We start from the raw sequence: 246338 nt of genomic DNA, 5'->3' as shown, positions 1-246338 counted from the left end.
GTGGCTGCACACAGACCTGCATTAATAAATCACCAGTAAGAATGAGAGGGACAGACACAGGCTTCTCACACAGTATGTACTACAAACCATTTTAAATCAGACTTTGGTGGGGAATGAAATGAATCAAACCACAGATCACACATTTGTTTATCCAAACATCAGCTCATATTTTGCATGTCCACCACTACACGGTCAATTAATATTTACATCCATGGTTGGTAAAAAATAAGCACGACACGGGAAAGAGACACCTGCAGCTCACTGCTAATGTGTTGTTGTGTCAGACTAATGGGTTTTCTCTGGACAATCAGACAGCATGATGGATCAGTGGGAACCAGAGAGGTAGTGCTGGAGCTCTGCAGGGTCAGCACAAGGACAGGAGTTCACTCACATGCTCTCCATCATGCACATACGCACACTGATGGCTGTATCTCCAGCACAAATACATGACCTGAACTTTCTGAGGTTGTGCTTTAAAAGCAGACTTGCAGAAAGAGTCCAGCTGTAAGGTCCAGCTAAGACGAGGAATAAAAATCACTATCCCCCTCTTTTTTTTATTTCCTTCCCTTCACCCAATGAGGTTAAATCTGTCACTGAATCGTCAGTATTATGTGTAATTTCCATATAAATTAGCTTCATTAAAATGGGAGTACTTTCTTATTTAACGAAGCTCATTTGAAATTCTGTATTTAATAAGACATGTAATCCCAGACTTGCAGACTAATTGCCAACAATTAGCAGGACAGGAGCATGTATGTGTGTGTGTGCACGTGTGTGTGGAGGGGTAATCTCTTGCAAGCATTGTGTTCCTTCAGTGTTATTTTCATTGATTGTCTGAAATGAGCAAAATTGGGCAGCAGCTGCTCTACCAGTCCGGTTTTGCGTGGTGGAGATCTAAGAAACTCATGACCTCATTGTTACTTGTGGGTGAGGTGAGTAAACGAGCACATGCAGACCGATGAAGGACAGAATGTAGATGGGGTGGAAACATCTGGAGGGATCTGAGAGGTAGGAATGTAAAGCAAATGGGAGCAGAGACCGAACTGTAAAGGAAAAAGAGATCAGTGCTATGATTTTCAGTACAGTGGCCGTTAGAGGGACCGCAATTTGAGAATTGTCCTAGATTTTCCAGATAAGCCAAGGAAAAGTGAAACAAACAGTTTAATTCTAAAAAGCTTGAAAGTCAGTCACCTTCATTCTTCAGCACAGCCAGAACTGTCTTAGCCAAGCTTGCTTGTAATTTATTTAAGTAGTCTTCAGGAACAGTTCTCCAGGCTCCTTGAAGGACATTAAATGTTGGCTACCTTTTGTTCCATATTTGTCAACACGATCTCACACTGCATCAGTAATGTTGAGGTCTGAGCTCTGGGAAGGCCAATCCATGATTGATAATGTTCCTTTGTGTTTTTCTATCCAGGTGTGCTTTTGCTGCCATTGACAGTATGTTTGGGATCTATTGTCCTAACTATTGTCACTAATTTTCAGTCCAGTTCTTGTGCATTTTGGCGTCAGCCTCCTTATTTCCCTTCCTTAAAAATGGCTTCTTGACAGCTGCCCTTCCACTGAGCCCATTTCTGATGGGGCACAGATGGATCAACCAAAAGGCCTGAAGCATCTCTCTGGTCCTGTGTGAGGTCTTTGCTGTGTTTTTCCCCTACTTATCATGGAAATTACTTTCAGATACTTTTCATCTGCTGTAGATAGTTTTTTCTGTGCCTGCTACCTTTTCTTTTATCCTGAGTTTATTCAGTTTTTCCAATATTTTATGGACACACTGCACATCATGCTGAAATATGTCCAGCTTTCAGCCAATACCTCTTTGGGAATCATCTGACTGCAGCAAGAATGCTATTTTATTCCTCTCAAACTGTGTTGTCTTTATTGTTTTTTGTAGGTCTAACTAAAGAAATGGATGGGGTGTAACAAAAAAAAAAAATAGCCCATCCATACATCCATTTTCTACTGCTTATCCAGATTTAGAGAAGCACTTTCTTCACCCTGGCCACTTCTTCCAGCTCTTCCAGGGGGACGCTGAGTCATTTACAATTCACCCAAGACATATGATCTCTCCAGCAAGTCTTTGGTCTGTCCTGGGGCCTCCTCTAGGTAGGACATCCCCGAAATACCTCACCTGGGAGGAGTCCAGGAGACATCCTTGTCATATGCCCGAAACACCTCAACTGGCTCTGTTCAAAAAAGCAGCCTATGTCCAAAGGAAAACTTTGAAACACCTTCAGAAAGTCCAGAAAACTATTCCTCAAGCCTGCAAAGTTAGAAGGCAAAAGATAAAGAAATGAATGGTGGCTCAAGACTTTTGCACAGTACTGTTTATTTTCATGCAAAGACTCTTGGTCCACCATGAGCAGCTATTAAGTGTATGTTTGTGTATTTTATGTGTGACAGTGTCTGTTGTTGCTTTAATCAGGCGAGTCTATTTCGTAGAAATAATGATTTAGTGAAAGCCTTCTTAATGTGAAATTGAAATGCAGAAAGCCAAACAAAACCACAAAAAACATTAAAGAGCTATAAGTCTAAACATTACTGCTTGTGTAGAGAAGTTCATTAATGGCAAAAATGATTGAACGGGAATGGAACAAATTACTTGTAAATGGAAATCAATTATCAAGTGACGATGTGAAGAAGCACAGTGACATAAGAAAGAAGAAAGCACCAGTGCAAAAAGTTTCAGTGGGCAGTGGATTGGTAGTATTTTTTTCTTTCTATTTTTTAATAAATTAAGTTTTATTGTTATTTTTTTTTGTTTGTTTGTTTTTTGTAAATCTAAGGATCTTTTTCTGTGAGAAAGTAGCTTCTGCTTGCAGTGACCTAACATTCAAAAAATATATTGTAGAAGTTGCATGACTACAAGTTAAAAACAAGTGATAACCACAGAGATATTTCTCCTGCATCACGAGAGTTTCGGCCCCTGAGGAGCAGTGATCTTACAAGACCTTCCAGCAATTCATAATAGTAAAATGAAAATAGGAGAAAATATAATAAAAGGACAGAGCAAAAAATAGAAAAGCATGATGCAAAAACAACAACAACAAACATACAGCACCTGGAACACAAAGATATAAAAATGCAAAGATACATAAATCAACAATCTTCTTGTGTTGTGTGGAAGAGCAGGAAGCTGCAATAATGTCCCCCAGGGATAGATCCAGGAGATCAGGGTCATCAGAGAAAACCAAACATGACATATCAGCACAAACACCTCATATCAACTGTCAAGCACGGTGGTGGATGGGTAATAATTTGGGTTTGTTTTGCAGACACTGGATTGGATACTTGGCTTGGCTGAAATTGGGTCATGCAACAGGACAATGATCCCAAACAGCAGCAGCAAATCTCCATCCAAATGGCTGAGAAAGAAAGAAAGAAAAGTGCTGCAATGATCCAAAGTCCAGATCTCAAAGTGAATGAAGTGCCGCAGCAGAATCAACAAACAACTGCCAACCTCAATGAACTGAAACAACGTCATAACGAAAAATGGGCCAAAATTCCTCCACAATGATGTGACAGACTAATGAGGTCATACAGAAAATGATTGCTTCAAGTTCTTGCTGTTAAAGGTGGTTCTACAAGCTACTGAATCATGGGGTGTTAGTTTTTTAGACACTGCTTTTCTATTTTGGTTTTTCTTAAATAAATAATGAGACAGTGTAACACACACACTTTTCTCTGTATATATTATTGTAGGGTCTACCTTACAATATAAAGAGCTTTGAGGCGACAATTGAAAATTGAATTGAAGTAAAAAGAGTTTGAAATTATACATTATTACTTCTTTATAGAAAGGGGGGTACTCTACTTTTTTTCTTTTTTACAGATATGTATCTATGATCAGTTGCAAGCAGCCTCAGAAATAATTTGATCTGATGATATAAAAATACCAAATAGTCTAACTGGTAGTCTTGGTATTCTGTTGCACACTCGAACCATTCTAAAACTGACTACTAGGTAAGATCCTGGACATAACGTGGCCCAGACACATTCACATTTAGAACCAGAAGGTTGCATTTATATCAGATTCTCTCAATGGGTTTACTCACCAGAATAAAGCAATGTCTAACTCAACTTTGGTGAAGCTGGACACAAATTTTTGCACAGCTACCTAACCACGCTTAAGCCTTCTCGACAGAGCTGGCCTGGTGGAAATAGTGAAAAGTCCAGCGAAAAGCAAGGTACTGTAGCTTATCAGCATTAAAGAATAAAGTTCTCCACAAAAGGGCAACATTGTGCAAACACCTTTGCCACATGAGTCAGGCTTTTAGATAAACACTATGAACTTATTTTCTCATTCGAAACTGAACAAACAAGCTAGGTAGCTTTGACTGCACTTCAAAACCTTTTCAGTAATGCTGAGAGAGCTATTAGAATTGACTGACTGAGCAGGTCACCAACTAAAACAGGCCTTCAGCACTGTGAATTTTCTGAAAATTTATCCACATGAATGTTGCATGCATTTGTTAATGACCTAACAGATGTGCGCCAACAGTAAGTCCAAATATATCCAAAAATCTTTTTCTTCTCCTCAAGTTCCCCAAAGTTCAGACCCTGCCAACACTGCAGGGGAAAATTTGGAGAGTGCATGGTGAGTGCACTAAGGATTTTTGTGCATTAGACTTATTGCACACTTCCAAATCTACCCCTGTATTCTCTCAAACCTGCCATTTTGATTTCTTGTAGGCTTACCTAATAATTTTGTAGCTAATAAACTACCCTAAACATGGCCAGTCTGTACTATTGTGCACAACAAAAGGCAGTGTGACCAGTACCAGAGGCAATATGAGTATGATTTATAAATGCACTCTACAGATTGTGTGCGCATGAAGCTTGGAATCAACAAACTGCACATCTGGAACATGAATCCCTATAAATCTGCATGCGTGTGCATGCCCAGGAGGCAAATGGGACAGCTGACAGCACTAGCAGGGGCACGTATTCCTTCATTTCCTGACCCCTCTCAGTAATGCCCAATTTAGGTACAACTGTGGTAAAAAACAAAACAAAAACTGGGATTTTGTTTTTCGAAACAGCAACTTCACTGTCCCTCGAGGCTTTCAAGCTACTGATCCAACAATTCCCTCCTTTTTTGCTCTATCTGTTCAGTTGTGTTGTATTGATTTTGCATTGTATGACGCTGAGCTATATTTCACAAACAGAAGTGGACACAGAGGGTAATGGCTACAGGGGATTTGGCCATATGGTGGTATGACAAACTAATTATTTAGCACAGCTCCACCTTTAGCTTCTCTGCTGCATTTGCTGACAGAGCTTCTCATCTCCTCTTTTTCCATGTCCTAGATCTAAACCCCCAATGTGTTGAATACATTTCAATACATTACATATACTGCTGTCATTTGAGTGGCAACATAGAGGTAAGGTAAGTCCAACTGAAGCTTTCTGGCATGTCTGCAAACTCCTGCAGGCTCCAGCTGTGAACCATCTTCCTGTGAGATGACGGTGCTCATCACTGGACCACGTTGCCGAGCTAGTTTCTTGAATAATCTTTTAATACATAAATACAATGCCTAGAAATCTTTGAGATCAAGTCGATGGCTTCAAATACCCTTTTTTGTCTTAACAGCTTGAAACTAAGTCTGTTGATAGACATGAGAAGTCAATTAATCGACCAGCTGCTTTAGTGCCACATACAAATGTAACAGTATTTTCTGCATATGGATTGTCTCTTTTCCCTCTCTCTGGTGTGTGTGTGTGTGTGTGTGTGTGTGTGTGTGTGTGTGTGTGTGTGTGTGTGTGTGTGTGTGTGTGTGTGTGTGTGTGTGTGTGTGTGTGTGTGTGTGTGTGCGTGTGCTGGGAGCTGTTCCACTACCCTCCTGAAGCCTCGTCCCTACCTGTTTGGAATTTTAAACAGCTTCCCTGTTGCTCTCACCTTCCCACAACTCTCTCTGCAGTCCTTTAAATTCTCTCAGAAAAAATGTCTCCATAATAATCTGCATGCCAGTAAATAAAGCATTATCATCTTCAGCCCATGTTTTAACCATCTAATGGAGTGCTACTGTGCACTAAGTATGCTTTATTATCTTCGAAGATTCAAGGAGGTCAAGTTGCATAGTAAAGAGTCAGTTCAACATTATGGTGCTGCTGCTGCTGCTGTGTGTGTGTGTGTGTGTGTGTGTGTGTGTGTGTGTGTGTGTGTGTGTGTGTGTGTGTGTGTGTGTGTGTGTGTGTGTGTGTGTGTGTGTGTGTGTGTGTGTGTGTTTCCTATTTCATTTTCTACTCATTTCCACATTATTTTAGCCTCAGGCAACCTTATGAAAATTTCCAAATGATAGTAAGTACCATAATAATGTGGCTTTAAATATTATGGAACTACAACCTGAAGCCAGCCGCCATAGAAAAAACAATTCTCCACTCAGGAGCAGACTTAATGAATTAAAGTGTTTCACTTCAAAACACAGAAATGTCCATTTGCAAGCGTAGCCAATATTCTCAGAGGTATTCAGAAGTTCACTAAATATATTTAAGTGAAATTATTTGTATGCAAAAGTCTGAAATAATGTCCAACAGTTGTTCTGTCAAAGCCCATTAAGTGTGACATTTTCAAAGAGATGCTTATTCACAATACATTTGACAAGCGGAGGAGGATGGATGGATGGTTGGATGGTTTATATCAGTGGATTTCTCTGCTTTAGCCCTTTTCTTAATATTTCTGCTGCCCATTATCTAGACTACACAGGTCTTTTTTTTATATTTCCTACCTTCAGGAAGCCAAAATTGGCCCATTTCTGAATTAAATCTTGCTATTTGTAGTTTGAGAGACAGTAACAAGAACATTGTTACTGTCCCCATGAAAGTAATTCTTTTAACCAACTAAAAAAGTTTCCAAAGTATCAATCCTTAAAAAATTTCCCAAAGTATCAATCAGCTTAAAATTAACAAGCTACAATTATTTTAGCATTGTTGAAATTATTAATGTGACAGCTAATTAGCACACTTTCAAAATAAAGCTGAGGTTTTGTAGGAATGACACGACCAAATAAAAATTGAAAACACCAGCAGCTTCTGAAAAGCTTCACAATGGATTTTAATACAAGAGAGCAGCTCTGTGGCAACACATTTTTTGTGTTTTGCCACAAGCTCACAGTGACAACGTTGATTTTCAAATAACTGCAGCTATGATAGCCAGGTATCTTCCTTTCATCCTGCCATCTGATGGTTTGATCTGTTTGTTAGTGACATCAATCAAGATATGTTTGATATTCTGTCTGACAATACCACACCTTTTAGTTTAATGTGACATGTGGTAATTAACACAATACAACAATTTCAAAATAAAGCTGAGGTTTTGTAGGAATGACACTGACCAAATAAAAATTGAAAACACCAGCAGCACCAGGTGAAGCTTTGAGCAAGCACCAATGTGATTACAGCTCATACTGGAGTGGATGTAAACATGTGTGCCATATCTAATGAAGAGCCATTAACTCTAGAGATATTAAACAAATTAGGTCAATATATGTGAAATCTTGATTTCTCAGTCAAAAAAGTGTTTATAAAGACTGTGTTTTGGAAGATTCATAGTGAAAAAGGCTTCAGAGTAAAGTTGTAGTACACATTTGGCTGGGGTGGGGACTTCTGTTGAGTTATTTCTCCTTCTGCAAGATGAAGTTTCAGACGTGTCTGAATTGTATCCAGTTTAACAGTGGGCAATAATTTTATCAAACATTATGCACAACTGTGCAATGACCTTGTGATCTCATTTCCTTTAAATTTTTTGCTTTGAAGATGAGGAGCATGTCTGCCATCACTCCCAGTCAGTTGCCATCCTTAAAGTGACTTTGGTGCATCAAAATGGCAACAAAGCAGCAATAAGACAGAGTCAGTGTGATACGGGTTTTTGATTGAATGATGTCAAGATGACAATTAAAATTGCAATCTGTTTGTGATAATGCAGGAATTAACTGTGATAAATCACTAAAAATCACCAATCTGTTACCATCTGTTGCTAATCTGGTGCCATCTACCCACACAGAAATTCACATTAGCATTCAGAATCCAGCCAAAACCTCATAGATTTGAAATAGAAATTCCAACAAGCAGTGATGTAGCTGCTGTCGGGTGGCGATTTCATTGCACCTTGCTTTTATACGGGAATAAAACCAGATAACAACCAATTGAGTCGAGTTCCTGACTGCAGAGAGTTGCGTTGCACTCAGCAATGCAGACTGACTCTGATTAATTACAACATGTTTGGCAATCTGTCTGCATTTATAAATTACTCAGCAATCTTTGCCAATCTGTCTGAGAGTGACTGCAGTCATTCCAAGTTGGGCAGTGCTTGCTTAGAAACAGGTTGCCTTTTGCAGTTGAAAGTGGTGGCTGCAACTATTTCCAATTGATTGACAGTGAAAAAAATCCATGCGATCACTGGTCAATCTCTAGTATGACTGAAGAAAACAATTAAAATCTATTACTATTAAAACATTATTATTACTGAGTATTATTGCACGTGGTATGGAAGGTAATGATGATGACAGTGCTAATTTTTTTCATCTTTATCCTCTGTTGTCGGTTTTTAAATAGCTTATGTATTTTTTTTTTCTATTCAACCTCTTAAGTGCTTTAATTTTTACGCTAGCTGTTTTTGGTTCTGTACACTCTGCCACTGCACCAAGTCTAACTTTTTCTGAATAAAAAAAAGAGGCTTAAGTTTCTCTGTGTGTGTGCTTGTTTGTGTGTCTCTCTAGGATTGAACAGATGTGAAGCACACACATTTATTTGACAGTTTTTATGTGATGGGCAGCTGATTTGTGGCTTTTCCGAATAAATGATGCCATGATAATAACACATCTCACCATTTTCTTATTTTCCTCCATGTATGCCCACCCTTCTTTACTCATCCCAGTCAAACCATTGTAGTTCCACCTTATTTTCACTCCCTCGTGGATTCTTTGCGCTTCAACACTTCCTCTCCTCCTCCAACCGCCACACCGTCTTTTTCTACTTTGTGTGTGTGTTTTACACCTTTAGGTTTTCTAGCTATCCTTCCCTCCAGGCAATATGGACCATTCATCATTATCTGTGAACTTGTCTCTCCGTCTCCTTAAACTTCCTTAAACTAAACTCCACTATCTCATCATTTTGGCTCACTTCTCTCTCACCTTCCTCTCTTCTACCCCTTTCATTCACACTGTCACTGACACAACAGGATCTTTACTCAGGGTGTGTGTGTGTGTGTGTGTGTGTGTTTGTATCTGTCCATCTATCTGTGGTCTTGTCTGCCTAGTATTACCATGGTGACGGATTTTGGTGCTATCTGTGCCTGAATTGTCTATCTTGGCAGCAGTCGGGGTGCTGTGTTGACGTGTCCCAGTTCATAGGCCACCCGGCTCAGATGTCACTGCTCCGCATTGACCCTGCCAGCTCGCATATGGAGCCTGCATATGGGGCCTCATCTATAAGAGATAGGTGCCCTGAAGGAGCTGCAGTCCCTCCAGCGACGCAAACCCAGTTCACGGAGGCCAGCTCCTCCAAAAAGGCCGTAGGATATAAAGTGACATTTCAGCATTTGTTTACAAGATACTGCAACAATCTGTAACACATACAGAGTGCTGTGAAAAAGTATTTGCCTGCTTCCTGATTTCTTTTTCTCTTTTTTTGGCACATTTTTCACACATTTAGGATCAACAAACAAATTTTAATATTACTCAAAGATACCCTGAGGACATACAAAATGCCGTTTTTAAATAATGATTTTGTTTATTAAGGGCAAAAGGCATTCAAATATACCTGGTCTTATGTGAAAAAATAATAGCCCACCTTTGTTAAATCATGAATTAGGCCTGATTACTGCCAGACTTGTTGAATCATGAAATCACTTACACGGAGCCTGTCTGATGAAGTGAAGCAGGCTAAAGGATCCCAAGAAGCAACAGATCGAGCCAAAATCTAAAGAAACTCACAAACAGAGCCACTTCTGAGGCTTCGGGTCTCCAGTGCCATAATACACAAACTGAGAAAACTTGGAACAGTGGTGAACCTTTCTAGGAGAGGCCAGCCTACAAAAGTTACTTCAAGGTTACTTACTTCGACGACTCATCCAGGATGTCAGAACTGCATCTAAAGAACTGCAGGATTACCTCGGTTAAGTTCAGAGTTCATGATTCAACGATAAGAAAGAGACTGGCAAAAAACATCTTGATGATCCCCATGACATTTAGGAAAATATTTTGTGGACTGGTTTGCGTTCTGTTACATCTGATGTAAAACTAACACAGCATTTCAGAAAAAGAACATAATTTTTTTCCCTCTTAATAAATGAAATCATCATTTAAAACTGCCTTTTGTATTCACTTGGGTTATCTTGGTCTAAAATTGAAATTTGGGTTGATGACCTGAAACATTCAAGTGTGACAAATAAGCAACAAACAAAGAAATCAGAAACGGGATAAATACTTTTTCCTAACATAATGCATTATTTACAGCAAGCAGAGCAGAGTTAATACTTTTATTACCATTAACCCTGTGAGCTAATATTAGAATATATCATTAAAAAAATTAAATTCATCTATCCACAGAGAAATTTGGGTGAACAGGATCTGCAATATGTTACATGAACCGATGACATACACATTACCACGTGAGATACTGTGATTACTCATACTCTCACATTACATATTACTCAGACCTGTACATGTTATTATACAATAGATACTATTATTTTGGAAATAATTGGGCTCAGGGGTTGTTTTGCTGGTTAGTTCTGGAAAATTAGAGCAGAAAAATAATTGAGATAATCTTGATTGACAGAAACTCAATGGTTTATGACGAGGAATTTAGTTGCCGTGCTCAACCCGTGTGTATGGTTGTTTTGTCCACAAATTATTCATTTTTTATAAATGTTTTCTTGGAAAAACTTTTTAGAACTTCCTCAGATCTCTCTGGGAAATGGTAAAAGACAAAATCTTTAGTATATTATAACAATCAATCCACCGCTTCCCATGGCTGCTTATCCAGCGTAGAGTTTGGAGCCTATCCCAGCTGACCTTGGGCAAAAAGGTATAGGCTGATCACGTCACAGTCCACCACAGGGCAAACACACAGAGACAGATAACCACACACTCCACCACAGGGCAAACACTCAGAGGTAGACAGGTAACCACACACTGGTGGTTCGATCCCTTGCTCCTCCAGTCTGCATGTCAAGTATCAACTAACCCCAACTTTACGAATCAATGTACCAAATAACCTAGTATGGATAAAGTTTTTGGATTGTTGGGAATGATGTTGTATACCACTCATGCACAGGCAGAGCCATTTACCATTTACGAATCAAGCTCCATGTTTTTGGATTGTGGGAGACACTTCAGCTCAGCAGGAGGTTCAAAACAGGAGCCTTGTTGTTGCAAAGCAGCGGTGCTAACAGCTCCACCCTATATAAAAAAAACACTTTCATAAAAACTTTAAATGTCTTAATAATTTATTTCGATATAATTCACTACCGCACTGACAAAATCCATTAAACAGCCCTGACACTGATGCCCTGTTATCCTCATTGGATGTAATTTTTTGGCATTGAAACATGGATTTTTTTTGTCTTTTCCTTCCACTTACATCTTCGTTCTTCTTCTTCTTCTTTTTTTTTTAACTCCCTCTTCTCTGTAAGTCCTGTGATACAACATCAGAAAAGCGTGCCTTTTCTGGCTTCAGCCGTGGACACACGTGTTTTAATTTTTTTTCAGTCAGTCGGTCATTCTCAGGTCAAGTCCCAGAAAACTTACTTCCTCAGCATGCTGTTAATATCTGCATGTGAAGTTAAAGTGAATGTATATCACAAACGCAGGTGTCAGAACAAAACGAGCTGGTGCTCACGTGTCACAACTCACAGCAACTTCGCACTTGTACTTATTTTGTGAAAAAAGTAAAACTGGGAGGTAACTTTTATAAATTTGAATGTTTTATAGATGTGCGAGCTATAACTAACATCTTAGTGACACAGGTATTTGGGAGTTTAAATAAATATCTTTTCTTTTAAATACTTCAGAATCACGACAACATTATACACCGTGCAGGAAATCTACAAACTGCGCACTGAGTCACTCCCTAGGTTATCTTGAACTTGAATATATCTTTGGCACGTTTCTGCTGAGCTATTTATTCTTTTTTTTCATCTATCTACTCACATTTTCACCAATACTAATAAACACATCAATCTCACTAATATCTATTAAGCCCTAAAGTGAGCACACTTTGACAGTTTTACTTCCTTTCTCTGGAAATTATTGTCTGCTAGTTGTTACCAGCTGGTCCACAAAGAAAAGCATAAACCTGGTTCAGATTTTAAAATTGGACACATGTCTCTATGACCAAAACCTTATTAAAAAGCATGTGTAATAAATGTTAAGCTACCACGTTTGATCCCAAAATGAGAAAAATAAAAATATCATAACTTATGAGAGGTTATCATGATCTGATAAAGACAAAGCTTTGTGGTTCATAAATCTGACAAATTCTTTAACAGCTGTTGATAAATCACTGACCCCCCCCAAAAAAAGAGTCATAAGACAGAGCTGAGAGACTGTGATTGGAGAATGAACAATTTTATCTTAATTATGAGATATATGGGATATATTTGCCTGCTCCAAATCTCAAGTTTGCTTAGTTTCATATTAAAGTCACAAGCCATAATACTGTTAGGACACCTGGCATAAAAAAGTTGTATAAAGTTGTATATATAGCCAAAGTAACGTTTGTACATTCATTTTTTTATGTTTCTGCAAGAAGCTCTTTAAACGGAATTATATTCTAATGCTAAAATATAATCCATTTTCAAATATACTGCTTTTTTATTATTATTATTATTGATAAAGCTGCAGTTATTTACTTGTCACCCTGAACAAACAACACCAAAAAAGTTTTAATGGTTGAACGGCAGACTGGAGAGCTGCCCAGGGTGTGCCCCGCCTCCCGGCCTACCGTAGCTGGGATAGGCTCAGTATTTATACAACATTGTAGGTGGCTTTAGTTTGCATGATAGCATAAACGTCAAGCAGATTACTGAAACTTGCTCCTATTTTAAGTATACTATACCGCAATCCCTCAGATGACACCTGACATCAACTACCAACAACAAGTGCAGACTTGATGTTCATTGACATCAGTTAGGGAGGATCCAGATGAAATCAGCCGTGCATTAGAATAGAGTAGGGCATGCAAGTGCAAAAACAATGGCGACAAGTCCATAAAAGTCCATAAAATAATAACAAAATGTATAAAGTTTTCACTAGTTATTGACAATATGTTTCTATGGAATTATTTATTTAGCAATATCGCTTTCTTTGTTTCTTCAAATCAATGAACACAACGTTAAAAAAAAGAGTTCAGAGCAAAAGCAACAAACTAAATTTGAGTATCATATTCAAAACAGAAAAGAACAATTATAGGAAGTGGTGTGGTTAAATATGCCAAACAAATGTTAAACTGTTCCAAACTCTTCCAATGAGGACCACACAGAGGCGGCTTTTATTTATCCAAGTGAACTTTTTTTATGCACAAGGCAAGGACAAGACCTCTGCGTCCTTATTTGCTCTCAAGTTCGCTCTTTTCTGTCACCCCTTCAATCCAAACGCCCTCTTTTGGCTAAAAAAAAAAGTCTGGATATTTGCAGCCTGTAGCTCCTCCCATCAACACAAACAAGTCAGCTGTTTGCTTTTCGTGCAGTGAGGTTAACTGATAACACACACTGTGGCATCTTCCCTCTCGTCGCTTACATCCGTCTGTACGCTGCTAGACAGACGGTGCCTGCTCCTCCACCTCCACCTCTACCTTCCACTCCTCCTCCTTCCCCCGTGTGGTGGTGGAGTCTGCCTGTAGTCCGTATCCGGGTTGGACGAGCCATCCGGAAGCGCGGGGCTCCTCTGGAAAGAACTCGTTTACCCACAAGTCCCAGCGACGCCTCAACTTACAGAACTGGCTTCTTGGGCTTCGGGAGTGTTTCCCATTTAAACAAACAGAGCCGAAGATGGCGGAGAGTTAATGGTGTAAAGAAGAAATTATCGATTCGGGAGAGAGATACGTCCACGAGGTAAGAACGTGCAGCACGCGCGCTCCTATTCAGTCAGTTTGACCAGACTTTGCGTTTGGTTTGCATTTCGATAGAGGACGGAAATGTCTTGACTTGGGTTTCCAGCGGCAGTGCGCACACAATATTGGCATCGGCGCGGTGCGGAGGGCACAGAATACATATTTTTATTTTATTTTATTTTTTAAGTAAATGACAGAAAACATTTGCCCCCGGTTTGTAACCGTGATGCGGTGCGTGCTTCGGTGCCATGCTTATTTGCAGCACGGCTGAACGTTTGGCACATTTCATAAACTTAACTTGATCGCACAAGCTCGCCAGTTTACGCACGAGCCGCTGGATCGCAGAAGTGCCTCCAGTAGATTTGCTGCAGAACATGAAGAAGTTTTGGGACAGCACATGCTTTGGACTCGCACGCTCGCGCTTGAACGCAAAAACACGGGGTGATTTTTTTGTTTTAAACCGGTTTCTCTCGCTTGCTGCTCGCTGTCCGCGACAGTCGGTGGGAAACAGCTGAGCCCGGTGCTGTCGCAACGTGAGGGAATTTGGACCGGGATGTTTGATGAGCCGGAGCGTGCAAACACACTCGGCTGCTTACTGTATGTGAAAGCGGCTCCCGCTGTATTTCTGCTGGTCGCTTTACAACAAACGTGCGCTGCAGGAAGGAGGCAGACGACGGTGACCGTCTGTCAGTCAACCAGCCGCTCAGCCAGCCTGCAAGACCGATTAAATTCAAATAAATAAAGTGCAGCCGGTCTACGGCGTGTGTCTCCAGTGTGCACGTCGGCAGTGCACGAAGGGGTCATGCATTGCCTTAAAATGTGTGAGGTGAAAGGGTGAATGGTCGTCGTGATGGTGTCTTTTTCCTGTTAGGTCCTTCATAACCCCTCCTGCCATCTGCTTCATCCTCAGTAATGTGTCTAACTGTATATCTGCAGGGGGCAGCAACGTGGCCCTGTGCGTACCCGCTGCTCTGCAATTATGAAGGTGGACGGTTTGATCCCTGAAACAGCCAGCCGGTGGTGCATGTGTGTGTGTGCGTACGCCGGAAAGCACTGTGTCCTTGAGCATGACACCAGAGCCCCAGCTCACACTGGATAATAGCAGTCTTACACTTCAGTGTGTGTAAACAGAGGTTGAATCGGAGTGATGCTGCAGGTGAGGGATGTGAGGCTGAGTTGATTATATTGAAGTCGCTGTCTAAATTTAGACGTGTGTCCAAATGTGGCTGCAGCTAACAAAGATAGTTTTCATTAGTCTCTTTTATAAGATATAAAATATTTAAAGGTTAAAGACAGTCACAGCTCAACACTCACAGATGTCCTTCTTAAAAGATGTCACTTTGCAGCGAGTCACAGATGAGATGCTGCAACCAGAGAATGCCCCGTGCTTATTTAGTGATGCATGACATTACAATGTCTAACTGGTTATTGTTGATGGCGCCTTTTTTTTCCTGAAAGGTTTACATGAAAATAAAAATGGGTTCAAGTTTCAGCTACTATAACAATCTGAACTATTTTAATTGGCTGAAATATTCAGTTATACAACAAACTAATAGTCAACTAAATGTTAGCCAATGGAAGAGTTCGTTGACCAGATGTTGGTTCGTTTGTTGGTCGATTGATGGGAAAAAAAACTGAGTTGCAAACAGACATTTTGGTTAGATAGTAATTACACACGTCAGGCAGGAAATCCAAAGTGTGGGATCATTTCGAGAGGAAGGGCACGACTCCGAGAGAATGGCATGCAAACTCTGCAGGACACATTTGCCTATCATTCTTTGACTTCAAACATTGCTTTTCATTTGCAACTTGTAAGTAGCTCAGTGGTAGACACTTTGCACCATGACTCACTTTAATGTTAGGCTGAGGGTGTCCTTGCTAGTTCATTGAGGGTTTTTTGGTGCATGCACAAAACTGAAACTTGAGAAAGGCAGACAAATCCAGAAGTAACAGTTGCTATTCCAGAAAGGTCTGGTAGAGACAAGAGTTGATCAAGAAAAAATATGATGGACATCATATTTGATCCATTAGGATTGCCAGTTCTAAAATTTGAGCAGCTGCTGGTTTCTTGTTTGGTAATGGCAGTAAACTTGGGTTTGGGGCAGTTAAAGTTGTAACCTGGGGCTTTGGCAAACAGAGGTGGACTTTAATTTTGCAGAAAAAAAAATAATTTAGTAAATAACAGATGACAGGACAATTAAAATAAACACTTTCAGGCCAATTACCCTCTTCTGTTTATCTTACTGATGTTTCATATTCAGTCCTGTTAAGCCACTTACTGAAAGCTCTATTCTCCTAATTTCATTGATGTATAGTTAGTCAAATGCTCTCTGAACTGTCTGGCTGCTGCTCGTGACAGGGTTTTAATCAGGAATTTATTATTAACACTAATTGTTTCAGCTCTGTGCCCCAAATGCGTCTGTTGCCCAAGTGAGGGGGGGTTGGGTGTCGCAGCAAGGAGCCGTTGTCTCGTTGCACGGCACCCATCTCCTGACAGATTTACAGTCAACTCTGTGGCCCAAGTCTCTGCACACGTGCTGTCGCACACACGCCTGCAACCTGCTCACAAGGAACCGAAGGCAATGGGGACAGGGAGGTGCTGTGAGCGAGCCGCCAGGACTCATGAGGGGTTTCGCCAAGCGCATGGCGGGATGAATGCATTGACGAGGAGGAGGAGGGTGACAGTGATGCATTATGTTTGCTGAATGGGGAAAAAGGGGACAGAGGTTAGCAGGGGATGCTGGTGACTGGGTCAGGCACTGGGGGCAGGGCTCGTGAGGCTGAAGCAGAGAAGCAGGACCTCACATACTAGCCTGGGAGCTTGGGAATCTGTGTGTGTGTGTGTGTGTGTGTGTGTGGAGGAGGAAGGAGGGGGTGTGTACCGAAAGGGGAGGGGCTCAGGTGGAGCCTCTTGCTGGAATTCCACCTGGTATTTCTCATCTTTTGTCTGCGTCCTGGTCTTTGGTCAATCTCGTTTTTACCCACCTCGACTTTGCTCGCTCGTTTCAGTTTTTTTGTGTGTGTGTGTGTGTGTGTGTGTGTGTGTGTGTGTGTGTGTGTGTGTGTGTGTGTGTGTGTGTGTGTGTGTGTGTGTGTGTGTGTGTGTGTGTGTGTGTGTGTGTGTTTTCCACCTCTATTGTGGACTCAGGAAGTTTTCTGCCTCAGATTGTTCACATTCTTTGCCATTTTCTTTCTTCTCTCTGTGGCATGTCTCTCGCTGTCCCCTTGCCTCCCCCAGCTCCAGAGTAGCGAGCTAACTGTTGTCCTGTTGTTGCTGGGGCCCCTCTCTGACATGTCAGTATGTGTTAAACAGGAATTAATCTTCACCAGCTCTCATTGATTTCACTCTGTAGAGGAGCGGGTGCTCATATTTAAATCTCACTCATTTTTGTCCACCTGTCTTTTACTTAAACATCCCCACTCCAGTGATGAATACTGGGGCACATGATTTGATATTTGACCTCACTGACAATACAGTATTTTAAGTTTCAATAAGTGCACAAAAACCTACTTTACATTCAGGTATAGAAATATCTTTTTCCTCAAAAACCCTTTAGTAGAATTTAAAAAAAGACTTGTTTTCGAGTTGGACTACTGAGCTAAATAATGCTTGCGTTGTGTGATGAAGAAATATTTATAATCATACTCTTATTACACGCATAAGCCTGCTGGGCTACTTGCACGTTTATGTGCGCTCTAGGGCTCAACAGTTAATCAAATTTAATTTTCAATTCCAACTCTGGCTTTTACCAATGAGTAAACCGGGACAGTTAAGCTTAAATGACTACTCTGCTGCATGTTTGTCCTTCACTAAAAGCCCAAATCTACTCCCCATCATGATGCTGCATCTTTAGTTCAGTGCATTTACGTAATGTGACTTGAATTATATTCATTTTGATATAGTTTAAGAGTGATTCTTCATTAAAGAGATCGTTACATTTTCAATAAATACACAATGATTCCAAGATTTCTTAATAATTCATAATTTGGAAAATATTTTGAATTCAGTAGAAGCCCAGATGGATGATGGCTGCATGATGTGCACATAGTGTATCTTTAAATACACATGATGCTACCTGCAAGCCCTCAGACCAAGACCTCAACCTGAGACCTGGAGACCATTTGGTGACTCTCCCTAGAAACTGAAGATTTTTAGAGAAATTTGCCCTCCTTGATTGGTTGGCGTGTAGTTCCTGGCTGATGCTGTGTGACATCAGTTGCAAAGAGAGAGCTGCACTGAAAACCTTCTTGTGATTGCTCTCGTTGTTTGTAGATTGCTACAGTCACCAAAGTTTTCATCTTGTCTGCAAAAAGTACTTTTGGTTTCTCCCGTCATTACAAGGGGTCACTCCTTCCGGAATCGCACCAGGAATCTTTTGCTTGTTATCCCAGCTGCTAACTAACCGCGGAGCAGGACTTTAACTTATAAAAGTATGATGTAAACAAGAAATGGAAAATGTTTACTTTCAAAGTAAAAGCTGTGCCTACACCACTGTACACGTTTTAGAAGAAGCAACTTTTGTCATGTGTAGGCCGTGTGCAGGCAGGAGTGGTGGTAAGGAGGACCCAAAGTGCAGACTCACGGAGATGGAAGGTAAACTCAAACTTAGATTTATTATAAAAGAAAACCAAAAACTAAACTGAAAACTACAAAACCAAACAGGCTGACAGGCAGAACACACAGCATAATAAGACGGTAGATCGCGACACTGACACAGAGAAACACAAGGCTTAAATACACAGAGGGAGCAATCGGGGAATGAGAGACAGGAGGGAAACACAGCTGGGGCAAATCAGGGTTAACGAGACAAGGGAAGCAAAACCAGATACATTAACATGAGACACTGACTTTCAAAGTAAAACAGGAAACATAACACAGACGTGGACTTGACAAGGGGACACAGCAGACAGGGGAGACAGAGCAACTAAGAAACACAGACAGAAACCAGAACATTAACAAAGAAACCAAAAGACTAGAAACAATAAATAATGGCAGAATCAAAGTACAATAGTAAAGAAAACTCAAAACTAGGTCAACGACCCAGGTCTCCTAACAACTTTACAGAGAACCGAACGTTCTCTGTTCCTTTCACAGGAGTTGGCTGCCGGGGTTTCTTCCTGTTAAAAGGGAGTTTTTCCTTCCCACTGTTGCCAAGTTCTTACTTATAGGGGATCATCTGATTGTTGGGGGTTTTCTCTATTATTTTAGGGTCTTTGCTTTGCAATATAAAGCACCTTAAGGCAACTCTCGTGTTGCGCCACTTAGCGAGTAACTGGTATTTGGAGACATGTCAGCTTCCATACAAACTATAGACAACCACGATAATCTGCTAGCAACCAAAGCAATTGCATGTGTAGCACTATATACCTCTTTGTGAACCAGTTTCATGTAGTAAGAAAAATCAGCTTCACACAACCACTCACCAGCTGTCAGAGAGTACAGGTTTTTCCCTAGCTGGAAGCTATCAGGGCTTCACTGACTGGTCTCTTGGCCCGTGTGACAGGGGCTTAATGTAATTATTGAGGTGCTTCAATGTTGTATCTAGGAACCTCTGTTGGGGCCATTAGTCAGAAAAAGTAAAAAAAAAACTTCACATTACTCATTACTTTTTTTTAATAAAGTAATGTATGATGTTACTTAATTACTTCCTGGGGAAAGTAATTTTTGAAACTATTCGTAATTACTTTTGCATGCCCTGAAATGCGTTGTCACATAATTACCAGTTAACAGTATAAACCATAGGCTACAGTCCCATACACTTACACAAGCTCATCACAGCCAACGGCAGGCAGCCAGAGCCTGTTGAAGATCAGGTTCTGGCTGCTGGGCTGGGATCTGCGTACACTCAGCTGTAAACTCACTCTGGGTTCTGTCATGGAGATCCTTCTGTGTAGACCCAGTGTTGTATTAGCAGTAGTGGATAGTTGTTTCTGTCCTGGATGCAGTTTGCACTTTACTTTTGTCAGGCTCTTGTACTTTTTTGCAATAAAAATAAAAGTAATGTCCATATCTCCACCATTTTCCTCCTCCCTGCACACAAATTGAAATCTGCTGTTTGTTGCACAAGAAAAAAGAAGCAGGAAAATGAACATTTGTTTTTTTGTTTTGTTTTGTTTTTTCACCCATTGTGCAGATAATTGAAGAACCTTTTGTAGCACAAATAATTACATAATTGTAACTGTAATCTGATTACTCACTATAAGACAGCAATGCGTTACATTACTGCATTACAGAAAGATGATAAAAATCACATGTGGCACTGCCGATAACACACAGATTCATTCATTTGTTCCACTTTTGTGTTTTCAGTACAAAACTTCTTGGCCAACAGTGAGATCAGGGGTTTAGTGGACAGCCAGTTCTAACAAGATTTTCAATCCAAACATTTAGATATAAACTTACATCTGGCAGGTGGTGCTACAGACACATTTTGATCTACACTACCTAACACTGTCCCGTGTTAGGTAGTGTAGATCAAAATGTGTTTAGAAAAGTGTTTTAGTAAAAGAAGTAAATAGCTATCTTAATATGTGAAAAGGTAAAATGTGGCTTGTAGTGTAATGCACTAAAAAAGTGCTGCATAATTGCAGTTACTGATCTCAAACAAGCCTCTAGTTCTAGTCAGTATGGATCTCCTGAGTCAGAAACCAGCAAGCCAAGTTATCATGAGTCACATATTGCAGCTATTCATCTGATAACAAATTGGAGGTAGACAAGGGATTTGTACGTTTGTTTTTATTTTTGGCACCAAATATGTTATATTTTATCTTCAAGCTAACAGTTTTAAACCAGAAATTCTACCCGCAGTCAATGTGCAGGAAGCTGTTGTGCTTCCATGATTAAAGATGATACAAGAAGAAATGATGGCGACACAGAATTTCTCTGATTTCTCGGTGTCGAGCTGCAGTATCACTGATCATTATTTTCAAAAGATGCATAACGCCGTCTTGAGTACTTGGACACTTATAACATTTTTCTAACTTTACCTCTGTACAACCACCTCTGTGGATTTTAAATCAAATCCAAACCAAATGCAAGTGAAGTGCAAGTTTTGGTCTTTTGTCTGCAGGACGATGAAACAGCTTGTTTGCTAGTTACTTTGGAGACTGACACACTTTTAAGTGCAAGTCACACTTTTTTTGTGAGTGTGTGTGCAAATAACTAATTTACTACTAAGCATAAGAGGGCTTTATGTAGCCTAGAACATTAGAGAACACTGAAAGAAACACAATGTCTCTTACTTTTTCTTTTTTTTTCTCTCACATGGCGCCCAGCTGGATGCTGCAGCTCGCTGAACAGTCTAGAAAAAGGTGTGCTTCCTTCTCGGAGGAGAGCTCTTGCATAAGAAAACTGACCCAAGTTGTGACACTAAATGCAAATTTTAAAAAAGACTGTAATAAACCTGAAACCAAAAATCAAATTCTTACCCAAAAAGCAACGTTCTGTGTGACTGATTTCCACCTTAAAGACAAAGTACATATAAAACCATCTCATCCCAACGTCCGGGTAAACAAAAACAGTCTTAAAAGATCCAAGCAGTAATAGTTAAAGTAACATTAATGAAGTGACAAACAGTTGTTAGATATATAGAACTCATCTGCTCCTACTCCTAGAAAACAAAAGCTTTCATCAATTTTAAATGTGAACGTATTCATGTGTTTACATATAAACATGTATGCTCGGCTCAAGACTAATAATTTACAGAATTTCCTGAAGTTTTCCATGGAGATTCATTTGTATTACACCCGTCATTCTAACGACTTCCATCTCCCAATCAATACACACTGACATATAGAAGGGCCATCCCTTTGGGAGCACTGTTACCACTGCTTAAATTTTTTTGAAAAGTTCTTGAATTAACAGATTCTGAAGTATTTTATGGGTCATATTTTATTTGTCAGCTCCTTTGTAATTGTTATTTGTTGTTGTTTTGGTCTGGTTTTTGCTGCTGCCTAGACCTTTTTGTCTTCTAACCACCCCTGTGCAATGTTTTATTTTTTACAGTGGTTGGTGGAAAACAATCTGCAAATGAATGAAACTATCCTAAAGAATACTGACTTAAAATGTTTAGTTTTAATGAGCGGATTTAACTACAAGAGCTTTCGGTATTTTTGAAATATGTTATTCTTATGGGTAACGTGAGCAAAAGTAATGAGTGGGAGCGGCACAGGGAGCGGCAGAGGGTGTTCAGTTCAAGGTTGGCCCTCTAAATCCAAGGCCATGAGGATCTGTCATGGTTACATCAATTGTTTTATAACTTTGACCTTAACATTTATATAAACACCTGTTTATATAGTTCCTTTTGTCGTGCGTCAAAGGCGAGCACTGTCAAACCTAACGCTGGAAAACAGAAAAACAGACCTCATTTATTGAACTTTTGCTTTTGGCTTTTTAATATTATTGACTAGTAAGAGTTAAGCAGTGACCAGTTACATAATTTCTTTATTGGGGAAAATTAATATGTTAATGTCCATCCATTCAGCCCCCCAGGGTCATGAGGGGCCTGGTGCCTTTCGCAGCTACCATAGGGCGAGAGGCGGGGTACACCCTGGACCGGTCGCCAGCCGGATGCAGGGCCAACACAGAGAAACAGACAACCATTCATACTCACATTCACACCTATGAGCAATTTAGAATGACCAATTAATTTAACCCCACTTACTGCATGTCTTTTAACACTGATCTGGAATGAGTTGTGTAATTGAGGCAGTAGAAAAATTAATTTTGTGTAAAAGCGGGTAGCTGAAAAACAGTTTATGTGATAATAGAATCACTAAATATCAAACATAGTTGGAGCGATGATAGATAGCGAGACACACAGAGGGAGAGGGATGATCTGATGGACTGTCAGAGTGTATCCTTGGTTTCTGTTTCCTTTCTTCCCCCAGAATGCCTCAGTGCAGCTCATGTCCTCTGCCGCTTTATTTTTCTGAGAGCTATTTCTTCTGTGAGAAGAATGTCAAGTGCCTATCTCGGTGCGCTTCTCCGTGTTCTGTCTTTTGTTTTCTTACTTGTGGTTCACTCTTGATTTCTGTCTTCTCTTCTCGCCCCGGTTCACCTCAGCCTTTGTCTTCCTGAGTGTGTTTTTGTCTCCTGGCTGAGACCTTTTTTTTTTTTTTTTAACTTTTTCTGATGTCTGGGTCATTGCACTTTAACTAAATAAGTTTATGTGTTAAAATCTGAAAGAAAACAAACTGTATTTTTACTATAATAGCTCTTTATTGTGTGTGTGTGTGTGTGTGTGTGTGGTGGTGTTGGGCTTGGGGGAGTGGATACATAGGGGAGAGTGAAGAGTAGACGAGGGGGGAGGAGACACCAAGAGTCGTTTTATTAACGTGGCTACTCCCGCTAAAATTCAGGGAGTGCTGTTGCATCCAGCTGTTACTGGTTGTGCGAGGCTTCGTTGCCATGGCAACACAGCCCTGTGCGCCTGCTCAAGGTCGTTCATCCAGCTCTGAACTGAGCAGCATGCTGCACATAGGATGTACAGAGGGAGAGAGGAGGAGAGAGGGAGGGAAAGACAGACAGAAAGAGAGAGAACAGAAGAACTACTTCAAAGTGACCAATCAAAAGCACTTCAGTGACGCTGTGGTCGGTGAACAAACTCGGCCCTGCCTCCACCTCGTCTCTGACACACACACACGCACGCACACACACAGTTACTTTCCTCAATAAAGAAACAAACAAAAAAGAAGCCCCTGGCCTTGGGGCTTGTAGGTTCTTTTGCCAGCTGATAAAATATTTAGCTGGTCAGTGCAAGAGAGAGACAGAGAGGGGGGTACGGTGGCTGGAGAAGAAGAGAGCAGCAGAGCTTGGCTTTGTGTTTTCCTTTCTCTAATGGTGCATTGCTGTGAGGCTACCTGGGGCTTCTCCCACCTCCTCTCCTCTCTCACTTTCTCTCCTCTCCCCTCAGAGGGCTGCAGCAGCATCCCTTGGGGGGGCTCTGCTGCATGTTTGCAGGCGCTGACTAGACTCGGCGCAGCACACAGTGTGCACTAAACAATCCCGCGCACCGAGGAATCACGCCGCTTCATCGCACGACACATTGTAGGAAATTGAGTCTAACGGTAATCTTTGTTGGATGATATTAATAGCGAGGCACCGTGTGATGAATGCCCGCTGAATCGCAGCTCTACAGCTTGCGATGTCGTCGCCGGCGTGCTCGTACATAACGACAGTGCTGATGTTTAGCGGTTATAATGTTTAGTGTGTTCGTCATAATGGTTTCATTTTCCTAATAAGCACTAAACTAAACACCGACTGTACCTGAGGCTGAGGATGTAATTGAGGTTTCGGCTTGTTTTTGTCGTAAAGTTTAAAAAAAAAAAAAGGACAAATTGCTTGCAGAGAAAATGTGAAAGCATCACCAATTTGATTAAAATTCATCCTGAGGGGTCCAGTTGTTGTTCATGTCTTTGTATCGCTGTCAGAAGACAAATGTGGGTGAGCAAGGACATGTCCTCAATAGACTTGGGCCATGCACCGTTATGATATAAAGATTTGTGTTAGAATGATATTACCAGTATTTGGTTGTGTTGACACACACTTGTGCCATACTGCGGACACAAGTGACAGTGAATTTATTAGGACAGCACAAAAAATGACAGTGAAACGACAGTAACCTAAAGAGGAAAAGAGCTGAGGGGGTACATGACACACGGGAGGCCACATACGCCCTCATCTAGCAGCTGCAGTGACCACAAGAAGAGACACCTAATGCGGTCGATCACTTATTTTTGTGTGTGCTTTGCTGTATTGATTCAGAGATCATATGAATAAATTGGCAAATAAATCAAAAGTAATCACTTTATAATAAAACGCCACCCCTGAAGTTTAGTAATGGCACGGATCGTCAGGTTTAAAGTGTCAGCATAGTCTGTTTCTATATTATCTCAGGTGTTGAGGTCACAGAATGCATTACAATCTAAAGTGTGCCAAACTTTTAGATTTTCTTCTCCTGCCTCTTTTTTTTCTGGGTGCACGCAGAGTTTAACTGGATTTTTTACAAAGTCAAACATTTTCGGGGAAGCGCAGGGAAGAATCGCTTTTTGTGGTCGGTGACGTTATAGTGTAGCATAGTGTGTGGATGGTTGTTTAAAAGTTAGAAAAACACAATCAGTGACCTTTCTGTGAGCGCCAATCAAAAGGAGAGTCAGACTTTCAGGTCAGGAGGAGGTTAGGTTCACCTTTCTCTTTGCTGTTAGTTAACAGATGCTTGTTAAAGGGGTCCTCGGGGGGGGGTGTCTCTAACAAGGGGAGTTCTGTTTTTTACTTATTTTCCATTGTAAAATCCAGACCTAGTTTATGTGTTTTTAGAGTTTTACACACACACACACACACACACACACACACACACATTTATGGGGTAGAGGATGAGGTAAATGTTACCAGCTGCAGCGTAGCAAGCAAGTGGCTTCAACTCTGCCTGAACCCGGCTGTTACGTGACCACCTCGTCAACTTAATTCACTCCTGCACTGCCTTTCCCTTAAATGAGCCCCCCCCCCCCCCGTATCACTCTATCACACTCACATATATGTATACACGCACATAAACACACATCACTAGCTCCTTTTCCCCGTGTCACCAGCAGCATCACTCAACTCAGGGTAGTGGTGGAGCACTCCCAAAGCCCGTAACCCCCCACCTCATCACGGCAGTGTTGAGCAGCACGCTGGCCGGGTGTGCTACATTTTATTGGCTGCCCCTCCGGTTACCCTCTGAGGTCACAATGTTGTTGTTATGATGTCACAAAGGCTTTTTTGTGCAAACCTCCGGTCAGCTTACTTTACACGCAGGCTGCAGTCAAACACAGTTGACGCTGCTCTTTAACCAGTTGATCGGTTGCGGGGAAAAAAAAACTGCACTTAATTTGGAAATTAACTTGTTCACTGCTAGAGTTATCATCCATCCATCTTTATTTATAAAGCACAGCTGACACAAAGTGCTGTACATTGGAACTAAATAATAAAAATGAATACGATATCAGCTTAAATATAGCTGTAAACAAAAATAAAAATCAGATATCGGATCTTCTGCAATCATTTTCATCCGTGGGAAGTGACGCTGAAGTTTACCTTGTCAGCTAAAATTTCAAGAACTGAGAGACTGTGTAGAGACAGCAAAAGAACGTGGTTACTGGCTCACCGTCAGCCCTGTCAACACAGATTGTTTAGCCTTTAGTGGGACATAGATGGTTGCTAAACTCTAAAGACAGTTTGGTGGTTTTAGAAAGAACATTCCTACTGAAAACCATAAGTTTAGATTTGAAACTGCTGATTCTGACTAAACAGCTTCACCTTGACTTCTAGTTTAGTCTCCGCTCTTTTGTGACTTCCTTCCCCATTCTACGTGTTGTGTAGAAGATTGTGAATGTTCAGCACTGCCGGTGCAACCTCATGCTTTACTCAGACTGTTGTTTTTCACATCCTGCTCTGGACAGTGTAACGCTATGCACGTGTTTCGGCCAAGCTGGGAAGCAGAAAGAAGTCCCTCCGTGTGCTCGAGCTCAGTTCAGGCAGGGGGAGTGTCTTTAGTTAAATCAGCTTTTGCTTTTTAAACCTTATCCACCCCTCTCATTTTCTTTCTCTCACTTCCAATGAGTCTGTTAGTCCTGCGAGATCCGAGTCGTAGTAAACAGGTGGTGACATTCACAGGCTCTCTGTGGAGGGAAAGGGGCCAGAATTTAAATATTGATTTGATGCAAAGTGAGACAAAGTTTCCTATTCCTATCATGCTCCACTTTTAGAGGCTTTTTATAGCTGTTGATTGTGTATTTTTAGCTGTTGTCGAGCACATCACACTTTACCCAAAAAGAAGGCTTTGATTTTGTTTAAGCACACTGTGTAAACATGCTGCTGTTTGTGACAGATCGGCGCTATATAGGATCCCTAGGATGAAATATCATCTCCTCTTAGACTCGGCTACCTGCTCAGGTAACCATCAGGTATTCAGGCTCGGCCTGTCTACAGATTGAAGGGGCTGTTAATGGTTATTGAGCTGGTAAGACTCCTCCAGTTTTCTGAGAAAAAAAAATTAAGCGAAATGGAATTGGAAAACTCGATATGTGGATTTTCTTCTAATTAAAATGTTTTGTGTTGGAACTTTAATAAGCACCAGATCACCAGACAGTTAGGTGGCTCCCAGTTAGCCGTTTTGAGCACCACAGTGTTCTAAGGACCAACCATGACCCAACAACAGGATGTTGGTAAATGCATTGGAGCACGTAACTTGCAACTCACAGGAACTTCTGGTATTGGTGCCAAAAGCCACAGGGCACCTTCACAGGTCTTCTAGAGTCTAATGCCCTTTTTCGTACATCCACTGCAGCCTTGAATTTGAAGTCATTAACCACCAAATAACGCACATTTCTAAGAACTGCAGTGACATCATTTAACAGTCTGTGTGATGTGAGAATAGAGCAGGTGGTTTACTGCCAATGGAAGTGTGTGTCATCTTCTGCACATTGTATCTGGGCAGCTTACCTAAACCACACAGTACTTCCTGTAGTCTGAACCCACCTAAAGCAGACTATTTCCAGCTGTGAGCTAAAGGCGATTTACTTAACATGAAGGTTTACATTAAAACAGTGGTTAGTTCATTTGTGTATTTTCCCACCTTCCGCATTTTGCCATGGAAATTATTGGCAACGACTGTTAATTTTAGACACAAACAAATGTTAACCCATCATAACTGTATAATTTAGTTTGTAATGTGCTTTGAATTTTTGTTGTGGTGGCACTCTTTATTTTTATTTGAATCACCATGAGGACGTTCCTGTTTACCGGAAGGAGAGTAGCTTAGCTATATTTATGTGGTACTACAGTAAACACACACACATACGCACAGTGGAAACACACGACACCCTCTTATGTGTTAACTGAAAACCGTTGTCTCTCACACGTCTATGACAGGTCTCCAATAAAGGCCTTGTGGAGAGTACGTGTTAGCCGAGTACGATCTCTCTCCCTATCTTACAAAGGCTAAAAATAACACCATATCTACGCTAGACTTCGAAAGAGAAAAAGAGGGAGGGAGGATGCAGAGAGAGCGGCGGAAGGAGGAGAAGGTGGGGATGGCAGGACGATGGTGAGAAAACAACAATCAAGGCATGAGAAAAAGGGGAGAGGAGATGAATGGAGGTAGAGCAAGGGTGCGGGAAGGAAAAGAAAACAAGCCATTAATAATTTACCTGCGGGACACTTTGAGTTCGACCTTTATTTCTGGTCAGTGGTGCACAGTAACAAAATGCTGGGCTGAGTGTTTTGTAGTGTGAGGAAGGGAAACTCTTCTTGTGATCTGACTGCTGATGTACAGACTGGAGGTTTGCGCCTGTGGGCAGTGGTCAAGCGTACTCAGGTAGTGGGATTTCAGACTGAAAAATAGCTCGGCTATTTTTAAAAAAATGTATCAGTGAGAAGATGAAAAATTATCCGGGAAGACCAGTTAAAGTAAAAGATTCATGATTTCAGGAAGTGCCAAGCACTGCAAAGCACTTTAAGGATTTTACAGTGCTGGGTACATGTGACAAAAACGAATCTACCCCCAATCACATTACAAAGTAATTCACCCTTTAATTTAGTTCGGCTTTCTAAGAATGTTTCTAAGAAATGACAGGAGTACACGGTGTAATGTTTTTGTTCCCACGTTGCTCTGTAGGTAGAGATGTGTTGCTGTTGCCAGTTCTATTTTGGATTGTGAGGTTGAACTGTGCAAAACACTTTCTTCATTCATGATTTCTTTTTAGTTAGTTACTTTGGCCTCTGTCTGACACTGCAGACTCCTTCAAGGGAAAAAAATTATAAATGCATAAATGCATTCTACCTTTTGCTGACATATTATTTGCTTGTGGATGTCCACATGGACCAATGCAGAGACTGCAAGTGAGTAGTTGTTCTTACTTCCTAGTCCACTCAGACTGAGTTGGATTGTTTTCCACAGATCTGCACGCACGTAATCTTCCTTAATGTAGTCGACTTTCTCCTCTGCAAATATTGTATTTGCCGTTTATTTTATGCAAAATAAATGAACAATAAACAACTTTTTCCTCAGTGAGTCACTTATCCTACAGATGAACTCCAAAGCCGCTGTCTTGGACGCCAGCTGGCGATGGTAGTCCTTGTTCTGCTCTGCAGCGCCGCTGAGCTCGGCATAGCGGATAATGAAGCAGTTCTCCACCTGCTGCAGGTTCTAGTTAGAGTGGCCCTCCAGCTCACAGTTGTTCTCCAGAGCAGACGAAGGACTGCAGTCGTCAGCTGTCGCCCAATACAGCGGAGTTGGAGTGTGTCAGACTCTGCGATGAGATGGGAAAGCCTGGAGGTAGATGGTGAACGGCGGCTGAACTTTAAAAACAAGAGCAAAGGAATTAACAAAGCGACCACAGATGGTGCTCTTGTCTTGGACGGATGGAAAAAGTAAAAATCTAAAATGAAAACACACGTTTTCAAATATACTTCGATGTCCAATGACAAAGGACTGTTGCCTACTTATTGTTGTGGAGTGCGTGCCACGGCGATATCTCAGCAGAGCAGTTAACAACAATGACCACCTTAAACTTTTCAAATTGTAGGCAGACAGATCCTTTACAGATGCTCACATTCAGGATGAAACTTATGAACTTTATATGCTTGTGTGTCTGGTGGTATCTCCTTCCCTTATCCAGTTCATCCACATTTCGCGGGTGTGTTGCTGGGGGCCCGAGGATGTGCAGCGTTGAGTTCGAAGTAGCTCGTTTGAGTTGGCTAAAATTTTAGGCTTATGCTTGAGAATACTCTCGATGTGAGGTGTTCAGGATCATCAGGAACTTAGAGCTACCCACCAGCCCGAGTAAAATGTAGCCTGCCGGAAAAACTGCAGGGAAGTGTGAGCACATTTATTAATCATATACAACTCAGTTTTAGGTGGTTATGTCACAACAAGTGGCTAATACTTGGAAAGTTTCTGTTTATTTACTAATCATCTTCGTTCAGATTATCTCCTCATTTTAGACTCACTTCAGGTGTTTTTCTTCTTTTCTTTTTATTTATTTGCAGCAACAAGTGCATATGAGTACACACCCTTTGGTGAGTGTATCCTTACAGGTATCCTCTTTTGAAACCAGTGAAGTTGTGTAGGAGTGTGTCTGCTGAGTTTCACAACCCGGTTCTCCTAAAATGATGCAAAGTTGATGTGAAAATGGCTTAAGATGGGCGTTTGACATTTTAGTCACTCAGTGGGGCCTGAGTCTTATTAAACTATTATTTACCAAATTTGTTGCTTCGGCTTTCTGCACTTTCAGTTCAGTTTAGCATTTCAAAACATTACCAAGCAAAAATTTGCTTAGCAAATGGCTATCCTGAAGAAACAGAACTCTCAGTGTATCTGTTAGACTGAATATTGTTTCCTGTGTCCAAAAGTACTTTAGCTCCAAATAAAAATAATAATAATAATCCTTTCTGAGTCTACGGTGGAGAGCTTCTTCCATTACCTTGAGATCAGTTTTCACAGAACAGTTTGGCTGGACGACATTTGTTCCCAAGCCAGGAAACTAGTTGACAGGCTATTTATTACCACTGATTTTTTTTGTGTCCCTTGCCATGCGGCCTGTTTCATGTCTTCTGATGCTTTACGTGTCCTTTTGACACCATTTTACTCATGAACACGTACATATATTCAGCTCTGTCTAGTCTGGACTAATTTGTTGCTGTTCTGCATTTAACCTTTGTCCTGACACACTTAGCTGCACAAAAGAACAGAAAAATAGCCGGAGGAGTTAAGGGGTCGGCCAACTTGTTGCTGTGTGATTGTGGTGCTATGACAAATACTGTGTGTGTGTGTGTGTGTGTGTGCGTTATGAGAGCTTGTGTAGTTTGTATTTACCAACAAAACAAACTGTGAGGTCTTGGGTAAGGGACACAGTGACGCTAAATTTTCCACAAGGCCTCACATTTTCGTTTTACTTCTCCTGCACAAAAAATAGACAGAAAGAAGGCGGGGAGGACGGGGGGAGAGTGGGAAAGACTTTTGGTTTTAGTGCCACAGGGGGGTTAGGGATTTGAAGCAGAAGAAGAATAGGCAATGCAGTTGACATTGTTAAATTTCAAGTGTTTTTCAAACAGTCCATTTACTGTGTAACCCTAAACCCTTGGGTAACACTGAGGCCTCTCACCCTCAGGCAAGGTGCTACAGACCTTACTACTGCAGTTAGACCAGTATAAGTGTTTGTGTTTGTACTCCTTCTGGAATACTTAACATTTTTTTTGTGTGTGTGTGTCTTTTTGCAAGAGTTTTGCATAGACTAAAAGTATGTGTTTAATGTAATAGTGGCATCTAAAACTGGAAACGAATACCTTTTCATGTTTGAAATACATTACACACACATTAACAGTTCTTGTCAGCCCTCCTCAGCATGACACAAAACAGCCCACAGCACCTCCGTGTGACCTAAGAACTTATTAGAAACGGTCAAACAGAAAAGAACGAAAGAGCTTGCTGGAAGTCGATATGAGATGTAATGTAATCTGTCTACTCGAGACTCTAGAAGTGGTTTATAAAGTTGAGGTTCCTCTGCACATCCTTCAAACGTCGTAGCTTTCTGTTGACAAAAAGCTCCCACAAATTCATGTTGTTAAAAAAACTCAGCATGCCTCAAATTATTTTAATTTAGTTATATATACATATATGTTTGTTTGTTTGTTTGTTATGTATACAAGTGACCTAAATAGCGATGTAGTTAAAAATTTGTGTGATTCAGTGCATTTCTCATGTAGCATTTAAATCATTTATGAGGGGAAAAAAGGCCAAACATTTTCCCGTTTCTATTCTTTGTTGTGCAATTGGAATTTGAATATACACTCACTGGTCACTATATTAGGTACAGCTTGTTAGTACTTGTCAGACCCCCTTTTGCATTCAGAACAGCCTTAATTCTTTGTGTCACAGACTCAACAAGGTGCTGGAAACACCTTGTTGAGTATCTGCACAGTAGCTGCGGATTTGCTGGATGCACATTCGTGATGTGAATCTTTTGTCCCACCACATCCCAAAGGTGCTCTATTGCATTGGGGTCACGTGACTGTAGAGGGCCTTTAAGTACAAAGAACTTACTGTCATGTTTAAGAAACCAGGGTGAGATGATCTGAGATCAGAATCAGAAGATGGGTGCACTGTAGTTATAAAGAGATGGACATGGTAAAAACAACACTCATTTGGTATTAAGGAGCCCAAAGCACCACCAGCAGCAGCCTGAACCTTTGATGCAAGACAGGATGGATCCATGACCCTACCACCTGAATGTTGCAGCTATACTCACGACTCCTCAAACCAGACAATGTTTTTGCAATCTTCTATTGTTTTAGTGAGCCCATGTAAATTGTAACCGACACGAAGGGCACCTGGTGTGGTCCTCTGCTGGTGTTTTCAAAGATGCTCTTCTGCCTACCATGGTTGTAAAGAGTGGTTATTTGAGTTACTGTTGCATTCCTATCAGCTCAGTGCACTCTGGTTATTCGCCTCTAACCTCAACAAGGCACTTGCACCCAGAGAAATCTTACACATTGGACAAACCTAGAAATGGTCTATAAAACCCAGAAATGATTATGTGGAAAAATCTCAGTAGATCAGCAGTTTCAAGGCCATCTGGCACCAATGACTATAACACTTTATATCACCTTACTTTGCTATTCTGATACTCAGTTTAAGCTTTAGCAGGTCATCCATTGAGTTGCTGCCATGTGATTGACTGATTAGATATTTGCATTAACAGGCAATTGAAGATGTGTACCTCATCATTTTTCCTTTACTGCAAGAAACATTAAGCTTGAGGAGGCATGAATAACCAAATAATTTCCTTAACAAAAAATGTCTTATCTGTTATTTAATTATTAAACCACTCATTTTCAGCCCATTTTGCAACTTCGTGTCAAAACAACTCTGATATTTTCTTAACTTCCTAATTGCTCCATTACAGCTTTCCTTGAGTGTTAAAACCCCTTCCATCTAATAACCCACAGCCTTATCAAGGTCAAAGGAAAGTTGTTTGGAAAATTCTCTGTCACATCTGCTGCAAAGCTCATAGAAAAAATTTTCCACTACTTCTAGACCAAAGTGTTTCTAAAGCTTCAGAATTTAACAATAAACAGAAAAAGCCTGTGTTATTTACTGATAGAGTGGAGCTTTAGACCAAACCAGCAGTGTACTGTTAGTTGTTGCTCTCAGATCCAAACCTGTGGATTCCCATAGGAGACGCGATGTTATTAATTGTTTATAAACATCTGTTTATAATTTTAAAAGGCTTCGGTGTGAGTAAATAGCTCGTTTGTTAAGCAGTTATGGAATCACCATGATGCTCATGAGATTGATGAGAAAATTAAAAGCAGTATACAGCGCAATAGTAAGCTCAACTCCAAAACTTTACAAGACATATAGGGTGCGTAGTCTCCGGGAATAAAGAAAAGAAAGAGAACACACGGCAATATTTAATTATATTTGTTAAAGCGCCCTTTAATAAATATATGAGCATTTTTCTTTTCCAAGATTAAAAGCAGTGCCATCAAAATTAAGGAAAGTCATCAGTACGAAAGTGTGGCTCATTTATGCAACTTCAACAGTGAGCTCTAATATGAGTTGGAAATGCAGACATGATAACAGGCTGATTTATGTTTGCTTTCAGTCTCTTATTGAAATTCCTTGTCTGTACAAAAAAATGCAGAATAACTCCAGACCTGTCCTTTACATCAAGTAACAGACTTTTTTTTTTTTTTTTACATTTATTTATTCATTTTTACCGGGTGGAGAACAGGACGGAAAGGCAGCGTCAAAGTCAGCTACAGGTGGAAGGTGACTGTACATCTCATCACGTCTGCTACTTCATCTGCACACGTTTGCGGGGCTTTACAGCCCACTGCTTTCCCGAGGACCTGCGTCTGCGCGTGTGCGTGTGCCTTATTATCACAGTCGGGTGGATGGAGGACTAGGGTGGAGGCAATTGTGCCGCCGAGGTGGGGAGAATACAGCAACGGGGAGCTTCTTCACTGACGGTGGCTGTTAATTAATCAAATATGCACATATACACACATGCACACAGACGAGCAAGCAATACAAAAACACACAAGCACGCCAGGCCTCTTCTAACGAGAGGCTCGAAGCCATTCTGCTTACCATTGCCAGTCAAGCTGATTCTCTGCTTGCTCTATTTGCAGAGCTGCCCCTCCCCTCTCTGATGCTATGATCTAACTGCAGCCTCCTCCCCCTTCACAGATACACACTTACACTTTCTCCATGCTCACATGCCTGTGCATACACGCGCGCGCAAGCCTACTACTCAGTCACACCGAGCGAGGCGTGTCTCCTCTGTTGAGTATTTAAGTGACATTAACGAGGAATGTGGTGTGCATTGTTCATTTTGAGGGGGAGAAGCTGTTGATATTGTGGTTTCGCGACTCTCAAGCAGCCTATGTGGCATCTCATTTGGAAAGCATAGGAAAAGTACTGAAATGAAATGCAAAAAAAAAAAAAAGAAAGGAAAAAAAATCCCCTTTTTTCTCTCCTCCCCTCTCTTCTCTTCTATCCCCTTAGATAAACAACAACAGCACTAGGGGTTTTTTGTTTTTTTGCTCCTCTGTGATCAAGGAGTTTCAAAGAAACATGGAGGGGGAGGTGTGCTCGGAAAAGGTGGGAACAAATAATAAAAGGAGAGAGAAAAAACCAGAAGTATAAAGTGGAAAAACCGTAGGAGTAGAGGCGAGCTGCAGATCTTTACAGTCAAATTCTCAGAATGGGTCAAAGTTCCCCCAGCAGCCGGAGACGCGTTCTGATTGGCTGCGGAAAGGTGAAATTAAAACCACGGTAAACTTTTGACCTCGCAGGAACCGAGGAGAGGAACGCCCATTGCTGTAACAAGAGCGAGCTTCCCCCTCCTCCTCCTCCTCTTCTTCCTCAGCACTGCTCTCCCAACAACGCTCCCATCCCTCTTCCTCCCCCTCGTGCTCTCTCTCTCTCTCTCTCTCTCTCTCTCACACACTTTCTATTTGCCTCACCCCCTTCCTCCTGCTTTCTTTCCCAGCGAGTCTGTCATTCGCTCTTTCTTTCCCTTCTTTCTGTGCAAAAGCCATCTCTCCTTTTCTGACCCCCCCATCTTTCCCTTTATCTCAGGCTCCCCTTCACTGTCTGCCCCCCCCCTCTATGAATTTGTGCCTTGCTGCATATAGCCTGATGAGAGGTGGGGAGGGAGAGAGGCAGGGAGGCACAGAGCAGGAAAGAGCTGGGGGAAGGGTATGGAGAGGGAGGAGACAGCCAGAGAGAGAGAGAGAGGGGGGATGGGAACAGGAGACAGAGGTAGAGAAGCAGAAGCAGCAGAAGAAGACACGGGGAGAGGAAGGGCAGCAGAAATGCAGCCTTGTTGGGTGTAAGCTGCACAAACTGCTCCCTGTTAGAGAAGAAGAAAATCTCAAGAAGAGTGAATGTATAAATAGACACGTAACTGTGGCTCTGAGTAAGATCTGCTGAGCAGCAGGGCGGGGAGAGCCCATTTTTATTGCTAATGGTTTCTCTCATTACACATCAAACGGCTGGGGGTGCGTGCATCTGCGTGTGTGTTTGTGTGCAGCGGGCCGATTTTTAAATGATTTTATGAGCCAACTAAAAGAGCAGCCCACTCGCTCGCTGCTTTGATGCCGCGTGCACGCACGCACACACACCGGCTTGCAGCTGCATATTCGGTCATTAGCAGTTTCGTAACCGCACTGTGCGGCGGAGTACTACTGTCTAATTGTTGCTTCTGTTCACATGTAGACAGTGTGGTGAGGGAGTTCTTCCAGCGTGTGTCTTGTGCTGCACACGTGCATGTGTAAACACAGCCTAAATGCCCGTCACAGCAGAGATGGCGCTGTCAGTTTTCCGATTTTAATGCGATTGAAGTAATCCTTTTTGGTTTAGATTAAGCTCTTCGATGAGTCGAGTGGGCATAACTGTAGTGAAGAAAGACGTGGAGGAGACGAGAGCCTGAGCCGGTCATCTGGGAAGAGATGAAGGAGGAGAAAAAAGGATGAGATGATTTTCTCTTCTTTTTTTTTTCTTTTCTTTTTTTTTGTTAAGAAAAAAAATTTCTCTGCAAGTGAAAAACAGCAACCTAAGAAAAGGAGGCTGTGGATGTTATTGAGTTAACCAGACAGAGCCGGAGACTGGGAGGGAGGGAGAACAGTGGGAGCTGAGAGAGCGACTCGCTAGACGAGTGGATGAGGGCTGCGCTGTGGTGCTCTGCCTGCTCCTGCTGCACAGTGGGCACCATATGTTCTTATAATATACAGAGCACACACTGAGTCTGTGCTGCTCCCTAAATCTCTTCTCTTCTTTTCTCTTGTCTTCTCTTCTCTTCCATCAGCTCTCGTTTGCCTTACCAGCCAATTACCTTACCCAAGAGATAGGCCATTAGAGAAAAAACACAAACAAAAAAAGGGGGTGCACGCTCGCTATGCATCCCATTAGGTAAGGAGCACCTAGCTCGCACCGTCTTCAAGATCAGAGCCACCTCTAACAAACATTTGCCTCTACACGGACACACAAACACGCTTAGATAAGGGCCCCACCCCCCTCTAATGGGAAGGAAGATTGATACAGACAGAAAAGAAAGATTTCTCAAGATGTCGTTCTGCCCGTGCTTAGCTCCTTCCTCTTTAAATATTTAAAGCAACCGTGGTTTTATGGAGTTGTTGGTTTTCTTTGACAGAAGTGCAACTTTTTACAGAGCAGCAGCAGCAGCGCCAAATAAGTGTATCCCTGAATGTGCAGCTGATATGCACTGACAGTGATGTGCATGGAAGTGAATGCAGGCTGATTTGTGATTGGGGAGTTTTGTTTTGTTTTGCTTAGGAAGGAGTGCTTTCTCCTTTATTGCTGTTGTCTGGATTCAAGGTGTGTCAGCTGCTCTGTGATTGATTGTGTGCTTGTTTGTTTGTTTGTTTGTGGGTGGTAATGCATGTTGCCATGCAGTTTCCCTGCCTCTCCACCATGTGCTTTTGTCTGTGGGAGTGATGGATTGAAGGCAGGCAGCTAATGTGATTTAGATGCTCAACCAGGAGTGTGTGCAGTGCTGCGCGTGCGTGCGCGCCCTGTCCACGTGTGTGCAGCCGAATCTGCAGTGTACATGTGTGAGTGTGTTTGTCTGTCTGCCTCCCTCTTCTCCTCTCTTTCACTCTTCTTCCTCCACCCCTCCCACCCGCTATCATTTTTTCCTTATGCTGTGCAGTTTTTGGACTCGGAGCAAATAAATAGAGGGAGCAGGGTGTTTATGTGGTGAATCTGCTCCCTCGCTGTCACCAAGGAGAGCGAGAGCGCGAGAAGGGGAGGCAAGGAGGACGGTAGAGGTGGAGGAGAAGATGGTGTTCTCTCACTAAGGCTGCACTGATGATTTATTGTGAGCCAATTATGTCCCACTGACACTAACAAAGTCGCGCAGCTTATTCACTTACACACACACTTAAACTTATCATCACATGCATGCATCAGCAGATGAAGTGTTCTCACTGTTGGCAGCTTAAGCAGCGGAAGAGTTTGAGTTTTCTCTGCATGCAATTATCTTGTGAGAAATAAAAAAAAAAGCAAAACACCTTTCCAGTGACATACCATTCTTTCACACAAACCCCACCCTCCTGTTTTTATTCTTTTTCCACTTGACCAAGTTTATCTTTTTGTATCGAGCTCTCAGCCTCGGACCACTTGCACACGCAAACCTGCATTTGATACATGAGACTCGGATCTGCTGGTTCCATGCAACTTTTGATTCATCAATTGAGTAAAAGTGGCAACGCAGTAACGCTCCTTTACATGTTGCTGTCTGTGCTTTAGTGAAAAGCTTAGGTGAAAACTTTCCTCAATTCAGTTTTATTTCTACAGCAGCAAATTACAATAACAGTTGCCTCAAGGTGCTTTATATTGTAAGGTAAAGACCCTACAATAATGCAGAGAGGACCCCAACACTCGGATAACCCCCTGTGAGCACGCACTTGACGACAGTGGGAAGGAAAAACTCCCTTCTAACAGGAAGAAAGCTCTGTGAGAACCAGGCTCAGGCAGGGGCAGCCATCTGAAAATCTTGTGATTGCAAAAACTCAAGAAGGAAGTCACCTTGGACTTCCACAGTCATACCACAAGTACTCTTGGTACTGTGGTAAGGTACTCTGAAACTCTTGTGAATGTGGTAACTTGAGAATGAGATGACCCAGTTTGAAATTTTTGAAATTCATACCATTGGGGCATCTACTAAAAATCTTGGACAAGTTTGAATCTCAGTGACCATGAACCCAAGGTCAAGGTCAGAGGTCACGTTCTCTGAAAATCTTGTGAATGCTATAACTCAAGAACTCAAGGAAGTCACCTAGGATGCTCATGCCTGAGGGAGGCTGAGGGGTAGCACAGGCAACCGGCAGTATTTTGCATTTTATTGTAGTAGCCTGCTGATGTTAACTATGCAAATATTATTATACTGTTAAATAAAATAGTTAAATAATATGTTAAATAAATATGACAGTATGGCATTGGGTGGCAAGGTGTGACATTTGTGTCTAAAATTTAAAAAAAAATGTCTCAAAAGTAAAGCACATTTGTTGAGTAAATGTGCTTTCCACTGCCTCAGAAGCTCGTATCCCATCCTAGACTCAAAGAATTATACATCAGATTTATTTTACGTGGTCGTCATCTTAAACGTTTTTTACAGTGAAGATTCAACATGATGGTATTATGTGATTTGTCATGTAGTTGGTCACCTCATAAAAGGTTCATGTAAATCTTCCTGACATCTGCTGCGGAAGACATTCAGTAAACTGCTGCTCTGCAGTAATCTGTAAGAGAAAATTTTGTTCAGCCTCTCATATCAAAGCAGAGGATCATGAAGACTCAGGTTAATCTGAGTTCAGATGCAGGATTGCAGAGCCAGCTCACACCAGCCTCAAACAAAGGTTTATCTTAGGACACTGCATTGAAAGAGTGATATCGGTGCAGGACTGTGCATCAGAGCTGTTCACAGCATTGTGTATTTGACAGCCTGTACTTTTACCTGACATCCTTTGCACCTGCGTCAGTATACACGTTGTACATTTACTTTTAAATGATCACAACAGGAAGACGATATGCTTATTATTTCTCCGGCTCAGTTTTACGGCATAAACTATTTGGATAATTTAAATGATAAAATTTGAATGGCGATCTCAACTAAACGCTTTTTTATGGATTCATTTGTCTGCGGCCTCAGCCATCCAGGAAGTATGCATTTGAAGTAGATGCAGAGATGGTTATCTCCTCAACAGCAACAGTGTCAGTAGCCCCACAGAGCAGTGCAGTGTATGTTCAGGATATATTTCTCTCTCTTTATTTCTCTCTCGCCTTTTTCTTATTTATCAAGCACAACGACTTTTAAAGAAAAGAGAAGTGAGAACAGAGTGCACAAAAATGAACCTACTAGTGTTTATTGCTGGTGGTAATACACACATAATATACTGCTCAAAAAAAATTAAAATAACTCTTTTTAATCAGAGTATAGCATCAAGTCAATTAAACGTCTGGGATATTGATCTGCTCTGCTAAGTAGCAAAGGGGGTTGTTAATCAGTTTCAGCTGCTTTAGTGTTAATGAAATGAACAACAAGTGCACTAGTGGGGCAACAATGAGAAAAACCCTATAAAAGGAATGGTCGCCACTGGCGACATTTTTTCCACTTCTCATCATTTCCTCTTTTTCACTAGTTTGGCGTTTGGCTAGGATCAGTGTCACTGCTTTTAGCATTAGGCAATACCTGGACCCTAGTTCAAATCCTCCAATATATAGCCAAAAGGTTTGCTATGTCCCCCAGTACAGTCCCATGACCAATGGCGATTCCAGTAGACAGGGAGGTACTCTTGAGAGAGCTGGACAGGGCTGTAGAAGGTCCTTAATCCATTGGCAGGATTGGTATCTGCTCCTTTGTGCAAGGTGGAACAGGATGAGCAGTGCAAGATTCCTACAAAATGATCTCACTTCACTGGCCGGCAGTGTGGAGCCCAAATGGCATTTGCCATGTGCTTTCACAGATGAGAGCATGTTCACCCTGAGCACATGTGACAAAGGTTAAAGGTATGAAGAAGTCAAGGAGATCGTTATGCTGCCTGTGACATTGTTCAGCATGAATGATTTGGTGGTGGGTCCTGGAGGCATATCCACGGAGGGACGCACAGACCTCTACAGGCTAGGCCATGAGGTAGGCAGGGCAGTCTTTGAAATCCTTGGAGTAGTGGGTGCTAGGTTCTTCCTGGTGCACAATAATGCCCGGCCTCATGTGGCAAGAGTTTGCAGGCAGTTCCTGGAGGTTGAAGAAATTGATACCACTGACAGGCTCGCCTGACCTACATCCAAAAGAACACCTCTGGGACATCATGTTTTGGTCCATCCACCAGGCTGCACCTCAATCTGGCCAGGAGCTCAGTGATGCCCTGGTTCAGATCTGAGATCCCCCAGGACAACATCCATCATCTCAATGGAAACCCAATGCCCAATGTTGTCAGGCATGCATACAAGCATGTGGAGGGCATACAAACTATTGATTTACACATTACCCTGTCCATATCAGTATAGATGTCCAGCATGATTTTATTTCCATTGAGGTATGATGCGTTTTCAAACTTACTTATTTATTTTTTTGAGCAGTGTGTTAAGGTCTTTTTCTTTATAGAAGCAGAGAAGGCATTTTATTTGCTACACCTATCTAAGATCATTTCAGTCTGAGCCAGCCTTTTGTTTTAGAGTTACATGTTTCAGTTTTTATTGAAACCTACATTCCTGCCTTACAATAAATGACTTTTAGGTAATGTGCAAACTGCAGGTTTTTAATTCCAGTTGGATTCTGCTGTGAGAAGTTGGCAGCAGGTGAACAATTAAGGGTGTGTTTAGATATGGAGAGGAGTGACTTATTGACTGACCTGTCACACTAATTAGATCATACACTAACAGCGATATTGAAAGCCCTTATTTTTTTCCCCTCAATTTTAATTCATTTTACAATCACCAAAAGGAAAGCAGGTGAGTGTTTTCTCTGCAGTTTCCCTGCATTTTTCTTTCTGTACCCCATGAGGCTTGTAACTAGGTAATTTATGCTCTGTGATGACAACAGTGTTTTAAGTATTTACCAAAGCTCCAGTCATTCGTCGTTCTTTGATATGACAGCCATGCCTCTTGGTTCATTGTTAATTAACTCACAGTAACAGACCTCTATGTTATGATAATGCATAGTCCCTGCATAATTAATGGCTCCCAGTGAGGCGTTTTATTTAACCCTGTACTGTGTTTGACTGTGTAGGCACGTGTCAGACTTAGTGCTCCAAACATGTTTTGACCCTGAGGTGTCTTTACGACACGCTCATTCACAGAGTTCGTCCCCGTGTGGCTGTTTTCTTCACTGTCCTTATCTTATCAGGACTCTTTGTGGCTCTGCGCCATTACCGATGAGGAAGAATGCATCCGCACTTTAATGTAGTTATTTAGCCAATCTCATACTGTCCTCTGTCTATACGTGTTCAGAACGTGGCAAGGTTTAGGTGTTGACAACAATCCCTGTTGACATAAACGCACAATTACAGTTCAGCAAAGTTGTTTTTTTTAATGACACATATCGTCAATGATTTATGGTGATACTTTGCAGCTCGTGTTCTTGGAAGTAACTTGGGCTCTCGTCTGTCACTCGCTAATTTACTGTGCACACAAACACGGCGTCAACTCGAACACTGTGAGGTTTTAAACTCGGAGCCAATGACTACACTTTCATTAAAGGTTCGTGTAGTTTTAACAAAGAAAAACAAGCAACGTGCTCTCGGGTGAAAAATTACGGGAGAAGTCTGGAGTAATGAATGGAGAAACATAAAAAAGGTTTCATTTACAACAGGAGACCTGAAAAGTATCAACACAATTCTGAATGCTTGTTCTTCGCTTAATTTTCGCTCATGAGTGTGTGTCACTTAAACCCCTGCAAAGTTGCCCGGCACCAGAAGCTACTGAACAAATGAAACTAAATGCTGTGATGCAAAGCAGGGTGGTGTTTTCTCGTGCCACTTTTTTATCATTCCTGTTTCAGTTACAGTACTGAGACCATGATCACCGTGGTGAAGCTTGAAAAAGTGAAGCTTGTTCTCCGTGGACTGTGACGTTTGCAGACGACACTGTGATCTGTAGTGAAAGAGGAGAGGTGGAGATGTGCTCTGGAGAGAAAAAGAATGAAAGTCAGTAACAGTGAAAGTGTAGGGCTTTCGTTGTTCACTGTGAGACTTGCTGTGATGTATGGTTTGGAGGTGGTGGTACCAACAAAAAGACAGGTGGCAAGCTGGAGGTGAAGATGCTGAGATTCTCATGGACAAGCTTAGGAATGAGTGTATCAGAGGGACAGCTCAGGTTGACCTCTGAGGAAGTTCGTTGGTGTAGTGAAGGAGGACATGCGGCGGGTTGGTGTCACAGAGGAGGTTGCTAGGGATAGGTTGAGATGGAGGCAGATGACCCGTTGTGGCGACCCCTAAATTGAAGAAGAGGAAACGACAAACTTTATGAGGTCATAAAACTACACTTAACCCTATTCACGTTTCTTAGTTCACTGTTTTTAATCATTGGCTGAAAATGATTAATTTATGTGGAGAGATGAGACTGTAAACACAAATAGAGTAGACTGTGCATGTGTGAAGTGATCGCCTTAGTTTTTGAACTTGAGTACTATCTAAAAGAATTTTAATTACAAGAGTGTAATTTTTAAAATCATTTTAAAGTGGCAAAAATCGGATACGCTAACTTTTCTTTTATTCTTTTTATAGTTGCTTCGCTTTAACAGTTCATTTAGCAGCTTAACTGCAGATTCATGTTTAATGTTGGAACTAACGAAATCTTGCACACTTCCTACTGTACTGTAGCACGATACAGTGTGCTGTGTGGTTTTCCTCTACCTTCTTGGAAAGGATGACTCATGCAAACGCCTGTTTCTTTTTTTGAATATGTAAATGCATGTTTGATGGCAGCCTACAGCAGACACACCCTGGATGGCTGGATGAGTTTTATTTTTTAGACCTGCTTGGCCTATTTCTACCCCGAGCCAGACGCTTTCCCTCTGCTTTTCTTCATCCTCCACCCCCTCTTATCCCCTCTCTGAAGTGTGAAGTTTGAAGTAGCAGGCTGTGCGCTATGATAGCAGTAATTGGTCTAAAGATGGAAAGTTCTCTCTCACTTTGGAAGCAAATTGCTTCTTAGTTTAGTGGCAATTAGTGTTTTTTAAGCAAGGCCTGTTGAGAACAATATAACATCAAAGCTCCATTTAAAAGCAACAAAAAGAGGGTGTAGATGATGGAGACAGTGGTGAAACTATTGCTGTTGGGGGTGAATAGCAGCTCTGAGTCTTGTACGGGTTCATTTAAGACAGAGTGGGGTAGCTGAGAGTGGCTCCCCTCTTTGTACCCCATTGTCTGTGGAGGCGAGCTTTGGACTCAGAGTTTTTATATTAGCCTCTATGGTCTGATTTGTTTAAGGGGAGGCAAGGTGCCAAGATGTGGCTTGGCTCGTATTTTGCTCCAGTGTGAGCGCTGGGTTTGTTGGAGGGGGACTGGGTGAAGCAAAACTAAAGCAGAGTCACCCAGAGTACACACACTCACTTTCACACAATGTACTTTTATGCTGTCTTCACTGTGCTGTTGTGTATGCTGGCTAGTGCACACAATTTCCCTTATTCACGGCCATTACAGAAGATAGACACACGGAGAGAAAAAGCCTGTTATAAAATGTGAGGAGAAGGGACGAGAGAGGGGGAAAGGAATAAAGCTCACACAGAAACGACTCCTGGATCAGTCTGAAGTTTCTGTGCCTTCATCAGACGCCTGAAGATATTTCTTAAAGACAAAGATCCGTGTGGACGTGATTTTTTTTTTTTTTTTTTTTTTTTTTTTTTAACATTTTTAAAGCGTGTTAAAAAACTGATTTTCAGCTGTCAGAATACTCCAGGAAAAACTTTAAAGGGACTTAATATTTCTTATTTTCCATCATGTGTGGATGATGTCAGCATACATGTAAATGTCAATGTTAGATTTGTTTCTATAGCACATTTAAAAGCAACAAGCTACAAAACTACCAAGATAAAACCATAGATAAATAAAGTAAATACAACAAAATAAACCATAAAAATGAACAAATGTAACTAAAAAAGATACTGCAACATAAAAAAACTGATGGACTCAAACTGAACTCAAGGTAAAAAAGACAAAAAAGTGAGCTTTAAAACTGGTTTTAAAAGCCTGTTTGTACATATGTACAAAGAATCTGAGGCTTCAGACTCCTCTAAATGCGCCGCTTCAGTTTTTTTCTACCCGTGGGTCTTTATGATGCCACCCATCTGCTGTCCAAACCTTCTGTTTGTAAGGGGCAGTCTGAGGGGGGCTGAAGTAAGGCCTATTATGAGATAAATCTAGACTGTAGTAGAGTCCAAGAATAAACTATACGGAGCTGGAAATGAGCATAATAGGTCCCATTTAATTAAGATTGCATAGCTGGTTTCACTTTGGATTTAATTTTTTGTTTGGCAGAAACAAAACCAAAAAACTTAACTATATGAGTGCTGTAGATGTGTTTCTCAGCTGAAGCCATTTCTGCTCACAAATGTTATGAGCCAAATTATTAACCCGATGCAAGTTTGACTTTATGACAGCAAGTGGGCTGACTATGATTCAAATGAGTCATTTCACTTCTATAACTGTCCATCTCAGTTGGACAGCTAGAGTTTGTACACATGCCAGCTATGTGGGGGCAAAAGTCATTGCGCTGCTAGTACCAGGCCTGGATAAAAGGTGAGGGATGCATCAGGAAGGGCATTTAGTGTATCAGTTACATCCCGGGTTGGTGATGACTGCTGCTGGTGCTGTTGACTAGCCTTGTGTCGGTGTTAGTTTACCTTTCATTTAATCCAGTGTTTGTTGTATTTATTTGTTTATTCATTATTTGTTTCTATTTATTCACTGAAACCTGGATTTTGTGCCATTTCTTGACATCGGAGCAAGGAAAGGACTGGAAAAGGTTCAGTGCCATTTATACAACGCAGGGCTTTTTTTTCCGGCTTAAAAATGTACTTGTTCTTTTTGTAAAAGGGTCCAGTCGGTCCCATATCTAGCAAAGGTACATCGGGTCTTTGTCTCAGTGTTTCTTTTATCTTAATGCATTTGCGGCTTCATGCACTTTGTACCTGGATTCATATTTTTCCACTGGAGTTTGTAGTACCTCATTCGCCAATTTTAGGCCACTGATTCCCAAAAGTGCTTTTACTGCAGTGAACTTGTTTTGAAATATTATTTGTACTTATTTGTCTGTAGGCCTTGAGTCTACTTAAGAAAGATCACCCGCTTACTGATTAGTCTCATATAAATCCACACTGTAATGGACTTTGTTAGCAAGAGGGATTATTTCACTTTCTTGCATGACAGCATGGCCCTCGTTCCTGGTTTTCTTCCTGGTTCAGCTGATGATACCAGATGAAGGCACGTGTCCAGTTTTACCATCTTTATCTTATCCTGAATGCTCATTGGTTGCACGCAGTTTTACAGTTGTCATTAAGACGCCAGATGAGGAAGTATCTGTTTCTTTATATTCTCTTCATCCTCAACTAGATTAAAGTGCCATACAGCACAAGTTGGAGGTGTAGCATGTTGTGGTTCAGCTTGCGGACCACTGCGATTCAAGACGAAGATGTTAGCGTAGATCACCATGAACGCCTGTTTGAGCTGAGAAACTGAAAACTTGAGAAGGTAAATTCTTATTTGACTATTTTTGGATTTGTTCTGATTTGCATACATTTGAGTGAAAGTGTTACTTTTGTTTCACTTCTTAATACCAGCACTTTTAGCAGCTGTTAAAGAGGTCTGTAAGTCACCTGGTTTTAAGGTCAAGGCCAAACGAGGTGATTTTCAGGAACAAAGAGGAGGCCCAGTAAACAATGATTCAGTGGATTCTGGAGTATCATGCAACGAGTAAAGAGGAAGAAACCTCAAAAGTCACAACAGCCTGACAGCTGAGCTAAATCAGCTTCTCTGATTGCGGCTTCGAAATGCAGAAATGCCGCCGAGACGAAATCTCTGCCGTAAATACCCGCTCGTTCTGTGAAACTCACGATGCGCTGCGCACGTCGTGTTCATGAAGTTAACGGCTCTTGTGCGAGCATCCCCTTTAAACTGTGAACTGCGGCTGCATCTTTATTGCATCTTTAAGCGCAGTCGCTTTAACGAGAAGAAGATGCCGCTGTATACGATATTTATTGTGTCGCTCGGGTTGCATTGATGAAAGGCAAAGCAAGCAAACATTCAGACAGTACAAGGCTGAAGCTTGTTTAGCTTTGTGGTGATGAGTAATTGAAGAGCGCGAGGAGATAAACAGACACGTGTTCAGAGGAGAGCAGACTGTAAAAAGGCCTAAGCTCAACATTTCTTCATTGACTCTGAATCTTAAGCTCATTCACACTGCTTTTAAATTCAAGGCTTTACGCCAGTATGAGCAGCGCCACATGCAGTTAACTACCATTTTATTCATTCTGGTTTTCACGGCTGTTTCAAAGTGAGCACAAAGAACAGTAATGATCACACTGAAGACTCTCTTGTCCCTGCTCGTGCACAGCACAAAGAACGAGTCTTCCCCCCCTAAACTTTTTGCACAAAAAAATCGAGTCAGTTAGTCTTTGTCGCAGGCGAGCTATAAATTCTCCCTGCTTAAGCAGTCATTCTCCGGCTCTATTTTTCTCCCCTTTCAATTAATAGGAAACACATCGGTTGAAGGAGGGTCTTTGTTGGTGTGTGAGAGTCCATACATCACCTAAACTAGAGCGCTCACCCCTCCTCCTCCTCCTGTCTCCTGCCCGCTAACACACACATGCACACACCGACAGCCTCCATCTGCTCCCAATCATGGGTGCAGCCAGCGGTCAGGTCGCTGATGGTGAATGGCATATAGGCATATAACACACACGTAAACATACACAGTGTAACAAACTGCTTTAAAAATACATTTTTTGTGTGAGTATAACCGAGTAGTGTAAAAGCTGATTCGTCTGAGGTGCTTTTTTTTCTTCTAATTTTTGATTATGTCGTGACTCATCTGCACAAAATTATATTGAATTAAGTCCAGCTATCTTACATAAAGAAGGTGTGCAAAGAGTCAGTGTTCAAGTGAAAATCTTAAATTTAGAAGTATTCTGATGGTTGTGGTTTTGAATAATTGCTCAAGGTGTGGCTAGCATGGAGCCACCATCTGTCCATCAATAATCCTGAGGGGGTTGCACTATTGAATACAACATCTTTATGGTCTCGCAAATGTGTCCCTGCACGTTTCCAGTCAGATGGGGGCTGGAGAGGTATTTTCACCCACCCCAGACACAATCCTGTACAGTTCTCCTAGATTCTGACTGTGCACCGGTAGAAACGGATGATGTAAGCATCTGTCTAATGTTGATTGGTTGACAAGTGGGCTGGAATAGAGAAGGAGAGGTGACAAAAACACTCATAAATAAAGATCAGTAAATACAGTATATAAAGTTCAAGCACCGACTGCAGAGGATGCTTTTCATTGTTTGTAACACTCTGTATGGCTTCGCTCTTCTGCGTGGCTGGCTGACAGACCAATCACAGCACAAGAAAGAGCGGTCCACAGACTGGTTGCACCACATATTTTCTACACTGCCTCCATCTGACAACAGAGCTCTCTGCATGCAGATGGGCTGTACCCGGACAGCTAACCCGCTACCTGTGCTGGACCATAAATCCCGCTTTAGAGACACAGTCCATCAGACATAAGAAAAAGAACACTGAAGTGCAAACAAAATGCCTTTAGCGATCTAACACACACACACTGACGATCTGATGAATGCATTGGGACCAACTCAGGGTTCCGTATCTTACAGGGATCGAACCGCCAACCTTCGTAGATGTTGATGGTTGACCTGTAGATGACCATAGATGAAGGTCACTGATCGTAACTTTCTCAGTTATCCATATTTAACTGAGAAAGTTAAAAATGGCTAACAGGCTTTCTCCCACAGAAACATCAAAACATTCATGTTAGATTATTTAGTGATTTAAAAATTGGCTGTAGGTGTGAATTTAAGGGTGAATGGTTTCCTGCCTCTCTGTTTGCCATGCGACCTGTGTCAGCTAGGATAGGCTAGCTGGATAAGTGGTTCAGAAAGTGATGGATGGATTCTTTCACTTAACATTGAGTAACATGAAGAAATATTTCATATGGTTTTAAAATATTTGCTTAAGGTTTTTCAAATCTTCTTGCTGTTGCCTAACATGCTATTTTTGAATCTACATTTGTCTCCTGAAAGCCTCAGTTTTTCAGCATAACAGCTCATGAAAACCTTTTTTTTCTCGATTCCAAAGTCTGTTGTTAGTGCATCCCACCGATCTCTGCTTTAAGGCATTCATCGGCTTTTGATGGCAATAAAAAACTTTCCATTATAGAAGGACAACTAGAAAAAATAATTCAGGAGCTCATTTTGCTGCTGTTCAGTGCCGGTGTTTCTATAGATAATAAATCTAAAGTAATTATATTTTAAAATGAAATGTTGATGAAATTTACAGTAGAAATACTTAACAATATATTAAGACTGAAACACTTGCAATAAACAATACATTACATTTTTTGCATTTGTTTTATAAGAAGAAGAACGGTAGCCTGGTAGATGTGAGATTAACAATAGAATCCCACAGACGCACTCAAGCTGAACTCAGAGACTCCGACATGACGCTCTCATCATTCATTTAATAAAAATGAAAGTAAACCTACTTTCTGTCTCTCACACACACAGACGCACACACACACTGAGGTACAGCGACAGAAGAACATGAGCCACCCTTGTGGTGTGCTTCACCGATGACAGGGTGTCATGGAAACGCCCAGCGTTCCCCATGGTTACGCACTGTTTACCCCTACGGGATACTCTTCTTGGATTGTTCAGACGCTGAACACTTGAGCTACTACAACAACTCATGGCCAAAGAACACACACAGACACACACACACAGCGTTTCTTATCAGGATCTAAATGGACACAAATTAGCCTATTATGTGCTTTTGGAATTAGCGCAGTGATTTTAGCCTAATAGTTTGTTTTTGTGCTCTTACTCCAAGTCCATACGCCACAGTGGATATTTGCCAATAAAGGCTTCATGTTTATATCCAGTTGTGTTTCTGAAGTATTCATTTAGAGGGAAAGATGTGAAGGCACTTCACTTTTTCTTCTTTTCTTTTAAACTTGCTGTCTTCACTTTCAGGTTTCAGCTCTTTGGCTTCCTGTAAAACTTGTGTCTCAACATCCCTTTTGTGTGTGTGCATGCGTGTGTGTGTGTGTGTGTGTGTGTGTGTGTGTGTGTGTGTATTTGGTCAGGTTGTGGGAGAGGTCTGCGTGTTAATGCAAATGCACAGGAGCCATGATGTGTTTGCTCTGTACGTGTGCAGCCGTAATGAAGACAAAAGCACATAGCGAGGCTGGGCTCCCTCGCAGTTTCTTCTCCTCATTAAGACGTTAATGGTGCTTCCTGTGCATGTGTCTTCAGGCTGCTGATTAATAATGCTGCTTGTTATTCATTAATATTGCCCTAATGAACATGCACTGTTGAGCATGATTGTTAAACTTTTTTGCGCGTGTGTGTGTGTGTGTTTGTTTTTTCTTTTCTCTCCAGACTCCATTGATCAGCCCACATAGGACCGCGCCCCCAAAGCGAGGGGAGGGGGGGACCTGATCGTCCATCATCTTGGCGCCGTCGAAAGGTGGGCTAACATCCCGTACGGTTGGCATGGTAACGGCCTGCTGGGTTCAGGTTGAACGGTTTGTCAGAGACAGTTTCTTGTTGTTGCCACACTCTTGCAACATCCTCCTGACCTGAACGCTGAAATGCAGAGAAAAGTGTGTGTGTGTTTTTGAGGCAAATATTTTATGGAGGTGGGTTTTTTTTTTTTTGTGTGTGTGTGTGTGTGTGTGTGTGTTTGAATTTTGGAAGGTGGAATAGTTTACGAAAAAAGACCGGTAGTGGCGGTAGCAACAAGGGAAACAAAGAGGGCTGCGAACGATTTTCAGGCAGATGAGAAAATGAAGAGTGGGAAGACAGCAGGGAGACAGGAGGAGAAATCAAATTATTCTTTGTGCTCTACCTGCCACAGAGGCTGAAAGAGAGCATTAATCTTTTACCCCTGTCTGCAGGTGATGACAACACACACACTCGCAAACACATAAGTGTACCCACACTTAACCAAACCACACTCTCTCTTTCGTTCACGTGAATTCTCACACACATGTTTTTTTGCAAACTCGCTGCTGTTGCACTTATAGCAGCAGTGATTGTGTGAGGAGTGAGGTTGGTAAGAAAAGGGAGGAAGGAGAGTCCAGGCCATAGGAGGGGAGACACTGTGTCTGAACCAGAAGAAAATAGGAGGGATAAGGATGAGGTGAGGCAAAGATACTTCCAGGAATCTTCCACAGTGAGTTAAAGTGAAGGCTTTGTTGATTTCTCTGCATAAATGTCAGGTGATGGGCAGTTGAGGCACTTCAGGGTTTTGGATGAGCAGAAAACTCATCGAATCAATAGAAAAATAAAAATAAAAAACTTGATCTTTAATTACAAAGGTATTATCTAAACCTGATTACACATTCAGCAGTGTACTTTTAGACTGGGTCTCCATTTTGGTTCATTTTCATGTGCATTTTTTTTAATTAAACAGGTTCAACTTTATTACATGGTTGAAGCAAGTGGGTACAATTGTTTGTAACACACACGCTAGAACTTAAAGGATTAATTGAATGAACTGCTCATTTCTAAAGCAGAGGTGCTGGACTTTTTTGATTTATCTTTATCAATCCTTTGATATCCTACTTTGATATCATCATAGTATCTCTGAATCTGCTTGCACCTGATCAGACACACAGATGTGTAAATTTTGGGTACCTCCGCTCAATAGATGATTGACAGCTGTCTTTCCACTTGTGGATAACCTTTCTGTGACTTACCCTCTTAATTCCTATGGAACCAGGAAAGCAGGTTTTATACTTTACACATCCGGGAGTCCGCTTGGCTCTCTGTGATGTAAATTTTTCCGTCGCCGAGTCAGCGTGAGGGTCCACGCAAAAGTCTGCATACCGCTCTGTTTCTTGTGATCACAAGGACTTGTTCGTAGAGAAATTACATTATAATGCACCAACTATGCATGCACCTGAGAGCGGACTTCAAGCGAACTTTAAGGAAGTATAACGGGAATGACTACTTGGCTGTCCATGTCCACAACCAAATATAATCCAGGTTTAAATGTGTATGTAGTTTTTCACACAATGCTTCAGTAGTTCGTCTTAGTTTCTGTTAAATAACTTACACAGTGTCATTTAAGGACCTGTTAAGGACCAGGTCATTTTTATTATTAGGATAGAAGACAGTCTTTGCAACTTGTGTGAGTAGTTGAAGCAGCTTGTCGTGCTGCTGGTGTGAGTTTACATGGCCAGACATGGGCCGTGTGCCTCTGTTTTGTCAACAGAGATTATGAAAGCCTGGCAGGCGGGGGAGGCGACAGCAGGGCTATTTGCATCACCCAGGCTGAGCATGCCTGCCCCTCTAACTCTGTCACCTTCTCTCTCCCTTTTCTCTGTCCCTTCCTGTCTGCTCCTCCCTTTTGTCGCCAGCAACAAGCACTCTGGCTAGACCACCCTGTCGCCACGGTCTTATCGCCTCCAATCAGGAAAAAATGGAAAGAGAGATGTTCAAACAAACTCAAGGAAAGCTTGATAGCAGGCAGCGCCACGGATCTGTTATCTCATTTGAGAGATGACAAATGAATTAGTTTCTAGATAAACTGAAAGATTAACCATGAGGCTTTTTGTGCACAGCAAACAATAAAAGTTTCTAATGGAGCCTGCACGTTGACTGAATCCACTCAGGGGAAACCCAAGATATTTATTATGATGTTTAGATGGGAATAATCCCGCCTGTCTACAGATGATGTACAACACAGATTGGTGATAGATTGAGGTTGTATTTGCTGTTGCTAATCTTTTCCCATTCGCTTGCCGCCAACCCCCACTAACTCTTTCCGACTCATTCTTGTTTGTTGCACCTTTTTTTCCCCCCACTGCTGTGACTCATTGTGTTGTGGGAGGTCTGTCGACTCTCCACTTTGTTTGCTTTTTTCCCAAACCTAATTCAGTTTTTCTCTGCTGTTCATCCATTTTAATCTGGCGTCAGCGAGTGTTACTCATCAGTAATATTGAAGTGATGCTCATCTTATTGGAAATAATTTTATTGTTTCCACCAAAGTGGAAGAACACACACACTCGCACAGTCCAAAAATGTGACTGAGCGGGAGCAGTGTTTGGTTAGTGTAGTTATTGAGGGATGGATGGATGAGATACCGTTTAGTCTTACTGATCACTTTAAGCTCTTGAACACTACACCACATTCACACATATACATACAACACTTCATTCTGTGCATCTACAGTTGTGGTCAGAAGTTTGCATACAGTCATTATCATGGGCGTGACTTTCATGGTGATTTTAGGCTTTTAATTTTTTCTTTGAACTGTTCTTTTTCCAGGGTGGAATCATAGTACAGCATGCATCTTTAATTAATTTTAAAAAAACAAGAATTGTGTGTACAAGTTTGAATTTATTTTGGATTTTCTCTAATGAGCACAGGGTCAAAAGTACACATGCAGATACAAATACTCAAATATGTGCATACACCTCCAGTGATAGTTGGTTAAATGTCTCTGAGCGAGTTGGTCACCATCAACAAGCTTCTGCCATGATTGTGACTGAATATTTGACCACTCTTCTTGGCAGAATTGGTAGAGTTCCTTTAAATTGGTTGTTCCTTGCACAGATCCAGCTTTTAAGAGTAGTCCACAAATTCTGCAGGTCTGAGTTCAGGACTTCGGGAAGGCTATTCTAAAAGTTTAATGTTAGCCTGCTTTATCTCCAAAACCAGTTTTTAAGTGTGTTTGGGATCATTGTCCCCTTTGAACACTCAATTATATCCCACTTTCAACTGTAGCTTTTGATTTGACGAAAGGTTGAAGAATTTTGAGGCAGTACACCAGTGATGCTACCACCACCATGCAAAGCCTCACCTTTAGTCCACCAAACTTCTTGTGATTGTGACAAAAAACTCAATCTTTGTCTCATGTGAAGACTTTTCTCCAGAAAGCATTTGGCTTGCCCATGTAGGTGTCGATTTTGGAGCAGGGAGTTTTTTCTTGGTCGGCACCCTCTCAGTCCATGGCAACGTAAAACTCCCTTCAGGCTGGGTGGTTCTTGGGTTCTTCCTGAACATCTTAATCCGTTCCCTTTCATCTGAGGATGACAAAATTGGGTCTTCTTCCAGACCTTGAAAAAGCCTGTGTAAACTTCTGACCACAACTGTATCTTGGTATCTTACGTGGAGGGCAATTAGAGGCTCAGTATTTCCACATGCAGATCAGGATAGTCAGGGATGGAAGCACGACAGTCCAATTATTAGACAACCTGAGCCCTGAGCCACAGCTGCCATTGGGTCTTAAAAATTAAGGTGAATCATCTGTGGAAACCATGATTGTGCTCAATAATTGTCTAGAATCTGTGCTTTTGAGACGTGTGTCTTCAAAGTAAATGTGATGTGGTCTGTGGACGAGTTACATTACTTTTGCAGTCTTATTTGTTTACCTCAGAGCTTTTTGTCATTGGATTAATGAAAATGTTTAGACAAAAGCTTAAAGCTTTTTGTCATTGGATTAATAGAATAATGTTTAGACAAAATCTCTGTAGCTCAAAAAACATGTTTGGTTTTGAATGATAACTTTTCCCCAACCAAACCTGTCATTTTGCTTCATATAGCAAAATAATTGTCACACAATATGTCATTTGAACATTAAATATTATAAATTAATAAAGTTTAAATAAATAAGTTTTTTTTTCACATATTCACTGTAGATGTATCTGATATCCCTGTGATGGTGTTCTTTCTGCATAATAAAATAATAATGTTAGCCCAGGATCAATATTGCTACTGACCAATCGAATGGTAATAAATGTCTTTGTTTATACAAAACTCTCTTCTGGAACAAATTGGAATGGTAATATTTGCTGTTTGCCAAATTTAGGTTGCTTGTGTTGGTTTCCTTGTGATAGTTTGTAATACTGTTTGCTAACTTCTTGGCTAATGCTAACTGAATGCAGAGACAACAGGATTGGTCAGTTGCAATGTGGACCAACATTGTCATGATTGCCTAGGAGCAACACAAAGCACGGGGAAATCACATTGTGCTTCACCGTAGTCCTGAACTTGCCTATACATTACCTGATAGAGGCTGCTTGTGAGAAAGCACCGTCACATCAGACAGCTTCCTTCCAGGCGCCACCCCTCCTCTTAACCAAGTGTGAGGACACATGAAATAGATTAATGCCCTGTCCTTATGCTCTGACTTGATTCTCCCTCTGGGCACCATGAATATCTTGTGTCAGTTCATTAGTAAATCCTCTGCTGTCTGCTTTTATAGCCAGGAGACAAAAGCAGTATGTGGTTTTTGTTTGTCTTCTGATCCAGTCTCTGCCTACCATCCTAACTAAGATTATGACATTGACATCATATGTGCAAGAGATAAAAATAGTAGCAACAACAAAGAACCCCAAAAGGTGGCTCTAAAGGATGTATGAAGCCCACAAACTGCAGAAGTGAATTTGCTTGTTCCACCTAGTATTTGGTCCATCACCAAAATAGAACGACTCCATTTCTCTGTGGAGTTTCTTGTCCATCATCTCATCCATCTTTTTTTCTCTTTTCTGCATGGGTTGCGTTTAAAAAAAAAAAAAAAAAAAAAAAAAATCTAGTAAACTCTCATTAATGTCAATTTGTGTTCAGCACTCATGAGAATGAGTAGGAACGTGTTCATCGTGGGATTTTGACAGTTGCCTAGCAATGCTGCTTTGATTGTAGCTTACCCATCAGTCAGTGCGGTGTCTGTATTTTCTCCATAATGAATAATGTACTTCTTTCTTCCTGCCAAGACTAAAGAATCTGTTCTTTAGGTCTATTCCAAAGTTAAGGGGGATATTTTGAAAGCAACGTTGTGTGTGAATTAGATCTCTCACTAGTCAACAGGACTGTATGCTTTCTGTTTTATGAGGTGAGCCATTTCCTCTGGTTTTGCCATAAAGCCATAAACCTTGTGGTTCCTGGTGAGTCGTGCTCCCACTGGGCTCCGGGATCCAGGGTCATTGGCAGGCTACTGTCCTTTAGCAGACCTCAGAAGTTTAGCTTCACCCCAAGTGACGCCACAGCAGTGCTGACCTGAATGATCCTCCTGCCTCATTCGCCCATTGACCCAAATAATATGTGGGTCAGCTGTCAGCATAAAGGTGATGGCCTCTTGGAATCACTCAGTTCAAGATCAGGGTTGAGTATCAGGTCAAACTTAATATCAAAGTTCAGAGCTGCTTGCCTGCATGAGTCCTCAAACCTTCACCTGTCATCAAACGAGGAGACTTTCCCATGACCAGTCAGATGGGAGCTAAATTTTTTTTCATTGCTGTTGTTTGTCAGTGAAAAGCCAGTGCTGTTTCATAACCTCTCTGCAGGAATAGAGAGAACATACAAATTTGTTATGAAGTCTAATGTAGGTGCAAACTTTGATTTCTGCTCCTATTTTACTTCCCAGTGTCCTTTAACCTCATAATTAGAAATCATTCTAATGAGCTTCTCCAAACAGAGGTACATAAGAATACATTTGTGTTACTGTTTCTCTAACCCTGTGACTCCAAGTGTAGCATATTTGAGTTTTTGAGGCCTCTAGATCACCGGTGCAAATTACACAAAAATCCTGGACAAATTAAAACTCATATGTACAAACTGATACTTAATTTCTTTTTTAGACACACCAAAAAGCTCAATAAACACTCCACTTTTGCTTATGATTCAGGCTTTAGGGGCTAAACAGCGGATGTATGGTTAGAAAAGAAATGTACAGTATGCTGTCCAGTCACATCAGAGAGCAACGGCTACCACACATAAACAGCAGCTTTAAAGGCAGTCAATTTATAGAGCGAGATTCAGAAGTGAAAATAAGAAATGGAGAAAACGGGGCTTGAGGCAGAAGAAAGATGTTGACTGCTTTTTTTCTGCACAGTTGGACAGTGGCTGGACGAAGTGGGTGTAAAGTGTCAGATCTTCTGTTACATAAATTCTCATTGATGATACCGGAAATTGGTGGGGGCTTTCTGAAGCTGTTCGATCATCCTACAAAAAGGAGTATGCCAGTCTCTTAACACCTCTAACATGAGCGCATTGTAGCATTGTAGGACAAAAGTCACACCTGGATTAGGAACGAAGATCCCAGCATGATTTTGTGTTGGGTAGTCGGTACGCTGAGCTTTGCATGCCCCTGTCTACATGTTGTACCTGTGCACTGTCACCTGGAGGCAGCGTCAAAAAGACAGTGTTAGCACCTACTGCCGAGGAGTCGGAACTTATAACATTGGAGTAAAACCAACTGTTGACACCTGCTGTTAATTGTGATTTTGTCTCTACTTTTTTCCTAGCTTCTTTATCCTAGTTGTAACCTCTGTTGTGGTTTCCTTTCCTTTTCAAACCAACTTTTTAACCAATTTCTTTTGGTTTCTTTTGGCTTTCTTTTAGTTTTTTTTTGGGGGGGGGGTTGATTGCATTTAAATGCATTTCTGTGACTCTGAATCTGGCTTTAAATAATTGCGGGCATGCATGAAGCAGTTGATTTGTAAAATGCGGTTATATGACCAGTGCTGTTTTCTGCCACAACTCCCTTGACTGACTCAATCGTGTCTTCTTAAGATAAGATTATAAGATTCTGGTATGGATGATTTGACTATTGTTTAACATTCAAGTTGCATTTTTCCATGAAAATCATGATTATTGGCTTTGTATCGCATAACTATCTATATAACTATTATTTGCATTTCCTTGAATATGTGTTGGCTCCTTGTTAGTTTTTTGAACATTTGTAAGTTTTACTAACAAATGTGCTTTGCGACTGTGTGTTTTGGGTTTTTTCTGCCAAAATTTCTCTTTCATTTTCCAAAACAGTATCACCTTAATTTCCATAGTTTTTGTTCCAGTTTCTCTAATACTCTAATTCAAACTGCACATTAACCCAGGTGCAGGGAAGCTAGTTTGCAGTATGCTTTTTGCTCTGCACACTCCCTTTCACATCTCCAGTATCTCTCAGTCTCCTTCAAATTGCCGTCTTCATGCCCATCTCTCCATTCCCTCTTGCTGCCCTCAATAACACCATCACCCTCTTCCATTTCCTTCTTTACGTGGCTCATTCCCACTGCCCCCTGCTGCTGTATTGTACCCACCGCAGCCCCGCTGCCTCTCTGCCACCAGGCCCCACACTGCCTGTGGCGTGTAATTGACTTTCTCCCCGCACTGGAAAAGCGGGCGGCCCGCGCCAGGCTGGAGGTGACCCATTTCCCTGGGGCATTCAGCAGCCTCCTAATCAACTATTCTCTGGGGCTGCCTCATTCACTCTGCAATTAGAGCAACTCCCCCTTTGAGAACTCCATCAATAGGCTGGCAGTCAGGCAGGCGGACGGGCGGGTTTGGTTGGTGTAGGAGCAAAGAAGGAGTTTCACCCAAACACTTTGTCTTGGCACTTTGAGTTCTGAAATCTCCTTACTTTGTACTTCCCCCTCTCTCTGCTTTTAGCTTCTCCTGCTCCTCATCTCCCTCGTGGTAGGTTTCATCAGACAACAGCAAGCGGGGGTTTTGTCTAACGAAGAGCAGCAGACGGGGAGGCAGGTAGACGGGCACGCAGGGAGGCAGATCGTAGGATAGGCAAGAAGAGGTAGGCAAGCAGACAAAGGCACTAAGGCAGACAGTCAGTCAGTTAGAAGGGAGGGACTCGAGGGAGAGATTAAAAGAGAAATTTGAAAGAGGGAAGGATTGAGCAAGAGTATCTGTGAGATTTCAGAGCATCTCATGCTTTTAGTAGAGTATTCCCAGTTGTTGTCTTGCAAGAGAATACACTTGTGTTTCACCTGGTCTTGCAGACATGCGTGAAAGCAGTCCTCATATTGATTCTGTCTCAGTAGGAAGGTGTGTTCTCGTTCTCGCAAGCCAAGTTCACACGACTGAAGACTAGGTCCTTCTCTGTCCTGAAACCGAAAAATAAAAAGGCAACACAATCAGATGCTTTTGCTCCGATCCCACCAGAGATCATGGCGCATGATGATTAAATAACAGGCCGGCGTCTCTCCCCTGCCGCTGGCCTGATTTTCTATGCAGGAGAGGCAGTGCTCTGGTCAGAGGATAACCATGTAATCAATGGAATGAAAAAGCTGCTCTGGCTGTGAAGGTTAAGAGGGGTACAGGCGGTTTTCAGCCCACTCTGTGTGCCACACATGCATTCAAAACACACTCCAGACTGTCTGAATGTTACTAAATCCTCCTCCTTTCACCTGTTCCCCTTCCCTCCTGTCTTTCTTTGACATGCCTTTATCTCTCTTTCTCTCAGCTCGCTCCCTCCTACTGCCGCCACCTCTTTTTGCTCTGATTTCCCCCCCCCCCCCCATCCTTGGTATTTTTTTTTTTCCTCTGCAATTCCTCTGTCTCCCACTATATTTGTGCTCTCTCTCCCCTTCATTTACTTTCCTCTCTTCCCTCCCTCTATCCTCCTTTCCCCTCCCTCCCTCCTACCTTTCCCCAGTGTCAGCTGCTGTCACTGTGGCAAAGAAAATGACCAATCAGAGCTCACTTCACTGCACCGGCTTCTCCCTCCCTTCCTCATTTCTTCCTTTCCTTCCCTCTATTCCCTTCTCTTCCTCCTCCTCCTCCTCCTCCTTTTGGCCCATCTGCCTCTCATCCCCACAACCTTTATCAGCTCACTTCCTGGAGACGAAATGTGATGCATTATGGGAGACAGACGGCTGTCTAACGGGGTTAGTTGTGTTGCGTGGCTTATCATCAGAGACACTGCTAATCCTGTGTCTTTGTGTGTATGTGTGTGCATGCCTGCGTGGATACTCCATGCGAGCTGATGAACTCATACATGCACACACACACACACACACACACACACACACACACACACACACACACACACACACACACACACACACACACACACACAGCCTCACATGCTTACGCTCATATTCTCCAAATAAGAAGAGGAGGAGGAGGAGGCGGCCGACGAGACATGTTTATGTTTGTCAGTCTCTGCAAGGAGAATACGATTTGCATGATATAAGCATATTTTACCCTGCTTGTGTACTGTTTTGCACTTTATTCATTTACAACCTGCCTTTATTATTTTTGCTGAGTTCAAAAGGATGCTTGCCATGCCTTCCTGCCTTCACAATTACCTTTATAATGAGAGCTAAAAGGCTAAGAGGGGACTGTGTAATCACTTCACTCAATGCATTAAAGTTTTATTTACACCTCTGTGTGTGTGTGTGTGTGTGTGTGTGTGTGTGTGTGTGTTTTGTTTTTTTTATGCTCCTTTTCTATCAGGTGCTGATATGTGTTGACGATGAGCGGGCTGGGGGAAAACTCCATGGAGCCTCTAAGCTCGGAAAACCGGAAACGCAAGCTCTCCACTTGTGACACGCCTGGTCTGGGGTGAGTGTGTGGGATCAGCAAACAAGAGGGGAAAAGCAGGAAAGTGGGCTACTGGGTCAGTGTCTTCTTGAGCTCTGGCTGTACAGCTATTATGTCGATGTCTGCCATGATGAGTAACAGTGAAAACGTGCAAAGAAATGTAGTAGTTTTGATTGGAAAAGTTATTTTATTTCCTCTTTGTACTTTACACTCGGAAAATTAGAAGGTAGAGCCATTTTCACCTGGTTGGAACGCGAGAAATAAAATGTGCCTGCGTACTGACTTTGTTTTAGTCATAAGTGTTTTTATTCCAGTTAGATCTTCATCAGGACAAACACATTGAATTGACCATTGTCACTTAAATGTGTGTAGACTCAACTTTGTGTTATTGATGCTTATTTCCACTGGCCTTTCACCCTACGTTTGATGATCTTTTTCCACATTTTCTGTCTCTGTCTCCACTGCAGCTGAAAAATAAAGGCAAATATGATCCAAAAATACTAGAAGTGGTATTGATCTACTCTTCTAAGTCTTGCCAGGAAAGGTGACCGTACTGCAAGCTTTTTTTAAAAAAAGAAAGTAATGTCCAGTTAGCCGTATCAGCAAATGACTAACTCGTAAGATAGCCATTGTTCTCAACCTTCAATACAACCACTGCTGACATTTCAACTAGACATTTTTTGCGGCACAAAGAAGACATCGGTCTCACAAATAAACTGCTTGCCATCTACCTCGCAGCCACTCTGCATTGTTTTCTGACATAGAAACAGCACTTTGATCACACTTTGAGAAAAGTGCATCGCTGTAGTTTAGCTTTAATCTTTGTTTATTGCCCCCCTGCAGGTGTGAGAGGAAGCGGCGGGAGCAGGAGAGCAAATACATAGAGGAACTGGCGGAGCTGATCTCCGCCAACCTAAGCGACATCGACAGCTTCAACGTCAAACCAGACAAATGTGCCATCCTCAAAGAGACGGTGCGCCAGATCCGCCAGATCAAAGAGCAGGGTGAGTGGGCACGGTGATCTGAAGGCTACTGAGGGGCAGTAAACGGACAGGTGCCCTGAAAGTCAGGTAGACTGTGAGGAAGTGTCTGTAGGAAGCACTGGGAAAGGTGTTATGGTGCTGAAAGTCAGGTAGACTGTGAGGAAGTGTCTGTAGGAAGCACTGGGAAAGGTGTTATGGTGCTATAGAGGCAGTATGGACAGCTGCAGGGTTAGCATGTACGCACGCACATGCACACGCATGCCTGCTCTGAGCCCAGGTGCAAGGACAGATCAGTCATTCATCTCCCACAAATTTCACAGCCCTGACTGTTTATGTTTGGGAGGAAACACTGGCAATGCTTTGTGAACCTGTCATTCCCGAGTGTGTGTGTGTGTGTCTCTGTGTGTGTGTAATATTGCCATGCACAGCTGTGTGCTGGCCTTGCCAGGGGCTGTTTAATTGGACGTTTGCAGGTAATCACATGCCCATCCGTTCTGCTGAACTGCCAAATTATTAGTTCAGTTACATCTGCTCTTGTCATAGTTGTCATAGCGGCGGTCATTTCTGCAGCAAACCATCTAGAAAGCTGCAGGCTGAAGCGTTTGCCTTGCAGAGGCACCATCAGTGCACAGACTGACAGATTTTAACTCCTGGAATCGGACGTGTGTCAGGATCAATTTTTCCTTCCAAGGTGAACTTCAGGGAGATCAGGGGAAGAGCCGGTGGTGAAATTTTGTTCCTTCTTGTTTCTGCTCGGCTCAGTCAGTGTCTGCCACCTCGACAGGAAGGGGAAGAGGCTACAGCTGGCCCTGACTGGCTGCTGACAGGTTGCCATAGTTACAGGAAGTGAAGACAGAAATGACACGGGTGTTTAGACTCGTCTCTCGCTTTCTACCTGTTCCTCTTCTCCTCTTCTCACTTTCAGTTAGTCTTACTGCCAGTCTTCATTTTGCTCTTTTCTCCATCAATCATTCCCGTTTCTCATCTCACTTGGATGTAAGATTCTCTGCTTTTCCTTCACTTCTGCTCTCCTGCTTTTTTTTTCTTCCCTCCTCATGTCTCATCTGTATTGCAGCACAATGAGTTGCAGCATCTTCAGGTTTGCTCCCAGCATCTTAAGATATTGAACGAACTGATAGAGCGCAGCCTCTCTCTGTCTCATTCTCTCTCCTCTTCCTTTCCCTCATTTCTTTTCGTCCTTCTCTTCCTAACTTCGCAGCGCCCGGCTGCAGGCAGCACTGGCTTTTTTTCTTTTTTCTTTGTGTGGGTATCAGTGCCCCTTGGGAGCTAATCAGATAGAATGATTCCTGTAGCCAAGCAGCCCCCGCCTCTTTCTCAGACCGAGCTCTGCATTAATACAACAAGCCAACACAATCTATTTTTCCCCATCCACATCCCTCTGTCTCATCCCCGGACCTCCCGATCTCCGTCTTTCTCTCCTTCTGTGTTTCCCCCTCTCAGCCTCAGCACCTCCATTAATTCAGGTGTCTTAGCTCCTACCCCTGCACCATTACAGCTTCCAGATCCTCTCTAGCTCTCTCCCGCTCGCTCTCTCTCTCAGCCCCAGCCTACCAGCCAGTCCCTCACAGTCTGACACTGAATATAAAGCATGAGGACGGCAGCTACCTGCTCCACATGCACCCAGCCCTCCTCTCCTCCTGACGGGCTCCTCAGAGAAACCTGCCTCCATCCGTCTCCCTCCTCACCTGTATTTTTAAATTTAAAAAAAAAAAAGAAAAAAAAAGTGAAACTTGAGAAACGCTGCCCCCTGCTGATGCAGATTTGGTAGTGAAGGACTGGCTGTTTCTTCTTCTCAGGTAACATAGCTCTCACCTTCTTTCTCCTTTGCTCTTTTTTTTCTTCTTTGAAAATAGCTGGGCTTGAACTGACTGTTTGTGATGTCATCGATTTATTTATTTATTTTTGTGATTCATTTCCTCTCCTCCAGGTAAAGCTTCATCCAATGATGACGACGTTCAAAAGTCAGACGTGTCCTCAACTGGTCAGGGGGTCATCGACAAGGACCACCTGGGTCCACTTCTGCTGCAGGTGAGCCCAGCTCTCCTCCCCTGTCAATCACGTGCTTTTTATCAATGCATACGATTGGCCAGCTGGCTGTTGGTAACTTCCGGTCGCTCTGCTCCAGGCTCTGGATGGCTTCCTGTTCGTGGTAAACCGGGAGGGCAGCATCGTGTTCGTGTCGGACAACGTGACGCAGTACCTGCAGTACAAACAGGAGGAGCTCATCAACACCAGCGTGTACAACATCCTTCACGAGGACGACAGGGAGGAGTTTCACAAGAACCTGCCCAAGACCAACAGTGAGGAACACGCACACTCACACACACAAACCTACACGTGTCAATACACACACACACACACACACACACACACACGGCGAAGCTACACATCTGCTCAGAAGCAAACCCTGCTTGACATCTTCCACAGGGCCGAGGTATAAAACTAACTTTGAGAGGTTACAACAACTCTCTGCACACGTCAACGTAAACTCTCAAAGTTATTTATTCATGCTCCTCCGGTCTTTACTCCATCTCCTGTTGTAATGAGGAGCTCCTGGGAAGCGTGTTCATGTGCATAGGAGCTATTCAGAAACACACACACGCATACACACACACACACACACACACACACCTGACAAAACATACATGTGCACAGGAGCACCCACCCACTCGGTGCTAAGCAGGCAGAGCGTAGCGCGGCTGTCAGTCACACTCAGTGGTCCAGACAGTGTAAAACAGGCCCGAGCTCTATTCAGATCCCATGGCAGCCATCTGGAAACTACGTACTGCTGAATAATGCACTTCCTCACTTTCCTCTACTTAATTCACTGTGTTTGCATGTACGCATGTGTGTCTTATTGTCAGTTGTGGAGCAAGCACTCAAAACTTATACTCAACTGAAAGTAGTACCACCACACCCTAAAAATACTCCATTTGAAGTATGGGAAATCTTTCTACTTTGAGTATTTGTGTACAATCAGAGTAATATAAGTACCCTCTGTTAGGGCTAAGTGTCCTTTTATTGTTGTGTAGTTGGATGAGGTGAGGCTAATTCTTTAATACCGGAGTGAAACTGATGATTGTTCCTGTTATGAATTCATCTCCTGGTTATTTTGGTGTTGTTATCTAAAAAAATTCTAAAAATGATATGAAGTGATCCTCATGATAAGTGGCACTTTCAGACTCGGTGGCTCAAAATGATTAAAAAATAAACTCAAATAAAGCGTCACATCATCACGTTTGAGAGCGTGTCTCCAAGAAATAGCTAAACAGGAAAGGGTTAAGCACAGTACTCGAGTAAATGTTGCTTTCTCCGACTGCTTATTTTGTATTTTCACACGTCTGTGTCAGTAATCCACTCGTCAGGGTGCCGTGTGTGTGAGCATGTGCGTGGAGAACTATTTATAAAGCTGATTAATTATGGATATGTGTGCTCGACTGAACCTGCTACTCGATTAACTAAGCAGCAGTAACCTCCGAGCAGCGGTGGTGGTGGCGGCGGCGGCTCCAACATGTCACTGACACGTTCTCCCACTTATTCAGCCTCTTCCCCTGCACGCTCCTTTATTCACTTGCTCTCTTTATCTTTTAACACTCATCTTTATCTACTTTTCCTCTCAGCGTCCCTGGTGCCTCCCTCAACTCGCTCTTTCTCAGCCTCATTCATACTTAATATGGCTGCCTACTAAGATGAATATTGTGGTTGTCTGTTTCTCAACCGGCTTCCCTTTCTGCTCTCCCACCCCTCATTGTGTCTCGCTCTGCTGCTCTGCCCCTTCATTATCTTTAGAAGCCGTGAATGAAATGCGCTCTCGCTGCACATTCCTGCGGGATGACCGCTGACCGTGCCAGCTACAGTTAAATACACACACACACACCCCACACAAGCACCCAAGAAACACACATACACCAACAAAAACAGACACACACGCTCGTCCACAGAACATGAAGTGAGCTTTCATTGTTAGCCGGTGTGCTTTTGACCCCTCTGTCTTCCCTCGCTGTTGGCTAATTGCGTCTGAGGGGAGGCGTCAGCCCCGGCGACTGTGCTGGTGTTTCTTTCTTTCTGTTTTTTTTTTTTTTTTTTTTTTTTTTTCAGAGAGAAACCCAAGGCCTTGTTAAATCACCTCTCACTGTCACACACCCCCTCCCCACCACTACCATGCTTACCTCCCCGACGTGTCTCGCTCTCCCGGGTCCTCTCTTGTATCCTCCGCACACCTACCAGACAGAAACCTCCGGCCAGCTCAAGGCCCCGATAAGGCTTCACTCAGACCTTGGCGAACAGTCGGATCTCTCTCTGAAGTTTCCTTTCCCTGTGCCTCTTTCTTTCTTCATCTCCCTGTGAAGGTGACCCCTTCTAAATGTGTGTGTGCATGCCGTGATGAGAAGTCAGGGTGTAAATGAGGATAGATGGCTGAGTGTCCCTGGCCTCTGCCCACTGCAGAGCAGACTGGGAGGGAGAGATATTGGAAATCGACACCTTGGCTAGATTAATCCCATGGTCCATTTAGCCAGGGATCCGAACAGCAGCGGGAGCTTCTGCTTCTCAATTAAAGAAGGACAATACATGTTGCGGTGCCAGTTTGTATTTATTTTTTTTGCTTCCTTTGTCGTCCTTTGTGTGTCTGTGTGGATCTGTGGCAGGATAGGGTGTGAGCTGTTTGTGATATTTGATGACAGGCAATCCATTCATAGCTGTGTGTGGTTTTCAGTCCCACGAGCGTCAGGCTCATTCCATTTTACTCCCAAGAGTAAACGCCTTTTTGTTTGTGTTCCTTTTTTTAGTAAATGGGGTGTCGTGGGGAAGCGAGGCAGCCCGACAGAAGAGTCACACCTTTACTTGCCGGATGTTGGTCAAATTTGGTCATGCCCACGGCCCCATGGAGGAGGGGCCTGGAGGGCCACGCTACGAGACCATGCAATGTTTTGCTCTTACCCAACCCAAGGCCATGATCGAGGAGGGCGAAGGTAGGAGGAGCCAGTATATTCACAATAGTGTTTCTACACAGAAATGCGTTTTTCTTAGTTTTTGTCCGTGCACAGAATGATCTCAACATCTACTGTTGTAGAAACCTCACAAATTTAGAGGCTCACATGCACATTTACAGTCTATTCATATATTTTTCAATCAGACACATGTTTAATGTGGTGAACACACATCTTATCCCTTATTTTGTGTGTGTTTTTTTAAGGGGATCTTTAAAAGAAATATAAGGAAATGAATAATACAGAACATAAATAAAACAATAAAAGCTGAAAATTAATGTTAAATACCAATACTTTGTTGGTCAATAATGTCTTGAGTGCATAATTACAGCTCATCTGAGTTTTCCTGGTTTTCTCCACATCTTTTAATTATTAGAAGTGCTTTCTGTTTAAAACTGTTTTAAATCTGTTCCTAAGTATTTACTTTTAACTGAATAATAAGCCTCAAACGCACAGAGTGAATATGAAGTATCGTCAAGTCTGATCTCCTTTCGCCTGCAGACCTTCAGTCATGTATGATCTGCGTGGCCCGTCGAGTGACAGCCATGGAGAGGACGGAGAGTTTTAACACCAGGCATGAACTCTCAGGTGAGGAGCTGCGTACTCACTAAACAAACACAGAAGCTCAAACAGGCCGCGATGGTCTTTCTTTACCCACGAACAGGTTTGACTCTTTCTTCTTGCGTCTTCTTGCTTCCTCCCTCCGCGTGCCCTCCTTCTGTGCTGCTTGGCAGGTAAACTGATTCAGATCGACCAGAACTCTCTGCGAGCGTCGATGCGTCCAGGCTGGGAGGATTTGTTGAGGCGTTGCATTCAGATGTTCCTTCAGCACAGCGATGGGCAGCCCTGGTCACACAAACGCCATTATCATGAGGGTGGGTAACGCACGTATAAGGACTTAGTGAATTCATCTCAGTGAAATCCACATTAAAAATATCAGCTGGCAAAGGCTTTATTTAATTAACTGTATATTTATTTTTCTTGGTTGTAGCTTTGTTTTTAGTTTCTTTATCTTTTTAGAAAGAAGACTCTTACTTATTTAAACACAAACACCTCCTGCATTACCATCTCAGTATTGATCTCATGAACAGACTGTTTCATCATATAGGAAGTGATTGATGACCCGTGTTGTCACTTAGGGCGTCTTACTCTATCTGTCTGTGCAGCCTTTCTGCAGGGTCACGCAGAGACGCCCTTGTACCGCTTCTCCCTCTCTGACGGCACTCCAGTCACAGCCCAGACCAAGAGTAAGCTGTACCGTCACCCTATGAGCAACGAGCCGCAAGGCTTCATCTCCACGCACCTACTACAGAGGTCAGAAAACTGAAAATACACACACTGCATTCATACTCGGCAAAGTGCGTTTCATTTATTGTACTGACAAAAAGGAGCACTTCAAGCATGTCTATGCAAGGCAGCCGAGGTATTCATGCCACATAAATAGCTCAAGTGGGAGCTGAAGTAGCTTTTATATACACCGACGTCCTGTGAACAGTGAAAAGAATCCACAGAGGAGCGAGTATTTTATATGCATTTATCTCAAGTCTACAGTCTGAGAGGTTATTGTGGGAGACAGTGCACTTTCAAGGTATGTGCATTTTTTTTTTTTTTTCAAAGCTTATGCTAGTTTTTATTCTACTTCCACACAGGGAGCCGAATGGTTACCGCTCAGCACCGGGTGGGAGCATGATGCCAAACACGATGCGACAGCAGGGCATGGGAGGCCCCAACCCGAATGCCCAAATGAACACCGGTGGCGGAATGGGTATGGGGGGCATGGGGGGCATGAACAGGGGCTTCGGCATGAATGAGCAGGGCCACATGGGTCACATGGGTCCGATGAGCGGCGGCTCGATGTATGGAGGAAATGGCGGAGGAGGAAGTGGAGGAGGAGGCATGGGTAACCGCATGATGCAGATGAATCAGATGGGGCACATGAATCAGATGGGTCCTATGAATCACCCAGGCCAAGGCATGCCGCAGCACCAACAGCAGCCCCCGTTTCAGAGCAGTGGCGGCTTTGGCCTCAGTGGCATGAACAGTCCCTCGGGGAGCCCGAGAATGGGCGTTCCTCAGCAGGGTCTCCTGATGTCACCTCGGAACCGGGGAAGCCCAAAAATGGGCTCCAACCAGTTCTCACCTGGAGGTAAGTCTGTCAGCGTCAAGTGTTCAGCATATTTTTTTTAATTTACTGAATTCATTGTTGAATCCAGTTAATGTGTGACTCCTGTTTCTGTTCCAGGGTTGCACTCTCCTATGAGTGGCATTGGCAGTAATGGTGGAAGTGGGGGCAGCACCACCACCTTCTCCAGCAGCTCCCTAAATGCCCTACAAGCCATCAGTGAAGGAGTAGGGAGCTCACTCCCCTCTACCCTAACCTCTCCTTCTCCGGCCCACAAACCAGACAGCTCTCCCAGCATCCACTCCTCCTCCTCTTCTTCTCAGCCCAGTCAGGCAGCCAAACCAGGCCAGGATGGCTCCAAAAGCCCAGCCGGGGGCTTAGCACCTGGACCCAGCGACCATCACCACCCCATGCACCATCACCACCATCATCAGCATCCTCAGGCTGAGAGTTCTGGAGACCGACCAGATAGCCAGGCAGCAACAGCAACTAAAGAGTCTGGAGACGGAAGCAATGAAGCGGGAGCGGCTAACTCCGAACCTCCTCGCAGGGTGCCTGACAGTAAGGGCCATAAGAAGCTCCTGCAGTTGCTGACGTCTCCTACAGAGGAGCTGGGAATAGGTGGCAGTGGGCCAACGGGGCCCCCTGTACCACCCCCTCCGACCAGCAGTAACACTCCTGCGGGCTCAGACAGTAAGGATACGACGGGAGGCATGACTAGCCCCTCATCCACTGGGGTTACCTCATCCTCTTCGGCCAGTGGAAATTCAGGCCAAGCGACAGGACCAGGGGGCGTGTCGGCATCAATGTCGTCAGCCCACTATACTGGCTCGCTGCAAGAGAAGCACAAGATCCTCCACAAGCTGCTGCAGAACGGCAATACGCCAGATGAAGTGGCTAAGATCACAGCCGAGGCTACAGGCAAGGTGTCCCTCGGGGGGCAGGAGGGCGCTGAGGTTGGAACAGGAGGCTCAGGGGCCGGGTCGGGCCCTGGGTTGATCACAGATCCCAAACAGGAGCAGCATAGCCCCAAGAAGGAGAAGACCCATGCCCTCCTCCATTATCTCCTCAACAAGGATGATTCCAAAGAGCCAGTGGATGTTAAGCCCAAACTCGAAGAGCTAGATGGCAAGGGACCTGCGGGGGCTGCTGGCGGCCCACCACGGAATATCCCCGGATCTGGGCCCGGCCCTGTACCTGAACATCCCGAGAGCAAGATCAAGTCAGAACCACCCGATGATGTAAGATCGACTGTACTGTACTGTTGTCGTGATCTGACATTTAGCTTTCTATGAAGATGAATGTTTGATCTTATCTTGTTGACTTATTGGGTAACTATTTTTATTTTATTTCTTTTTTTAGTTGCACAACCTGGAATCTATCCTGGGAGATCTGAGAAGTTCAAGCTCTGACTTTTACCCCGATCAGGCTGGAGGTGGAGGGGCCAACGACACAGGAAGCAAACCCCCGGGTTGCCTTGACGACAGCCTGCAGGGTGAGTGGTTTACGGATCAAAGCTTATGAGAAGTGACAGTTACACGCAGAGCAGGCGTTATAATATCATATGTGATGATATCAGGATAAAATGCCACTGAAATAGCATCTGAGCATCTCATGCTGTCATTCAGAGTTTTCTTGAACTCTTAACGTCTGTGTGACTGTTTCTCAAACACTTCTCTTCAGCTGTACTGAAGAGGGCTCCTCCTTTGCAGCACTTCGCATGTTGCAACACTGATCCTTTGACAAAACAGTGGCAAAGAGTACAACTTCAGTTTCAAAGCCAAAAAATACAAAAGTGAAGCGAACACTATAATCTCTCTCAGTGGAATTTAGTTTCGACCATTTAGAGATTTGTATTCACACGCAACATCTGATTTTAATAAGCTGTTAAAATGTTTTATATGTCGTAGCTGCTGTTTTTGAATCCTGTGAAAAAAGCTTTTATATCCTCGCTCGCTGAATAAATGACGATTAATAAAATGTGAGTGAGTCTAAATCTGTGGGAAAGTGCACAAAGTGTTACAAAAGTTGTCTTAAAAAGAAAAGGAAAAACATCCGTCCACGTTCTCAACCACTTGTCCAGTTTCGGGTTGCGGGCGACTGGAGCCTGTTTAATTTTTAATACTTTCAATATTAACTGCATTATTTTATCAATTCCCTGTATTTTTTAGTGATCGGGTTAGTGGCTCCATAGTGTAGTGGTTTATACATTTGCAAAAGATACCCGGTTTGATCCCAGGAGGAGACACAAATCCCTTTGGGGTTGCGTCGGGAAGGGCATCTGGCATAAAAACTGAAAGCAGCAGTCAAATCAAATATGTGGAGCTACCCGCTGTGGCAGCCCGCTGTGAGTAACTGAGCAGGGGGAAAATAGCTTAATTTTAGTCATCCGATTCTATTTGATTTTCTGTTGGGTTTTTCTTTATTTTCATTATTTTCTCATTTATTCATTTATGAATCCATAAAAAGAATGCTCGTGCAACAATGGGATATCAATACTTTTCAAGACAAATATGTTATTATAGGAGCTGTTTTTTCTCATGTCATACATTTACATTTTTATAAAGCACCGAAATCACAAAGGGATTCCGTTTCTTTTTATGCTGCTTGTACAGGGAGTCCAGGTATGGGTTCAGGACCCCGGGTGCCCTTCCAGAGGGCCATGTCCATGGATGCAAAGCCTCCTGGTGGGCCTGGAGGAGCAGGCAGACGCCCCATGCTTGTCAAGCAGGAAAACATGATGGGCAGCCCAGACAGCTACCCAGGAAACATGGGTGTGTGTTTACGTGTTTATGGAGCTCAGAATTTATTTACTCCGCACATTTCCTCTCACTCTTTCTCTGCCTCTCAGTTTTTTGGGGGTTTTTTTTTTGGTATGTGTTCCCCAGTTTCTGCCCTTGACTGTATCACAATTTAACCTGATAATATTGAAGACTAAGACTGGGTTAAACTGCTCTGTGTAACAGCTTTGATGATACTGACACACACACATGTGGTGTTGATGTGTTGCCAGGACCAATGAATAGAGGGATGGGTCCTCAGAGATCCCCCATGGGTAGTTCAGGTGAGTGGGGCATGCCCCGCACCAGTGCCAGTCCTGTGGGCTCAGCAGGATATCCACCCATGATGCGCCCAGGCATGGAGTACAACAACAACGGCAAGGGCGTAATGTCAGGGCCCATGGTCAGCCGGTCCAACAGCGTGCCAGCCACAAGGTCGATGCTGCAGCAACAGCTCATGGATATGGGTACGTCTGTCATACGGGGCCCAGGCACCGATGGTGTTAGGGAAATGTTTACAAGCACAGACAGAAGGGTGAAATTTTAGAAATACGAGCCAAGGAGATTGGCAGGTACATTTATACTGTGTTCACTATCTATAATGTATATTCATAGTTTATATAACTTTCTGTTTGAATGATAGTGTGAGATGAAAAGTAAAGTAATTACATTTCTTGGGGGAATGTGAATGTTTCCTGCTAGAAACTTTATTTTTAAAAGTGGGCTGACTGGCTATGTGAATGTTTCTGGTTTAGGAGGTTCTGCTGAGAAACTTCAGCCAGCAGGGCCAACCGAACCAGTCGCCCTCCTGGCCGGACACAATGATGGGCATGGAGGGAAACAGGTCAGTGCAACACCTCTCTGGGTCTCCATTGAATTCTTATGTTCTTACGTTTTAAACTGAACCTTGTGCTGAGCAGAGATGGCTATATAACTATACCCATGTCTTGCTGGTTTAGGAGGTTCTGCTGATATGGGCATGGGTATGAGTCGCGACGCCGTGACAACAGCTGTTGCAGCCAGCAGGGTAGCATGCAAAAGCGTGGAAGCGTGGAAGTGACCTTATTTTGAGTTTGATTCGTGACAAAAACATTAGTGTCCGTTGTGCGTCCCTAAACTTCCAAGCAAGCACCGAGGCCGGACACAATGAAACTGGGCATGGAGGAAACCTGGTCAGGGTAAACAACACCTCTCTTACAGGTCTCCATTTTGATTTTATTTATTTTCTGCTATGTTTTACTTTCATCTATTTGAAAGACTGAGTGTAAACACAAAAATATTTTATTTTATGTGCTGGAATGTCCAGAAAATAGGTTTAAATGTTAAACAAATTTCTTCCAGTCAGAGAATGTTGCATATAATTTAATTTTTGCTTGATGCATAAAGTTAAAAGATTAAAACTAATAAAACAAGTTTTAAAAGAGACTTTTCCATTTGATTACATTTTGTATGATGAATTATGCAGAAAAAGAATTGGGCTGAAAGATTATCACTTTATCACCTATTCAGGTTGTAAAATCGTGTTTTTTAAAAAGTAACTAAGTAATTAATTACTTTTGAAAATAAGTAATCAGTAAAGTAACAGGATTTTTTTTGGGGAACACTGATTACTTTTTTCAAGAACTGATCTTGCTGGTGCCTCCTGCGTTTGTTGCAGGCGGCAGTTTGGCAACACCTTAGATGATCTTCTGGTGCCTCCCACCACGAGTGAGGGTCAGAGCGATGAACGGGCGCTTTTGGACCAGCTAGACTCCCTGCTGAACAATACAGATGGCATCGCTTTGGAGGAGATAGACAGAGCTCTGGGCATCCCAGACCTCGTCAGCCAGGTTAGAAAACAATAAAAGGACAACATGTTCACCCCTGTGCTCTTCCAGACCTCTCAATATGTGATGTAAAAGGAGAAAAATATCATTGCTTGCATGTGAGTGTAGCATTCATCTTTGCATTTGATATTTCAGTCGTGACTCACCCTGTTCAATCTGTTCCCTCACTGAAAGGTAACAGATGAGCCCAGAGGGATCTGTCTGTGCACTTAGAAAAAAGATAATTACAGAGCAAACCAATTGGAAACCAATTGGAAGTCTGACAGACTTCTCTTTCTGTCCTCTTGTCCTATCTCCTCCAGACACAGGGAGCAGAGCAGCAGCTAGAACCTTTTCCAGGGCAGGATCCGTCCATGGTAGTGGACCAGAAGCCTCTCTATGGGCAGGGCTATCCTGGACCTCCTACTATGCCTATGCAGTCTGGCTATGGAGGGAACCCTATACAGGGTCAGGCCCAACAGGGGGGATTTGGGCCCATGCTCTCACAAATGGGCCAAGGCGGCAGCTTCCCCGCTATGGGTGGAATGGTGGGCATGGGCCACCCTCGTGCCAACATGATGCGACCCAGGATGATGAGTGCAAACAAGCCAATGAGGCTCCAGCTGCAACAGAGACTGCAGGGACAACAGGTGTGACCACAAGACCATCATGATTTGTTTTACAGGCAAATGAATTTGGGTCAGAGTTGCCCCAGTATTGTAGTTTTTGTGATACAAACAGGATATGCAGAATGTTTAAATTAGAACGACAAACACAAGTACACCATTACGCAAATAAAGTCAGTGGTGGTCTTACCTTGAAAAATTGGAAACCTTTATTTGCTCTGGATGGTTTTGTACATTTTGAAATTTGGAGCTTCCTCGCTCTTGCAGCTTCCCCTGCAGGCCAAAGACATGCTTGTTAGGTTAACTGGTAACCAAAAGTTGGCCATAGATGTAAATATTAGAGTCTGTCTCTCGGTGTTGGACCTCTGTTTTAATATTTGCTTTCTCGTCTCATCCTGGATTTTCACTTTTTCCTGAAGTTCATGAATCAGACACGGCAGGGCATGGCCTTGAAAATGGAGAACCCAGGAGGCAACCCTGGCATGAGGCCCGGCATGCAACCTGGCATGGGAGGACAGGTAGATGTCAAAAACCCGTTTGGTTACATCTAAGTGTAAATGATTTTAATGTGACTCCAGTTAACTGTCATACTTTTATTAATGACTAAATAAACACACATAAAGGTGTTTATGTACAAAGCAAATAGATATAACGGCTGACGCAGTAGTTGCAGAGTTGCTGTGTGCAAGCTCAGACCTTTTGTGTGTGCACAGTTTTTTAAATGTGGCACTGTGTTATAATAAATCACCCTTTTTGCATCTTTTTCTTCATAACCATTGACACAAATTTTGTTAATTTAGCCGCGTTCAGACTTTCAGCCTTAATTTGGGGTTGAAAAAAAGCATTACAGTGCCCTCTGATGAGTTGCAGCAATTTTAGACCCAGTCTATTATTTTCAGTCTGCCTTGAAGCCATTGTTGCAGTTTTCAAGTGCTGCATCTTTAAAAGTGTAATTGACTGTTGTAGTTGAGTAAAAGTTAGGATAAATATTACACCGTGTCCATTTTACCCACCAGTTTTAACATATTCTTTATCACATATTTTCAGAAAGGTCTAAATATGTTTACAGCAGGACGATGGTCACGTGACAGTTCTCCTCTGGATATGTGATTATCTATTTATTTTCTCTAGCCGAGCTTCTTGAACGCTCAGATGATGGCTCAACGAAGCAGGGAGATGGTCACCATGCAGATGAGGAGGCAGCGCATGATGATGCTGATGCAGCAGCAACAGCAACAGCAGGCGGCGGCGGCAGCTGCTGCAGCTGCCGGAGGATTCAGTCCTCCTCCCAACGTCACAGCTCCTGGCGGTATGGACAACCCTATGGGAGGACCAACCATGGGCCAGCCGGGCCCCCAGCAGTTTGGCTATGGTGGCAGCTACGGTGAGTCTAACTAACTGCTTTCTAGGCAGAATACTGCTGCTCCCTGGTGGTGAGTGCTGGTACTGTATTTATCAACTGCATTGAACATTACTGGTACATAAGCAATAGTGGAGAGAAGCTGAAGTTGAAGGTTGATAATTTCCCCACAGGGATGGGCCAGCAAGGAGACCCCTCTTTTGGCCCCTCAGGTGGAAGTCCTCCTAATGCCATGATGCCCGGCCGCCTGGGGCCTCAAAATCCCATGATGCAACAGCACCCACAGGGTGGCCCCATGTACCAGGGTGCTGATATGAAAGGCTGGTCGCAGGGAGCCATGGGTCGCAACAGGTACGACACATTTACTCCCCTGCATCCCGCTGTCAGGAGGAGGGGAGAGGGATGGGCATAGTTCCTGTTCTTCTCTTGTTGAAGAGGAACAGTTTAACTCTTCTTCCTTCCTGTCACCAGTTCGTACCCTCAGCAACAGTTTGCGCAGCAGGGACCTCCAGGGCAACAGCAGTTTGGCCAGCAGGGGAATCCAGGGCAGTATGGAGGCATGATGATGAACGGGGGCATGCCGCCTAGTGGAGGAGGAGGTCACATGGGGCAAATGGGTATGAACCCAATGGTGATGGGACGAATGCCGATGGGGCCTGATCAGGTATGTTCAGAGGGTGTGAGAAGCTAAAGAACAGGCTCACATGTGTTAAAGGCTTATTAACTGCTGACTAAAGAAGTCCTCTTTTATTCATAGTATACATAGTTTTTACAACACGGGGACATCATTGAACTGTAAGCTTATTTTAAAGTTATAAAAACATTAATGTCGTCACTTATGGTTCTCAAACTGTTATAAGTACCTGCAGATCTGACTGACTGCTACAGTTTCTTTGAAGATCCAAGTAGAAGTCCTGAGAAGCAAACTAAACCCAAAATCTTATCTTTGTGCAGATTTCTTCAGCTAAGCTAACTTGATTAAGATGCATGCCTCCACCTCTGTAACACAAATAAATCCCAGAGTCCTTTGCACTTTATATGAAAAGGTGTGACGGTCCTCTTTGTTGCATATCTGTCAAAACGGCCTCCTTACCTCATTACTTAGTTACATTGTCAAGTCTTAGAATACCTTTGCTTTGTAAGAGTCACAGTCCAGAATTACCTTTTATTTATTCATTATTCACAATTTCAACAGGGCAGAAATTAATAAACGTCCACTTTAAATGATAGACACCAATGACTATAAGTATGTAAGTATTGTTTAGGACAGACTTGACTGAACCTGTCGTGTCTCTTTCTAGCAGCTGTTTTGTGGAAAATTTGTTGATTGCTCAAGAAAATAAATAGATAATAGATTACTCTTCTCTCCCCCTCCTGTACATTTAGAAATACTGCTGAACATCGTGGCAGACTCCTTTGTCTCACTGTGATCATCATTCAGAGACGGCAGACGGCTGCAGCACCGCGGTGTGTGGGGCAGACTGGGCGATGTTTGTCTGTGCTGTGCTGTACTCCCACCAGGTGGGGGCGTGAACTTCCCTTTGGACTCGTGGCCAGTAACGTCAGTCTGGCAACCTGCGGAAACACAGACTCTGTCACATACATGAAAACACACAGCAATCATTAAAAAAAAAAAAAAATCAGAAACACTGTGACTTCTTCACACACAGATACATAACAATGGTCATACAGACACCTTTGTGATTCCTCTAACGGACCTTAGTATAATATCCCCCTCTTTGTGAGCGGCGTGTGCGTGCCCACGCCGAACGCACTCGCCGGACCAAACGGTGAAGGTGGACGGACGCTCGAGTGAGACCACATGGACAAACGTGTTGTGACATCCTCTCCTTTGTCGAATGTACCATGAAGCTGTATTCAGATCTGAAAAGATTGCTCTCTCGTTTCTGAACTCTTCGGGATTTTTTTAATCCGCCGTCTTTCTGCTGCTCCTGGAGGATCTCTGTCAAAGCGGTTCTAGATGACAAGCCGTCAGATTGTGACACTCACACGAATGTCATTAAGCAGTAGCACATTGTTTCATTCCCCGGGACGCCCCTGGGCTAAAGTACGACTGAATTCCTTGTTGGCTGATTGCACTTTAAGGAAAAGCCAACATCAAAAGGATTGTGGCAATATAGAGGCCTTTACCCGAGAATTAACGCATAGCAGCAGACATCTGTTTATTTTTGTGTGCGTTGTTCTTCAGGGTTTCCTATCTGAGAAAAGGCGCTGTTGATTGGAAATGGGTAACCTTGATGCTCTTTGTTCATTAGTGGGAACCAGTAGAAAGGCAGTAAGCACAGATTTGATCCAATACACTCGTATAGAGTGTGCGGATTCATTAATATGACAATTTTTAAGCCACTTTAAAGTCACTCTTGGAACAAAGAGTCTTCTATTAAAATTCAAACACTCCACTTATATTTCTACAGAGTCATAAGGTGGTCATTTACATTGAGGAGGTGATTTTTAGCTCAAAATGATTCAGATATTTTGGTTACCTTGCACCCGTTTACAGTGCTACTAGTAAGTAAATCAAAAACGGATTGCCAGTTATGAAATTATGCCGAGATTACCTAACATTTTAAAAGAAAGTGTTAGATTTGAGTGTAGGTGTGCATATTTCTAGCAATAATCCTTCCTCCTGGTTTTCCTCTGAGGACAAAGCTGAAGCATTGTTTACTCAAAGCGACGGTACTGCAGTATTAGACATGGTGTCTTGTTAGGAGCTTTTCTTTTCCTTTCGTCTGTGAATATGAATTGTAAATACGCTTCAAATGTACTATATATAAATATATATATGCTTTTGTAGGTCACATACTGTTTTTTGCACAGCTTGTAAGGCTTGATATTTAAAAGTGTAATTTTCTTATTCCGTCATGGCTCAGCTTTTATTTTCAATACTTTAACCATCGGTTTGGAAAGGAAGGGCCTCTTTTTGTAAGCAGTACGTGTAGACTTTCTTTCATACTGCCACTTTTCTTCTCTCAGAACGCACTTTTATTTTTATTTTGGGATTTCCGAATCAAGAACTTCTCTTTATTTTTCCGAGGACATAGTCTTAGCTAAAGAGGTGCTAGTGGGTTAACTTTTTTTTAAAGTAAATTATTTTTCTTTTAATTAAAACAAAAAAATTGCCTATATAAAAAGAGTTGACACATGATTGTGTTAGGCTTCAAGAGGCCCAGATGTCTTACTGGTATGTGAGGTGTGTATTCTCTGTACTTAACCTCAAGCTTCCATTTCTGACTTGTTTTTCCCCTCCTGAAGTTTCTGTGCTTTCAGTTTCATTCAGCCTCAGATACGAGACTTTGGAAATCAGTCCCGCTGTGTCCATAAGCCTGTGCGGTTTGTCCGCAGATATTTAATCATGACGAAAGCAACAAACAGAAGGAAGGAGATTTAAATCCCCTGATTATCTGCCACTGTCTTGGCAGGATGTTTTTTAATTTTACATTCAAGTTTTGAACTTTATTTCTGATGTATTTCCTGTGGAACTTTCTGTTGAGAAATCTACCTTTGAAAACACGCTCAACCCAAAGATTTCTGTTTGTCATTCTGCAGTGCGTAGACACAGTTCCTGATGTAGATTGTGCAAGTACTCATGTGTGCTTTTACTGTTGCACATTACCTATAATATACATTGAGCTGAATATGTTTAATTGCATATATTATATCCCCCATCTGTATGAAATAGAGTAGACATGAGTCTGGTTCTGCTGAGGTGCTTTCGGTTTTTGTTTGTGATCGTTTCTTCCTTTCTGTAGACCTTATGGCCAGTTGAATCGTGGTGCTGCAAATTTCACACAGGAGAATGTTTTTAAGCTGGGAAAAGGAGGCTTCATTCATGATTGATGTCATTTATGTCTCAGAATAATAGCCTGGATTTCTTTTTTTCTAAAGCCCTTATCTCTCGATGAAGAATATGAAAGACTTATCTACGAACATTTCAAACAAAACATCTGTGTTTCTGCTTTAACGGAAAGGAACTCCTCTCAGTGCTTCATTGGAGCTTAAAGAAAAGAGAAAACACATCTGGGAATCATACAGTCATTAATACAGGATGTAAAATACTGTTGCATTTTTCTTACCTTGTTTCTTGATGTTAATATTGATGTAAATACAAATTTATATTTAAACATTACAGTGGCTCTGCTGTGTTTGATTTTGTGCATGACTCATCAGTCTTCACGCCCTGCAGCAACAATCCACACTTACAGAAAGCGCTGAAACTGTGTTTCTGCTGCAGTATCTGAGCCTTTCAGGAGCTACAAGTGTATGTTACAAGCAGACGTTCTTCTGGTCCAAGTATTAATGAGACGTGAGTCTGTGTGGAGGAGGGGAGGTGAGTGTGTCTTTGTGTGGATGGGAGCTATCAACATGTAGTGGGGGATTCGGCCGTTTGGGTGGCCATTCCTCCAAAACAAAAGACGAGAGCTTCTTCTCATTCACGTCTCGCTTTCATCTGCAGGGATGTTTCCTGCAAGAGCCTCCGCCGCTCTCTCAAACGTGTGAGCTTTTGTCATGTATCATCCCGCTTTCTTCCCTCATCTTAATTATCCACCCCCACTCTCTAATGAAAGGATCACACACACACACACACACCAGGCAAAGCCATCCCATCCCCACGAATGCTGCAGCTTCTGTTACTGTACAGAAACTTTAAAAGACTCTATCAGCCCTTCGGATCTTTAAATAACTTTCACTTTATTGACTTGCTGCTGTGGGGTGACTCATTCACCCTTTTAAATTCTCCAATCACTGCAAGGCTGGAATGCAAAGCATTTTTTTTTTTACGTTTCCGTTCAGTTTTAAGGTAACGTAACAATCAATTTATGCATTTTATTTATCGCTCTTAGCTCTGAATCATCACACAATCACGCCATCTCTAACCAATAGCCATTTACAATATGTAAGGTTTTTTTTTTTTTATTAGATTATTCTCCCACTTCTTATCGATCTATGAACAAAGGAAATAATCATTCTAATGAAAAACACCATAAAATATTTACAGTTTTTACAGCGAGGTCCTTTTTGCCTTTCTGCAAAATATACTACTGATGATTCAGACCTCAGAGGGTTAAAATAAATACGCAGTGTTTCAGTTGGAGAAATGGGTGATCAGCAGGTTGGAGATTTGAAGGTCTCCTCTATTCTTTATGAAACTTCGTCCACCGGTTAATGATTTCCAGGGGATGACTTCCCTCGCATGTATGTTAATGAAGTTACTCAGAATGGGGAACTATTGGGTGCAGTGAATTGCTTCACAGCGCCGCCAGGACTTCTGTGGAGTGTTAGTTTGGTTTAAAAAGTCAGGACAGTTAGAGCTTTTGTAGTGGATGAGGAACTTGGCATATTTTAGCTTAATCGAGAACAAATTTCCTTAATAGTATTTTATCTCTTGTAAATTATACAGTAGCACCATTTTTGGCTGCTTCACTCGCGGCGGCTGATTTTGCTAACTTTAGTAAAAATAATTCTTCCTTAAAGCAATGCTGTGGGAATCTTGCCACACGAAAAAGTCCAAACTTATTTACAAACTGTCGGTTTCAGGTGTATTTTTGGTGAACTGTCATTCTCATCACTGTTTTCCTCGAACCAACTTTCTCCGAAGCTTCAAGTCAAAAGCATTCTCAGGCGCGCACACGGTCCGGTTTTTCCTGGAGACATTTGGTCCCCTTTGCTCTCCACAGCAGCAGACATCAAATTATCCGGCTGTTCCGTTTCATCATTTCACTGACCAAGTTGGGGGTTTCCTGTGTGTGTGTGTGTGTGTGTGTGTGTGTGTGTGTGTGTGTGTGTGTGTGTGTGTGTGTGCGGCGACAGGGGGTAGGGTGGAGCAGGAGGAGGGATGCGCGGATAGGAAAAGACGCACCGCTCGTCTATTGGACCAGAAGCAGAGTGGGCGCATGTAAGCGTCTGTCCAAGCCTGGAGACTTTGCCTTTGTTTTTTTCCAGGGACGGGAGACAAGAGGGTCCAAGACAAGTACACATCTGAAAGCGGTATATGTGAGGCAACCGGGGGCTGCGAGTCAAGCCATGGACGCGCTGTTGGCGTTATTATAGGCTGTCGGTGACCACAGGGCGTAAAGTTTCCGCTACTGTCTTGTTGTGTTTTTTGTTTTTTGTTGTCCTTTGTGTTGCGTTTTTTTTTCTTTATCTTCAAGCCGCATGAGTTCACCGCTGTTTTTAGGTCAGCTGGTCGGGGTTCCGTTAGAGATAATGCACCCCACCATGGAAAAAGACACAACTTACACCAAGATTTTCGTCGGCGGGCTTCCTTATCACACCAACGACGCTTCACTTCGGAAATATTTCGAGACTTTCGGGGACATCGACGAGGCTGTGGTGATCACGGACAAACAGACGGGAAAATCCAGAGGATACGGCTTTGTGAGTCAATCTAAGTTCATCTGCTTTTTCTCTGCTAGAGTCAGAGAGCAACTCAACGCATGTAGAGTGAAAAAACAAAAAAGAGCGTTTAATTAAGGTTTTATCAGCAACTTCCAGTCTAATTAAACGAAGAGCGCTTAAAGCACAGTAGCCCACGTCTGTTGTAGCTGCTAATCAGTTTAAAGTGACTTTATCTTAATAGTTAATTACATTATTGTTATGTTTTTCATCGGAACCTTTTTTTAATGTGTGTGTCTCGGGCTTGCACGCTGCACACACTGCCACTTTGTTCAAGCAGCAGCCATGTGCAGTGTGTCTGGTGGTGACAGTCACATGCCAGAAGCATGAGAAGCAGGTTATTTCTTATAAGTGTGTCATCAATTATCTCCACTCTCCCCAAGTACAAATGGAAGCTCGAACAGACACAAAACAAGGACACACACACCCACACAGATACACTTGAGTTGGTAATAAGCTCCTGCAGCTGTGGGCAGATGTCTGTGTCGTCTGTGTGTTTGTGTGTGAGAGTGTGTATGTGTGTGTAGGGTGGGGAGATGGGGGTCCCTGGACTCTGAGGTGTGACATGTCAGTTGGCTCTGCAAGATAAGGCTGCAGCAGTTTCATGTTGACTTCCTCCCTCACAGCCCTTCCCCCCTCTGCCAGGATGGGTTTTGGTTGTTTGTCTGAGTGACTGTGAGTTAATGTGTATTGAACTTCAGATTATCTCTGCCTTCTGCGTAGCCAATGAGCTGATCAGCTGAAGCAGCCATGTGTTGAGCTCCCCCCCCCTCCCTTTTTTTGAGAGTTGGGTAGCAGCGTGCTCATTTCATCCCTGACGTCTCTTAATTCATGAACCACAGCGATCTCAAACCATCCACTGCTTTATGTTTGCATAAAAGTCCAGAGTCTGATGCTGTAAAATGAAAGGAAGCGTAGCTGTTTTACTTTCACTGTCCCACTTACTGGCAGTGGAGCCTGCAGCTGTGGTCCTGCATTGTGGTGTAGCTGCACTCTGTGTGTGTGTTAACCTGTATCACCCCTTCCCAGTTTCTTTCTGCCCACTCCTCAACTCAGTCCCTCAAGGTAGATTCTAGTATTTCATCCTTGGCAGGCCAGGGTGAAGAAAAAAAGTCCGCCTCCTACACTTCAGCCCACACCAACACAGCTGAAGCTCCACTGGCAGCTTTAAAACACTCTCATTTCTCCTTTCATGTAGTGGAGTCAGCGTCCTGTCCTGCAAAAAAAAGGAAAAAAAAGATTAAGGAGACGAGGACAGAAGCATCCTCAGGGTCACCCCTCTGTGTTGCTTCATCCGAGCGCTCATGCTGGCATCCAGACTGTAGAGAAGCTTTCATGCGTTGCAGTTTTGTCGGTTTAAGAGATTACATGAGTGGTATTAATGTGCAATGCTGTGACGCTGTCTACAGGTGACCATGGTGGACAGGGGGGCGGCAGAGCGAGCGTGCAAAGACGCAAACCCCATCATCGACGGCAGGAAGGCCAATGTGAACCTGGCGTACCTGGGGGCGAAACCTCGCAGCTCACAGTCAAGTAAGCATGTTCGATCGTTAATCTGCGTCTATTTTCTTTCTTCAAAAACTCATCAAACAGGAGGTAGCACCGAGCTTCTTTTTAATCAAATGCTATTTGAAGGTTTGAAAAGGTGAGCTTTCAGTGAGTGGTTTTGGTGGTTTGGTGAGTATTTAGAGCAGTGGTTCCCACAACTGGTGCATGGAACCACCGGCGGGGGAAGGACAACCAATAAAAAATGTGAAGTGAAAGTCATTTGAATAAGTGTGTTTTTTTTTTTTAACACTTTTTAAAAAACAAAAAACAAATTTGCTGATGCCAGTGTGAAATTCAAATTAAATCCTTTTTTATTGGTAAAGATTGATAAAAATTGTGGAGGTTAGACGTGACTTTTTTGACATTTCAAGTTGGGAATGGCACAAAAAGTTTTATAAAACGCTTATTTAGAGTAGGAGTCCTGCAACCATGAGAAACAAAAATCTTGGTTGATTTAAATTTGGCTCTTATCTTATCGTGCACCTCTGGATGACCTTGAGTGCTGCTGCTTAAAAAAGTAGAAAATATTGCTCTGTGGAAGTCCAGTTTGGATCACTTGTATTTGCACATCTGGCTTAAAAACGTCTTGAATTTTATGACGATTTATGGCACCAAATAAGGTATATGAGGTTTCCACAGTGCACTATCAGTAGGCTTATTAAAAAAATATAATTTAGTAATTTGAGGACAGCATGGTGGTGTGTAGGTGAGCACCATCACCTCATAGCAACCAGCCTGCTGAGGCCTGCATGATCTCTCTGTTCTCCAGCATCCTCCCACAGTACAAAGATATGCATGTTAGGTTAATTGGTGATTCACCGTAGGCGTGAATGGTTGTCTGTCACCCTGTGGTGGCTCTGTGACAGACTGGCGACCCGTCTCGGATGTACCCTGCCCTACAGCCTGTGACCTTGAATTGGATAAGTGGAAAAAAGGGATATAATGTAGCAAATTGACTCAGCCGGTGGCTTCTAAAGACTTCAACGTGAAAGAGATAACATGTTTGAGATTTACAGTATAGTAAGCCACAACAAATACTTAGTTTTCTAGATTATATGGGGGTGGGGGCAGAATTAGTCAGTGACAGTAGCACAGGGGAACCTTTCTGAAGCTCATGTAAGTGGCTGACGGTTTTTCATATGCAGCCCCTGCTCTTTTTTGTTTTTTTCCCAGAGACAAACGTTCCCCCATATCCATTCTGTTAGTTTCAGGAATCTTTCTCCAGGAATTTGCCAGCATTTGTAAGTCCTTATACTGACGCCGTGGTTATTAATTCTCATACTGAGATGATGATCGTTATTCTCTCAGTGAATAAAAAAATTCAAAAATTGGAGAAAAAAGGTATCCAGAAATCTACAGGAGGCGTCTACAATGCTGAACAGGCCAATCACAGTAGCTGCGGGCTGACTCGGGAGGTGCGCGTCAGGCTACGTCGGAGGTTACAGCGTGGGGCTCAGAGGGGTTTGTGGTTACGTCGTAGGTTACGACTTAGATTTCCCGCCGAAGCATAAATTGGGCATCACTTCAAGAGCAGACACTGTTCATCAGTCGAAGCCTTGAGTGCCAGCTGAAGACAAGCAGCTGGCACTCAAAGCTTGGGTGCCAGGTGCCAGCTGAATAAATTCATTCACAAGCCACCGTTCTGTGGATACTGACGAACATGGACGTTACTAGAAGAATAATGTGAATATGATACATCATGAAGGTGAATATCACAGCCTGTGATAGTTTGCACGGAGTGCTTGGAATAATACTGATTTGCATGAAGACCCTGGTTATGATCACATGCCCAGGGTACGTGTTGGCAGATCGGGAAACTGCATGTTATAAACATGTTAATCAGGTTTTACCTCATTCTGTCACAGCTTGTAGTTAGCAACTACATTAAATTAAAAACATAATAGGGAAATATAAAGGAAGCAGAATATTGTAAGCATTAAAGTGTATTGCCATGTTTCCTTTACTGGGAAACTGAATCCAGCACACTGTTTGATGTGTGAAATGTAAAAAAGCTGCAGGTAGACAATCAAAAATCTGGATACTGTTGAAATATGAAGTCTTCTTGTGTCCCATGTAAACAGCACATTCTGAATAGGATCAGACTCATTTACAGTAAGTGTACTTCTAACCAGCTAAAGGCCTTCTATGCTGCTGAAAGAACAAAGGCAGCAAATGCTCTCAAGCAGGCTTCAAGTCTCTACATATTTACATTTTACTGAAAGGGACGTTGACCCAGGGCTTTGTGGAGGACAAGAAAAATCACAAAAAATATAAATATATGCTTAAATGTGAGATTAGTTGGATAAATCACGGACGACCACTGGCATGCTCGTCACCCCAGCCAGCTGCTTATTCCCACCATACATTCGCTCCTTGTGTGCTTGAGTTTACGCACAAGCTTTTCCGCCGCCGGGCTTTTTCAGAGATAACCACCACCGCACATGTTTTGTGCTTCCCCTTCGACATCTGGGTGCACACCAGACCTTGACAGCAGCTCTCCCTCGCTACTCCGTTTAAAGCGTGCTGGCTGAAATGCCATGGAGTGTAGGTGTGATTGACAAACAGTGGTGCCAACAACAACTGACTGTGTGTCCTTATTTCTGGGCGAGGGCTGCGACGCAACTCTCCAAGCATGCGGCTGATGGGAGATGGCAGCGCTTGGTATTTTGTTATTGTGTGCGAGAGTAGCGAGAGAATAGGAGAGCGGGGAGAAGGCCACGAAGAGCAAGAAGGGGACGGGACTGTTAAGAGCAACAAATAACAGCGTGCCTGTCTCCTCTTTGTCCTGGTGAAGAAAGGGAAAACGTGCATTTAGATATAAGTTCGAACAAAAGGAGGAGGGGTGATGAAGTCATGCCCGTACAGTAAAAACGAGGAATGGGAAGGAATAAATAGCTGCAGGAATGTAAAGATGAAGTCAGAGGAGGCGCAGAGAGGAGGAGGAGGATAAGTTTCTCCTTTCTTGCTCAGTCTCAGCTGATTCCTGATGAAGTCTGGAGGCAGGGAGGTCACAGATGTTTGTGAGCAATAGAGTGCATCATTATTTGTGTGAGTGTGTATGCTGGGGGAATAACAGTCGGCCTGTGATACTCCCGTTTACATGCTAACCTCCGAGAGAGACAAAAACAGACAGAGAGGGAGAGAGCGGCTCTGTCCTTGTCTGCCCGTCTCTTCTGTTGTCTGTATAGCCAGTAGCTAAAATATCCCGCCTTACTGCTGCCTCTCTCTTTGTCTTTGTCTCTGTCTGCAGGTCTTTCTGTTGGAGTTCAGCAAGTCCATCCTACGTGGGCTCAGAGGCAGTATGGGTAAGACGGCGAAGAATCAATACCACTGTTTCCAACACTCTCTCTCTCACTCTCTCTTACCTGCCTCCTCCTCCTCAACACAATACATTTCACTCCTCCGCCCTTGACATTTGTGAGCACTCGCTCCTTTTCTGCACTTGGGTCTCGGTAGTCGCTGGCACTCTGCAGCGCCTCAAGAATGTATTCGACCCTGTGCCCATTTCTATATCGGTGCACTGGCTTTTGATGTCTTCTGTTGTCTCTCTCTCTCTCTTTCTGGTCCATTAAACCCATGAGAAGCTCAATTCTGAATTTCAGTCATGCATGAGTTGGGCTTCACTGAGGCAACAGGCTTTTTAGTCAAACTCCCCTCCATCCCTTCTTTTTCTCCCACTTCCACACACACACACACGCTTCCTCACATTTGTGCACACAGAGGTCTCGTTGCATCACCGTAGTGCCACTCATGAGTCACTGTGTAGTTGTGTAATAGAAAGTGGTGTTTTCAACACCCTTTTAAAACCCTGAAAATCATCCCAACTGGCTGCAAGATAGAGACTGTGGCAGGAAACCAGAAAAACAAGAGTCTACAAACATGCAGGTGCTAACATGTTTACTGTGCTCACTGCTGTTAGCTGTGTATATGGATACCCATAACAATCAAAAAGTTTCATCTTGGTTGTTATGCAGACCCTCGATGTAGGAGAAAGGCAAGTGTATGTCATCACTACATATAGCAACACCGGTGCCTTCTAGTTAATGGATGCAGAGATATTTTATATGTGTTGTTATGTTGTTTGGTGTCTATTTAATAGAGCAAGCTTGTAGGCAGCAGCATTTATTAGTGCAAACAACATGAAGGGCATTTTACATCCTTTTTTTCCACTGTGATTCTGACGCTGATGACAGACTGCCTTTATTTGAAGTGTGAATTTATTGCCACAAGGTGATAAGACAGCAGCATTATAGTGCAATAGTAGTGACACAATAAAATATCCAGTGACACAGCGTGAGTCAAATGTAAGCACAAATGTAGCCTAGGCAGTGTTTTCACTGAAGTTTCAAGTGTAACACAACTGCTCAACACTATTTGGTCTTCCTGTCATATGGAGTGAAGCTAGCAACTGCTCTAGCGATGCTCGGTTGAGTTGTTTACTTTTGGGTTGCACATCACAAACCGCTAACATGTCCTCATAACCCTAGCCCTTCATAACCCGGTTTTATTTAATGGTTTATGTTTGCCTCAAATGTTGAAACAAGTTTGCTGTTTCCACTTCCACCTTTAACGGTAAAAAATTTAGGTAGCTCCCTTTTTAAGCACTGCTGCTCTCCCTCTCAGACATGTCTGGGCTTCTCTTTTGTGCGTGTTAGAGATGTTTAATCCATGGCATTGCTATACCATTGGTATCATGAGATGACACTTTTTATGCTGAAAAATTGTGCTGGAATTATCGTGGATGGTACGCTGTGGCACAACCCTAGATAACATGCAATAGTTAGCACAACTATCATAATCAAACGCTGCAAACATCATTAGAGAACTTTCCATGTTTGACAAGATTACTCTCTCAAAATTCACACATCTTGCAAGTAATGATTAAATGATGCCACTACAATTGTGTCCGTTTAGGTATTTGCCTACAGAAAGAGTTTTTAACCAACACAAACATGCTACCCCAGGACAGGAATAAGAGAAGCATTGAAAAGATTGGAAAAATACAATATGATAAGTACAGCCAGCAGCTGCACTAAACACTTTTAAGTATTTTTAACACTCGGTTTCACTTTAATTTCCCTTTAAGTAGTTTATAATAGTGCTCTGTGTGGATGTTTGCACACTGATGCTTCAGCCCTGCACCTGATCAGAGGTGTTGTTTCTTTTGAAATATTGTACACTTTCACTAAGTCAGGAAAAAGGCCTGTTTTGCAACTAGTTTCCGACATCACGGTGTATGTCAATATCTCATGTATCAGAGTACAAAGGATTTAATGCCAAATTACTGAAGAGCTTAATGGCAACAGATGTATCGTGCTGGTGAGCTGGTGCTGGTTTCTTGGGAAGAATCAAACCTTTCTGGGAAAGTGTAATTCACGGGTGACAGACGTTCTCATTCAGTGTCCCAGAGTTTCAGTGTGAACAAGAAAGGAAATCTTAATGACTCAGTTCCTGAGTAAAACAAGGGGGATGACTCATATCATAGACTGCTGCAGACAGTAGAGAGAGACGGTGCAGGTTGAACCCAGCTGATGCGTTGTTGTTGATGACTGGATGGATGACTCTTCTTCTTCTTCTGACAACACCTACTTAGTCTTGAGTCAGATGTTTGGTGTATTGCCGGTGAGGAGGTGATCTTAGAAGAGGATGTTACCAACTGTCACAGCTGTTGATTTTGTTTTGTGTGTCTGGTTCTGCTATTGACTTTTTGAGCTTCATTTCAAAATCAAATAGCTGCTATTTCGGTCTTTGGCTGTCAAAAATCTGAAGTTTTAGTGATGGGATCTTCTATATTTTAGAGGTATTTTAAGGAATTTACAGGATGTAGCGTTTTGGAAATGATCTCTTCACTCTGATTTTCTGAAGGCTGACAAGTTCCGATCCTGCGGCTACAGAAAAGTCCATTAAAAACCTCAACTGTTCTGAGTGCTATTAATATTGCAGTCCTCAATTTCTGAATGAGTGATGAGGGAATTGAGGCTGACCCAGATGAGTCTATGAATGAGTGATGAGGGGTTGATAGAAAGTCTCCCAGAGTGCGAGAGGAGATTTGATGCAGAGGGAGTCTTTTGTTAATCTCTGCTTGCAGGAAGAGTCACAGTTTGACACCTCAGACTGAAGAAAAACAGCAGAAAACATCACCTGGCACACCCCAAAGGCAAACACAAACCAGAGGTGGCACTTTTTTTGTTAGGGTTGAAACACCTCCAAATTCAGGCAGTGTGTAATGCGTGTGTGTTTTGCAGGTAGCAGTTTAAATTGCTGAGAAACTATTGGGACATCTGTGAAGAAAATAAATGAGACATATGAGGTGAAGCAAGAGCACTTTCTGTTTTCTGTCAGTATGAACTGAAACATTGGATTAAGAAAAACACATTTGGTTGGTCTGTTAACAAAATCCACCTACAGGTAATTTTAAACCTAGTTATCGAATTATACTTTTTATTTTACACTGTGGTTAAAATACTAAAACACAGTCAAGGTAAAGTCATCTTACATATCAGGACATAAAACATCATCTGGCCCTTAGCATCTCTTAAAATTAGGTAAGTCCAGCCTGTGAAGAACAACAACATGTCATACTAGATTGTGTCATTATTTATTCAACACAAACTAAACCAAAAATGCAGAAGCAGTGTGTGAAAAACAAACTGCACTCCATGATTAAATAGATAGAGCCACCTTTATCAGCAATAACTGTCTGTTGCTTCACTTTATTGAGGTTTGCAGACTTTGACTGGGCTGTTCTAGAGTTTTTGGTGTGTTTGGGATCATTTTCCTGTCGCCATCACACATGCAGCAGACCAATGTTTAGGTGTTGAACAGATGCCCTCACAGTTGACTCTAGAATACCATACAAGAGTTCATGGTCAACCGAAAGGTGGTCCTGTGGCTGCATAACAAAGCCCAGATCACCCCACCCCCCCCCGTCTCCAAATGTGGCGGCGTGCATCATGGCATCTTTGGTCTCGTCTGTTCAAAGGACATTGTTCCTCTTGTGTTGTTTTCAGATTCAACTTTGAAAACCTAAGCTGTGTTGCCATACTCTATATAGAGAAAATAGACTTTCGCAAGGCAACCCTTCCAAACAAGCCACATTTATTCAGTCTTAACATGATAACTGAGGCATGTAAAGTCTGAGATATAACTCTTAGGTTTTTTGCAGTTTCTCTGAGCATTTCACAGTCTGATTTGCTGTTACGTTCACTCCTGGGAAGATTATTGGCACATTATGTTAACGCACATCTGAATGCTCCAGACCAGCAAATTGCCTAAACCTTTAATAGAGGTGGTGAATTTGCTGGAATGTCCAGTCCCTGGAAAACTGGCAGCAGTCTTGAATGTTTGCCACTTGTGAATAATCTTTTCTGCTGTAGAATGATGGACTTTTGGAGGGCAGCAACAACTGCTTCTTTAAGATCACTGATGATGCCTTTACTCCTTGGCGTTGTGTTAACACACATCTGAATACTCCAAACTGTCAAATTGTTAAGCCGCTCTTACGTACATCTCGTAATTGCTATGAAACCAGTAAGGGTGTACTTAGTTTTTCACATTATGTCATATAATAGCAGTTTAATATTTAATATTTTACAGTTGATCTGAGATTGTATTTACTCATTTTAAGACCTGCTATGAGCCACATTATATTTTATATTTTTTTCTATTTAAAGCATTGGATTTCAATGAGGGTGTACTCAAACCGACAACCGGATGATACTCCAGCTTCTCAAACCTCAGATCAATGAAAACTACTGAGTGGGCTTTTATTTTGAAGAGTTGCTATTTTAAAAAAAAAAAAAAGCAAATTGTCACAATTGAGAACTGAAACTAGCAAATGCTGGGCTGTTTTTGTGTCATAGCTGACAAAGATGACTAATTTCTGAGTAATATTGTTGGTTTGGTTTAAGATATCTCAGCCTGTTCTGCTTTGATTTCTACCACGCAGTTTTGTTTTAAATCTCATGTGTGCAGCAACTGTGTGTATGTCAGTGCTGAAAAAAGTGAAACAAATACATTCATTTTGAGCATTCCCCTCTGTTTTTTTCCTCTCCAACACTGCCTACTTCGAAGCCATCTTACCATCAGTTCATGATGTGTCTTGTAAATAAAGTTGAGTTTCATTGGTCGAGGGTGTATTTAGGGAAAAATCTGTTGCAAAAGAAGAAGCAATATCAGTGTCTGCCATAGCGTTAACCTCAGGAGGTCTCAGTGCACCACAGCTGCAGGTTACTGCCTTTTTCTCAACAGGAAACTGTCTATTTTGAATTACTGCTATTACCGCTAACGTTGATTTTTATCTCTTTGGTGCAGATAAGAAATCAAATCTGCTGTTTGAGGAGGGCGTTCTGATGAATGTAGGATACCACTGCTACTGTTCTGTATCCACCACAGTGAAACAAGCTGACAGAAGGAGACTTGAGCTAATATTGACTCTTTAAACAAATGTGAGAGAAGTTGTTTAATCTGGAGTGCAGATTTGACAGAAATTACATGTTTAAACTGGGGATAAATAAACCTTACAGCCTGAGTAATGTCTAGATTTTTCAGTTTCTTACGTGCAAAGGGCACATCTGTCCCAGCTCAGATCTCTCTGCTCCGAGGCTCGATGTGTCTGTGACATGATCAGTATGACTGCAGTCAGTTTCAAACATTTCTTGGCTGCATGAAGGACTTTTATTTTAGGCTCAACTAAAAGAAATAGTCCAAGGTTTAAACAGGGTCATGCTGTTGAGAAAGAACAGTAGCTTTTCCAGTCTTTAATCACAAGATAGTTGGGCATTCACCATTTTTCACTTTAACTCAGGGTGTCTTTTCTCTCTGATTATAAATCTAGGACTTGTTTTCTTAACTAATGATCTTCATATTAAACTTTATTGAACTGATTGGGATCTTTTTTTGTGTGTAAGATGTTGCAGTTGTCACAGTTTCTTTTTTATTCTACATTTTTGCATTTGTGTATGCAAATATACACTTTGTTTGTTTCCACCCATTCAGCCAGTTGTTAATCAGCCAATCATATGGCAGCAAATTGGTGCATTTAGGCATGTAGACATGGACAAGACCAGCTGCTGAAGTTCAAACATCAAATCAAAATGAGAAAAAATAAAGGTGATTTAAGTGACTTTGAACGTGGCATATTTGTTGGTGACAGGCTGGTCTGAGTATTTCAGAAACTGCTGATCTGCTGGGATTTTAGCACACAAACATCTCTAGGGTTTACAGAGAATGGTCCAAAAAAGAGAGAAAATATCCAGTGAGCACCAGTTCTCTGGGTGAAAATGTCTTGTTGATGAAAGAGGTCAGAGGAGAATGGCCAGACAGCTTCAAGCTGGTGGGAAGGCAACGGGAACTTAAAATAATCCCTCATTAAACGCAGGAGAGAATCTTTAAATGCATATCACCAGGTGCCACTCTCATCAGCTAAGACCAGGAAACTGAGACCACAATTCACTGAAATTGGACAATAGAAGATTTTAAAATGTTTTGCGCTCATGCTTGATTGTTGATTTAGTTGATTGCCAATTTTGATTGTAATTGTGATAAAATGTAGTTTATAATTTATTTTTGACAGCACTTTCATTAGAATTTTAATTAATTTTTTTTTGAATTATTATGATCTAGTTATTAAAACAAATAACCAGTGAGTCAAGGAGGCTTCCGTGATAAGAAATTATGCATATTCCTTTAGAAGAAAGTTATTGTTATCATTTTAAGTGGTAAATATGTAGCTAAAACAAAATAGGTTATCTCAATTGGGGGTTTGTCAACAAAGTCCACCTATAAGCACTATTAAATGTCACTAATTAACACATAAAATTTAAAATTTTGTAAAAGCAAGAACAAGGATCAATGTGCCAGAATGACATCTCCCTTCCAGTGATAAAAACCTACCAGGTTGGTTTCAAATCAGACTATTTCTTGGCTCAGAGCAGTAACTTAAACAGGTTCTAGCATGCTAGTTATGAGCTTTAGAAGAGCTAGTGGGTGAATTTTGTTAAGGTTGTAGATGCCTCTTTAAAGTTAACCAGCTGCTGTCCGTCATTTCATATTTAAGGGACAGATATGAAATTCTTATCATCTAACTCAGTGCGAGAAAAGCAAACAAACATGTTTTTCCCAAACGTCAAACTACTAGACATAAGATCCGTCTAAATATATCCTCATGCCTCTTGCTGCCCCCTGTTCCCACTTCACCATCATCACTGTGGGGCTCCCAGTGGGCTTTCTTCCTTTGTCTGCTCACACAAACTCACACAGTAAACAGCAGATATCAAAGATAAACTCAAACAAAGCGCAGTTCTCTGTCTGCTGCTTTGGCATATTTGCTTTAAGTTTTTAGAGGACAGAGGACAGGCTGATGCCAAATGTGGCTTTGAGGTACAGCTGAGTTAGGGTGGAGGGCTGTGGGGGGAGGCATGTTCTCATATGAGGGAGGAGAGGAGGCGTCTGTCGCCCATGGCCGCCTGCTGTCTGCCTTCAGCACCCAGAAGCTGCAGCAACGTCGATGCGGTTGCTTGGCAGAAGTGAGATTCTTTTTTTTTCTGCTCTTTAATTTCTTTTAAGTGAAAATAAAGGAGGGTGAGGGAGATGGATGTGCGGTGAGTCTATTTAAGGTGGAGGCGTGGGGGAAGGGAGGGGGGACTTCCTGTTGAAGCAGTGGAACAGAGCAGTAGAGGATGGGAGGAGGGGGTGATAGACTTAAAGCACACCTGTGGGTGGGTGAAGTTGTGGCTGGGTTCAGTGAAGCTTCAGGGTCGTGTGATGTGCGTTTATTATAAAACGCTCCTCAACGAAACATCAGGAAATCAGTGAATGGCCTCAGCGGGCGCCAACGTGTCGACTTGTTTAATATGTTCACATCCGTAACTCTTCTCTCTCTGTCTGATTTTCTTTTCCCATTCTTCCTCTTGTCTTCCTCCCCCTTTAAATAATCCTTCTTTCTCTTTCCTCTCAGTCTGCAGTCATCACTCTTTCTCTGACGGGGGGTTTAGGTAGACGGCGAACCCTCAGGTGGATATTTTTCTTACCCAGGGACCCAATTAGGAGCGACACCTCTGTTGGATGAAAAGCCTCATTTAACAAAAAATGTAAATAGATGGTGTCGCAAGCTTTTCAGAGCACACAGAGCACAGTCGTCTGTTAAAAGATGACACATTTTGATCTCTGATTGCATCTTTTTCCACTTCTTCTGCATCGGGTTATGTTTCTTTTTCTTCTGATGTGCATTTAAGCACTAAAGTCATCTTCCCATCCTCTGTCTCCCACTGATGCCGTGATGCTGACAAATAAAGTGCATAAAATATAGATCGAGGCCAGTTTTTAATGAGCAGTGACTTCGCATTTCAGGCTAAATCAACACTTCTGTGTTCCTGCAGGCGCCTCACAGCAAAGACCTGCCAACCTGCCAGAAATGTGACAAGAGAAAGGCATGTCTCGTGTTTGCATCATGTAAAGTAATCCTATGACTGCTCAGAGCTGCAGCTGCCACCGTCAGACAATTAACTGATTAGCCATCCACTGATATTGATTAATCGTAAATTACTTCCACTTAGTTGTGAGGATTTGCTGCTTCTCTGTGGTTTGCATAGGGGTAAACTGAACATGCAAACAATTTAAAACAAACCACTGTGAAGACTTTAATGGGGGTTGTACTCACCCAGAAGGTTATTCTAGGAAATTGAGGAAAATAACTATTGGCTTAAGTATTAATCAGAGCAGAAAAAGCAGGAAAATAGCAAACGCTGTTCTCAGTGAAGTTCCCAATTATGCTTGTGAAGCTCCAGCTGCTATAAACAACTATTTAAAATATTCAAAATACACTCACTTCATTAGGTATACCCATTTAACTGCTCATTAACGCAAATATCTAATCAGACAATCATGTGCTCAGTGCATTTAGCCGTGCGGGTATGAAGAGACGACATGCTCAAGTTCAATCTCAGCATCAGAATGGTGAAGGTTGTTGGCGACAGACAGGATGGTCTGAGTATTTCACAAACTGTGGATCTGCGGGGATTTTCCTACACAACCATCTTTAGGTTTTTCTGAAATAGAGAAAATATCCAGTGAGCGGCAGTTCTCCAGCTAAAAAAATCCCTTGCTGATGCTAGATGTCAGAGGAAAATGGCCACATCTCTGAACAGTAACTCAAATAAACAAGCATTGTAACCAAAGTCTGCAGAAGACCATCTCTTGAGTGAACTGCACATGAAGCTGCAGAAGACCATACCATGTGCCGCTCCTGTCAGCTAGAATGGAAAAAATGCTTCCTGGTCTGATGAATCTCAGTTTCTGCTGTCACATTCAGAAGGTAGAGTCAGGGATCCATCCTGCCTTGTATCAACGGTTCAGGCTGCTGCTGCTGCTGCTGCTGCTGGGGATTTTTTCTCGGCACACTTTGGCCTCTTCAATAAAGGTTAAAAGCTTTACTTCCACGGCCTACCTGAATATGATTGCCAACAGTTGCTTAAGTGTGTCTCCACAGTTCATTTTAGCTCTGTGTCAACATTAGAGAGCAACCACAAATGGTCTGTACTCTCTCATTTATCAACATGATGCCTGTCAATCACTTTATGTGCAAACATCTGCAGACACTTGCCTGAGGAAGCAAGAATAGGGACTACACATAACTTAACAGCGAGCAGTTTCATACATAACAGGTTTTCTCAGTATTACACTGAGAACCAGCTACATGTATCAACACAGAGTAATCTATAAAGTAAAAGATAAAAACTGTGTATTTTGAGTGAAATATCTTCGATATTTGCTTAATAACCCTTACAAATGGGTACTTAGTCGCATTAAAAATCTGAAGAATTTATTGGATGTGTGTTTGAAGTAAAATTTGTACGTCATTTTGACAGTTCTGAACATTTTCTTTTCTTTATGGATGAATTTGGGCTTACTTTGAAAGAAGCCGTGGCTTGAAGGCAAAAAAAAGACTGATGTAACATCCTTTGAAATCTTGAAATCAAAAGCAAACGGTGACCTGAAAGCTCCTTATTTACTTGATGATTATATTTTATGTCATTAGGAATCTGACAAATAACTTCAAATGAAAGCTTTATACCTGAAAAAAGTTAAAGCGGTTAAAGTCGATAAATCCAGGTCCAGAACAGGATATTTTGAATGTTTTTTTATTCGTGCAACAAGTGAACGTCAGATGGAAATGAGACGGCGTTCATTAGACTGACATGTGCTGAGTTAAAACTCAGGCATGAGATGGGTTGAAGTCAGGAGACGTATCCGTTTTTTGACATTTTCTTCTCCGTGTCAGCCTTATTTGAATGAATCAGATTTAAATGTCTTTCTTGCTTGCTGACATGTGAGCTGAGTGTCCGGCGCTGATGTTAGCCTTTCTATCACTCACCCCCCCTCGAGCCGCGTGTGTGTTTATCGACAGAGGACGGAGGGTCATGCGTGTGCCTCTCCATGAGTGTGTGTTTGTGTCTTTGACTGACTCACTCTCCTCACATCTCTCATCTGTACTATTATAAGCGAGGCTGTCCTAAGGCATGAGGGATATGATGGCTGATCCTTCACCTCTCAGCATCGCTCGTTCCTCGTCTAAGGAGTCCCGACCTTGAACCTCAGCAACAACAAAAATAAAACCCCAAACCTTTATGGATGTTTTGGTTTTTATTCTCTTTGGTCAGTGCATCCTCTCTCTTTCATGGCGCTGCCTGGTTTTGAGAAAGGACAGCAAGGGGGAGTGCAGACGAGGAAGATGGCTGTGAGCGAACCCGGAGAGGGGAGGGAGAGCGGAGTCGGTGGAGGTTATTCTGCTCTCATGGGTCTGTTAGTGAGTGCACACCCATGCAGCTGCGCCAATTAGTCCTGCCATGCTTGAACCCCCCCACGACACACACACACACACACACTCTTCTAAGCTGCTTAACTAACTACACACAACCTGTTAAGTGTGTGCATGTATTACGTTTGTTTCCTGCGTGTTCACTTCTTCGGGATGTGGTGAATTCGACTGTGTGATTCAATGTGTGCGCTGTAATTTAGAGTTTGCGTGCCTGTCCACATCCCCTTTGAGTGTGTGCGTGTTTGTGTGCGAGTATAAATGTGTGTTTGACAGTGATGCGATGATGCCGAGCACGGGGAGAAGAGAGGCGAGGCACAGCTCCCACTCGTACGATGCCACTGTCACATTGGATCAGTCAGGCCGGTGCAGGCAGGCAGCGGCACACAGCCGTGGGAATGACACTGCACTTCTGCTCCGGGGGGACACAAGATGGGATAGAGAGGGGTCGAGGAGGCGGGATGTTGCTAGCTTCAGCTTTGTTTTGACTTTATATGTTGTTGAAACCGTGCAGATGATAATCTTCGTCGTGCCAGCCAAAACCTCAGCGATTTTTTGGGCCCTTCCTTCCTCCTTTTTTTTTTTTTAACTGAGTAAAGTTTGTAAAAAGTTACCAAATCAGAATTTTGTAAGACTCAAATCAAACTTTAATGATATTTAATAAATTATAAACTCATTTTTTTTCTTTTTAATTTGGTAATGAGCATTTAATATTATAGAAGAAAAGAAATGGTTTTCAAGGGTTTTAAAGAAGCAACAGAGTAGATGAGTCCCACATTTGCAATTTATAAATACACCTGATAAGAAAATATCCCACATTTTTGTGGTTAATGTTTTAACAGTGCCTGTGTATGCATGATACCAGGAAGCAGGAATAAAAGCCAAAAGACCAACTTCAAAAACAGGCAGTGGCCTTAAACTTAAAGGCTGCCAGTGAGGACAAACAGTGAAGGCAAGGTCCAAAACCTGGCGAAAGGTCATATGTGGGAAAGTACCAATGAACACAAGAAAAGTAAAAACAACCCAAAACCCCACAGGAAATCTGAAAAGCCACAGGTGGAAGACAGGAAGGATATAGACTGAAGAGGGTGGCTGGTTAATTTGAAATACCCGTGAAAGACAGCGCAGGTGAGACTAATAATAAGGGAGGGAAGGATGGAAAACGAACAAATCCAAAACCATGAAAATGGTCATGGACAGTCTCGTAGTCTCATCCCACAAATGAAAAATACAAAGGAAACAATAAGAAGCAACTGAATTACATTTAAAGAGACCTCAAAGTCAGTTTCACTTATACTGCCTTTAGTGGTATTTTAGTGGTATTTTATTTACCCATCGTTGTTCTTTTGGTCCTTTTGCCCAGTTCAGCCGCACAACTGGTTAAATAAAAAACAACTTTCAGAAATCATGAATCATCAGTAGTTGAAAAGAAAATCAAATGTTCTTTCTATTGCCTACACCTGCCAGTCAGACTAAGCCTGCAGCTATCTAGCATTAGAGCTCTGGTGATGAGGGGGAAACAGGTTTGTGGATTTTGTTTAGAGTGACCAATCAGAGGGCACGATAAGTTAAAATAAGTTCAAAAGAAGAGTTCAATTTGATTGACGCTTAAAATGAATATATGGATGCTGTATTTATACTGGCAGCTATCCTGCACATACTGGCGCGTGTCTGTGTGTTGTGTATACAGCACAGTGGCTGTGTGCAGGCTCAGTGTTTGTTGTGTAATCACACCTGATCCCTGCTCGCTCTTTCTGTTTAGGAGTAAGCAGGAGCAGCGGCAGGCCGCCTCTCACTGCTCCGATCACCTGCTCAGACGCAGTGACAAGGTTACTGTCAGGTTAATGACTCTGACTGCAGGCTGTAGTGTTAAACACTGTCATGTTCTGTTGTTTTTACTTAAGCAGCGTAGCATAACCTAGTTCCTTTGATATGATCGCTGTTGCTTTTGCCAGATGTAACTGAGGATGTTCAGGTTAAGTGGGCAGCCTCAGGCAAGGACATGATTGAATACAAGAGGACAGTGGAGCGCTTTTTTCTCTCATTATTGTTGTGGCTCCAAGTGCAGACAATCTCATACAATGCATCTGTTGTGGCAGCTTGTGTGTGTAGTGTGTGTGTGTATGAGTGCACAGGTGTCAAATCCAGAAATCATATTTTGGAAGCAAAACAGATTTTTAGAAACAATCACAATAAGAATAGTTTATTGCAATTTAGTGTTTCTTACCTAAATGTTTCATTAGGATCAAAGTGTCTTTTTTTTTTAAAACCTTTTTCAGGCAGTGTGCTAATTAAACTTAAACACAAGGGAGGCAATCTATTTTAAGGGAGCAGAACTGATAATTGCTCTTTAAGGAGGAGGAGAACCTTTTGTAGGACTCAGTATTTGGGGTATAGAGAAAAGGAGCATTCGCTAAAGAAATTGTGAACGTAGAGCATCTCGTATTACCATCGCTTTAAAAATCAGACCTCTCAGTGATATACAGAGTGGCAGCTCTGCACACACATTTTTCTGATGTTGCCATTGGATATTCAGACAGAAATGGATGTTGTCAGGCCTGTGTGTGTGATTTTTACGACAATTTTTTAAGACTCGAGGAATTTCAGCTTCATCTTTTGTCTTTGCTAACCACTCGGCCCATACAAAACATGTACTGACCTACATTCTTTTTATTGTTTTTCTCCATGTCTTAATGTTTTTTTGGCTATTTGTATGTTTGTTTGTTTGTTGCATGAAAAAAGGTTTTAAAATTGGCAGAAAAGGCCCAGAAACTATAACGTTATAGGCTAGTTTGAGACATCTCCACTAACATCAAGTGCAACTTATAGGATATACATTTAAAAAGATATATTAAATAAGACTTAACTTCAAGCAAAGCTACAGTGGGGCAAAAAAGTATTTAGTCAGCCACTGATTGTGCAAGTGCCCCACCTAAAATGATGACAGAGGTCAGTAATTTGCACCAGAGGTACCGTCAACTGTGAGAGACAGAATGTGAAAAAAAAAAAATCCATGAATACACATGGTAGTATTTGTAAAGAATTTATTCAGAAATCAGGGTGGCAAATAAGTATTTGGTCAATAACAAAAATACAACTCAATACTTTGTAACATAACCTTTGTTGGCAATAACAGAGGTCAAACGTTTACTATAGGTCTTTACCAGGTTTGCACACACAGTAGCTGGTATTTTGGCCCATTCCTCCATGCAGATCTTCTCGAGCAGTGATGTTTTGGGGCTGTCGCCCGAGCAACACGGACTTTCAACTCCGCCACAGATTTTCTATGGGGTTGAGGTCTGGAGACTGGCTAGGCCACTCCAGGACTTTCAAATGCTTCTTACGGAGCCACTCCTTTGTTGCCCGGCGGTGTGTTTTGGATCATTGTCATGTTGGAAGACCCAGCCGCGTTTCATCTTCAAAGTTCTCACTGATGGAAGGAGGTTTTGGCTCAAAATCTCACAATACATGGCCCCATTCATTCTGTCCTTAACACGGATCAGTCGTCCTGTCCCCTTGGCAGAAAAACAGCCCCATAGCATGATGTTTCCACCCCATGCTTCACAGTAGGTAGGTATGGTGTTCTTGGGATGCAACTCAGTATTCTTCGTCCTCCAAACACGACGAGTTGAGTTTATACCAAAAGTTCTACTTTGGTTTCATCTGACCATATGACATTCTCCCAATCCTCTGCTGTATCATCCATGTGCTCTCTGGCAAACTTCAGACGGGCCTGGACATGCACTCGCTTCAGCAGCGGAACACGTCTGGCACTGCGGGATTTGATTCCCTGCCGTTTTAGTGTGTTACTGATGGTGACCTTTGTTACTTTGGTCCCAGCTCTCTGCAGGTCATTCACCAGTTCCCCGTGTGGTTCTGGGATCTTTGCTCACCGTTCTCATGATCATTTTGACCCCACGGGATGAGATCTTGCGTGGAGCCCCAGATCGTGGGAGATTATCAGTGGTCTTGTATGTCTTCCATTTTCTGATGATTGCTCCCACAGTTGATTTTTTTTCACACCAAGCTGCTTGCCTATTGTAGATTCACTCTTCCCAGCCTGGTGCAGGTCTACAATACTTTTCCTGGTGTCCTTGAGAGCTCTTTGGTCTTGGCCATGGCGGAGTTTGGAGTCTGACTGTTTGAGGCTGTGGACAGGTGTCTTTTATACAGATGATGAGTTCAAACAGGTGCCATTCATACAGGTAACAGTGGGGGACAGAAAAGCGTCTTACAGAAGACGTTACAGGTCTGTGAGAGCCAGAGATTTTCCATGTTTGAGGTGACCAAATACTTATTTGCCACCCTGATTTACTGGATAAATTCTTTACAAATCCTACCATGTGAATTCATGGATTTTTTTTTTCACATTCTGTCTCTCACAGTTGACGTGTACCTCTGGTGCAAATTACTGACCTCTGTCATCATTTAAGTGGGGGAACTTGCACAATCGGTGGCTGACTAAATACTTTTTTGCCCCACTGTACATGTCAGACCACACACTGACTTGCATAAAAAATAACATAAGTTAGCATGTGTTTGCAGTACGTGATGCTAATGTGTTCACAGTAGCAATGAAAAACATGCTGGATTATTTAATTTTTAGCATTAGCAAGGTTTAGCATTTTAGCATGCTAACATGCTAATATCAACTGATTTACACTAAATTTAAAATACAGTAGAGGCCGAAATAATTATAATTTCCAACGCAGAAACTGAGGACAATAGTTCTTAAAATGTCATTTAAGTTTCTTTTCTAGCACCTACTGTGGCCTACAGAGGAAACCCTGAGTTTCTACCATTAGCATTGTGAATGCAAGCAGAGGAAAAGTCCTCAAAGAAAAAGAACGTTATTACAAGACAAGTTCTGTGAAAAACTAAATACAACCCACGATTCAATAGCTTGCATGCACATTTAGCAGAAATAACGTGAATTTTCATTTTTGGTATGACTATCAGTCTCAGTCAAGGAATTTTGGCCCAATTTTCTTTACATCATTGGTTCAGTTCTTAGATTTTCATGGGTATTTTTTTGTATGCACAGCTTGCTTAATGCCCTGAGATATGAGCTTTCACTGGGCCATTGATTCTTTTCCTTTTCAGCCATGCTGTTGTAGATTTGGGATCATTGTCCTGTTTTATGACCCAATTTGGACCAAGCTTTAGCTTTCTGGCGGATGATCCTACATTTGAGTCTAGAATACTTCAGTATACAGAAGAGATCATGTTTGACTCAATGACTACAAGGTGTACAGGTGCTGTGGGTGCAAACAACCCAAACCATCACCCCCACCACCACCGTGCTGTGCTTGACAGTTGATATGAGGTGTTGATATGAACACAGTGCGGTGCTGATATGCTGTGTTTGGTTTGATTCAAATATGGTGGTGTGCATTATGGCCAAACATCTTCACTTTGATCTTGTCTTTCCAAAACTCTTGTGCTTTGTTCAGAAGCAACTTTGCTGCAGTGTACTTTATGGGGAGAAGAGGCTCTTGGCAGAGTCAGTCAAACAAATAATACTTAGTACAATCAGATAAAGACTGAATATCATTAACTTTAACATTTAACATGCTAACTGATGCCTGTAGAGCCTGACTGACTGCACTATATCGTCAGACTTTGGAGTGAATTTGATGGGACATCCACTCCTGGGAAGATTGTGGCATTTGGTTGACATACAGCTGAATGCTGCAGACTAGCAAACTACCCAAAATTCTGCTTTTTAAGAGTTTCTCACATTTATTGATGATTGATTTATTGATCAAATGCACTTAATTACAAGCATCTGGCACATACTTTCCCTCTTATCTACTATGAAAGCAGTAAGGCTGCAAAATTCCATATGCCCGTGTAAACTTGCTTTTTCACATGACTCCCAAAGAGTTCCCCAAAACTCTTAAACCCCAAAAAATGCTGTTAACAGGTATGATTGATCTAAACAATAAACGATAATGAAACAATAAATAAAGACTCATCAGTTACATTTACAAATGATATGACAATTTTCAACAAAGTCCTACAGACCTATCCGTGTAACAGTTATGATTTCAGTGATTGAGTTTAAAGAATTTACTGAAAGATCATGAGAAAATGTGTGTAACATATTATATGTTTATATATAAACACATTAAAAATGAGAAGTCCCACATTTGTTTTATTATGTGTGCTTTAGTGTTAGGTATATTAAGTGTATATTTCTGTTTTTACTATAGAAAAATATGGTAAATGATTTCTTGACTAAACAATTAATATTTATATGATAAATAATTGAAATGGTAATAGAGTTGCAATAATTAGTCATTTAATTACAGTTTTGTAAAAACCAGATAATGAATTACATAATATTTGCTAACCAAAGTGTTTCTGTGTCCCTCAGGCTCACTCAGCAGTACGTCTACCCCCAGACGTTCCTCCAGCCCAGCCTGCTGCTCCATTCTCACCTCAGCCCGACAGCAACGGCGCTCACCTCCCCTTACCTAGACTACAGCCCCACCTACACACCCTATGCCTCCACAGGACTGGAGCAGTACCCCTACACCCCATCGCCGTCGCCCTCTGCTGGCTACCTCAGCTACACCTTCTCCCCCAGTACCCCAGCGCCCACTATCACGGCATCACCAACCCCTCCGGCTGCCATCCATCCTCCTCTAGCTACACTCACTGCCATGTCTGCTGCACCGCAGGCCTTCCTCCACTACCCTCTGCACCAGCCGGACCGCATGCAGTGAGCGGCTCTGAGCATGGCTGCAGCTGCTGACCTGATGATTCGAAACAGCGTGACTGTTGACCTGTGACATCATCAGGATGAGACTAGAAGTGGAAGAGAGTGTGATATAATCAAAAGGGCTTCTCAAGAGCACTCTAGTTCCTGTTTTTTTTTATTATTGTTGTTGTTGTAATAGTTAAAGAAAACGTTCTATTACTATTGTCATCAGCATACACTCTGAATGTTTTTCATCAGTGGCAGCACTCAGAGACTGGAATTAGACGACTGGTAATTTTCTGGATGTTTCTCTTGACGCTGAGTTTGGAGGCAGTCTGACTTCGGGGTAAAGACAACGAGGAAATATGTTTGACATGATGCTGTGGTTGCAGTTTCTCCAAAGGTACTGAGCTGAATGCTGGGCTCTAGCCAAGCTGGGAGTCAGTTCCTCCTTCAGAAACACAGCTCCAATTACCTCCTCTTCAAGGTTAACTTTCTGTCTATGGCCTTAGAGATCTGTCTCTGTACTTAGTTCATTTTGTCATTTTTATTAGTCTCACATGTGAAACAAACAAAATGTTTATTGTACTCCCTTTTCTTCCTTTTCTCCACTGCTGGCAATTTGTTACATAGTAATTACCACAGAATATGCAATATTAATGACAGAGGTGGAACATTAATAAGGTAGACAACACTGGTGTAATATTTTTGTGTAATGCTACTGCTAGATTGTCACTCTGAGATCGACTTTCTTAACACTTCAAGCATATTAGCCATCACATGAAGTTCCTGTAGCTGCTTTGTAGGCTTTCTCAACTTTTGCAGCAAGAGCATCTTCGGAGTCGGTCTTTATTCAGTTACTTAGGTGTCAATACAGATCAGGTAAATGTATTTGGATGTGGATGTCCAAAAGTGTGTGTATGTCCATGTTTGGTCTCTGTGAGTGTCAGTGAGTGAGAGACATACGGTATAATGCAGTATATGCTGGTGTCAGGTCTGAGCTTCTTTTCTAGCCTCTTGTACTGATCAGAGTTGTTTCTTTGTTTTTGTTTTTTCCTCGAATGCAGAAATCAGAGAGATTCTTTAGTCGTGATACTGCAGTTTCCTGGTGCCGCGGCATCGTCTTAGTAGTCTTAAAACAAGCCATACATCACATCTTAAACAAATATGCAAAAATAAAATGAATATTTCTAAATGAGATGTGCTATCTTTTTCTTAAGCAGGTCAAATCTGAGTACTTCTGGACAGTACATACACCAGCAGCAGCATGGAAAATTGACATTTCATTATGTCACTGAGCTGCTTTACACTGGTGAACTGGAAACCTGCTGAAGGCATGAAGGCAATAGATTTTACAAAATATGTTAATTACCTTTCTTACAATGAAAAATAATCACCCTTGGCCAGCCAATCACAGCCAGTAGATCCACATTATGTCTCACTTGTTTAGCTACATTTGGCCTCAAGAAAGCCTGCCTTTTTCTCCTTTTGTTCTCAGTGTTAAACTAAGCATTTACTTTATATTTACTGCACAGCACTGATGTGTTTTGTTTAATAATCCAAAAGACCAGTGCTTCTCAAACTGTGGCACACAGAGCAGAAAATATGGAATAAAATGAATGTAATGTGACTTCCGTCGAGAAAGTAAACAGGAATTTCTGACTTTTACTTCACTAAACTTTGACTTGTATGCTTTGCTGCATTGGTAATGATTAATGCTACTAAGGTGGTCAAGGAGGTATGTTTGCTCTGAAAATAACCTTTTTAAAAAGCAATGTAAGAATTACAGTAAGAGAATTACATTTTACAAGAGGTGGGTCTTGACTTGAAGTTGATCTGGAGGTAAATCCAGGATCAAGGAATTTTTGGTGGCAATCTTTGCCATTGCAAAAGAAAAAAAAGGGACATTTTGCATCATATTCTCAAAGAGACATATCAATGACATATCAATGTCCTTTTTTGAAGACAATGACTTGACATTCTTAAGAAAATATCCATACATAATTGTCCATCTATAAACAGTAAGCTAACATAGCTCCATGGTGTACCCCACCTCTCACTCCATGACAGCTAGGACAACTCTAGAGGATGGATGGATTTATTTAGATTAAATGTTAAATCTGGGGATTTCCTTTTATCACTCCCAGCAGCAGGATTTAGTATGTTGTGTGTGCAGCAGTTCTTAAAGAAAAGATTGCTCACTGTAGAGATGCGGCTTAATAAAGTGTCAAATCTCTGAAAAAGGTTGAGTCTGTAAATACTGTAGTTTATCAGCTGTAATCTACAATAAAAGCTTTAACCATGTTTCTTATCAAGTTCAAGCAATAGTCCTGATGTGGGGTGGATCCTGTCTTACCCAAAAGACACTCCCTTAATCTAAAGCAATATATCACTCAAGCCACACCCACAAAGAGAGACCCCACTCTGAATGTTTGTCGTTTAAGATTTTGGCCAGAAGTCATTCGGCTGATTCTAATTTTAGATGTGAGATTATCCCATGTGCTCTTTATGCCCTCTTCTGGCCAAGATTATTTATTACAACTCACTTCTTGCGTTCATTTAAATTGCATTCATAACATTTAAAGGCGACAAAAGCAAAGATGAGCCGACCCTCGTATCAAGTTTTTATGTTTATTTTCATTGAAATTCTTATTGAAACGCTTTGTGCTCCCAGTTAAGGATCAAATAATAAAAGGAGACTCAATGTAAAACTCGCACAGCCGATCAGCAGACCTACTCTTGAAGTCTGGGATACAACATTTGCTTTGGATTGCGCTGGTTCAGAACAAAAAAGCAGATGGTTTATGTAAAAATGAATATCATACCAAATAGCACAGTGAAGGGGGAGGAGAAATGGTAATGTCTTAAAAATTGGGGACAAAAAATGAGCACAATCAGTGGTTACGAAACATGAGAGCGGTAAAACGAAATAAAAAGTACTGTATGTGCGATCTCGGTCGCACACGTACACACATAAACGCACTCACTTGCAAATACACCCAAACGTACAGGCGCAGGCGCACACAAAGGCACACACTCACTCTCACGCGCACACACAAACACAAACCCACAGATAAATTGTAGTGATTGAAAATAATGAAACCCTGGTTAAATCTAATGGTATCATACATCCACGTCTTGTGTGTGAAGTGCGGAAAACAAAACAAAAAATAAACTAAAATGGAGAAAAAAATTATTCTTGTGAATAATGAAAAGCATGCCCATCTTCACTGGTCTAACCCAACTTGAAACGACCACAAACCCAGAAGTGCTGCCCTCTCTATCCACCCCTCTACTCCACCCCCACCTGCCCCATGCTCTCTTATCCCTCTCACATATCATTCCCACATCCCTGCCTCACCTCCGTCCTACCCCCCCAGTCTCCTCCCCTCCTCAAATCTCTCTGCTGGATTTCAGGGTTTCCACACGCTTCTGCATTGCAGATCAAAAGCCTGCCTGGGAGGAGGAAGCAGGCGGACAGGGAGAGACGGGGCGGCTACTGGTTCAATCTCTGGTCACCATTTATGAAAACACAAAGTCCAGTTCAGAATACAGAGAGATGACTGGGTGTAGAGGAGTGTTGTTGTGTGCTGAGGTTAAAGGTGATTGACCTGCATGTTTTTAGAGTGGCACTGGAAAATGTTGTTAGGTGTTAGTCTACACGTGAGTTGTCTGGGTTAGTTTTGTGTCTGTGTGTGTGTATGTGAAGGCACTGGGTGGGGGCAGTGGAGGTGGGGTTGATGTAGCTCAGGGCCTTGTCCCTCATCCCTCGGCCCCAGTCAGAGAAGGGGAGAAGGGGCAGGTTTATAGGGCTTGTGTCTTGAGCTCGATGGGCTCCCCGCGGGTGTCCTGCTGGGTCTCGTTCTCGGGAGGTCGACTGCCCTTCAGTGTGGCCAGACGCTCGGACAGACCCCTCATGCGTGGGAACAGCATGAAATCATACAGGAGGGCCCCCATGGCACCTCCTATCATAGGCCCGACCCAGTACACCTGCCAGCAGCAAAGTTAACATTTATCAGTGGCTGAATCTCTTATGAGACGTCCTAAAACAGAAGAAAGGTGAGGGAAGATCGATCGTTTCAGGTCTTACCCAGTGGTTGATAAAGTTTCTGAAGATCACAGCAGGGGCAAAGGACCTGGCAGGGTTCATTCCAGCACCCGTGTAGTACATCTGAAACACAAGAAGCATGTTTCTAATATTTACACTTCCATATGCATGCATTTAACACTAGATTATATGCTAAGACCATGTGTCTTTACCCCCATGAGATGTCCGATGGTAACAGAGAAGCCGATGGAGAGGGCAGCAGATCCGAGACGTCCGTTTCTCCTCTCATCAGTCACGGCGAAGATGCAGATGACAAGTTGCATGGTGAGGAAGACCTCCACAGTGGTGGCCATCCCCAGACTGATGCCAGGCTGCAGCTGGAAATACACAAATATGATAAAAGCTGATATTTGGGCCGAGAGATGCAGTGAATGAATGAGTGTTAATGCATTTCATTTGAATCCAACCATGGTTTCATATCTTACCACATTAAACCTGAATTGGTACTACAAACTCTAAGCCAAAAAGAATTTCCCAATATTGCTACACTTATTTCCTGAAACATCCCTGTTTGGTCTTTACCGTGTTCATTGCCATGTTGCCTCTCATGTTGCCTGGTGTGACCCCATACAGCACAGCAGCCCCGGCTACAGCACCCAGGCACTGGGCAGCAATGTAGAAAATGGCGCGGAAAAGAGACATCTGTGAGCCGACAAGGTAGGCAAAGGTGACGGCAGGGTTGATGTGGCCGCCGCTGATGTGGCCGATGGACTGGATGAGGGTAGCGGCTGCCAGCCCAAAGCACAGGGCCACGTGAAGGACATGATGAGGCCCAGTGGTCCAGCGCAGGGCAGCGCCCATGCCAAAGAACACAAAAAACATGGTCCCGAAGAACTCGGCAAAAACTGCCCGCCAAAAATTCATAGACCGGAACTCCCACATGGTGACGGTTGAGGCTCTCCACCAGATGAAGAGGATTCTTCAAAAATAAATCTAGAAAAGGTCAAATGTGTACCTTTTCAATGCTCTTCAGATATCAAAAATGTTTTAAAAAAAGAGTCTCCCTTTTGTAGTCAGCTCACTAAGCTGACCAAACACAGCCGGAAAGTCAGTTTAAAGACAAAACAGGATTTCAGAACGTCAACAGACGAATCCACTCAACAGATCTTTTACCAGACTGGGTTGGTAAAGTCAACTCAGCTGCATTCGCTTGCCACCTCTGTCCACCTGTCCAAAGACATAGGTGTGAGATAATGTGGGAGTGTGGGAGGAGATCTCAGGTGGAATGGGATGTCAAGAAGAGGTGGGCATCAATGCTAAAGGGGTGTTTCTAAAAAGAGACGGGGATAGATAGCGTCCAGTGGACCTTTTAGCCTCTCTGACGGAGGGGAGAGGGCCAGACGGGCGCTTTATAATACCCCCCCAGGGGCCCCAGGTGACGCCATAATCCCCCTGTAGGGCCAAGGGCGGGGGGCAGCAGTGCTGGACATCCTAAATCAAACAAACTTAACCCCTCTGTCTCCCCCCCACATAAGAGCGTATGGCCAAAAGAGATGTAGCATATCTAAGAAGAAAAAATATGAAGTGAAAATGAGTGAGAAATTATTATTTTTTAACATTTAAAGTGAGGTAGTAACATTTTGCAGGAAAAAAGTCACAAGAGAGTGTATTCATCTTCAGAAGGAGTCAAAAATGACGGAGGAAAGAGTTGCAGTGAAGAGCAGGTTATGCTGAGTTTTCTTTCGGGAGTATGTCATCTGTTGACATATCATAACTTTCATTATCAGGGGACACGCATGCAGATAGATTAGGGCAGAAAACACACACATGTATGCACAAAAACACACATGCACACATTCAAATAATACAGTTGGGGCCCCGGACGGAAGTGCCCAAAGCTAACAGTGCTGGCCTGACCGATACACTGAAATGCCTGACCCTGTGAAACCATTGTCTGTAACAAGTATCTGGGCTACGTATGGACAGAGACAAGACAAAAAATACATATTAAACCGAAGCACAAGTAACAACAGCTGGCAAAGCATTTTCTCAAATTTGCAAAGCTAAGTGCCAACGTGCATGTTTAAATTTGCAGCTTCTGTTTATTGGCGTGCACATAATTAATTCTGCCTGTGAAAATCAGCGATCTTTAATTGGCAGCAAGCACTACAGAGGCCTGGAAGTGTGAGCACTTTAACCTGAAGTTGACACCGCCTCAGGGTTCAGCGTGCATTGACACCGCCCCACAACCAGCGCCATTTGGTGGCGCTAGAAAATATTGGAGAAACATGTTAATCTGGCTGATGTGTGCAAAGAAGGGGGAAAAACAGCAATGCGGAGAGAAAACAGTGAATCAAGCTGCAAACCAACAATAATTCACACAACGCAGCAGATTGTGCCTTCTGTTGTGACAGGAGCTTCGAGGAGGTGCTTAGCAGAGGTTTGCAGTATGTGAGGCTGTGATGCAGGAGGACGTACGACCAAAGCCCTGAACGTTCTCAGTGTGTGCGTGAGGTTGGGGAAAGGGGAGAGGTGGAGAAGGGCAGCGGGGATGCGGGGGAACGATGGGGTTACTGTGCAGCACCGGGGCATCACGCCGACCAGCCGAGAGACATCACTGGTGGAGGAGTGTGTGTGCGTGCATGTGTGTGTGTAGCTGGGGCGTGATGAATGCAGATAGCTGAGCTTGCCGTTTTAACTCCCTTTTATACATGTTAGAAAGAACACACACAATGCAAAATGCTGGCAGCACAGTGGCAGTTATAGCTATTGTGCATGCTGTATGTGTGTCTGCGAGTGTATGTGCGCATACTGCATGCACATTTAAGAGTGTGTGTGCATGTGTATGAAAATTACACACATCAACACAGGAGAAATATACAATAAATGGTTCAATTTTTTATTTAATATCAATTTTAAAGGGTTAGTTCATCCAAATTCTTTACAGCTAATTTGTTGTTGGTTGTGTCGCGCCTGTGACTTAAGACAAACTAAAGCAAATTATCAGTAAAGAGCAACTTTTTTCTATTTCCACTGAACATTTAAACTGCAAACACGCAAAACACATTTTAATACGAGGCAAAAATAAAAGCGCGTACACCCACGTACAAATATGTTTAAAGGTTTCATCAAAGTATTGTCTCTCACCCACATACACGCGTATGCTCAGCGTTTCCATTTCAAATTACAAAGCGTGTTGTGACTGAAGGTGTTCTTTCTGTAGAGCCATTACAGAGGAATGAAGGTCCATTTGATTGTGAATAGGAGGCCTCAGAGAAGAGATAGACACTAACAGGCACAGACATGAGAGAGATGCTGGATGAGAGCGTCATTGAACCCACGGTGCAGGCTAAGGACCTCTTTAGCATTTCAAAGCATTCACAAACACAAGATGCAACTGAAACATAAGGGTGTTTTCAGCAGGATTTCAATGAGTCTCTGTTAGAATTATAATGACATGCAAATGTGAAAGTGAATACTGAATCTCACAGTATTGGCTACACTTTTACATACACTAATGACAGACAACAAGGACCTCAAAGGTCACATCCAGTCCCTTTAAAATTCAGCTTCTACATTAAATTCTCCCCCACGCGCAGTGAAAAAAGGGGGGAAAATGAAAATTATCGTGTGCTTGTAATGCACCAGCAGAAGGTGAGCATTGTAACCCTCCCTTTGTTGTCTTATTATCACGTGGGTTTTTTATTACCTTTGGTTCTTTGAAAACATAAAACATTAGCTGCATATGTCCCAAAACTGTGTTACTCTGAGGAGGAAATGGGAAGTTTTGCCATTTACAAAAGAAAAGCTGAGTTTTATCTCCATATCACACAGTCTGGGCTTTTTTTCTCCATCCCACTCACGTCTTATAGCTTTTTGTTAGTATTACTGCTGCTAGTGTTATCAAATTTAGGAATAAGATTTTATATTTACCTAATTTTACTGCATCACTGCAACTTTAAGACATTTCTGTTTTTGTGCAATGAGGCCTACACTGTCTTTTTTCACCTACTCTGAACATTGGAAACAAGTTGTGAACACTGAGATTTCGTCATCTTTTATACAGTAAATGCATAACTTTAACACGTACACATCTGGGCGTCATATTTATGTATTTCTGGTAAGTCCAAGTCTAACAATCATTCTCTTTTGTGTTTGTTTTTGGTCTCCATTAACTTATGAGGGGATATATCTGCTAACTAAGTGCTCCACTGTGTGCATTAGTGAGTCGCTATCTGTACCTGATTGCTATTTTTAAGACAGTTTTTAATGAATTTTTAGAGCATTTTGCTTTTTAAATCTGCAAACAGCTCTCTACTGTGACTGTGGGAGAAATCAGAGTCCTATTTTGTGAAATTTAGTAATATTCAAAATTTTTGAGTTAAGTATTTAAAAATTTTAATTTATTGATTTTAACTTTAACTTTAACTGAGTAATTAAATTTTTTTTAGATACCCAACTAAAACTTTTGAAATAATACCCGAAGCTTCCATAAACTTCAAACTGTGACTTGTACATTAAGATGATTTTCTTTAGAATAAAATTTGGCATTTGAATGTATAAATTGTACATTTGTACACTCATTTGTAACTTGGAAAGATTGGAATATTTCCAATATTCATATTTTTGAATCACCTTCATGAATTTAGCCCCAAAATGACTGAAACTGAAGCTCTTCAAATGTAAGGAGAGCTGCACATTTATGAGATAATTCTCTGTGAATCAAATTTAGCGACTGCTATTCAGCAAAAAGTCCAATTACATGTTGTAAGATGCAGTTAATTTCCATCTTGTGCTAGGTCTTCTTTCAAAATCAAATGAATCTTGTATCTGTAGCTAACTTACTCGTTGTCCAGCTCATAAAACAAGAATTGACCAAATATAACATGAACCTCCAAAAAACAAGCGTACTAAGGCTGAGCTCTTTCAGCTGAACTTGTCACAGTAGCAAAGGTACAGTTGAAAGACTAATAATGGCTCCAACATTCAATTTTCCCAGAGATCAGAACAGTGAAGTATCTCATTGAAATTCATTTTCTGGGCATCTTTGGTTGAGGATGTTTTATTATCCTACACTAAGAGAGAAATACTGTGCTTTGTGCTTCATACCATTTTATGACAGTTGTGGTTGAACTGTTTGCTAACCTGATTTCAAAAAATGATGTCTGTTTTTGTGCAGAAATCCTCCAAAATATTTACTAAAAGCAGAACGATTATTCTAATACTATATAGCATTATATTCCATTGAATTTTTTTTAAGTACTTTTAATTATAATAGGTAAATGATACACATTTTACCGTATAATGATAGGGAAAAATTTTCTTTTATTGTGTTGAAACTTGCGAGTAATCACTGCTTGTTTTTGCTTTTTATTTTTGTTAGGTTGTACGTGTAGACCTGCTATTTTTAAAAATTGTTTAGACAGATGGTCAAACAATATCAGACATATAAATATTAAAAATAAACAAATAAAAGTGACTATTTGTGAAAATAAATAGTAATTATATCCCATTGTGGTGCATTTTGGTGCGCCAACACTCACAACCTGGGTATTAAGCCATCAGTTTTGCAGTTAATAGACGGGTCTCTGTATGGCCACACTCAAATTGCAGTTCAAGAGTTAAACGGCTTCTTTATCAGGATGTTAAGATTGCCATTAGATGACATTAAACTCTAAATGGTCATTTCACTGAATGTACAATATTTTCCTCCTTTGGATTATCGAGCACTCATGTCTGCTTTTGTATATTACAGCATGTCATGTGAGATAAATTTCATCCTTTGACACACCTTCTTCCTTTTCTTTTGTCCCCATCACCATTTACTTTGATCATGTGTACACCAGTGCATCTTTTTAAAAATCGCAGTGTGCTTTTTTGGTGCACGTCCCTTCAGTTGTTTTCCTGCTTGCTGGCCTGCTTGGCTCTCATGGCATTCTGTGTGACTGTAGACAGCGACGATCCGGTCATGCTTGCCGTCTCCACGATCTCGATGTCCTTGCAGGTCAAACAGGCCACCAGCTTCTGACGAGAGGCGCTGCGTGCAAAGAAGAACTCATGGGACATCCCTGCCAGTATAGCCCCGAGCACCGGCCCGATCCAGTAAACCTGCAGGTGGGCAAAAGTGAGGTATATGAGTTTTCATGGTATCTAAATGATCTAAGACAAATAGAGGAATCCATTAAACTGAAGTACTGTTAGATTTGACATTATCACCTCCACCAGTAAGGTTATGTGATTGATCTGGCTTATTAGTCTGTTTTTAAAAAGATTACTCAGAAAGTTATTGACACGTCTGCATGAGGACCAGAGATGAGGACTGCCCTGAATTAGAAGTAACCGGTCATTAGACTTAATAAAGATGCAGATCCAGGTATTTCTCCAACAATGCTTTACCAATGCAACTGTTGGAGCTTCATATATAGAAATCAAATCATCTTGAAATTCTCAAGAAAATTTCACAAACTCTTTCAGATCCAGATGTCCTTCTGGATACATGGAATCATTTCATGTGAGCTGAGGGATGCAGTTTCTGCTCTTGTTAGATTTTAAAAGCACGCTTCCATGGATCAGTTCATTGTTGTAGTTGATTAGGTTTGAGCTACTTTTAGCTGTTTTATCCACCCTGTAGTTTGGTATCATCACAAGATAGCTCTTAAATATGCTGAGCTGATTAATAGAAGAAAAAAAATTAAAAATGCAATAAAATTCTGCAAATGTTCCTTTCTTTCTTTAAATGTATAATTTTTATCTTATGATGTTTAAAAACAAAAATATCTCCTATAAAACAACTTAAAGACATGTGAAATGTCTCCATTCTTTATTTAAAAAAAACATTTTAAAATATGTGACCATTTTATAAGATCTTAATCTGAAAAGAAAAAAAATAACAATAGCAAACAATAGTAAGAAGTTAAATATTTGTCTTTATGGTGTAGCAAAAAATCAGAATCAGAAAATAAGTTCTTCAAAATGAACCCATGTAAATGTAGAAAATTTGGTTGACTTTACTTATGTTGCACTCTTCATAACTTTTGTACACTGACCAAAAATCTGTGTTTCCAAAAAAGATTTGGAGTTTGGATTTGTGTTCTCACCCAGTGGTCTTCCCAGAAGCCTGTGATGATGGCTGGACCCAGCGAGCGGGCGGGATTCATACTCGCGCCAGAGAACCGAGCCTGAAGAAAAACAACATCACAATAAGGCTTTTTGTTTTTCTACATGAGGATAATGTAGCTTTAAGATTTAAAGACATATATCATAATAATTAAAGTTAAAAAAAAAAATGTTATGGCAAAAGGAACACAACAACCAATCAGGTCTTTTGCTTAAATAAAAGTGATTTTAAATAACATAAAAAACACTTCTGAAGTTATCTAATGTATAAGTTGGCAAAAAGTGCAATGGATTCTTTATTTAAAATCTTAAATAAAATCAAATGTTGATTTAAAAAGCACACTTCCTCGTATCGATTATATTTTAGTTCAGTTTTTCTCTGGTTTGGTTGTTTTTTGTTGCTCTTCTTTAAAATTGATGACACTTTCTGTAAAACTAGTTCCACTCACATATTTAACTGAGAGATCTTTTTTCTGTGTCAGTGTGACAGAAAGCAACAAAAGCTCCAGATCATGTATATTGAGAAATCCAACCCACAGTGGCTGTAGCAGTGGGAAAAAAAAATACAAATAATACACTATAGGCGTAAAAGAAGCTCATCTCACCCCTATCAGCACACCAGCAGTGTGTGCTAGTCCAATGGCCAGGTTTCCTGGTTCTGGGCTTTCCCTCCTTCGCTGGTCCTCTACTGAGAAGACGGTGAAGACCATCTGGAAGGTGCACAAGACCTCGATGCCCAGAGCCTTGGCTGCATTCAGCTCTAAAGGTACCTGTTTGAGGTGCGAGAAGAGTAAAAACATAGTCTATAAAGATGCAAATTATTCTTAGTATTTTTTTTAAATAGCACACATACATTCTAGGAACTGACCCTGTTGACAAAGTGCTCTGCTGTGGTTTTAAACGGCAGGGCCAGGTACAGGGCCCCAGCTCCTAAGAAGGCCCCCAAACACTGAGCGATGATATAAACGAGGGCCCGGAGAACATCCAGCCGCCGTGTGGCCAACAGAGCCAGAGTCACAGCAGGGTTCACCTGAGCAGGAACACAAGCACACACTGGCATATAAAACTATAGAAAACATAAACAGCTCGGTGGTCTCACGGTTCTTTACTTTAATGTTTATTGTAATAGATCAAATCAATGATCGACAAACGTTAAAGTGCAAAAAGGAAATATGAATTTATGCAGGTTTGTTTTTTCCCTTCTTGTAACATTTATACCCTCTTACATTTATCAAATGTCCCTTTGGAGGGGAGACAACCCCCCGAGGTTGAAACCGCTGAACTAAAACTACCTAATAGTATATATAAATATATAATTAACTAATTATGAGTACATTTTTTAACAAATGAGCAATTTTAAAATGAGGATGTTCAAGTATATTAAGCTAGTTATACTCGCAAAATTTCACTCAGGTAGGACTTTAAATGCAGGACTTTTACTTGAAGGAGTTTTTTACATTTTCGCATTCGTGCTCCTATTCACTTAAATGAAAACAAGTACTTTGAAAGAGTTTCTCTCAAGTTCAGTTTGGAAAGAAAAATGAAAAACAACATGTTAAAATGACATAATTACCTGTGCCCCACTTATTTCTCCAAAACAGTGTCCCAGTGCTACAATCACCACACCCACTGCCACCGCTGGATACAGGGGTCCTCCAGGGGCATCTCCAGGGCCTGGCACAGAGGCACCCAGCACAGCGCTCACCAACACCAGGGTGCCGAGGAGCTCTGCCAGCATGGCGTGCCAGAATTGCCGACTACGTAGCTCCTCATAGAAAAGGGATGTAAACAAGTTGGGTTTTAGCTACTCCTCTAAATATATTGGTACATTTTTAGGTAAATAAAAACAGAACACAGGTAAATAAATAAAGATTTAGATCTCAGAGCATGATGAACATGTAATCTCTATGCTGCAAATGATATTTATCCATATTTTTCTTTCAAAACATGTCTTAAAAACACTTTCAGCGTAACCAGCTTAATGTTGTTTTAATCAATTTAGTTATAAAATTACTGATTACATTTAAATGTTAATACTCTGTGCACACAGCCTAATGATAACAAGACATTTTTAATAAAATAGACAAGATTTAAACTCCGTCCCATGTAAATTATAACACATTTAAATACTAATACATTAACCTAACATGCTTACCTCACGCCACGTCATTTCGAACCCCACAAGTAGGTTTATTCAGGCGGTTTTCTGTTGGTCTCTCTGTGTGTCTCTGTGTAACTGGTGGTCTCTGAGGGCTTCAAGGTTCCTGCTACCTCCCTGATTAACTTGTAGAGTCTGCGAGAGGTCCTTTGATGAGAACAGCCTCCTCCCTCTCCCTCTCTCTCTCCTCCTCGCCCTCTCCTTCTAGTGCACCTCGGGCCTTATCAAGTAATGCACACACATCAGTCCATTTGCATATTTTACTCCAAAACATTCACTGACCTTCACTACTGTAACACATCTTCAGAGAACTATGAGGAGCATTTCATGGATTTTCTAACTGGAGTCACTTTGGCCAGTATAGAGAGGACAGTTTCCAGATAACTCACATTCACAGCTGGTTCATGTATCGTGTAGTGGTTTAACAGGCAAAAGACCCACTGGTTTGATCCCAGGAGGGGAACTCAGGAGGCCAGATTGCCTTCAAAGACAGGAAGAATGATAAAAAAAATTTTAAAAAAATTTAATAGTCCTGAAGACAAATTGAACTAAATTTTAAGTCACATGTTTCTTTATTATGGACATATACTATGAAAAGTGCAAAACAGAGGTGGTAAAAATAGGACCAGAGGGCCATAACAAACCTGCAAACAGTCCCAATCCAGTCCACTGGATTCACAGGAGAGTGAAAGTTTTACAGGAAAGTATTAAATATTTATCAATAAATCTATTAAAAATTAATCAATCAGTTTTGAAAATTAGTTTAATCATAAAGTAAAATACTGTTGATTTTTAGTTCTCCAAACTGTGCTATAAACGTAGATGTAACGGAACATTTAGTGACACTATAAAGTTTGTTTTGCTCACAGACAAACTGTGAATCCCACCTGAAAGCACAACCTGCTTAATCCTCCATTTACTCAAATGAGTGCTGCAACTTTCTAAATAAACTTCATGTTGCATCAAGTAAGACTTGAAACTAGCTCCTGAGACCTAAAAAACATTGTTAAGGTACTTACTAAGGATATGGACAAGGGAACTGAAAGGCTGTTTTATCTGTAAAAATTACTTTTATACAACCAGACTTCTTTTTGTAACCAGAGTTGCCCCCTGCTAAAACCTATATCTAGCTTATAAATTGAAATATTTGTGTGTTTTATATTTATGTTGAATGTAAGAACACTGACATCATTATTATGTGTTTATGATAATTAGAAAAGAGCCATTTCTGTTACGATGATCATGGTAACATTGTCACTTTCACCATCTCAGCATGCTAACATTAGCGCTCCTTTTACAGAGCACATTTTAAAAGGGCCTGGCTGGCATGGCTGTTTCCTTATTAAATTACATTTGTGCAACAGCATGACAGATACATTCAACAGTGAAAAAATTACCACAGGATAAAGGTGTTTTTGTTCCTGCTTTCTCCTGTTGGATGACCTGCGTTGGCGTGTTCTGAGCACCTGAAAAACAGACGTTCAGCCTTTATATCAATTATAGAAAGAGCCAATTAGTGACAAGAGCACCAAGAAAACACCAAAACCTTTGGCTGTTGTTTTATGCATTGCATTTTTTCAGTGGATAAATATGTGATAAAAGCTTTTCCTCCTGGAAGGAAATTTGGGTTTCAAAAGGCTCCAATGTGAAGCAGAGTGACTCTTTGCATCTTATGCAGCAGCATATTTACAGGTTAAAGGTGCAAACAAATGCCTGCTGTTTTGTTGACACTATACCCAAAGATCTCAGATTTGATGCCGGCAGGCTCAGGTTTTTTTTTCCCCTCCTCTACATACTACTTGTGAGCTACCGCTCTGATCACCATGGGGACAAACCCTTTCATGATGCTGTTGCCATAGAACCTATTGAGATGCTGCGTCTATGCACTCTTTTCATTTTCGCTCTTTGATATGAAACACACACCAAAGCAGACAGAATTCTTCGGTTTACGTCAAAACTCAGATTAATCACCTCTCTGGCGCTTTTTCCCTTTCTTTCTTTTTCTAACATGTTATTTTTTAGTTCTTTTTCATTTAGAGTATCTAAATGTTTGGAGTCCAATCTGATTTTCCTGATACCTCCAGGCATCAAAAGCCTTCAAATCTGGCAGAATGAGTCCAGAATGAACTGGTTGGGCAGGTGGGGAGGGGGGAGTGCTGGTGTGCCCCATTATGATGTGGATTACCCCCTCCTCCCTTCAGCAACTGTGTAACTGTTATCCCCCCTTTTGTGGGGCTAAGCCCAAATTTGTGGAGCAGGACGGGCGGAGGGCGCGCTGGAACCCGCTGGCGTGGGGAGTTTTCAGCCCCCCCACCCATAGTGCTGACACTGACACAATTTCACATACACACCCACATATACACGCTCATACAAAGTGCAAGCTAAGGGATTTGGGAGTGAGGGTAAAGGGAAGAGATGCACTAAGAGACACAATATACACATTTTTACATTTTTTAACCTCACTACACACATATTTTTTGTCTTTAGATGCTTCCCAGATGAAAGTGTAGAATATCAATCTTTGCAAGCAAGTGTTCACTGAACTCGGATCTTTTCTACTGCAGAGCAGCTGGGCCTGATGGCAGGATGTTTTCAGCAGCATGTGCTTCAGACAGGACTCTCCAGGGAGCTGCACAGTCCTGCAAGAAAACACTTCGCCACACTTACGCAATTTCAAGCCCTTCTTCACTCTTATATTGCATGTGCTCCTTGTGTGTACACACAAAAGCGAGTAGGCTTTACACTTCTTTTTTCCCTGTTTGTTTGGTTAATCCCCAATATTTAAGTAAGCCTGACATGGGCAAGCCTTTCAGCACACTCTCAAAGAAATTAGAAACACTGGTGTCAAAGTTACAGTTAAAGTAACTAAAGTGGTGATGAAGAAATGTTTTCATTCCATCACAAACATACATTTTATTTCAAATATGAAACCTGCAGCTGTGTGCTGGTATGCGGTTCACAGTGTGTGGTATCAGGAAGTCTACAAGGAAATAAATCTATCCACTGTTTATATTATCTGCTAAGCTTTCTGTGAACGGCTGAGTCAGTGTGGAAGCAGTTATTTGGCATTAAAGGTTATTTATATGCATTCAGGCATGTAGAGATGGTCAAGATGACATGCTGAAATTCAAATTTTAAAGATGAGCAATTTAAGTGATCTTATGGTTTTTGGTACAAGATGATCTGAGTACGTCTGAGATTTACAGAGAATTGTCTAAAACGGAGAGAATATCCAGCGAGCAGCAGTTCTCTGGGTGAAAATGTCTTGCTGATGTCAGTGGAGAATGCCAGATCGCTTACTTTAACGTTTAACGAAAAACATTTTTTGGTCTGATGAGTCTCAATTTTTGCTGCAACAGTCAGATGATATCATCATGTCAACATGGAGCAAAATCTCTGAGGAATGTTCCCAGCACCTTGTTGAATCTGTGACATAAAAAAGTCAAAGCGGGTACAACCCAAGAGCAGCGCTTTCCTCAAACATTACAGCAAAGATATTCGGCAATGGTTTGAAAAACATGAAGATTACAATTCAAAAATCTATTTTCAATCGAACATTAGCAGGATTTACTAGAACTAACCCAAACCAGACAACCCACGTTTGAAACCACAGGTCATCCCTGAAGGATCGTTGTCCACACTCTAACAGCTCAGAGGTGTTTTTTCAGGATGAGGGGGATGCTTACAAGATAGATGGTTTTAAGGTTGGAGCTGTATACCCAACTGCGCAAGTAGAACATGATCATTTCTATTGAACTTTGCAAGCAGGCCCAGAAGAGCATGAGCAAATCAGAGCCTTTAAAAGTTTTATCTAAATAGCCAAACATATCCACAGTTACTAGGTAGTTTTTCTAAATAAAAAAACTACTGAAGCACCTGAAGGAAATCAAACAACTGCGGAGTCGGAGATGGACAGAAAAGAGATGTAAGCATCCAGATATAAAGCTCCGTGGAGAAAGGGCAAAACAGAAATACAGAAATAAGTACTTTCTACTAGATGTGGTTCTTTATTCAACTCACAGTACATTCTACAGATGCACACGTGTTACATCACCTTAATACAACAGAGTCTTGTAATACCTCCTCTTAAAAATGATGAATTGGTCCTAAAAATATAAAGGAACAAATTTAAAGTCACCAAAACTGTACATTATTAAAAAGTCACTTAACACCACATTTGGTTTTTGTCCTTTTTTTGTTGTTTTTTGAAAAAAAACAAAAACAAAAACAAAAAAAACACTGTCCCTTTAAGTGTAATAGGGAACATCCACGTTTATTTCCTATCAGCGGTGTTGAGTTCAGTGTAAGAAACAAGTTTAAATAAAACCCAGACTGTGGAGTCATCCTGTCGCCTTCATAGCACACCAACCATGCCGTGCAACATTGTACATTGGCCCGTGTACAGCACAAAAAATATGTATCAATAAAAGGAATGTAAGGTTGAAAACCAGGCAGCACTGTGCCCAGCACTTCATTGTCAGCTCCTTTGCAATTCTAGTCTTTAAAAAGAGGATTTTAGCCTACTGTAGCCTTTCAGAGGTGTTCGTGTGGTCAGGTGAGCTACAGAGAAACGTGTGTGTGTGTGTGTGTGTGTGTGTGTGTGTGTGTGTGTGTGTGAGAGAACTGCAGGTTTGAAGCTTTAATACACTCCTGTCAAACTTGATTACAGTGTAAGAGCAAACTTTCATTGTGTGTTCTTGCAAACGGACTATTTCATAAGGGCTTAAAATTACAGTGGCATCCTTTTGGTTGCACACAGTCAGAGACACAGATCAGGTGTAGCTAGCTGAATATTTACTCTTATCAGACAGGAAAGTGAAATAAATAGTCTACGACTGACTGACCAACACTAAAAATCCTCCAGTTCCAGAAACCAGTGTCTTTCACACAGCAGCAGGAGTTGGGTGTGTGTCTGTGTGTTTGTGTGGGACTGTGTGCATGTTTGTGTGTGGTGGTGGAAAAGTGTTTCACGTGTGCGTGCAAGACTTTAAGTGGAGGTTATACAACGTCTACTCATGACAGTCCAGAAACAGATTCCTTTTAGTTTAACTGGCCTTTTCATAAATCATCTAGACATCTCTATAAGGTAATCTGTACACATTCACTACAAGCTATTGCTATTAAATAATCCCAGCTATTGTAATCTTTATATATATTTATATATAGAATATATAATAAAAATATATTGAGCAAAAAAATTACTTCTAGGCATAAGACCACGTTACATTACATTTCCAATGAACAGGTAAGAAATGGCCCAAGCTCTGAAGAGTTTCGATACGTTTAGTCATTGAGTGGTGCTAAGCAGGTCCAGTATCCAGCATGAAGGCTGCAATAGTGTGATCAGTCCCTGACCTTCAGGGTGAGTCTGAGGGCCAAAATACTCAGGGCCTGAGACCGCGGCATCAACCCACAGCGGGGCTTGACCAAAGGCCTTGCTACGACATGGGGCTCACGTGAAAGGACATGACAGGAGAACGCTAACAAAAATGAGGTGCTGAGGTGAAGATGAGGAGACACGGAACAATGGAAGGTGAACAGAGACTCGTTCTCGCTCTCTGCGATGGGGAATGGGTACAAGTTCAAGCCAGTTCAGCTTTGGGCCCTTAGAAAAAGGTTAGGCCGGTAGAGGAAACAATAACAGACAAATAGCCAAAATCTATACATATATACCTATACAGAGAATACACATAGCTGGAAGAAACTCCAGACAGTCTTAGCAGTAATGGAGAGTGTGTGACTGGGACGGTGAAAGCACCAACAGTCTAAAGCCCCACCATCAGCGGGGATCGTCGTAGGCTCCTATTTGTCCTTATTTGAGTAGAACTCCGCCCAGCGGCTCTCAAAGAAACGCCTCATCGAATGTCCTGCCATTCCCACCTCTGACGTGTCTTCATTGAAGAGCTCACAGTTGTTGAAGACCAACTGAGCATCTGCTGCAAATTCCTCGCAGCTGAGGTACCTGAGATGAGGATAAAGAACAGGTATAGAAGCTTAGAACAAGGGACAAATGATTGGCAGGGATTAAAAACGTCTGAAAAATCTAAATCATTGAACTGAAGAGGAGTTGATCTAACATCATTGTGATCTAAAGACTCTTGTACTTTTCCATTCAGTTCTCATTTAAGAGAGAGAGAGAAAGACTACCACCCCACTGCAATGCAGTGAACCCTAAGCTTCTGTGCATTAATGAGACGTGCAGCATAATCAGCACTTACCCTCCTTGTAACAGTCTTTCTCTCATGGTGAGGAAGTCCATGGGGTTCTTGATGATTCGGCGGTAACCTGGCACCAGTCGGGGATTGACGGGTTCAAGGAATGGCCAGGCGTCTGCATGAGCCTCCATCTCCATTAGAATGATCCTGGCAGGAATTTTTTTAAGAGTATTAACACGAATCCCCCGCAATGTAGCTGTCAAAACATCTCAGAAGACTTTAAAATCGTATCACGTAGAGCTTGTGCACTCATGGCAGGTGGGACTCACTCGCAGAAGGTGAGGTCGGGTTGGTTGCGTGTTGTCATGCGGCGCCGTTTAGCGCTGCTTCCTTCTCCGGAGTGACGAGAAGATGAGGAAGGTGGCGTCACGTCTTTGTGCCGTGTCATCATTCCGCCACTGCGTCGTGTTGTCACCTCGTCCTCGGAGCTGTCGTCTTCGTAACGTCTCTTCTTCACCCTGGTGCGCTTATTGGACGAGCACAGTGAATCGTCTTCATCCTACAACAAAAGAAAATACTTCTTAAAACAAAGCAATTTCAGGGAAACGATCTTAAGATTGAAAATGGCTCCAAGTGTTATGACGTCAAGAAACACACGAGGAGTTCTGACCTTAGCGACACAAGTGGGACAAAACCAGTCTCCCTCTGGAATCTGGGTGATTTTAGGCCGCAAGCAGTACATGTGGCAGCCACGATCGCAGCCGTCACACAGCAGCAGGCACTCATCGTTGTCTCCCTTCTTGCAAACTTGACAGGTCTTTAAACGAAAGAAAAAGGAAAAAAAAAAAAAGAGAGAGAGAAGCATTTATCCCATTAAGGTTAGAAACCTTAGGAGTTTGAGAAGAATCTAGTGAAATTGAGTCCAACCAGGCATTTCTAAGATTTCCTACCACTTTAGTCACAGATCTCTCCCAAGCAATGGCCTTTTCCAACTGAAGTAAACACAGACAGAGCTGGGGAGCACTACGGCAGCGGTCTAAAGCCTGACGCCATGTCCGCAGTCGAGAGGTGATTTCACTTTCCAGACTGGAACAGAAGAAAATTAGTTAAAAATAATTTTTAAAAAAAGAAAAAAAAAGTGTATCATATGAAATGTAGGATGCATTTATCCCATTTAGTCCAGGTTGTTTTTCTCACCTAATGACATCCATGGGATGCTCCTCTCCAGGTGTGGGGGTGAGAGGAGCGAGACGCATCACTTCTGCGGGGTTCCAGAGCGGCTCCTTCAGGTAGCGTCTCTCGATGTTTCGCTCGAGGTTGGCTAGCCGCAGCACGCCCAGGTCCAGCGGGTGCGTTGCGATTCGCGGCAAGCCAGACCACTCCTTCTTGGTTCGCACGATCCAGTCGTCACGTGGGTCAGCGTCATGTTCGTAGTATTGGAGGTCATCGCGTGTGGAGTCTGGATCTGGGATTGTGTAGGGCTTAAAGGAGACCGAGATATGAGGAATTTAAGTATCAGTGACTGACTTTAACACACATCAGGTTTCAACAGAGGAAACGTGTTATCAGTGTTTTAAGGTTTACCTGAAATTCGGCCATTGGTGCGTCTGTGGTTGTTTCAGCATCTGTCATAGCGCTCTGAGGAGGTGCCTGAAAAAAACAAAATAAAATAAGTTTTACTACAAAAAAAAAATAAAAAAAATCTACATGCACATTTGTTGTAACTTAGAAACTTTTCTTGTTGCCATTTAAAGTTTACACATATTCAAACCTAAAGCTTCATCCTGGAGCATTGTATGAACTCTTTGACAGCAAAGACACACAAAGCAGGGATATCAAGGTCCGCAGAGGATATGAACTTCTTGTGCAAACATTTCCTGCTTTTATTTTCTTTAAATCACATGAATTCACTCCTGTTAAAGAATACATAGTGGTTCAGTTTTATTGTGTGGTTTAAGTTGTGATTTTCTACCTTCAAATGGAGGTCAGCAGCAATGACCCGCTGTTCCAGGTCCTCCACCCACTGTAGTGCGCTGATGTCCGTCTCCATTGTTTTCTCCTGCACTTGCCAGGGCTGCTGCAGAGCCTCTAGCAGAGCATCCTTCTCTTCTACCTTCAACTCAAATATTGGGTCTAATTGGATGAGAAAATTTTAATGAGAACAAATATGGCACAATTATGGAAAAGCTCATAATGATCCAGTTAACAACATTCACCGTTAATCGGTTTGGTGCATATCTCGGCCAAGCTCTCCATGTGTTTGGCTAAATGCTTATGGAGCACCTTCTCCCTAATGCCTCTTGGATGGAGGGATTGCAAGGTGTTATACAGTTCCTCTGGAGTCTTGATCCACCACCAGCCACGCACCATTGCTGGAGGGGGGAAAGAAAAAGAAGCAAAAAACATGATTAGTGTTATGAAACTTACACAACACATTAAACAAGTGAAAAAAGAAAGCAGAAACACAGGAAGAGTATGTCAACCCAGAAAACAGTCAAGGTCACATAAATCTTCATGCATATTTAGGGAATTCAAATAATTTCAGACGTAAAACTGATACATTTCAGTACTTACATGCTGGGATAGGCTTGACCACTAGCTGTGTGAAGTACTGCTGTTCAAGCTCCTGGAAAACTGAGTTTGGTGGGCGGCCGCGGCGTTTTGCTGCAGCTCCACGGGGCCCTCTGCGGGCAGGACTGCTGCCTCTGCTGCCTCTCCTTCGCCTGCGAGCTGGTCTGGCAGGTGTGGCAGGAGTGGATGGAGCTGGGGGATTAGGAGTTGGAAGGATCTGAGGGTTTGTTGGTGGAGAACTGGCTGGGACAGCACAATCAGGGCCTGTAGGTGGAATGTCCTGTAGTGCTGGTGGTGCTGGAACCACAGGGTCAGCAGGAGGTAGGCAAGGCAAAAGTGGGTCCGGCTAAGAAGGAGGAGATTATTATTGATTTTTACATTATACAGACTGTGCATTATTGTAATATTAATGTACATATTTACTATTATCATTCTGGTGGCTAACCTGCACGAGTGGAGCAGTAAGTGCAGGCAGAGAACTCGGGATCTGCGGGAGAAGTTTGGGGGGTGAGCTGGGTGAAGTGGGCGTCTGGAGCTCAGTCAGAGAGTTATCATCACACGGTTGTTTGGGGAGCAGGTTGAACCACTGTCCTTGCTTCTCTGCCATCTCTTTAACACTCTCCTCTGGCCGATTACCTTCTGGAGCTTCCCCTGCTGATGAGCATGTGCCATTCATCACTGCTTCCTGTGATTGGCTGAGCCAGCTCTGGAAAGCCGCTTGTGTGAGGTCTTGTGTCCCGCTATTTGGTGATCCTGGCCCTTCCTCACTCCGGGACCTGACGCTACTTCTACGCCGGCGGCGGATTTTTGCTGTGCGGAGGTGAAGCTCGACTTCAGGTTTGATTTTCCGGGGACGTCCACGTCCTCTTGGCCTGCTCATGAGGGATGCGGTGCCCGGGAGGGGATCCTCCTCCTCCGCAGAGAAGGTCTGGGCCTGGCCTGGGGTCGCAGAAGTCGGAGAGGAAGGCAGAGTAGGAGGAGGAGTGGTTGGCATGGGAGCTTCCTCAACTTTAGGCTCCTTTTTGGGCTCTTTTTTAAGGAAGGTGACAGGCACCTCCGCTATAAGTACTTCTCCAGAAGCTACAAGATAGAAGAGTAAGGAAATGCTGACGTGACGACAGACAAGTCGAGGGTTTATAAAGCATAAATATTCAAGTTTACACTCAGACTTACTCAGCAGCTCTTCAGGGCCCTCGACGAGAACTCCTCCAAGGTGAGGTAGGGCCAAATATCTGCGACGGTAACGGTCCTGCCCCAGCAGTATGGCCCGCATGGAATGAGATGACTGTAGCAGCTTTTTACGGAAAAACGCTTGGCGCTGTGGAGGATCAAAAGCAAAGGAATATTTAATATTAAGCAACAAACGTGTATACAGCACTGTGCCTGTGTCATATCAGCTTTACCTTAGTTAGCTTATCTATCTGCCTTTCAAGCTCTGGAATGCTAGCATTGGTAGGGCTCTCGCTCTGCAGCAAAGAAGGAGTTCAGTTAGTCTCAAGTGCATATATGATTGTGCTGTAGTTAAAACAGTAAGCTGAAACATACATCACTGAGTTTGGGTTCTTCTTTGCGTGCACGGCGGTTTCCTCTCTCAAGGACGACTACACCACTCTCCTCCAGGCTGAGGTTCTCCTCCTCAGCTACTCTGGCACTACGCCTCCTCTCCTCAAAACACAGCTCTTCCTCTGAGCGTCCTGTACGACGTGATAGCGCCGCCTTCAGTCTGGCAGGAGGAAAACAAGTCCAACATTTAATACTGCTTGGATAAGTAGCAGAACTGAAAATAAGCATTTCAAAACATTGATCTTACTTTCGGAGTTTCCCCTCAATGATCCACTTGTTCTTCCTGTAGGTTGTCATATTCTCCACTGTGTTGTCAATATCACTGAAATTTAAAACAAACACTGATCTTACTGTTTCTTGAGTAAACTTTCCCTTTAAGCAGTCTTAGAACAAGTAATCATCTTAAACATACTTGATCACAGTGTTACTGCTGTTAAGCTCTTCCACAAGGAAACCCAGGATGGCTGCCTTGGTGTCAGGAGGCAGGGCATGAAATGGTTTGGTTCTCAGGGTGTTGCACACTTCTGTCTCATAGCCATGAGATTCCAAAAAGATGCGAAGTACTTCTGAAACCGTGCTGCGGGTCAGCTCCAACTCAACCAGCTTTTCCCCAAGGATCTTTACCGACTGGAGATTAAAGAAAAATTAAGATTAACGGCTTTCCGCCACATACCAAATTTCATTAATAAGCAGAATGCTTGAAGTGTATCACACACACCTGATAATACGATGGTAGGCCTGGATCATGTAGTGCAGCCTCCACCAGCTTTATCAGTAGATCCTGCAGCTCTCCTTGGCTGTCACCCAGGCCCAGGAGGCCTTCCTGCAGGGTAGCAAGGCTGGGGATGTCCTTGGGTATGTTGAGACCAATTACCTTTCCATAACCGTGTAAGAACTCTACCACAGCCAGACAGTGTGCAAAAGCTGTTCCAGAAAGCACCACACCAGGAATACGGGACAGCTCTGGGAGGGGCTGGTGGAAACAAAGTTCAAAGGTCACAATCGTGACAAAACAACTGGAATCAGTTTTTACATCAAAATGGTAAAAAAAGCGCTTTTTTTCATTCAAAACACACATTCACACACTGGTGATGGCAGCTTAAATTAAAACTCACTTTGTGATCAGTGAGACACATATCCTCTGTGGGCTTCTTCAGCTCTTCGGCTATCAACTGCTGCCTCTTCCGTTCCTCCATCCGTCGCTGGGCCTGTGCTCTCCGCTCTGCTGCCCTCTTAGCAGCCAGAACAGCCTGAGCTGCAGCCTCTGCCTCCGCCTGAGCTTTAGCCAGGGCCTTGGCTTTACTCCGAGCCCCCAGCACCCTCTTACCCTGGGCTACCCGGTCTGTGTCAGTCTGCTGAACCGGTGGGGTGGGCTCAACCTTAATTGACCTCCTGCGGCCGAGATTCTTAGGCTCTGCAGCTGACTCTGATGCCGGCTGTGAAGCCTGTGGGGCTGATGGGTCAGTTGGTTCAGCCTTTGCCTCTAGCTGCTGGGCCTCTTGCTCGAGCTAAAACAAAAATGAATAAAATAAAATAAGAAATAAACACAAAATAATGAAGAGGTGGAGGTGATAAAGATGTGTGTCTGAGGACACAAGTGTTAAGTATTTTTCTTCACCTTCGCTCTCTTTTTTTCATCTCTCATTTTCTTAATCTTTGCATCCTCCCTTCTCTTCATTCTTGCCTAAAAAAAATAAACGGCACCAACAAAATCAGGATGACAAATGAATAGTGTAACATCACAGATTACATTAAATTTGATCAACATACCTTTCTTTTCATTTTCTTTTTGATTTTTGCTAATTTCTCCTTTTCCTCCTCTGTGAGAGCTTCTATTTTTAAACACAGGGAATTAAAAATAATTAAGTCACAGTAGAAAGGCTGAGTTTATATAATGTGCAAAGACATTACGCCCAAATTCTTTACTCACCCTTGGCCTCAAGTCGTTTCAGCAGCTTGGCATCAACTTTGCTAAGGAAATCAATCATCTTCGGTTTAGGAGGTCTACCGGGGCGACGGACCTGTCCTCCCTTCAGCCCACGAACCCTGCGAGGTTTTTCTTTATCGGGATTTGGAGGTCGACCACGCCGACCAGTGATGGCCATGATCATAGAGGGAACTTCCTCATTAGCCAGAAGGACCCACTTCACACCCTATAAAACAGAGAAAACAGACTTTCAAAAACAATTTTCCCATATATTTTTTTAAACATTTTTAATACTTAAAGTTTAACTGTTGAGTATTTGAATTCTTTACAGTTCAAATGTAAAAATACACAGACCTCGGGAGTTTCTCTCTCTTCATAGAAGTCTCCAACTGGCATGCGTGGACTGAAACTGAAGTGTTCTCGCGTGACCACACTGTCTGTGTGTTTCTTCAAGTACTGTGTCATTAAGTAATAAAGACACGGCCGGAAAAGCATGAGACAAAAATACGAGTTTTAACATAATAAAAAAACATAAATGAGACAACCGTGATTTTAAGAGTTTCAAATAACTTTTTAAGAATAATTAAAAAATTCGGGGAAATTCACCTTGACAATTTCTGGAAACTGTTTCATCCTCCTTCCACAAGGAGTATAGTACCAAGTTTCGCCCTTCATCCGGTTCTCCATTTTCTTCACACGAATCTCTCTCTTCCAACTACAATTAAAACAGCGTTGATCATTACAGTCCTGTCATACCTTTTTCCAACTAATTTAAGGATATTTTTGTAAACAACAAATATGAATTTATCATCCTTCCAGATATACGTCTGGTTTAGTTTGTTTACATCTAGGTTTCCATGGTATCACATTTGGCTAGTATGGACAAAACCTCACTGAAAAATTTACAGTGTTAATGAAGACGTTTTTATAATAATTTAACTTGACATCAGTTATTAAAGCTTCAGCAAAGATAAGTATGCTCACTAAATCTAAATAGCGCTTCTGTTATGTGAATATTTGACTGTGTTGACTTAGAATTTTTTTATATGACAAGTTCTGACTGAATTTGTGTCATTTAAAAGCTCAATAAACAGTAAAAGGAAACTTTACCCATGCAGCAGAGGGAACTGGACCTGCTCCTCTGTTGCCACTCTTCGTCTGCCAGATTCACCTGTTCCAATAAACCAAAAGTTTACCATCAAACTCTAAAACAGTGACATCTTCTTTCAACAAAATGGCCTTTTCATTACCTGCAGTGGAGCTGTCGTCGTTTTCATCAGCATCATCAGCAGCTGTTTCTGCATCTTGCTTCTTCACCCTTTTCATCTTCTTGGGTTTCTCGACTGCTGCGCTGATAGATGAAGCGTTGGCCAAAACAGCGTCAATCGTGGCTGTTATTGGATCAACCTCTTCTGTGGAAGGCCCAGCCTCCCCAGATGTTTCGTGCACATCAACCTTAAGAGACTTCTTTCTCTTTCTGCCCTTAGCTGGCTCCACATTAGTCCCTTCCTGTTCGTTAGACTTCATTTTCTCCACCTTTGGGGTTCGACCCCGAGGCTTCAGCTGGACCTCCTCTGGAGCTGGACACAAAAGAGGAAAAAAAAATACTGTAAGGTAAAATCTAATACTATTAGAATAGCATTCTGTTGAAGTCAGACTGTTAAATACCTGCAGGTTTAATCCATATTGCCTTAGTAGTTCGAGGTTTGCGTGGTTTCCCTGGGGTTTTCAGATTTCCTCCGGCAGCTGGCAAAGTCTGATCAGTAACTTGTTGGAGTGGGTGTACAGCAGGGCTCTGTGCTGGGGTACTGAAGGCGATGAAGTTCTCATCTCTCATCTTGAAACTTGGTGGTGTCATTGTGTCATCGGCAGTGATTTTAGTATTAATGCCTCGAGATGAGTCTGGTGTATCATGTCCTCTGGGATCCCAGCCTCCTTCAGGTCCTGAGAATGAACAGAGTTCAAGACTAAGTAAGTGATGTTAGACGTACAGTTCCAACAGAGAAATGAATATTCTGATAAAGAATAACACTCCATTATTTAAACTGACAACTTCTTCCTGTCAAATGATGCTATACTAGTTTTAATGATCAGAAAAGAAATAACTGTACCTTGCTGAGATGACACAAAAGAGTGTGTGTTGGACACATCACTCGAATCAACAGGAGGCTCTTCAGTCTGAGAGGTGTTGTCTAGAGAAGACTCCAGCACTGATTCTCCTGTAATTTCGCAGCTGTTCCTGGTTTCTTCTGCTTCTGAGGTCTCTCCTTCCCTGGTGGAGTCTAATGTGTTGTCTCTGGAGTCTTCCACAGAAAAGCTGCTATCTACAGAGTTGTCAAATATACTAGATGGCTCCTCTTCTGCACAGGAAGTGTTGTCAAACTGAGAATTGCCCTTTCTCATGTGAAAGCTGTTGTCAAAGTGAGTCGAGTCCTCTATGCATGAGCTATCACCACCTAAAAGAGAGGTCTTTTCTAAAGTAGAGTGGACACTGATTCCAGAGGGGGTGTTACAGGTTGAATTGCCGTCATATTGAGGGGCTGGATGCGAAGAGTTTGCAAAGCTTGTCCTGCTAAGGTGTGGAGACTTTCTGAGAGGAACTTGGTCTATCGTGCAGTCCTCTGCTGCCCAGCCATCACTTGGCATGTGGTGATTTTCAGAATCTGTTTGCCCATTCTTGGGCTTTTGATCAGGAGTGAGTGTGGTTTGTAAAGTTTTCCCAGGAAGCTCAGAGAGGGATTTGGGTGGCTGACTTTCAGATTTATGACTCTCAGTTGCTTCCAGGTGTGACATCCTTACCAGGCCTGAATCAAGCAAAGGCAGGTGTTCCTCTGCGTTTTCATTTCCTTTATCAGCTAGTGCTTTCCTATCCTCACAATGGCCATGGTGCTCAGACTTGGAAGGTGACTGCTTTAGCACACAAGGAGGAGCGGTATTAGGAGGATGTCGCTCAATGTCAGAACTTTGGACCACTCCAGAAGATGTACCCGTTACAGGAGGCACAGACACCAAGGCAGGAGGGCTGGGCAGGGGTGCAGTCCTGGAGGCTTGAGTGGTTAGAAGAGGTAGGGTAGACAGAGGTCTCACTGTAGGACTTACATGGTCTGTGATCGAGGGCAAATTCATGCCCCCTGGTGGTGATGAAGCAATGGAAAGACCCGAATCAACAGCTTGAGGAGTGTATTTCTGACCCTGCAGTGTGGATGCTGGTTCACTGCCAACTAGAGGAGTTTTTTCCACTGAAGAGGGTGATGCAGACGTTAATGAGCAAGGGCCAGGTGGTGTTAAGGTTGAAGGTCGCGATAAAGAGGAATTTGCAGCCACAGAGTCAGAAATCAGTTTTGGGGGTCCAGGCTTTTCATGCTGACCTCCAGATGCATCAGAGAAACGTAGTGGCATCGAAGGTGGCTTAGATTCTTGAACCATTTGCCTCTCAACCAACAAGCTGGGTGCAGAGTAAGTAGATGCAGACACTATGGAAGGAGGAGACTGTTGTACAGGAGGTCCAGAAACAGTTGCAGGCTTTTGATGAAATGCAGACTCCAGTGATGAAGAGACTGGAGGCCCTGAAGAAACTGCTGCAGGTCTAGACAAACTATCAGTCGAAGCAAGAGGTTTAGACTGCTTTGAAGGTGATACAGGAAGCGATGAGGTGGATGAGGACCCCACTAACAGATGCTTGGATCCTGCAGGTGATATATCACTCGTGCCAGGAGGGGGAGGCCTGAGGCCTTGAACCATCAGGGGAGGAGAAGAGAGTCTGGGAGCAGCTGTTGGAGATGGGGCAAAGGATACACTGGGAGGTGTTGATATTTGTGGTGAAGTAGATTCTACATCAGGGGATGAAATTATAGTGGGTCCAGCCTCAGATGTAGGAGATCCAGAGAAAGCAGGAGCTGCAGACACCTGAGGTGGTGTTGAGGACTTGGTTAAAGAAACAGATGTATTTTCTGTAGCCACAGAGAGCTGTGACTGAGGAGGTGGGTTAACAGCTGGATCTCTGACTGGGGAAGACATTTCTGGGCGCTGAGCTGCTGGCTGTTCCGAAAGCTGACGATAATCACTCGGAGGACCCACATGAGCAGCAGGAGGTTTGGATTGGTGACTATCAGTCTTGGGTAGCCTCTGGGCAACAGGTGACCTATCACTGCCGTTGTAGCTTGTGTCTACCTCCCTGACAGTTTCCCTTGCATGCCCTAAAAAAGGGGAAAAAACATAACAAAACTGTTAATATAATGCGAGACTGTTGTACAAGGAAACACGTAATTTTTATTCTCATACTAAAAATAGATACTGAAAATAAAAAATTAATTTTGACTGATCTAACATTAAATTCCCTTAGCAAAGCATCTGAGATGTACCACATAGTCAAACATTGGCACCTGCTGGTTAAATAATGGCACTGTCCCCAATAATAAGCAATGTCAATGAGTGACGTAATACTGAACACTGTATTAACTAAGACTACAAATATTTTCTGTTTTATTATGAATTAAACACTTGATGATTTTATTTCTCCTTTTCCAAGAATTAAAAGGTGACCCATTAAATTGACGTATTTTGTATAAATACATTTGGCTTTCTGATTACCAGGACAAAACAACAGCTGTTTCTGTTGGTCAAGTAATCAATTCAAATTCAACAACTAACACAGTCCATCACAGTTATTTGTATCACTCAAAAGCTGGCATTAAAATGAGGAAATAGACTATATATAGAAGAGTTTGATTAAATGAGGAAATCAAAGTACTACAGGCCCCAAAAATCTAGAACTAACTAATTCCAGACAAAAAAAGGTAATACTTAATCTTTGCAGAAACTGCGAAAAACAAAAATATATTTAAGGGTCACCTTGCATTGGAGAGGACATCCCCACATTGCTAGAGTGGGGGCTCCGTTCCCTGCTGTGGCCCTTTGGAGATCCACTATCCTGCACAGCTGATGGTGACATCATTTGTGCCGAGGACATCCCCATGGGCAGAGGGCTGCCAGTACTCCCTCTGCCTAAGCTGTGGTGCTGCGGGCTGCCACGTGGAGGAGTGAAATTCTGAGGAGCTGGGGGCATCATCTGAGCCTGGGCTTGTGGCTGAGTTTGCTGTTGTGGTGGCGGCTGCTGCTGCTGCTGCTGGGGTGATGACAGGGACGGGTGCTGGGGCTGATGCTGGTAATACGGCATCCCATTTGGCATCATGCCATAATGCTGTGGTTGCTGGTGCTGCTGGTGGCGGTGGTGTGGGTGAGGGTGGGAGGAATGGAAGTGTTGTTGTGATGCCTGATGAGGGGTTGCCTGTAAGGACTGCTGCTGGTGATGCTGTGATGGTGTAATCCCAGGATGTGCTTGACTCTGGTAGGTCCCATACATGCCATGGGAATTATAACTCATCTGCTGGGTGCCAGGGTTACTCCTGTTCCAGTACTGGTTCCCCGTAAGAGGCATGTTCGCTGGGCCTGCCACAGGGGCCTGATGGGAGCTTTCTATCCCCCCATTCAGCTGGTACTGTCCATGACCCTGGAAGTGGTGCTGTGACTGAGGCTGAACCATCCCAGGTGTAGACTGCTTCTGATGCATCCCATGCGCAGGAGAGTTGCTCACAGCTGGGCCATACTGAGGGTGCCCTCCCCACAAGTAGTCATAGCCCACGCTGCTCTGGTGGTGGTTGCTCAAGTGTGGATAAGGGGCCGATGGTGGGTGGGAACCAGGCACACTGGATCCGAGTACAGTAGTGACGCCATTCACATTCATTTCGCCATTCATATCTGTTAGACAGAAATACAAGTTGAAAAAAGCTGTAACGGTAAAAATCTGTCTCTGAGTCACTGAGATCTGGGGCCTGTACTGCAAAGCAATTTCAACATACCCAAGACATCATTCCCTTATCTGGCTTCACACTTAGTCAATCAGGCTAAGTGGTCACAGTGGTCAAGATGGTTACTAACTCAATAAATCAAGCCAGGGTTTCCCAATCTAGCTATGACCATGTGCACATTAAAAGGGTGAGAATGGCAGCATTTGACCAATCACCCACAGGTCTACTGAAGGTAGAGTACTGATGTTACAAAGGAATAAAATTAAAATATACAAAAACTATAAGGAGTTTTAACACATAATACAGGCTGAAAGCAGTGTGTGGGCATGTGAGAGAGGAAAAGGATAGTATTACAAGCGTTGTATGAACGTGTGTGCACTTTAAGCGATTTGGTCAGTATGACTGGAAAAGCCCCAGTATACTAAAAACATCTGGCCTAATTGAAGCAAGAAAGAAAAGCTGGAAAAAATGCTGCGTAAGTTACCAGGCATCTCAGTATTACAGTTCATTCTTTAAGACACGGGAAAACTCTGACGTCCACATTTCATTAAAAATAATGTTAAGATCTGCTTAAGACACTTCTAGCTTTCTCTTTCAACTGTAGCCCAAGTGATGTCAAGTGCTTTGAGAAGAAGGAAACAGCAAACACACACACACAAAAAAAACTTCAAACCAGTCAGGGTACTTTTTCTACTTGTAGTTTTTGGAAATGTCATCAGTTTCATGGCTTAGGTGAGCACCGCATAACTATATTAAGGATAATATAACAATAAATGTGCTTGCACGAAACAAAAAAAACATCAGGAATAATAAAGTCTCTCCTGAAAAAAAGGGAAATCAGAGTTTCTTAATTGATGTTCATCAAATAAAAACAAAAATTTCAGACAGTTTTTAAAACCTGTATGTTTCCTTTCCCAAAGAAATGCTCTAGTGATGACTTCATACCTGTAGATGTCTTAACTTGAACATAAACCGCTCTAGCAGGTGAGGTCTGCACTATAAGTTACCAAGGTGATATATTCCGAGTTGAACCACAATCCTACCAGTGAAAACCCAGGGTTTTAACCCTGTAGTTCTCAGTAAGAACTCAGTAAGCCCCCTAATCCCACTTTATGGTAAAGGCCTCTGGATGAATGGAGTGACACATTTTTTTAAATACAAACAGTAAGGTTCATTTTATTCTAAGGTGCAGAAATACTCACTCTTCCCCTGCTGAGAAAAACTCATGGAGGACCCGTTAGTATAAAGAGAATCCCCTGAGGAGAGTTTCAGTCCTGAGTTTGCTGAGGAGTGAGTGCCATAGTTGAAATGATTATTTGAGTCCATCTGAAAAACATCAAAAATAAATAAACAGTTAATTTATTAAATGTATTCATTCAGTCTGCTACCTACTGTTAATCTACAGTATGACGTATGGAAGCGGTGCAGGTACTGAGCACGGGTTAAATGTATGAGGATCTGCATGACCAAATGGCTCTCAAACGTATTATTTAATTCATTTTCGCTTCTTTTCGTGCACTTTTGAAGGCAGTCGACGCTACGTAATGCGTGCCATTTCCTCCACGAAATGTCTTTCCTCGATGATTCTGGCAGCTGCGGCTTGTGACAGGCAGCACCATTTCGCTCCAACAACAACCGTCAAAATGTCGCAGCCAGCAACAGCAGATGCCAGGCCCTAGCGAGTGTAATGGACAAACGGGATATTACGATAGAAGCTCATCATTACCGCTGATGAGGCACTGCTGCTGCTAACACGAGCTCAGGCTCTTCAGGTCTACAGTGATAAATGCACGGCCCAGACACAAACAGTCTCAAGACCCGGCGGCCTCAGCTCAATAACAATGGGAGTGATAATATTTCACACCGTGAGGCCTGGATAATTGTTTTCTACGCCACTCTCCGTTTAAAGGCTCTCTGCAATGCATAAATAGCCCTCAGGACACTTGATTTCCTATTTCAGTAAGGCCGTTGCAATAGCAGGCGTTAGCTTGTCGCGCTAGCTGCGCTCTCAAACGAACAAACCCCCCATTTCTACCACTGCGAGTCAACTGAGCTAACCATTGATAACGTTGGATACAAATTCAACTCTTCAAGAAGCCATTCAAACAGTTTATTTTAACGTGAAAGCCCGTGGGAAAACCCACCCCGCTCCAGTTCCAAGGTTATTTAGCTAAATCATCACAAAAGAGCCTAGCTAACATACGCTAACCACGTAGCTAACTTAATAGCATCCTTTACGTTTATCCAGAGTAAGCGCTGCGATGTTAGCTCATAGCCGGGTAGCAGGTACCGTAACCACGCTACGTTGGATCCATGATGCCCATCAGCGATAGAGAGCTCCGCGAACGAAATAAATATCCACCGGTCTGCCGGTAATGACCAACATTAACCCCCTCATCAGGCTCGCTAGTTAACAGATGGAGGCGTGCTCCCCTTTTGTTCACGGGCTAACGTTAGCTAGCAGCCAGATGAAGTTACATTGTTTACGCTGCGAGCACAGACAATTTTCACAGAGCATCACGATCCTCCCACACTTCCACCGTCCAAAGTTTCCCCGATATTTCTCTAAAAGCGTGTCCGACCTTTCAGTCCTCGGGTCCCGAAGGCGCAGGTGTCTCTAAACGTTCTTCTTAACGGATGTGCGGGTGAAGATGGCAAGGCGATAAATAATAAACAACTATTCCCCTAACCTTTGGGTTTTAAATTAGCAAACATGGCTGGTGTGGTCCGGTGCAGCCATGATCACAGAACAGAGCGAACAGGAGCAAATGTCCCAACAATAACTACGTATGCATCCGGTTACATTTGTTCACTAAATTTCACAAAAAAAAAGTAAATAAATAAAACTAAACAAATAAAAAATAAACAAGGATATTAAACTATAAATACAAATAGATAAAAGCTAAAACTTAGCTATAATAATAATAACTATTATTATTGATAATTATAATAATATATCAATTATTATTATCATTAGTCAATACTAACAATAGTATCTGCTATTACAAGTAAAAGAATTACCAACCAAATGCACGTAAAACATGAAAAGTAGTTCCTTTTTATTATGAAGAATTATAATAATTTTATTGCATTATTATTACAGATGCCTAAAATTGAAGCAGCATTAAAGAGACAAAGTTAAAATAATTTACTACATAATTGCTATGGTTAATTGATATATATATTTTGTAATTCTTTTTAGTTGATTTTGTTATGCTATTGTCTTTTTATTTATTATTATCATTTGATGATATTTTTTTGTTTTTGCAATTTATATTATTTCTATGTTGTTCAAATTTAATAATATTAATATATTCATCTTTTTTACGTGTGTGTGTTGCCTAGCAGGGCTTCTGACATATAATCCTTCCACTATGTAAAGTCATCTTTATGATTACTTTAAATGCTTCTAATTCTGATACTTATTGCTTCAATTGTATGATCGCAATTAATATGTGCGTGTGATATTTATCATGTGTGAAACATGTTGGAGGAAAATAAAAGTAAGTCAATCAAGCAATAGCTTCATTCAGAGAAGCATAATTGTTATCATTACATCATCATGATAAATATTATTATTACAATGTTATTAACCTTGAACCTTCCAGTCTTCTTGAGTCCTCTAGTGGAAAGTTTCACCAGTCATCGTGAAACACTTTCAGGTACATATTTGGCCAGTTATCTTTTAGCTTTATCTCAACCTTTATCTTAATTAACATTCACTTGAAAAAAAAATCAAAGATTATTAACTTTCAGCAAAGTAAGTTTTTAGAAGCTTTTTTCCCCTCTTGACGTCGTACTTTTGCAGTTTTTGTTACTGCAGAACTTTTCAATGGGTTTTAATTCACTCATAAGACTGCCATGTCTCTCTCTCTCTCTCTTATAAACTTTCTGTACATGAGAGCCACGCTTTTATTTTAATGCGCTTCAGGGTGAAAACAGGAAACTCGTGTTGCTTATTACCGTCACCTTCTGCTGAATGACAATCAGTGAGAAATTCAGGCCCGAAGAGGAAGTATGCTAATATTCTGGGCCGAGGAGCCTGAAGGCTTCAGGGTCATAGCGCCGAAATACACAGGGGTAAAAGTTACAGTTACCCCAAATCCTACTCAAGTACAAATACTCCAGTACAAGGTAAATGACGTGTGGGCGTTTTGTATGTTAAAATGATGTAATTATGCGTATCCCATGCCGGCTGATCCCAATACAATTCACTGATGCCCCCTAAAGGTCTTTTATAATATTTCTCTAGTTTAGGAAGCTTCACTGCCATCCAGCTCTTTTTCTGTGCAGTAAATTATTTAATGCATCATACACCCAGCAATCATTTTATAGTTGAGCTCTACAATACACACTCACTTACCACTTTGTTAGGTATGTATAGGGTCTCATTTTACCTTCAGAACCACTTTAATTGCAAGGATTCATAAAGATGCTGGAAACATTTCTCTGGATTCGGCTCCATATTAACATGATAGCATCACACAGTTACTGGAGATTTATTAGCTGCAAATGATGTGTGTCTCCCGTTTAATCACATCCCCAAAGTTCTCTATTGGACTGAGATCTGATGACTGTGTTATGATCAAGAAACCAGTTTGAGATGATCTGAGCTTTGTGATATGACACGTGGTGTTTGAACAATGCTCAGTTAGTACAAAGGAGCCCAAAGTGTGCTATGAAAATATCCCCCACACCATTACACCACCGGTAGCAACCTGAGCCGTTGACACAAGGCATGATGCATCCATGCTTTTGTGATGTTTACGCCAAATTCTGACCGTGCCATCTGAATGTCATAGCAGGAATCAAGACTCATCAGACCAGGCAATGTTTTCCAGTCTTCTATTGTTCAGTTTTGATGAGCCCGTGGGAATTTTAGCCTCAGTTTCCTGTTCTTAGCGGACAGGAGTGGCACCCGTTGTGGTCTTCTGCTCCTACAGTCCATCTGTTTCTAACAGATGTGTTGTTTGTTCAAAGATGCTGTTCTACATACCTTGGTTGTAACAAGTTTTCATTTGAGTTACTGTTGCGTTCCCATCAGCTCAAAGCAGACTAGCCATTCTCCTCTGACCTCTGGCATCAACAAAGCCATTTCACCCAGACAACTGCCACTGACTGGATATTTTCTTTTTCCCGGACCATCACCTAAGATGGTGTGGTGTAAGTTTGTTATAGCTAAAACAAAACAAAAAACTAAAACTAGATGTGAAAAAAAACATTTTAGATAGCTGAAAGTAAAACTAGAATTTAAAAAAAGAGAAAGAAATCTGAAATCATTTTGTGAAGTTGGAAAATTAACTGGTTTTAGTCTTTGTCAATCTGGTAAAATTTGTTGTCACTTCTTGCCTGATGAGTGTTTGATGGAAGTGTTTGGTGAGACTTTGGTTTACTGGATGTCTACAGGACTGTGAGAGTTAACTGCATTCAAAAGAAGTTCTAAATTCTTTTGCAATATCTTAACAGATTTTCCCAAATCTTGCCTCTCATATATGTTCTCCATACAGTAATATCAAAAAAAAGAGATTAACTAATAAAAACTAAAGTAAAAGGAAAATTTTCCATACAGTAAAAACTGAAATGACAAAACCCACCCTTGAAACTAACACTCAACTAAAAGGAGAAAAAAAAAAGTCAAAACAAACTAAAATAAAAATCGGAAAATACAAAACTATAACTGGTCTGGTTTGATGGTAAGATGGTTATGTAGAAAAATCCCTCTGACACTTGAATCCTCTCATTCTGAAGCTCAGTTTGGACTTCAGCAGGGCATCCTGACCATATCTACATTCCTGAATGCACTTAATTCCTGCCATGTGATTAGCTTATTGGACATTTGCATTAACAAGCAGTTAAACAGGTGTACCTAATAAAGTGGCAAGTCATAATTTGTTTTCCCCCCATTGCATTTTCTTTTTAAAGAAAACATTTTTGAAAAATCTGATGCATTTATGAGATTTGCCCCCAGTCATCCCCCAAAATTAAACTCTCTCAGTCTACTATAGTTGGGCAAAAGCCATTCAAATTATAAACTTGACAGAGTATAATTACATCATCCCTGCTGTATTAATTTGCATTCCATTCAAATAAGAGCCCAAATTTGCACAGCCTGAACTTCCAATGATTAGAAGTCGTCCCAAAACTCCGGTGACATTGGCAGGCTAACTCATTAACCCTGACGCCTCATATCTAAGAAAATAAAAAGCATTTAAAAATGATTCTTCAACAGTTTATTAGAAAGATGTAGACAATAAAAAAAGAATCCCCACTCTAATTCAACATTACTGGTCTCCCCTTACAGTTTATTGACAGTGCAAGTATAATTTGGTCATTACATGTCGCCGTATCGTTCCATCCCGCTGCGTTTTTCAAGCCGCTTTACCAGCTGCAAAACATGTCAGCTCACTTGTGCAGTCTGACACGAGTGTGCACGTTAGGTGGGTATAAAGAGATAGTCAATATGTTGAATTCATTCAGATTAACAAAGTACAGTAGGTGATCACTGGGAAGATGCAAATATGCCAGGAATGAGTTCAGAAAATTCCAATTTTCTTTCTTTCTTTTTTTAACGAGCATTAAACAAGATGTAAAGGGAAACATGTAAGTTGGAAGGTTAAGCTACTGAAACAGTCTTCTTGGATCTCTAATTCACCGCACATGAGAGAGGCTTGAAGAAGAACCCAATTGGTAAATTTGCCTAATTATTTTAAACAAAAAAACAAATCATGAGAAACTACACTGGTCGACTACCTTAAAAACCACAACATTAGGAATGGTTGGGCCTAATCAGCTTTGAACCAATTCATTTGAAGACAGACTGTCAATCTCTTTAACACACATTGCTCAGTTGAGGACAACTATACAGTTTTTTTTCCTCCAACAAATAAGGTGTGCTTAGTTGTAATATTTAACAGTAAAACAAGATATCCAAAAGGTGCAGTACAGCAAATGGAAGTGGAGATAGCTGCTCTGTACAATACCATGCATATCAACCTTCAGTGAACTGATTGGTCAAAGGTTTGGAGCTGAGGCTATGGATTTAAATATGGCTACTGACTCATTATGTACAGTTGTTTGTCACTGCCTTCAGTTTCAAGATATACATTTGTTAATAGTCGTCTCTGTTCTGTTCTTCTGTTTTCTCTCCAGAGTTTTATGGTCTTCTACTCCAAATCTGGCATTTCTGAAAGCAAAGTGAAAAGGAGACATTAAAAGTTGATAAAAAATAAATAAATAAATGAATGAATACAGCTATAAGTGTAGATGCTACAGAAGCTCAAACACTTACTCTCATCGTCACTATCTGCAGATTCATCCTGAAAGAGAAAAATAAGAGACCAGTGAAATCGATCTTAGGTTACATCCATAACCTCTAGTCTCACCAATTAAAATCTCCCTTATCTATAAATATGAGATCAATCAAAGAGATGACTGAAGAAGAGGTCTTACATCATCTGCACCGTCTAGATCAGGTAGGTCATCCTCTCCTCCCATGTTGTTCATCATCTGCAATATAAGATCAGCAATTAAAGCCACATCATTTACTTAAATGCCAACGAGTCGAAGACAGATTGATTTTTTTTCTCTTCCTCATGACATTAGATTTGAGGGATGCATTAGTCAGTCAAAACAGTTTTGTTTTTTTAAAAGCAGATCCATTACACTTATTTCCAGCCCCTTATATGAATATATACATGGTTCCTTATTGTCTTAGACTCTATCAGAGTACTTTTGCACAATTCATATTCAAAATGATCATTCATATTTAAAAAAAACAAAACAACAAAAACAATGGGAAGTGGGTGAGTCCAAAGTTACTTTTCCCAACTTCTAGGTGAGCGACTGAAGCGAGTACCAATGAGAGCTGGGGATACTGCTGATTAATGTATGACAGGTTTGTAAATACTTTACAGGGTTACCTAGGCAACTGGAGCCTGGAATGTCCACTAGCAACCAACAGTGACAGACCAATACATGATGAGCAAATCGCTTCCTGGGTGGACGCCCTATATTTATTTAGACTTAACCTCTCTCAGTGAATTCATAAAGATTCAAGAGTAGATAAAACAACTAAAACTGGGTATTTAGAGCAGTTTGAAGCTTTGATGTTTAACAAACAGGAAGAACCTGAAAATCTGCTGACCTCATTATTTGAAACTTTGTTTAATATGACCATTCACCAGCATCCACCATTGTAACAGTACATATGGCCGAACATTAGCACAATGGTTCCACTTTAATGTTGGCAATAGCAGAGCAGGAACAACGTGTTTAGTTTATCATTTACAGACACGGGTAGTCAACAGATTTCTGTCGTTATTAAACACACTAGTAATAAAATAACCTTTCACCCAATTGCACATAGGAGTCACGTTTTTAGATTTAAAAAAAAAACAAAAACGTGCAGATGATGGGAGACTTCAGCCTATGCAGATCTGATAAGTAGTATAAAGTATGTTGAAGGTCATGTGGGGAAGTAGGTTAAAGTACAGGACTTTTCACCTGGAAGAGTCGAGACTAGAATCTGCAAAAGTCGGCCTAAACCTACTGTTTTTAGGAGGATGACATATGACTGGAAGAGAAAAGAGAGGGCTACTTTCTATGTCTCTGGCATTTGTTGGCTTTAGCTGAGTTTATTTAGACTAAAAAAATAAAAAGCAGGGGAAAAAAAGTATTTTTACAGTCAGTTACCCTATATCTGTCTTCATTAAAGTGTACAATTTAAAACTTAGCTAATTCCTGCTATGTTTCTTTTGCTGGTTCAATTTGAAACTGTCTGTATTAAAGCTTTGTATTAGCCTCACTACGTGAAAAGTGTTTTTTAATTAAGTATTTTTCAAATATAAAGAATGATTTTATCAAAACGCTTACATCTGAGAATTGATCGAAGTTGCCCATCTCCTCATCTGAGTCGTCCTCCCAGTCTTTCCAGTTGTTAAAGTCGACACTGAGCCAACTCAGCTGTGGAAACAAAATCAACATTTTTTTAAAAATTGCTGTCGTTGCTTAAATTTGAATATTTTTCAGATGTGCTCATGTGTGGCAGACCTTCGCCTTCTCTTTCGTTAGCCTCGGCCACGCCTTCCCTGGCTGCGCTTTTCGTAGATAGCACAACACTGAGCGGTCTGTGCGTTTGTGTTTGGATTCCTGGGTCGAGGTTTAAACAGAGCACGGTCACTCCTGCGTTGCGTGCAGTGAATAAATGTTTTATAGCATTTTTGAAAGCGGTCAGTACAACTTACATTTTCATCGATGGCGTCGAAAAGGTCTATTTCATTCTCGTGCTTCACATTGTCAGTTCCTCCAAGACAGCTGCAGGGAACAAAGACACATACTCACTATAAATACACCATATAAGAGACGGTCCAACAAGAAATGTACAGATAAATGTAGCCAGAATTAGGAAAACTCACCTGAAACCACACTTTGTTTTATCAAAATTGACTTTAACATCTTTGCTGTCTGCTACACAGAACTCTATAAAAACAGAGTCCCTCCTGTCGTACCACTTGGCAGTCGCTGGATGCCTTTAAGAAAATGAAGGACATGAGAAAAGAAGAAAAAGCATGAAACTCACTTTTATCCTTTAAAAGTTCAGTTTTTCAAGCCTTTGAAAACAACTTCAATGAAACAAACAAACAAAAAAAACCCCACAATAAATAATCCGAGTGCTGGTGAAGAGACAAGACAGCCTGCTATCAAACCTCCTTTGTGTCAGGTTGCTGTAAAGAGCATCGAGTTACACACACTGCTCCAGTATCAAGAGTGAAACATCTGTGGATACTAAACTGTGACAAGTCACATTTACAAGTTGTTGTGGATGGGGGGGGCACTTCTCAAATTTTAAGTCTTTAGGGTATAATGTGAGCCAGTGCTGCTAACTTTACTTAATGTGATCTAGTAGTATGACAAGTTCTGAAAAGCTCCTCTAACGTTGAACATGAGGGATGAACAGAAAAGCCATGTGCTTTTTTTTTTTTTTTTTTTCCCAATGGATACAAATTAAATGATGAGTATATTTGGCTTCATTACCACACACTTCCACCTCAAGTAGTTTTACAGAACACATGCATGAGACTGGCTGACCTGTATCCATTGCTTAATTGGTCTTTGCATGGAAGCTACAGGTATGTTTACTGCTCTCTTAGCATTGTAGTGACTGTCTCATTAGCTAAATCCTCTTAGGAATCCTCAATGCAGTGTGGGGTAGCTAGCTTTAAACATCGTTACCGCCCAAAGAAAACCACTGATGGAGTCTGATTTTCTTTACAAATCTGAAATCTTGCCGCAGATCCGATGCTAATCTGCTCTTAGCCTTCCAGAAGTCTAAATGAAGCCTCCTGTAGCCAAGCTAACAGCGGTGCCGCTACGCTAGTCATGCCATGCGGTACACCTGACCCATGCTACAGCTAAAAGAAACCGACTCTTTCGGCAATGAAGGCTAAAGGGGTCTGCTATATTAGCCATGCCGATACACTGTGAGGTTTTACCCGGTTTGTAAGGCAGCGAGTCACGCTGAGTCCCTACTTCATTGAGGCCATGCCACCCTCCCGCCTTTCCAACAGCATGTTTCAAGCTGCTAAAGCTAGCTAGTCATTCAGCCTGTACTATCGCACTTTCCCTCCACTGCGCCTTTACGTACCCTGCCCACAACTTACATGTCTCGGTGTGAAGTGAACTTCTTTATCGCAGATAAAACAGCCCCGTGAAAAAGATCGGTGGCGCCTGTAAAACAAGAAGGAATACCGCCCAACACACGGCCAAAGCAAACGCCTCTAGCCCCTGGACTCTACTCCGGATCTTGTTGCGTATCCCAGGATCGGAATAGCAGTGCTGACGCACTCCGAGCGCACTAGACGTTTCTAGAGCTTTCAGCCACAGCTGCGAGTGATCTGAGAGAGGCAGACTACTATAGCAAGCCACTACAACCTGACTCCGGTTCGAGCACCTCAAACGGTTTACCCAGGCTTATGAACAATTTTAAGAAGCTGCAGGATCCTTGTAGTATGTACTGAACTGCAACTAGCAACTCAAATGCATGCAAAAATATTAAATTACAGATAGATCCGTAAATACTGTGACGGTTTTTTTTAATTGATTTATTTTTATTTTGCCACCACAGTTGTTTTTAAATCAAGCAAGATGTAGGTCACTTTCAGGTTTAATTTAAGTGGTTTAAATAAACAAATATTTAAAAAGAAAAAGTGTCTAAACACCTACGGCCCTAATATCCCGACAATTTTACTTTATTATAATCTGTGTTAATATGTGCTCAAGGAAAAATAAAACAGACAGAAAATAAATACAATAAAAAATATAGAATTAAAAACATGTAAAAAGACATGAATAGTTTTAGTATGAATATTCTTTTTTTTTCCTTTTTTCTTTTTTTTTTTTTTACCAACATGGTGGCAGTGTAAAACCCACAACCAGTTCTAAGTATTTCCGCAAAAAAAGCCCCCCAAAGCTGCAAAACAACAGCAACACACAATTTTGTTAAGACGTTTTTAGTACTTTACATAAAAAAGACTAAAAGATAAATAATACATAATGAGTTTTGTTTTTGTTTTGTTTTTAAAAAACGGTGAACACCGAGTACGGCGGTCAAACGAGTAAAGCAGGGTTTGAAGTCTTCAACCTTTTCAAAGAATGATCTGAAGTTGATAACACAGTCTAGAAAACTGGATACTGGTTGCAACATTATATCAAATACATTACATTCCAACATTTTTTTTCTGTTTATAAAATCTTGCATATAAATCACAGCTGGGAAAAGAAAGCAGGTAAAATAAACGCGTTTTATTGAAAAAGTGGAACCATTGACGTCACCGATCATGGGAAGGGCTACCACAAAAAAATTCACCAATGATTGGCTACTCACGAATTCTGCGATTTTCTTACCATGGGAATCCTCCGATTTCTGCTTATAATACCCTGTAATCGGTTTAAAATGTCGAAATGCGGGCTAATTCAAATGTTGAAATTGTTCAACAGTAGCACAAGCACTGGGACTGTGCTGCTGGAAAAGCAGCAAAAGTCTATAGTTATGCTGTGAGGTACAGATAAAAAGTAAAGGAAACAAAACCAAGCACCATGGAGCACCATTAACCCAAAAGGTGTTTTGATGATGGCCTTGAAAAGCTAACACCTCACTCTGAAATCTCCTATAGGTGCTCAGCTGGGTGGAGATATGGATGTGTGGCTGAAAGCATAGCCTCCCTGGAGTCACATCCACCTTTTGCCCATCGCCAGCATGACCTTGGCTCCACAGCTGGTAAATAACAGTGCCAGGATGGTACAGTACCATCGTGGGATTTGTTTAGAATTTTTGTATAAGCCATATATACGAGAGCAATCACAGTGTCTTACTCTGTCTTTGTGCAAAGCTATATCAAGATTGGTCTACTCATCTAGGGGAAGATAGGGAACATGCAAACATGTGCTATGATGATTATAGGATGAGATTATGAATGGGATGTTTTCATCTTGCTTTTTAAACATGCAGTTTCCTTTCAAATCAAGCAGCCTTTCTCTCAGTTAAAAAAAGCCTTTGGAACTTTATCAGGTTATAATTTCTGTATTTAACCTTGTATGGGATTAATCTTTCAAACCTAGTTTACTTTCATTATATACCCTAAATTTAGGTTTGTTTCTAACAAACTATAATATAAACATATTTAGTGTTTAAGAAAGCTGGATTTTAAAAACATTAATACAATATTAGAATTGTCTTTGATTTTTTATTACGTATCTTTTTACATTGATGTAACTTATACATGGCTCCTAGAACTAATGATTTTGTATATTTTAATTTTAGTCTTTAAATAGTTACAAATGTTGTCAGTGCAAGATCACCAGTTAGGTAACTTGATATGAATCCCTGAGGTGCTGTATTGGGTTGTTATCTGGTGATTGTGGTGGCCATTTGAGTGTGGTGAATGTACAGTTATGTAAAAAAAACAAAAAACAAACCAAAAGAACCCAGTGTGGATGATCTAATTTATGATATGGCGTGTTATCCTGATGGAAGCTACCATCAGAAGATGGGTTCACTGTAGTCATAAAGAGATAGACGCAGTCAGCATCAATAGGTAGGCTGTGGTGTTTAAACAATGCTTAACTGGACCCAGAGTGTGGCAAGACAATATGCTCACACCATCACAACAACCCTGCCAACCAGAACTGAGGCAGGCCTAGCATCTGAATGTTGCATGTTGAGTTTTTAACTGAAATGCTACATTCAAAGTCACTTAATTCACCTTTCTATCCCTATCTGATGCTCAGTTAAAATGTCATGGGCTCACTGACCACATCTACATAACTAAATACACTGAGCTGCCATGCACTTGGCGTGATGAAATATTGTGTTGGACAGGTGTACCTAACACTGGTGAATGTATATCAACCATAATAATCACTGCTCAGTCTGTCAGTGACTTGGTAGTCATCTGCAAGCTAATTCAGCTATGCTTTAAGTATAATTTTACAGCATTTTTTCTGCAATCACCAACTACTTTTAGCTATACTTCATTTTCTTCTGCTTATCCAGGGTCGGGTTGTGGGGGCATCAGCCTAAGCAGAGAAACCCAGAGCATCTCTGTCCAGCCAGCCCCTCTGGGGTTTCAAGGGGAAAGTAGGGGTGTTCACAGGGCAGCCAAGAGACAAAAACCCGTCCAGCGTGTCCTGGGTCTACGCATTGGCCTCCCAGCAGGACACACCCAGGAGGCGCCCAACATATTGGTACTCTACTATAACAATAATAATAATTTAACAGTTCTACCTCATTGATTTCACATTAAAACACTATTCACAAAGTAGAAATAACATAACCAGATACAAATTTGATTATAGTTGTCTCAAATGAAACTGTCAGCAGTTCCTGAAAAATTTCCTTAAATCCTTTTAGATCAGACAAAAGTACTCACTGTCATTTTGTGCAATTTCCTAAACAAATGAGAAGTTATGCATCGAGTCATTTCAGATTTATCCGTTTTATTTTTTCCTAGAACAATGTGATACCTTCAGTCTTACACAAAGTCCACAAAACATGGAGAGATCTACAGTTTTCTTAGAGCTGGAATCCACATCCCCCACTTGAAAAAACAAAAAACCACCATTCTTCTACACAAGTTTTCAGATTTTTTACTGCAAAACAACATTAAAAATAAAACTAGTGTCTCAATTATAGCTCTGTGCTGTTAGCACTGTAACAGCTTTAAATCTAACCTGCAGTCTGTATCCTGGGCCTTAGTAAGAAACATCTGAATAAAAATCCGTGAATGAACCCACACTACATATATACATTTTCCAGATTAGGATTGTGACTATCTCAGCCTTAACCAGACTAATAATTACACTTGCTCATACAGCAGAGCTCCATTTTCCCCACTAAAGAACCACAAACGAAACAAAATTTAATTTCATCAAGCCACAACTTTATTTCCATCTTGGGTATAAATTGTATAAATGAGTTTGGATTAAATCAGCAACCTTTTGTCAACTCTTCGTCGACAGGGTCCCCATTACATCGTCAACTCCTGCAAAGCAGCAAAAGTAAAAGTCAGTGGATGTGTAAATATTAGCTGATATAATTTTAAAGCTTTGCTCTTTTCTCAGGACAGAAATGTTGGCTTCATATGACTCAGAAGAACGAAAGTCACTGTGTTAAATCATCACTTAAGAGCGCTGGAGAGTAAAGTGTTTAAATTGTTTTGATAGATAAAGTTAAAATCTCACCATGATGGCATTGACGATGTCGTTGTTGTTATTTTTCAGGGCGCGTACAGCCTTCGCCCTCGACACGTTGGCTTGTGACATGACGAGTTCGATGTCCTTGACCTCAACTCCGGTCTCATCAACCTATGAAAATAATCAATGCAAACATTAATCATCTCTCCAACACAAAGCCATGCCCATCTTCACTTGACTAAGCTGCATCTCACCTCCTCTTCTTCGCTTTCCTCCTGTACTGTTGGCGTCTGTGTGTTTTCTTGGACGTTTGATACAGTTTCTCCTGGTACCTTGAATTTTTCTGCAGCGGCCAGCTGGGCTTGCTGGGAAAGATCTTCAATCTGAGGAAAGCAGTGAGGAAGTTAAAAGAGGTCAGCACATCATTTAGCAAAAACTATTTAGCTTATAAACGCGGTGATGGAATCCATTTGCCTGCATTACAGAAAGCTAAGACTACACACACACTCAGCAGCTCTACTGACAAACCCTGACAACTGGTATTGCTGTTGGCGCGTTACCTTAGCTTCCCCGAAGACGATGTATGTATCTGATGCAGGGCTCTTGTAGACGTCTGGTTTGGTGATGACGAACAAGATGTTCTTTGACTTGCGAATGGTGACCCTAGTGACTCCTGTTACCTGCCTGAGACCAAGCTTTGACATTGCCTGAAAGAAATGGAAGTAAATTTACCAAATCTAATCTTTAGATGTACAGCAGAATGTTTATAGAGCACTGAGTGAACTGGGACTGTTACCTTTCGTGCTTTCTTTTCACTGCGGCTCTGTTTGGCTTTGCTGACAGGTTCCTCATCTATTTCGGCAGCAGCTGCAAGCTAAAGTAGAATTTACATTAAGTGTTTTACACCAACGAGTAAATGCAGAATCAGCAATTAAATACGTTTTATATTCATCTCTTCTCAGGACAGAAAGGCTGGCTTCAGTAGGCTCAGAAGAACGAAAGTCACTGTGTAAATCATCAGTGAAGAGTCAATGACGGACATCTATACCAGTGATAACAATAAACCAGACAAGTCTCACCTGAGCTTGCTGTGTCTGTGTCTGTGCAGAGTCCTGTTCCTCCAGCTCAGGGACTGAGTCGTCGCTGTCCGACTCAGTGCCGGATCCTGCAGAGACCACCAAGAGAGAGAAACTGTCACAATGTGCCACTTAGGTTACATGTGTACACCTGAAAGTTAATCTGAAGGTAAGCTGCACCAATGTTGTGGAACAAAGTACTTCAATTCAAAACAGCACATTTTCTGGCATCTTATTACCATTATAGTAATTTTCCTCAGGACTTTGTTGAAAACAATCTTTTTCCGGCCAAAAAAGCCATTTCCAAACTTGATTAGACAACACATGACAATACCAGCCCTGACCTGCACTACATTTTAGACAAACAGTACCCAACAGAACTAATGCATTCCAAAACCAGGAGCACACTTGCCAAAATCTAATAGCATCTTATATTTTAGCATCTAAAGCAAACCTAATTTTTATTTCGTAAGCTAACCTTTGTAAGAGAAAGGCATATTTAAGCATCTGAACATCTTTCAGAACGCTAACAGGTGGGGGAAAAAACCAAAACAAACAGATGGCACAAGAGGAGAGAAAGGAGGAAATACCATTGTCGTTCTTGTCGTTCACAGGCTCCATCTTGGCTGGGGTTTTAGCAGGTGTGGGGGCAGGTTTGGGTGGCGAGACAGGTTGAGGAGGAGTTGAAGTAATTAACTCAACCTCAGGTTTAACAGGGGCAGGTTTTGCAACTGCCTCAGCAAACGTGAGTTTACGGGGAGCTGGGTTAGGAACAGCAGGCTCAACTGGAGTGGGCTTTAAGGGAGCAGGTGAAGGGTCTGCAACTGGTTTTACAGGTTTAGCAACCTCAGCTGGTGCTGCATTAACATCCACCACTTTGGCTGGCTTGACATCTTCAGCTGGCTTAGGTGCTGCAGCTATCTTGTTAACATCAGCAGGTGCAGACTTGACCTCTGCATCTGGCTTTGCAGCCTTAGGAGCTGCAGTTTTAATCTCTTCAGCTTGTTTAGGAACCTTGTTGGGGACAGATTTGACCTCAGCCACTGGCTTAGGTGTCTTCTTGGAGGGACATTTGGCTGCCTTAGTGGCCTCTGTGGTTGTAGAGTTGGCTTCAATCAGTGACTTAGCAGTCTCTGAAGGAGCAGGTTTGGCTTCGGCCGCTGGCTTAGCAGTCTCTGGGGGAGCCGGTTTGGCCTCGGCCGCTGGCTTAGCAGTCTCTGGGGGAGCCGGTTTGGCCTCGGCCGCTGGCTTAGCAGTCTCTGGGGGCTGCCTTCGCAGTCTCTGGGGAGCCGGTTTGGCCTCGGTGCTGCTGGCTTAGCAGTCTCTGGGGAGCCGGTTTGGCCTTCGGCCTCTCTGGGAGCCGCTGCTCGGCCGCTGCACACTCTCTGGGGAGCCGGTTTGGCCTCGGCTCTGGGGAGCCGCTTTGGCCTCGGCCGCTGCCTTCGCACTCTCTGGGGGAGCCGGTTTGGCCTTCGCGGGTGGTTTAGCTACATTTGAGGCTTTGTCTACAGTTGCTGGCTTACTGGCCTCTATGGGAGCAGGTTTGGCCTCGGCCGCTGCCTGCTTAGTGGTCTCAGTAGGCACAAGTTTGGCCTCAGCTACTGGCTTAGTTTCTGCAGGAGCAGGTTTTTCCTTGGCAGGCGGTTTAGTTTTATTAGGAGCTTTGTCAGCAGCCTCAACAGAAGCAGTTTTGGCCTCAGGAGCTGGCTTAGCAGTCTGGGTAGGAGCAGGCTTGCTTGGGGTTTCCACCACAACCTCCTCAACTTTGCCAGGGTTTGCTGCTTTAGTCTTGGAACCTGCTTTAGGAGCTTTGACAGGAGCTTGTTTAGCGACATCAGCTACAGCTGATATTTCAGAAGACACCTTAGTAACTTCAGTGGGAGCTGATTTTACTGGGGTTGCTGCTTCAGCAACCTTAACAGGCTTTGGCTTGTCTGCCTTTGGTTTAAGTGGTGTCTTTGTAGCCTCAACAGGAGCAGAACTGCAGCTCTCAGCATTAGGCTTAGGAGATGAAGCAGGCTTTGTACCTTGTTTCTCAACAGGAGATGCACAAGCTGGCATTTTAACTGGCTTCTCAGGTGGGATAAGGGGAGGGAGCTCATCGTCAACAGATGCAATAAGTGGAGCATTTTTCAATGAGGTTGCTTTACCATCAACTGACTTAGGAGGACTAGAGGCAATAGTATCTGAAAATGATACTGGTGCTGCAACAGCAGGCTTTGAGGTAACTTTAAAAGCAGGTGGCACTGCATCAGCCTTAGTCGCACCTGGTGATGGGGTTTTTGTCTCACTCAGGGCAGGTTTAGCATCATCAGCTACATTATGCTTAAGGCTAGGCTCTGTTGGCTTTTCATCAACTCCTGTGGCCTTGCACTCGGGTACAGGAGCAGGCACAAATGCCTCTCCCTTTCTAGCCTTACCCTGTTTGCCAGCCTTGACAACTTTTGGGCCCAAACGGTTACCCTGATTAGCAGAGGAGCTGCCAGGTGAGGCAGCAAGGGGAGATGGCAAAGGTGACAATGGAGTAGAGGAGGGAGTCGATTTTGGCGAGGTAGGAGAAGAGGAAGAGGCAGACATAGAGGAACGCTTTCTTCTGCCGGGGACAGCCTTTGGGGCAGAGGCACCCTGTGCACTCTTGGCATTTTTGCCTTTGGGCTTAGCAGGGCCTGAAGCTGCCTCAGGTTGCTGGGAGGAAGCTGGGGCAGGAGGTGTAGCTGAACAGAAAAAGATTCAAGTTTTCCTTTTGTTTTGATATTGGAAGTCTTTCTCATGCAGGTTAAATGGTCAAATCAAGACCCAATCTTCTGGCTTAGGGTTAGGAAAAAAAAAAAGAAGAAAAAAAAAAGCATACCTCCCCTGAGTTGGATGCAAACAGCCACTCAAAATGTACAAGACACTTTTTACTTCCACACTGAAAAACTATATTTAGTGTAGACGCACATTTTACAAAATCACGCAACACAAACAGCACCAATGAACTGGTACGTCCAGTAAAAGCAAACACCAGGCAAAACAAACTAACCCAATTCAATCCAAGTTTTTATTGAAATGGGTCATAATTATACATTAGAATTACCATAATTTTTTAAAAACTACACTTTAGGCAAACAAATCTGTAAAAAGCCATAAAAAGGATGGTAAAAAAAGGACAGTACACTGTATCAAAACAAGTCAAAGAATAACTACACTTTATGTCAATTATGATATACTTCCCAAAAATTGAAACTCTCCCTTACAAAAAGCCAGCAGCCTCAAGCTACTTGGCACCTTAGTGTAAAATGTCATCATGACCACATGCTGAATAGAAAATCTCACCAACAAGATGTATTGAAAAGGTCGGGACCAAATAAATCATAAATACAAAAGTAAATAAGAGGTGTTTAATGTGATCCTGGTTTCACAGAACATAAACCAACCTGAAAGGTGGCGGGTGGAAACAGGTTGGGCTTCAGATTTAGCGGCATCCTTTGACTGAATGACCTCGGACAGAAGTATTACAGGCTCCGTCTTGTCAACATTTTCATTTTGAGTATCCACGGTGATGCTCACGTCACCGGCATCTACTCCATCTTGAGCTGCATCCAAGCACATATTCTTTAAACCTTCTACCACAGTCTCCGCATCATCTCTGGCCTTCCCATCTTCAGAAGTACAAAGCTTAGGATCAGCTGAGGTTTTTTCTCCAGGTACTCCTGACTGTTCTTCAGAAGTCAGCATAACCTCTTGGGTGGTCAATTCTTCGGCTGAAATGAAGAACTGACTTTCCTCTCCAGCAGTAACTGCTCCTTCACAAATATGCAACTCTGAAGAAACACTCACAGCATCAGCAGATTGCAAAGACTCATTGAGAGGTGCCAAACCAGCTGAAGCTCCTGCTACTTCAGCAGTGAGCCCTTGCTGTGAGAAAGCTATTGGGTTCAACCCGCTTGCTTCCATTTCCCTGGTCACTTCTTGGTTCGCAGCTACACCATTTGCTTGGTCACAGGTAGCCTGACTGTGAGCTTCTTCTGCAGAGGCTCTCTCTTTAGCTTGAGCAGAGGTTTCTGGGGGGTTCTCCAGTGGGATTGCCTTGCTCGCAGTGGAAACAGCTATCACAGGAGGAAATTCATTCAATACTAAGAACATTGTGACGGGGTGTAGGGCATTCACCGTGGTGATTTGAGGACCAAGACTACGAGCTTCAACACGACAAGGAGAAAAAAAAGAAAAAAAAAAAAAAATTGTGCTCCACACGTGAAGAAGAATTTGTGTATGTGAGAAAGTTGCAGCAATGCAGGAATCGGCCCAGTTTTTTGTTGTTAAATATGCTAAAAAAAACAAAACAAAAAAACAAAAACTGTGCTCAAGTCCTAAAATACATGCAGTGTCCAAATGTGACAGGAAACAGCAGTATGTCAATTCACAGTGTAAGACTCGATATACAGGACTGCACTTCAGAAAGCGCTGAACGAGATCACTTGACTGCTTCAGTAGCATTTCTTGACTAATTCAAAAGTACTCTTATACCAAGAGGAGAGCAGTACAGGCAGCAGTAGCAGATCTACAGGCAACATTACTATGAAATGTGTCTCTGTTAATTACCTGACAGCTTTTATCTTGAACAATATCCAGAACTCACCCAGTCTAAAGCTTCAGCCACTACACCTTTCCAGCCAATGGTTAATTTGTGTTCCTATGAATGTCACATTGGTCCCTCTAGTCCAAACTGATCATGGCAGTACAATAAGACTGCAGTGCAGCATCACTCTTTTGTTGTCTTAAATCTGCATGTTCAAAGTTCAAATAAATGCACAAAGCTACCTTTGCTACTCTTAGTCCTTTACCAACATCAAATTACATGGATAAAGAGTAAATAACAAATCCAACCACTATGAAAATTACAATTCTGTATTTTACATAGTGTCCAAAAAAAGTTACCAACAGACTTAAAGTTAGAAATAAAGTAGTATTCATTTGAATTTGTTGCAATGAGATGGCGTTTTTTTTTTTTTTTTAATGTATAACTTTGGAACATAATTGAGATCAATGTATTTTGAGCTTTTTTGAGCACTCTATCAACATATGTTGAGTCATTCTATGTCATCTGACCAAATGCTTTCAGCAAAACCATGTCTGATTTCCCTATAAAACAAAAGTCCCCCCCCCAAAAAATAGGGTAATGATGCACTTCTTGTATCATTTAACTTTATACACACACACACACACACACACACACACACACACACACACACCCATCATGAGCTCTCAATCCAACTGTAGTATATGAATAAAGTTGTCTATAGACGCATTAATCATAATTTTAATACTCAATGTTGTGGCATACAATTGAACTCTTAAAATAACACTGCTGTACATTCTTTTAAAAAAGAAAAAGTGAAGCTCGAGAATTTTTAAGATACAAATGGAGAAAGAATTGTGATGTAGTCTGAACAGTTTTCATTGCTTTTACAGCAAATCCATCAACAACCTCTGACTTACAACACCACCAGATAACTATAATTGCCTTTTCTCCTTTTTCTGGTGAAAATGGATTGGTGCAGGGGTATCCGGCTCCAGTCCTCAAGAGCTACTGTCCTGCAGCTTTTAGATGCATCCTTGTTTCAACACACCTGAAGCAAATGAATGGCTTGCTACCAGGCCTTTTCCAAACTTGATGGCATGCTGAAGAGGTAATCCAACCATTTGATTCAGCTGTGTTGGAGTAGGGATGCATCTAAAAGCTGCAGGACAGTAGCTCTCGAGGACTGGAGTTGGACACCCCTGGCTTAGTGTAAAGCATACAAACTAACTTTCAAAATTCTTTTAGTGGAATTTGCAGTAGTGCATTGAATCCCTGCTGTAGTGAGTGACTGCACTGCATAATATTGCGTGGCCATCAAGAATTAAACCGGTCTGTTCATGGTGGACTCAAGGACTTCTACATGCGTTGTCAGAGATGTGAAAATGAGAAATATGGTACAGATCTACACTGGCAGAATATTTGATTAGCATTATGAGGAAACTAGATACAGTTTCACAGTCCTATTGTCCTACTCAGTTTTTATGTTTTACAATACTACCAAACAGATTTATTACCATCATTAAAGTCTGTGCTGTAATGTCTGGGTTTTTCAGTCCAAGTCAAATTTCTGAGCCTTTTTCTTCTTCTGCAATTTGATGCATCATGCGCATTCTTTAGTCAGAGGCCAAACTCTGTTTGATATGTGGCAAAAATTTTGCAGTAAAAACCTACACTGCTTTCCACCAAAAATATTTGTGTCTTCCACAATAAAACCACTGGGACAGAGGTAATAATAAAAAAAAAACTAAAAAAAAAACATTTCTCAAGTGGGGCTAAATTTACTCAAGCATATAATGCACTTCTGTTTATCAAATTGCTGTAAACAACAGGAAATTGCATAGACTTCTGTTGAGGCTACAGACTCATTCATTTAAACTGCAGATTTAACAACGTACTAATGCTGCAGACAACCTGCCCTAAACGAGTATAACGTGTTCTTAAATCCACAGTTCTATTCAATGAAAATAGATGGTTTATAAAGTGCTGCTAAAGCAAAATTGTAATGTCACATGAAATTAATTACACAACACACAATGCCACTACTTTGTCACACCTAGTGGGTTTTCAAGGCATTCATCGTGCACATGGAAAACCACAATCAACACCATGCATTGTGTCCCAAATCCAGCTATCAGTGCAAGTCACCACACGCATTTGTGAGCCTGTGTTTAAATGAAAGAAAGGGGTCCTGGATTAGCGTTTACTGCCGCAAATCCCCTCAGTGTGGGCATACATTCTGCTCCAAACACACGTATTAACTGTGTTTTAGGGCCGGACGTCCCCAACACACAGCTGGTGAGTCACCTGTTACGTCAACTCAGGGTCCTGCCAGCTGAGTTAACTCCCTAAACCCCGAGCCTCTCATCCAGAACCCCACTCTCTAAAATGTAGTACTGCATGCAGGTTGTGAAAAAGCCAAAAATATACGAACCAGTCTCGACTTGAGGCTGCTGCATCTCCTGTTCGGTGACTGGGACCGTTTCTGTGGCTTCACCAGGCATAGTTGCTGCGGAGAAAAATAAGGATTAGATATTTAGTTAGTTACATAGGTCGGGACATATGAGCTCCCCCACATAAGTGACGGTTAATACACCGACTTGAAGTTGTCATAACTGGCTGACCAGGCCATAATGAACCCATGCTTTAGCCCGCAGGCTCAGTGTTAGCTCAAGTTAGCCTCAGCATGGCGAAGCTCACCGCTAATAACCTAGTCTACCGCATTTTCCTCCAAATTCACCCTCTTTAAAGTGACCTACTTGTTGTCACTCAAATGTCTCCCTCATCTCAGGCCACCTAACTCACTGTGGCCCTGACAGGCTGTGAGCGGACTGCAAGACATCATGCTCCCCCATTTTGAGCCGGTAATCAGCGGCACAACGACACATTTATCACCGAGAAGAGAGCTCACACAGCGGTAATAGTTGTACGGATATAACAGCCCTACACTAAATAAACACACCAACCCTTTGATTCAGGTGGGACTGAGTGAAAAACAGCTGGATGATGTTGGATTATCAGCGGAGACACTCACCAACTCAGGACGTTATATCCAAGATGGCTGTGAGAGAGAACTTCTGACCTCCGCCTCACGATAATATCCGCTTCAGCGACAATTTCTACTTCCGGGTTATTTAAAGGCACAGGGTTCGTTTGTTTAGCTTTATCCTACCGAGAAACACAGGAATACAAACAAAACTCAAAGCTTAATGTAATAACATTTCCAATAGTACTATAGTGAAAGAGGAAATAATTCAAATCTCTGAAATTACATCAATAAATTTACCACAGCCCCAGAACCCAAATACAAAATTCATAAATACCCAAATATTCTCTCAGATTGTCAGATCTCAAAAAATAAAAAATAAAAAATGCTTTGGGCTCATAGAGTTTTATAAGAATAAAAATGTTTGGGTCTTTATTTATTTATTGTCCCCCATGGGATAAAGAGTATCCCTTTATGGCATATTGGTGCAGCTTAAGGCAAAAATAAAATAATTTAAAAAAAAATAGAGGGGCTGTGTTTAGGTGCTGAGGTTTGAAGAAAAAAACTTGCTTAGAAATGAAATGGCCAACACCTGCCAAAACTGAAGGCAAAGATATATTTGAAAATATACATATTTTGAAAAAACATAACATGTCAAAACAGAGAAAAACCTGGATTTAGATTTTAAAAAATTATTAGGATGGTGTACAAGAAACAAATAAGAAAAAAAAAGGAAAATGCTTGAGGGAAAAAAAAAACTAGCAACTTAGGGAGAAATAAGATATATGAGATTTTCTTTTAATTTACAAGAATAAAATTGCTAAATTTCCCATAAAAACAAGTAAATTTAGGAGGATTTTTGTTTTATTTGAAAGAAAATATGGCAAATTCATAGGACAAAAACTTGCAAATCTCTGAGAAAACATTTTCCCGTAATCAACAAGCAGTTAAGTTGAAAACAACTTGAAATCTTTGAACTCACAAATCAAAATAAGCAAAGAAATGTGGTGCATCAACTAAAACATAATATCCTGAGTCATTCCTGATGTTGTTTAACAACAGCAAGAGTAAATCATATTTTCCATGGAGTTTCAGATTTTGAAGGATGAAAATTAATTTGAAAAGAAATTCATTTTAGTTAAATAACGTTAGAACATAAAACGGAAATCATAAAATACCTAAATCTTGCACTGCAGCATAGTTCATGCAAGTAATTTGTTAGGAAGGAAGAAGTAGATATTCAGACTGAATGGACTCACAGGAACTGCTGAAACTCTCATTACAAGAACTGGATAGTTAAATGTTATTATTAAAGCCTATAACCTGAATATTACAGATTTGAGGCAGAGGAGTCCCTGCTAACACATCAACGGGACTCCTCATCCTTAAGCTTCAGTGGATGAAGTGAATCATGTGAAACCCTTTATTTAATTTTTTTTTTTTAAAGGAAGACAATGTGTTTGCAAGAGTAGAAATACTGAATTTATTCATCACAAAAACAGCCAACAATTAGACAAATAAATCTTTACTGAGAAATTTTATGGTAAAAAATAGGGGATTTATAAACCATTTTAATAAATGTTTTATCACCGAGTCTTTTATTACAAAGAAAATAAAACAGATTCTGGTGAAATTAATGTGTAGTAGAAAAATGGCACCAAAAACACCATAAAGCATAATTAGCGACATTAGGCAACAGGACGTTGTTCTGAGGTGTCACCTTCTGATGATCCAGTTCAGAATTCTTTCTGAAGATCTGAAGGGGAAAAAAAAAAGGAAGAAAAGCAAAATGATTAAAAGTTGCTGTAAATTTTCTGTTTAATCTATAAAAAAAAAAAAAAAAAATGAAACTCACCACTCTTTCTGAGACGCTCTGCTTTCCATGAACGAGCCATTCCATCCAGAAACTGGTCAAAGTATTTTATGTACTTCGCCAGGCTGGTTCTTTTGTAATCTGAGAAGAAAAGTAGCAAAAGTAGCATGAGCTGAAACACTCAGATACATCAAAGATATGTTTAAATATTTACACAATATGAATATAGTAACAATAAAGTTACTATATAAAGTTCCAATTTTTTGGGGGGGGGACGTCATACTCCAATGCACCAGTCATTCATTCAGGTGTACATAGATTTTGAAAGGTTGTGTGACTGATGGCAGTTGCTAGTGAAATTAGTTACAAGTTTGCTTTTTCATTGCTTTGGTTGCTAGCAGATTATGCAGTCATGTATATTTAACATGAGAAACACTGACTTGTCTGCACTTACACTCACCAACTATTTGCAGTGAAATTGTGAAAAATGCAATGTGAACCAGACATGGAGAATGATCACCTTCAAAGTAAAAGTTCCACCATTTGAGATATGTTGTGTTACAGCAGTTAGGCACAACTTTTAATTTAAAGGCAAAAGGTACATAAACAATATTAACTTTGCTACCCAAAATGTACATTTTTATGCAGATGACAACATTTTATATGTCACTAGCTCTTCCCTTGATCTGGTCCTTCAATATCTTTAGGCTGTTTTTGATGCATTTCATAATTCTGCAACACCAAGCAATTATGCAAACAATAGGTGATCTTGTAGCAACCACAACAATCATAAGATTTTGGATGAAGCACGCTCTTTGCAAACAATTTCACCTAGCAACAGTCAGCAACCTCCAGCAAACATTGGCCACTTGGCAGGGGAATTCAAAGTTTTTGTATCGCTTACTAGTGACTAGGCCTGTATGTCTCAGCCAATTATGTAAGGAGCATTTTAGAGAGTGCGGGTGATTATTTTACGTCATACGATCTTTACACTCAGAAAAAAACATCATACCGTTGAGAAGACCCTAGCCCCCAAAACACCTTATGTCAGCCCATTTAAAGGCCTGAAGATTTCAAAGTTTTATGTGCTATCCAGGTGTATTTTTAGGTAAAAGTTTCAGGTAGATCTTTGCATTTTTCTTTCCCCCAGCACCTCTGATCTTGCGCTTCTCTATTGCATCTTTCTCGTCTTCCTTCTCCTTCCCATCCTCTAATTTCTCTTTCTCTTCGCCTGGCCTGGGCCGATCCAGCTCCTCACAGATCAGACTACAACAAGATAAAACAAAATGTTACAACATCAGTCTTCTTGAGGATCACTCACATGCTGCAGACAACAGAGCACCAAACATTAAATTATTACCTGATCGTGGGCACAGAAAAGGGATCAAATTTGTCCAATTCACTGACATCTATGGGAACAGAAATGCGGCCTGGACAGAGAGAGAGAGAGAGGATGCAGTTTTATGCACTCATACTTAAGTCAGATTAGATTAACCTGGGGACAAAGAAACAAAAGAAAAAACATCCAAGGTCCTCTGAGTTTTGAGGTATATCAATAAAAAGCCTTTAATATTACACAGCTGACATTTCAGGAATATAAACCTTGATATGAATGACAGAATGTCATTTAACAGAATGAAGAAGCCAATATTTTATATCCATCCAGTGTATTACTTTTTCCACACCGAGCCAGGTAGGTTTGGATAAGCTTTTTTTATTTTTAAAATTTTCATTCATTTAAAAACAGAATTTTATATTTACTTGGGTTATATTTGTCTAATATCAAAATGTATGTGATTATCTGAAACATTTGAGTCTGACAAATATGCAAAAATATAGGAAACAAGCAAATAATCTTGACTCCAAGGAGCACCTTTGCCCAAAAAGTGTGATACAATATTACTAACATTACTAGCATGTACTCTTAGTACCCAGACATTTCCAATACAAGCCTCTTTAAAGTATGCTCACCTGTTTTGGGGTGTACACTGAAAGGACTCTTCAGCAGATGGTTCACACCTTTGCTGACGTTGGCGTCGAGCCGTGGGTAACAATACTGCAGCATGATTTCTTTTTCAAAGTACTGGCCCTTCTTTGCAGTGCTCTTCAGGGAGACAGATTGTAAGACGACAAGCCCTGCTGTTCTAATGTGTAAAACAATGTAAAAACTGTGAGCAAAATTACCAACCTGTTTCCTCTTAGCCTCTGTCATAATCAGTTTCCAACGTTTGTCAGGCTTCTTCTCCTTTTCAAACTCCTGCTGTAGGTAGCTTCTGGCATGTAATATATAAAGTCAAGTCACTTTCAACAAGATCTTTGAAGTCTTTGCCAACAAATGTCTATAGGTCCAATCAATTACTTTATGCGGCAAATATGCAGTAAACTAAGAAAAGGATATCCTCAGGAACGAGTGCCAGCACTTTTTCTACAGACTCCTTGCTTCCCATCAGGTCCTGGTCATGTAGTGCATATTGGGTAAAATATTCCTTCACCACGTCCAGAGAGTTGCTGTTAAAAAGAGGCACAATTTTAAAAAGCACAGAGTGCACTGAACCCAAGAGTGTGTAACCAGTGATCACTGTATGCAGACATGGTGATCACTGTGATCGCAACTGCACCCAAGCACAGAAATCCAGGACAGCTGTCTCAGTGAAAGTAATTAGCAAATTCACAAGGCAAACGAGAACACAGTGTGTCACTGCTTACAAAAATGGTCCTAATTAAAAATGATGTCCAGAGATTGTGTTGATGAAAGAGAGACAAAGCAAGAAAAATACTGAAAAATAAATGGGTACAATCTTGCTGGAAAACAGACTATAAGAGACTAACACCAAAATTAATCAAACAGTTACCTGATAAAAGGGTGAATTGGTTCAGTCAGCACTACTTTCTTCACGGTTTCATCACCACCCTACAAAACATCGCATTTTTAAAATCAAACATTGCAGGCCATTTGAGGAAGATAAATTTCTCTAGTATGCTACTCATGAAACAACAAATAAGACAACAGTCTGATTAATAATCAAATCAGAGTCCTAAGACTGTGCAGATGTAAGGAAAACAGTCACATCTTTTAACTCAATAAGTACTGTATTACAGAGTTCATACACATTTTTCAGGGTCAGATTCAAGCACTTTTTAAGCACTTTCAAGGTCCATTTTCAAGCTTTTCAAGCACATTACCCAGTTCTTAACATCACCTCAGTAAGGCCATGTAAAAATGAAAACAAATCATTTTAGGTTGACTTAAATGTCCTCTGTTCGCCTTTTGTTAAAACATAGAAAAGACAAATACAGACAAATACTGAAAAAGGAAAGTGTTGCATTATATGCATATAGTGTACAAACTCAAAAAACACATTTTTCTTAAAAATTAAGATTTGCAAATGTGAATAAATCAACTTGTTAGAGATATTCTCCACTTGAAAAGAAAAAAAAACAAAAAAACATCAACCGCACAAAACAAGAAAACTGCACCAAACACCACAATAATACACAGCAAGGCCAAATTAATAAGTCTTCTCATCAGATATTGGCTCTTCTTTCCTATGTGGCACAAAAAATAGGAGACAGATGTTTGTTTTTTTAACTAGTTAATCACCCACGCCCCAAAAAATGGGGGCAAAAGGGAAAAGATCACCTTTAATCTGTTATAACACGAGGTCAGAATATAAGTGCCGACATGAGTAGTGTCCATAGAAACCTCTGAATCTCAGCTAAAATCTCATATAAACCATTTCTACAAACACCAAACAAAGCAAAGACACTAAACAGTTTAGAGCAGTTACGTCACCATGAATCTTTGGACAGGTAATATCCATATTTTGATTTATGATTTTCTGGAGTTAAATGTGAACCGAAGCACATTTTCAAAGGTGTTATATGCTATAAAATACTTTTAAAAATTAGGCGAGGGATATAAAAAAAAAATCACATTTTTCTATGTTTGAGTCACAGCAATGTTGACATAGTAACATCTGCAGTAACATTTACACCTCTGATGACATCTCACAAGTGTTACCTTTATTTTGATACCAAGACTGTTTACACAGAGTTTGTAATTGTAGAGAAATACTCCTTTTATTTTGGTCATTTCATTTTCGAGCAGAAAGCTCAGAAAACCCCTGGAGGCCTAACAGGTTAACGTTAATTCCCAATAAAACCAACTGTAAGTTGTTTAACTACATTGCTGTCTGCATTACTGTTCAAGTCATAAATGATCACCTTTAAAGTGTTTGTGCTAATAACACCATGTACAATAACACAGGCCTGGAGAACAGCTCTGACTGGGAGAGGCTTTGAACAGATGACATAGTTCAATTCAACATATAAGACTTTAAGAATGCACAAGCATCTACCTAAAATCTATTTATTTAGTCTATCATCTGTGATATTATTAGTTACAATTATAATATATTGTTCATCTCCATTAAATAAACAGGCAACCTTAAAGTATAAAATATTCATATATTAAAACACTCAAATTTGTCTATTGTCTCAGTGGCTGATAGTGCCCCACAGGCCTCAATGTGAGCTTGAAGCCATTTATAATTTATAAAAATAAACAGATTTTGAATGAAAGCCAGGGAACTTCGGTAGCACAACAAAAGTGGCTATTTTTTGTGCCCATATGGATCAGTCCCTCTTATTACCATTATTTCCCTAAGCCTTAAGTTGGCTAGTTAAGTATCGGACTAACGTTTAAAGCTTTTACTTGAGTGAAGTAACTCACATTACCGCTACTGCTAAGTAATGTTAGCCAAATTCACAGCATATTCTATAAATCACCATGCGATGCCATAACTAACTGCTATAATAGCGCTGCCGTACTACATCACACTCAGTGCATTTCAATCATTTCTCCAGCAAGTTTGATAGCTAGCAAAATAATAATAGTTTTAAAAATGTGCACGTACACATTGTACACATATGTACACATTCTCAAAAATTAATTACTAGGACTCACCTATCATGTGACTCGAGAGCACAAACTCTGCCATTGTCATTTCCATCAAACACTTAAAACAGCAATTTCCAGGCATGTTAGTGCACTCATCCCCAACTGTCCGGGGGAGGGGCGGGGTCACACATTGAAACAGACTGACATGCAGAGGTGCTTGGCAGCCCAGGTGGAGAAATTTTGCTTTTAGACTTTGCGACTCATTTTCTTTCTCTATCTGATAAGAAAACTATTCGGTCAGATAGTTATTTGTGGTGAATGAAATACAGTTTCAAGCACTTTTAAGCACCACATCTGAAATTCAAGCACTTTTCAAACCTTGAAAAGACAATATTAAAATTCAAGCATTTTCGAGGATTTCAAGTACCCATACAAACCCTGGTATTAGTTTGTTTTATCTTTTTTAATTTTTAATAAATGCTCTTTTTATTTTGTTTTAAGAGTCTTAATATTTGTACTCCATGTCTATCTATCGCATGCTGTTCTAGCTGTTGTGTGGTCTGTTTTATGAATCCACATGAAGCACATTGTAATGTAGGTGCGACACTTTGTTCTAATTATAATAATAATAGTTCACCATCTTATTATAGTAGTCTTATTTGGTCTGGCAGGACAAGTAGTTTTTGGTGGTTTATGTGCAATGCATCAATTGACTGACTTTTCTCTAACTGCGTTATACATTCAAATTATGTTTTAGCAATCCCAACCTGTCAACTGTGGTTATATCCAATAACATCTGTTAATTAAAGTTTATTTTTAAAAAAAAGAAACAAAAAACTTTAATTGATTAGGTTTGGAAGTAGAAAGTACTTACAAAGGACTTCTATTAAAAGTTGAAGTACTCGTACCTTGACCAGGCTGAGGTATTCTGTCACAGCAGAGCGCGCTGCTACAGAGAGTTTCCGGGCAGCTTCATCACACACCCAACAATGTACTCCTCTTCTGCCAGAATAAACCCACAGACGGTGCTGGAAACCAAAGTCATCTGGAAGTAACACAAAAACCAGCACATGCTTGATGAGAATTTCAACAAAAATCCACACAAGCTGTCACCTGGCACTGAATCTGTGATGACCAAACCTCGAAGAGCTCTATCCAGGATACGGATGGCGATGGTCATTAAGGTCCAACACTTGGAGCAGATGTCAGCAGCACTAAAATGACAGTTTTAAAGTGTTATGTGGGCAATGAAACGGTCAGGATATTCCGAGTGCACTGCGACAGGAAATAAATACATAATTCACCTACCTGCAGCAGCTTCGGACGTCATCATAATCTGTCATATCGATATCAAACACAAGCTCTTTCTCCAGAGCCTGGAAGGTCCCCGACTTCACAGTGTTGTGTTGACTTGGCTGTGGGCAACAAAGAGAGACAAACATACTCCATACATATGTCTGCCGTGATGCACAAACTCTGTAAGGTGTGGAAAATTACCCTGTGGCTGTACACTGCTCCCACGTCGATCTTGTAGGGGTTCATCTTCTGCATTTCCTTCTCCAGCTCATTCTGCGTGCTGAACGACTGGTAGCGTACATAGATGTCATCTTTCAGGGTAAACGAGAACTCGCGATTTTGAAAGTAGTTTTTCTGCACTGAGATTGTACAAGAAAAACAAAGAAACAAAAAAATTCAACAAGACACACACATTAGTCCTGTATTTGGGCATTTTTAACTCTCTGTCTAACTCTTAATAGTTATACATGTCAGCATCACAGAGCAGTGGATCCTGCCTTTACTGTCAACGGCACTTTTACAGTTTCATTTATAAGCATATGTTACAGTACTGCAACCATCCATTCTGAAATGAGGAATGAAAGTCAGTAGACGTAATACAAAATAAATGTCTGTGAATGAGAGGGAGATAGGTGTAACAGTGAAGCTGCAAGGAGGAGTGGTAGTAAAGGTGGATATATTTATATATCTGCAGTTACAATAATGGCTGGTGCACAACAGAGGTCAAGAAGAGAGTGCTCACATTTATCTGCAGATGAACTGAGTGTCTAATGCAATGTTTATGCTGGATAAATGATAACGTGCTGAAGAACAGCAAAACAATTCAAACAAATCAAACATTTGTTTCATTACTGGCTAATGACCTATTTTAAACACTATTCTAAACACTGGTAACTGACCAGAATTTCAGCATCCCTGTTAAACAACAGCATTACTACAGTGTTCGTAGGATGCATTAATACAAAATCATTTTAATCTTTACTGATGAAAGTAGAGGGATTAACATGAAGCTAGAATGGCTGAATAGGATGACTTACTAATTTGGAAGAAAGTCAAATCCAGAATAATTCTACCATTTTAGTGCCTAACAAAACACGTTAGCTTCCTATATAACACAACACAGATCAACACCCCCAGTTATTTAGCTTATTTATGCTAGGTTTCCATGCCTGTGTACTCACCTCCTCCGTAGCTCAGCCAGCGGTAATACTGGGAGAATGGGAAGAGCCGCCGGTAGTACAGCGGTAATAGGTCCGGCAGAGAAGCTGGATCATAGTCTGATGATGGCATTATTTGATAGCTAAAATTGGCTGTGGATGTAAAGATACGGTAAAATATTGCTAAGACGCTAGCTACACTGTGACAGATCACTGTGTTGTTTTACGCGGAGGGTAGCGCGGGAAAACTCTCAAGCAACAGACCAAACCAATGACACAAGTTTAGGTCAGTGACATCACCACAACCAGGAAGTTGCAAGGCAGCCGTTTCTCTTTTAGGCTATAAAAAAATCAACGAAGGCAAAATCATCCAGGGTAATGAGATTTTTTTTAACTATTACTGCATCGAAACGTTACTATAACATTGACAATGGCTTTCTTTTTTTCCCTTCTGGTTTTATGAGATTTTTTTGATAAATTAATTATTTAAAAATAAAGTAGCTCAATAAGTAAACCTGAAAACAAAACACAAAGAGCACAGAATATAATACAATACAGTGGTTTTGGTAAAGTAGCTCCAACTATTACTGCATCGAAACGTTACTATAACATTGACAATGGCTTTCTTTTTTTCCCTTCTGGTTTTAGTTAACCTTGTAATATTAGTCCTAGAAGCTTAAAAAAGGCGGACGTGACGCCAGTGAAGAGAGGCTCATGGGACATGTAGTCGTTTGGCAGCAACAACTATAAAGTACAATATGACAAAATAAAAAAGCTGTGGTAAACATTATAAATTAATTATTTAAAAAATAAAGTAGCTCAATAAGTAAACCTGAAAACAAAACACAAAGAGCACAGAATATAATACAATACAGTGGTTTTTGGTAAAGTAGCTCCATAAATTACTCAGAACGGTAGCAATATTGAAATGTATTGACTTTTGTATAGTATTTTTGTCTCTCTTATTTTCTTTACTTAGTTACTTGTTAATTTATTTCAAACATGTATATTGTTTACATGTTTGAAATAAATTAACAATGAATGAATGAATAAATTACTATATTATTATAAATCCATCCAACCATTGCTCTGTAAAGCTGCTGGTCATTCATCCCTCCTCCATTTTTTTGCTTTTGACATGAATGAGTTGAAGGAAGTTATGTCCTTGATACTACCAGTAGCATGAGATGGTATCTGCAGCCCATTCAGGTCACACATGTGACACGCTCTTCCAGGTTAGAACATGCAGACAGGCTGAAAGGTTTGCTGTGTGGCATGGCATCAGGCCCTTGCATCCTTCAGTGGATGTTGGGAGACCCAGCTTTGATACAAATGTTCCATGATGGTTTATGCTTCTTAAACGGACAGACTGATATCCCTGAAGTTTCTTTGGTTTATACAGTGATGATCAAGTGTTTATTTGAGTGTTTTTAGAGTAACGTAAATATAAATGAACTACAAGGGTCTGGGGGCCTGAGCAAAGGAAAACAAAATTATTTTTCCTTTCTGAGTAAGCAAGCTCTGGTCTGGGTATCTTTCCCTAGTAACTAGTTACTTTTTCCTAGTAACGAGTAACTTGAAGTAACTGAGTTACCGTAACTTACCCAACACTGATTATAAATCCATCCAACCATTGCTCTCATCCCTCCTCCATTTTTTGAGTCTGAGATGCCACATGATGAAAGGTTTGCTGTGTGGCATGGCATCAGGCATGTTCCATGATGGTTTACAAACAGACAATCCCTTTTCTTTGTAAACAGTAATTAGAAACTGTTTTAAAGCAAACAAACAAAACAAGGGTCTGGGGGCCTGAAAAGGAAACAAAAGGCTGAATGTATCCTCCATCAAGGAAGAATAAGAAAAGACAAAGAAGGGTAACTAAAGAAACAAAAATGGGGGAAAACTGCCTCCATCATCAAAGAAGGGTAATAGGTGCCTTCAAAGGTTTCTTTATCTTCAAGCCTTCTTTAAATTTACTTCATCCTCAGGTATTCAATAAAAAATGTTGATTGAAAGAGTGAAGTGGATTGGAAAAGAGAAGAAATATAATACTATCAATTCAATTTTTCCTAAGCTGGACTTTGTGCTGTACACCCCTAGAGGGCAGTACAGTCTCATGACAATAATTTGAAATTTCCCACATTAATCCACATTTCAGGAAATTTGTTTTCTTTTAGTAGTTTTCATCATCCTGGCAGATCAGTTGTACTAAAACACTCAGTTATTCTGTTTCTTGCATCTTTGGTATGAGCAGTAAACACTCAGGAAAGAGGAGAGGACACTTCCACAGTTTTCAGTGAAGCATGGACGAAATGGTGCCAAATACGAGATCCAAATGAGCTAAACAAGGACAAACAGCAGCTTATTTCAGCTCTTTTTCGGGTTGATTGATTGATTCATGCCATTTTTACTCTTCAGTCACATCCACCCTTTGCTTTGACATTTGAAAAGGCCACATGCGCTTTCAAGACAAAAAGTGTCAGGCATGGAGCCTCTTTCTGTCCTGCCCATCAGTCTGGGTTGCTGCACTATTAGTGTTACAGCTTTCACTGTGGTGCATCAAACATCTCCTGACTGAAGTGGTGCTGCTCACAGTGAAGGTTGAGAGGTGTGCAGCCACAAGAGCCCTTGTCAGCTGTTGTACTTCTAATGTGAAACAACACTCTCTATTTGCAGTGTTGTACTTTAAATATGTCTGGCTCTGTAATATTATTCATTCCGTCTCATCCCCAGACTTGAATCTCTGTACATCTCTAACACTCTGTTTTTATTTCAGACCAAACAACAAACCTTCAAAATCATCCTTCCCCACTGAAGACATAACAGTAACTTGTAGCTTCTAATATACAGGAAATATTTCAAGGGAAAACATCTTCATATGCACTAAATTTAATCTTCCTCTCCACTTTCACACACACATGTAAATGCTGAGCGAGCCAACTACAGTAACATGTGTACACTCTAGATTGATGGTAATGAACCAGCTTCAGTGAACTGTGCCACACTCAAGAGCAACTGATAGACAAGTAATGCCAATACATTTCCTTTTATGATTGCACTTTATGCTAATATACCACTCATACCCTGATTTGCATAATGCAAGAGCTCTCAACCTCATCTTACTTAAATTATGCAAATTTTTTTCACTGCAAGGCATATTGGATGCGATGCATTTTTCCCCCTTTTGAATCAATTTCTAGAAATCACTTGAATCAGATTTGGGATTAATGCCTTCTGTTGCTTTGATCCGCAATTCTACTGTATATTAGAGTAGATAATTAATGCATATTTACATTCAGGAGTTTCTAATATCAATCATTTCTGTGAGTTGTTGCTATTTAAGCTCTCCAGTGGCTCATCATGCATGTAGATACATACTGTAACACATAGCTACCAGTCACAGCCGCACGCTCAATGCTAAATGTCAGTGGGGCAAGTTAGATAAGGTAAAACACGGGGAGAAGATACAACTTTCAGCTGATGAATGTAGGTCAGACTGCTTTCAGGTGTCCACGGAGCCCACTGGCCAGCGCCATAGGTCATTGTGTTTGTTGTACATGAGGAGTCATAGTTCATGGTTGAAAAGTCACTGTGTCTTTAGATCGCCAAAGTGTGCCAATGTCGCCTTTCATCAGGAAAACCTGGTGAAACAGGCTAATAGAAACCCTAAAACCAGTCTGGAGTGACACAAAAATGTATGTCCAAAGATACAGTAACCTTACCAAAGGAGGTATGAGAGCTAATTGTTTTCATTTTTGGATTCCACTGCTTGCTTGTCTTGCTTTTAATCCTGGTCTGCTTGTGTCTGCATACATATGTTTATGTATTTTTACATATACCGTGTGTTAATATGAGAATGGCTTCTACCGACTCGATTAAGGCAGGAGGCTTGAGACGCCCCCCCCCCCAAAAAAAAGGTAAAATTACACCAAACACAATAAAACCAACTAAAATGACTGGTAACAGGTGAAACATTGTATCACCTGACACCTTTTATAGACTGCTAAGCCAAACATGATTTGATGATTTAAGCATAAAAAGACAAGACATATTGGAATGGTCATTGATCAATGGTCATGACAACTGGCAAATTAATGACCACGAAACTGACCTCATGGCCCATTGTCAGTCAGTGGTGCTAGTGTCAGTCATTATGCAAATGTACTATTTATGAAGTTCAGGAAACCTGCAGTCAGCTAAGATGGAAGAAGTCACTTGGATGAGTGACGAAACATTTCTCCCACTGAAAACACTTCATCCAGAATCTTTTTTGGGGGGGGATTTCCTTACCTGGATGATTGGACATAGAGTCATATTGGAAATTTAATAATTTATTAATTTAGCAAACAGAGGACTCAGTAGGATGTGAAAGAACCATTCACACCTACAATAGTCTGGCGCATCTCCTTCCACATGCTGGTCAACAGCTTGGCTACACACTGCTGTGGGATGGCATCTCATTCTTCAACCAGCATTTGTTGCAAGTCAGTCAATGTGAGTGTGTTGGTCAGAGAATAAGATGCTGGTCTCTGTTGTTTAAATGAATCAATTGTTAAATTGCCAATGTCTTGTTTCTTCAGACATTAATCAACCAATCCAATAAATGACACCAAAATTCAATTCAATTCAATTCAATTCAATTCAATTCAATTCAATACATCTAGTGTTAAATCCCAACAGCAGTTACCTCAAGACGCTTTTTATCGTAAGGTAAAGACCCTAATAATACAGAGAAACTCCAACAATCAGACGTCTCCCTGTGAGCAAGCACTTGGTGACAATGAGAAGGAAAAACCTTTGGCAGAACCAGCTTAAGTGAGTTAAAGCAAAATAAGATGTCTTGCCTTGACAGAGAAGATTTTTCATGGGCACAGCCCACATACTCAAGTCAAGATTGTTACAACAAAAAAAAACCAATCACCCAAAAACCAGTTTATAATGAAAGTTAAGTTTCTTTTTACTACATGGGTTTATATTCGATGTACAAAATCTTGGATACCAATTTTTCTTTATAAACCTAATGTAGGTGAACAGTGTGTAGTAGTACATTTATTCTTTAGGTAATAGACAGTTGTAAATACAATATGCTGTACATAAACATACACTTGGTTCCATCTTTATCTTCTGTTTATGTACATAAACAACAACCACCCCTATTTTGCTACTGTGTTTCTCTCTACTTTTATTAAGTACATCAGTTTGCCAATAATAGGGTACAGTAGCATGCGGTGTACTCATAGTAATAATGATAGTAATGCTATTTTTAATGAGGTTTTACTTGAGTCTAAATAAAATGATCCAATTCTGGAGAGAATAGTAGTGTAGAAACAACATAATCATAAAATGTTGAGTTTCACAGAAACTTCAAACAGTCACTGTTGGCTTTTCACAGATTTCACAAATGGGGAAATGTTAATCTGAGGAGGCTAACCTCAAGATTGAGTCATTTACAAATTCCTGCAAACTCGCACATTTCTCACATTACATCATTCTCATAAAAAGCCCTCGGCATTTATGTTGTGCACACCGCACCATGCTCCATTTCCTCTCTGCCACACAGCTGACACTCTTGAATTATCTGTTATTGTCCAGACTGATGAAACCAACTGTCATTTGTTTGATTTAGCAGGCAGCACTTTACCCTGTATGCTGCACGCTGTATGCTACACAAACACGTGCACACATGCAGTCACTCATATGTTTTGTGTGAAAATAACTGCATCCTTACATGACTGTGACACATGAATTCAATTAACAGAGTCTTTCAGGCTACGTATACATCACCAGATTCAGAGTAGCTGAATTTCTATGTGATGCCACACTTTGAACCATTTCAGTTGAGCCTTTTCATGACCTTTGACCTTAGGTATGGCAAGGTTTAAGGGGGAGAATAAAACTTTATGTGTGTGCTTAGTTTTCTCTGGTCTTTTCTTGCGCTCATTGCTGACTTTGTTGTTACCCTGCACACAAAACCATCACTGACACCACTCATATAATAGATGAGGTGCTGTTGATGACTCCTGGATGCACCTACAAAAACCGCCTGACAGAAGAGGAATTTGCACTACATTTGATTTACATGAATCACATTTCCCAGCAGAGTTGGCAAATATTTCCCCACGAGTATCTGTTTTTATTAGCTGTGAACAAAATTAGACTCATAGCCAAAGATGCCTGAAGTTTTCCAGGAAGAAAACACGAAACAATGAAAATCCCCTTAAACTTGTGGATTTACTGTCACTGGAAGGGTTTTGTGTTTACTTAAAGAGATACCGTAATTTAGCACTGCTGACGCTCTTTTGCCCTGTTAATTTGAGAATTTGGTGACAAAACAGATACCACTCTCATTTCTGTCTGTTAACCATGAGTCACGGAGCTGTTTACTTTGGACAACAACCAGGAAAAGGGGGGAAATAGCTTGCCTGGGTTTGCCCAACGGTAATAGAAATCTGCTTAGCAGAGCTCACCATATAATACTGTCTTTAATCTATTTATTTCTAGAAATACTGGATTGGCTGGGCACAAAAACATCTGGATTAACTGCTGGATGCCCCTATAACCTAAATGCACCTGCGTGCCAAGAAGTAACTTTGCACATAAACCTGCTTTAAAATAATAATTTTTACTTTTTGTTTTAACAGGTTAAATAAATAATACCTGAAGTGATTAGTGAACTTTAGAGACAATTTGGACACAGACAGGGTTTCTGTTTCTTTCTGCTCCCATCAGAATGAAATTAATGTCCTTCTGTAACTCTTTATAATACAGGGTGGGCCATTTATATGGATACACCGTAATAAAATGGGAATGGTTGGTGATATTAAAGTCCTGTTTGTGGCACATTAGTATATGTGAGGGGCAAACTCCTCAAGATGGTGGTGACCATGGTGGCCATTTAGAAGTCGGCCATCTTGGATACAACTTTTGTTTTTCAATAGGAAGAGGGCCATGTGACACATCAAACTTATTGGTAATATCACAAGAAAAAAACAATGGTGTGCTTGGTTTCAACGTAACTTTATTCTTTCATGAGTTATTTACAAGTTTCTCTTTGTTCACAGTCATTGACATGTCGAAGAGGTTAACACGTGAGGAGCGGATCAAAATTATGTTGATATCTGGTGAACGCAGTAACCGGGTCATTACAGCAGATTTCAATGCAAGACACCCTACGAGACCACCCATCTCCCATGCTACAGTTAGCAAACTGCTTGCTAAGTTTTGTGAAACTGGTTCAGTGTTGGATTTGCCAAAATGTGGACGCAAGAAAACTGTCACTAATGAAGAAACATCAGTGGCTGTCCTAGCTTCGTTCAGCAAGAGCCCACAGCGTAGCACTCGCCGCATGTCACTGGAGAGTGGCATTAGTCAAACATCCCTTCAGTGGATATTAGCTACTCACATATGGCACCCTTACAAACTCCAGCTACTGCAGCATCTCAACGAGGATGACCCAGATTGGCGCACAGAAATTTGCAGAATGGGCAAAACAAAAATTGGAACAGGACCCTCAGTTCACGCAGAAGATTTTGTTCAGTGATGAGGCAAACTTTTATGTGAATGGTGAAATTAACAAACAAAACCACCGCTATTGGTCTGATACTAACCCACATTGGATGGATCCCTCCAAGACTGTTGGAACAACAAAAGTGATGGTTTGGTGTGGTATATGGGGTACAACGATAGTGGGTCCATTCTTCATCAATGGAAACCTCAAGGCCACTGGATATTTGAAATTGCTACATGATGATGTGTTTCCCTCTTTATGCACTGAAGCTGGCACGTTCCCTGAGTTTTTCCAGCAAGATGGTGCACCACCACATTATGGATGCCAGGTCCGAGCATTCCTAGATGAACAGTTTCCTGGAAAGTGGATTGGTCGTCGTGGGCCAGTTGAATGGCCCCAAGGTCTCCCGATCTGACACCCTTAGACTTTTATCTTTGGGGTCATCTGAAGGCAATTGTCTATGGTGTGAAGATACGAGATGTGCAGCACCTGAAACTACGGATACTGGATGCCTGTGCTGGCATTTCTCCTGCGGTGTTGCTATCAGTGTGTGAAGAGTGGGAGAAGAGGGTTGCATTGACAATCCAACACAATGGGCAGCACATTGAACACATTTTATAAGTGGTCAGAAACTTGTAAATAACTCATGAAAGAATAAAGTTACGTTGAAACCAAGCACACCATTGTTTTTCTTGTGACATTACCAATAAGTTTGATGTGTCACATGGCCCTCTTCCTATTGAAAAACAAAAGATGTATCCAAGATGGCCGACTTCTAAATGGCCACCATGGTCACCACCATCTTGAGGAGTTTGCCCCTCACATATACTAATGTGCCACAAACAGGACTTTAATATCACCAACCATTCCCATTTTATTACGGTGTATCCATATAAATGGCCCACCCTGTACTTCTGTGAAAAGTCTCCAACAACCTTTAACAAGAAATAGTAGAAAATTTAGAACTCCAATGCAAATATTTTCAATTCTGAGGTTAAACTGCATGTCATGAGTTATACACTGTATTTGTTATCCTGGATTAAAGTTCCACATGCCACTGTTGGATGTTTGATATTGACTTGGATTCAAAAATTCAAGAGGCATAAAAATGACTAAAACACAGTTTGGAGTATTTTGAGGCTTTAGAAAGCATTTTAAATAATTTTTAAAAAACCCATGAGCACATTAGCTTGATAAGTATCGCTGAATCTAAAGAGGCAGTTGGGAAAGCCATCAGTGTTTCAGAATCAAACAGGCAAACGGAGCTGTGAAGAAGCTTTTTGGGGTGGCTGTAGCTCAAGTGGTCTGCTCCAGTCTGCATGCTAAATAAACCCAAGTTGCTCTCCGATGCATCTATTGACATATGGATGTGTGTGAAAGTTAGATAAAAAGAGCATAGAAAAAAGTGCTAGTGTGAATGGGTGAATGAGGCAAGCTGTGTTAGGCGCGTTGAGTGCACAGTTAGAGTAGAAAAGAGCAATATAAGTATTTACCAAGAATCTGATGATATTTATAAGTGTGACCAGGTGTCCCACTTGCAACGAAACACTTCTTTTTATTCTTTTTCACCCCTTAATATATATATTTAACTGTTTTGCTTTTAAAATGCATTTTATTTAATCTTTTTTTTTAAAAATGTTTACTATTTATTCTGCTTTACGCCATTTTTAGTGCCTTCATTTAATGCTTTGGCTGCTCTAACGCCTGCTTTTGGGATAGATAAAGTAAACCTAATCTTACAAAATGTGTCCCACATTTTGAGAGTCTGACAAGAAAAAACTGTGACTGGAGAAAGATGTGAAAGACTATCACACAAGACCATAAAATCAAACTTTAGTTCCCATTATTTATGCTCATCATAGATACTTTTACACGAATTAAATGTAGATATTTGTCCATAAAATAATTTATGTCAATCCTGTTACCTGCATGGTTTGTTAATTTTTTTAAGTCAAGTTCTGCTTATCTATTATTATTTTTTATTTTTTTGGTCTAGCCAGGCAGGGCAGCATTTCACACTCTTGTGTGTGTTTTTTTAACACAAAACACAGTAAAAAACCTAAAAATGTATGCTCTCCTTTTTTATAATTTTCACATTTTCCAAGCCATCCAGTGGTTTGGAAAAGACCCTGAGTGGTGGCCCGTTCTGGCCCTCGGGCCTTATGTTTAACATCCCTGGTCTAACGTGTCCTCTAATGTCCCACATAAACAGTAAACAAAGTGTCCAAAATAAAAGCAGAAGAACATTCGTTTGTACTATTAAATGAAAGGATACTCGTGGTGAAGTCTGAACAAGCTGCTCCTCCAACCCTATTAGAAGATGTGCTCTCGTGCACGGCCCTCCTCCTGCGGCTCGCGCACTGCGCAGCGCTCATTGGTTGGCGCGACAATATAAAGTTCCGCAGTGACTCCTTCACTGACTGCTGCTCAGCCTCACTCACTCACTGCAGGAGGACAGCGCGTACTGTACCCGGCGTCCGAGAGGATTTACCAAACTTTCCCGCATTTGCACTCGGGCTACCTTTGAAGGTCTTCCTGTTTTATTCCAACATGAAGGAGCGAAGACTCACACAGCCGTTTGTAGGGAGGTGTAAGCTGGTGCTGGTTGGGGACGTCCAATGCGGTAAAACAGCGATGTTACAAGTCTTGGTGAAGGACTGCTATCCAGAGGTATGAGATTTCTGCACACGTCTCATGTGTCTGCAGTCGTTTTAGGATCAATACTGAGGAAAAATCCCTAAAAAATGTCTCATTATGATTCATTTATACGCTGTTGTAGATTCTGTTCTGCATATTTTTTTTGGTATAATTGGTATAATTATAAATAGTGTGTAAGCTATAATAAATATTTTTTTTTAGCTATTTTTAGCACACACGTATACATATATATAATGCTGCTGACATTTAAGCATCAAGTCATGAACTGATGTGTTGATTTTGTTTAAATGTAAAAAAAAAAAGCAAAATTTAATCTAGAATAATATGTGATAATATGTTGTTGTAATTTCCTTTCTTACTGACTGATAAATTAAATCTACTTGTTTCTGTGTGTGTTTGTCTTTTTTTAAATCTCTTTCTGTAATTGTTTCCAGACTTATGTCCCTACTGTGTTTGAGAACTACACAGCCTGTCTGGAGCTTGAAGACCAGCGTGTGGAGCTCAGCCTTTGGGACACATCAGGTGAGCTCCTCTTCTGTCTACCTTCAATTCAGTGGTTTTATCTCTTGCTGCTTAGGTTGGGCAGTAAAGTAAGGTAATTTGGTTCAGTGCTGGGATAAAGGGTCATTATTGGGAAACTCAGCCAGCCTGGAGTTGGTGAATCGAACCACGTCCCGTGCATTGTTTGGCTTACAGTTTTGTTGCTGTTTACTCAGTCTTCACAGTCTGTCAATCCTGTTTTGATGCAGTTAAGCAGCTTTTCGGTGGTGTGAGATCTGCTGAGAGATCAGTGATCGGCAGGTCTGAGCCTGCCTGGATTACTTTAAGAACATCTGGAGCCAAACATCCAGTTTTGCATGTGAAATCCTAATGAGCCAAATCTAGATTAAAAAGAGACCCCAGTTTGAAAAACTATGAAACTGTTATTACGAATAAATAATTCTGATGGCTGGTAGACACATAAAATAAATCTGCTGGTTGTTGCTTTTTGATCCTTGCTTCCTTTTTTTGTGATTTCAACATTGAATCACTTATATCTGTCATAAAAACTGAGAACAATACCAGCTACCCTGGTGTGTTTCAATACCAGTACAAAACCTTTATATATGCAGTAGACTATTTAAAAACGTGGTGTTTACCATTTGTGTTTGAAAACTGCCTTAAGTAACTAATCAATTTAGCAGCTGATTCAATTCCAGCACACTCAGCTGATCAATCAAGCCTGAATTTGCTGGCCTCTGGCCTCAACGTGGACAAACTCAAGCTATCAATGTCACAAAAGAGTAAAGCAAAAGTAGATTGGATTATTTAGGTCCTAAAGATAAAGCACACACTAGAATTTGCTGCTTCTAGTTTTTTTAATGTGTTTTTTTTTTTTTTTTTTTTAGTTAAGATTTCGGGGCTCATAGGTTGAACAAATCAAGGTCTTAGTAGATGTCGCCATAACCTCTGTGAAAAGAAAAGAAATAAGCAGATAACGTATAATGAAAACAATCGGTTGTTTCTTCTTTTGTTTTTGTTTTTTAGTTCCAAATGTTTCGTGTGCTATGTGCCTCTGGGTTAATGTGTTAACTTCAGTAGCCAGCTGACCTTTGAATGTACATAGAAATTATGTAAATAGGATCAATAAGCAAAGCCATCCGGTGCACTACAGATTTATTTCATAACAGCACTGGCCGAGGTTTTGTGTTCAGAGGAAGTTGAGTGGTGCCAGTTGGCCTGCAGTGGGGTTGTTTAACAGGGGGGCGAGGGGGATGCCTCGTCCGCGCAGGGGGTGGAAGTCCACACGAGTGTGGACGAGCGCGTGTTTGTGCGCGCCCTGTCTTTACTATGCGTGTAACGGTGTGTGTGCGGCGTACAGTCGCTGTGAACAGAAGGCACCAGTGAGGGATACTGAGAGAAAAGAGAAGCATGACCTCCTCACTGCCTTATGGTGTGTGCTGCTTTGAAAAAAGAGGTCTTATGTAACTGAACGCAGCACTGAACTAATGTAGGTTTGTGTGTTTGTCTCCCACGAAGTGAAAACTTTCTGGACAGTCACCCTTTCCAGAGGAAACGTTGCATAAGACCGATTTACATTTAGATCACAAACATAAACACGAGCTTCCCATCTCTCTTTGTTTTGCTTATTAATTCCGCTTTCCTGTTGACTTTATTCAAACATGTAGAAGACGATTTTTGATTATGGATTTCAATATTTTCACATTTAACCAAGCTAACTGTTTGGTAGAGAAATGAAGAGCGAACATTATAACTTCCTGAAGTACAAATTGGTTCCTCGAGATGTCTTAAGGTATTCGGTGTCCACAGAATTTGATATGTCTTATAAACTAATTATTATCATTTCAGATTTACTGACACTACCTAAGGAGAGAAAAAAGATTTTTACCCTATTTCTATGTGCATCAAGTTTTTTGCATATGAAAGGCTGTTTTTTCTTTCTGATTTATATTAAGACAGTCTTATAGTCCTCTTGGTGTACAAAGATGAGTGCAGCTCCCACCATTTGCTTTTTTGTGTGAGAGTAGAGCAGACAGTTGCAACAGATCAGCTCCTGTTTGCTCAGCTAAAAGGGTTTTGTGTGTGTGTGTGTTTGGCTTGTCTTGTTTGTGTGTCCAGGCAGGGGGCTGCTAATGTGTGGGAGGTGGTAGGTGCTAGAAGTTGTGTCCTCTTTAGATGTGTCTGCCTCCTCTTTCTCAAGCCTTACATCACCCTGGATAGTTATGTGACGGCCGCTTTGATTCCCTCTGAAAGAAATGGTATTGATAGATAGAGGTTGTGTAAGTTGACCTACTTTGCAGCTTTAAGTCCAAAAATTTAGATGGGCTGAACCAACCAAGAGTTAGTTTGAACAGGTTTGCTTCGTGGCAGTAATATTGTTGTAAAACGTTTAGTTAATGTCTCAGCGGACTGTAAAACTCATCAAGATAACATGATTGTTTGTTTGTCCAGCTGGGAGACTAATAGAAAAATCTGTCTTTGCTATAATTATGACCTCTTATATCAGCATAGAAGGCTTGATGTTAACCTCGGAGGACAGGAGAAGGAAATTACATTTTAGCGTTAGTGTGTGAGGAGTGATTAGGTAGCAGAGGGAAGACAATAGAAAGCGGACGTCCTGTCAGTCTGTTTTTAGCACTTCCTGAGAATTATATAAAAAAAAGTTGCTTTTTTTGGAATTGTAAGCTAAATATGTTTCCTTAATGTCATAATTCACTAGACAAACAAGGTGTTATACTTATGTAACAATGCTCAGGAGGATGTTGTTATATGTTAGGGCTTTAAGTTTGATAGAGGAAAAAGCCTTCAAATACATTTTAAAAATGTGCAATGATGTCAAGTCATCTGCAAGGGCTAAGAAGTCAGAAGATCAACCTTTAATACTAAAGGTATTAAAGGTACTACTCTCCTTTAAGTGAGATTTAAGTGGACAACACAGCCTCTCAGTACAGTGATTGCTCCACAAAAGACTATAGTAAAGCAAATAATCATAATTAAATTTTGGGTACTACACAGCAGTGCTGTAAAATTTGATGTTATTTTCCAGCAGGTGTATGTAAATTCTTATTTTTTTTTTGCTGGTTTCCATCGAGCTGATTATTTGAAACTGTGGATTGTGAAATACAGCATAGTTTTGGAGTAATTGTTTAAAAATAACTTTAAAAGAAGCATTTGGACAACTTAAATTGTTATGTTAAGATAGATAACAGTTCCTTATGTAGCAGGTTGAATATAAGGCTTCAGCTAGCAGTAGTTTAGGTTGGGTTAGCAAAAACACTAGATATAGCTTGGACACAGTTAGCGTTGTTTGCTAACAAAAACAGCAACAATCCACCTAAAAGTATAACATAAATCTGTATATTATATCTTAATTGTCTATTCAAATACCACTGTGTGAGAGTTGTCATGGTCTGTAGTCTGTGGACTCTGTGTTTATGCTTAAGTTTATTAATATTCTGTGGTTTTGTTTATTTTGGGTCGTTTGTGATTATCCCTAGTGTTTTGTGTCCTCTGTGCTCTCCTTTTCCACGTTTCAAGTTTCTATGTTCTGTCTCCCCAATCTGTGTTAAGTTTGCGTGTTTAGAGTTTTGTCGGTGTGTTTCCTGTTTTATTTTGAAAGTCCGTTTCTCTTGTCAGTGTTTCTAGTTTCGCTTCCCCTTGCCTCGTTATGTCCAATTAATCCCAGCCGTGTCTCCCTCCTGTCTCCCATTCCCTGATTGCCCTGTGTGTGTTTAGGCCCTGTGTTTTCTCATGTGCGTTGCTGGTTCGTCTGTGATCTTTCCCTGCCTCATTCTGTTATCTCCCCGCATCCCCGGTTCAGGTTGGTGTTTTGTTAGTTTCTCCCAGTATAGGTTCCTTAGCTTCTGTTTCTCGCCTGCTGCGTTTTTATTTGTTTCACTTACCAGTTTAATAAAGTTCACCTGCATCTGACGCTGCCTGCATCTTGGGTCCTACTTTCAACCTCCACTCGTTTGCCAATGCAGACATGACAAGAGTAATGTGTTTGATGCTGTTGAATAACGTTTCAACGACAAACATTGCAGAAAATTGAAGAAGAAGCAAATACATTTTTGCGGCTTTGATTATCAGTTGCAGTTCAGTGAGTGGCGATAACAACAGTTACTGTGCTTGACTGAAAAACAGTCTGACAATAGAGCCCACTGACATTGTAGATTGTTTTGTTTTTTTTAATCGTTGGACAAAACCACGCTAGCTGCTTTTATCTCTTTTCATCCAGAATGGAGATTATTTGAATTCTTCACTACAAAGATTAAGAAAAGTGTTTTCCAAGAATGTTACATACCTTCTAACCACGAACCTCAGACTGCTTTCTTGAACATAAGAGTGACTTTACTGTACTCAAATGAGCTCCACAGTCACCAGTGTGTGTTTCTTTATTAGAGAACAAAAATGTAAAGAGTCTACCTCAACATTTAACCAGGGTTTCTATTTTATTATTCAAAACTCTGGAATAAAAAGTTTTCCATTGAATCATTGAAAGATAGTTGCACTGTCTGACTCACTGAGTTAGTGTACTTTTCTGGAAAATTTCCCATCAGTGGGAAGGCTCCAGGCTTTGTGAAACTCTCATGAGCTTGGCAGGGGTGTATGTGTCTGTTTGTGTTTGTACTGTGTTAATGTGAGTAGGATGACTGTGATGGAACATTATAATACTGTCAGCTGGCAGACCGTAGAAAGAGCAGTCATATTTTTGTTTCTGCTGGCTGACAAAATTGAAAAAAAGCTTTCAGTTTTCAAAGATGTTGTTTCGTGCCGAGTGTCCGACTGTGGAGGGTTGAGTTCTGAGGACCGAAGAGCTCGACACAAGAAGCAGGTTATAGAAATAAATAAGTAAAAGCTTCACTTACAAAAATAGGTTCAAGGATGGAAAATCCAGGCAGGCAGACAAAGCACACAGTCCAGGCAGTGATAAAGTCAAAGTACAGGCAAATTTAACCACGTAACGACTAATGTGCCGTATTTGATACATGAGATTTTGTGTTTTTGAGACTTTCACATCATCATCATCAAAAAAAAAAAAACTTAAGTAAATTGAACAATAAATAAAAATTGCCAGATGTAGCAAATATGATACAAATTAAAACTCATATGCCCAAATTAATACGTAATTAATCTAAAATATTGTCAGAAGGTTCAATAAACACTCATTTTTTAAAATTGCATCTTCTTGCAATTATTTAATGGTTCAGGCTTTGAATGACTAAACAGAAATCAGAATCAGAACCACAATGTTGCATAGATGTGACATAAACTGCCAGTCTGACATATAACTAGCAGACGAACGGGAGTATACACTGTGTGGTAAATTAGTAAAGGTGAGCAAAGCCCCTAAAACAAGCAAAACATTTATTAAAAACGAAAACTGTGGTGCGTCAGAAAGCCATCTTATGCATGCTACCCATTCTTTGCACCTGTGGCAGCTGATCCATTGTGTGCAATGCCTTTTTAAGACAGTGGGGTGCACACATTTGTCAGAGTGAACATGCCCCAGGTGATGCAGCAGGCAGGAAAAGCAGTGCAGGCGGGAGTGGCTGGTCTAAAGAGGCAGCAGAATGGATCACGAGACACAAAAACCAAACTAAATGAAAGGAGAAGCTCGGAATCCTAAAACTCTAGCTTCCCAAATTGCATATTTAGAAAATTTAAGTCATTTTGTCAATTCTCTGTCTCGTTAGGTTCTCCGTACTACGACAATGTCAGGCCTCTCTGCTACAGCGACTCAGACGCAGTCCTCTTATGCTTTGACATCAGCCGACCAGACACAGTAGACGGTGCACTCAAGAAGGTATGCATCCCTGCAGTTTACCCTCATTGATCAGTTGTCTGCCATCTCTCATGTCTATTCTTGCCCAGTTAAACCTGTTTCCTTTCTTTGCAGTGGAAAGCAGAAATCCAGGACTTCTGCCCCAGCACTCGGATCCTGCTAGTAGGCTGCAAGACGGACCTGCGCACAGACGTGTGCACCCGCATGGAGCTGTCCAATCAGAAACAGGCTCCAATCTCCCACGAACAGGTTTGTTCCTCATCTACTTTTTGCTCCTCAGTATCTGCTAAAGTTTCTGTCTCCATCCTGTCTTCAAGCCCCTCCTTTGTCTTTGATTTCCTCCGACCCGGACTCATCTCTTCCTTCAATTTTATAGGGTTCATCATTAGCCAAGCAGCTTGGAGCCGAGGCTTACTTGGAGTGCTCAGCTTTCACATCAGAGAAGAGCATCCACAGTGTTTTCCGTACCGCGGCTCTGGCCTGCATGAACAAACTCCAGCCCGCCAATAAGCCCAGCCCAGTCCGGCGCCTCTCCAAGAGACTCCTACACCTGCCCAGCAAGACGGAGCTCCTCTCCTCCACCTTCAGCAAGGACAAGTCCAAGAGCTGCTCCATCATGTGAATACTACTGAGATAAATGTGGCAAAAGGACAAACGAACGAGACTGTAGCTGGCTCAGCGGGGGTGCCTGGTGTGCAAGGGAAAGAGAGCAATTATGTGGATTTTTACAAAGCCTCTCTCTCTCTCCTTTGCAGCTTCCTCCTGCAAACTCCTGTCAACCGCTTCCAGAAAGATCACTTTCTTTATTCAACTCCAGTGCTGAAGTTTTGATCATGACTTGCCACCAGCATAACAATATCTGCAGAGAGAGAATTTGTTTGATGTTCAATTAAACCATGTGCTAGCAGAGCATAACAGGCGCTTTAAGGTGCTGTGAATAGTCTTAAATAAGGTCACTACTGCCTCTTTACCAAAGGAAGGGGTTGTAACCATTACATCTGACTGCATTTCAAATTCTGAAGGCAGTGCCCTTTCCCATCCATCTTTGTTTGAATGTCTGTCTGAGGTCACCGTATGAGCTGAGTGACGAGATGAAATGTAAAATCTGACATCTGACAGGAATTGGTATCTACAGAAATACGGTGCAGGGGATTGAAAATGGCAGGCCTTGGAGAAATTCCTCTCCCAGCTGACCCCTCTCGGTATATCTGTTGGAAATTAAAGCTGACAGTGGAGAAAAGGTGGAGAGAGAGGAGGGGTTTGGCGAGCAGAGCGCTCATTTGCAAAGGCAGCGGGGGGACAAACCGAGAGCTCGTCTGAAGGAGCACAATGTGACTCAGCACTCACATGATCTGCAAAACAGTCACGGGTTGGACGTGCTGTGCTTAAAAACAAATAAACAAACACGTGCATGTCTTTGTGGATTCTGTGCCATTACCCATCATCACCCACCACTGCAGTCTTTTGTTCAGTATTATTAACCATAGGCCTTTATTATGGCACTGATGAATCATCTTACCCTGCTTAATGAATATCGGTTTTTATACATGTTCCAGCATAAAAATGAAGTCGTTCTTGCTGGGCCTTCATCGATTACACAAAGATGTCTTTTTACACAACACAAACAAGATAGATGTATTTTGGTGTACCAAAAGAAATCTTTCTTTTCAAATCCGTCTCCTGCTAGACGTTTAAGGACAAGTAGTCCTGGGAGGCTTAGGAGCCATAAATGTGCTTATCAGGGTTCATGAGCTCCAGGGGCTGATTTTAAGGGGTACGCAACTGATTAGCAATTTTACCAACAGAAAATTGCCCGATGGACAATGGACTGTTAAAAAAGGAAGACCAAAATTGGGTCATACTTTTCTGCTTCTTTTCAAAAAACTTGACACAGGCCGACAATTTCAATAATGAAACCTCCATTATAATTTCTAAGCTGGAAAGGTGGCTAATGTTCATTCTCAATGGGCCCAAAATTGTATAAGTGTGTGGAACATTAGGATAACTCACAAAAGAAGAAGCCTAGACCTTTTCTTTGGGCTGTCTTATGACAACAAATGAGTCTTCTCTTTTTTACATCCATGCTAGTAGTAGCTAATCAAGCCTTGCATTGATTGACACCGATGTATTTAAGAAACACTTGAAGATTGCTTGTCTGGTGCTTCAACCAAAAAATATTTTCCAGCTTCATGAACTTTCTGGCACAGTATCCGCTCTTTAACTCTTTAAATCTGCCTGCTTATAGAATAAAATGACCGGGTGTGCATCAGAAGTTAGTGAGGGTGATCTCTGCCTATGCAGCTATGCCTGGAAAAACCCAGAAACTGTGCTAAAGGTTGTCAAACCCTGGCTTTATTGATATATACTGAGGTGCTAAAAGTCATCATTAAGGGACAGGGGAGGTTGTCAAATGCCATTTCGATGGGGAAGTTAAGCAGTAGTTTGTCCCAAAAGCTGTTAACAGACTGATTTGTAATGTGGAGAAGTTCCTCTTAAAGCTCAATTCTTGACTAAATTTCCTTGAGAGAGGAACAGGCTGCTCCTGACTTTTTTCTTCCTCATTTCTTTTTTTATGCATTAGACATATTTGGATATATATATATATATACACATTTTCATCCTAATCCGGCCTTTTTTCCCCTGGTGGATGCTTCTACTTTGTTGTGGCTGTCACGGGTGTTTTTGTAGCTGATGATGTTGTTCTTGTATTCACCGGAGTCTTCTGGCATTAGCTGCTGTTGACAGCTCGGCTAATGGAGGACTTGATGATTTGTAGGTCTGCGCCGAGAAGCCCGGCGATGTGCGGATCACTGGAATTTAACGTGTTGCCTAGCAACAGTGTGAGCAGGGGCAGTTCCTGTTTCTCGGAGAGGAGGAGGGAGGGATCTCTCAGAGAAGGCGCCTAACCTTTTTATTTGTAGCATTTAGACCGAAGGAACAGCAAAAGTGATGGCTGCACATATCGGAGCAGCGGACTGTTGGAGATGTCCCGAGCTGTCACGTGTTGTCTAAAACTTGTCTTTGTAACACTACTGCAGTCATTTTTTTTCACTTCTCAGTCCTGCCTGGAACATTTGTCACCCTTAAGCTGCATTTGTCTAATGTACAGCCATTATTTAAATCTCTCTCTCTTTCTTTTTTTTTGTATATATCCTTTTTGAAATTCCCCAAAGAATGTCAGTGAAGCAAAACTAAATGTTCATGTGAAGTTGCCAATTGTTGCTTAAATTATTGACTGAGTTCTGTACTTGTTAATGCCATACACTAACTTCTAAGTCTTTTACTTAAATAAATATGTCTGAAGTTTATTTTAAGTCTGTGTTTCTGTGTTAAGCTTATTAAAGGTGAAACTTTGATGGATGTATTAAGTCAGTTTTCTTTATGCAACCTGATATCACAAATCTGTTGGTGCACTCTGACCTTGGACATTTCATCTCATTTAAATGAAAACTTCACAAAAGCTCTTTAACAGGAGCAAGAGCAGCTGAAGAAACCATCTTGGACAGACATATGTACTGACCAGTGATTATAAAGAAATCCACACCCACCCTGACTGACTCCCCGCTATATCTCTCTACTTTGGTCAAAGTACATCACACTGCACTTTTCAAGGTTTTGTTTAGCAGGAGCAAGTGATTATTTGGGTACTTTAATCAAATTCCAAGACTGATAGCTTGGCAGCACATTGTCTATTTTGTCTTAAAGATGACCTTTAATATCACTCACTCTTACTTTCCTGATCGAGGACACAATGGCCTACTTCACAGTCATCACAAAGAAATGCGGAGTTACAGATAACACTGTATGCTTGAATGAAAAGCCTTACAAATAGTACCAATGGCAAAGCTGTATTTAAAAGGATTTGTGGACAACAATGATCAAGTCAAAACAAGGCTCTGGACGTACTAATGAAACATGAGCACACGACTAAAAACACACGTCCAGTGCTGCATGCATTCGTCTCATTACATAATCCTTGTTTTGATTACAAGCAGCAGAATGGTGATGAAGAAAGGTGATTTAACTGACAAGTATGTATGCAGAAGAGCATCTCTGATCGCACAACACACAAAACCTTAAAGTAGATGGGCTACAGCTGCAGAAGACCACACCGTGTGTTGATCCTCTCAGCCAAAAATAGGAAACTGAGGACGCAATTGCCAAGGGTTCACCAAAACAAGACAAAAGAAGATTGGAAAAACGTTGCCCACTATACGGCAACATTCAGATCAGTCAGAATTTAAAATAAACAACATGGAAACAGGGAGGGTGGTTGATCTTTTTTTGATATACCTGAAATGTACCCGATTTTAAGATCACTCCTAGGTGCACAGGTAACCATGTTAGCAAGTCTGTAGCACTTAATGCGAACCTAAAAAAACAACTCTATATGCACTGATGACACTGGCTGTTGTAGAAAGCCACCAGAGGTCTTTTGTTCCCCAGCACAGGCCATGAATAATAAGGCTAAACACAGAGAACCACTCCTTGAGGTCAACTGGGTGGGGTGGGGTCTTGTGATTATAGATTATCTGTTTTGAAGCCTTAAAACAACAACAACAACAACAACTTGATAATACATGTAGTGTTTAAACCTAAAACAGCTCTTTACCTTCAGCACAACAGGAGTTTTAATGCGTTAACTGCATATTGAACTGGGGGATAGTGGGGAACTGGAAACACAGATAAGCTGCTGTTTGAATCGTAAATAAACGACTGTCACATTTTGTTTTGACCACAGTCTGTGTTAACAAGCTAGCAAGAGAACGTCTTTTCAGTTAGCTGAAAAATCTGAAGCTTTGCCATTTTTTATTTAGTAATGAGTAAATCCTCACTTAGGAAGCAAATAACCAGGATAAGCTTGAACCTATGACATGCTAGCATGATGCTGTGGTGTCTGTTAAACCTCGTGTTTCTGCTATAAGGTTAAACTTTTTTAAATGGAGTCATTTCTTAAATAAATTAGCCCCCTGCTATTTCAGTGGTTTCCGTTTCTTTTGCCTTTCCTTGTTTACACGAACCATCCTCCCTGACGTCCACCTCTAAATTTGCTTTGTCTTTCGCCCTTATCAGAATCTCCTTGGCTACGTCCTGCTCTCCCACTGATGATAGGACATGGATGAAAGGTCTGAATGTTTGCAATGCCTGAGCTGTCACACACAGGATACAGCATTAACTTATCCAGTACAGTCAAGGCAATTGTGGGAATATTCTCTGCACTTCAGATAAATTTCATCTCTTGGCTCCTCCAACATTGATTTTCTACAACAAGAAATGGAAGAGCGGTCTGATCATCTTTTGGATAAACAGGGCTGCCAGCCAGCCTGTCTCCCTACGATACTCCCTTCTCTTATCTTTTTCTACAGTTTCTGTCTCTCTGTTTTTCTTCAGTACATTTATCAAAAATTTGCCCATGTACATTACATGTCTCCGCAAATCAGATAACGGTCTGACAAAAGCGTACTGAGCCTGTCATCCATGGCAGGTTGCTCGAAGGCATGATTATTCTTTACGATCACAGTCACGGCAGGCATGTGGTCTTTTGACAAATACTGCACCTTTGTGGATTGTGAAATGTAACTCCGGAGCTGGTTATACTGCAGACTGCCATTAAAATGATAATTGGACATGTATGGGAACATACCTACAGGCTATCTTGTGTATAACTTTGATCATACTTTCATGTCTGACTGTGAAATACGAAGCTAGACTAGAAATAAAGCTATGTAAAAGCTATATAGTAACAGATATAAAATATTTGTTATAAACACATAAAAAGGACTTTTATAGTTTTATAGTTGATTATCTGTTGAGTCGTGCTCAGTTGACACATAAAATATGAAAGTTGTAGCTTGTATATTAATGTAAAAATTTTAGATATAATGGCATAAATAATGTGAAATAACCCTGTGAGCAAAAACTTTACCATGAAGACATGTGGTGCAGCTGTGCCTTAGTAGGCTTCCAGAAGGTGACCAATCAGAGAGAAATAAGCTTTTATAGAGAGGGATTTCAAGGGAAAGGATCACAGACTCTGCAGACTCTCAAAAAAAGCCAACATAGTTTCCATAAACTGCAGTTCATCTAATGGCCACTTGAGACTGCCTCCAAGCTCGCTATAGCCTTATCTTACAATTTCGTGTTCAACGCTCTGCAAATGATAACTTTTGGCTCCAAAACCCCCCAAAGTGACAGAAATCAAATACTAAAACTGAAACTTTAAAATCCAAATCAGATGACGAAGGTATGGTGGTTGTGTCCATCATTAATATAATGCAGTCTATGCTTTAGATAAAAGATGAACTGAGAATTTGTTTGAAGTAGAAAAACATATATTTTCAGTAGGGATCATGCACAGCTACTCTAGTCGAGTCCCAGGATATTGAAGTTTTAATTTCTTTTTACTTGGCAGTGGATAAAAGCAACAAAAAAAAGCTGATTTATTGATCAAATTAACTCCATCTTCTATGGCAGCTTCTGAAAAACAATCCCTGCTTGGAAAACAGATTTGTGCAGCCCAGAAGAGGCACATGTGGCACTGACATATTTGATGTAAACTAATGAACAGGTCAGCAGCAAGTGATCTGTGCAGTCTAGACATTTGTCCCTTCCTCTCATGATGGATAGGAGCCTGCAGCACAGACGGCGAGACTGCCGAGGACCGGGATCAGGATCCAGAGGGAGGATGACTGAGGGAAGAGCGCTGCCATCTGAAACCCTCTTGAGGAGCTGGAGAAAATGGTCGCTTGTGCAGAGCGTCTCATTAATACACAAGCACATCATCTATCAGACGTGGCAGTGCAGACCCGCACGAAACACACACGTGTTGCAGGTTCACACACACACAATCAAACTATTGCACACATCTTGCACAGCAGCAGCAGAAAAGGAAGCTGAGGAGAGAATATGGGTTGGCAAAGCTATGCTGCCTGATTGCTGATGAGCTATCTGCACACTGACATGTAGGTTACGTTCTCTCTGTGCAGTGAGCTTTGCCACAGCTGCTCTGACAGTCTCGTAATTCCTGTCTCAGGATGGAAAATGGGGTTGCAGTCGAAGGCTCAGCTGGATGAGGAGCAGAGGAACGACTGTCCTACATGAGCGACCCTCTGTTTCAAACTAGCACACTACTATATCTGCATAATCCATGAACTGTAAGCAATAGTTCGATACTTGGATAGATGAAAACCACTTGCAGCAAAAGTTAACAAATCAACAGATCATAGGGATAAATAAGTCTTTGCCTACCACCTGGGTCTGGACACATATATTTGCCAGAACAGAAATGAACTTAAAACAAGTACTTAGTATCTTGGTTATCCTTTGTCAACCACAGTTTGTGAGCCTGCCAAATTCCCATCACATATATGTTTATATCTGTCATCTCGTCTCTGAATAAAAGAACAAACTAGCAGTCCCGGCACTGCCACAAACATGAGAAAAATCAGAGCTGATTTTTTTCTGATTGTGCAGGACTTCATAATGTTTCATGCAATCAATCCGTCTCTGTGTGTCTGATTTTTGAGTCCAGAGCTGCTCTGATGTGATGGCTTCATGCAGCTCTCGGCCTGTTTGTCAGTGAGCTTCTGGCTATTTAATGAGGCATACAAACATCACTAGACAGCACGCACTACAGCCTCTGTAGCCTTAAACCCTGAGGATTCATTCTTTTTAATATTAACCACATTACGCTGTTTTAGCATTTGCATGCAGTGCACAACAAGCTGAAAATCAAATACAGCGCTCGATAAATATGGGATAGATGTCATTGGGGCACTATCAATTATACCCATACAGGGCAATTTTAAGTTCGTATGTGTATCTGTGGGCAAATTATCTGCAGCTTCAGGCAGCCATGCGTAATCATGCACATGTGAACTGGTGTATGAATGTGTGTCAGGGTGTGCTGTGTATACTAAGCAGTTTAGCGTGTCTGCTCTGCTTCCCAAGAGCAGAAAGGTGAGCGAGGTTCACACTGACAGCACTCAACTCATCTGCTGGAATGATAAGACTTATTGTGTCCCTGCTTGGGGTAAATAACCTCCCTGCTATGTCCTTTGCACCCCCCCTCCCTTTATATAACCCTTTCACCGATGCTGCTCACCTTCACCAGTTCTATCCCTCTTCCTGCATATATGCCCCGTTTGGCACACCCTTAGGGCATGTCATGAGTGAATGCTCTTCTAGCACTTTAATTAGACAACTGCGCCTGGCATTGGGGAATATGGGGGGAAGGGAGCTGAGGCTGGGGCACATGAGGTGCCTGGGATGGGGGTTGACTTTAGTTAGGAGTTGGGGGGGGGAAATGTAGGAGATGATGTTTCATCCAATCATGTGACAGAAGCCTGTTTCCAGGGCTTCAAAAGGTGATAATAATCACTGATCAGCAGAGCCATTTCCATGTCATATCGTAAAACAATGGCCTGAACAGTGTCACCACTCTGGTATTGATTCCTTTCTCAATCAAAGCCTAACTTTAACCATTATCAATCATCAGCTGCTGGTGATTAGAACTGAGTAACAGTCAACGTTACACAATGCTGGTCGAAAGCAATTCACCTTCCTCACTTAAACAATGATTAAGTGGTTGTAAAACACACATTTTTTAAAGACTTTTGGACATAGAAATATCCAATAAGGGTAACTGTTTTTCCAGTTACTGTAATTCTTCACATGCAAAATTTAAACAACAAAACCAAACAGTAAAAGTAGTTCTTGCCGTCTCTGCCCTTCATCTGTTTCTTGTGCAGGCATTTATTCATCTCGTGTCACGTCTCTTCATCTTCCCACCTCTTGTCACTGCTCGTCTCCTCCGTCTCTTCACAGCAGAAGCGTCAAAAACAAAACTGCTGCTCGTTAGGAAAATAATAGTGAGTGGATTTCTTTTTTTAGGTTCATCTGTTGTGCTGAATCTTTACTCTGTGCAGCGCTCAGTGGGGCTGTTGTACAGAAGTCAAGCTCCTGATGGCAAACATGGTGTAGTCAAGATGAAGAAAACCAGTGTGTATATGTGTAACAGTGATGTGTACTCATGTTAAAAAGAAAGTACACCCTCTGTCAATTCTAAGCTTTTACATATTGGAGCATAATAAAAAAGATCTGGTCCTTAGCAGATTTTTAAAGTGTGTAAACACAAAATCAGGTGAACTACAAACCTTCACATATTGCATTGTGTTAGTGTTTATTTAAAAAAAAACTGAAGGCAAAGTGCAGAAGCAGTGTGCAAAAAACTAAGGACCCCCGTCACTGCTTCTACTGAAATTAGGAGGGTAAGAAGCAGCCAGGTGCTGCTAGTTAAATACACTTGATTAAGTGATTATTAGTCAGTGTGAGCGTCTCCGTAAAAGCACTTTGTTTTGGCAGTTTGCTGATCTGGAGCATTCAGGTGTGTGTTAACACAGCGCCAAGGACGAAAGACAAAATCAGTGATCTCAGAGAAGCAACTGTTACTGCCCATCAATCTTGGAAACGATATATAAGGCCATTTCCAAACAATTTGAACTCCATCATTCTACAGTGAGAACAATTATTCACCGGTGGACATTCAAGATGGTTGCCAAACATCCTGTCAGGCCAAACAAAGTTTAGAGAAACTGCAAAGAAAAACCTAAGAGCTGTCAAATTTGACAGGCCTACAGCTAGTATGTTATAAAAAGACTGAATAAGTATAGTTTGTATGGAAGGGTCACCAAGAGAAAGCCCCTTATCCCTAAAAAGAACATGTCAACACAGCACAACAGCACAAATGTTTGCAAAGTGCAATCTGAACAAACTACAAGACTTCTGGAACAATGTTCTTTGGATAAATGAGATCAAAGTGGCCATAAAACCATGTAAAACCAAACCCACCTGTTTTTTTTTCAATCATTTAGTCGATCATGAATTCCTCTGTGTACCAAAGTATTCTAAAGTTAAATGTGAGGCCATCTGTCTGATGGCTAAAGCTTATCCCAAACTGGCTCGTGCAACAGGACAATGATCCCACTACGCTTAGCAGCAAATCTACATCAGAAAAGCTGACAAAAGAAAAGAATCAAGGAGCTGAATAGTTCAGAACTGAACCTGACTGAGATGTTGTTCCAGGGCCTTTAAGGAGCTCTGTATAAATACATGCCAACAAACCTCGATGAACTGAAGCAACGCTGTAAAGCTGAGCGGCCGGAAATTCACCCACAATGATGTGAGAGACTGATAGAATCAAACAGAAAACAATTATAGCATTTTACATGCTACTAAATAACACACTGCTTCTGCCTTTTGGCTCAGTTTTTGCTGAGTAAAGAGAGAGACAGCGTCACGTGTGTGTGTGTGTGTGTTTCATCTCAGGTTGTATTTGAATTATTTTAAAACCCAAAAAGGACAGGATGATTTTTAATTATGTCCTAAAATGTGAGACGGTAGAAATGAAAGGCTTTCATTTTTTTACACGACTGCATGTCAGTGCTTACAAAAGCCAAAATTGATTTGTGCAGTTTTATGACTCATTATTTTATTGAGATTGTTAACAAAAATATTTGATTGTGAATCCATAAAAACACATACACATATAAACCCTTGTTCAGAACCTAATATTATATAAGATTAATCCAAATTCTGCTATATTCTAATAATTTTACATCTAAAAACTTATAAACTCTTGTCATTCCTGAATATCACAGGAGAAAATTAGCATTTTTAAATTCGTTTCTCTTTCCATTGCAGTTTTATAGCACATCCCAGGGTGGTGTCACTCGACTTTCTCTCCATCTCTTAGCCTCAGAGGATTTTGTTTTGTAAAGAAAGCACAAATTTCATGACCACCAGCATCACAATCAGATGTCTTTCTTGGACACAGTGAATACTTGGTGTTGGGCCTGTTTTCAGCTTTAGAAGATCATTTTTCATGTGTGTTTGAGCTCTAGCTGTTGCTACCAAATGCATGTAATAAATGGGCACTGTTTTGCATTTTTCATTTTTATTTTATTTATTTGCTTATTGATTTTTTTCAGTACCCCAGGCTGCCCTTGCTTTATGGAGTGCAGTTCCTTTTTGCACCTTAATGGAACAAAAAGGTTTTCTTGATTTGTTTGCTTAGCCTGACTGTCTTTATGTTACCTACATGTTTATCGAACAAGACAAAACTGCTTTACCCCATCTGTTTTGTGAGATACATCAGCTTACCTCTGTGCTGATGTAGACTCTGGGTTCAGAGGCTCTAAAGCATAAAATATACATTATGTTAGTCTTTAATGCAATAGGAAAAGGAAGTGAAAAGATTAGCAGAGATTTTAAAAGTTGGACCTGATCCTCAGCAGGCATTTTTGTCATAGCTGAAAGAGTCAAGCTGGAATTAACAGCATTAACCCTTGTTTTTTATGTTCAGGGGTTTCAGGCCATGGTACTCTTAATGGATGGACTTATGTGCAACTTACATCCACAGACACTGATACAAGTTGTTGTTACGGCTCAGTTTAGACTCGTCCAAACAAAACAAACCAGCACAAACTGTTCTAAATGAACAGAAGGTCAGTGAATAAAATCCGACTGTTACTGTCTTACCAGTCTATTGTTTTCTTTTCTCCTCCTGTAGTGTGTGTGTGTGTGTGTGTGTGTGTGTGTGTTTTTTCTTTATTATTTTTATACCATCATCTTTGATCTGTTCCTACTGAAACTGTTCACCTTCAGAAGGGCTCCATAAATCTCTTTTGATCTCGCCTTGGAAGAAAATCCACGTCCAGAATATGAATCAGCACCCAGCCAATCCAGACTGTAGTCAAGCAAAGCACCATCTAAAATGTCTTTCATCACAAGACACATGCATACACACACAAAGAAAGAATGGCTAAGATTACAGGGAAGAACATATTCTAGCTTTGGCACTAACAGAACAGCACTTCTTGAATTTTAATCTGCTGCAAAGGATAGCGGCTGTAAGTGCTGCTCAGCAGCAAACACTGTTTCATCATATCAGCAGGTCTGCATAGCATTTAGGGTTTTATCAGGCAATAATAGGCCAAGAAGACAACATCCCACAGAATTGAAAATATCTTTCAGTACTGTGTGAAATAGCTTAGATAGATAGATTCCACAGGTCTGCAACCAAAAAACTGCGTAGGATTTTTTGACTGGTTCTTATAGATTTTTACTCACTGAAACTGGGAAAAATATTCCATCTCGTCAGGTTTTCTTGCAAAACTCACGTTTTTAGTTTAATTAAATGCACAATTTCCGATTTTAAACTGAAATCTGGTATCCTATACTTGTGTCAAAAAAACATGTCCCAAAAAAGCAAGTCCCAACAGCTTTGTTTTGTTCATAGCGAAATAATCTCAGAAATCTCAGAAAAATTATGCATAGTTATTTGCAATAAAATATTGATTTTTTAAAATGTGAACTCCACACATTTTGCAAAAAAAAAAAAAAAGTACGCGATGGAGGGAAATGGAGATCATTTTTGGATCCAGCACCCTAAAAAACATAATATTTACCAAAAATATCCCACGCAGCTGAAAAAAGCATTTTTTTTCCAGACCTGTAGTATCTATCTATCGTGATAACTCGTAACCCTATCGCCACCTCGTGCCCAAAATGACAAAAAAAAAACATACAACATAATAGAAAAAGTAATTTTATTCAGGCATTTAGGCGTCTATGTGCTAAACATTCAGGGCCCTGACGTAAACTTACTTTTCTTGGCAGGGAAATGTAGTTTTAAACATTGCCTTTTAGCCGCTAATTTCCACTATTTCGTAACAGCCAGTACTACAGCTCCCACAATTCCTCGCGTGCTCCAATTCGCGTTGTGGGCGACATGGCGTCTTCTTGAAGCGTAGATAAATCGCAACTGTTTTGTTGACAAGTGATTGAGGTAAGCGCTAAATGTTTGTAAGTCACAGCGCCTCTGACTTCGCTGTCCTACCCGCGATTAGCTGATTTTAATTTGGTTTAATTGGAGCTCGTTTGAGCAGCTTTCCTGGAGATAGTTAGCCTTTTTGCTAGCTAACGTAAGAGGCTAGCTAGCTTGCTGCATTTATTCTGCAGAGGATAGGAAGGTAATTCAGTTTCTCTTCTCGTTTAACAAGTTAGTTATTGTTGTTATTGGTTTGTAATTTCTGTCCGTACCAAAAACGTGTCGTGATTTGTTGTTCTAAGAGTTTAATCGCGTTTTCTATCGGAGAGTATTGAGGAATAACAGCTATTTTCACTTTTTGGGGCACATCCTGATACCCGTTTTTAGGGCATAAGAAACTTCTACATCCCTAAAACATATGTTATTTCTGTATTACTATGGTTTTCATGTGCTTTATTTTTCGTATTTCATATTTTTATTGAGTTCAAGATTTTCAGCCATTAAAAAAAAATAAAAATTACAGAAAAGTACAGACAGAAAAAAATAGACCTAAGGATTAAGCCAAATACACAAACAGACAAAGGTTGCAACACCCTTCCTTGCATGATCAGAAACAAAACAAAACAAAACATCATCACTCTGATCATCAGGCTAGCCTTTTTACTTCTTCTTTTGCTATTGATAAGATATATAACAAGAATAATGTAAATAATTCTTCATGTGAGAAATCACAATTTCAATATTGTCTGAACCAGATACTCCCACTTTCTTCAAGTAATAGAAGCAGATATTTGGCCTAAAATATTGAAATGACATTGCTTAAGACTTAGTTCTCCAGATATACCCATTTGAAAATGACTCCACCGAAAATAATACCCCTAGCTTCATCACAAAAATAGTCTTATAAGCAAACTAACACTAGAGACCTATAATTTGACAGCTTGTCACTTAAGAAGTGTATCATCAACCTGCAATATTTTTTCAGGGAAATCAAGAATGGCCAGGCTAGGAATTTTTCTCAAATTAAGTCAACTGATATGCAATGAACCATAAACCATGATAAGTGAAAAATTTGCTAAAATCCAGGAAGTAGGTACTAATGTTCATATAGTTTTGCTGGAAATTTATGCCTTTTATTTCTCTGTGAAGTAGAAATAAATAATAAATAAATAAGTAGAAAACTTGAGTGTAATTTAATTAGAGGTGAAAAGAAAAATTGGATTTGGAGATGTTTACACAGCAATATATAAACAATAATAAAGTACAACAGCTGGCAAACGCATGATCTGTACTCATTGTACATAAAGCAAATATAATGTAATATTCCAGTTTTAGCACGATAGCTGTAGGCTGATTGTTAACATATGTCCTGCCACTGCGGTGTGATAACAGTTTTCACTTTTGTAAATGCAGTGAAAGCAGAGTTTAATGTCTGGTCTTTGTGCAGATGGCAGCTGACTCCACAGACAAGAAGGATGCGGACTCTTCGGGGACCAAAGACCGAGAGAGGAAACGCAGCCGTTCACGAGACAGAGATCGTAAAGTCTCGCCTTCACGCAAGCGCCATCGTTCCCGTGAACGAAACCGCTCTAAATCTCCCGAAAGGTAACCGCTGCACAAAAAGAGCCCATCAGGAACACCAGACTAACTTCTAGCTATTAATCTTGCTGCGTACTTGTGTTATCTTTCCCTTAAGCTTTTTTGTGTCTGTGTGATTTTGTGTCATTACGATAGAGATCGACGCATGAAAGACAAGGACAGAGACAAAGACCGAGACAGAGATAAGGACAGAGACAGGAGCCGTAAGGACAGAGACAGCCATCGGCGCGATAAAGATCGCAGCAGGAGATCCAGGTATGTGACACTGATTAAGCTTCTTTGGTCAAAGCTGGCAAAGGAGATTTTTAGTCATTATTTCATAATCCATGTTTGCCTGAATAACATGCCAAGATTCCTCACATTAACAAAAAATTGATATTCAAAGGAATTAAACCCAATTTAAGTGATTGTCAGTGCACAGTATTTTTGGCACTGATGTGACTGTTGCTTCATAGGCCAACTGTTAGCAGTGAGGGTTTTTTTCTCATAATAAGCCTTGATCCAGCCCTTTAGTTCATCCTAAGTCTGAAAGAAGCAGTTTTACCTCCTCTCCCTTTAAGTCACCTTTCTTCTCAGAAGTCAGTTCTCAGCTGCACTTTCTCACTTGTTAACCAAACTCTTACCAAATATCCAGACATTTGGATTTTGCTGCAGTTAACACTTCAGCTAAATTTCTGTTTTGCCATATTTACATTTTTGTCATCTATAGAAGCGTTTCTCCAAGATCAAAGGATGCCAAGATAAAGAAAGAGAAGGATATAAAAGGAGAAGATGAGGAGGATGAAAAAAAGAAGAAGGAAAAGGTAAAAATCTGGTTTGGTGTTTGTGTAAATTTGAAATGCAACTTCGGTTGTTATTTTGGGTATTTGACATGTGCTGTTGTTCAGGTCCAGCCGCTGTCTTTGGAGGAGCTTCTGGCCAAGAAGAAGGCAGAGGAGGAAGCTGAGGCAAAGGTGAGGACATCCATCCATCTGTCCGTTTGTCCATTTTCTAAAGTTTTTCTGGGGCCAGGGCACGTGGGCTGAAGTCTAAGCAAAGATGGCCAGATCTCCCTATTCCCACCCACCTCCTCCAGCTCATCCATGGGAACACCAAGACGGTTCCCAGGCTAAGCATCCAGCACACCACACAGTGACTCCAGTAAGGCTGGAGTCACCGTGTGGTACCCTGAACTGTGATAAGCCTAAATAGCAGTCAGAACCAGTTTCCCAACCCAAAGATGTAGGGAAGCAACACTTGCGTCCACCATGAATAACCCTAACATTATACCCATGCCTGCCCACCTCCTGTCACTGAAGGCAACTCCAGATTGTAACACAGTCAACTCCTCTTCAGGAAACTGGTTCCCTTTAAATCCAGCCCAACACATATTGCATCCGACCCCTACGGCACTGCAGGTGTTGGCATGCCAATGTCTCTTCTTCATGCTGTGCCCGACTGAGCCCTGTGGGCTAAGGGCCAGCTACCAAGCACTCTCGCTTGAGCTTCTTCCGGACTCCAGAGTGGGGAACCAAAAACTATGTCCTCCACAGAGTGAACTAGTCCTGAACTAGTTTTTTTTTTTTTTCTGCATTTATGTTTTGTGAATTGCTCTTCATCTGAGAGATTTACTTTTCAATTTAAGATGATATTTTCTCTAAATTAATATTATTTCTTTTCCTTTTTGTTTTTCAGCCCAAGTTCCTCTCAAAAGCAGAGCGAGAAGCCGAAGCTCTGAAGCGCAGAGAGCAAGAGACAGAAGAGAGAAGGAGGATGATTGAAGAGGAGAGAAAGAAGAGAAGGATGTTTCAGGACATAGGGAGAAAAATGCTGGGTGTGTTTCAGCCTCCAACCTGAAACAGTTTGCATTTAATTAAAGGATATCAACGTGTCGATAACCCCCGTGAATCTTTGTTACAGAGGACCCTCAGGAAAGGGAGAGACGGGAGCGTAGGGAGCGAATGGAACGAGAGAACAACGGCAATGAAGATGACGATGAGCGACAGAAGCTCAGAGAGGAGAAAGATAAAGGCAAAGAACTCCAGGCGATCAAGGTTAGTTGCATGAGAAAGAGTTAAGATTACATTTGTGTACAGATTGGGCTGACAGAAACTTTAGTGTGTGTAGACTAACACACAAAACTTCCAGTTATTATTTTGAAGGTCTTGCAAATTCCTGGGGGAAAACTGGAAAATGGGCAGCAGAATTTGAACTGATGTCCACAAATTATTCACAGGAGCGTTATCTTGGTGGGATCAAAAAAAGGCGACGGACTCGCCACCTGAACGACCGGAAATTTGTGTTTGAGTGGGATGCTTCTGAAGACACTTCGGTCGACTACAACCCGATGTGAGTGGATCGTGAGCACAAAATGTATCCACAGATTAGGTCTTTGCATTCCCTCGCTAAACTCTCGTGATCTGTCTTTCCAGTTACAAAGAGAAGCATCAGGTGCAGCTGTACGGACGAGGCTTCATCGCCGGCATCGACTTAAAGCAGCAGAAAAGGGAGCAGTCGCGTTTCTATGGTGACCTGATGGAGAAAAGGCGCACGCTGGAAGAGAAGGAGCAGGAGGAGTGAGTACAATGGAGCAAAAGCATACAATCGAATCTAAAACATAGAGCTTAAAGGGGACTTGCTCATTTCCTACTTTTTATTCTTTACCAGAGTAGTTTTGCATGATTTCACAGAATAAAAGTAAGAAATGTGATGTTTAGAATGTGATTATTGGTTTCAAGTAGCTCAACACAATGTGTAACCTCATCTGAATGTTCGGTGTTTTCTTACTTTTCGGCTACTTTGTTAGTCTGTATTTATTTTTTTAGTCTGTTTTTAATAAAGCTAAATCAAAGTTAGTCTGAAACCTTATGCATCTATAATGGAAAATGATCCTGTATCCATAGTTTCGCCTTCAGCTTCCGCCCACCCCCCATCTAATCTTTGTTTTACCTTGCTTCAGGACAAGACTGAAGAAGATGCGTAAGAAGGAGGCCAAGCAGCGCTGGGATGACAGACACTGGTCTCAAAAGAAGCTGGACGAGATGACAGACAGAGACTGGCGAATCTTCAGAGAGGATTACAGCATCACCACCAAGGGAGGAAAAATCCCAAATCCCATCAGGAACTGGAAGGAGTACCCGCTGCCTGCACACATTCTGGAGGTCATCGACAAATGCGGCTATAAGGTCAGCTAGGGTTCAACTTATCTGGTTTGGTGTTTTGTTACTCTTCTTTTTTTCTTTTTTAAATTATTTTGCAGCTGTTCACTGTTTTTCACTGTGTTCAATTCAGTCTCCAGTAAGGAATTTTTTATTAATTTTTTTTCTCTCCAGGATCCGACGCCGATTCAGAGGCAGGCCATTCCCATTGGTTTACAGAACCGTGACATTATTGGTGTGGCTGAGACCGGTAGCGGTAAAACTGCTGCTTTCCTGATTCCACTGCTGGTCTGGATCACCACCCTGCCAAAAATTGACAGGTAACGGTGTCTAAGATCCAATAATCTTCAGCAATTTCAGAAATAATAACTCTGCATTTGGACTGTCTTACTGTGCCTCTACGATCTCTTATGGTCCTTTGCTCTCTGTATGGCTGGATGCAGGATCGAAGACTCAGACCAGGGTCCTTACGCTGTGATCTTAGCTCCGACTCGTGAGTTGGCGCAGCAGATCGAGGAAGAAACCATAAAGTTTGGTAAACCGCTCGGCATCCGAACAGTGGCTGTGATCGGAGGAATCTCCAGAGAGGACCAAGGCTTCCGACTCAGGATGGGTTGCGAGGTAAAACGGAGAGGGCTAGTTTAAGAAAAAAAAAGTGTTTCTGCCCGTGAAGCAAACTGAAGCTTCACTAACAAGTAGTTTTTAGTAGTTTTTGTTTGCTGTCAGTATTTTTACATCAAAAGAAGCCCATGAGACTACTGAAATAAACTCAGCAGAAAGGCAAAGATGGTGCAGGACTACTCTTGCATTTGCAGAGCAGTAATGATCTCATCACAGGTGTAGTTTATAGAGGAGCTGCAGGCTCTAGTCTCTGACGCACACACACACACACACACACACACACACACACACACACACACAGGTGATATTTCAACCAGGAAATTGAAGTCCAGGTGAAGTGAGAGAGGTTTTGTCAGCAGCACTCACTTCTGTAACTGTAACCAGAACCTTCAGAGGTAAAAAAAAAAAAAAAAGAGAAAAACAAAACACCAAAAAAAAGTCTTTTATCAAACTACCTAAACAACAAGCTTAAAAGAGAATGAAAGCTCCAATCCACTGCTTGTGTTAAACAGAAGCAGCGTTACCGAATAAAGAATCCAAACTGCTTGTCTTGTTTGCCACTAGCTCTTAAATTTGGCAGCTTTCTTGCAGACTTGGCTGCTGTCAGCCTGCAGCCAAGTTTATTTAATGTGTGTGGATGGTTACACTCCTGATTCACTCTGTTTATAGTAGAATGTTTCCAATCTTTATTTACAGTCTCCCACATTAAGAGCTAAATGGGAGAACACAGATATAATACACACATGCTTCTTGATAGTTTTGTGCACATTCAAAACATGGACTGAAAGATGCTGCTGAACAAATTCAGCAGGATGTAAATTGTGCACATTTGCCAAATTGTAAATAAATTAAAAAGTGCAGAGAGTTGTGGGCTAACTCACCGAGCCATGAATATCTGTAATATATTTGATGAAGGCATGAAGAATTGTGCTTTCATGATTCGGCTCCAAATTGGCACTTTTTTTCAGTTGTGTTATTTTTCTTTCTTGCTCTTATAATTTCCAGGCTTCCAAGTTTATTTCATACTTTGTTTCTATAACCAACTTTGAGCATCAGTATCATGGGATTTGTCATTGTTTGAATGGTAAAACTGCATCAGTTTCATGTCTATGGCATAGAGCATCTATTGATGTCTTTTCTGAAAACCCTCTGTATGTTTTGTGTGTGTTTGTGATGTGTAGTGCTTCTGTCAGTGTGTACATTATGTGAGTAAAGAAAGAGGGAAGCGGTACAGATGGTGGTACAAACGGTCCACATGGCTCATTCTCAGACGCTGGTAGCTTAGCAGCTTAAATAGACACAGACTTTACACTGTGTTTTTTGGCAGGAAGTCCATCCTGGCTTTTTATCCATAAGGTGAGGATTCTACTTGAAAATCATCTGTTCACCAGCGTTATATTTGTTTACATGGTCTAACAGATCGTTATTGCCACGCCCGGTCGTCTGATCGACGTGTTGGAGAACCGCTACCTGGTACTGAGCCGCTGCACCTACGTGGTCCTCGATGAGGCCGATCGTATGATTGACATGGGCTTCGAGCCCGACGTCCAAAAGATTCTGGAGTACATCCCGGTGACCAATCAGAAGCCAGACACCGAAGAGGCAGAGGACCCTGAGAAAATGACGATGAACTTTGAATCTGGGAAACATAAATACAGACAAGTAGGTCTTTCTTTAGCAGTTGGAATCTTCTGAAGACACCACATGATTATCTGTTGAGTGTTTTCACTGAGCGTGTGTCTGATTGCACCGTACAGACGGTCATGTTCACGGCTACCATGCCTCCCGCTGTGGAGAGACTGGCCAGGAGCTACCTGAGACGTCCTGCTGTGGTGTACATCGGGTCTGCTGGAAAGCCTCATGAGAGAGTCGAACAGAAGGTCCTGCTTATGTCAGAGGGAGAGAAGAGGTGAGACGGATGCAAGCATTAATCTTAAACACCAAAAATTTCACTTGCATCAAAATTCTAAATGTTTTGTATAATGTGCCCTTTGCAGGAAGAAGCTGCTGGAGGTTTTGTCGCACGGCTTCGAGCCTCCGATCATCATCTTTGTCAACCAGAAGAAGGGTTGCGACGTGCTGGCCAAGTCTCTGGAGAAGATGGGGGTAAGTCACTGTGACCTGGACCACAATGGATCTCAATTTGGGGTCGAGATTTGGTAGAAGCTTCATGCTTTGGAGTAAAAAAAGTAACAATCATGTCGGTCAGGAGTGTCAAATATAAGGCCCGGGGACCAGAATAGGCCTGAGAAAGACTCCAGTCCAGCTCACTGGATGATTCTGGAAATATGTGAAAGACAGCATTTTGGACTTTAGAGGTTTTAAATATTTTCCTACAGATAAAGACCTGAAGCATTGCCACTCATAATACACCAAATCAATTAATGGATAAACAGCTAAAGGACATTTGCTGTTTGTGCCAGCCTGTAGAAATGTCTGGGGACATTTTCTATAAAATATCAACAAATATTTGATTGATTGCCTTAAAATTATGCTCAGATACTTTTAAGGTCACAAGAGAAATATTCCTAGAAGTTTTTGTTTTCCTACTAGCAGATCAAATTGTCCTGTTGCAGTAAAATTATATTAATCACTCAAAAAACCCACAGTTTTAGTCTAAAGAAGAAGTTGTGAAAATTTGCAAACCAGATACATTAAAAGGCAACAACGGCTTTTTAATGCACAGTATTAGCCTCAGCTGTACTTTGTGTTCAGTGCTAGTGTTGCATCCTGACATAATGCTGAGTTTCGCCGTTTGTTGTTGTTGGAAGTTTTATCCAAAATACACAAGAAAGCCAATAAATCTCAGATGGAGGTTTAATTTTAATTCACTTTGGTTTCTGATTTCCTAAAATACAAAATATTTTGAGCAAAGATTAACCTTCATTCTTCCTCCTTCTCTTCTTCTTCGTAGTACAATGCTTGCACGCTGCACGGTGGCAAAGGCCAGGAGCAGAGAGAGTTTGCGCTCTCCAATCTCAAGGCGGGAGCCAAAGATATCCTGGTGGCCACAGACGTTGCTGGTCGAGGTATCGATATCCAGGACGTCTCAATGGTCATTAACTACGACATGGCAAAGAACATCGAAGGTAAGAGGCGTCATCTGGTGTGCAGTGTTTGCTTAGTGACTGAAATTTCCTTTTTGCCATAGGAATCGCTAAATGATTCACTGAATCGTTGTTGCACTTTCTCCTCTTGCAGACTACATCCATCGTATCGGTCGTACGGGTCGTGCTGGTAAGAGTGGTGTAGCCATGACTTTCCTCACTAAAGAGGACTCGGCGGTGTTTTACGACCTGAAGCAGGCCATTCTCGAGAGTCCCGTCTCCACCTGCCCTCCAGAGCTGGCTAACCATCCAGATGCTCAGCATAAACCTGGAACCATCCTGACCAAGAAGAGACGCGAGGAGACCATTTTTGCCTAAAATGACCTTTATCAACTGAAGGGGGAGGGAAAAACCCCACCAGCTGTTTATTTTTCTCCCTCTCAGGATCTGCTCGCTAGGTTACTCTTACACATTTTGTTGTTCTTTCCCACCTTGTCTTTGTGTTTTGGTCCCATCTGTGCGTACAGAAAGACACAGTAACTGGTGAAGAAATCGTCAGCACACTGGTTCTCATCAGTGTGGGTGGATTTTAAGATAACTTTGTTTTGCATCTGTAAGCCAGAGCCGGGAGCAGTATGCAGGACCCCAATCTGATCTGATCTGTACTGTATAAATACCCAATGCACCAAATTACAGGCAGGATGTGAGTGTAGATGAGCAGTAAGTGCTGTGTTTTTAGTCATAATTTGAGTTTTCTATGTAAGAAACCTTTACCAGAAGTGACACCAGTTTTCTTTGCTTTAGATACATCATTTGATTTAAATGGAAACAGCTGTTTTAAATGTATGATGTGAATACAGCAAATTTGAGCTTCTTAACTGTCATACTGAGTTTTTTTTTCTTTTTGCATTAAATTACACGGGAAATGTGGAGTTTTCACAAGTAGAAGAGCAGTGTTTCCTTTCAACATGCCAATAATAGAGCTCTTCATATCTCCTTTAGTTTTCCTCTTGGCATTTCCCATCAATATTCTTTAACCTTTTTATTCCTTTATTTAACCAGAAAAAGTCTTTGACCCCATTATCTTTTATATGGGAAAACTCTTTAAAGGCTCTTTATGTGTCTATCATATCTGTACTGTTTCCTTTATCTATGCCACGTGGCTCACCACCTTCAGGAGGCACCATAGGGGTCAGGTGCAGTGTGTGTTGGGTGGAGGCCCTGGCAGTCCAATCACCAGCTGTTGAGGCAGGCTTTTTGGACTTGTTGTAGTAATAATGATAGAGTAATGCAAAACTCCCTATTTCTTCAAAATTTACATTTGAAAATGAAGGAATATCGAACTATTACCTGGTAATTACGTGGTAGTTAAGTGGGACGTCATAATAACACCATAATACTGAAGTTCAATCATTACTGCTAATACAAAGAGAGGCAGAAAGATCTGTTTTTGAAACTATGACTAACTATAACTTAGTCAATAAGGAACATTTTAAATCTAATCTTAAAAGTAGAGAGGGTGTCCAAACTGGGACTTGTTCTACAGAAGAGGGGCCTGGAAGCTGAAGGCTCTGCCTCCCATTCTTCTTTTAAATATCCTTGGAACCACAAGTAAGCCAGCAATCTGAGAGTGTGGTGCTCTATTGGGGGCACTATGAGGTGTTTAAGATAAATACCTCGTAGATTATTCAAGATCTTGTATTTGAGGACAAGGACTTTAAATTCAAAAATGACTCCAAGATTCCTCACAGTGTTACCGGAAGCCAGGAAATGCCACCCAGGGTAAGTACCTGGTTACACACCATGTTTCTAAGATTTTTAGGCCCAAGTATAATAACTTAACTTCGAGGTCATCCAGATCTTTGTCTTTAAGACATTCCTGAAGTCTAACTAACTGGTATGTTTCATCTGGCTTTATGGATAGATAAAGCTGGGTATCACCTAGGAGGCCGGCGAGGAGGTATTCCTTCTAATAATATAGCTAAGGAAGAATGAATAATGCATATAGAATTGGTCCCAGCACAGAACCTTGTGGAACTCCATAATTAACTTTACTGTGTGAAGAGGACACTATTTACATGAACTAATGGGAATCTACTCGGTATGCTTCAAACCACTCCAGCACAGTACCTTTAATACGTGTTGCGTGCTCATGCAAACCAATACATGTCATTGGTATCAAATGCTCATAGATGAGTCCACTGTCAGCAGCCACAAGAAAATCATTCGTAACCTTCACGGTGTTTTTGTACAGTGATGAATTTTGAATCCTGACTGAAACTCTGCATTTGTTTTGAAGCTCTCCCATAAATAATGCCCCCTGCTGCTCTGGATAGAAAGATGGGTTTAAACAAAACACCTGGTAACAATTTTTAATCCAGTTGGAGATCCACTTAATTTTTATGGCAGACAATCCTTTTCTGCTACACATAATGCTGATAGGTATTGGTCAGTAAATGACAATGAAAGACAAATGAGTTACACCATTAAAAGTACATAAAATGTCATGTTTATTTAGTTTAATTCATATTTTACTTAACATTGTAAATCTATTTTCAAATAGAAAGCATTCTATACAGCATCAGGCAGGAAATGTCTCACTTTTTTTACACATTTGCTGTCTCTTTTGATAAATAGAGGGAAGAGGCGTGTCGGGTCACGCTAGCACGCTGTGGTAGTCTGGTGGATAAATGGTTATATTTAGTGCAGTTATTGCATTACAAAGCAACCATCCCAAAAAAAAGTAGTGCAATTTTTTTTTTCTATACTCACACAAAAGAGGAAGTCCAGATGGTCTAAGGCGTTTAAAAGTTTTTCAATGTTAGGCTTTGTATTGCATACAGAATAAGACAGAGGAAACTGAAGTATAACTCTTGTAAAAATTGTGCTTCATAAATCGAAAAACCTTCAACTGTTTTATCAGTTGCTAAATTGGTCCGCGTTGAAAAACATACTCTGCCAAAATATAACGAAAGGAGCTAATTGTTGAACTAAGACATGCAGGGCTTAGATAATCCATTCATCAAAGGCCTGATCTGGGACGTTTTTTTTGTTTTTTTTTCAAGTGAGTGACTTTATTGTGGAAGAATGTCCTCAGTGTTAAAGGTGTGTGAAGAAATAAACAGATTTTTTTAGTAATCGTGTTGTTGGTGGTGCGAGGAGTGAGTAGCCCCAAAGACAAGACTATCACTACAAGACGACGAGGAGAGTCAGAATCGATGCATTACTAAAATACTTCAAAAGAAACAATCAGATTTCATGCAACACTTGCATAGATTTTTTTTCTTAATTTTTTTTTCAATCATGCTGATTTTTTTTCTCTTTAAAATATACAGAACACTAGATAGAGATACCTGTGACACATGGAAGCAGTAAACCAGGGTTTCCTATCAGCTGGCCGTGACAACAATCCACCCTGTGTAATGAACAGAGTTGGGCTGCCGCTCATCAGCATCGCGTCCACCTCGTCGTCGGCTCACGGACTAGAAATGGCGCAGGAACAGAATGACGTGTCATGAGTGCTACAAGTCCTCGAGGAGCACGACATGGTCGTTACATGGAGCTGAGCGCGATGAGTGTTGTAGGACATACACCTGAGGATCCGCCTTTGTAAAAACCAGCTGTAAAACTGCAGTACGAAGACAATGTTCGACACACAAAAATATCCGAGGAGAGGGAGGTGGGTGTAGGGGGGGTGAGATCAGTCTAGAAACTGTGGATGCTACAATCAATAACGTGCTACAATCGAATTTACGGGGCGATAGGTTGTGCGACCAAGTGGTGCTGGAGGTGCAAAAGGCATGCAAGCTTACATTCTCTGAAGCCTGGATTTGAAGAGGAGCTGCAGCTGTGCAGCATGTGCTTGAAATATGTGTATGAGTGGATGTAAACAAGCGTGTTTTTTTTGTTTTTGTTTGTTTTTTTTGGCAAGGAATTCATCCTTTAAAAGATTTAAAACATTCCCTTTCATGGTTGTGTTTACATTCTCTGTGCCCATTCAAAGATTTTTTTTTCTTAAGAGAGTGATTGTGCAACAGCAAAGACGAGCGATGCCCAGAACATACTGCACTGTAGGTGACGCTGACGCTGTACTGCAGCTTCATATCGATTACTTACGTTATAACTGTTTAGAGACTGTACAAGTGTCTCTCCAAAAATTTCCGTTCACCGAACACATGGATGGCAACAAACAAGTCCATATAAATAAAATCAAACAAATAAAGTAGCAGTGCCCATTCAGTATATACATTGGAATCAAATGCATTACTATTTCCCATAATTGATTCAACGGTAGACATTCCTACGTTAGTTTATCCATAAAGGTCATTCACTTCCTGTTCTGACGTTAATGTGCAAATAGTCTTAAAATTATACATGCAATAATAAAGATTGTTAAAAGTCTTAGGAATTTTAAGGCCAGTATATGAGACATCCTACAATAGAGAAACCTTAGGCAAAGCAGCTAAAGTTTGAGTTTGCTTACAGCTGTAGCCTGAAACCTTTCCCTTTCAGAGGTGAGTAGGCCCCCTTTGACTCTTGAGTCTGGAAGATTGTGATTGGTCGATAAACTGGGCATCTGTTTGTCTTTGTTTCCAATTGGCACTAAAGTTTGGCGAATCTGGGAACAAATTTCATCTCTAAGTTGCTAGTTTGGGACTGTGCAGTGGGCGGAGGGCTTGGGGTGGAGCTGGAGGCTGGGAGGGGCCCCTCGTCTCAGTAGGTGTCTCGGGGCCAGGGGCGGCTGCGCTGGCGGTTCCTCTGGTTGTGACCTTGCTGAGCTTCGCGCTGGAGCAGCCTGTCTTGTGACTCGTGCCCGTTGGCGCTGTGGGCACCGCCCGTATGCCCGCGGTGAGAGGGGTACATGTCCCTATATGTACGAGCGTGGCAGGGAGAGGCGTATTCATCCTCCTCCTCCTCCTCCTCCTCTTCTTCCTCTTCCTCCTCTTCATCCTCCTCGCCCCCCCTGTGACAGGGGCTCCCCCTCCGGCCACGAGAAAGCGAGTCGCTGGCTTCGTCAGATGGCATAAGACTGTCCTGCTCCAGGGGGGAGTGGGCCTCCTCGCCGGCCTCCTCTTCCTCATCACCCTCCAAGCCTGCTGTCTCACAAGGCTGCGGCTGGTTCTTGTTCTGGATGATTCAAGTGGTCATGCAGGAAAAAAATACAAATAAAGGCAGAGTCACATCAAAGCTTGGACTCAGGATATCATCTCGAAGGAAAAACACAAAATAAGGCAAACACTACATCAATAAGGACTTTGAAGGACTTGTGGGAGTCTGTCTGAAAGGAAAATTCTGGTTTCTTTCCCATTATTTCCCACTGAAGTAACTATTTTGAGCCTACGGAAGACATTGAGCTCTCCACCTCTGTGATCACAGTGCAATCAGATCAATGCGCAACCGTTGTTCTAAGTGGTTAGTTTTTATGTTTATTTTTAGTAGATTTAAATTAAGACTTTAAAATGATTCATACAAAATTGTTTTTTTTCTTTTCCATGAACAGCATAAAGTTAGAATTACCCTCAGAGACAAATAGAATATGGCAGACTCAAATCATTCCTCACTCACATACCCACATGTGCCTTTAAAAAGCTTCTTACTGAACAAAGTGACACCTAATGTAGGAGTTTAGGTACAGTTTAGACCACAGTCTTTGTTCTGTACAACTGTACATTTAAACAAGTGTCGAGTATAAACAAGTATAAAGGGCAAAGGTGTCACTTTTATTTTTGCTGAAGAGCCGTGCCCAGTTTGATTTGATCTTGGTTAGTAAAACTACTGAATAATGACCAGTGAAACAATGTATCATCTTTGTATCTTTGTTTTAGTGTTTGAAAAGGTTCAATCTTAACTAACCATCCATTTACAATCAGATAGGAAAAAGCCTCAGATGTCTTAAGAAAAAGAAAAAGAAGTGCAATTTCATCACATTCAGATGGCCATTGCAAAAAAAAAAAAAAACCCCAACAAAAACAAAACAAAAGAACTTAAGTGAAATATATATATGATATCTTTGTCAGTAAAACTGCTGCAAAACTGATGATGATTCAGACCTCTTGCTCACATAAGAAGTTATAATGTGATCACTCTTAACACCGCAATACCTCCTGATACGAAATACAGAGAAAAGTCACAAAAATAATGCCCTGCATGTCTGCAGTTTTTACAATTTGAAAAGCTACCTAGTAGGCCACATTGGACCCTTTGGTGGGCCACTTACGATTCCTGGTACATATCTTGGACACCCCTGCAATTCAATGCTACTTTTATGATTCTTTATACGGCCTGAAGACTGTGGGCTCTGTAATCTCTCTTCTACATCGGAATTGCATTAACAGTAAGTAAGAGTAAGACAACAACACAAACTATTGATATTGATTGATAAAAGATCGAAGTATGTCTTCTACTGCTCGTAGTGCTATATTTTCTTGTGTAACTCCAGCCCCACACCACCCTGAATTGGATAAATGGTAAAGAAAATGGATGAATGGATGGATATTCTAATGGAAAGTAAGCTACCGTAACCCAAAAGCTTAATTCCGTGACACAGAGCTGCAGAACTACAGCTGTGGTCAGATGTTTGCATTGCACTTATAATCGACATGAATGTCAAGGTAATTTAGGGCTTTGATTTCTGCTAATGCTAATGATTTCTTTGAACTGTTATTTTTCCACAGTGGAATAATTGTACTGCATACATCGTTAATGAAAAAAAATGAATAGGTGCACAAATTTTAATTTATTCTGTTTTTTCTGTAATCCACACAGGCTCAAATATATACATATTACACATATTTGGTTAAATGTTCCTTAGCAAGATTCACCTCGATCTCATGCTTTTGATTGTCATCAACAACCTTCTGCCATAATTCTTCCCTGGACATTTGACCACTCTTCCTGGCAGAATTGGAAGAGTTCATAAAATGTTTTGGTTTCCTGGCACAGACATATTTTAAACATATTCCACAAGGTTTCAAAATTTATTCCAGACGCTTAATGTTAGCTTTATCCAGTCCAAAGCCATTTTTGATTTGTGTTTGCAATCGTTGTCCTGTTTGATCACCCAATTATCTCCATGTTTCAACTGTCCAGCTGTCTGTTGATCTGAGGTGAAGGTGAAGAATTTGCATGTAGTCTTCTTCTTCATTTTTCCATCCACTTTGTGTAATGCACCAGTACCGCTGACAGGAAAACAGCCCCAGAACATGATGCTGCCCCCACCATGCTTGACAGCTGATACAGCGTTCTTAGGTTTGAAAGCCCTTTACTTCTCTAAACATACCTCTCGTCATTGTGGCTAAAGAGCTCAGTCTTTGTTTCATCTGACCAAAAAACTTTTCTCCAGGAGGAATTTGGCTTGTCCATGTGGGCAGCTGCAAATATCAGTCAGATGTTAAGCTGTTGATTTTGGAGCAGGGACCTCTTTCTTTGATTCCTGGATTGTTGCTGAACAATGTTCTCTCATCTAAGTATAACAGTATGGGTCTTCTTCTAGACCTCACCAAAGTGGTGACACATCTGAATAACTTTTACTTTTTACTTTTGATCTTGGGATCTACAGTTCCCAAAAGGTTGAATCCGTTCATCTGGATGTAACGTTTTCAGTGGGAGAAACATTTTGCCACTCATCCAAGTGACTTAGTTGACTGCAGGTTTTCCTGACCTTATAAATGGTACAATTGCACAATGACTGAAACTCGCCCACTGCGAGGTCAGTTCCTTGATCATTAATATGTAAATTGTCATAACCATTGGTCAACAACCACTGATCAAAGCCCATTAATCAAAGCCCATTGATCAATGGCCATGAGCACCATTCACATAAACTTGGGGAATGGCTGCAATCACAGCATTGTAAGACGGTGAAAGATGTACCCTTACGCCCCCTCCTCGATTCAGAGATGGTCTTTCCCTTTTCACGTCTTTCCCTTTACACTGTTCATTCAGTGGGCGAGTTTCAGTCACTGTGCAAATGTACTGTTTATAAGGCTAGGAAAACCACAGTCAGCTGAGACTGAAGAAGTCAGTTGGATGAGTGACGAAACGTTTCTCCCACTAAAAACATTACGTCCAGATGAACAGAATCAACATTTTGGGGTTTTACTTACCTGGATGATTGAGCATGCATCAAGACAAATCTACAGTTGTTTAGAATTGGCTCCAAAAGAACTTTCCAATTTCTGTAAATCTGCATTTCTCCTTCTTAGATCTTCACTGAGTTCCTTGCACTTTTTTTATTGCTCTGACTATTGTCAATCTAGTGAGTGCTGTCAAACTAATCCATTTTATGCTGACAAAGATTAGTCACTCAAGACCACTAATGAGAAGTTATTATTATTATTATTAGGCATTAGCCTTGTCAAGTTAAAAGACAATGTAAAACCTTAAGCACCACTTATTAAAAGACTTGAGTGTATGTATATGTTTGAGCCTGTATGTATACTTCTGTCCCTGTGTGAATTAGAGAAAATCCCAAATAAATTCAAACTTGTGCACCTACTTCCTCCGCTCAAATTATTAAAATGTATGCTGTGCAACGATTCCACCCTGGAGAAAGAAGCCAAAATGACCATGACATTCATGCTCATGATGAGTGTAAACCTCTGACCACAACTGTAGGTAACATTAAAAAAGCCTATATAATGACCAAAAAACCCCTATTTTTATTAAAATTGCAAGAAATAGCAAATGTGATGTATAAGCTCCGATGTCTTGTGGCATTTTCTAAAATATCAAGTTATGGAAAACTGGGATTACTTGTTCTTTAATCAACCTGCAGTCAGTGTCATAAACCGCAGGTAAGTAAACAGCAGAAATAACACAGAGCTGAGCAATATAAAACGGTTGTGTGTTCATAAGTGGCATGCAGAAGTGCAGCAGTGTTGTTATCTTCAAAGTCCTTTGTTTTGTCGGTGTGTGTATAGATTAATACAACAGACACTGAACAAAAAAATGCATGTGAAACGGCTGAATGGATGTTCAGGACGTTCCTCTTGGAGGTAAAAAGTTATTTTGCCGATGCTGTGGACTCAGTTTTTTTGTGTAAATTTGCATTTAGTTCAGGTGAAAGCATCGTTTAAGCACCCATCACTCGCTTTAATTAGCATCATTCAGGTAGCTTCATGTGCCACAGTGAGCGGGGACAGCATTCACAAAGCATGCTTGGAAGCTGAACACAATAGGGAAAGTTAGATTTAACACAACCAATATATTTCAATTGTAGTATTAAAATGGAGACAGAGCTTAGCTGCTTTGTGAATAAAGCTTGTGGAGCAGTGAGTCACCTGAAACCATCCAAGTAAAGGAAAAGAGGCAGGATGCAGTAAATTAAAGACAAACAACAACAGAAAAACAAAAACACACCAGGTCTAATCTTTTCTGAGATTTGAATGAATAAAATGCTTTTCATTCACTGTCTCAGCCGCAGGGTCGTGTTCGGGTGTCGGAGGTGCGCAAGAGGGGTGCAAATATATATACATATTATATAAACACTACTACTCACCCCAGTTTGTAAGCGATCATTCAATTAATTCCTGTGTTTCAGAAAACTGCAAAGATGTTAAGCATGGATGAGTGAGAGGACAGACAAGACAACTGGAGAAAATTAAACAAAACACAGGAGTGAAGCCTGAGATGGGAAGAGCTGGCAAAGACAGTGACAACATACAATGTGTTCAAAAAACAAGGCTCGTTGTCAAAAGTCTTACATTATTTTAAAAGCGTATTTTTACGCTCTCCTGATTTATGCACACACTCAGAGACAAACTTACCTGTAGGCTAGAGATGGCAGAAGGCGGGGTCATGAGACTCTGCTCCAATAGTGGATTAAGAGGGGTGTTTCCTGGGAGGTGAGTGGCACGCCAGTAAACCTCCAAGTATTCAGCCAAATGCTCACAAGCGTCTTCCAACTGGTTCTCATCCAAAATGACATCAAACATATCCTACAAATGTACAACATGAATAATTAGACTGTAACCCAGTGGCATTCTGTTAGGACAAGCAAGGTAAGGAGTGCTTGCATTATTAAATCTAGAAATAAAGTAAAATACATTGAAACATACCAAACTATAGTGATCTCTCACCTTTAACCTCAGACAATGCTGTCATAAAGCACCTCGCTGTCAATTAATGTGGACCCAGTCTGTACATTACTGCCATCTTGTGTTAGGCAGTTGGCTATTGTCGTTGAAAGCTGTGCTTACTCATGTCATAGCAAAGTGTAGTCGTCTCCTTCTCTGAGGGGGTGTCTGTTTCCTGCTAACAATAACTGGTGCTAGGCAAGCTGAGAGGCCAGCAGTGTTTTTTTCTGGTGGTTTGCACATGGGCACTGTGGATAAACCTCTGGTCTTTGATGGTAAACTAAGGGGAGAGCAGAGTGCGAGGCAAGCTGCCGCTGGTCTGCTTTCACTCCTTCAAGATCAGTTATGACCTGTGCTTTGTGTGGAAACACAGCTAGCATAAGCAAATAAACGGGCTTCAGTGATAGCATCAGAGGAGTTTTCCCTAATAAGCACCTTGGACAACTTGTGCGATGTAGAGGAGATGGCAAGTGAAAACATTTTTCATTAGAAAGGAAAGCTATGATAAGGCAGCTCTGACCATGCCTGGTCTAATAAAACAGGCAAGTTGAGCAGGCGCAAGCTCAGGAGCACTTTTAGATTAGCATCTATGAGAATGTCTGAGTGCAATAAGCTTAACCAGCTGTTTTGCCAAAACTCCACCTTCATTTTTCATTTGTATTTTAATCCCCCTGTAGGTACTAACAGTTAACCATGTCACACACTGCTCAAGCCTTTAATTCAGATGATTTTTTTGATATTAAATATTTGAATATACTTTTTGAAAAATCGAGAAAATCATTTTACATGATCCTTGTATGATCACACTGTATGGACTAATTACAAACTGTAGCACTCACAGGGGGGCACTGAGAGAGTTTGTCTGCAGCCATCATCTGCACGTTCAGGTGCTTGCTCTGAGACTTCCCCCTGGATTTGATCAGCCTCTGGAGCACCTGAGAAAAAGAAAAAGACGGTGTAAGAAACCAAGAAACATAAGAATGCCTGAATCTAGTGTTCATGAGCAAGGCGTACCTTTGGTGAGGAAACTTTAACATAGACAATGATGGGTGCAAGGGAGGTTTTGGCGAGCTGTGCGGGATGGTTGATGGTGTCTGCGTCCAGAACAACCAGTTGCAGGGTTTTGGCGAGTTCAAATATCCTTTCAATCTCACTCTGAACCTCAGCTGCACAGACAAGAAACATTAGATTATCAAAGTCGCCTCCCTTCAAAAAAAGAAAGAAAAAAAAAAACTTGTGGAACTTTCATACTGGCATCAGCATAGCTTACCTAAGCTCGAGCGAGTGTTGGATCTCTCCATTATGGGTCTTTTGTTGAGGACAGATCTCTTGGCTAAGGACAGGTCGGCAGTTACACGGGTGATTGAGATTCTGTGGACAAAGTTGCAAAATGCAGGTAAATATACACTGAAACTCTTTCACTGAAATAAAGGCCTGGCTTTCACCAACTACTTATTATATAATCTCCCCATTTTACTGACCTTCCCTCAAATCTGTGTTTCAGGAAGTCAAACAGAGCTTTCTGCATCATATCTGTCACCTTTGGGAACATAAGAAAAACAATCAGTTACAAACACATTATAAATTAAAAGGCTAAGACATCCTGCTTCCTCTTATTGTTTTTCAAATTTATGCTGCTAGAGTTGTTCATGTTAGTACTAAACATGGTCAAAGTAGCAAATAAACCAAAATGTCATGCTTCAGGCTGTTCTTAACACTTGACTCTGGACATTTTTTTCTATTCTTGGCTTGGTATGATATCAGTGAAAGTGGATCCACCCCTCCACCTGCTAATCAGCCAATCAGAAGAAAGCTATTTTGAAGGTAGGGTGGCAGAAGGTAAAGCAGCTTCTTTCGGGCACTGGATAAAATGTACTTAGCACCAAGGCCCAGTTTAACATAAATTAAGATTATTTTAAGATTTGAATCCTGCAAAGCTGTTTTAGTGAAGTCTACGATTTAGAAGTAAATAAAAAGTACAATTCTGAAAATTACCAAAACAGTTCAAATAAAAAAAACAAAACATAAAATGTTTTGGCTTACTACAGTAAAGCATACTAGGTACACTTGTTAGACTGTTTGCTAAATGTCTAATTAGCCAATCACATGGCAGAAACCTAGAAAGTCCACTTGAGTCAAAGTACAGTTACTTCATAAAAGACAAGAGCTCGAGTACAGGAGACAAGAAAACAATTACTTGTGCAGAAGGATGAAACTGTCTACTGAAAAATAACTTATGAGTAAAAAAGAGACGTAAGCATGTAACTGTATCAATAGTCCAGCTTTGATGAAATTCTTGATCTTAATTTCCTAAAAGTAGTAAGTAGTGTTAGTTACAGACTGCCTAATCATCCAAATTTCCAAAAACTGTATTGGCTGCCAAATGGCCCTTAACAAAGTATAAATTCAGGGTCTGAGGACTTTCATAAATGCGAAATCATAGTGTCATTTTCTCATTATGAGTGTAGACTAAATAGCAATAAAGTCATCATTTAATATTTGAATATTTTGCGATAACTTTCAAAGGACAAATTCACACAAGCTAATAACGAATGCAGCAGTGCAGGGGCAGTGTGAACAGAGCAAATAGTGCAGAGCAAAGCAGTCGTTCTGTCTGCTGGAGGTGAAATGGGGAGAGGCTGACCTCATAGCCCTTCAGCGATGGTCCCACGAGAACCACCGGCCTCATAGAGGGCACCACATCATAGGGAGGGACATGTTCCTACCAGAAATAGAGGAGGACAGGAAAGGGGATAAAGAACAGCGAAAACAGGGGTGAGAAATGATGGGAGTTGGGTTTGGTTGTTGTTGTTTTTCCCCTCATATTCAATCAAACAATGACCGAAAAAACAGCATTAAGACCTGAAGTTATAAAACAAAAATACATTTAAATAACATTACATAACAATAATTACTGGTATTAGTTATTCAACTAACCTGACAATGAGACAGGTGACAGAAAAGGGATTGGTTAGTTGTAAAATATTTAAAGGTTTTGCTAAAATCACCCATTTTAAGATCAGGAGCTTCCAGTGTACTACTGCAGTGATTATTTTAATATTAACTCCATAAAAAACAATTAAGCAACCTCCTACACTCACAATCTGTTACACCAAGCCTGCTTGTAGTTTCTAATTGTATAACCTATTTGTGTTTACTTTCCATGGCCTCTCTTACTTTAGGGAATTCAGTATTATCTTCTACAAACTCTGTGTTGTTTAGAGTGAAAAATAAAAAAAAGTATGAATTATAAGCAAATTCTACATCATCATAAAGTACCAGAACCTACCTGTTTTTGCTTCTGTTTAGCTTGTGAAAACAAGAAAATAACAATCAGTGACAGAAACTGATAAAAGACAGCAGAAGCTGCTTTTTGTTTCAGGACCAGAAGAAGGTTTGCTGTACTTACATTCACCTGCAGATGGCGGCGTCGTCCTCCAGCTCCCTGTCACCATGTCTCCTAAACTTGAGGAGTTACCTCCTGTTTTCCTGCAGAAGCAGCAGCAAAGACACCATGAATTACCAAAGCTGTTTAGTGGAAATAGATCACCTGAGATGAAATGAAATAGCTGACCTCTGTTTCTGCTCCTGTTTCAGTCGCATTGCCTCCAATCGTAGAGGGCTGGGGATGAAGGTGATGTCTGCTCCTTCTTTTACTAGCCGGCCGATCCACCAGTCATTATTGTACTTCTGTTAAATTCAGTTCAAAAGTAGCACTGGTTTACATACAGCATATGTCTTGTTTTAATATAATGAAAGGGCATATTATTATCATTATTATTAGTAGTAGTACTAGTATTATTCAAAACAGATAATCTCACTTCTTTGATGTGCAGGAAGTCTTTGGCATCGAAGTTGACTGCAGCTCCTTGGACTGGACAGTCCTCATCCAGAGCTCCACAGTAACTCACATTCGTCTTTACTGCAAACGCTACAGGTTTGGACTGTGGTGTCAACAAATAAGAACATGAAGAAGACTTGTCAGTGATGGAAATGCTCTGCGAACATGTGAGACTCGAGGACAAGAGTGCAATAGATCAACTCCTTGTTACTTGAAAACAGACTTCCTTTGATTGAATCAGCAACCAATCACACAGCACAAAAAGATGGTGACCAGACTAGCAGATTATCAAAGGATGTGACCGGGTGGTAATATGCCAAATATGTGGCTCAAATAGGAACGCACCAATACAACATTTACATTGGATAATGGCCAGATCCAGACTCAGAAATCAGTGACAGTGATTGTGCACATGATGTCACATGTCACCTTTCATTGTTCTGTTTACTTCACCGCACAACAGCAGCAGCTAGCAGAAGCACTAACAGCAAAGTGTTAGCAGTTTAGATGCCTCCTTTACCAACAACCCGTCTTTCTAACAACACATTTTTTTATAGTTATGTCAACACTCAACACACTCGCTTGTTTGCTTTCACTTATTATATTCAGTCAGAAAAATATCAGGTAGAAGCTGCTGCAAAGGTTGTTGGAAAGCTTTTAATATGGTTACAGTAGCATAATGTGTCATAGTCAACTCAAATAATATTATTTTGCTCCAACTGTCCTCTGAAAAGTAAACTAGCACAACTGTAAAAGATAAAGGTACTTAGACTAATGCAAATACATTTGACAAATACATTATTTATCTTTATTTTTTTACCAATTAATATCAACTCATTAAAAATATACTCTTTGATCTATTTATTTGTTACAGAGTTAGGAAAGATGTGTTTAAAATTAATAGTGATGCTTCCATAGACTTAACAAATGATTTACTGTCTCTTCCTCATAGTGATGAACAAAGCTTGATAATTTAACAGCAGTGTCAGACCAGTACATGCTATCCACAGAGACCCAAAGCCAAGGTATCACCATCATATCAGAAACTGATTTGGATAAGAAACATTTGGATCAGTGCTAGGCTAAAATATCACAAATGGACCCACAGCAACTCAACTTTGTTTAAAATATAAGAGTTCCCATAGAGGTTGAGATTAATGTAACCCCTCTGTCTGCAGTGATGGTCTAATAATGGTACCTTAAAACCAGAAAATTAAAGATCTCTCAGCAATATCACTTCGACAATGAAATCTTTGCAGCTTACATTTTGTACCCTGAACAATCAGCACTATCTGATATTATCTGACAGTGGTCTGTGGCTGTTACACTTTCCAATACCAATATAGCTTTCGGAGGATCTGATCATGTGTAGGCTGGCAACAAATATCTGGGGCGTTATATTTTTACCATACCCCAAAAACAGAGTGTCAGTGAACACATTTATGCTGACGCTGAGACAGAGATGTTACAATTAATCCCTGTCGGATGTGTCCTCTCCAACTCAAAAAGGTTTTCTTGATCCTGATGTTGGTTTGGTAGGAATAACAAATATTGTATTCGAACAATATTATCTTGCTAAAACATCAAGAATTACTGTTTAGTTTACTTTTAATACTTTATTTAAATCAAATCTTTTTGAAAAGATATACATATGTAAAAGGTTAATTTAGGTCAGCAAACATAGTATCAAGGTATAAAGTGGTATGAGGGAAGGTGCCTCACAATCTGTAATGGGATTGCTCTAACTTTAACGATTCCTTTAACGAACATGAAGCTAATCTTTTGAGTTTTTTTAAGGTTTTTTTCCTGCTGGAGCCGCTGATAAGTGGAGAGAGCAGATTACGTCTGATCTGATGTTTGGTAAAACTCAACTAGACTTGTTGAAGACAGCAGACTCGGTTACAACAACAAACAAAGTTAAAGCAGCAAGCAAACAAAAAAAAAAAGCTAAAGCAGGGAGGGAAACCAGTGGGATTTTATGACAGTGATATTGTCAGTGGTAAAGGCTGTGTAATGATTTTACTGTGAAGACTCTCGTGGACTCTTATAATATAATTCTGTAATTTACAATTTGTTATAATAATTTATTTGTTTTATTTTGAAATTCATTACCTTCTGTTATTACTGCAACCTCCACTTCCTCCCATTGTTTCTGCTTTCCCACTAAGTTGAATATACATTCTGTTGCCAGACTGTCTCAGGACATTGGAAAATACTTGAAACCTCAACAATGTTTTAGTGAAACTATTTGATTTAATTTTATTTATAGTGTGCTAAATAAAAGCAAAAGTTGCCTCAACACACTTTATCTTTCAAGATAAGGACCCCGCAATAACAGAGAGAAAACCCCAACAACCAGATGACGCCCCATGAGCAAGCATCTGGTGATAGTGGGAAGAAAGAACTACCTTTTAACAGGAAAGAACCTCTGGCAGAACCAGGCTCAGGGAGGGGCAGCCATCTGCTCCTCTCTAAGCCTGCAAGTGAGGGGATGGAGACAGGATAAAATAAGCAATCTGTCATGTATGAACTCCTGCCAGTTTTGTGAGTACGGTTTTTACTTTATCCCTGTGAGGTTTTGGGATTTTTGGAGGGTTTTTGTACTCGGCCTTTTGCCTGCTTTTTTTTCATTTGTCTGCTACGTGAGATACCTGATATACTGACTTTTGTTTTGCTTCTGAGTCTTGGTTTGGCTCAGCCATTGTAGGTTATATTTAAATTTGAAATGACTGGTCAGGGAGAACGTTAGAAGCAACACAAAGTCTTTCTTTTGTCCCACAGTTTACAAGGATCCACTGGCTCAACCTGGGAAGCAAGACTAGACAGATTTTACTCTGGGTGATTTCTTTTTTAAATTTTATTTTTAAACTGACTAAATGGATATTAAACGTTCCAACAAAGTTGTTAAGTTGGCAACAATGAAAGGAAGCGCAATGAATAAGACAAACCCCCAAACAGTACAAACGATGAAAAATGATTAGATTTTCAGATTTCTTTGTAAAAGCACCCACATTAACATCTCCTTTGCCGACTTTTACCTACAACCTAGACTCTTCTACTGCAAAATTCAACTGGAGAGATAGAGCCAAATAATTCTTAGATATTTTAGTTCATAAACAGTCTAAACACAGCAATGTGTAGCTACGATAATGACTGTATGGTGTACCTTAGCTCTGTCGAGCTGCTGTTGTGCCTGGCGCTCGGCTTCACGCCGATACGCCTCGCGGTCCTCCTCTGCTGACAGGTCTGAATCAGATGGTCTACTGGTGTACGAATCAGCCGACCCCTGTCGGGAAAGAGTGACATGATATTAGTGACACAGTGTTTAATAACTGAGTCACATGAAGATCATCCAGTCATGTTAAGATTACTTAGGCTGTATTACTGTTGTTTATTCTTTCATCTACTTCTCCCTTTTAGCGTTTGTTTGAGTGCAGGTGTGCATGCAAATATGTGCCTGTACTCATGAACACATTCATGTGTGTGCATCTACAACACAATGCGTTGCTCTCCCACACCAGCCATCTTCTGAGAGGCCAAATATAGCACAAAGGAGGCAAGAGCTTCCTCTTCTCTCCTGCTTGGCCCCAATCCATTCCATCATCCCCCACAGTGCAGCATATATACATCCTTTATTCCCCTGTTTATTCTCCAAGGACATCTTCTCATTAGCAAAATATATGGTGGTTATCATTTTTCATTGTAGGACACATACCAAGGATGGCTAGCATGTTATGCTGCGGGTGAGGGGATAAAGCAAACAAAGAGCTATTTTACACAATAAGTAAAATAGTGAAAATAGCTTCATAGGTCTTTCTTTTATTCACAAAAAAACTCTAATTTTCTTAAAATACCTGCAACCATTAGTCAATTAATCAATTAGTCAATCGACTAAAAATGAATAGGGAAATATTTAGGTAAACATTTTAATCAGATTCCAGTATATCAAGTGTGACGTTTTCCAGTTTTTCTTGATCTTATGTGGGAGTAAAGTTAATATTATGGTTCTGAACTGTTAATGGAAAAAAAGGCTTTTCAAAATAGCCCCACAGATTCAATCAATAGTAATAATAACCATTGCAGTTTGTATACAATGTACAAATTGACTTCCACAGTAATAGTTTTGTTACTGCGTGTCCCTGTGTGTGTGTGTGTGTGTGTGTTTGTTAGTGTGTGAGTTCTCCTATATTTGGCTTCTCTTAAGGAACTCAGTCCTGAATCTGTCAGCAAAACCAAAACCAAGTCAGAGGAGACAAAATACAAAGGGGGGGGGGAGTTGTGGCAGGAGAGAAAAAAAAATCTGTGGTGGTGGAGATGAAAACGCTCAGGTAAACCTCTCACAACAGCTGCAGGAGTCTAAATGACATGATCAGCCATATTGTTCTAAATAAAACAAAATGTTGAGAAACTAAAAAACAGCAGAAATACAGTTCACTTTGGTTTTCCTCTCCTCCAGAGTGCAGCGATTCAGTCCCGATCATCCATCTTGCCCACATATACAAACAGATCCTCTGGAGGACCAATTAGCAACAGCAAAACAAAAAGAAGTACAGGCACATAATATAGACACACACATACACACACAAAGTGTCCAGACATAACCCCCCCCCCACCCCCCACCCCCCTCCACAAAACAAAACAAAAGAAACAAACAAACAACAAAAAAGAACCAGCCAGCACCTTTGCTTTCTCTGCACTTCAAAATGCATGCATGCAATCCAAAATAAATCATCATCTACAGTACCACTGCAAGCGAACACCTCTCCTCGTTTCTTTTTTTGGTGTGGTGGTGTCTGTTAGATAACTAGATCTGATTTCTAGCACTCAGAAGCTCTGCAAGGCAACACTGCACCAGTGCCAGAGAGCAGCACCGTCAGAAAAAAGGAGGGTGAGAAAGAACGGGTAGAAACAGACAGCGAGAGAGAGAGAGAGAGAGGGGGAGAAGAGAGAGAAGGGGGGGTGAATACTGTTGACAAGACATACTGAAAAGAGGATGTTTACGAGTGAGTGATGGAGATGCGAGAGGTTTTATGCAACGATAAAGACAGGCTATCTAAAGGGAAAGATGAGATTAGGACAGAATAAAATGCTGTGAAGGACTGGAATGAGACCTACATATCTTTCCTTACTGCAGATAGACGAAAAGATGGGAAACAGAGGGAGGTGGAGGTGGAGGTGGTGGTGGTGGTGGAGGGAGGGACCGTGACCACATGAGACAGACGCACACGGATACCGGAGAGAGTTGCATACCTGGCTGATTAGCAGGACGGCGCTAGAGTCTGATAAAGACATGAATGTGAATTTTCTCACTCTAACAGCGATCCCTGTCTTCACTGGGAACGCTCACAAACACACACAGACATAAAAGCGGAATAAATATGGTGGTGGGCGCAGAGGAAAGGTGTTATGTCAGAGTGCTTTTTAATGATGTTAGAACACAGAGAGCTATTCGTTAATAACGTTTAGACAGGGGAGCATGCACCTGTGCTGCACACTCACTAACTTACCAACTGTTAAATTCTCCAAAGAGCAGCTTTACCACCAACGTCTTTTAGGTGAAGCTTGGCTGCATTGCAGAGCATAACAATATAAGAACATCCTTATTGTGTTTTCTAAGGATGTCTTGTTTTTTGTTTCTGTTTTTTTGCTGCTAATGTCCCTGTCTGCAGACTAAATTTAACTCTGTTCCTTCCTACTCTGCTTCTGTGATTATTCTTCACACACTGCAACACTGATGGCCTCAACTCCACAGGGAGGGGCCAACAGGGAAGTGTGTCATCTAACTAGTCGAGTCCTCAGAGGGCCAAGTCATCCTACAGGCTAGGGACCGAACAACAGAGGATTTCCACACTAATTTGATTAGGCGGATTTCACTGATACTGTTCTGTTCTTTTTTCCCTCCTTCTGATAAGACATGTAGAGATTTCTTTACTACTGGCTCAAGACTAATGAATTTCTTAGCCATGGTAGAGTAACTTCACAGAAGCACAACCCCATTAACAACAAGGAACAACTGATTATTGATTTCTGATGTTGATAAATCTTATTAGAAGAAAAATGTGGCTTTTGAGCTGCTAAATACGAGAAGGTGGCATAAACTCAGTTAATCTGATATTAGACATCATGTGTACATGTGTAAGTTGTGGTAACAAAGCAGCAGCTTTCTTTGGATTAAATTACATGTGGGTTCGTCCCTATGATGTGACGTCTTTAATATTATGTGTAGTAATTTGAGCTGCCGTGAATACAAAAATTGGGTGTATATTTTATGCAAGTACCTCCAAAAATCAGATTTAAAGTTATTGACTGTATTAACCCTATTAAATTTTATATTTTACCCTTTTTCACCTCCATTGACATAATTTATCACTTGTTTACTTGTTCTCCTAAATTTGATTTCAATGTTAAAATGCAGACAGTCGCTACATGAAGTTTAATGTTTGCAGGCAGCAAAACCTTGGGAAACTCACATGACCTTAACATTGAAAACAAAGACCAGTAAACACAAGCTCCAGCTGAGACTGATGTGAAGGTCTTTAGTTTTGAAGTGACTCTGTAATTAGTATTGGACAAACTGAAATTTTGATCTCATTAAATGTACAGTAGTGTCTCGTCATCCTCTTAAAGTCTGGGCAAAATCCATCCAATAGCTGTTGAGTAAATCCAGGCAATCAGCAGACTGGCATCCATCCCTGCTGCCATGTGGCTAACACAGCAAAAAACAATGCATACCTGCCTTCTGTTTTGCTGACAATAGTACTTTCACAGTATGCCATAGTGGTATTACTACTGCACGAGTGGGCTTTTACAGGTTGGCTCATACTTCTGTCAGGAGTATATACAATATTAAAAAAAAATTTCTATTATTATTAAAAAAATAAAGCAAAAATAAAGCGAAACCACACAAAAAATTAAAAATAATCCCATTTTGCCTCTGTTAACAAAAATGACATTTGTGCCTGTTATGTTAAAAAAAAATCTGTTGACCTTGACTAACACGATATCTTTGCCTCACCTGATAAACTACAAAAAGCAGACACAACCTCTATCTTGATCACAACTCATTTTGAAGCTTCTCTGGTCTCTTTTCTTTATCCTCCATCTGTCTTTCCTGTTCTTGAATATACTGACAAGGCCACTCTTAGCTGTTAACAGACTGTTGTGCTACTGTGTAAACTGCTGTTCTTCAGTGTTCATATCATGCATAAAATGATGCCCTGCACATATTTACAGTGATGTTAGGTGAACAGAATTTGTTAATCAATACTTTAGATACTCTCTAAACATCTCATGTGATGGCAGTTGGCCCTGAAAGCTGTCATACACGCACATACATAACCTTCTTCCTTAAAAAGAAACTGTGCAATTTAAGAATGTCTGTGTGTTTTCACGTTTTTTGCAAGGCCACTATTAAACATAAAACCTGAAGTGAGCCCGAGGACCAGGGCTAATGCAAACCGAAGAAACTGCTAAATAATCAAATTGAAACTTTATTTCAATGTCGAGATCAAATCGTACATGGTGACAAACATGTTTTTTAGAACTGTGCCACATTGTAACTCCAGTGTTTTCCCCAGGCTGAGATTTACAGTTTAACAGTTCTCCCTAAACGCCTCACTTGTTAACTCTGACATCATTAGCCATTTCAGGGCTCCAAATGCTCCTTCTGTTCCCAAAAGCAAACAAACACTGAGGCACCAATGAGACTTAAGAATGGTCCAAATTCTTTCAGCTCTAAGAAAATGATGAGTGTAGCTGTTTCAGGTGTTACAGTAAAGTTTAACTTGACAAAAAGAGGACATATGAGTTTAATCTAGCTAGCTGGAATCTAAAGATGATACACCGTGTTCTGACTGAAGGGCTGGGCAATAAAATGATAAAGATAGTTAATGCGAAATAGATTTTCCTTGATATGAGACATAATTAAAGTAAATTCTATAGAACGTCTGTGTTTTGACAGACAACACAAAAGGCCAATGACAATGAGGATAGTACTGTGTTAAACCAATCAGGTGGCTGGAATAGAGTTGGAGCCACATCAGGTTAGACTGAGGAGTCTAGGAGGCGTGGGCTACCACAGCTGTATACACCAGCACAACAACAGAAAATCAAGCAGTGCCATCCCTGCACAGCTGACAATTTACCTGCACAATACAAGACTTTACAACACTCTTTCTCCCGTACCGTGCCTTATGACAAAAACGAAGAGACACAGATGTAAAACAAATGCAAGCGCCTGTGTTATGGTAACACCTGATGTCAGTAAGTACAGTCAAAAACACTGGACTTTAGCAGCTGATTAATGTAACTGACCCTCGTTACTAACTCCCTGGCCATAAACACACTGAGTGTAGAGAGACAGCTGAACAGCTGTGTCACACTTCTCTACCGCATCAGATTTCATCTGATCCGTGTATGAATCTCGCTGCCCACCTCACTGCGACTGTACTGCACTCTATGGGGTCTAAATTTTTTTCCATTTATTTTTTGCTTTAGAGCATAAGCCGACCACAGTCGAGTGAATATGAGTTTTTTAAATGTTCTCCTTTGTTTACATTCGAGAGTTTCTTACATTTATACTAAGGATATTTAAACAGAATGCTTTGTTTGTTTTTTGTCTTATTTATGTTTTTGTTTCCCAACAATTTAAACCAGTTTGAATCTATACAAATTAAGTTTAAAAAAAAAAAAAAATAGTTTTAGCAGATTTAGATTTCATTTTGAATGAATCTCTATGTATTTATTTGGAATTGACAAAAAAAATGTAGTTTTTCATTTTGATTTTTTTTCAGTAACACTAAGCTTTTAACTTGTCAGAATTAAGATTTTAGTTTACTGTATATACCTAAAGACATATAATGGTCTACAGCAGCGGTCCCCAACCTTTTTTGCGCCATGGACCGGTTTATGTCCGACAATATTTTCATGGACCAGCCTTTAAGGTGCCGCGGATAAATACAACAACATAAAACCAGTACCAGTACCCCCCAAAAAAGAAGATTTATTCATAACACACGGGAAAAGACCCATGGAAACCGTGTTAAAGATAAAAACGATTAAAAAAAACCACTAAAAACCGATAAAAACCCCGAAAACCATAAATTTCACACCCAAGCCTCAACTCTCGCATCCCAGCACCAAGCGACTCCAGTCCATGGCACAAGGGTTGGGGACTGCTCTTCTACAGTATATATAGCATGTTTAACTTATACCAGAAAACAGATATTAATTTAAATCTAAATTAACCTTGTATTGTCACTGATTTGATTTATATAACTAACTAAATAAATAAATATAGATAAATGTCAATGTTGACTTATATGAAAAAAATATTGTGATTGAGATTTTTTTTTGGCATATTAAGAAAGTAAAAAATGTATCACACTGCTGTAACTTTAGACGTAAATAAAAACCTTAAACTAAATACCAGTCACATTTAGAGGGTAATTTTGGTTGGACTCTTTGTATAATGATATCCTACCGCATCGCTAGCTACAGAGCTATGGTTAGGCCAACATAAACACATTAGCAAAGAAAGCTGTGGGATGACGGTTAAATGCTCTCAACAGAAGTACATATTGAGGGTCTTGAATTGGAAGAGAAAAATACCATCATATGACAGGTATAAGACACAGAAAACGGATTACTTTCTATGAAAAGGTCATGATTCTAAGTTTCGTGTCCACATTGAGTTTAATAAAAAATCCACTAATCCAAATGATTTTCAAAGTGTATAGATCAAATACATACAGAGACTCCTTCTTTTATGAGAGAAATAAAATGCAGGGACAACATGCTAATGCAAATTTCTATGGTTTTATTAAACCATACATTATTCAGCATGCTGAAAACCCTTTCCCTCTTAGCAAAAATTCAGAGCAAAAACTCCAGCAATCTGGCTATCCAGCAACCAAATATCTAATTTCAAAAAGTGTTCGATTAGCTGTGCGGTCGTAATTCAACATCAGCGAGTTCCACGAGCTACAGTGCTCTCTGAACACACTGCAATAAATCAGTCTGTGGTTACATCAATATGGAAGGCAAGATCAGGCATACTGCATGTCAAACTGCAAAACTCAGAAGAGGTGTGAAGAGCAGCTGAAGCAATCATAAAGTCAAACAGGTGAACGAATGAGTGAAACAACGAGGATGAAAGAGGAAGACAAAGCAAAAGAGAGACAGGTGAAGCGGCTACAACATGATCCTTTAGAGATGTTAGAAAATCAATAGAAGAAAAAGAAGAATCTGACTGTATTATAAGTCTTTGTACTTACTCAGTTGATGTGGTGATGGTGATGCTGGCAGTCCCTCCCTCTCTATAAACTACATGCTGCGTGCAGACAGACCGCACTATGTCCCATCACCTTACCTCACTACAACCTGCACTGGAGCAGACACCGGCAACACCTTCTTTTTCTATTCTTACCTCATCACATCACAACACAACAACGAGCGCAGCTTTTGCGTCACCTGATCAAACCACCTCTTTAAATTTACATCACATTCTTACTCATTTCCATTACAGTCCAATTCATCGGAGGAGAAACTGAAGAAACTGCTGTTATTATCATGCACTCCCTGAAGACTTCTCCTCCGGTCTCAAAGCCTCGCGTCCTACATATAACACATACATCCATACTGCTTATTGTATCCTGCTGCAGAAATGAGTCATACTCCACTGCTCCTACATAGACACCCCACCCCTATCACAGACAAGAAACTATCTGCTCTGTTTGTGAATTTTACTCCTTCTGCATAAAACACTTTGTCATATCAGCAATGGGAGCAGGAGGAGGCGGGGTGCCTGTTGTGCGTGCAGGGAGAAGGTAATGATTGAAAAGAAACCAAAAAGGTGCTCGTGTGAACACTGAACCCACACATCACATCGCCCGAGGCCTTCAAAATGAGAGTCATGAATATTTTAAACCGTGCAATATTCTCTGGAAATCTGGAGATTGTCATTAAGCCTCGCGATCAGGATAACTAATGTCCCCTCCTGAAGAAGATGTCTGCTCAGCCCTTTTTTCCCCCCTTCTTCTTCTTCTTTTTCTCACGCCTCTCAGTTACACTGTTCCTCATTCCTGTACTGTGGATGAAATCGAGGTATTTTATTTATTTATTTATTTAACAGACCCTTATGCTTGCAGATTATTCACACCTATAAGAAAGGAACATGATGCCTTTACCCCTTAAAACCCTCTAAGTAAATGTAATGTGGAGATTAATGAAGAAGTGGAAAATGAACTGTTTCAACTACTTTACCAAATTTCTGCTGCTTCTAGTCTCTCAAATTAAGAAGATGCTGCTTATATGTATCATAAAAGATAGTAAACGAGCTGAGGGTGAAGGCGAAGCTGTCGAATCACTGGTAACAAAAGTTTGTACAGTCATCTACATCTGTGGGCTGTGGATAGTGACCAAAAGAACAAGATTGTGGATATAAGGGTGTCTGGTGTCATCTGGTCTATAAAACACTCACAAAACAGTGCAGAAAACCCTAAAGTGATAGAAGTTGCTATAACGTAATACAAAAAAGTGTTTAAAACGCTAAAATTTGGCATCTTTGATTAAAACTAACTCAATCGGTTAAGGATACTACTGCTTATTATTAGTCTAATAGCTTCAGCTTTACTTTGAGAGACTATTTGACCAACTGACTTTTCAAGGTTATTTTTGTTAAATGTTCTGTCAAAGTACAAGGAGTCAGAGTAATAATTGATCAGCCAGGGATCAGAATCGTCTGATTTTCAATGTTCTGAGTCTCACATATGACACAAACATTTTTTTCTATGCACAGTGGTGTGAGCAAATAATCGCTTGCACACTCGCAGTCACAGTAAACTGTGGGGGAACCGCCACAAAAACATTTCGACACTGAAATCACCTTCACCCAGCCGAGCATGGACATTTAAAGAAGCTAACAAAGGGGAAAGTAGCTGAAGCTTAAGCTATCCAGAGCTCAGATCCAGGCACAAAAACAAACAAACAAACAACAACAAAAATGCAGCAACTGTGTGAAAATGTTTTTAATGCATCTGTTCTAAAAGTGCAGCAGCCTCGGTATGAGCAGTCACAGGATCAAAGCAGTAATGAGGAAAATTATGGAGACAAGCAAAATGATGTAATGAAAACAATGTAAGCGCCTGACAATTGCTTTGTTAGAGAAATATGTTGCACCTTCTTTTGTTTGGTAAAGTAAAATATGTCAGATAAAGATGAATGTATATCATCTTATCTTCAGTTAATTATTTATGCCTCTTTCCAAGAAGCAAAGCTCTTTATTTTCAGTTAGTTAACTTAGTGTACTGGTGGTAGGCAGAGATTTGTAAAGTTTAATAATATATTTTGTTATTAAAATTACATTTTGAAATGATTTCAATTATAGTTTTTTAAAAGAAAATTGTAATTGACAAAATCATAAAGAGACAAGTAACTTTAATATTCATCAGGACAGAAAAACCTAAAGTATAAAGTGGCCACTCAAATCTAATAAAATAAACTGTTAAAAACTTAATAAACAATAATGTTTAAAAAGCCTTTTTATCTATCTATTCGTTTATTTTACCTCAGTTTACCTGACTTTTTCCAGGCCTGCTATGCTTCCCTTTTAAAGGTCCCTTGTAGGTGGAGTTAATCAGTGTAAGTGGGAGCAACTGGCTGGTCTCCCTGAAACATTTAAAACATTTGCTTCTTATTTAGTCTGCTTTAGCCCTGTTAGCTCGGAGTTTATACTAAACAACACCTTCCACTCATCATTCAAACACTCATCCCACTGCTGACACACTGATAATACTGACTAACACACCTCATATTGCCAAGTATGGTGCCGGTCTGTTTTAATTAATACAGTTGTGCACTTTTGAAACTGTCCTCCTATTTGTCACAGCTTATGAGTTGGACCACGACAATGGAAGCGGTAAGCTGGCAAAATAAGTACACTTTCTTACATCTTTACTAATAAGTTTTAGATAAACCGCAACACCAATAAAACTGCTGTGTACCTTGATCTCTGCTGCATGAGTGCAAAGGACATGACTGGCTCATATGTTTCCTGTTTCAGCTGCTGTTTGGCTCTTTTGAGACCATCTTTCAAAATTCACACTCAAATTTTTATTCAGGACTCCTTGAGTCAATTTTTTCTGTCTTTGCAATATTTCTGATAAGGGTGCATTGGTTGTTGGTTGTGATGGTTTATTTTTATTCTTTAGGGAGGGGACGTCAGGAATGGCAGTTAAATTGAAATATAATCTACAAACAACCATCACTGATAATACATCTATGGGTGTATTAAGCAAAGTGCACTAACGTGAATTATTGTGAAATGCAAGAACTTGCCTTTGGTATTTTAAGTGTGCTGCTACTTATATATTTATGGTCACAGTAAATAAGATTATGAGCGCATGGCTTTTACTGTTAACAGAGTATTTCTACTTCTCCTAAAATAATAACTCAGAATACTTGCTCCACTCCTGTCCCAGATAAGGAAAGTTGGGAGAAGTAGCAGATGATAAACTGTAAATCCTCGTATTTCAAAAATGGGAAGTGCTTACTTAAAGTCCCAATAAAGCCCAATTCCAAAAATGGCAGAATGCCATGTAAATGTATATAAAAACAGAATACAGTGATTTGCAACTCTAATAAATCCTTAGTCACAATTGAAGACAGAAAACGGAAATATTTTAAGAAAAATTATTAGCTCCTTTTGAATTTAATTGCAGCAACATGTCTTAAAAACATTGGGGTGGGGGTAGCAAAATGTTAAAAAAGTAAATGGTACTAAAAGAAACAGCTGGAGAAACATTTTGCAACTAATCAGGCTTAACCACAAATACATCAGTAATATGACTGGGTATGAAAAGTATGTTAGAGAGGCAGAGTTTCACCAATATGCAAAAAAAAAAAAAAAACATGTTCTTCAATGTAAAATTTCCAAGACTTTGAGTATCTCATCATCTATAATATCAAAAGAAACAGATTTTTGGAGAAATCTCTGTGTGCAAGGGACATCGCTGAAAATCAATACTGAGACCCTGTGATATTCAGGCCTGAACACTTCCAGAAATCGCTGTTTGAATGCAGTTCTCTATACTATCCCCAAATACAAGTTAAAGTGTGATCATACAGAGATGCAGCCATATATGAACACCATCCAGAAACCCTACCATCTTCTCTCAAAGCTAAAAATGGCTTAAAAAGCTTAAAAAGGACTGAAACAAAGTGGAAAACTGTTTGGCTGTAATAAATCAAAATTTGAATTTATTTATTTATTTATTTTTAAGACTCTCAGCAAGACAATGCTACACCACATACTACATGGATTTACAACAGCATTGCTTCGAGTAAAAGAATCCAGGTGCTGAGCTGCAGTCCAGACCTTTCACCAACTTAAAGCATTTAGCACATTATGAACCAAAGAATACAATAAACATAAACCAGGATGGTTGAGCAGCTAGGATCCTCTATCAGACAAAAATGGGTCAACACTCCCCTCCCAAAGGTCCAGCAACTGGACTTCTCCGTTCCAAGATGTTTACGGACTGTTAAAAGAAGAGGGGATGCTACTGAGTGGTAAACATGGCCCTGTCCCAACTTTGACAGGTCTTGCTGTCGTCAATTTCAAGCTAGTATTTTTCTCAAAATGCTACATTTTCTCAGTTTTACACATTTGATTTGATTGTTTCGTTACACTTCGTTTATTGCAAATAAATGTGGGTTTTATGGGTTTTGCAAATCATTGCATTCTGTTTCATTTACATTTTAGAAAGCATCCCAACATTTTTGGAATTGGGTTTTTTGTTTCTGTTAATGCAGCTTAAATCCAAATTCCAAAATTGCACATCACAACTGACTTGAAAATACATGGGAAGAGCCAACACATGGTCCATGTGATTACAACCCTCGACGTTCCACAAAACCGAACAACAGAGCACCTTAACGATATTCAACTTTACTGTAAGAAGCTTTTTAATTTGATTTCAAAAGAGGGTGCTCACTATTTTTTTTGCAAAAACACTTTTCTATGATTAACTCCAGCACATCACAGATACAAGCTAAACATCTGGTTTTCTCATATCTGCCAAATTTGATAGTTTTGCTGAGTGGCGACGATCTCAGGTGATCTGTTACGCTAAATAACCCAATACATTACAATGACTTCATATTTAAGACGATTTGTACATTTTTTATTTTTTTCTTTAACAAATTTCTCGGTTTCTGAAACACCATCTACCAGATTAACAGAGTTTAAAATAATTCATGTTACAGTTCAGCTGTTCAATATTTGGCCTTTCACTTAAAGTCAATATGATCATCTGAGAAAATATTTTTCCCACCCCTTGCCCATATCTACAATCCATTCAAAATAGCTATGCAGCAACATCACAAGGAGAATCTTTTTGTTTCCAATTACAGATACCTTCTTTCTTAAATAACACTAAATCTCCATCTGAGTCTTCCACACATGTCTGACCTGAAAACATTAATTAAAAAAAATACTGAGCTGTGTTGGGATTTTGGTTGAACTTATTTTTTCTGTCAAGCATTTTGCTACCCTCTACTGGGCAAAACAACCTCTGCAACTGAGGAAAAAGCGCTGTGGATGAAGATGCAGAGCAGAAACTGTCACACTGATATGAACAAAATAAGTAGAGAATCATGCAGGTATTTTAACAACCCCATCCCCACCTCCACCAACGGCAACAACAGCCTATACCTAAAAAAAAAAAAATATGCAAGAGTTGCATTACTGCCAACCAGACACTGCGGAGACATTGGCTCTGATGACAAACTTCAAGCACCTTATAGCTTTATTCCAACATTTAGAGCACACCATGACCTACATTTTCCACAGAACCTACAGCTTTTTCCACCCACTAACAATCAGTGTGCAATAATGGGCCTGCAGTGAGACAATCCAGGCACAAAAGGAGCTTTTACCTGTCGTTTGATGAAGCTAGACGTAGTGTCGGAGGATGTGCTGCCATCTGAGCGTTTGAAGCGGCTCTTGCGCTTAGGCAACTTCCTGGGCAGCTGTGAGGAGGAAAGAGATGCACACAGGTGAAGAGATAAAAAGGGGAATGGGTAGATGGATGGCGATAGATAACGGGATGCAACAACTCTCTAGCAGTAATACTGGCAGCAAGGCTGACTATATTTATTTCAATGCTTTAGTTGCTAATTATTTTGCAGATTTAGATTATTCATACAAAAAATAAATCTACTGCTGGCTTTTAAGGACTGCAAAAGCCAAAATGTATGGTGATTAAGTGCAAAATAGCTGCTTTGCACCAAAGCAAGCTGTAACTGCCAGAATCACACATATTTCAGGGCTGCCTTTCACAGCTTCACATGGTGGTTTGATTAATGCAGAGAGCTCCCTCAAACTGAGGAGAAAGCCTTTCAGATTCAGGCTACAGGTGAGTCCAGAGTCACGGCCTGCACATTTGCACCAATAAAATCCTGCACGAAAATCCCATAATGCTACTGGTGTGTGCTGGTTTCCCTGCACTGGAGTGGATGAAGCGTAGCACGGAGGGGGAAAATGCACTGAAATAAATAAAGCATCAATGCAAAGGCCTGATCTGCGAGTTGAGATCAAAACAGCAAATGCATCGACACCCAAGGAGGTGTTAAACTGTGTATCTGTGTTTAAAAGCCATAATATAAGGATACATGACCGTTCACCGGCTCAAGCATCAATCTGCAGTTTCAGAAAAGGCGGAGGTGAAAAAAAGGGAAAACGGAAAAAAGTAGCTCGCTGCCAAAACGCGACGCCTCAGATTGAACAACAAGTAGCATCTGACACACTAATTAACCATTTTCCTCTTTTGTCGGTGAAGATGGAGTTAGATGCGAGAGAAATGGGAGTAAAGTGAGCGGATTTACCTGGAAATAGTGCGACTGGGAGCCGGTTTCCACGGCAGACAGAGGGTCTACGGGCGATTTGGACATTTTGACTTGCACCATATATTGAGAGCGCAGGGAGGCGGGATGCACATAGACATGGGTTACTGGAGGAAACAAGAGGCATCAGATACAGTGAAGAGAGCGAAGAAGCGGCAAGCGGGAGGGGGGAAAACGGACACTAATATCCAAACTCAGCTGACGGGAAGGCTAGCTCATACTCCCGAATAAAAACAAAAAAGTCTGTGGCGGAGAAACGTAAAGGGAGTGGAGGAAAATACTGAAGCTAAAATAAACCGATAACGCTGAAGCATCAGCGCACGAGCGAACCGTACAGGTCCGTACTAAGTGTGCGACTCTGCCGGGGGTGTCAGCGTTGATTAAAATGACATAAAAATCAATTCAGACCTGCTTACAGTCAACATTTGGCTTCTTTCTTTTTTTTTAGAAGTGCCTGGCTTCAAACAAACGCCGTGTTCCTTCTCGTCTGTGCATAATATTTGCTTGTCAAAGAAGGATTCAAATAGTTGAAACCGCAGTCAAATAAATGTGGAACCTTCAAAGAGGGCAGCTTTGAAGTCATATTTTAGAGGAGAGGTGGATTTTAGTTGAACGGGTTTGTTTTTCTTTGATCACCTTTGCCTCAGTAAAAGTGGTACTTCCTCACGAGGCATCATTTATAGTGCTTTATGTGATTGATAATAATTTATAAATACATTATAGGTCATTCAGGAGCTATTAATCACTGATACTCAGCAGTCTAATAGATTACGTAGTGTGAACTTAGATTATATGAAACCTAGTTAAGCTCGTTTCAAAATTAATCCATCTGAAATCACTAGCTTTAGATTAGTGCAAGCCAGGACTGGCCTGCTAAATGTTCCACTATGATCGACTAAGATTAGATAAGATAAGATAACCCTTTATTGTCATTGCACAGTCATATCTAGTACAATAGTACAACGAAATTGGAAACTGTCCCACGTCGGCACTAGGCACAACTAAACACAACAAAACACAACACAACACACCTTTGCAAAGTGTAAAAACTGAGGCTAGACTTTGCATTGCAATTTGCACCAGGAAGCACTGTGTTGCAAGTAATGTCTAGTAATGAGAGTTTTGTCATAAATTTAATCTGAGGAAGAATTTTTTAATAAAGGTCACTTTTACAGCTTTCTTCTTTTAAACCCTTCTATACCACACTCACGAGTGAGGCTGCGTGACTTTAGGTTAGATAGTTAAGATAATAATATCTCTTTGTTATGACAGTAAAAGACATATTGGTGAAATTGCACATTATTCGATTGATTTAATAAGGTTACAAATCCTGGCAATCTATCTGTAGTACAAAGAGTAGGCCTGTCTGTGTGCAACAATGCAGTGCACATTACAAATGCTGAGATGTGTTCAGTGTGAGGTTTCTAACTGCCAACTCCCCCACCCCCCCAAAACCTGAGGGTTACTTTTGTCATAGGATAGTATTCTGTTGATCAGACAAAAGACCTGGGCTGTAGTTTCAGTAGGTCAGGCAGGTCTTGGCAGTACCTCAAGACCTCAATATGAAAAAGGGGAAGGGAAGCAGCCAGTTGGGCAAGTAAGAGATCAGAGCAGGGGTGGTGGAAAAACTTGCTCCAGCAGTATGGTTGGTGTGCAACGGCAAGGTCTGTGTACACGATGCAAATCAAAAGTGCTTTATTGCTTTTGTCAGTGCTAGAGAGAAGTCACGACAGCACATGGACCCAGCAGTGGGTCTTCTTGCAGCAACCTGGGACTGGCAGAAAGTTGACCTGGGGAGACACCATAGCCCTGACCAACCTCAGGCCTGATATGGTGCTAATATCAGACTCACTGAGGCAGTTGGTGGTCCTGCTAGAGTTGACCATTCCCTGAGAAGACCAGATGGAAGAGGCTCCTTGCCAAGTACAAGAAGCTTACAGGTGAAGCAAGGCATGGAAGACCCATTGTACCTCAATGTACCTCAATGTACTAGGGTTTTAGATGTGTCCTCAAACCAACACAGCTGATTTAAATGGCTAAATTAGCTCCTCAACATGTCCTGATCAAGGGGCCTGGTAACATCAATCATGTGATTCAGGTTGACCATGGTGAGATCTAAAACCTGCAGGGACACCCCCTCGTGGACTTTGCCCACCCTGGGCTATTTGAAGGGCAGGATCAATACTGAACATCATTAATGCTCCTGAGAAGACATCAAGATGGCAGTGGACCAAAAGGGGAGACCTGCAGATGACTTAAGCCACCCAGACACAAGCTGGAGACTGATCACCTGTGGCTAGGTTGCCTGGGTACTGGTGTCTGATGTTGAAAGACCTGAAATACCTGATGACACTGGATTTGGTTGCACTGTGGGTTGTGTGTTAAAACAAGCACTCTCATCACTCCCTTTTGTCCCCAAAACAATTAAAACTGTTATTTATTGTTATTTGTTATTAATGTTGCTGTTTTGTCGAGCAGTCTTTAGGGTTTCCATGCAGAAGTGCTTTTTGAGCTGCACATTTCTCGTTCAACTCAAATAATTGAGAAACATGTATATAAGAGAATTTAGTATTTTGAGAATCACTTTCATATTCTACAAAAATCTGCACAACTTGTTCTTTGGTAGTGATTTGCAGTTTTCCACTTTTGACATACCCCCAGTACAGGCCATGAACAAGACACGTCCAGAGTTTCCCCTCTGGGGAGAAAACACTCTGCCTAAAGCTAATGCTACACATAAACTACACATTTCCTATCAACCATAATTAGAAATAAAAGTGAAAATATAAAATTGAAAGGATAAGTGAGAAATTAAGTGCTATGATATCCCAGGATAATCAATATTTTATGGTATCTTAGAAGGGAAAGGGTGGAACATAAAATTGAAGGTTGAAATAACAAATTGATTTCCATTGGACTGAGTGTCAAAGTATGATTTTTGCATTACACCTTTAAATCTTTAGTCTAAAATTACTCCCGATGCATTCATAGATAAAGTGTAAAAAGAAACTGGAGCAGTGAGACCTCTCAACAGCAAACTGCGGCAGCAACTTACAGTGAAACAATTTCATAATAACCAACGAAAACAAACTGAAATTTTACCCTTACAAGGGCATGTACATTCTGAAAACTGAACCACAGTAGATGATGAATAGCCTGACCTGTCTTAAGAAAAAAAAAAGTTTAGTTTTAGCAAAATGTGTCAGTTTTTCCACATTTGGTCAGTCTGCTGTTTTAACAAAAACAAAACAAACGTCTCTACAGTAACTACAAGACACTCCTTACTTTAACCACCTTACTTTGGTGTGGTATAACAGGAAATGGGAAATGAATTTGTCAGTAACAAAGTGTTGTAAGTGATCGTGATTCAAACCTCCGGCTTGGATAAACAACCACTTTCATAACACGACACCATTCTTGATGACTTCCTTTCCATTCTCCACCACGCTCCCTAGAGTAAATACAGTGAAAACTACAGAAACCATGCACACTCGCCTTGTCTGCATTACAAAGTCATCCTGTTCGGCTGCACTGGGCTTTTTTTTTTTTTTTTTTTTTTTTACAGCCCATTACAGCTCTATAGCTAGTTGAGTTACAGGCCATTTTTAACCTTCTTGTAAATTCAGTAAAGTCAGAAATACCCAAACAGTGACACATCCGTGGTGTTTTCATTTGTGATATAGTCAGATTTTATTCAAATTAGTTACCATCCTGTAGCTGTTTTGTCTGCCTGATGGCTTTTTTTAGCTGCATGCTGGATCCAGTTTCTCTTCCTGTTGTTAAATGTGGACCTAAATATGAATAAGACTTTTCTTATTCCAAAAATTACCCAGTAAAAGTAATAGAGGTGATCCATTTAGCAAAACCTACAGAGATCATCACATCACATCACCACACACCCCCACCCCCACTATTTGCTTCAGTTTTCACCCAAAGCCTGTCCTACAAAGACTCCAGTTGCCTCTTTCCCATCAATATGGCTCTGGTGCAGTGATGGTGCCCATGGTAAAAGCACCAAAAACTTGCCATGAGATGTGCTACAGCAAACTAAATAAATAGTCAAATCATCAATGACTGATTATTTTCTTTACTTTTATTTGATTTGATTTTTTATTTGTTCACATGAGCCTCTCCTGTGATTTCTCCTCCACTGTTGCTACCTCCTTAACAACTGTGGATGTTTGTTTATCTCTTAACATTATAAATAGCAGGCAGTTTGACCAATATGCTGTCTATTTTATCACACTAGGAATAAACTACTGGTTTGTTGGCCAGGTTTGAAGAATTGAAACAGGGCTCCATTAGTAATTCCAGATTCCACATTCAAGATAATTTCATTAATTATTTATTATATTTATCTTAGTTTTCCCGAACAGCAGTCCTTTTTAACTCGGACAGCTGGCAGTTTGCTATTCAAACTCAGAAAACCAAAGATCCTAAAGCTAAATCTAAACAATAACATAGTGGTAACAACACCAAGCTTTGACTTGAATTATTTAAATGCTTTAAAAACTACAGGCTAACTTTGAATGGCTTTTATTGACCAGATTGAGCTATAAGAGGCCAGGATGATTACGGCTTTCGTTATGCTGACATAACAACTCAGTGTGTCAATATGCTTGTGTTAATTTGGTTAAAATGACAGAAATATGTTCCATGCGATAAAAATTTAAAGTGCAATATTAAACATAATAAATTCTGACATGGACTCAAGTTGTACCACAAAGTCTCTGATGATTTTATAACTAATCAGTTTTACCACAAAAAACCCAACTAACATGTAGTGGTCTTTTAAAAATTTGGACTTCATTTCTTTTTGTTATTTAGCATAATTCATTTCACGTGTTGTCTCTTTAGGACAGTAACGTATTAGATTATGTCTATTATATCGCAGTTACTGGCATAACTTTAAAAGATGGTTGTGGGACGTGGCGTAAAGTGCATCTGTGTTCTGGACACTCAAGTTCAAGTTTACAGCTTAAATACCAGTGTTAATTTAAGCTTGTCCACTGTAACCTGCTAATTTCTGTTTGTTTAACGCTCAGTTTTATGAGTTGTCAGCCTTTGTAAACATCACTGTAGTGTCCTGTCTGATTTAGTTTAGGCACTGACGATAAATCAGGAGGCACTGCTTAGAAACCAAACCCTGTTCATCTCCAAGAAATGACTGTGATTACAGAGTTTACAGGAGCTGTTGGATTTTACTGTAAACTTATATTATTTCGGTTGTTTTTAATTAAATCAGAAGCAAGTGGAAACTATATACAGAACAAACATTGTTTAAAAACTGATTCCATTTGATTTTTACAGAGAAAGCTATGAGAGAACTAACTATTACTATTGTTTTGAATGTATCTATGTACTGCATTTAGCAGGTTGTATTCTTCCAAAGAAGGCATCAATCCTCTGAGGTCCACATGTAAGTTGGAATAGGTGACAATCCTAACCTTAACTTTAACTCTAAACCTAATCCAAATATATAACTTTTTATATAACTTTTTTTCAATTTTGTATAAATTATTCATTGAAGTACAATTGGGGGAAAAAAAAGAAAATAATCAATATGCCCCACATCAAGAACTATTTACTTTACTACTACCTTTTTTTTACTAGTCTAATTTCTAAAAACAAGAAATTGAGAAGAAGAAATATATGTTACAAGAACAAAATATTTTAACTAAGAGAGTATTAAAATATATAGAGAAAAAAATAGTATTTTAGGAAAATGTTTGCGTGATTTTCTTTTAAGAAAAAAGGTGAATGTGTCATACATACATGCATCATATATACCCAATTAGGCTACATCAGTATAATAAATATTAATTAGCACAACAAATGTAAACAAGAGTAAGTAATTCAGTATTAATCAAAATACACTAGAGAAATAAATGTTCAGTTTTAAAATAACTCCAGTAAGAATGAGTTATTCAATAAAAGTTTAACTCCTTCGTCTTTGTTGTGGATTCCAAAGATGAAGAAGAAAATATCTCTTCCTCACAATCTTTCAGATCTTTACATATCAAGCATAAATGAGGCTTGTGTGTAGTAATAACTCAGTAATTTATGTTTTGTAAATTTAGCTTACCATACAGTTATAATGTGAATAGAGCTGCTACATGTCTTATAGCTTAATTATATAAAGAAATATGCTATTTACCATGTGTAAAATTAGGAAATAGCAGTAACATACTGTTAAGATTTTTGTTTTCTTTTTTTAATCAGCTAAGAGCCTCTTATTGGCTGTGTGTTTTCCCCCATTCTGAAACCAAACCTAAAGCATTGGATTTGGGTCATTACACAAAAAGTCTGTGGATGTCTCTGACCTGACCCTCTCACATTTAGCTTTATTTGTTTGGTACTTTTATAACTTTGCCATAATTAATGAAGCGATGTAAATCTGTAATGGGTCTTTTTTACTAGCTATACATATTTTCAGAGTAACAGGCTCTGGGGTACATGTACATGGAGTGTCTACGTTTTTTAACTTTAACATTTTCCAGCATTTTTGAGCTCTTATAACTTCATTCGTAACTTCATAACAGGTGACAGGCATGTTACATTTTTACAGCTGAAAAATACATTTAAGCTCTGTTTAAAAACTGGAACCAGGCTGACTTTTCAATGTAAAGCCATTGGTCTAACAAAGAGTAAAAGAAACGAGCATTGGCACCCAGGATGTTTTATCTGTTTTCTCATATTTCACTTAAAAAAAAAACCCTCAATAAATACATTTTGGGTAATCTTTAAAGGTTGTCATGTTGTGTAGGTCTTATAGCTTATGGCTCTGAAACAGAAAAACAATCAAATTTTCTATATAAAAATTTGGACTTATCAGATTAATCAGACAGTTTTAGGTCCTGAAGAGATGTTTCGAAATCCTTGCAATGTGAGCACACAGAAGGGATCGAGACATCAAATTTCCATAAAACTGCTTTTCACTGTGTGTCTGCCTCCATAAATCCAGTAAATTAAAAGATAATAAATACAATTACTACACTGGTTAATTCTTTACTCTCCTCCTAATGCCAGTTTCCCCCAACTCTCTCTCCTTGGTGTTGTTGGAGATCACAGCAGGTGTTTGACCTGCCCGGCTTGCTGCAGACTTCACCTCTAGAGGGCGTGCCGAGTGAAAGCGGGAATGAGAGAGTGGTGTGAGCAGCAGCGGCGCGCCTCGGCGGAGCAGAGCTGCGTCAAAGCAGCCAAAGTTAGACAGCATTACGCCGGAAATTAGAGGATTTTCATGTCAAAATAAAAGCCGAAAACACTACAATTGGAACGTGCGAAGACCACAAGCAGTGAATAAGGTGATGCAATCGTTGAGATTTAATGGAATAAAAAAAGATCGGCGTGAAGAACAAACCTTCATACTCATTTTAGCCAATTTTCTTTTAGCTGCTGTCAAGGTCTTTTTTTTTCTTTTTCTTTTTTTAAATTACTGGGTCACTAGATTAAATGAACACCCAGATAAGAAGCTATGCATTAAATATTTATATAAATGAATTTAGTTCTTTTATTTATTCAGCAATTTAATCATTAGAAAACTGGGTGTTGCAAAAAATATTGTTTAACTTGCTGCTAACACTTGTTTTAGTTTGTAAAAGAAGGCCTGTTGTTCTCATCCACAGAAATCCTTACATACGTACTATATGTAACACTGTGAGGTAACCTGTGCTTCAAAGCTATTGCTTATTTTTTCACAAACACAGACTTTCATGTTTGTCCAGAGCCCGTTATGTTTTTATTTGCAATCTTTAGTTTTGATTAAAAAAACCCATCGTGGGTGTTTGAACTTTACTGCACAGAAGAAGTTTAATACTAAAAGAATGGATTCCAATTCTGCTTCTGAAACTGGGCTAAAACCTGCAAAGAATCACATTAGTCCTGTATTTTAATTAGGGGTCAAATTGTTTAACAGCTGGCTTGCATCAATGCGATCGTATAACTCAAATACACTTCATTATGAATGCTTTTTTAGTATGCAGGTGAAATCTTATTACATCCTGTGATCAGACTTTTTAAATTTAAGATATTTGCATGGTTTAACTATATTAACAAAAAGACACACCAATAATATTAAAAGCTTTATATCAGAATCGGAAAACTTTAATAATCCCTAAGGAAATTATGTGGTTACAGTTGCTCCAAGACAGTAACAGTAACAGACTGAACAAAATGAAATAATACTATGTATTACAAAGTTTACAAAGTATAAGAAATAGCTGTAATTATAATGATTTAACTTGGCAAGAGTCACGTACATTATGTTCACCAAATATAACAGTGGTTCTCAAACATTTTCTATGATGTCACCCTTTAGAAACCAAAAATATTCAGGGCCTACAGGGGTGCAAGTGAATTTGCAGGTAAATAAAGGTCAGAATTAAAGCATCAGCAAAATGCTGCTTGTTTCTCACCCTTAAAGATAATTTTCAACCAGTTTGGTTTCACTTCGTACTTTTCCACTGATCATCCGAGCCTCTAACACTTCGATAACTACTGAATGTGTGTTTATCAGAAGCATGTATTCACAGTGTGAGCATGAGTGACAGCACCGGCTGATTTCCAATCCTCTGCTGGGATTTCAACTTCATACTTTTACTTACATTCTAGGGGTGTTTGATATTAATGCTAAATACAATAATAAATCACTTATTAAGAGTTTAAAAACAATTATAATCACAGAAAATGTCCATGGGAAAATAAAAGAACATTAATTTACATACATTTTATAACTATATTTTGCAAAAAAAAAAAGAGCAAAGAAAATAATAAAGGTTCTGAACAGTCTTTCTCGTGCAGCCATACTCCACAAGTTTGCGCCCTTTTTGACAGATGTAAACATTAGTCCTGACTGACCTCTGCCTCTTTAAACATCAGCCTAGGAACGCAGTTTGCCAGCAGATCGTTTTGTGCTTCGTACATCATCAGTGCAGTGTTAAGATCAACTAAATCTCTGAATTGTAAGATGTGTAGTTTTTATATTCCTTCTGTCAAATACATTTAGGATTCTTCTGCAGCGGCAGCAGCATTTGAGTTTGAAAACCTTAAACGGAAGTGTGATGTTTGTACTCCCTCTGTCTTGACAGTGGTGCTGGGAGCCGAGAGGGTCAGGGGGAGGAGAGGCAAGGGAGTGGAGCGAGAAGACGACAGGAGGAGATCCACCACAGGGTGACCAATTTAACCGGACCATCCTTGGACCGCTAGGCTACAAATGGTCCTCCACCCTGGGCGCCCGTACCGACAACCACCGCGCCGAATCGGATTGTGTGCTGCGCTCCTGTCGGCGGATAGAAACAGAAGATGATCTCGGTGAGTCCGTCCTTTTTTTAAAAAACTGCTGCTGCTGCTGCACACCGCAGGCCGACATATATAAAATATGTTCTCCTGTCACACAAACGTCTCGGGCGCTGTTGCGCTGCGCCGCAGACGCCCGTGCCACCTCGCTGTCAGTACTCCATTTGTGCCGAAGTGAATGACATGGCTGGCGACAGTTGCTGCGAGGCCTCCGCTTCACATCGGCGGCGGTGTGGCGGCGGTGGTGGCAGAGGATACGCGGCCAGTACATGTTTTCCACTGGCGGCCAATAACAACATATCTGTATAGCGGGGGGAAAGGATGAGCTGCATCACCGTGCGCCTGTGTTTCCGAGCACAGCTGACAGCGCTGACGGGTGTTTACAGGGCTGGCTTGCATCTCGCATGAGGCGCTCATAATGATTCGGATCTTTTTAATGACATAACTTTAAACTCAAACGCCTCTCTTTATGCGCTAATTGCCTTTCGGATGCGGTGGATTTCTTTCTTTTCTTTTTTTTGTAGGCGATCGCTCGCTTTCCTTGCACTGACTGATGCTGAGGAATGTGCAGCAGCAATAATATAAATATAATGCTAATCTGTTTATTTACCCAAGACTCGTGTTTGTCAGTGCACTAATCCTGTGAGCTATTGCTTTGCTGCAGACTGAAGGACAGAGGAGGAGAAGGAGGAGGGGGGGACGACAAAAAGAGAATAAATCGCTGACAGAGGCGTGTTGTGTCCTAAGTTGAGATACGGGACGCGGCGGAATGGTTTTATGGTCCCCGCTATGGTTGTCACACAGGCCGTGGTGTTATGTAACAAGAAGCCTACGCTGTTTGAATGCGGGCCCTCACACACGGCCTGTCTGTGCATGGCATTTAGGCACAGGATCGCAAGCACATCATCCGCACATGAGCTAAACAGGGCCGCAGAACATGCGTAAATTGCCCTTTCAAAATCCACAGCGTACCTTTGGTATCCCCCACCCACTACCAACTGCTTGATCCTATTTTTTTGTCCTGCATTTTTATCCTCTGGATGAGAAGTGCACCACAGGGAGAGAGAGACGCATGCATGCGCGCCCTCGGACATGTCTACTGCCCCGTAATGGGTGACTTGAATGCTCGCTGTTTGTGGCCAGTTGTCCGGTTTAAAATGCCCCTTAGGAATAGTCGGTCACCCCCTTCTTTCCCCCCCCCCCGCCTCTCCTACAGCCAGTGGGGAGGGATTGGGGGGAGAGTGCAGCCAGGCACCATGCAAACACAAGCGGCTGGCAGCTCCGCGACGTTTGCAAATGGGCATGAGCTGCTCGACCTTGTGCAGGGGAGCGAGGGACGCAGCCGGGGAGGTGGAGGTGGGAGGAGAGGGTAGGGAAGTATGTTCGTGTGTGTGTGTGTGTGTGTGTGTGTGTGTGTGTGTGTGTGTGAGAGAGAGAGAGAGAGAGGTGGTGAGGTGGTGTTGGTGGTTCTCCTTGAATGTTGTCGATACGCTGCCAGGGAGGAGGGATAGGCTACAGCTCGGACAGATACGTGCCAGAGAAGGGGCATGCAGGCAGCAGGATATAGCGAGGAAAATCTATTTTTGCTTCAACAACACATCGTGCCTCTCTCCGGTGAAAATACCGGCCGAGGAGGAGGAGGAGGCGGCGGGTGCAGCAGCAGCAGAAGCGGCTGTGCGTTTCCTGCGTTATGCGTTCGGCTCTGCACTACGGAGCTGAGGGTATCTGGCAGACAGACGTTTTATAATTCAATAAGGGACTTTAACAGTGCTTACAGTGAATGATTACAACGCCAAACTGTTATTGTGTGTATTTTCCATGACACGAGAGCTCTAATAGTGATATCACAACAGGTAGAAACACAATAAATTTGAACAGGTCAGCACAAATTCCCAATTTAATTCCACAGACATGCCCAT

General features: G+C 41.0%; 13 protein-coding genes, 2 long non-coding RNA genes and 2 other non-coding genes across 20 annotated transcripts in view; 7 read left to right on the top strand and 10 right to left on the bottom strand.

Annotated features, from left to right (window-relative positions):
• Nucleotides 1-13888: 13888 nt before the first annotated feature.
• On the top strand, nt 13889-78469 carry LOC116310949 (nuclear receptor coactivator 3-like). The gene is given in 24 exon segments (XM_031727910.2): nt 13889-14053; nt 49732-49819; nt 59551-59658; nt 60481-60641; nt 62569-62669; nt 62767-62941; nt 65429-65611; nt 66131-66217; nt 66364-66504; nt 66796-66943; nt 67279-67775; nt 67872-68992; nt 69114-69246; nt 70367-70525; nt 70765-70998; nt 71287-71297; nt 71299-71375; nt 72189-72360; nt 72660-72986; nt 73382-73480; nt 74094-74346; nt 74496-74673; nt 74794-74986; nt 75709-78469. Coding segments are annotated over 22 exon segments (4551 nt in total). The 5' UTR covers nt 13889-14053; nt 49732-49819; nt 59551-59569; the 3' UTR covers nt 75721-78469.
• Nucleotides 78470-80179: 1710 nt separating this feature from the next.
• rbm38 (RNA binding motif protein 38) lies at nt 80180-104471 on the top strand. Its single transcript, XM_031727841.2, has 4 exons — nt 80180-80718; nt 82146-82269; nt 85535-85589; nt 102477-104471. Exons 1-4 carry the CDS (start codon nt 80497-80499, stop codon nt 102826-102828), a joined length of 753 nt encoding a protein of 250 aa, XP_031583701.1. The 5' UTR covers nt 80180-80496; the 3' UTR covers nt 102829-104471.
• A 955-nt stretch (nt 104472-105426) lies between these two features.
• mipb (major intrinsic protein of lens fiber b) lies at nt 105427-107805 on the bottom strand. The gene is made up of 4 exons (XM_031727813.2): nt 107434-107805; nt 107064-107228; nt 106894-106974; nt 105427-106793 (listed from the first exon to the last, which is right to left on the bottom strand). Exons 1-4 carry the CDS (start codon nt 107791-107793, stop codon nt 106608-106610), a joined length of 792 nt encoding a protein of 263 aa, XP_031583673.1. The 5' UTR covers nt 107794-107805; the 3' UTR covers nt 105427-106607.
• A 1350-nt stretch (nt 107806-109155) lies between these two features.
• Nucleotides 109156-114063, top strand: LOC120435161. Its single transcript, XR_005609559.1, has 3 exons — nt 109156-109291; nt 112856-112965; nt 113953-114063. It is a non-coding gene; the product is annotated as an uncharacterized LOC120435161 (long non-coding RNA).
• On the bottom strand, nt 112351-116281 carry LOC116310904 (aquaporin AQPAe.a). The gene is made up of 6 exons (XM_031727829.2): nt 116123-116281; nt 115541-115732; nt 114836-114997; nt 114573-114737; nt 113949-114029; nt 112351-112959 (listed from the first exon to the last, which is right to left on the bottom strand). The coding sequence occupies exons 1-6, from the start codon at nt 116135-116137 to the stop codon at nt 112744-112746; spliced, it is 831 nt and encodes a 276-aa protein (XP_031583689.1). The 5' UTR covers nt 116138-116281; the 3' UTR covers nt 112351-112743.
• A 3828-nt stretch (nt 116282-120109) lies between these two features.
• Nucleotides 120110-136905, bottom strand: baz2a (bromodomain adjacent to zinc finger domain, 2A). The gene is made up of 30 exons (XM_031727842.2): nt 136731-136905; nt 135351-135474; nt 133193-134098; nt 130453-132537; nt 130010-130285; nt 129592-129921; nt 129452-129512; nt 128948-129056; nt 128696-128797; nt 128345-128567; nt 128185-128246; nt 128033-128098; nt 127530-127922; nt 127133-127387; nt 126827-127041; nt 126662-126736; nt 126397-126574; nt 126255-126317; nt 126025-126169; nt 125297-125931; nt 124855-125197; nt 124497-124652; nt 124253-124413; nt 123865-123930; nt 123478-123761; nt 123231-123366; nt 122951-123097; nt 122610-122839; nt 122344-122487; nt 120110-122087 (listed from the first exon to the last, which is right to left on the bottom strand). The coding sequence occupies exons 2-30, from the start codon at nt 135472-135474 to the stop codon at nt 121928-121930; spliced, it is 8130 nt and encodes a 2709-aa protein (XP_031583702.2). The 5' UTR covers nt 136731-136905; the 3' UTR covers nt 120110-121927.
• A 3450-nt stretch (nt 136906-140355) lies between these two features.
• ptges3b (prostaglandin E synthase 3b (cytosolic)) lies at nt 140356-144964 on the bottom strand. Its single transcript, XM_031727843.2, has 8 exons — nt 144807-144964; nt 143562-143675; nt 143391-143460; nt 143197-143295; nt 143020-143109; nt 141598-141654; nt 141437-141464; nt 140356-141331 (listed from the first exon to the last, which is right to left on the bottom strand). Coding segments are annotated over exons 1-8 (480 nt in total). The 5' UTR covers nt 144809-144964; the 3' UTR covers nt 140356-141311.
• An 84-nt stretch (nt 144965-145048) lies between these two features.
• On the top strand, nt 145049-147867 carry LOC120435087. The gene is made up of 3 exons (XR_005609510.1): nt 145049-145152; nt 146319-146422; nt 147698-147867. It is a non-coding gene; the product is annotated as an uncharacterized LOC120435087 (long non-coding RNA).
• A 694-nt stretch (nt 147868-148561) lies between these two features.
• On the bottom strand, nt 148562-157638 carry LOC116310912 (nascent polypeptide-associated complex subunit alpha). 2 transcript variants are annotated; one of them, XM_039603995.1, is made up of 9 exons: nt 157505-157638; nt 156905-156979; nt 153329-154000; nt 149916-150001; nt 149633-149710; nt 149397-149543; nt 149091-149219; nt 148885-149007; nt 148562-148685 (listed from the first exon to the last, which is right to left on the bottom strand). In XM_039603995.1, exons 2-9 carry the CDS (start codon nt 156972-156974, stop codon nt 148671-148673), a joined length of 1320 nt encoding a protein of 439 aa, XP_039459929.1. In that variant the 5' UTR covers nt 156975-156979; nt 157505-157638; the 3' UTR covers nt 148562-148670. The 2 variants fall into 2 exon arrangements, with proteins under 2 accessions (XP_039459929.1, XP_031583707.1); XM_031727847.2 differs by lacking the exon at nt 153329-154000.
• LOC116310961 lies at nt 148756-148830 on the bottom strand. The gene has a single exon (XR_004198758.1). It is a non-coding gene; the product is annotated as a small nucleolar RNA SNORD59 (small nucleolar RNA).
• LOC116310960 lies at nt 149790-149863 on the bottom strand. Its single transcript, XR_004198757.1, has one exon. It is a non-coding gene; the product is annotated as a small nucleolar RNA SNORD59 (small nucleolar RNA).
• LOC116310911 (proteoglycan 4-like) lies at nt 150008-153316 on the bottom strand. The gene is made up of 2 exons (XM_039603994.1): nt 151341-153316; nt 150008-151148 (listed from the first exon to the last, which is right to left on the bottom strand). Exons 1-2 carry the CDS (start codon nt 152487-152489, stop codon nt 150342-150344), a joined length of 1956 nt encoding a protein of 651 aa, XP_039459928.1. The 5' UTR covers nt 152490-153316; the 3' UTR covers nt 150008-150341.
• A 1277-nt stretch (nt 157639-158915) lies between the features above and the next one.
• Nucleotides 158916-166929, bottom strand: prim1 (DNA primase subunit 1). Its single transcript, XM_031727848.2, has 13 exons — nt 166647-166929; nt 165667-165824; nt 165478-165584; nt 165310-165383; nt 165078-165214; nt 162122-162180; nt 161668-161777; nt 161458-161549; nt 161241-161373; nt 160630-160699; nt 160423-160535; nt 159312-159410; nt 158916-159212 (listed from the first exon to the last, which is right to left on the bottom strand). The coding sequence occupies exons 1-13, from the start codon at nt 166753-166755 to the stop codon at nt 159193-159195; spliced, it is 1281 nt and encodes a 426-aa protein (XP_031583708.1). The 5' UTR covers nt 166756-166929; the 3' UTR covers nt 158916-159192.
• Nucleotides 166930-176529: 9600 nt separating this feature from the next.
• On the top strand, nt 176530-186433 carry LOC116310915 (rho-related GTP-binding protein Rho6-like). Of its 2 annotated transcripts, XM_031727849.2 has the most exons (5): nt 176530-176799; nt 177222-177309; nt 182985-183094; nt 183188-183322; nt 183450-186433. In XM_031727849.2, exons 1-5 carry the CDS (start codon nt 176680-176682, stop codon nt 183693-183695), a joined length of 699 nt encoding a protein of 232 aa, XP_031583709.1. In that variant the 5' UTR covers nt 176530-176679; the 3' UTR covers nt 183696-186433. The 2 variants fall into 2 exon arrangements, with proteins under 2 accessions (XP_031583709.1, XP_039460793.1); XM_039604859.1 differs by lacking the exons at nt 176530-176799; nt 177222-177309 and adding an exon at nt 180955-181108.
• Nucleotides 186434-195766: 9333 nt separating this feature from the next.
• Nucleotides 195767-205184, top strand: ddx23 (DEAD (Asp-Glu-Ala-Asp) box polypeptide 23). 2 transcript variants are annotated; one of them, XM_031727850.2, is made up of 17 exons: nt 195767-195920; nt 197350-197507; nt 197637-197756; nt 198211-198304; nt 198389-198454; nt 199176-199314; nt 199401-199534; nt 199717-199829; nt 199913-200056; nt 200440-200665; nt 200813-200958; nt 201082-201259; nt 202679-202921; nt 203017-203168; nt 203257-203365; nt 204174-204348; nt 204461-205184. In XM_031727850.2, exons 2-17 carry the CDS (start codon nt 197350-197352, stop codon nt 204682-204684), a joined length of 2421 nt encoding a protein of 806 aa, XP_031583710.1. In that variant the 5' UTR covers nt 195767-195920; the 3' UTR covers nt 204685-205184. The 2 variants fall into 2 exon arrangements, with proteins under 2 accessions (XP_031583710.1, XP_031583711.1); XM_031727851.2 differs by lacking the exon at nt 195767-195920 and adding an exon at nt 195952-196104.
• A 1635-nt stretch (nt 205185-206819) lies between these two features.
• On the bottom strand, nt 206820-235455 carry cacnb3a (calcium channel, voltage-dependent, beta 3a). The gene is made up of 14 exons (XM_039603981.1): nt 235108-235455; nt 234160-234252; nt 221390-221509; nt 218204-218326; nt 217957-218072; nt 217792-217871; nt 217672-217691; nt 217027-217104; nt 215864-215922; nt 215653-215753; nt 215397-215548; nt 215222-215317; nt 214074-214244; nt 206820-209433 (listed from the first exon to the last, which is right to left on the bottom strand). Exons 1-14 carry the CDS (start codon nt 235186-235188, stop codon nt 209020-209022), a joined length of 1704 nt encoding a protein of 567 aa, XP_039459915.1. The 5' UTR covers nt 235189-235455; the 3' UTR covers nt 206820-209019.
• Nucleotides 235456-244242: 8787 nt separating this feature from the next.
• LOC116310917 (adenylate cyclase type 6) overlaps nt 244243-246338 on the top strand; it is a 43824-nt gene continuing 41728 nt past the window's right edge. The window contains exon 1 of the mRNA XM_039603887.1: nt 244243-244434. The gene's annotated coding sequence lies outside the window, so the exon portion shown is untranslated. The remainder of the gene's footprint in view (nt 244435-246338) is intronic.

This window comes from Oreochromis aureus, linkage group 20 (genome assembly GCF_013358895.1).
Source record: "Oreochromis aureus strain Israel breed Guangdong linkage group 20, ZZ_aureus, whole genome shotgun sequence".
Taxonomy (NCBI): Eukaryota; Metazoa; Chordata; class Actinopteri; order Cichliformes; family Cichlidae; genus Oreochromis; species Oreochromis aureus.
Note: the sequence above shows the minus strand (reverse complement) of the source record. Positions and strands in the feature narration are given on the sequence as shown.

Coding starts and splice junctions, on each gene's coding strand:
- rbm38 (XM_031727841.2), top strand. CDS start 80,497: ATGAGTTCACCGCTGTTTTTAGGTCAGCTGGTCGGGGTTCCGTTAGAG. Junction 80,719..82,145: donor AATCCAGAGGATACGGCTTT/GTGAGTCAATCT, acceptor CGCTGTCTACAG/GTGACCATGGTGGACAGGGG. Junction 85,590..102,476: donor TGGGCTCAGAGGCAGTATGG/GTAAGACGGCGA, acceptor TGTGTCCCTCAG/GCTCACTCAGCAGTACGTCT.
- LOC116310912 (XM_039603995.1), bottom strand. CDS start 156,974: ATGCCTGGTGAAGCCACAGAAACGGTCCCAGTCACCGAACAGGAGATG. Junction 149,711..149,915: donor CACAGACACAGCAAGCTCAG/GTGAGACTTGTC, acceptor ATTCTACTTTAG/CTTGCAGCTGCTGCCGAAAT. Junction 149,220..149,396: donor TCGTCTTCGGGGAAGCTAAG/GTAACGCGCCAA, acceptor TGCTTTCCTCAG/ATTGAAGATCTTTCCCAGCA.
- cacnb3a (XM_039603981.1), bottom strand. CDS start 235,188: ATGGTGCAAGTCAAAATGTCCAAATCGCCCGTAGACCCTCTGTCTGCC. Junction 218,327..221,389: donor AGCAGCTCGACAGAGCTAAG/GTACACCATACA, acceptor TTGACACCACAG/TCCAAACCTGTAGCGTTTGC. Junction 215,923..217,026: donor CATCGCTGAAGGGCTATGAG/GTCAGCCTCTCC, acceptor ATGTTCCCAAAG/GTGACAGATATGATGCAGAA.
- ptges3b (XM_031727843.2), bottom strand. Junction 143,296..143,390: donor TCGACGCCATCGATGAAAAT/GTAAGTTGTACT, acceptor ACCTCGACCCAG/GAATCCAAACACAAACGCAC. Junction 141,465..141,597: donor ATCTAGACGGTGCAGATGAT/GTAAGACCTCTT, acceptor TTTCTCTTTCAG/GATGAATCTGCAGATAGTGA.
- mipb (XM_031727813.2), bottom strand. CDS start 107,793: ATGTGGGAGTTCCGGTCTATGAATTTTTGGCGGGCAGTTTTTGCCGAG. Junction 107,229..107,433: donor GCAACATGGCAATGAACACG/GTAAAGACCAAA, acceptor GTGTATTTCCAG/CTGCAGCCTGGCATCAGTCT. Junction 106,794..106,893: donor GAAACTTTATCAACCACTGG/GTAAGACCTGAA, acceptor TGCTGCTGGCAG/GTGTACTGGGTCGGGCCTAT.
- LOC116310904 (XM_031727829.2), bottom strand. Junction 114,998..115,540: donor GAGAAATAAGTGGGGCACAG/GTAATTATGTCA, acceptor GTTCCTGCTCAG/GTGAACCCTGCTGTGACTCT. Junction 114,738..114,835: donor CAGAGCACTTTGTCAACAGG/GTCAGTTCCTAG, acceptor CACCTCAAACAG/GTACCTTTAGAGCTGAATGC.
- LOC116310915 (XM_031727849.2), top strand. CDS start 176,680: ATGAAGGAGCGAAGACTCACACAGCCGTTTGTAGGGAGGTGTAAGCTG. Junction 176,800..177,221: donor TGAAGGACTGCTATCCAGAG/GTATGAGATTTC, acceptor AATTGTTTCCAG/ACTTATGTCCCTACTGTGTT. Junction 177,310..182,984: donor CAGCCTTTGGGACACATCAG/GTGAGCTCCTCT, acceptor CTGTCTCGTTAG/GTTCTCCGTACTACGACAAT.
- ddx23 (XM_031727850.2), top strand. CDS start 197,350: ATGGCAGCTGACTCCACAGACAAGAAGGATGCGGACTCTTCGGGGACC. Junction 197,757..198,210: donor GATCGCAGCAGGAGATCCAG/GTATGTGACACT, acceptor TGTCATCTATAG/AAGCGTTTCTCCAAGATCAA. Junction 198,305..198,388: donor AAAAAAAGAAGAAGGAAAAG/GTAAAAATCTGG, acceptor GCTGTTGTTCAG/GTCCAGCCGCTGTCTTTGGA.
- prim1 (XM_031727848.2), bottom strand. CDS start 166,755: ATGCCATCATCAGACTATGATCCAGCTTCTCTGCCGGACCTATTACCG. Junction 160,536..160,629: donor TTTTCTGTGCCCACGATCAG/GTAATAATTTAA, acceptor ATCTTGTTGTAG/TCTGATCTGTGAGGAGCTGG. Junction 159,213..159,311: donor AGAGCGTCTCAGAAAGAGTG/GTGAGTTTCATT, acceptor TTTCCCCTTCAG/ATCTTCAGAAAGAATTCTGA.
- baz2a (XM_031727842.2), bottom strand. CDS start 135,474: ATGGACTCAAATAATCATTTCAACTATGGCACTCACTCCTCAGCAAAC. Junction 132,538..133,192: donor GATGTCCTCTCCAATGCAAG/GTGACCCTTAAA, acceptor CCCCTTTTTTAG/GGCATGCAAGGGAAACTGTC. Junction 128,099..128,184: donor AAAAGAAAATGAAAAGAAAG/GTATGTTGATCA, acceptor TATTTTTTTTAG/GCAAGAATGAAGAGAAGGGA.
- LOC116310911 (XM_039603994.1), bottom strand. CDS start 152,489: ATGTCTGCCTCTTCCTCTTCTCCTACCTCGCCAAAATCGACTCCCTCC. Junction 151,149..151,340: donor GTGCGAAGGCAGCGGCCGAG/GCCAAAGCGGCT, acceptor CCAGCGGCCGAG/GCCAAACCGGCTCCCCCAGA.